Source organism: Mus caroli, unplaced genomic scaffold (genome assembly GCF_978045245.1).
Source record: "Mus caroli unplaced genomic scaffold, Mus_caroli_1 scaffold_7, whole genome shotgun sequence".
NCBI lineage: Eukaryota > Metazoa > Chordata > Mammalia > Rodentia > Muridae > Mus > Mus caroli.
The window spans coordinates 65,109,664-65,330,648 of record NW_028227262.1 but is presented as its reverse complement, the minus strand read 5'-3'; the positions used below and the strand labels follow the sequence as shown (position 1 = coordinate 65,330,648).

The 220,985-nt window shown below is 48.4% G+C and overlaps 1 protein-coding gene and 1 pseudogene across 16 annotated transcripts; both read left to right on the top strand.

Annotated features, from left to right (window-relative positions):
• The first annotated feature begins 15,832 nt into the window (after positions 1–15,832).
• On the top strand, positions 15,833–217,448 carry Dysf (dysferlin). 16 transcript variants are annotated; one of them, XM_085840480.1, is made up of 57 exons: positions 15,833–16,352; positions 44,602–44,657; positions 46,771–46,862; positions 65,802–65,907; positions 71,462–71,576; positions 72,612–72,704; positions 73,021–73,232; positions 74,350–74,478; positions 74,864–74,926; positions 75,449–75,499; positions 77,450–77,480; positions 78,142–78,257; positions 79,905–80,031; positions 81,101–81,204; positions 91,078–91,146; positions 91,277–91,320; positions 95,113–95,195; positions 103,390–103,431; positions 104,619–104,734; positions 105,056–105,169; positions 106,325–106,502; positions 107,060–107,184; positions 108,792–108,898; positions 113,653–113,845; positions 114,882–115,037; positions 118,704–118,835; positions 118,915–119,081; positions 120,155–120,269; positions 120,469–120,574; positions 120,846–120,988; positions 122,903–123,076; positions 136,471–136,564; positions 137,103–137,180; positions 143,913–144,094; positions 146,708–146,848; positions 147,443–147,472; positions 148,719–148,748; positions 156,441–156,542; positions 156,640–156,801; positions 158,664–158,829; positions 159,110–159,186; positions 163,947–164,009; positions 185,814–185,912; positions 192,358–192,486; positions 192,754–192,909; positions 194,618–194,709; positions 196,082–196,252; positions 197,081–197,223; positions 199,224–199,363; positions 200,689–200,777; positions 201,035–201,130; positions 201,548–201,689; positions 206,165–206,264; positions 209,643–209,821; positions 212,232–212,341; positions 213,546–213,693; positions 217,201–217,448. In XM_085840480.1, the coding sequence occupies exons 1-57, from the start codon at positions 16,265–16,267 to the stop codon at positions 217,237–217,239; spliced, it is 6,405 nt and encodes a 2,134-aa protein (XP_085696606.1). In that variant the 5' UTR covers positions 15,833–16,264; the 3' UTR covers positions 217,240–217,448. The 16 variants fall into 16 exon arrangements, with proteins under 16 accessions (XP_085696606.1, XP_021019958.1, XP_021019965.1 ...); XM_029478332.2 differs by lacking the exon at positions 15,833–16,352 and adding an exon at positions 25,942–26,178; XM_021164299.3 differs by lacking the exon at positions 103,390–103,431.
• LOC110295910 (heterogeneous nuclear ribonucleoprotein A3-like) lies at positions 38,758–40,201 on the top strand (annotated as a pseudogene).
• Positions 217,449–220,985: the final 3,537 nt, after the last annotated feature.

Genomic DNA, 220,985 nt, shown 5'->3' with positions numbered 1-220,985 from the left:
GTTCTTACCCATAATTACTTCCAGTATCATTTGTACATTATCTCTTGGCCATTGAGGTAGCTCGGGAAGTAAAATTGCTTGCCACTCAGCCAAAAGACCTGAGTTTGATTCCTGGGACCCTCATGGTAAAAAAATTAACTGCCACAAGTTGTCTTCTAACCCTCACATGTATACTCATGTGTACCTTCATGTGTACACATACTCACTTATATATGTTATAAAATAAAAGTAAATTGAATTTTGCCATTCTACCCATAAGGGTTAGATCATAACCAGTACCATTAAAAAAAGTGTGTCTACATGACAAGCATGCTGTACTGGCTAGTTAGTTTTGTGTCAACTTGACACAGCTGGAGTTATCACAGAGAAAGGAGCTTCAGTTGAGGAAATGCCTCCATGAGATCCAACAGTAAGGCATTTTCTCAATTAGTGATCAAGGGGGAAAGGCCCCTTGTGGGTGGGACCATCTCTGGGCTGGTAGTCTTGGTTCTATAAGAGAGCAGGCTGAGCAAGCCAGTGGAGGCAAGCCAGTAAAGAACATCCCTCCATGGCCTCAGCTCCTGCTTCCTGACCTGCTTGAGTTCCAGTCCTGACTTCCTTTGGTGATGAAATAGCAGTATAGAAGCATAAGCTTAATAAACCCTTTCCTCCCCAACTTGCTTCTTGGTCATGATGTTTGTGCAGGAATAGAAACCCTGACTAAGACACATGCCTTGATGACCCCAGAGGCCAGAAGAGAGTATTAGATCCCCTGGAGCCAGAGTTATGGGCATTTGTGAGCTGCCATGTGGGTGCTAGGAATCAAACCTGCTTCCTCTGGAAGAGCAGTCTCTATCCCTTCCACTTTATTTTTAAGATAGTTCTTTCATTAAATCCAAAGCTCAGTGTCTCAGCTATACTGACTGGCTAACAAATCCAAGGGATCCTCCTGTTTCTCTACCCTCTCAGGTTACAGATGCATACAGTATTCTTTTTAAAACTGTTTCTGAATCCAGAGTCAAATAAGTTTGATACATTGTGATTGTATGGTGGGCCTTTATATAATTAGAAATATTTTTTCAGGGCTGCATTTGATTCAGTGATAGAACACTGAATTTGCGTAATACATACACGTGAGGCACTCAGTTGGACCTTAATATATCAGACAACAGGCTTAAATGTTTTGTTTTTCAAGACTGGGTTTCTCTATTTAGGTTTCTGAGGTAAGTGCTGAACTTAGAAGATTGTATATGAGTGTACATGTTGATTGACCATATGTGTATAAAACATGCTTTGTCCTTAGAGACTTACTTGAGAATGTGAGCATGAAGCACTGCATGACAGTGTAGCTTGTTCTAAGTGCTCCCTGGGCAGCTTAAATATGAAGAGTTAAGCACAAAAGGAAATAAATAGTTATTAAAGGGGGCCTCAAGGTAAAGACGAGTTCCATTGTTTGTGAAGCAGCGTGTAATAAATTAAAATCTAGACCACAAGAAACGCTACCAGCCAGCTGTGTCTAATTGGTATTTATAGCACATTCCACACCTTAAGTGCCTGTAGCAGAATAACCAACTGAAGGCCACTAAACATTTGAGGATTAGATAACACACATGCAGATCGTGAACTGCTTAAATAAGAAAAGAGATCTCAAAATAACTAGGTAAGCTCCTACTCTCAGGTTCCCGTAAAACTGGGGTGGGGGGGGGCTAGAAAATAGAGCCAACTAAACCCAACGGAAGCAAAGATAAGTAGTGAAATTAGAAATACAATAGAAAAGTTAATGAAACAAAGCACTCTCTAGAGTTAATCCAATTGTGAGCCTATGGCAAGCACTGAGTGAAGTTGAGAGCAGCACCAGCAGGCTTTGTAGCTACTACTGTAACAAACCCAAGAAGAGATGTCTGAAGCCTGTTGGTTTCAGCAGAGAGTTGTAAGTATTCAAAAGTTTTACAGTACTCATTTTATGAGCTCTTTCAACCATGAAAGACTAGTTCCAGTATAAAAAAGTCAATGTAATTCACTCTTAAGAACAGACTAAAGAAAATTATATATATATTCAGAAAGGGCATTTGATAGAATGTAATGTCTATTTATGTTTAAAGCCTGTATACTAAAAATGGGATTTTTTTTTTTCTTCCTGGCTTAGCTCCTGCTCATCTGGGAAAGAACAGTTGAAGTGCTATGTGAAGTATGTCTGGCTTTAAGTGGCATGTATAGTAAAGCCTTTGGGTCTGACTTTGAGTAAAATGTTTCAGCAAAGCCCTTTGCTATGTTTGGGTTCATCAGCAGAGGCTCAGAAATTGTTTCGAAACTGTTTGAACCTTGAAAAAATGTTTTCTCCCTGGTAAAGCCTGCACTTGTTGCTGTTTTAAAGCTTGCAGATATAGAAACCTTGGTCCTAAAACACTCCTGGAAACCTTGGCGTTCTTACTTTGGATTATGGATAACCATGGTCAAAAGGGACTGAGCTTTGTGTAGGTTGTCTGCTCTCTTGGGCAGCAAGGGCAGGGTAATTTTGGTAGTTGGACCCTTTCTTTCCTAGCCCCGATTAATTTTGTGTAATGATTGAATACAAGTAGCTGGAGTGAGCTAGTCAGGATTGGTTGCTTTTCCAAGAAGGCTGGACCCTCTGCTCCTTTGGAAACTGAAGGTTTAGCATCTTAGTGAGCCTCTCTCTACTGTGGTACCTACAACCAGCATCAATCAATAGACAGTAGCATGGCGAGGAGTAGGTAGGAACAAAATGGACAGGTTGCAAAACCAGAGCAGGAGAGGACAGACATGTTTCCACACATCCCTTCAAGGTATGCCACTGTCTGGAGACCTCCACAGAACAAGCCTTTAATTGTGGACCTTTAAGAGGCACTGAAGCCATAGTACCTAACCTCATAGTTACTGTTGTAGTCTGGTCTCAGGAGAAAATCATTCCCCACTGCTAGGCAATAAGCTATAAGCAAGTATAAGCTGTAAGCTATAAGCTATAAGCTAGTAAATATGCTTGCTTCTTTCTCTCCACCTCCTCTGCTGTGCCTCAGACAGATTATAAGTGAAGTAGTTCTTTACAGATGACATAATTGCCTACCCAGAAAGCTTCAAGGCAATAAGACTCTTCAGTAAAGTTGCACTCAGCAAACAAAAACTGATATTTTCTGCACACAAATAGCAAAATATATACAGTATGTTTGCTATTTTTATTTAAAAAAAAAAAAGACAGGTATAAGTGTGCCTAAATGTGTATAATTTATGAAGTGAAAATTCTAGGGGCTGGTGAGATGGCTCAGTGGGTAAGAGCACCCGACTGCTCTTCCAAAGGTCAGGAGTTCAAATCCCAGCAACCACATGGTGGCTCACAACCATCCGTAATAAGATCTGACTCCCTCTTCTGGAGTGTCTGAAGACAGCTACAGTGTACTTACATATAATAAACAAATAAATCTTTTAAAAAAAAAAAAACAGAGCAACTTCATTAGTTTAAAAAAAAAAGAAAATTCTAGCCAGCTATGGTAGCACACACCTGTAGTCTTAGCAGGTCAGTGGTTAATGCAGGAGAATCAGAAGTTTAAGGCCAGCATTAGGCTATATGAGACTGTTGGGAGATGATTAGGTGTGTGCCTTGTGGAGGACCTGGGTTTGATACTGTGTGTCTGTACTGGTTAGTTTTATGTCAGCTTGACACAGGCTAGAGTCATTTGAGAGATAGCAACCAAATACCTACACAAGATCAGAATGCAGGGGAGCCTGTAGGGCATTTTCTTATTTAGTGATGTGGGAGGGCCCAGTCAATTATGGGTGGTGTCATCCTTGGGCTAGTGGTCCAAGTTCTATAAGAAAGCAGACTGGACAAACCAAGAGAGCAAAAAAGCCAATAAACACTCCTTGGTGAGCCTCTGCATTAGTCCCTGCATCTGAGTTGCTGCCTTATTTGATTTCCTGGCCTGACTTCTTAGATGATGAACAGTGATTGATAGATGGAAGTGTGAGCCAAATAAATCATTTCCTCCCCAAGTTGCTTTGGTCATGGTGTTTCATCACAGGAATAATGACCCCGACTACAACAGTGTCATAATCAAGAGTGTGCTACTACTAGAAAGCAAAACTTGTTGCAGGCCTTTAGGACTAGATTGGGATTGCTATCTTGGCCTCTCCAATGTACAACCATTATTGGACTAACCAGACTATGCTGTGTAAGCCAACCTAGTAAATACCCTTTTAACCTTAAAATAAGTTGTGTAAAACCTAGTTAAATGGGTGAGAAAGCAGATAGACTAATAGGAACTAATTGCAGCTCACAGCCTAACAAAGGCTAGAGAATATGCTCTTCCCTACAAGGTGACACCTTTAATCCTAACACTAGAGAGGCTGAACAGGCCAGCCTGGTCTACATAGTGGATTCCAGATCAGTCAAAATCACAAGTGAAACCCTATCAAAAAAGACTGGGTGTGTGTATATAGTGTTTTAAGTGGTGTACTTAGCAATCATCAAAACATAGTCTTAGGGTTTTACTGCTGTGAACAGACACCATGACCAAAGCAAGTCTTATAAAGGACAACTTATATTTGGGGCTGGCTTACAGGTTCAGAGGTTCAGTCCATTATCATCAAGGTGGGAGCATAGCAGCATCTAGGCAGGCATGGTGCAAGGGGAGCTGAAAGTTCTATATCTTCATCTGGAGGCTGCTGGTGGGAGACTGGCTTCCAGGCAGCTAGGGTGAGGGTCTTATAGCCCACACCCACAGTGACACACCTACTTTATCAGCTCCACACCTAATAGTGCCAGTCCCTGGGCCAAGCATATATACAAACCATCACATATAGTTTGCAAAAGTTGACATATAGATTAACACTAAACAATATTGTTAGCCATTGAAGAAATGCAGATTAAAACTGTACTAGTGCCGGGCGATGGTGGCGCACGCCTTTAGTCCCAGAACTTGGGAGGCAGAGGCAGGCAGATTTCTGAGTTCGAGGCCAGCCTGGTCTACAGAGTGAGTTCCAGGGCAGCCAGGGCTCTACAGAGAAACCCTGTCTCGAAAAATAAAAAACAAACAAACAAACAAAGAACAACTGTACTAGTGGGCTGGAGAAACGGCACTGTGGCTAAGAGCACTCGCTGTTCTTGCAGAGGACCCGGTTTTATTTCTGTCATCCACTCACATAGTGACTCACAACTTGTCTTTAACTTCAGTTCCAGGAAATCTAACACCCTCTTCTGACCTTCTTGAACATCAGGCACACACATGGCTTACATACATACAGGCAGGAAAACATTAAAACAGGATGTAAAAAACATAAATTAATTAAAAATTAAACCCATGGTGACTGTCCTTACAAACCTATGAGAATGGCAAAAATGAAAATTAGTGGTAAGACAAAGTGCTGGCAATGAATGGAGAAACTAAAGCACTTTTTGTATTCTAGCGTATATTTACCTTCACGTGTATATGTATACTTCCTGGTACCACAGAGGCCAGAAGAGTCAGCTGATCCCCTGGAACTGGAGTTGTTATGAGCCACCACAACTCCACCTGGTTCTGGGAACAAAACAGGTTCTCTGATAGAACAGCCAATGTTTTTAACTGCTGAACTCCTAGATCACTCTTATATTGCTGATGTGCATATAAAATGGATCAGTACTTTGGCAAATTGGTAGTTAAAAACAAAAAATGAAAAGCTGTATTATATGTTCTTTATAAGAAGTTTCCCGAGTTGGCTGCCTTATAAAGAAAATAGGCTTATTAGCTCACAGTTCGGGAGACTCAAGGTCATGACACAGATACCCACTCAGTTCTCCTAAGGCAAGTGGCATGAGCACAAGTGAGTAAGTGATCAGTTTTATTCAATAATGCACTTCTGGGCCCCTATAGGGTCATGTACATCTTAACTCAATATGTATTTAGTCAATAGTCCTCCAGGGTCTCAGAGATGTCTCTGACAGATGGCAGATACTTAGTGAGCTACTAAAATCAAGTAGTTACATTCTTTACACAGTGGCACAGGGAAAACAGTCCAAGAAGGAAGAAGTAGGTAAGTCCCAAACAGGTCCAAAACTCAGCAAGCAAACATTACCTCCTATAGCTGCAAGTCAGGCATTTGGAAACACTGTGACATATTAGTACCAAAGAGCTTGGTCAGTCCCGTGCCCTTGGCCTTGCCAGTCATGGTCCATACAGCCTGTCTCTAGGGTAGCTCTGCTAGCTCCCTGTGGCTTTAGGTGTTTTCATGCCTGGTATTTCCATGTTTCTGCAATCCCTACTGTGTCTCAGGTCTCACCTCCTTGCACCTTCCTTGGGAAAATCCTACAGGAATTAAACAGCCCTGCCAGCTGTTGCCTGCCTTCTGGGCTGTCCTTTGAAGCCTGGGTGGAAGCCTCTATGACCCTGTAAATTCTTAGATTCTGCAAGCCTGTCAAGCCAGCTTCGTGAGCAATACCAAGGTCTCACCAATGTAGCTGGACTTCTGAATTGCCTGGGTGGGTGAATAAGTTAATGTAAATTGAGTTTTAACTTTTACATTCTTGAGATTGAAATGAGTGAGGTCTTCTGGGACCATTTCCAGGCATCTTTCCTGCTGCCATGATTTAAAGTACTTTTTTTTTTTTCTTTTAATCCTTCTGCCTCATTCATTAGTTCAACTTCCTGAGGCTTGGTGACTACAGCTGTGCACCTCACAGTGCTCAGTTCTTTAGTCTTTAGTACCTTCTTCTTTTTTTTAAGATTTATTATTTATATGAGTACACTGTAGCTGTCTTCAGACACACCAGAAAAGGGCTTTGGATCCCCATTACAGATGATGGTTGTGAGCCACCATGTGGTTGCCGGGAATTGAACTCAGGAACAGCAGTCGGTGATCTTAACCACTGAACCATCTCTCCAGCCCCCATACCTTTTCTTTTCCAAAGCCTTAACTTTTAGCCAAGGAGCAGCAAAAGTGTCCCCACTTGTTTCCCTTCTTGAGATGCTTGCTAGACCTTTCTGGCAGAATATCTTTGGCAGTCAACCAGAGTCTATGGTATATGAATTTTAAAAAGCTCTCTGGTTCCTCTGTGCCCAGGAACACAGCATAACACTCAGCCATCTCCCTTTAACTACATGAGTTCTTTCTGTACCTTTGTTCTGCATCTTAGCAGGGGACTAGTTAGCACCTGTACCTGACCTCTCACTCCTGGGATCTGAAATATTTCATGTTTGCGAAGATTGGTTCATTTTAGGATATTGTGGCCTCTTCCATCAGATGGGACAATAACACTTTGAGAAAATAAATTTAAGTTTGGACCCCCATTATCAACGTGGCTCCCTACCCTCCTTCCTTAGAAGTTTTCACTGTATAATGTTTGGTATTCTGGAGGAAAAAGTGCCAACAGGATGTGGAGAAAGACTGAAATTTTTTTGCACTATTATGGAGCCAAGAAGTTCTACAATATGCTACCTCCAAACTGAAGAAGCAGGCAAGCTAACATCCAGAGACCCAGAGAAAGGGCTACTGAAGGCTGGAGGAAAGGATGGGATGTAAGCTCATGAAGAGAATACCCTGGCCCTTCTCCTTTTGTTCCGTGTAGGCCCTTAACAGTATGGTGCCTGCCTACGCTCAAAAAGGTAGATCTTTGTATACTTATCCAAGTACTTACCTTTCCTAAAACTAAGTACATAAAAACTAAAAATACTTATAAGCAGACATTCTTTAGCCTAATTTTACACATATAGCCATCCATGCGTGTATGTGTGTACAGTTGATACACATAACTATCATAGAGTATGTATGAATGTAGGTGATTGGATATGTGGGGTGGCAGCAGCTTCATCCTAGCTAGAGACATAGCAGCCTCTGGAATATGTTCAAAAGGAGACTTGTGCGTACATAGTGACCCACTTGTGTCTCAGTCCTAGAGCTATGCTCTTACAGCTCAAGAGAGAGCCTTCTCTCTACTTGATAAAGGGTCGTGAAGCCTTTCAGAACAGAGGTTCTTGGCACACTCAATTCTGAACACATTCATTCCCACTGTACTTGCTATGGTAAACAATAACCAAAAAAGCCAAAAGAAAACAAACAAACAAAAAAATACCATTTAGGCAGAAGAAGTAAAACATCCCTAATTCTGGATGAGCCTAAAATTTATTCTCACTATCCTTTCTCATCACAGCTATAATACCTTACAGATGGGTAAACTAAAACTCAGAAAAGCAAAATATCTGTGATCCTGTGTTGGCAAGGATCTGGTGTTACTGTGTCTACTCTCCTCTCTTCTTTTTTTTTTTTTTTTTTTTTCTCGAGACAGGGTTTCTCTGTATAGCCCTGGCTGTCCTGGAACTCACTTTGTAGACCAGGCTGGCCTCGAACTCAGAAATCCACCTGCCTCTGCCTCCCAAGTGCTGGGATTAAAGGCGTGCGCCACCAGGCTGGCCTCGAACTCAGAAATCCGCCTACCTCTGCCTCCTGAGTGCTGGGATTAAAGGCGTGCGCCACCACGCCCGGCTATCAAAGTAAATATTGCAAAATCTTTGGCAAAGATCTTTGGTTTGGTTGGTTTGGTTTTTTGAGACAGGTTTGCATAATCGTGCAAACCAATTTCTGCCTCCCAAATGCTGGGATTAAAGGTGTGTGCCACCTCTACCTGGCTGCCTGATCACTTACTAAAATAATAAAGGTAGAGACTTGTAGCTCATGCATCTCTCTCTCTCTCTCTCTCTCTCTCTCTCTCTCTCTCTCTCTGTGTGTGTGTGTGTGTGTCTCCTTTCACCATAGTCTAGGGATTTAATTTAGATCACCTGGTTTGTACAGTAAGCACTTTTACCTGTTGAGCCATCTTGCCAGCTCTGAAAATGTTAATGGTGCACAAGTGAACACCTTCTATATTGTCCTGTCTCTCACCTCATATTCTCTAAGGCAAGCCATATGAACTAGAATTCCTCTTCTCCAATGTAGATCAAGAAACAAGAACCCCTCTTCCACAAAGCTAGTCCTAAAGCATTAAAAGATCATTTTGATCTTCCTATCCTTTCCTGTTTTGGAACTTATGGCGGGTAGTCTTCATTGTCAACTTATCTGCATTTTGAGTCACCCAGGAGACATACCTCTAGACACGTCTATGAGGGCATTTCTAGAGAAGTTTAACGAAGGAGGGAAGACTCATCCTGAATGTGGGCTGCAGCATTCCACAGGGATGGCATCCAAGACTGGAGATGGAGAAGCAGTGAGCACCAAGCGTTCATCTGCAAATTCCCATCTACAGTGCAGTGTGACCAACTGCCTCATGTCTCTGCCATTCAAAATAAGTTACTCTTCCAGTTCTGTGATAAAACACCCCGTCACCAAGGCAACTTGTAAGGGAAAGCATATGGTTTCAGAGAGTTAGAATTCATGGTGGTAGAGCAAAGGAACAGCTGAGAACTCATGTTGATCTAATATATGAGCCTATGATGACCATTCTCATTCAAACACCTACCTTAAGTTACTTTTGTTATAGAATGAGAAAACTATCGTAGACCTAATCACAAAGTAACTCTTGGGGCTGATGAGATGGCTGAGCAGGTAAAGGCATATATTGTATAAGCCTGTGAACTGAGTTCCATCCCCAGAGCTCAGGTAAAGGTGGAAAGGAGAGAACAAAATCGTCTCCACAAAATTGTCCTCTAGCCCCAACATATGCACTGTTGTTTGTTCATAACCCCCACACACTAAAATTATGTTTTAAATGATTTTTTAAAAAAATTATCTGGCCTACTTTTATAGATGGTTGTAAGACTCATTTCAGGAAGGGCTACAGGAAAGAATGTGATACAGAACAGATGACAGGAATCTGAGTGGGCAGGCCTTCCTGGGTGTTGTCTCTCAGAATTATTTTATGCTCTTATTGACATGTGCCTAGAAAGTAAATCATATTTGCAGGTGACTGATGCACAAGGAAGATTAACTGATCTGCCCTGTAGGTGGACAGCACCATCTCATAAGCTGGGGACCAGACACATGTGAGTTGCTCTATTGTAGTGCACCCTCCTCACCATGATGGACTAACCTCCAAAACTGTGAGCTAAATCCTTCCTGAGAGAACTGACTCCTGAGTTGTCTTGTGACCTCCACAGGAATGCCATGGGAATTCATACCCACAACAAATAAATAAAGAACGAATCTACCCTTTTAAATATATATTTTTAAATTATGTGTATGTCTGTGCACCACATCTGTTCCTGATGCCTGCAGAGGTAAGAAGAAAATATTGAATTCCCTGGAACTGGAGTTTTGGACAGTTGTGAGCTGCCATGTGGGTTCTGAAAATCAAATCCAGGTCCTCTCTACAAGAACAAGTGCTCCTAACTTCTGAGCCATCTCTCCAGCCTGGTTCACCTGTGCTTAAGCTGCTTGTATCAGATATTTCATCACAGCAATGAGACATCTTCACAATTTAAACCTATCTCTACATAGCTGTCAGTGTATCATTGAACTCAAGCATTAAAGTAGGTTGGGATCAAACCTGATTTTGGTCTTCATTCTGAAGTCTCCCATGTCAACAAACTATGATCAAATAAATGTGTTCTTCTCTTGTTAACCTAGTTTTTGGGATAGGGGTGTCTACTGTGTCCCTTTATGGTGAGGAGAGGAAGGAGTCTACCTTCACTTCTTGCCTCTACACAGGGTTATGGGGTAGGAAGTCAAATTGTTCAGTGCACTTTCTCTAGCCCTACATGGAAACCTGATAGTTATTTTCTCATGTCCTAGATAAACCTCAACCCACCAAAATCCTGATCATGCAGACAGGCACAACTCTTTCTCTGGGGAGGTTTGTGGGCTCCATCACCATCACCACTCTTAGCTCCCCACACCTTCAACTTCTGCCCTTATTATAATAATTCCAAAGGAGAGAAAAATAGAAATATTGAGCACTAGTTTGCTTATTATATCTTTCATGGCCAAAGTACATCAAAAAATAGAACTGTTTTCTCACCCTAAGCAAAATGTGCAAGGACTTACCACAAAAACAGTATTGTTGGGATTGCTGGCCATAGCCACAGCAACTAAGCTTGAGATTTGAAAGCAAGAGGTTGAGAGACCTTGACTTAGGAAATGGATGGGACTCATACAACAGGATCTCAGCTGTGATCTCCAACCCCCCATCAGGAAAAGGCTAACCATTTGCTGTCAATAGCTTCCATTGCTGACTTCCTAAAGTTCCTCAAAGAATTGAATTCAAATCTTAGGATAGAGCATCTCCTTCACTGTGCATAGGAACCCCTACACAATGACAAGGAAGCCCTGGATCTGAAGCTTCCAGCAGTGAGACAGAAACTTCCATTCATGAAGGTTTTGGAAAGGGTGTTTATGAAGGTAAGGGTGAAAAGTGAGAGCCAGAATTGGCAGATAACTACTCCAAGGACCACCTCTGCACTCATGGTCAAGGAGGAATAAAAGGTGGAACTCAGGAGCAATGACTTAGAAGGGTCCACATGGTAGAGGCAAAGAATTGACTCCTGCAAGTTGTCCTCCTATCTTAACACAAGTGGTATGGTACATATGTACATACACACACACAGTTAAACCATTTAAAGTAAGTAAAAATAAAAATAGCCCATTGCCGGGCGTGGTGGCTCACACCTTTAATCCCAGCACTCGGGAGGCAGAGGCAGGCGGATTTCTGAGTTCGAGGCCAGCCTGGTCTACAAAGTGAGTGCCAGGACAGCCAGGGCTACACAGAGAAACCCTATCTCGAAAAAAAAAAAAATAGCCCATAATGTAGGCTCCCTTCCAATTCCAAATTCATGAGACAGATAATCTTCTCTGTTCAGCTTGAGTGGTTTCAGAGAATGTAGGGTTTCTTTTTAGAGAAAAAACATTAAGCGAATCCTATACACTGGGGAATAAAGTTAGACTGAGGCTGGGTAGAAAGTTTGAATAATACGTGCTGTATAAGTAGAGGAGTCAGGATGTTTAACAACTCTTTTCAAACTGCTTTAGTCATGTGGTTTGAATGGGCCCCATAGAGCTATATATTTGAATGCTTGGTCCCCAGTTGGAACTGTTTGGGCTGGATTAGGAGGTGTGGCCTTGTTGAGGAGGTGTGTCATTGGAGGTAAGCTTTGCTGTTTCAAATGTCCATTCCCAGTCAGCTTTCTCAGTCTCCAGCCTGTAGATCAAGATCAGCTCTCAGCTATTGCTCCTGCACCATATTTGCCTGCCGTGAACTCACCCTCTGAAACTGTAAGCCATCAATAAACTCTTTCTTTATATAAATTGCCTTGGTCACAGTGCTTTGTCATAGCAGTAGAAAAGTAAGACACACACCATGTTTGAGGTAGCTAGCTGAGTTCCTCTCAGATCCAGTTTTAGCTCCTCCATCATGTCAGTTCATGTTACACTGAGCATCTGCATCGAGTCAAACGGTACTTCTTTAAAAATAGACTAAGGGGCCAACAAAATGGCTCACAGGGCAAAGGTGGTTTTCACTAAGCTTGATGGCATGTGAAGCCACATGGTAGAAGCAGAGAACTGACTCCTGTATTTCCTGCTTCAGGGAATCTGATATGATACCCTCTTATGGCCTCTTTGGGCACCTACATGTGCATAATACACACACACACACACACACACACACACACACACAGACTTTTAAAATTAAAAGCAAATCTTTAATATATAATATTATATATTATATATATAATATATTATATATATTATATATTATATATATATTAATATCATATATAATATATATAATATATTATATATATTTTATATATATTATATATATATAATATTATATATAATATTATAATATTATATATAATATTATAATATTATATAATATTATATATAATAATATAATATTATATTATAATAATATAATAATATATATAATATATAATATTATATATAATATATTATATATATTATATATTATATATATTAATATTATATATTATATATATAGTATATATATACTTAGATTAGATTATAATATATATATATACTTAGATTAGATTAGAGTTCACTGCAATGACCTCATTTCAACATAATCACCTCATCAAAGAGCCTCTCTCCAAATGATCTTATTGAGAGGCACGAGTGGGGGAGGGGTTAGTGTGCTCCCAGATGTAGCTCATTAGGTAAAATGCTAGTATTGCATCTGCAAAACCATGCATGAGTTGACTCCCAATGCCACTCCAAACTGCGGGTAATAGCCCACATCTGTAATCCCAGCATTTGAAAGGAAGTAGAGGTGGGAAGATCAGAACTTCAAGATCATCCTTGGTTACATGATTAATTTGAGGCCATCCAGAAATACATGATACCCTGTGTCAAAAACAAAAGTACAGCCGAGCGTGGTGGTGCATGCCTTTAATCCCAGAACTCGGGAGGCAGAGGCAGTCGGATTTCTAAGTTCAAGGACAGCCTGGTCTACAGAGTGAGTTCCAGGACAGCCAGGTGCTATACAGAGAAACCCTGTCTCAAAAAACAAAACAAAATAAACAAACAAACAAACAAAAAACAAAACCCAAAAAACAAAAGTACTAGTTGTTAAGTCTTTGAGATATAAATCCTTGCACAGGAATGCAGTTGGACACATTACAGGGACTGTATCGCTTCTGCTCATCTTCCCATCATCCAGCACAGAGCTGGACTTGAGATTTGACTCAGACCCCTTATATAAACTATTACATTCCAAACCCTCATGTTGGTCTCCCCCACAATCACGTATTGTATCAGAGGCAAAGAAAATCAGAAGGACCCTCAGTAGGAATAGGAAATATTTGTTTTCACAATCAAGTCACAGTTGCTTTCTCTTAGGACTTCCATAGGGCACCAAACCAGTCCCCTATAGTTGGTTGGCTCTTCTGCCCTGGTTTGTGTGCCTGCACTGATGGGCTGCTGGGAAAGTTCTGCTGACAGTTGATGGATAGCTCACCTGACTGGCCTGCCTTGAAGATGAGTCACAGATGAGCTGGAGGATGGAGCTGGTCAGGTATAGAAAAGCAACTTAGGAATGAGCACTAGAAGCAAGCAAAACAACAACAAGTGTGTGTGGGGGGATCTTGTAATTTTATAATCCCACAGCTAGGAATTCAAGTCTGATGATCTGGCAGAGGGGAGCTCGAGATAGGCTTTTATCCCAAAGTTAGATTATTATTTTTCTTCCTTTAAAAAAAAAAAAAGAAGAAGATGGGGGTCTCACTCTGTAGCCATGGCTGGCCTGAGTGTCATAAAGATCCTTTGCCTCCCAAGTCCTAGTATAGGGCCACCATGCACCTATTTATAATAGTATCTGGGAGAATGCCTAGCATGCAACAAGAGAAGGAAGCGCTATGGGTGCAGCGCATTGAAATTATTCCAGTTACATGGCAATTGACAAGATTGTTGTAAATTTACATTTATTTGTGAGTATGTGTGAGTGTGTGTGTGTGTGAGAGAGAGAGAGAGAGAGAGAGAGACAGAGACAGAGAGAGAGGTGGAGGTCAGAGAACCGAGAAAGGCAGCTGAGCCTGCCTTTCCTTCCATCATATGGATCACAAGAATTGAAGTCAGGTATGGTAGCAGGTATATTTATTACCTGATGAACTATCTCACCGACCTTGAAAATGTTGTTTATGAAGAATTTGTTTTTAGACTTATTTTATGTGTGTGGTTGTTTCTGCCAGCACGTGTATATGCATGCAGTGCCAGGGGAACCCATAAGGGAGCTTCAGATCCCCCAAACTGAAGTCAAATACGTTGGGGTGCAGCACATGGGTTCTGGGAATCAAACCCAAGATCTCTTACAAAAGCAGCAGGTGCTCTTAACAAGCCAGCTATTTCATCTCTCCAATACTGTTTAGGAGGAAATTTTAATGATACAAAAGAAAAGTTAGCTGAGAGGCAGAGAGGCAGGCGGATTTCTGAGTTCGAGGCCAGCCTGGTCTACAAAGTGAGTTCCAGGACAGCCAGGGCTTTACAGAGAAACCCTGTCTCGGAAAAAAAGAAAAAGAAAAAGAAAGAAAGAAAAAAGAAAAGTTAGCTGAAGCAGTAAGACATGGCCCAGATCCTGACTCAGGCAGTCAATGCAAATTGTCAGTTACATGCATTTATAAGTTCCGAGGGGAGCCGGATTGGTAAATATCCGAATCTTCACAGTTTTTATTTTGATTTGTTTTAAAGAACCAGAAGTGAGTTGTCGGTCGTTTATGTAAAAGTGCTTTTGAGGGGGCTGGTGAGATGGCTCAGTGGGTAAGAGCACCCGACTGCTCTTCCAAAGGTCAGGAGTTCAAATCCCAGCAACCACATGGTGGCTCACAACCATCCGTAACAAGATCTGACTCCCTCTTCTGGTGTGTCTGAAGACAGCTACAGTGTACTTACATATAATAAATAAATAAATCTTTAAAAAAAAAAAAAGTGCTTTTGAAACTGTGAGTCGTGACCCCTTTGGGGGGTCAAACAACCATTCCACAGAAGTCGAACATCATCTATCTTGCATATCAGATATTTACATTACAATTCATAACAGTAGCAAAATTACAGTTATGAAGTAGCAAAGAAAATAATTTTATGCTTAGGGGGTCACCACAACATGGTTATTATTATTATTATCATTATTATTATTAATTTTATTATTAGTATTAAAGGGTCGCAGCATTAGGAAGGTTGAGAACCACTGTGTTAAAGCATTTGTTACTTTTACAGTCAGGGAAGGAAGCAAACTTTTTAAAGTCGCTGTGCTGTCCACCAATGAAATTCTGAGCTCTCAGTGAAAGCGCCAGAGGTGCTTCTTCTGCTCCTAGCTCTAAGCCCTGGATCTCTCTTTCTCCCTGGGGCTGTCTGACCAGTTTCTGAGTAGCTATCACGTCCCCGTGGCCACTGCAAGCGCCAAGCGTAGCCAAGCGTATCACAGCTCCTGACCAGAGGTGGAAGGTCAGGGGTGGAGCCCAACTTTCTTCTGTCCCGGAGCGAGATCTGGACTGCACTGCGTGCCTGAAGCTCTGGTCCTCCTTCAGGCCATTGCGGCCGCCGCCCAGCCCGCAGCTTCAGGGGCTAAGGCAAAGTGCCTTGTCATTGGGAAAGCTGGTGGCGGGGCATTGAATTACAGTTCCATGGAGCTGGAGTACAACTGCGGGGGTGGGAAATGAACAGAATCCCCTGTTCTCCTCGCAACGCACTCTGCCTAGCGGGGTGAGGCCGTCCGAGGCGGGGGCCCACTGGGGCCGCCTGGACTAGCCTGTTCCTCTTCAGGGCAACACCTGTGAGCCGGCAGCCATTCATCCAAGTCGGCCTCGCTCCTGGGGCGAGCCCTCCGCCTGCGCCTTGACCCTGCCCCTCCAGCTTCGCGATGCTGCGAGTCTTCATCCTCTTTGCGGAGAATGTCCACACCCCGGATTCCGACATCAGCGATGCCTACTGCTCCGCAGTGTTTGCAGGTAGGACCGCCGGGGAGACCCTGCCAAGGCACCCTAGCGGGACCAGAATAGAATCCTAAGGAGTGATCAGGGAGTGTCTGGAAGCCAGGAAAAAGACTGCCTAACAACACCTGACTAACGTTGAATATCGATAAGACACAGAGGAGAGGGGTGGGGCACCTCAGGGGAAACTGAGGCTGTGAGATAGAAGTGGCCCAACTGCGCTTCAGCTGGACCAGGGCTGAGGGCAGGCTACTACTCTTTTCTCTGGATCCCTTAAAAGATGTCTTTCCACTCTTGGCTGCACAACCCTGTGAAGCAGGGCTCTGCTCCTCTCCCCGGAAGGCCCTGGCCTCTGTCTATTTATAACTTCCCCCGGCCTTTACTCATTATCAGAAGCTAGACTAGCAGACCGCCTGCCACTGAAGCAAATAGCCACGCCTCCAGAAATCTTATTCTCTCATTCTCTCTCTCTCTCTCTCTCTCTCTCTCTCTCTCTCTCTCTCTCTCTCTCTCTCCTTCCCTCCCTCTCTCCCCCTTCCCACCCCATAGTGGGAGAAGTTTAGCTGTCACCATTATCAATCTTTAGGAGTCTCCCTTACTCTCAACAGAATAACACCTGTGAGGGGGCGTTATTTAGGCTTTATTAGACTGGGGTCCCCTAATGCTTGGCAGCCTGCTCCTCTCTGTGACTCTCTGTGGAAAGTCCTGTGACTTTCCACAGCAAGCTTTGGCAGAGTTATGCCTGCACTTTTCTTTTAGGATGTGAAGGCTGGCCATGTTTGCTTTTCCAGGACAACCCTTCCCTATCCCAGGACCAGACCAGGACCCGGCTCTTTAGTTTATCTTCCAGCTCTGAGACATAATGGGGATCAGGAGTAGAGGGCAAGGGTTTGGGCCAATTTCACCACCCACTCTCTACATTTCCTTCTCTGCCTTCCTTCCCAGCTAGTCCTCTTTTCCCTTCATACCTGACCCAGGAGATTAGAGCATCAGTTTGCCCCTGGCCATCCAGTGAAAATCCCTTTTTGGTGTCACTAGTCATCAAGTATGCACATGGGCTCACAAGCATGTGCACATCTTGGAGTCCCTGGGACATCTGAAGGCTTGAGGCAAGCATGGCACACGCAGGTGTGTTGGGAGCACACAGTGCCCAGTGTAGGACTTGGTGCAGAGACCCAGGGTGGGCAGCCTGGAAAGCAGCCTGCACTAAAAGAAGAAGATGAAGAGCTAGCTTAGAGAACTCCGCAAAGGTTCATTGCCTTCTCTTTCTCCTGCCCACCCCTCCCCCAGGGCAGGCTCAGGAGCTCTAGTGGGAGGAAGGCTAGAGGAGTTGGGGGGGGGGGATAATGAATGGGAGTGCTTTCTAGCTCACCAGAAGCACAGCTGGTAGTTACCGGCCCCAGGGACCTGTCTAGAGTCTTTCCTCAACCTCACTGGGGGGGGGGAGGGCATCCATAGTCCTCCTGTTAGCTGCTGCCTGGCTCCTCTGGGTATGTTCCCCTTTCCTGGATCCCAGAGCTCACTGTCCAGAAAGGAAGTGTGTTGTGTGTGCTCTCAACCTGAGAAGCAGGCTGGCTGGAACGCATAACCCCAGGATGTCATTGTCAGGCAGTGGAGAATGCAGTCTTTCCCTTCCCCCAGGCCCTGGCCACTTTCCACCTCCTGCGTTTAGCCAAACTCTTAACCCATGTCTAAATTTGGGTGTCTTGCAGTATTTAAGCTTGCTCACACTTCTGCTGTTCTCTGTCAGGGCCAGGCTGGTGAATGATTACAGAGCAGGCTCTGACCTGGGGCAGAGAAATGTGAACCACCCTTCTGGGAAGCCTATTCTCCCTAGCTGACCCAGACCTGCCTTCCCAGTGACGTGGTCACAATATCTCACAGATTCTCTGTGGGAGAGTAAATTCAGTCAGGTCTACAGGGTTAAAGGGCAAGGGTATTATCCCCTTCACATTGGCCCAGAGAGATTTTGCCAAGGGGCTTTACCAAGGTGGTCCACTTGCCAGAGAATCCCCTCCCAAGAGGCCTGTGAATAAGAAAGGGCACATGGAATGCATGCCATGTGCCACCCACACCAACCAGGCTGGATGCCCAGTGTAGGGTTGAGTCTAGAAGAGGGAACATAAGGTTGTAAGGATCGCAATACAGGACAAATAACCCAAAGGTGGAGGGGCCTAACTTCTTTGAGACAGGGTTTCTGTGTGTAGCCTTGGCTGTCCTAGAACTTACTCTGTAGACCAGGCTGGCCACATACAGAGATCCACCTGCCTCTGCCTCCTGAGTGCTGGGATTAAAGGCCCGTACTATACCTCCCAGTTCTGACTTCTTAACGTCTTTATCACAAGGAGGGGAAGTGGACATTGGCTAAACAAGCAAGACATCATTTTCAGAAACTGTTTCTGTAAAAGGCTACAAAACTCCTATGATGAGTATCCAGACTTATTACACCTGACATGCTTCTGAATAGAACATATAACACGAGCCACCTCCTGGTCCAGTAGCAAGCACGGTTGGTAGCAACTCTCATCGTCCCACTTTACAGAAGGGAAAACCGAGGCACAAAGACAAAAGTGACTAGCGTAATGTTTGCTCCAGTAAGGACTGGATTTGGGGTTTCATGCCCAGGCATCCTGGATCTAGTCATCTCTACGTCACCTTTACTCTCTCTACTGCTGCCTTCTAGCTCTAGGTCTGACTCTGAGACAGAGGAGGAAGAAGACTGAATTCAGGCTCTGGTGTGTGCCTATCTGCATGTTTATTTGCGCACACACACACACACACACACACACACACACACACCCTGACCCCCTGACACATCACACACATGGTTCTTACTCCTTACTCACCTGGGTACCAAGGGCCTCAGTTCTTCTTGGATCCCCTTCTCTCTGTCTGGTGGGCCAGTTAGACACCACTTAGTAAGATTTTCCAGTGTCCCAGCCCTTGTCCCAGAGTCCTCACATGGCTGTGGAGGTTGTGTTTAGGATCTGATACCCTAAGTCCAGCATGATGGGTCTTAAGTCCCTGAAGATGACATGATTATAGCAGGGCCTCTGGGGGAGGGGCAGTGGTGTCACTGTGGGCCTTTTTTTCTGGAATAAAAGCTGAGAAGGGGACAAAGGAAGGCAGACAGCTGGCAGCCTTGGTCGCAGCCCAGTGTTATAAAACTATTGAGAGAGGGAGGGAGGAAGGGAGAGGGAGAGGGAGGGGAGTGGCTAAGATCACCGGCTTTGTACACATAAATTGCTTAGGATTTCTAACCTTGAACTTCACGTTCCAGCTCTGCCACTTTTCAACTGTGTGTCCTTGGACAAGCCACTCAGCTACTCTGTGTCTGATGTGGCAGACCAGACAAAGCACTTTCAACAGTTCCCGGGCCTCAGCACTTTTTTTGGTTTTTTGAGACAGGGTTTCTCTGTGTAGCTCTGGCTGTTCTGGAACTCACTTTGTAGACCAGGCTGGCCTCGAACTCAGAAATCCACCTGCCTCTTTTTAACTATAGGGCTGGGAATATAGCTTCGTTGGTAGAATGTTTGCCTAATAGGAAGGGAACCTGGGTTTATTCTCTACCTCTGTGTACAGGCAGGATGGGTGATACATATGTGTTATCTCAGCATTCAGGAGACGGAGGCAGGAGGATCAGAAACTCAATGTTATCATCAACTACACAGAGCTCCAGGTTGGCCTGGGCTACATAAGACTCTGTCTCAACAAACTAACAAACAAAAATGAATGCATGTTAGCTACAGTTAATATTTATAATCACAATTTTTTATAATTACTATTATAATTAACATATACATATATCAAGACACTGTTGTACAGACCTAGGAAAGCTTTCAGTATATTTATTTATCTATCTATCTATCTATCTATCTATCTATCTATCTATCTATCTATTTATTTATTTATTTATTTATTTATTTTTCGAGATAGGGGTTTCTCTGTGTAGCTCTGGCTGTCCTGGAACTCACTTTGTAGACCAGGCTGGCCTCGAACTCAGAAATCTGCCTGCCTCTGCCTCCCGAGTGCTGGGATTAAAGGTGTACACCACCACGCCTGGCTCAGTATTTTTTTTTTTAACTGAGTCAGTTTTATCGTTGGCTCTGTTTGTCCATCCAGTGTCCTCCCAAACGGATACAACCAGCTGTATGGCTGGTAAACGTACTCATGTAATTACATCAAGAGATGGTCCTTCGTGATTTTTTGGGTCCTTCGTGGAATCGGGAATTGGGTGGGGGTTTCCCCACTAGGTTCTAACAGTATCTGCCAATCTGCAGGCACCCTTGACTCCTCTGTCTGCCATTCCTTTATCAGTCCTTCTGAACCAAGGCACTGTCTGCCTGCCCAACGGCAGGCCATGGCCTCATAGTGCTGCTATGCCTCTCTGAATGCGGATTCCCTCCCCCAGCTGGAGCCCTCAGCCCTCCCTTCCCGATGCTCTCCCGTTCTCACTGCTTGCCTGCTGGCTTCTATCCACCTTTGTCCCCTAGAGGAAGTCCTAGCTGGTGGGGAGGAAGCAGGGGGATCAGCACGGTGCTGAAGACAACACCTTTGCAAAGCGTCATCCTCTTGTTTTCACAGATGCTAAATCAGTCTCTGCAAGTTCTGGGTCACCCCAGGAGGAAAAGGTGGCCGGCCAGGGGCCTGCATCATTTCCACCATAGCAGGCTCTTCCTGGAGGTCACATGCTTAGGGTTGTAGTTGGACCACTTGAGTGTTTACATCCTCAACAACATGAAGGTAGTTACTGGACTGGGGCATCCAGAGAGAGGTGAGGATAGCAGAGAGGACATACAGGGGGTTAGGGACTTGCAAATGTGTCCTAAAGGAATTCTGCAAACTCATGCAGAGCAGCCCTCTGAAGAGTGAGTGGTGTCACTGTGCAGAAGTCAACATCTTTGCCTCAGAGTGCTTGGTGTTTAGGTCCTGGGAAACAAAACTCCAGACCTTAGGAGAATGTGTTCAAAGAAAGCTTCAGTCTTCATTCATGGTTAGGTGGTATGACCACCAAGAGATTACAGAGAACAGGACTACAAACGTTCCTGTGTCTTGGGAGCCTGGCCAGTGATGGCACCCATGTGCTCACTGGGTAAGTGGGGGGTCAGTGCACCCCCAACCTATACACAGGTGTTTGATTTATGTTAAATGGGCTCCATGTTAAAAAGCCAGGTGGGGTTAAAAAGAGATTCTCTGATTTTTTCAAAGGAAGCTATAAGAGGAGATTGACATGTTCCAATGCTTAACTTGGGCACAATTTTGCTATGAAACATCATATTGCTCCAAGACATGTCTCTCGGGGACACCAGTGTATTGTCTTATGCACAGCATAAACTATAGGACAGCATCCTTCCTCTCCCTTATCCATCATCACCCATGAGGGGGGACATCATTAAAACCAATGAAGACTTTTAATTTCCTTTTTCTTACCTCTATCAGTCTGGACACATGATGTCTAAGCACAACAAATAAACAAAAACCCCATCTGGAATTCTACAAATTACTTCACAATCGATCTCATTCCCATTGGACTTCCAGTTGACCTTTTGCTTGGTGAATAGTTTGCTCTCTCTCTCTCTGTAGTTTGCTCTCTCTCTCTGTAGTTTGCTCTCTCTCTCTCTCTCTCTCTCTCTCTCTCTGTAGTTTGCTCTCTCTCTCTCTGTAGTTTGCTCTCTCTCTCTCTCTCTCTCTCTCTCTTTCTGTAGTTTGCTCTCTCTCTCTCTCTCTGTAGTTTGCTTTCTCTCTCTGTAGATGCAAATCTACAGATACCCACTATCATGAGACCCCTAATGCCTTCATGATAAACCATAGTAATCATTGACATATTGGCATCCTAGTTCAACAGTTCCTGATGCATCAGGTTGTCCAAGATCCTTCTTCCTCTTGCTCTGTTCTCTCCAGGCAGTGTCTTTGTCAATATGTGATAGCATAGCATCATAATTCATATCCAGAATATCTAAAAGAAGGAAAAGGTACTGGAGAAGCACGCGTTTTCTCCATAAAGGCACACGGTCAGTTACATACATATTTCCTCCTTCTATTTCATTGATCTCATACTCAAATCTAGCTGCAAGGGAGTCTGGGGAAATATAGTTTTTAATTTGGATATCAAGTGCCAGATAAAACTGTGGGAAATATCAGTAGAAGAAAGAAGAACTGATATGGAGGGTAAGTTTCATTCTCCATTTCAGCTTCTCTCTCTCTCTCTCTCTCTCTCTCTCTCTCTCTCTCTCTCTCTCTCTCTGTGTGTGTGTGTGTGTGTGTGTGTGTGTGTGTGTGTGTGTGTGTACACACATGCATGCATGCATAAGCAGGCATGACTACCTTCTAGTAATGGGATTACCAGTGTGATCTACTTCACCTGACTTTTAAACACAGTTTCTGGGGCTGGAACTCCTCTCTTCATGTTTTCACAGCAAGCACCCTTACCATCTAAGCTATTTCCATAGCTCTGTTACAGCTTTATCATTGAGACAAATCCCCTCGAGAGGAGGCCCCATTGAGTTGTGGCTCCAGTCTGAAGTCTGCAAGGGACCGGCTGTGTGTTTAGGCGAAGGAAAGTTCTGAGTGATGAACAACAGTAAGGCCAGGAAGCTGGAGGTTCAGATGGGGAAAGGCCTCAGGATGTGCTCAGGGTCTGGGTCAGCAGCTGTGGCTTTTCTGGTTAATGGAAAAGGTATGTGGAGTCCCTGTTTCTTGGACACAGGCCAAGGTTGTGCTGAAGTCCCTTGGAATAGTCTCTGAAAATATTAGACATACCCCTTGCAGATTTCCTGTGCTGAGTATTGTGGACTGGAGTGGGGACAGGAATAGAAATAGGCTCTCTTTCTTTCTCTCTTCCTCTATTCTCTCTCTCTCTCCTCTCTCTCTCCTCTCTCTCTCCTCTCTCTCTCTCTCTCTCTCTCTCTCTCTCTCTCTCTCTCTCTCTCTCTCTCTGTTAGGACTTGCAGAGGAAGAGGTGGAGGCGAATCTAGGAGTCGAAAAATAAAGCTCACAATATCTAAAATTTCCCCTAGGGGGCAATGCTGCCTTCTCTGAAAAGTACTGAGTACCTCAGGAGGCGGAGCCCATTCTGGGGAGCCCTGAGCAGTGTCCACTGCTTCAACTCCAGGCCAGCCCTGACCTACACACTGGGAATACCAGGGCACTGAGCCAGCCCTGGTCTCTGACAATGAGCAAGCAAGTTCACAGCTAGGCCTTTCTTAAAACTGCCATGAACGCTAAGGAAAAATGTCTCTGCTGAAGTGGTTACTTCCCAGAGTGACCCAACCTAGAGGGAGGTCAGGGCCTTCTTCCCTAGGGACTGATACTTGAACTGAGACCCCATGGGTGGATGGAGGTGATATTGCAGAGGGAGTCAGAAAGCAGCAGTGAGTAGACTCGAAGCTGGAGGGGAGGTTGGTGTGTTTGAGAAACTGAAAACTCTCTGGAATTAGAACTCTGGGGTTAAGGGCCTGAGAGGTCTTAACCTCTGGCACAGGGAAAGGAATTTAGGCTTCATCCCAGGAGAAGAGGAGGCCCTTGACAGATCTTCATCAGGGCAGTGACCCAACTGTGCTTGAAGATCTCACGACTGCAATGTGGGTAATGGACCATATGTGGCTGTGGTGACCATGGCACGGCCAGTTAGGAGATGCTGTCTCTCATCGGGCAGAAGCAGATGCCAGTGGGTGGCATCAGGAGCTTGTGGATGCCCAGGTGGTACCGACATAACGAGTGTTCAGAAGAGTGACCTAAATTGCAGTTAACTGGCATTTTAGGCTCAAGTAGACTTAAATGACGGTTCTAAAGTGATCAGTCACTCCCTTGAATATGATGATGGGTTCTGGATATATATGTATGTGCACTGCACACCCCCAAAAGCATTACCCTGAATCAGGCCGATTCACTGCTTTCTCTGCTCTGCTGTCCAGGATCCCCAGACATTTGGGTCTCATTGGCAATTGGCTCTATGCTACCTTGCTTACAGGAAGCAGGAATGGGAGTTGTGTTTCTTGGTGTAGGACATATAAGCCTGTGCCCTCACAAGAACAACTTAGGATGCAGGCCCATGGCAACCCTGCCATTGACAGGAGATAGAGTCAGGTCTATCATGGAACCAAAGACATGCATCTAATCAGCTAGGTTCTGTGTAGTGTGTAATTATAAAAACCAATCCACTCTATGGCCGGCTAAGTACTGCTAATGATGGTCTTCCCACCTCCATGGGGAGCCCCAAGTGGCAGTCTGCCCTGCTTCCTGTGGTTAGCTGCTGCCAAACTGCTTGCACTTCCCAAGCCACCAGCTCCCTGTGGCAAACCTGTACAAGCTGGCTGCCGCTCACTCTAACCTCCTTTGCCCTGTAAAATGACAACTCCAGAGGCTTGTAATTTACCAGCCAGATTTATAACAGTAAATCATCAACCACCAAAATGCCCACACAAAGAACTCTAAAATCAATTGATATAAATACAAGCTGCACACCTAGATTGGACAAATGTACCCTACATTTCCCAGTTGTCTATCTACAGCATCCCCAGTTACTCATGGCTCCAAGGACCACGTGGTTCCAGCTCAACATCCTCCCTCTCCTACAAGTTCCATGTTATCTCTCCTAGTCCGACTCCTCCCCCTCCCCTTTCTAAAACTTTCAGCTCCACCTTCTTCCACTGCCCAATCACAGGCCCTAGTCTTATCTGATTAATTAAGATTTCACCTGACCTCACATCCCTTTTGAGGGGGCAGAAAAAAAACAGACAGCAATCCACAGCAATTCTGCTACGAGAAAACTGGGAGCCAAGGGAGAGGAGCAGAGTCAGAGAGAGTAAGAGAAGGTCCTAGCAGCCAGAGAAGGTTCTGGATTCTCCTTCCGACTTGTCTTTCACCATGCCCCACTCCAGTGAGGATTGCTGGCCCTCGCAGGGGCCTTCCTCTTCTTGAGAGCATGTCCCACAGTGCCTAGAGTTGCAGCTGCTGCCATCTGCTGTCTGTGTTGCCTGATGAAAAAGGGCCGGGACCATGCCCCCGCCCCACCCCCATTTACCTGCTGGAGTGTGTGGGGATGGAGGTGGGGAAGAGAAACTTAGGTCCTGTTGGGAAGGATCTTCCTAAGCTGTTACAGGATCAGACAACACACAGATGCGTGCTCAGGACTGGAATGACTTAAGGCTCGTGACTTTAGCAACTTGAGACACCTTGGAGGGTGAAGAGTGCAAAGATTGTTGCAGTGGAACTGCAGGAAATCGAATGAGCAGCGACTGGGAACATAGTGTTATTTGAGTTAGACCTCAACAACTCTAGGTGTCGCCAGGAGATTTCCGTGGCAGCTCACTAGGAGCTGCTCCTGGGTCACTGGGCACACAGTGCGCACTCATTCGGCGTTTATTGCGAGACTCGTTGGACCCGCGCTGCCCCAGGCAACAACCCTGCCCTGTTCTTGCCAGCCACTCATCCAGTACCTCGCAGCAGCGTTTCCTTCTCTGGAGACCCTCAGAACAAGGCACCAGTGCCTGGTCCGGAGTAATTCCTTGCTCCTCCCTGGCCACCGCCCTGAGGGCGGACCCAGGCCGGGATGGAAGGGAGGATCCGCCCCCTGGGTGTACCTTGTCCCACGCGCAGCCTCGCATTCTAAGCTGACTAAGTCTCCGCGGAGGCAAAGCAGAGTCAACTGCTCTCTTGGCATAGCCATTCTGGATCTGAACTCTGGCAGGGCAGTAGTGACTGAGTCCTAAGCTCCTACTCCCTCTCCGCCCCACGCGCCTGGGCTGCGGAGCCATGCTCTGTTGCTTGCTGGCAAGGGCCAGCAACCTCCCCAATGTGAAGAAGGACCGGCGCAGCGATCCTGTTGCCAGCCTGATTTTTCGAGGTGAGAGCCCTGAAGCCACTTCATTCAGGCTTGGGTACCATCCGTTTGTTTCTTTGCATCTAGCTTTGGAGTCTGTGGACCCAGATCAGACCAGGAATCCCGCCCCAGGACTGACAGCAAGGAAACCTAACAGCAATTGTCCAGAGTTTAGGAAAACTGGAAGTACTTACTGTTCTAGGCCAGGAGTAATTACTTTCCTAAGACGGTACCCAGAAGGAAGAAAGGCTGGATAGTGGGCACAGGGTGGGTTGGAAGACGCAGAGGGTAGCGGTGTAATCAGGGCCACCACATAACTGAACTGGTTTGTGAGCGTTTTAGTAGTGCTCTTTGAAAGTTACCGTCCCATCCATCTATCCATGAATCTGACTGAACACTGTCCGTTTGAATGGCCAAATCTCAACCAGAAGGAAGAGGAACTGAATACTATGGATGTGGCTTTGATGCAGGAAGTCTGAGGAGATTCTGGGATGTGGGATGCTTTCCAAATTCAAGTTGCTAAGTCGTGTGCTAAGTCTTAGACCAGAAAGGGTTTCTCTGCTGAGACTGCTTCTTCCTCCACATATCAGGCCCTTTCACTATGGCTTCAGGCAGATTCCCAAGGGAGGGATGTCTCAGGAGAGGAAAGGGAAGAGGAAGGACCTGTCAAAATGAGAGAAGGAACAATAGTGGTGAGTCAGGACCCCAGTTCTGCAGAGAGAGATAAATAAGGAGAGGAGAGAGGGCTTCCTCTCACCAGGAGCTGTACTCTGGGGCTCTGCGGAAAATATATTTAAAAAGGGAAGCAGCATGTAGAGAAACTGAGGCACGGCTTGTCACAAAAGTGTTAACCTTTGTGACAGCAGTGGGGACATCAGGATTCCAAGGTTTTGTTCACTTTACATGCAGCCCCACCCCCAAATAATAGGAGAGACGGGGACTGAACTGAGCTCCAGATCAGGTGTTTGTTCTTGGTCGTGGGTGACTACCGGGCTGATTCTTTTGCAAAGTGTGATTTGAACCATCCTAGGCCTCCCTGGTGTTTCATTGATCAGGCTTGCCAGGGTGTTCCTGATGTCAGGCAACTTTCAGCAGGGTTCTTCCTTCTTTCTCCCCTGACCCTGTCTCTCAGCTGTCGCCCAGACTTTCACTATACGGAAATTGTTGGGGAAGTTGGGTGTACCTCCGTGGTAGAGCACTTTTTTGGTGTGTGGTGTGTGTATATGCATGTAGGAGAGGCTGGAGGAGAACCTCTGGTTCAAAGTGCTGCTTAGGTTTGGTTTGGTTTCTTCCTCTTCTTTTTCTCTTTCTTTCTCCCTTCCTTCCTTCCTTCCTTCCTTCCTTCCTTCCTTCCTTCCTTCCTTCCTTCCTTCCTTCCTTCCTTCCTTCCTTCCTTTCTTTCTTTCTTTCTTTCTTTCTTTCTTTCTTTCTTTCTTTCTTTCTTTCTTTCTTTCCTTTTTTGAGACATTTTGAGATATCTCATTGGCTTCCAATTTCCCAGGTCAATGAAACGCCATAAAAACTGGTTGGCCCTGGAGCCCTAGGATTTTTACCTGACTCTGTCACCTGTCAGTGCTGGGCTTACAAATATTTGCCACCACACCTAGGTTTTGTTTGTTTGTTTGTTTGTTTTAACATCCAGCTTTAGTTCTCTTGCTTGCTAGGCAACCAGTTTCCCTTATCAGGATCCTGGGCCACTGTTAGACCATTTTCCCATCATGAATTAAAAAGAGAAGCCCTTGGGCTTCATTCCTTGCCCAAACCAAACCAGAACAAAACGTCAGATAGAACTTTCAGCACTGAGAATGGCACTACTCTTGCATCAGATAGGTGGCCAGAGCTGTTGAAGCCCTATTTGGCTGTTGCCCTGCTTCAGTTATCCTGAATATGCTCACCTGTGGTCCTCTCCAAATCTCAGCCTTCCCACTTGTATGGAGCCTTGCTGTTTATTTGCACAGATGAGAAGGGCCGTGACTGCATGTAACCTCTCCAGCAGAGATGAGAGTTAACCTCGGGGTCTGTATTGCCACCTTCTCCACAAAGGCTTTCAGTAGACCCTGTCTAACTGCAGCAGAACCTTGTTGGGTCTGCTAGCACACCTCCCCAGACCTCCATCAAATGCCAGGACTCCTGAGAACAGCCACCTGTCTTGATAATTCACTGGAATGACCTCTTCTGAGTGGGGTATGGCTTTTCACTTCTGACCCCTCGCCTCCCTCAATCTGGGCATGGCACTTGTTTTTTCGTGGTACTTGAGAGTCACTTGCAGAGTATATCATCCACAAACTTCTAGGAGGTGACCTGTGAATCACCTTCTAACATGTATCTGATGCAGGCCATTTTGGACATGGAGATGATACCATGGACAATGATACCATGGACGAAATGACCGTGCTTGTTCAATGGAGTCTGGCGTTGAGTTGATACCTGGCTGTTAGAATCAGACCCAGGATTTATGAAGCACCCAGTGTGGGGATCTCTACCCTATAGTATACCAGAATGGTGGGAAGACCTTTAATAGAGCCCATTACCGTAGCTCACTGGCCCCTGAGGTGGGGCCCCGCAGGGTATTCCTGACCAGGCACAGTCAGGATTGATAAGCAGTGAGTCACAGAGGGACGGGGGCCTGCTTGCCGAGAAACCGTCCCACACCAGGTGCTGTGCTTGCCTCCAGCATGAAGCTGAGATATGTGGGCCTGGGCTGGCCTCACCCTGCAGTTGTTGCCTGGGCATTCCATCTTCAGATGTAATTTCAGGATCTGCCTCCAAAAATAGATTCTGGGCTTTGGGAGGTTGGACTCAGAGCTGTCTGGCTTCCCCATCTGAGGCCATTATACAGGCTATTAATTAATGTTAGTCATATCATTGATCTTGTATTCACTGATTAATTACTTAACCAAGGTTGCCACGAGTAACTGGGCATGCACGGAGCTTTCTTGACCATCATTTGTATGAATGAGAGGTTTCAGTTTCCTTTCTTACAACGTTTGACGTCTCTCTTCTGCCCTGACCATTTTCCATCCTGTAATGCAATTATTTATATCCCTCTATTTATGTGTTTTCTGCATTGAACAAACATTTGCTGAGCACATATTATGTACCCATTGCCATCCCAGATGCTGGAGATGCATCTGAGGACAAAAATCAGTCCCCTGCTCCTTTGGAGTTCAAATGTTCCTGGACTGACTATACCCCTGGTGAATTCCTGGCTAGGAACCCAAGTGGCCTTGTTTCCCTTCCTGCCCCTCTCTTGGTCATTGATTGGGTCCCCTCTCCTCCTGCATCCCCTTTGTCACCCAGGCAGGATCCTGGGGGTCTTACAGGACCATCAGTCCCGAGGGAGTACTTCTGCCTCACCTGTCAGGGAAGAAGGGCAAGAAGGCCACTAAGGTGATTTGATTCCCTAGGGAACCTGTGTCAAAGTCTAGGAACATTTTGGGTTGACATTCCTGGGGCAACAGGTGGCTACTGGAATGCAGCGCTCAGGGGCCAGCAATGAGCTCAAGAGCCCATACATGGTGCAGGCCCCACAGAGCTCACGGCAAGGATTTGTGTGGCTCTGAAGGTTAATTGTGCAAGGTAGAGAAACTCTGCTGTGTGGACACACTGCGGTGAGATGCCTCGCAATGCCATCCATACCTAAGCATAAAGACTAGCTATCTCTGTCCTATGCTGGAATTCCCAGACTCCCTACCTTCGTCTCTAGGGAACCCCAGGAAGTTTGCATATTTAAAAATATGCCAAGGCAACATGCATAGAGGCCACACAGGTCTAAGCCAGATGGAATCCCAGAGGGCAAGTGGGAACAAGCCCTGTCCCTAATCCAGAAGTTATCTCCAACTGATAACCACTCACAAAAGAAAAATTAGTTTTCTCTAATAGAGTCTCAGTAGGTTTGCAAGCCACACTGGTCCAGCTCTAGATGACCAACACAAAACAAACTTAGTGATTTTTTGGAGATTTTTTTCTTGTCTTATAATGTTTTATTTGGGAGATACACGCGCGCGCGCACACACACACACAAACACACACACACACACACACACGTGATTTATGAATATCTCTTGTTTATACATCATGGTTTCCAGTATTGTGTTTTTTATTGGATTTCTGTGTGTGTGAGTGTGAGTGTGAGTCTCTGTGTCTATCTGTGTATCTTGTGTGTTTTCTTTGGATCTTTTTATCCTATTTGTTTTGTCCTATTCTGCCTGGTTAGTTTATTGTAGTTTGTTTTATTTTTTAGATGCCTCTTTACTTTATAATGAGGGAGAGGAAAAAAAGGCTGTGGATTTGGGTAGTTTTTTAGGGTTTTTATTGCTGTGGTGAAAGCTCTGGCAAAAGGCAAGTTGGGAAGGAAAGGGTTACACTTCCCCATTGTAGTCCATCACTGAAGGAAGTCAAGACAGGAATTCAAACAGGGCAGGCAGGAGCTGGTGCAGAGGCCATGGAGGAGTGCTGCTTACTGGCTTGCTCATCATGGCTTGCTCAGCCTGCTTACTTATAGAACCCAAGACTGCCAGCCCAGGGATGGCACCACCCATCATGGGTTGGACCCTCCCACATCAATCACTAATTAAGAAAATGCCCTACAGCTAGGCCTTATGGAGGAATTTTATTAATTAAGGTTCCTTCTTTCAGGCAACTCTAGTTTGTGTCAACCTGACATAAAACTAGCCAGGTCAGGCGGGTGGGGAAGTATGGAGGGTCCAGAGGAGTTGGGGCTAGTGAAAACCATAAGCAAAATATATTGTATAAGAAAAATCTATTCTATTGATTTTTATTTCATGTGCATTGGTGTTTTGCCTCCATGTATGTCTGTGTGAGGGTATCAGATCCCCTGGAACTGGAGTGACAGACATTTATGAGCTGCCATGTGAGTGCTGGGAACTGAACCTGGGTCCTCTGGAGAAGCAGCCAGCTCTCTTAACCACTGAGCCATCTCTCCAGCCCCCCAAATCTATCTTCAATTGAAAAAATAAGTAATAAAATATACAATGAAAGAAATAAGCCAAGGGTACTTTCTGTGTTGATACTTATTCTTCTACACGGCTCTTTAGAAAGTCCGAGGAGTGTTTTATTTGGTGGCTGTACAGTAGTTAATTCAACCAATTCTCTTAAGATGAGCGCTTAGATCATAGCACTTTTTCTTTTCTTCTTTCTTTCTTTTTTTTTTTTTTTTTTTTGTTTTTCGAGACAGGGTTTCTCTGTATAGCCCTGGCTGTCCTGGAGCTCACTTTGTAGACCAGGCTGGCCTCGAACTCAGAAATCTGCCTGCCTCTGCCTCCCGAGTGCTGGGATTAAAGGCGTGCGCCACCACGCCCGGCCTTCTTCTTTCTTTCTTTTCCTTTTTTTTTGAGATAGGGTCTTGCTCTGTAGCCCAGGCTGGTCTTGAACTCTTATGAGTCTTCCATGTCAGTTTCCCACTTGCTGGTATTACAGGCATGTTTTTATCATGCCTGGCTCTCGATCACACTAAAATATAACCAATTCTTAAATTATACTGTCAACCTGAAGACTTTCCCAGTGGGTGATCTTTGCCTACATGTTTAACTAGCTACTTTCTTTGGATGAGTTCCAGGAGCAGTGTTGCTGTGGCCACCTCTGCAGCTTTGCTGAGTTTCCCACTTGGCCTTCCGGAAGTCTACACCATCACTACACTACATGTTACTACCATGTTTGAGGGCTTATTTTCTTAATATCTTCAAATCTCTAACTATCTCTTGAGGTTCAAATAGCATTTGTTGGGCTGGGAGCTATGACTTAGGTGTGAGGTGCTTGCCTAGTGTGTATGAGGTGTAGGGTTCCATGCCCATCACTGCATAAAACCAGGGGTGGTGGTTCAGATCCATAATCCCAGGTCCTGGGAGGTAGAGGCAGGAGGATCAAAAGTTCAAGGGCATTCTAAGCTACATGGAGAGTTCAAGGTTAGCCTGCATTATCTGAGATCCTGTCTTAAGAAGTTGTATTAATGACATTTCAAGATTAACTATAACATTTATTTCTTACTGAGTTACCTTTTTATCTGCTCCTTTGGAGGTGGGTAGCATTTGTTTTTTTTAGTTAGTTACAAATACTTTTTTACATACTAAGAACAATAACATTTTGTCATGGGTGTTTCAGTTAATTTAAAAACTGTTTATATGTTTGTGTGTTTGCCTGAAAATATGTCTGTGAATCATATGCATGTCTGGTATCCATCCCTGGAGATCAGTGGTAGACATTGGTTCCCCTGTATCTAGAGTTACAGATTTTGTGAGCCACTGTCTGGGTCCTAAGAATCAAACCCATGCCCTCTGGAAGAGCAACCAATTCTCTTAACCACCAAGACCCTTGTTTGTTTCTTCAATTGACAAAACTTGCATAGGGCTGAGTGTGGTGATGCTCGCTTATAACCCAAGTAAGTGCAAAGTAGAGACAGCAGGAGCTCAAGAGTTCAAGGCCAGCCTGGTCTACATGAGACTGCCTTAAAGAAGCAACAAGACAATTCGCATAAGGTTATCTTCTCCAGTGCCAAGTGGACATCTTACTTTGAGCATCTCTCTCTGAGTGCACTCCATGGCAGCCATGGTAACCATCACCCAGTGCTCTTCCTAGCCACCTCTTTCCTGGGCTGTATGATTAGACACATGCGAGTTAGACACATGAGGAGGAGTGACTGAAGGTGGGAAGGGTGATGCTTTGATGGTGAGGTAGGTGACAGACATATACAGGTCTTCCGACGCCCAGGCTTGAGTCCGAAGACAGACAATGGCTTTTCCTCATCAGGGTCAGGGTTGCCTTTCTTCCCTCTATCATCAGTAGTCTAATGACACTGGGATTCTTATTAGTTTTTTGACTTTTGACACGTAGCAAGCCCACAGCAGATTCTTGTGGGCTAAGCCAAGAGGCTCCTGTGGTATTAGAAGCTCTGCGGCTTCTGAGCCACAGAGTTCAGCCACCTGACTCAGGGGCAATAGCAGCCATAGCCCTCCCCTGAACTGACAACTTAAGGGAGTTGGCTCACTATTTGGCTCACTATTTAAGACTACAACAAGTGATCACAGCAGGGAAGTCGTGGCCACCACTACGAGAGATAAAATGTTGAGCTAGCAATCTCCTTTTTATTCAGTTGGGCAGCTAGGGTAAGTCTTCTTCAATCGGTCTAATCCAGAAAATACTTGGACATGTACAGAAATTTGTATCCAGGGTGATTGTAGAATTTGTCAGGTTGACAGTAAATATAAATCAATGCATTCTCCCTGTCCTTGCTGGTCTCTCCTTCCTCTCTAGGTGGGGTTCTCAGTAGCTAACCATGTGTTTTCTTAGTCAGAAACTTGACCCTCCCTCTGTCCACCCTGACACTGGCCCGTAGTCCCAGGCCTACTGCCTGCATCCTCACCATCTTCCCCAAGGACTTTAGAGAGATTGTGATAAGATACATATGATAGAAAGTTTATCTCTTCTCTTTTGGGGGGATGTGGGGACAAGGTTTAGCTATGTAGGCCTGGCTGGCCTCTAACTCAGGATAGTTTTGAGTTTATAGTAATCTTTCTGCCTCTGCAACCTAAATTCTGAGACTATAGCTGTGTGCTATCATGCCTGACTTAATTTATGATCTGTTTTAGGATTTCAAAGCTGTGAAGAGATAACATGACCATGGCAATTCTTATAAAAGAAAATATTTCATTGGGGCTGGCTTACAGTTTTATAGGTTTAGTTCATTATCATCAAGGCAGGAAGCAGGGCAGCTTCCAGGCAGACATGTGCTGGAGAAGGATCTGAGAATTCTATAGCATAATCTACAGGCAGCAAGGAGACTGTCTGTCACCCTGGGCAAAGCTTGAGCATATATAAGACCTCAAACACTGTCTCCACAGTGACACACTTTCTCTAACAAGATCACACCTATTCTATCTAGTAAAGCCATACCCTATGGACCAAACATTTCAAAACATGAGTCTATGGGAGCCATATCTATTAAAACCACCACACCATCTTACCCATTTTTTAAATTTTTATTTTTTAATTAATTAATTAATTAATTAATTAATTTGGTTTTTCGAGACAGGGTTTCTCTGTATAGCCCTGGCTGTCCTGGAACTCACTTTGTAGACCAGGCTGGCCTCAAACTCAGAAATCTGCCTGTCTCTGCCTCCTGAGTGCTGGGATTAAAGGCGTGCGCTACCACCGCCCGGCTTATTTTGTTTTTCAAGACAGGGTTTTTCTGTTTAACAGTCTTGGCTTTCCTGGAACTTGCTCTGTAGACCAGGCCGCCCTCTAACAGAGATCCACTGCCTCTGACTCCTTAGTGCTGGGATTAAAGACATGTGGCACCACACAGACATTTTAACCAATTTTAAGTATTAAGTTTGGTGATATTAAGGGCTTGGAGTAGTGACATACCTCTTTAATCTGTGAGTTCAAAGCCAGCCTGGTCTACAAAGCAAGTCTGGATCAGCCAGGCTCTATGACACAGAGAAACCCTGTCTTGAAAAATCAAAATAAATAAATCAATTAACTAATTAAACAATATTCTTGGTATTAAATATATTCATGGCCTGGGTGTTGTGGCACATTTCTTTTTTTTCTGGTTTTTTTTTTTTTGTTTTTTGTTTGTTTGTTTGTTTGTTTGTTTTCAAGACAGGGTTTTGCTGTATAACCCTGGCTGTCCTGGAACTCACTTTGTAGACCAGGCTGGCCTCGAACTCAGAAATCTGCCTGCCTCTGCCTCTCGAGTGCTGGGATTAAAGGCGTGCACCACCACGGCTGGCTTTTTTTTGTGGCACATTTCTTAATTCCAGTGCTCGGGGGCAGAGGCAGGCTGATCTGTGAGTTCAGTGTGATATTATTAAGTACATCCAGGGGTCTTGGAGTATAGCTCAGGGGGGATAGTGTGTGCTTAGCATGCAGTCAGTTCCTAGTGTCTTCCTTAGCTTGCACTCTCCCTCTAAAATGACAAAACAAAACACACCCCGCCCCCCAAAAAACAGCAAGTTCTACCCACAAACAAAAACGAAACCCCAAGAAAACAAAGAAACCCTACCAGACAGTTGTGCAATTGTCAGCAGCTTGCTTCTCTAGAACATTTCCAGACTTTCATACTCAGGGAACACTTCCACTTCCTTCTCCCCACCTCTAGCAACTACCATCTTCCTCTGCTTCTGTGATCCAGGTTCCCAGCACCCAGAGTCATTCCCTCCCTGCCTCACCAGGCTTCGCTACAGTTATCGTGGGTACTGAGTGCATCTATAGAGCATCTATGGGGCCCTCCAGCACTATCCCCTCAGCAGGAACTGTGTGCACTTTGGAGATTATTAGATGAAAGGACACATTTCCCAAGGCCAGAATCAATGGCCAGGCATGGGATTGGCAAGGTGCCTTCTCTTATTTAGGTGCCTGTCAGTCACATGATGAGCTGGGTAACCATTCCTTTCCTTTAAACAAAAGTTTGCATTTCTACATATATTATTCATATAAACACACAAACTGTTCACGTAGGTTTTTGAGGCAGGGTCTCTTGCACTAGAACCTAGGACTCACCTATTCTGTTAGGCTGTCTGGCCAGCAAGTCCTAAGGAAATGAGTCTCTGTCTTCTCAGCACTAAGGTTACAAGCTCAGGCTACCATACCTGGTTTTCTACATGCTATAGAACTCAGCTTCTTCTGCTTGAGCAGGAAGCACGTTATCATTGAGCCCCAGTGTCTCCTTGTCCCTTGTTCTTCTTTGGGGTTGTAGTCCCATAAGTGGCTCCTCCCAAGTTCACCAGGACTGTCCGAGAGTTTACCCTCTGAGTCAAGACTTCATAACATTCCACTATGGTCCTCTGTGGTCTTCATCTTCAGGGAATACAGGAAGCAGAAAGTGGTTAGAAAGGCACTTAGCCCAGGGCTGTCACGCACATTGCCTGATTATGTTAGCAGGGAGCATTAGGAAATGAGTTTTCTAGTGGGCCACTCAAGAAGGGCAGTATGTGGAATGTTCCATGTTGCTTCTGGAGCCACAGGAAGCAGATTGTGATAGAGGAGGGGCGTGGACATTTAGCTTTCATCTCCTGTCCCTTCAAAACCCTACAGTGGACACAGGTCAGTACACTGCTGGTCAGCTGAGGCCTGGAAGGTGCCTAGTTCTTTAAGGCCACAATACCACATGCCTATAGATGTCAGAGGACTACCCAGGTGTCAAATTTCACCTGCCACCTTGTTTGGGACAGAGTCTGTCTTGTCTACTATTATATATGCCAGCCTACCTGTCTTTGAGCTTCTGACAACTGTCCTGTGTCCACCATCCATCTCCTGGTAGGGGAACTGGGATTGAGATTATTGCTGTATCCAGCCTTTCTGCATGGATGCTGGAGATCCAAATCTGTCTCTAGGCTTGTGTGACAAGTGTTTTGCCCCTGAACCATCTTCATAACCTCCAGGTTCTTATCAAATGACTTAAAAAACAGTGTTCAGCTCCCATGGAACCAGAGAAGAGACCAGCAGCTTACACACAAGGCAGGCCTGGGCCAGCACTGAGAAGACAACTGGTTTCTTTTCCAGTGTACTTCTGGCCCCATGGTGCCTTCTTTGATCTTTCTGTTTACCTGAACTGTCCCATGCCAGTAAGAAAGGTCGTGGTGAACTCAAGAACAGTGCTTCTTTTCCCTGGGGAGGAAGCTAACTCACAGCAACTTCAGAAAGAAAAGGGTCTATGAGGATGCCTCATTATGAATAAGGGTTGTTAATACGATAGAGGTGTGGTGTCTGTTCTCTGAAAAGAAAAGAAAAATCACAGCCTGGTCAGTGGATAGAAAAGCACACTGTGAGCTGCTGTCCCAGGCTGGGAGCCCAGCTGTCTTGGGAGCCCCAGAGAGAACAGCTATGTCACCCTCAGGGAAGATGGGACATCCAGGAAGTTTGTAGAGGAGTGACCAGTGGGAGGTCACTAGACAGTTCACAGACTTGGATAGGTGCATCAGAATAGCTGCGAAGAGGAGGGCAGGGCAAATGTAACTATGAACCCGAGGGCAGTGAGCCGGAGGGCAGCTGGGTACCTCGTCCACGCTGTCTCACTTAATTATTGTGAGTTATTGTGATCTTACAAATGAACAAAGTGAGGCTGAGATTTATTTTTTTCCTTCTTTGAATCAGGGTTTCTGTGTAGCCCTGGCTGTGCTGGAATCTGCTTCTGTAGACCAGGATGGCCTTGAACTCAGAGCTTCTCCTGCCTCTGCCTCCCAAGTGCTGGGATTAAAGGTGTACACCACCACCTGCTGCACAGCCTTTTTGTTTTTTTGAGGCTGAAATCTTTTGTTTGTGTGTTTGTTTGTTTTTTGTTTTGTTTTGTTTTGTTTTCGAGACAGGGTTTCTCTGTATAACCCTGGCTGTCCTGGAACTCACTTTGTAGACCAGGCTGGCCTCGAATTCAGAAATCTGCCTGCCTCAGCCTCCCATGTGCTGGAATTAAAGGTGTGCACGAGGCTGAAATCTTAATGAGTCTCCCAAGACTCTTGGGGTCAACTGACAGGGTCAGAACAATATCCACTGTCATGTTAAACAATTCACCCTTTTCACCGAGTTGGCGAGTTGGCATTTGTGGTTTGCCTTGCTGACTGCACTCAGGGGGAGCCACCACTGCTGCTCCCTGGCATCACTCCAGGCTCTGATGCTCACATACATCTATGGTATTCCTCTTGCTTTTTCAATAGTTGTTTGTGTGTGAATGACTCTTTGCCTGCATGTATGTAAGCGTGCCACACATGTCTGGTGCCTTCAGAGCCCCAATGAGGGTTTTAGAGGCCCTGGAACTGGAGTTAAAAATGTCTGTGAGCTGCCATGTGGGTGTCGGGAGCTGAATTCAGGTCCTCCACGAGAGCAGCCAGTGCTCCTCGCCTCCCCAGCCTTTCCTGCTGTGTTCTTTATGTCCGTGTGCTCAGAGCTGCATTTAAGGAGGCTCTTAATCTTCAAATACACACAATATAAATATGACATGTAAAGTTTTAATAATGGCTAATAATTTTATACACTATCATGTCTTGCAACATGAAGTGGGACATTTGTTTAGGACATTTTTCATACCCCACAAGTGGTGACTATGGAAAACCAAGCGGAGTGTGTGATCACTTGCATTACAAACTGTCCTGGTTGGGTTTGGTCAGATTGACACACACCTGAACATAGCTGGGGAGAGGTAATATTAATTAAGAAAATGCCTTTAGCAGATTGACAAGGTTGTCCAGTCTGAGGGTGCATTTCCCTGATTAATGACTGCTGTGGGAGGGCCTGGCTCACAGAGCTGGGGATGCCCCCCAGCAGATGATCCTGGGCTGTATGAGGAAGTGGAATGAGCAAGCCAAGGGGAGCAAGCTAGTAAGCAGTGTTCTTTCATGGTCTCTGCTTTAGTTCCTGCCTCCAAGTCCCTGCCCTGACTTCCCTCAGTGAGAGAGTGTGACCTGAGACTTGTCAGCTGGCAAGTCCTTCCTTCCCAAGTTGCTTTTAGTCACAGTGTTTTGTTATAGGTATAGAAACCCTAACTAAGTCATGACATAAGCTATATCAGCCACTGGTTATAGGTATAGAAACCCTAACTAAGACATAAGCTGATATTGAACTCGAGTTGGAAGAGGCGAGTCCGGGGTCAAAATGGAGGACCATGATCCACAGGAACCAGAGCAGCTGAGGAAGCTGTTTATTGGTGGTCTGAGCTTTGAAACCACAGATGATAGCTTAAGAGAACATTCTGAGAAATGGGGCACGCTTACAGACTGTGTGGTAATGAGAGATCCCCAAACAAAACGTTCCAGAGGCTTTGGTTTTGTGACCTACTCTTGTGTTGAAGATGTGGATGCTGCACTGTGTGCATGGCCACACAAGGTTGACGGGTGTGTGGTGGAACCAAAGAGAGCTGTTTCTAGAGAGGATTCTGTAAAGCCTGGTGCCCATTTAACGGTGAAGAAAATTTTTTGTTGGTATTAAAGAGGATATGGAAGAATATAACCTGAGAGACGACTTTGAAAAGTATGGCAGGATCGAAACCATAGAGGTTATGGAAGCCAGGCAGAGTGGGAAAAAGAGAGGATTTGCTTTTGTAACTTTTGATGATCGTGACACAGTTGATAAGATTGTTGTTCAGAAATACCACACTATTAATGGGCATAATTGTGAAGTGAAAAGGGCCCTTTCTAAACAAGAGATGCAGTCTGCTGGATCACAGAGAGGTCGTGGAGGTGGATCTGGCAACTTTATGGGTTGTGGAGGAAACTTTGGAGGTGGTGGAGGAAACTTTGGAGGTGGTGGAGGAAACTTTGGTGGAAGAGGTGGCTATGGTGGTGGAGGTGGTGGCAGCAGAGGTAGTTATGGAGGTGGTGATGGTGGATATAATGGATTTGGAGGGGATGGTGGCAACTATGGTGGTGGTTCTGGTTACTGGTTTGAGCCAGTAGAGGATATGGAGGTGGTGACCAGGCAATGGACACCAGGGTGGTGGTTATGGAGGTGGAGGAGGAGGCTATGATGGTTACAATGAAGGAGGAAATTTTGGTGGAGGTAACTATGGTGGTGGTAGGAACTACAATGACTTTGGAAATTATAGTGGACCGCAACAACCAAATTATAGACACATGCAGGGGGCAGTTTGGGTGGAAGAAGCTCAGGTAGTCCTTGTGGTGGTGGCTATGGGTCTGGAGGTGGACATGGTGGGTATGTTAGCAGAAGGTTTTAAAATAAAACAGAAACGGCTACAGTTCTTAGCAGGAGAGAGAGCGAGGAGTTGTCAGGAAAGCTGCAGGTTACTTTGAGACAGTCATCCCAAATACATTAGAGGAACTGTAAAAATCTGCCACAGAAGGAACGATGATCCATAGTCAGAAAAGTCACTGCAGCTTAAACAGGAAACCCTTCTTCTTCAGGACTGTCACAGCCACAGTTTGCAAAAAGTGCAGCAATTGATTAATGCAATGTAGTGTCAATTAGATGTACATTCCTGAGGTCTTTTTATCTGTTGTAGCTTTTTCTTTTTCTTTTTCTTTTCATTACATCAGGTATATTGCCCTGTAAATTGTGGTAGTGGTACCAGGAATAAAAAATTAAGGAATTTTACATTTTTCAATATTTGTATAGTTCAGTTTTTCTACATTTTAGTACAGAAACTTTAACAAAATGCAGTTTCGAAGGTGTTTCCTTGTGAGTTAACAAGAAGATCGTTGCTAATTACTGCTTTGTATGAATGTTGCTAAAGTTAACTGTAAAGAAACACCTACTGACTTGCAATTTAAGGGGAATCTATTCTCCCCATTTCCAAAACGATGCTGAATGGGCGCTGACATGTAGAGAGAATAGATATTTGTAGGTTTGCAATGTGTGTTTTAGATAATTAGAATTGGGAAATAAAAAATAGCATATTTGTGAACTTTTTAGACATAAGCTATACCAGCCGCTGGTTAGCTTATGTTCACAAGATACTATTTTAATGGGAGAAAAGACTGGCAAATTGATGGTTTAGACTGAAGATTTTGGCAGTTTTATTTTAAAAATTTACCAGCCTGCCCGGTTCATGGACAGTGCCTAATAGTTACCATTTTTCTTTTCATTACATCAGGTATATTGCCCTGTAAATTGTGATAGTGGTACCAGGAATAAAAAATTAAGGAATTTTAAAATTTTCAATATTTGTGTAGTTCAGTTTTTCTACATTTTAGTACAGAAACTTTAACAAAATTTGTTGCTAATCAAGAAGTTTGCCTTTCAAGCAAAGATAAGATGAAATTTTAGAAAGCCTGTCTCTCTCAGCTTCCCCCTATGTAGGCTTTCCCAAGGAGACTGATGGTGATATTAATAAATTGGGGGCAATTATATAAGAAATACTTCAACATTTGGAAGATCTGTTTAACTCATTGCATCAAAGTTTTCAAATGTAGATGCTACAGAATCATGAGTAGGTAAGAGATTCATTTCAGAGCACAAGACAGAACAACTAAGTTAATATAACAAAACAAAAATGTTTATTAACCTAATTTTAGAATATACATCACAACTTTTAAAAAACAGTTTAAACCTACCATCTGTTGAGTATACATGTAATTTCAAGGACTGTTTACAATTACCTGCAAGTTCACTAAAACATATGCCTTGTTTACTTCCAGCTACCTATCTGGCTGGATTTTCTTCATAGATATTAATCAAAACAAACCATCAATGAATACATAAACACGGGAGCAAATATAGCCACCCAGCCAAGCATTACAGAGGTTTGCAAAAATGTAAAAGTAACACTTTTAGTTTTTCCTTGTAGTGCAAGTTATTTTCTACATAAATATATCACTGATGCTAATGTGTATTGGGCTTCTTATTATTGCAACATTTATTTTTATTCTTATTATTTTCACTTATTTTGATTACATGTTTCTCCAGTGTGTGTCTGTAGGGGAGTATATGCATGTGCATGCAGTTGTGCTTAGTGACCGGAAGGGGGTGTCCTATCCTCTGCAGCCGAAGTTACAGGTGGTTGGGAGCTGCCTGATGTAGGTGCTGGGAACAGAACTTGGGCTCTCTGAAAGAGCAGTACATGCTTTTAACTGCTGAGCAATCTCTTCAGCTCCTTAGATTGATTACCAATTTTGCTTTGACACAGGCCCAGGCTGTCTAGAGCTGATCTTTCTCCCTCTGCCTCCTGAGTGCCAGGATGACAGCCTTGCTCAGCTAAATTGATTACTAAATCCGATTTTAACGTCTTCAGTTTCAGTTTCTAAACCCTCTGTAACTTACAAGAATGACATTCTGGGACCCAGAAGCTTGAGCGTGGCCATGAACAGTTGGTGGAGCTTTAGGTATCTGCAGAGCCCACCAAACCCAACCTCAGGGATCTACAACCAGGAGGAGGGGGCTGGAGGTTCACCCTCTTCCACATTATCTAGGGAAATGTGAGCAGCTTAAACAACTAGAAACCTGGCTAAGCCCAGCCACAGCTCAACTCTGGAGGACTCGGGGCTCCAGCTCCAGGAACATGCTCCAGGTCTTAGAGGAGATTTCATAGCCCATGCAGTCATGGAGACCACAGGCTTCTCAATAAAGAGTCTTATGTATTGTATGGGAAGGACTGAAGACCTGGCTGAGGCGAGGGTTCCTAGGCTGGCTGGTCCCTTCCCTTCCACCATTGTGCAGTCAGACACTGCGTTTTCTGATGCTCCCTAGAAAAGTGGGGCAGGTATAGCCATCCATGCCCCTGTCTGAACAGAGTGGCCATACCTAGCTTCATCATTGCCTATGGCCCTTTCCTTCAAAGCTGCTTTTCTCTGTAGTTACAGATGTCTTTGTTGGACCACCTGGTGGGGACTTCCTCACTCTGATGCTGTCGACCCACTGTTGGCCTCTTTCTGGGGATCACCTTAAGAGAGGAACAGACCTACCTGCCCCAGCAGAGCCCAGAGTTGCAAGCCAGACTCAACTTGGTTATGAACATAGCCTGCCCAGTGTCCATCCTTAGAAGCAGTTCTCCCTGGGCATCTTCTATGCAATCTTTCCTTCAAGGCTCAGTCACCCATTGCACTAGGAATAGGCACCCAGGCCTTAGTGCTCCCTGCTCCATAGTTGCTGCAGCTGCTTGCAACCTATGGTCACAAGGGTCAGTTCTCAGAAGTCACAGTGTTAGTTCTAGTTGTCTACCCTGAAGCTTTATGAGCCAGATAGGACTCTCTGAGACTGCTTGTTTCTCATAAACCCTTTCTAAGTCTCGGTGAGGAAGGCAAACAATCAAATTCATCATTTTAACCAATTAAGGTTAAAGGGCCTGGTGGCATAGATCTGTAATGAGAAGCTGAGGCAGGAGGATCTGAAGTTCTAGAGGGAGTTCAAGGTCAGCCTGTAACACTGAATGAGATCTTATCTCAAAATTTAAAAAAAATAGAAAAATAGGCTGGGGATGTGACTCAGTTGTAGCTTAGCAATAGGCAATAGGGTGCTTGCCTAACATTAGGACAACCCCAGATACAATCCCTAGTGTTACAGGACAAACGAAGTGAATGCTAGGTGATTTGGGGGTTAAATATTGAACATCAATTATGATCTGATTCAAGAGCATTGTCCCACAAAACTCATTGCTAGCAATCACTCCCAGTTTACCTTCTCCATATTCTACCCCTGGGAACCCAGAATCTATGGATTTGCTTGCTCTGGACGTTTTATGCAAATGTGATAATACAAAACAAGAATTTGGTTTTTAAAAAAATCTTTTAAAAGACTTAAAAATAATCTTCTTGGAAGATTATTCATGTTCGTTCATTAATTTTATTTTTATCATTTAAAAAATTAAGACAGTTACCCAAGTAGCCTAGGCTGGCCTCAGACTCACCTTGTAGCTAAGGATGACCTTGAACTGCTGATCTTCCTGCCTCTCTCCTACATACTAGGTAAGCACTCTACCAACTGAGCTACGTCCCCAGCCCCAAGGAAGGGTTCATTTCCACTAAAGGTCTGAAAAGTCAGAAAGAGGCTGGAGATGCAAGTCACTGGTAGAGTGCTTGCTTAATATGGTGAGGCCTGGGCTAACCTGCAGCATAGTGGGGGTGAGGGGCACGTAGAGGATCTGGGAGAATAAAGGGGTAGGAAGACAATGACCATGAGGACATAATTAATGAGGATACAGCTTTAGCATTTTCTTCTCTCCCCTCTCCCCTCTCCCCTCTCCCCTCTCCCCTCTCCCCTCTCCCCTCTCCTCCCCTCTCCTCCCCTCCCCTCTCCTCCCCTCTCCTCTCCTCCCCTCCCCCCTCTCCTCCCCTCCCCTCCCCTCTCCTCTCTCCCCTCTCCCCTCTCCCCTCTCCTCCCCTCCCCTCCCCTCCCCTCTCCTCTCCTCCCCCCCTCCCCTCTCCTCCCCTCCCCTCTCCTCCCCTCCCCTCTCCTCCCCTCCCCCCTCTCCCCTCTCCTCCCCTCCCCTCCCCTCTCCCCTCCCCTCTCCTCCCCTCTCCCCTCTCCTCTCCTCCCCTCTCCTCTCCTCCCCTCCCCTCCCCTCCCCTCCCCTTCCCTTCTTCCTTTCCTTTCTTCTCCTCCTCTTCTTCTTCCTCCTCCCCTTCCCTTATTCACCCCTCTCCTTTCCCTCCTCCTCCTCTTCCTTCTCCTCCTCCTCTTCTTCCCCCCTCTTCTTTGAAGTAGTTTTCTGGCTGGCTTGAAACTCTCTGTATAGACCAAGCTGTCCTTAAACTCACAGAGGTACACCTGCTTGCTTCCCAAGTGCTGGGATTAAAGGCAAACACCACCATGTTGTTGGAGATTTTCTTTCAAAAAACATTCTTTCAGTCACACTATTATTTAGTGGCCCTCAAAGCCAAGAGAGAAGAATGACAGCCACTGGGCATTCCTGGGTGGTGTTGAGGCCAGGCTGGTTTTGTGAACTCTCCTTTGGAGCTGAGTCCAGAAGGAGATCTCTACAGGTGAGCCCGTCAGGGTGGATGCCCCACTGTGATGAGTATGCACTCTTGTCTTCCTTATCTCCCGAAGGGGTAAAGAAGAGAACCAAAGTCATCAAGAACAGTGTGAACCCCGTGTGGAATGAGGTACGTGTTCCATTTCCCTCTCATTTCTCTCTGTTCCTTCTGCCTCTGCAGGGAGTTGACACAAGAGGCAGCATTCTCAGAAGGGTAGGGATCTAACTCTATCCTGAGACCCTGCCCCACAGGGTATGCGCAAAGGATAGATGCTTGGTTTTGTTTTGTTTTTCTCTGTTGCCCAGCTCTGGCCAGCCAGCTCTCCCTTGCCTTCACAGGCCAAGGCTACCTCCTCTCCGTAGCACTCCCTCATTGTTTTTTTGTTTTGTTTTTAAAAGATTTGTTTGTTTGTTTGTTTATTTATTTATTTATTTATTATATGTCAAGTACACTGTCCCTGTCTTCAGACACCCCAGAAGAGGGCATCAGATCTCATTACGGATGGTTGTGAGCCACCATGTGGTTGCTGGGATTTGAACTCAGTACCTTTGGAAGAGCAGTCAGTGCTTTTTCCCGCTGAGTCATCTCTCCAGCCCTGTAGTACTCTCTCATTAAGCAAGTCCTCCAGTTGTTCTGTCCCCTCAGGAGCTTCCTGTAGATGTGGCTTCTATGAGGCCCTTTTGAAGCGGGGTTGAGAACAGCGTCTGGGTGCAGGTTGCATGTTGGCTTTAGGAGGGTTGAGGACTCTGATGAGCCTTCCTTAACTCCTCTCTAACTCCTCCTGCACACCAGGGATCTGGCTTTTGGATGTCCATGTGATCTTGTGTGAGGACTCTGAGGGATCACCCGACACTTTTACTGTTGTGTTTTTGTTCTGGTGCTCTGGGATGAGATGTGGCTACTTCAGCGTGGCTTCCTCTTCTTTTTTTGTTGTCTCTAGTTCTTACCCTTACCTCTGAGGCCCTGGAATTCTAGTATCCATCCATCCATCCATCCATGCATTCACCTATCCATCAACCCATTCATATATCTACCTTCCCATTCATCCAAGCATCTACCCACCCACAAACACACCAAGATATCCATAGAATTGCCCACCCATCCACCCACCTATCTATTCTTCACTCATCTATCCACCCTTTCACCCACCCATCCATTCACTCATTCATGCATCTACCCATCTTCAGACAAATCCATCAATCTGTCCATCCACCCACACACCCACCTATACACTACCTATCCATCTACATATCTATCATCTATCTACCTATTCATCCACCTATCTATCCATTTACTTACCCATTCACCTACCCACCTATCATCCATAGCTATCTTAGCTATCTACCCTTTATCCAAGTGTCCACCCATCCATATATCATTCACCTACCCACTCATCCAAGTATCTAGCCACTCATCCCCCCTCCATACCACCCATATTCAGTCATCCACCCTTCTATCTACTACTCACCTACTAATTCACTCACCCACCCACCCATCCATATACACACTCACTCATCTACTATAGTTACTAGCAACTATAGTTACTAGTAACTAGTGACTAGTAACTAGTAACTAGTCAGGGCTACCATTGCTGTGATGAAACACCAAAAGCAACTTGGGAAGGAAAGGATTTATTTGGTGTATACTTCCACCTCACTGTTCATCATCGAAGGAAGTCGGAATTCTATAAGGGCAGGAACCTAGAGGCAGGCGCTGATGCAGAGGGTAAGGAGGAGTGCTGCTACTGACTTGCTTAGCCCGCTGTCTTATAGAACCCAATACTACCAGCCCAGTGGCCCCACCCACAATGGACTGGGCCCTCCCACATCAATCACTAATTAATAAAATGCCCTATAGGCTTTTCTATGGCCAGATCTCATGGAGGAATTTTCTTCATTGAGGCTCCTTCCTCTCCAATGACTTTAGCTTGTATCAAGTTGATCTAAAACTAGCTAGTACAGCATCCATTATCCATTCCACCCAATTCAGTCATCCATCCATCCATCCATCCATCCATCCATCCATCCATCCATCCATGCACTCATCCATCTATTCATCCATCCACCCACCCACCCACCCACCCATCCACCCACCCACCCACCCATCCACCCACCCATCCACCCATCTATCCATTTATTCACCAGTCCACCTACCAAGATACAGGCTCATCCCCTAGAACCATTCTGGATGTCTGCTCAGTATCCTGGGGCCACAGGTTGAATTGCCTTTTCTTTTCTTCCAGGGCTTTGAGTGGGACCTCAAAGGTATTCCTCTAGACCAGAGCTCAGAACTTCTCGTGGTGGTCAAGGACCATGAGACGATGGGGAGAAACAGGTGAGTGGGCCCAAGACTGGCCTCATAACTTAAAGGTGCAGGTGGGTTTTGATGAATTTGGACCCTGGAAACAGAGCTACTGAGGTCTAGTTCTTTGTGTCGCACTTACTGTTCATGGGCCTAGCCTAGTGGTGGATGCTGGGAGAAAATCTTACTGTAGCCTAAGGAACCTGGCTGGCCGTGCTCCTGAGAGCTGCACAAGCTGTGGGGGAGGGACGGTGTGCTAGGATCAAGTGTCCAGGAAGATTTTTTTGTACAGGAGGACAGGCTCTGGGGAACAAGTAGGAGCGGTTCCTTGTCTCTCTCTGTAGCCTCTCTTTGGGAAGGAATACTCCTTGCCTCTTTTTAGCTGGTGAGGGCGGCTATACACACACTCCAGGAGGTGGGTAGATAAAGAGAAGCTGCAGTTAGCAGGGAGCAGTTGAGGAGGGCTGCATGGAAGAAGAAGAACCTAAGGTAAGAACTGTGAGGTTGAAGTCAGAACAGTAATAACAGGGAGCAGACTGATTAGTCTGCTCTCCCCCTCCCCCTCCCCCTCCCCTCCCCCTCCCCCTCCCCGTCCCTCTCTGTCTCTCTGTCTCTCTCTGTCTCTGTCTCTCTCTGTCTCTGTCTCTCTCTCTTTCTCTCTCTCTCTCTCTCTCTCTCTCTCTCTCTCTCTCTCTCTCTCTCTGTGTGTGTGTGTGTGTGTGTGTGTGTGTAGATTTGGACTGGGTTGACAAATAGAGATCTCAGAAGCAAAATCTTTCTGGCAAAGGCGGGCTCTGTCTAAGCAGGTGATGGATGGCTTCTTCGTCATGGCTGATCCTGAGCCTTGTAAGTAGTGGTAGGTGAGATCGCCAAAGCTCAATGGGCCAGTGGGCTGTGGGTGTAAGTGGCCAGGAGACATAGCCTGGCAGGATCTATAGTGACAGTACTTAGGTAAGGACAGGGAGTCAGTAGTCTCTGGTGAGTACAGCACGGTGCAGCTGTGTTGGGTGGGCTCAAGTGCCTGGTGCTGTTCACTGAAATCTGGCCCTGAGGAGCATGGGCTGGCTGCACGCTGGCTGCACGCTGACCTGCCCATAGGGGAGCCTTTGTCTGGGAACTGGGTCAGCTGTATCTGAGGCAGGGAATCTTGGTTCTGTGAACCTGGAGGGAGGAAGCTGGGAAGGAGGAGGGATCAAAGAGCCAGGCAGGAGCTCGGGCTTCGAAACCTGCCAAGTTTGAAGTCTTAGAAGCATGGAAAAAGAATCCAAGCCATTACTGTTTCTGTGTGGTTCAAGCTAGCACTGGGTGCATGGTCTGGCATCCCTGAAGAAGGACAGGGCACTGTCCCTGTGCCTCTGAAGTGGGGCTATAGGGCGGGGAGCCAGCCTGTGCCTGAGGTTACTCGGTACATCTCTATAGTCATGGCCCTCTTTTGCTTCTGAAAATTATACATGACTTTGGGCATGTAAGTATATAAAGTAGGTAAATTAAGTATTTACTGATAATAGTTCATAAAGGAATTTACTTTAACTAGACATAGTGGTGCATGTCTTCAATCTCAGCACTTCGTTCGAAAGCAGAGGCAGGCAGGGCTCTGTGAGTAGGAAACTAGCCTGGTCTACATGGCAAGTTCCAGGCTAGCCAGAGCTACACAGTGAGATCAAAAAAAGAATTTTTTTACACTTTTTTATTTTATATTGTTTTGCATGTATTTTACCATTTATGGCAGATGAAAGGAAATTTGCCTCCTGAAGTGCCCTTGCGTTTTACCTGGATAATCAAGGCTTGGCTGAGTATTTGATACTGCAGGATAGAGAACAACATTTTGCAGAGTTGTTCAGTATTTTGATTTTAGAACCATCAGTGTTGAGAATTCTATTGTACTTAAGTACACAGTGCGAAATGACAGAGGGATGTCTAGGGCCATTTTAGAAACCATAGGAAATTCTGTCCTAATCTTAAATCAAAATTAAACATTTTAAAAATGAAATTCAAGTCAGCAACCCAAACCACAGTTATTAAGATGAAACATGTGAACAAAGTACAATCTAAAGATGTGCCAATCCAGTACTTACTGTAACAGGGCACACCTTGGCACAACTGACTCCATGATGGAAAACTCAGCATGTCAACAACAGCAACAGCCAAGAAGACCTAATCCATCTAAGTCCGAAGTTCCGGGAAAGCCTCTAAATGTACTAAGCTTGCTTTTTGCCTTCTGTAGTTCCACTTCTGGCTAACTGTTCTCAATAACCTAGAACATGTTTTTGTTTTGTTTGTTTTTCAAGATAAAGTTTCTCTGTGTAGCTCTGGCTATCCTAGAACTCACTCTATAGACCAGGCTGACCTCAAATTCAGATATTCACCTCCCTCTGCCTCCCAAGTGCTGGGACTAAAAGTGCACGCCACCACTGCCCGGCTCAGAACATGATTTTTGTACTCAAAAGCTTACTTTCTCACCCTGAGAAAGGCTTGGTGCTCCTCTGGGATCCTAAATACCCAGTATGGCCACTGCCCAGCTAATAAGACTTCCTATTGACTTAACCCCATGTCTGAGCTGTCTTTTCTGGTGGATGCCTGCCCCACAACATTTGAATGCTGAGGAATGACAGTAAGAAAGTAATAGGAAATAGTAATGTTTTCTACAAGACCAGAAAACTTTGTAAGTACATTAAAAAAAAAAAAACCCCAGGGGTCCCCAGCATACAGTAGTCTTGAATCTGAGCCCAGATGTTTGAGGCAGTGTTGGCATAACCGCATGCATGGTGCAAGGTGCGTGTGTTGTGTGCTCAGAACCAAGGCTTCAGTGAAGGGAGTCTCACGAGGGATATGGGTGAGCACTGCCATTTTATGTTTTATTTTAAATTACTTTTTGGTCAAGGTGTACTTAGAAACCTTTTGTTTCCTTTCCCCTCCCTCCCTCCCTCCCTCCCTCCCTCCCTCCCTCCCTCCCTCCCTCCCTCCCTCCCTCCCTCCCTCTCTTTTCTTCCTTTATTCCTTACTTTCTCCCTCCCCTTTCTTTCTTTCTTTCTTTCTTTCTTTCTTTCTTTCTTTCTTTCTTTCTTTCTTTCTTTCTTTCTTTCTTTCTTTCTTTCTCTTGAGTTTGTCTACATAGCCCTGGCTGTTCTAGAACTTAATATGTAGACCAGGCTAGCCTTGAATTCACACAGATCTGCCTGCCTCTGCTTCCAGGGGTGCCAGAATTAAAGGCGTGCCCTACCACAACTGGCTGGGTTTAGAAAATTTTACCATTGCTAAGTGTTTTTGCAGTGCCCATATTACATTGTGAGATAATATCTAACCCAAGGTTTATGAAGCTGTGGCCCACAGCTGTTAAGATGGTTCACTAGGTAAGGGTCCAATCATGGCACAGGCTCATTAGGTAAGGCCTCGACCATGGCACATGTGATATCTTCTCTTCATACATATGCACAGTATACTCAACAACAACAACAAGTACTACGACAATAATAATAAAAGTAAAATAAAAGCTGTGGCCTTCGCTATAGCCTCACTGCTTTGTGGAAAGGTAGGCATCTCAGTGAGCTTGAAGGTGGACTAGCACCTCTGGAGCAACTCTGGACATGGGGCAGGTGGGCTAGGAAGACTTTTTAGAGAAGGGCCCACTCTTACCCAGGGCCAGGCTCTGGAGAAGAAAGTAGCTCCAGGTGGAGAAGTGAAGGGCAGTGAGTTCTTGTGGAAATTCAGAGCTGTCCCCGGAGCAGCCTTGTTGGAAATGGAGCCTCCGAGCCAGTCCCCGGCTAACTGTAGCAACAGAGAAACCTCCCAGCTGGTACTAACCAACCTAGCCAGGTTTCTGGTGTCGGGGAAGCCTGGTCTATGAGACGATCCATCTCTAGCAGATGCTGCTGCTGTCCTCACAGACAGGAAACAGAGGCTCTAAGATGAGACTGGTGAGTTCCCAGAAGCTATGCTGGAGCTGTGTGTGGCTGGAGGGCAGGTATTTGGGTTATTCTCCTGGCTTTGTTATCTCTGCATTTCGGAGGCTCTCAAGGCCCCTGGCAGCTGGCTTCTGGGATCTCTGCAGAGTTCAGTTCCTCTGATGACGTAGGAGTTGAGAGTTTAGTGAGGCAAAGGTGGACAGGCCGGGTAACTGCAGGCCACCAGGAAATGCAGGTTTCATTTTCATTATTGTATTCAGCCCTTTCCCAGGAGCTGTGGGAGGTGTCTGAGACCCCAGAGGCAGCAGGGATTGTAGACATAGTTTTGACAATGTTGGTCAGTTTGGGGCCCGGCTGGACCTCTTGGAGACAGCTCTGTAGGTCATATGCTTTGCAGAGGGGTCATATGTCTTTACCACTAGCCCTGCTGGTGAACTCTGGCTCACCAGTTTCCACGTGAGCAGGTCACTGCAGGCCAGCATACTGGGAGAGCAGTTCCTCAGACCTCCACATCCAGACTAGCCAGTTCACTAGACATCACTTACCAGAACTTACTGTCTTATAGGTAACCCCATGTGATTTTTTTTAAGTTTCCCAAGCATTTATCTTCATTTAGCGGTTCTGGCAATTTAAGAATTAAACTGTAATAGACTAAGTTTAAATTTAAGGCCACATTCATAAAGATCTGCAAAAGGACAGTGTCCCGAGCTATCGTTCTCGCTGGCAAGAACACACTCGGACAACCAGATTCTTCTGCAGCAAAAAGCTTTATTGCTTCTTCAGGAGGGAAGACCCCGACCCCGGAAAATGGCGTTGCTTATATAGCCCTCAGCCATGGCGTTTCAGCACCTGATGTGGCGTGTCAGCTCCTGATTTGTTGCTTGCCCATCACCCCATTACTACGCCCCTAGATAGGCAGTGACTAGGCGTGAGTTCACTCTTGCACCTGCGTACAAGGCTTGTTTACTAGTTAGGCACAGCGGAGGCCAGTGCCATCTTATAATGGCGATTGCTCGCAGCACAGCTCTCCACAGGACAGAACTGCCTAAACACCCTATTCTGTAAGGGAGTAATCAGAGCAAGCGAGTCTGTGGTCTTCATAACAGTTAGCTTAAGGGCTGGTGAGATGGCTCAGTGGGTAAGAGCACCCGACTGCTCTTCCGAAGGTCCAGAGTTCAAATCCCAGCAACCACATGGTGGCTCACAACCATCTGTAACGAGATCTGGCGCCCTCTTCTGGAGTGTCTGAGGACAGCTACAGTGTACTTACATATAATAATAAATAAATCTTTAAAAAACAAAACAAAACAAAAAAACAGTTAGCTTAAATGAGGTGACCTTATTTAAAGCAGCCAGAGGGATAGGGTCCCTGCATGGTAATTCTGTAATGCCCTCGTGCTGTAATCTATGCTCACAACGAGCTTGTATAAGAGAAGAAGAAATGGCTCAGCAGGTAAGAGCACTGACTGCTCTTCCAGAGGTCCCAAGATCAATTCCCAGCAACCACATTGGTGGCTCACAACCATCTGCCATGCGATCTGATGCCCTCTTCTAGTGTGTCTGAAGACAGGGACAGTATGCCCACAAACATGAAATAAATAAAGGCTCAGCTGGGTAAGTGCTTGCTGTGCAGGCGCGAGGGCTGATTGGCTCTCCAGCACCCACGCGAAATTAAGCCCACACTAAGCTTACTCCCAGTTAGCTCTCTGCCTCCTGCTCGTTGACTGAGATGTGAGCTCTCAGCTTCTGCTCCAGCGCCATGCCTGCCTGCCTGCTACCACACTTCCCACCATGATGGTCATGGACTCTAACCCTCTGGAACCATAAGGCCCAGATTAAATACTTCTTTTTATACTTTTCCTTGGTCATGGTGGCTCTTCTGCAGTAGAAACATAACTAAGACAAGTTCAGTGAGTGTTTTTAAGAGGACCCCGCCTCAACACCCGCCAGCCACACAGTCTGGTGCCCAGTGGATGGTGACTGTTATTGTCTTGCTGTTCTGAGTCCTCTATTCTGACCCCTCTGCAAAGTCCTGCAGCCACACCCTGGGATTCCTGACAATCTTCTGTGAGCTCACCATTATCCTCTGATGGCCTTCTTCCAACCAGGTAGCTCTTACTCATAAGTGGGACTTCCCTCTCCCAGTCTCTCTCTCCTCTCTCACCTTTCTCCCTCTACAGATCCAGAGCCACTATCTGCATCTAGAAACCCCCAAGGCCTTCCGCATCCTGCATGACCTGCCTCCCTGCACCTCAGCTCACAAGTCTGTTGCTTTGTTCCCCTCTCTCTCCTCACCCCCTGTAGCCCAGGGAGGCCTGGAACTCCTGGTCTTGGGGCTTCTGTTTCCCAAATGTTGAGAATTCAGGTGTGCAGGGCCACACCCGGTTCTTTACTTCAGCTTAGTGTTTTAAATGTAGGCAGCTCCCAGCGATTAGTGGCTTCTTGTATCAGACAGACAGCTCAAGATTGTTACATTGTTTCAACCTTGGCTGTCTCTTAAACATCGGAACCCTGTCTCAGCCCTGTAAGAAAAAAATCTGCTGGCTACAACTCCTAACCAACAGGCTCCCTGCAACTGACCTGCTAGCAAGGAAAAAAATTCAGATTTCTCCAATGGGGTCTCACCAGGTACAGTAACCACTCCCAGGATGGGCTCCAGGCCCAGGAGTAGTTGGCCAACACAAAACAAACTTTATAATGTTCTTGTACAACTTGTGTCTCATTTAGCTTTTCTTTTTTCTTTTTTCTTTCTTTCTTTTTTTTTTTTTGAGACAAGGTTTCTCTGTGTACCAGGCTGCCTCCAACTCAGAAATCTGCCTGCCTCTGCCTTCCAAGTGCATGTGCCATCGCGCCCGGCTCATTTAGCTTTTTTTGGCTGTTTTTTTTTTTTCAGTCTTTTGCTTGTTTATTTTGATTTTTATGGTTTTGTGGGGGCGGGGGGTTGTATGTATTTCTTATTTGTTATTGTTGTTTTGGTTTGTCTGTATTTTTTAAGGGGAGAGAGAGAGAGAGAGAGAGAGAGAGAGAGAGAGAGAGAGAGAATGAGAAGGAAGGAAGGGACTTTAACTTCATTATTTGCAGCGAGTCCCTGTCTGGTACTGGGGGGCAGGGTGTGTGTGCGCTCAGGCTATTCTCCCGTTGGGACACTGGGATAATATAAGCTATGTGAGGCAAGGTTGTGCTGTAGGTGAATGACAGTGTGTCTGCCAAAAGCCCATGGATAGGAACACTGAGGAGGCTAACTATGGGGGCTATTGGCCATAGCAGAATGCACACAGATGCACATACATCAATCCCACAGCACATGAATGTGCTCTACATGCCTTGATATGTTTCTTATATAAATGCATACATGTTTTTTCATCAAAAAACAAGGAAATGGACCTCAGAGATAACATAGTGTGCGGCACAAGCATGAAGACTAAGTCCAGTCCCCAGGGCTCATGTAAAAGCTGGGTGTTGGTACATGTCTGTACTCCAGTGCTGGGCACAGGAGACAGGTGTGTATTATGGCCAGCCAGCCCAGCCTAATTGGTGAGTCCCAGGTCCTAGTGAGAAAGACACCACAAAAACCAAGGTGTTCTGAGGAATGTCAAACCTGTGTATTTATACATGTAAGAATAAGTTGGGCCTTCTATAGCTGATGGAAGGCATGGATGAAGTCCGAATTGTGCCGATTTTAACTTAAACTTTAAAACCTCCACAAAAGTGTGTATGTGTATATATGTGTGTGTGCATACTTGTATGTGGGTATACATGTGTGTGTTTGTGTGTGTGTGTGTCTGTGTGTGTATCTGTGTGTGTGTGTCTGTGTCTGTGGGTGTATATATACTCAAGCTCCATTACTAAGGAGGCATAGGGGAAAGTGACAATCTTCTCTCATTCATTCATTTCTTCCCTGTCTCCCATGGCATTTATCATTAGCAACTTGGTTTAGATTCTGCTCTATTCTTCTGAGCCTATGAAGTATGTTTTTACACACACACACACACACACACACACACACACACACACACACACACACACACACACTGTTTTGTGTCACTCTCCATGTGTGTGTCACCCCACAGTATATCACATTTATTTTTCGTTGTCACGTGTTATTCTGACTTGCACGCATCTCTATTAAGCTCACCTTGCCATACAGTGAGAGATGATGCGCATGCTCTTTACTCGGAAATACGCTGCTGTGTGCTCCTGTCTCACCGTGCTCACCGTGCCCTTACTGGCTGTAGTTTCGGTTCCTTCCAATTTCTTGTTTCAAGTGATTATCCAATGAACAATTTTATTCTGATTCCAATGTTTTAATGTGTCAAAGTTTGTGTTTGTTTAGTGGGGGTGGTTTTGTTTTTATTTGTTTGCTTGCTTGCTTGTTTGTTTGTTTGCATTGGTCCCTGGAAGTGGGTGTATTGGAGTAAAGAGAATAAGCATATAAGATGTTTGGAGGGCTGGGGAACTGCTTGCTATTCTAACGTGAGGATAGATCCTGATGCCCAGAACCCATTAAAAAAGTCAGATGTTATGGCATACACCTAATCCTAGCCTAAGGAAGGTAGACATAGGTGGATGGATCTCTGGGTCCTGGTGGCTAGCCGGCTTAGCCTATTCAGGCAAATTTCAGGCCAGTAAGAGATTCTGTCATGAAAACCAAGGCAAAACCTCTCCCCAACTCACAGACATGCACACACATATATATATATATTGCGCAAAGAAGCTTGGAGATTCTTCCAAGTTGCTTTTCAAAAATAATTAAACTTGTGTCTAACAACATTGTAGAGCAGCGTGATGGTCAAGAGGAGATATAGTGTAGCTTGTGTTTCCTTGACTGATAGTTAAGAATCTTTCATGTGATTATTGTCCCCTCTGTAATTTATCCTTCCTGCCTGTCTGTCTGTCTGTCTGCCTGTCTCTATCTATCTATCTATCTATCTATCTATCTATCTATCTATCTACCTACCTATCATCTCTATTTCTCTTTTGAGACAGAGTGTAGCTATGTAGCCCAGGCTAGTCTCAAATTCATGATCCTCTTGCTTCACCTGAATGCTGGGATTGCAGACAACCATAGCCGATTTATTTATTTATTTATACAATGATTTTCTTTGTAGCCCAGGCTGGCCCTGACCTCTGTTATTCTTTGCCTCAGAAGTGGTGAGATCATGGAGTGATTGTCTACGTGAGCTTTTAGTTTCCTTGACCTCCTTCTCTGGCTTCATCCTAACTCTGCACACTTGGGCTCTTACTAGCAATCAGCACACTTGGTCCACTCAGAGCACAGAGAACCTTTTCCTCCGCTCTCAGTGGCTTAGCTCAGGGCATTCTCTTTCAGATCCGGGAATCCGTGAGGGTATTTTGGAAGGCCGAGCTTCAGGGTGCCATTGTAGAACTGGGAAGAACAGGCACAGTAGGGCCTCGGTTTTGCAGACTGTTTTCTGGACTCCCCAGGAGGCAGTTTGGGGCCCAAATTCTTACAGCTCACCATCCCATTGTTCTCCGTGGGCTCAAAAGTGCTGGGCACACCCTCATTTTCAAGGATTTTTAAAACTATATTTTGTCCTGGATTCTGTCCAGGACATCCCTGGATTTCAGGATACTATTTCTTTTGTCTTTCTCTGGACTGAAGTGGAAAACTATTTCGAGTTACCTCTGGACAACCTCTAGGGAGTCAAGTCCCGGAAGGAAGGCTGCTTGAGGCCAGGAGGGTTCAGGGGCTGGGGAAGGTCCTACCATCTCTCACTTCCTGTCTTTCCCTGCCAGGCATGCAAAGCTCAGGGCCCAGGAGGCTCAGATCAGGAGTGTTTCTTCTCTGGAGTGTGTGTGTGTGTGTGTGTGTGTGTGTGTGTGTGCACCCCAGGATGGACAGGGGCTCTGACTCATGATGACAGGATGCAACTGAGTCATTGGAGATTGAATTGTGATACACACACACACACACACACACACACACACATATGAAAAACTGGCCCATGGTGAATATTACAAGGTTAATTTCACGATTATAAAAAATAAAGAGAAGAAATGAGTACAGAGATGGCCCACCTGCCCTTTACTTCTGTTGATTCTAATTTTCTCTCACTATGTCTCCCTTCCTCTCTCTCTGTTCTCCTCCCATTTGAAGGTAAGCCATAACCATCACAGTTGTCTAGCCTGAATATCCCACGGCAGAGTTCTTAAGGTAGAGGCTATTTCTTTTCATAGCTGGGCACCATATTAACCTCAGTAGATATATTACATGGATGAACTTGATAGATAGACTCTATGCTTTAGAGCATCCTATTAACTGATCAAGAAATGCTTTTCCGAACAGTGCCCACCTCTCCCCCAGAACCAGATGCAGTCTAGAGTCCCAGGTCGAGTCATATTTCTTTAGCTTTCTAGTACTTTTTTTTTTAATTTTTGTTTGTTTGACTTTTTTTTCTTTTTTCTTTTTTTTAAGGACTTTCTTTCTATTTGTTTGTTTGTTTATTTATTTATTTATTTATTTATTTATTTATTTATTTATTTATTTATATGTAAGTACACTGCAGCTGTCCTCAGACACTCCAGAAGAGGGAGTCAGATCTCGTTAAGGATGGTTGTGAGCCACCATGTGGGTGCTAGGATTTGAACTCCTGACCTTCGGAAGAGCACTCGGGTGCTCTTATCCACTGAGCCACCTCACCAGCCCCTTGTTTGACTTTTTAATTGAGTCTCATTTGGCCCAGGATGGCCTCCAGCTTGCAGTGTCGCTGGGGTGACCTTGAGGCCCCAGTCTCCCTGCTTCCATCACCCAAGTGCTGTGGTATGTGCTGGCAAGGTCGGCTACCCTAGCCTTCTTTAATCCCACCGTCTTTATCTCTTGGAACAATTTATTTTTATTTGAAACATTTCTAATTAAAAAGATTCATATATTATATGTGTATGGGTGTTTGACTACATGTATATCTCTACCCATATCATACATGGGCCTGATGCCCACAGAGGTCAGAAGCGGGCATCAGGTCCCCTGGTACTGGCATTACTGATGGTTGTGTGGGTGCTGGGAATGAAGGCTGCTCTTTATTCTCCTTCCTTTGGAAACCATCGGATGCTTTCTCAGGATTAGATCACTGTATGCTGCTGAGGTGGTGTGTTTGTCTTAGGCTCTGGGGACAGGAGTGTCTCTCTGGGTATGTGACTCTCTGTGGCCTGGCCTGGTGCTGATTTCCCACTGGGTATTGCTGTGCATTCTTCCTCTTGGGGTTAAAGCCATGCTCTGGGCCCATGCACATGTGCTGCTCCTCAGAATGTCTCCCTCACCTAGCACCTGTGGTGTGTCTTCCCTGATCTGCCTTCCCAGGATGTGGCAAATGGTCTCCGGCACTCCTTTTGCTTACGGCTGACTGGCCTGAGGGGGCCTTCTTACCAACACCCCACTCTTGAAGTCACAGTGGGGTGCCAATTCTGAGGGACACACACAGATCTGTGAGCACACTGGGCTTTGTCGACCCGGGCTTTCCCTGGAGCTCACCCTGCCTCTGATCCTTTGTTTCCGTGTGTCTATCATGGAGGACATTCTGGAGGGAGGAGGAAGCCATTCTTTGACTAGGCTGTTTTGTTGAACTCCCACTGCTGGGCTACAGTCTCTCTGTGTCAGGGGTATATGTGTAAGTTGGAGGTTAATTTGGGGTATTAATCCTTAGGATTTTTCACCTTGTTCTTCAAGACAGGGGCCCCCTCATACTGGCTATGCTGGCTGTCCAGCAAGCTCTACCTCCCTGGCACTGGGGACACTATCATGCCTGGTTTCTTCTGTGGATACTAAGGATCAAACTCAGGTCCTCGTGCCCAGGCAGCACCGCTTTGCAAACTGAGCCATGCTCCCAGCCTATCCTGCATGGACTTCTGAGATTCATCCTTCTGAGATCCATCCCTTCAGAAGTCATAGGAGCCTCAGAGCCATTTAGTAAATGAGAATGTGCAGGGGACATCAAAAAAGCAAGCAGGGCAGGGAAAATGGAAGTGGAATTTACCCAGTTAGCAGTGCTTCAGGCCACACCCTGCCTGCTGGGGACCTTCCTTGCTGTCTCCAGGGACTGGCTACGCTGGGAGGGTCTGTTAGCTTGTTAGAGCATCAGAACACAGGAAAGCAGTGGGCAGGTGTGGCTTGTGCCTGCAGTACCAGCACTGAGGAGGCTGGCGTGGGCGGATCGTGAGTTCAGGGTCTGTTTGAGCTATGTAATAAAACCTTATCTCAAGTAAACAAAACAAAACGAAAATTATCAGAAAACAAAAGCATGATGAATATGGTTCAGAACTAAATGTTTTGCAGAGTTTTTGTATTTGCTTTGTTTTGAGTTGAATTAGATTAAATTAATAAGCTGTACCCTTCCCATGACTGACACGTTTGCGGGGTCTAGTGTGATATTTTGATCCAGTACTCTGACCTCACTGGGGCGATGAACAGTGCCCCCTCCTTATTGTGCCTGTGTATTTGGAGTTGTCAAGCCCCTCTCTTCTTGAGTCCTTCCTGTGGCCCCTCTCTTCTCAAGTCCCTCCTGTGCTATGGAGTTATTACATCCACGTGTGTTTAAGTACCTGTAATCCAGCCTGCCACTACCCTCTCCCCATCATACTACTAGTAATCACTCTTATACATTCCAGTCTCTTTTTTTCTAAGATGACCTTGAACTCCAAATGCCCCTGCCTGTACCTCCCAAGTGATGGGATTACAGGTCTGTACCACCATGTCTAGTTTCTATGGTGTTGGAGATCAAACTTAGGGCCACTAGCATGTGAGGCAAGCATGCTGCCCTCTGAGCCTATCTTCACAATCAATTTAAAAGATTATTTTAGATGTGTGGGCATTTTGCCTGTGTGTGTGTGTGTGTGTGTGTGTGTGTGTGCACTACCTGTGTACAAAGCCTATGGAGACAAAAAGAGGGTGCCACATCCCCTGGAACTGGAGTTATGAACAGTTGTTAACCATCATGTGGGTGCTAGGAAACCGAACCTAGGTCCTCTGCAGAAGCAGCAAGGGTTCTTAGCTGACGAGTCATCTCTCCAGCCTCCCACCATGATGGCTGAGCACCCACATATGAAAGGGAATAGTCATGATTTGTCTGCATCTATTTCAGTTAACATAGAACTCCCTAGGTGTATCTGTTTGGTGACATGATAGAATATTCATCTTCATGGCTGAGTAGCATTTCATTAATATAGCCAGAATGTTTATATGTATATATCACATTTAATTATGCATTCACCTATGGATGGGCAGCTAGGTGGATTGCATGCTTAGCTGTTGTAAACAAGTACAGGCAAGTGTGTCTTTTACACACTGGTATTTTTTTGGGATATATACCTGGAAATGTGATAGCTGGGTCCTACGACCGATCCGGTTTTAGATTCTTGAGGAACCTCCATATGGCTCTCCAAAAAAGCAGCCCTGATTTTTCATTCGGGTCTTGGCTTGGCATAGATGATTTCAGAGCTTTTATTGTCCAATCACCAAGATAGCCGTGAGCTTCCCTTTCCTTATGCAGGAGAAAGTATGATATAACCCTTGTATGGTTGTTTTAGCGCTTGACCAAGTCTTGAGAACTTTCTGTAGAAATATATTATTTTATGGCAGGATTTCATAGCACAGCTGTGCTGTGCTGTATCTATGCAGTCTTGGGTGGTGGATGGCTGGGTTGCTTTTGTGCTTTGTTCTCACAAACAGTGAATCAGTAAGACTCAATGTTTTTAAACAACATTGTTTCCATTTTTTCATATTTCATTAGCATAAACTTAGCGCCCCCTTCGCCCTCACACTGCTCAAGCCTGGCTTGGAGACTCCCACTCAGCATCTGTCTGACAGGACATTGACACTCGTGGGTGAATTAGGGAATCAACTCTTTCTTCCTTGGGGGAGATGTGTGTCTGTCAAGTCTCAGCTACTCTCCCTCCCCATGCCCATCTTGCCTTCTCTCTTCTGCTCCCATGTAACAGTGGTTCTGAAACAATGAAGCTAAGAGAACTGGCCAGAGGAGGAAGGCTGGAGGGCCTGTGGTGTAAAGGTGGGGCCAGGCCCACAGGGCCACTTCTGTCTGACTCCGAAGGCTCTGCCACACCCTGCTGGCTTCCACAGCCTTGGCCCTTGCAGGGTTCCAGGTCCCTCCTTGACTCACTGGAGTCTTGTTGATGCCACAGGGCACCTGTCAGACCACCGATTGGTGTCCATAGAACCTTGCTTAGCAGACACCTGGCCCTAGAGCTTTTATTTCGATGTCTGTCTTCAGACGGGACAGACCAGGGTTTGGGCTTTCGAGACTGGGTCCCTTGAATAAAGTTACAGGGAAATGGAATTTGGGGAGGGGCTTTAATGTCCTATTTCCTTTACAGATCGAAATGGATGAATTTGTGGTTTACTTCACAACTTGTGATGGAGCCTCAGACCTCATTAACCTCCATAAGTCTCAAGTCCCCTTCCCGCTGGGCTATGCTTCTACATCATTCACGCAGATGGGAGGCTCTGTCTCTCTGACTCTTCCAAGCTCGTCACCACAGCCTTCCCCTTGGGTCTTTGGACAGGTGGCCTCCAGCCCTTCTTCCTCAGGATATAGGGCAACCTGGTACTTTGGAGGGACTAGCCCTTGTTCCTCAGGGGGTACATTCAATGGCCCCCAAAGGGGTATCAGGGAGGAAATAGCAGTCACTCCTAGGCAGCTCTGGGGGGCAGCCGGAAGGGCTAGGGCTGGCAGAGGTGGAGCCGGCACTTCCTTCTGCATTTCCTGCCATTGTTCACCACCCCACTTCCTGGAATTCTCCCTGCTGTCTGGGAGAGCTTTGCCAGCGAGCCAGGCTCAGGTGGTCCACCTTTACCCTGGGCCTCTGGCTACGGCTCCTAAGACCAGCTTCAGCCACATTGAGCTATTGAGCTAGACTGCTGTTTGTTGTTACCTGTCTGCTGCTGGGCCTGGCCTTTCTGCTGCCAAGGCCAGAAGCCTCAACTGTAGACACTGTCTACATCTGCAGGCTCTCTGGGGCAGGTTGCTTGATCAAATCACTCTGGTCTGCTGCCAAGGATTCCCGTAAAGGACAGAGTGACTCTGATTTCTTATGTCACAGAGAATCTTGCTCTGAGGACACTCTGGTCACAATGCTGGGGACAAGTGCTATTCCCGTGATGGTCCTTAGGTCACACCTAACAAGAGCCCTTGTTTAGGAAGTCATAGCTCGAAGCTTCCTGTAGGACCTTTGTGGGACTTAAAAACCCTGTAATAACCTCCATTTACTCTTTCTTTAAAGAAATAAATGCCAAGCCAGGTGTGGCAATGCACCCCTTTAATCCCAGAACTCGGGAGGGAGAGGCAGTAGGATCTCTGTGAGTTCAAGGCCAGCTTGGTCTACAGGGTTGTGCAGTAAGACCCTGTCTCAAAAAAAAAAAAAAAAAGCCAAACCAAACAACCAAACCAACCAAACCCCCAAATAAAGAAATGTAAGAGGAGGGCTGAGGGATGGCTCAGTGATAAAAACGTGTCCTGTGTTAGTGTGAGGACCCAAGTTCAACTGAGCTTCTGTGATCCCAGTTTGTCTACAGGAACATGGGAGGGAGAGGCAGGAGATCCCCCCAGGAGTATAAAAGGCAGTTGGCATAGAGTATGGAACAGAAAAACAGTGAAGAGACCCTGCCTCAAATGAGGTAGGAGGTGAGAACCAACAACACAGCTGTCCTCTGCAACACACAGGCACACACACATGTTCACACCCACAAACATGTATATACATACACACAAACATGCATACACATCAACATAAACACACACACACATACACCCACATACACACAAACATGCACACACAAATACACATGCAAACATACTTACACAACCATACAAACACACACACATACATACGTATACAAACATATAAACACACACACAGTGTTTGTATTTCTAGCAAGGGAAATTGTAAGGTGACTGAGAACCTGCCTGCCTCAGAGGGTATAAACACATGTGTTTCATTGCCAGAGAGTTTAATAATTATTTATCACATAGGTTTACAAGTTGTTTGCTTACTTTTAATTCACTTGCTTCGTGTATATGTGGGAAGGATGAGCATGCACATGTGTGCTCTCCTGTGTGGAATGTGGAAGTCCACCGTGATATCATTCTCAGGAGGAACACTGGATTTTAACAAGTTTAAGTGCACAGTTCTGTGCAACCTTTGCACCCTATAGACCTCTTTCATCTTCCAAGCAGAAAACCTGAACCCATTAAATACAATTTTCTTCTTTCCTTCCCAACAGCTCCTGACAACCACCATTCTATTTTCTGTGCTTGTGAATCTGACTAGGGGCTTTGTACAAGAAGGATCAAATGGCATTTGCCCTTCTGTGTCTTCAGTCTAATTCTTCTTTATTATTTATGGACAGTCCTGGGGACTGAGCCTTGTAAATGCAAGGCAAGTGCTCTACTGTGGAGCTGCTGTCCAGCTGTGCCAAGACTTGTCCCAGGAGAAGTGTCACAAATTCCTGAATGCTGACTAACAATCCATGTACATGCACATTTCATCTTGTTTGTCCATCTACCTACCTGGTCTGGTTGCTCTTATTATTTATTTATTTATTTTAAAATTTAATTTCTTGTTTTATATGTTATGTAAATTGTGCTTGCATTCAAAATACCACTTGCATACCTTGGCCCTCGGAGGCCAGAAGAGGACATTGGAACCTCTGGAGTTGTAGTTACAGACAGTTGTAAACTTCCATGTGGGTGCTTGGAATCGAATTCGGGTCTCCCAGTAGAGCAACCAGAGCTCTTAATTCCTGAGCTATCTCTAGCTCCACCCCTACTCCACTGTCTTTAACCTTTTTTTTTTTTTTTTGGTTTTTAGAGACAGGATTTCTCTGTATAGCCCTGGCTGTCCTGGAACTCACTTTGTAGACCAGGCTGGCCTTGAACTCAGAAATCTGCCTGCCTCTGCCTCCCGAGTGCTCGTGTCTTTAACCTTTCAAAGACCACGTCTTGTGTCTCAACTTCATTATGTAACTGAGTATAACCTTGAACTCCTGATCCTCCTGCACTCTGATTACTGGGGTTATAAGTATGAACAACCTTGCCTGGCTTATATGATGCTAGGGATGAAACCCAGGGCTTTGAGCATGCTAGGCAGGTACTCTGCCAGTGGACACGGAGCGGGTCTCATTTTCTGATGTTTGAGGGTTTGCTGCTTGAATGTGTTGTATAGATGTCTGGAGTCAGAAGTGGGGCTAGAGATTGGGTTGCCTGTCTACGTTTAATGTTCCGTAGCATCCCCCTCCGTTCTCAGCAGCAGCATGCTGCTCACATTGCATCCGCAGTCAGGAAGCAGAGAGACATCAATGATGGTGCTCAGCTCACTTTTTCCTTTTTGTGCAGCAGGACCCCAACCCTTATAGTGGCGCTCCCCCTCTCAGTTAACTCAGTCTAGAAATGTCCTCACAGATCTATTCAGAAGTATGTCTACTGGATGACTCTGAATGCTGTCAAGTTGACAATCAACACTAACCGTTGCAAGTCCATCCCTGCCAACCTGACGCCTACACATATCCCTTTTAAGACAGAGCCTTCTACCTTGTCCCTATAGGCTCAGGATCTTCTCATAATGCATTCAGCACGACTTCAGAAGTCCACATAGTTTTTAGCACCATCCTAATGGAGATGAGATGGTGTCTTACTGGAGTAGCGTTTGTAAACCTAGCTCATTAGGTCAAGATTCAAATTTCACTCCATGGGTCTATTTAAACCCATACACACACTACTGTTACAGAGACCAGGACAAGGATGGTCTCTGATACTGGGCTAGCTTTATTCATTAGGAGAAATAAGAAAAAGCAATGCCAAATGTGTCCCCATAGCTGTCCCCAGGACCGATGAGGATTTGTGCTCTGATGGCTATCCGTAGTTTGGCTCCCAGGGAGCAAGCAGAGGCTGAAGCAGACTCCGATGACAGGTTTTAGGTGACACAGGCCACTTGCTGCCACCGCAGAGGCACAGAGTGAATCGTATGTGGTTAAGGACCCACAGAATAGGACTTATTCCTCTAGATCCTTTGAAAGGCCTTCCTCGGCCAGCCAGCCAGTGGGCCACTTTCCCAAGACCTCGTCTCTTGTCGGTGACAAGTGTGGTCTCATGTATGTGTGCTGGACGTCTGGTGAAGGGGTCTGTCTCCTAGACCAACACCTGTTTTTTCCCTGGGTATGAAGACAGAAAGGTGTCTTGCTTCTGATTTGTTAATTGGGGCTGTGCTTCCTGGGAAACTGGTGTAGACAGTCTGTGTGGTGGGTTCAGCCAGCTGAGGCATGGGGGCATCAAAGGTGTGAACTGGGAAAACTGCCTCTGTCCCCTGGTGATGCTAGCCTGGTTCATTAAGATCTGATGGCAGCACTAGGGGTGTGGCTCAGTTGAGAGAGTGCTTTGCAAAGCATTCGTAAGCCCTGGACCTGATCTCCAGCACTGTATAAACAGGGTGTGATGGGGAACACCTGCAATCCCAGCACTTGGGAGATAAAGGCAGGAGAGTCAGAAGTTCAGAATCATCTTCAGCTACATAGCCAGTTTGAGGTCAGCCTGGGCTACATGTGATCCTGTCTCTAAGTAAGCAAGTAAACAAATAAGTAAATAAGTAAATAAATAATCTGTCTGATGAGAATCTGCCCCTACCCAGGGCAACAGCATGGCTAGGCTTCTAAGGTCAGACAGAAAGAGGTTAAGGTTGAGTTTGGGGAAGGGAAGGGCAGGCATCTCTGATCTCTCTCTTCTCCTTAAGATGGTACCATGGGAACTATCTTACATGGGTACATACTACAATGGGAACTATCTTACATGGGTATATGCTACCAAGGGACTATCTCACACGAGTACATGTTACTATGGGATCCATCTTACATGGGTACATGCTATCATGAGAGCATCTCACATGGGTACATGTTACCATGAGAACCATCTTACCTACTACATGGCATTCATGGTACTATGGGTACAGAGAAACCTTAAAGGGCTCTGAAGGAACTGGGCGTTGGAGGAGGTAAGAGACGAGCCAGGCACATAAGGCTGGTTCTCACCCTTGGACTTTTTTGTCTTCCCAGGTTCCTGGGGGAAGCCAAGATCCCACTCCAGGAGGTCCTTGCCACCCCCAGCCTCTCTGCCAGCTTCAACGCACCTCTGCTGGACTCCAAGCAGCAACCCACGGGGGTAAATGTCTGCATGTCTCTGTTCATAGCCAGCTTTTGTTTGGGGCTCTGTGTCTTATGCCAGAGGCCAGCTCCTGGGAGCCAAGCCTGGCTTTCCTTGGCTATAGGTTAGGGTGCTAGAAAAGATACATGATTGGGACCTGCAAGGCTCAATGAGGCCTGCCACACCTCTACTTGGCTACTTCTGAGTCTAGCCCACTTGGTCACCTCCTGTCCTGTGTTCTAGTCAGCCTTGAGTGGCTTCCTTAGCCTGCCTGGCAGACTGCCCTTCTTCATTACCAGCTCCATTCTCCAGATATGGAATATCTGAGTCATCTGGGTCACAGGTCACCAGGGGAGGGAGGCAGACAACTCTCCCATGCCCACCTGGGGCCAGTCAAGACCCCTTCCTTTTCCTCTCTCGTTGGTCTAGCCCATCCCCCAGCTTCCCCATTCTCTCCTAGTCTGCACAAACCATTCCCAGTCCTCCTTGCTGGCCTCCTGTTATTTTTAGTGGTCTAAATATACCCTTCAGGGTTCTTTCTTCCTGTTCACTAGGATTCTGGGTCTGTCTACATGACAGGATGCCACTGCTGAACCTGACATACTTCTTCCCAGTGAAGCCTGCAGGGTTGTGGGCTGTCAGTCCTCATAGACAGGCTGTGCGTGCGTGCATGTGTGTGTGTGTGTGTGTGTGCGCGCGCGCGTGTGTGCGTTCATGCGTGTGTGCACGTGTGCATGCATGTATGTATGTATTTGAGCCTTTGACTGGTTAGGAAAGTCAAGTTGGGACTAATTTGGGCTAGGCTGAATGAGACCATACTGGGTTCTTACTGGGAAAAGAGAGCCGCTGGGGTTGCTTCCATGCAGTGTTTTCTGAAACGGTCTCAGTCACCTCCGGTGTCACCTGTTGCCTCCTCTTTGAGCTCTGCAGTCAGCTACATTAGTCTAGGAAGCCTCCAGTGGCATTTGAAGCTGACTCTTCTTGGACCCTGAGGAGACTCCTAGCTGTCTCTGCAGCCTGGTGCACCGAGCAGCTAGAGATATCAAGGTTTCTGTCAAGAGCAGCCCTTGGAGTCAAGAGACCTGTCTGGTGCTTTCCTGTTACCCTCCAGGTTGAAGCAGCTTCCTCCCTGTAGCCTTCAACCAAAGGCTCTTACTTCCCTGCCAAGATCTCTGCTCCTTTACTCCAACCTAAGACACTGATGTTTTCCACACTTCCTCCCTCCAAACTCACTGTGCCCTGGGATGGAACCTTTCAGCCTGGTTTCTGCAAACTTCATACCGGGCTGAGGAAGGCTGGAAATGATCTGCAGTCCCTGCCCTTGGCCTGGCTTTCATATTCTGTTTGCACTTCATGCTCACAAGCTGAGAACCTGCAGCCTCCTCTCCATTGCCCCGAGACCCCAGGCTGCCCGTGGAGCCTGACCATCCTTCACAATGACTCTAAGTTGAATACATGAGAGCCAGGATGTGGTGAATGGGAGAGAAGGGCTGGGCCCTGCTCAGTGAGCCACCTGCTAAGTCTGCACAGAGGTGGGGAGAGGCATGAGTGGCAGGGAGAGGTTAGCAGCTCACCTTGCGGCCTGGAATGCAGTCCTCACTCCCTGGAGAAGGTCCTGGAGCAGATTTCCATCTCTCTTACTTGTATCCCCCTGCAGTTCCGGTACAGCACAGGCAGGTGGGAAGAACCTCTGAGCTGGGGGTTCCTGCTAGGACCTGTGCTGCTGGGCAGAAGCCTTTTGCTTCTGGGGGACATCCCCAGTGTCCCTAGCACTTTTAGCCTCCACCAGGTACACAATATCTTTTTTTTTTTTAAAGTGAGTGCTTAAATTAATGGAAGAGTGGACATGCAAAATACACCAGGCAGGGTTATCATTCTCTGTTGTCAGATGTGAGTTGGGCTGGACTGGCCCAAGCAGGCATCCCTCCCAGGGCATGGCTCCAAGGGTCCTTGATTTAATTCTTCGCTGCTGTCATCTTTAAGTTCTAGACAACATTGTAATAAATGCCTTTATATTCCATTTTGCACCAGGTCTGACCCTGGAAGTACTGTGATGGGTATAAGCGTTGTTTGGCTCCACTGAGTTCAGATCCTGTGGCAAAAGCAGAGGCAATCCTCCCCCACCACCAGGGGGTCCCTGTGTAGCCAGGGTCTCTCTGTGTAGCCCTGGCTGTCCTGGAACTCAATATGTAGATCAGGCTGGCCTCAAACTCAAAGAGATCTGCCTGCCTCTGCCTCCCTAGTACTGGGCTTAAAGGTGTGCATCACCACCTTGGCAGACTCAAATCTTTTATTTTGAAATGGTTTAAGTGTAGAAGCAGGGCTGGAGAGCTGCCCCAGTCAGCTTGCCTTGCAATCCCGAGGTCCTGAGTTTCAATCCCCAAAACAAATCTGAATGAGATAGGTGTGGTGGGACAGTAATCTCAGCATGGGGAAGGTGGAGCCAGGTGGATCCCTGGAGCTCACTGAGCAGTTAGCTGAGCCTAATGGGTGAACCCCAGGCAAATGAGAGAAACAAGATTGATGGATCCTGAGGCCTGATACCTTAGAATGACTTTGACCTACACACACACACACATACACACCCCACACTCACACACACACACACACCATACACTCACACTCACACACACACACACACACACACACACACACTCACACCCCACAACTACCATCACCACCACCACCACCACCACCAAAGAAGCTGGTTTGATGGTTTATACCTGTAATTCCAGCACTGGGGAGCCTGAAGCAGGATAACTCTATGAATTGGAGGCTAGCCTAGAAGACTTAGTGAAACCAAGGCCAGCACAGAATACAGAGGAACATAGTGAGAGATTCTGTCAGAGAGTGGGAGAGAGAACCTTCTCAGAGTAGTCCAAACCACTCTGTGTCCTGAGACCACGTCACCACCGCCTAGCCATCTCCCTGGATGCCGGAGTGTGTATTTTGAGTGAAAGGCCTTCTCCGTAGCATCTCTTTCAAAGAGATGAAAGCGATATCGAGGTAGAGCTCATCTGACTCACAGACCTCCTGGAGGCTTTTCAGTTGTGTGTGTTGTTCTTATGTGTGTGCACACAGCAATGGAGGCCAAAGGTTGAGGTCCTTCACCCTCTATCTGATCTTTCGAGTCAGGGTCTCTGGCTGAATCTGGAGATCATGGATGTGGCTGGAGGACGAATGGGCTTCAGGGGTCTGTTGCCTCCACCCCACCGATGCAGTGGTAATATGGGCGTGTGCACCAGACCTGCTTTACGTGACGCTGGGGTTGAACCCAGGGTTTCATGCATGTTATTGGGACCTGGACCTTACTTAGTCTTCTGGAAGACCAGCAAGGGCTCTTAACCTCTGAGCCATTTTCCCCAGCTCCTTACTGTCCCTTCGATGTGTTTCTGTAGTTTATTGAGACTTTCCTGGAACAAAAAGATAGTCTAGGATTATCTTGTACAATTACTTATTTCTCCAAAGAGCCCCAGTGGTTCATCAGTCATAGGAAGGAGGGCACTGGGGTCTACCTATTAATATCACGTGGCGACACCTGGTGGTAGCTTCTAACCATGCAGGGCCAGTTACATCCAAGCCTTGAATGTGGTATTAAAGGGGTGCTGGGGTCGCCTCTGGGTTCCTTCCTCAGTGTTCTGAGCCTGAATTGTTGCCGGCGCTGCCTTTGTTAGTCTGTTTTCCCTCCTTGGTCCCCAGTCTGGAGGATGCAAGCCTGAGATACAGTGGTAGCTGGCATCTTCTCAACCGCAGGGCAGGGTTTGCCTCGGGAGTCTGGGAGTCCTCCTTACTCCCGATGTCTCTGCTATTATGGCCACTATTCCCTGCTAGGCTGCTCAGATGAAGATTACGGTGGCAAACATTTGTAAAGGATTTGCCAAAATTGTGGAAAATGCTTTCTGTCTAATACGGAGCTAACGACTTGTTTAAAAGATGGAGGTGGAGGGGCTGGAAAGATGGCCAAGTGGTTAAGAGCACTGTCTGCTCTTCCAGGGAACCTAGGTTTGATTCCCACTACTGACATGGCAACTCACAACTATCAGTAACTCCAGTCCCAGTGTGAGCACTGAACACTCAGAGTGCACAGACATACACACAGGCAAAACAGCTATATATATAAAATAAATAAAAAAAAAAGGAGCAACAAAGGAGACAACCGAGAAGAGCAGCTGGTTTCCATGGACACCACTGACCCCAGCATGCTCACTTTCCCCAGCTTTGCTTGGGACCTGCAGGGTCTTGGTCTTGTGTTGGAAGCTCGGTTCCCACTGTGGCACTGAGAGGTGTGTGTGTGTGTGTGTGTGTGTACCTTTCTTAGGAAGATAGAGGAGATTATATCCACATAGAAGAACGGAAGGACACTGACAACTTCTGTTGCGTTATTTTCCCTCCTAGAGTTGTCTTAGTTCCTTTTTCTGGTGCTGATAAAAGACTCTGACAAAAGCAATTGGAATGGCGCCGCCCACTTCAATGGTGCATCTTTGCACCTGAATCAACCTAATCAGCAGAGTCCCTCTCAGACACGCCCTGAGTGGCAATAGCCACTCCCAGGAGTGCTTAAGGCTTGTCTCCTAGGTGATGTCGAACTCAGAAATCCGCCTGCCTCTGCCTCCGGAGTGCTGGGATTAAAGGCGTGAGCCACCACGCCTGGCGGTTTTGTACGTTCTTAAGTGGAGCACTTATTATTTGTATCTGGGGTGGGTCGTAGGTGAGAGATAAGTTCTTGTATATACAGGCTGTGCTTGAACTCCTTATATAGCCGAGGATGACCCTGAACTCCCGGGCTCTCCAGCTCCACCTCCCAAGTCCAGGTACTGCAGGTGTCTAACCACCACACCCTGCTTTTACTTGGGCTTTCCCAAAAAGTTTTCCTTTGACCCTGGGAGAGACTCTGACGGATCTCTGGTGGACTCAAACTGCCAGGGTGGAGTCCTGTGAGTGTCTGGCTTCCCTTGGACTCAGATCCACCTCTTGCTATGGAAAGTGGAGTTGCCAGGGAGGAGGTGAAGTGTGACCCCAGGTAGCCTTCCCTGCCCACATGAAAAGTGTGGCCACTGTCTCTCCTCTTGTCTGAAGACATGGTAATGGCAGGGCTTCCAGGAGGGGGGAGGGGAAGAAGGTGAGTGGCCCCCGTGGGCTTCTTAAGTGTAAATTACAGCTAGAGGAGAACCAAGCTGAACTGTCTGCATGGGGTGGGGCTTGGTGAGCAGAAAAGTGAGGGACGTCTTCCAAGAACTAGACAAATCCTGTAGGAGAGGTGGCATCCTTCATCCAATGTCAGCCTCATGAGACCTGTTGCCCTGGTGACCTTCTTTAACAGGCTGGAAACAGCTTGAGTGAGGTTACACAACTTGTCCAATGTCACACAGCTCCTGAATGGGGACACCCACCCCAAGACGATGCATGGGAACCTGCCTGGCTATGCTTACAGGTTCCTGGGTGGCTTCACTACAGCTTCCTGACCCAGTCAGAGCCAATGGGCTTGGAGAGGGATGGGAGACTAGAGAGGACACCAGAGGGAGGGTGTCGTTTCTCCTTTATACTTAACCTGTTACCGACTCATCTCTTCTAGGCCTCTCTGGTCCTGCAGGTGTCCTACACGCCACCCCCAGGAGCTGTGCCCCTGTTCCCACCGCCTGCTTCTCTAGCACCCTCCCCAACACTGCCTGACATGGATCTGGTGCCTGGTGAGGAACCCACCCACCATTTCATAGGGCATGGTCCCTGGAAGGTGGCCAGCACCGAGACAGGTTGTGGGTGGGTAGGAAAGGAGAGGTGGAGATGGCTCCCATTAGGCTCCCCAAATCTCAGATGTCTGGGAAGGGCGGGGTCCAACCTGTACTCTCCATTCCCTAGCTCTGGAGACTAGGGTGAGACCTGAGGCTTGGTGCTTCCCTAAGCGGTGATACAATGTTACAAAAGAGCTACTCACCCCACCCCACCTCCAACCCCTGAAAAGAATTTTGAGCCAAAGTTAGGGAACGGGAGTTTATATCTTGTCTTTGATACTGAGTAGCTGTGTGGCTTTGGGATGGTCGTTCTGGGCACAGGGATGATCATACATGAAGTGAGCAGACAGGCTAAGTAGGCTATGTCCTGTGCCTGCTTTAAGCTTCTGCTAGGCTTGCCAAGTAAAGATGCAGGCCAAGGAGGCTGATTTGCTGGTGGTGCTTGGGAAAGTTGGCCTGACCACTAGGCAGTGTGGGTAGAAAGCAGCTGAGACCGGGCAGCTCATTTGCTTAGGGGAAGATTCTAGAGTTTATCTTCTGGTGAAGGAGGTGTGGTGGGGGCGGGGTGGGTGGGTGGAGAAGCAAGTTATAAAATCCTGAGAAGGCTTTGCCCTCCCTGGGTACGCCTGTCTTGTTGGCCAGCTCTGTGTGGGTTTCTGTGGAGAGGGAGGATGAGGGAAGTTTCGTTGGCTTAGCACATCCAGACCTGGGAATCCTGAGCTGGGGAGACATAGCTAAGCTATAGGCTCAGGGAGGAAAGGGGGTGCTGGGGAGGGCAGGTGGGTAGATGTCCCCAGATGCTCTGGGCTTGATCAACAAAAGGAGGCTCCCAGCTCTGCCTGGTTGGGCAAGGGACCGTCACCTCTGAGCATGGTACCCAGGCTGAGTGGATAAGCTTATGAGAGGTGAGGGTGGGCCTGGGGAAGGTGGGCCTCTCTCATCCCAGCTCCCTCCCAACCTTCCCCTCTTGGGCTACGCCCTGATGCATGCCAGGTGGGGGACAGAGCCGGGCCGAGACTTGGTCCCTGCTCAGTGACAGCACCATGGACACGAGATACTCTGGGAAGAAGTGGCCGGTCCCCACGGGTGAGACGCAGCCAGACCCTACCACCTGTAACTGTCTCACCTGGCAAGGTGGCCAGAAGGGCCTGTCTGTTAGGGCTGGGGTGGGTGGGTCAGGGCCATCCTCCTTCTTCTTCTTGCTGACTAACTGACTACTTATTGACTGTTTTCCAGGGCCAGCTGTGGCAGCTGCCCTTCTTTGATTTCATCCATCTTGGGTATGGGTGGGCTTAGGGTGTGGTATTGAAGCATGCACGCTCTTTGGTCTTCCCCCTGTTGGACTGAGACCTCAGGGCAGGACCAAAGGTGCACAGTGCTCAAGAGGGACCTGTGCCCACAGACACAGGAGGGGAGGAAGACACCGAGGACCAGGGCCTGACTGGAGATGAAGCTGAGCCGTTCCTGGATCAGAGTGCTGCTGTGGGCCCAGGGGGACCGACCACACCCAGGAAGCCACCTTCCCACCCTCCTCCCCACTATCCAGGGGCGAAAAGAAAAAGAAGCTCTGCCCCGCCTAGAAAGCTGCTGTCAGACAAGCCACAGGACTTCCAGGTGATAGTGGAGGGACTGTCTCTATAATTCATCAGCAATCACTAGTGTTCTGTGTCTGGCTGGGTTGTCTAGCCTCAGGACAATGCGCTGGCGTTCCGGAGGCCTCCCATGAAGGAGTTAGGCTGTCCTGGACCCTGACAGCTGAATTGAAAGTTTGTGTTTTGGGAGCTCACAGCATGCCTCTGCCCAGTCCCAAGGAGTTGGATAAAAGATCAGCCTAGCCTACATCTCCTTTGTTGTGGTAACTGGCCTTTGTCCTAGGACCAGCTCCTTGCTCTTTAGGGTCCGCATGCCCCAGCAGGTCCTCCAACAGCAGCAGCGGAGTCCTCTGAACTTTTCCAAAAATCAGTGACTGTTTAATTATTTATTGAGTGTGTTAGCATGGAGTGAACAAATGCCACTGTGAGAGATCACTGTGTGAAGGACAGAGGAAAACTTGTGAGAGTTGGTTCTTTTTTTTTCCACCGTGTAGATCCTGGGGTGTAAACTCAGACTATCGAACTCGGCAGCAAGTGCCTTTTCCCACAGAGTCACCTTGCTGGCCTATTGTTTAAAAACTTTAAAATTACATTTATATTCATATGCGATGTTTCTGTGTGTATGCACATGTGTGTGCCACAACTCTGGAATTTTCTAGATGCAAAGGAAAGCTTGGTGGGAAGTGTGGATTTTTTTGTTTTGTTTTGTTTTGTTTTGTTTTGTTTTGTTTTGTTTTGTTTTGTTTTGAGACAGGATTTCTCTGTGTAGCCCTGGCTGTCCTGGAACTCACTCTGTAGACCAGGCTGGCCTCGAACTCAGAAGTCCACTTGCCTCTGTCTCCCGAGTGTTGGGATTAAAGGCATGTGCAACCACGCCCGGCATGTGGATGTTTTTATAGTGCTCTTTCTAGAATCTTTGTATAGCTCTCCCTAAAGTTGTCAGTGAGCTGGTCTTGGGGTTTCTGAGTGCTGGAACTCACTCTGTAGACTAGGCTAGCCTCGAACTCAGAAATCTACTTGCCTCTGCCTCCTGAGTGCTGGACTGTGCCACCACTGCCCGACTGGGTTTCTGAGTCTTGGAGCCAGCAAGTGGTCTCTTTTCTCTCTCTCATTTGCTTATCCCTTCTCCTGGCTTTCAGATCAGAGTCCAGGTGATAGAGGGGCGTCAGCTGCCTGGGGTGAATATTAAGCCTGTGGTCAAGGTCACAGCTGCTGGGCAGACCAAGCGGACTCGGATTCAGAAGGGAAATAGCCCGCTCTTCAATGAGGTGAGTGACCTCAGGCATCAGGCAGAACATTGACAGCCCGTGAGAATGGTTCTCAGGAGAACAAATACCATGGCATTCATCCAAGGATGTGCTCCTGGGGCACCAACTTGGTGTGTGAGAGCCAAGACCAGTGTAGATGATCAGAGAACATGGAGAGCTCCCCTCCCCACAATCTCAGGATCCTTGTCCTTGAAATGCTAACCTCTGCAAGGAAGAGATGGGACAGCCCAGCTTGTGAGAGTCCTAGACTTTGGCACTGGGCAGCTGAGCTCCACCAGCCTCCTCAACTCAGGCTCCAACACTGGTGGGTGGCCACACCCCTCCACCTAGCCTGAGCATCAGAGACACTGATTATCCATTCCTCTTCTCTGTTCTGGACCAACAGACTCTTTTCTTCAACGTATTTGACTCTCCCTTGGAGCTGTTTGATGAGCCCATCTTCATCACGGTAGGTCTCAGATGTTCTCCGTGGCTGGTGGGTACGAATGCTAACCGGCAACAGTAGGATGTGATCGCCAGAGACATGTCTGTCATTGTGTCTGAAAGCCCGTGTATGTGTCTGGGAGAGAGAGGTGGGTTGAAGCTTGACTCTGGGTGATTGAAGGACTCACAAAACCTCTGCCAGTGGCAGGAAAATGCCCAGGTGCCCAGGTGCCTGGTTTTAGGTTGCTTTCTCTGTCTATGCTGTGGCTTCAGATTCCGCCCTGCTGCTGAGGATGGGTGTGCACTAGATGTGTGGGTCCCACCTCTGCTGTGTGCCCACATGATTCTGCACATGCTGTGTGATTTCCCTGTGCCGTTGTCCCCTTATTTGTGAGGTGGGGACCATGTTGGCATCTATTCACAGGGGTTTGCGAAGTGAAACATTGCTTAGTAGCATCTCTGGAATGGAGACAGTGCCAGCTGCTGGCTGTTGTCGTCTGGGAGGGACCTGGCCAGAGCCGCACTCTCACGGGATCTTTCCTTTCAGGTGGTGGACTCACGCTCCCTTAGGACAGATGCCCTCCTTGGCGAGTTCCGGGTAATTGTTTGTCTACTTGGAAGTAGTTAGTTTGGACTTCCCCCTCAGGGGCAGGCTGTGCTGGAAAACCTAGTTTCAGACCACCTCCCTAAAAACTCCGTAAAATCTCCCAACTCAGGAAACCTCTCACCAAAGGTAGAACTATAAAGCACTTATTATCTACCGGAGACAGAATTCTTATCTTACAGTTCAGGCTGACCTCAAATTTACGATGATCCTGCTGTCTCAGCCCCCTGCATGCTGGAAGTACCGTGGGCTGGGCTCATGTCTGGGCTCACTTTTACTATTGAGTTTGCCAGGAGGGGATGTGTGTCATAGGCAATCTCTGGGACTAGACAGGCAGAAGGAAGCCAAAGTGGGTGGGGCACGCATTTCCTATCACATGCTTGTAGTTAGGGCAGAGGCTGGAGAGCAAGCATCTCAACCCGCAACCCCCAACCCAGGCACAGAGTCGCTCCTGGGTTCCTGTGGTCATCTATGTGAGTTAGTTTTCTTTATTCAGAGGAAAAAAGCCTCAAAACTTTGGCCTCTATGACATGTTGTTTGGCATCCTGGAGCTTGGAACCCCCCAAGGTCAGACTCCTACATCTCTGGTTTTCTTCCATAACCACCTTTTGGAGGTGGAGCCTGGGTCCTTGAATGGTACCCCACAGCTTCATGCTTACGGCTCAACAAGCTGGAGAAAGTTCTTATACTTTTCCATTTTCCTGAGGTAGGGGTATGACAGAAAGAGGGAGTAGACTTACCCTTGTCTCCACCAGAGTGAATTAACACTCCCCATTTTAAGTTTCCCTCTGTCCCTGCACCCTGGAACAGAAGCAGCCCTCACTCATTTTTGGCTATCTTGTGTGACTTGGTTACTTTCTATTGCTGTGATAAGACAGTGTGACCAAGGCAACCTGTATAAGAAAGCATTTCTTTTGGGGCTCACGGTTCCAGAGGGTTGCTTCATGACCATCATGGCGGGGAGCATGGCAGCAGGCAGGCAGGCAGGGTGATGGAGCAGTAGCTGAGAGCTTACATCCGACTCATGAGCATGAGGCGGAGAGAGCTAACGGGGATGGCCTGAGCTTTTGAAACCTCAAATTCCACCCCAGTGACACACCTCCTTCAACAAAGCCACGCCTTCCCAAGCAATCCCACAAACTGTGGACCAAAGTATTCAAATATCTGCACCTGAGGGGCTGTTCTCATTCAAACCACCACATGATATGAGATGGTGCTCTGCCCCCTGACCCAGTCTTCTCTGTGGGTCTGGAGTGGAGTTCTCATATGCACTCGGGAGAGGGGCTTTCACCTGTTTACTTTACCTGGTGGCCAGAAGTGGGCAATGGGTTGTCCACTTCTAAATTACTGAGTCCTGGAGACTACTCCAGGGTGGATTTAACAGATCTCTACATACTGTAAACTTGGGGATAGAGAGATGGCTCGGTGGTTAAGAACACTTGCTGATCTTGCAGAAGATCTGGGTTTAGTTTCCAGCATCTACATGGCCGCGTACAGCTGTCTATAGTGCCAGTTCCAGGGGATCTGAGACTTTATTTTGAGCTCCACAGGCACAAGGCACATATGTGGGGCACAGGCATACATATAAGCAAAACATTTATGCTCATATAAGAAAAGCAAATAAATCTTTAAAAAAATATTAAGTGGTGTTATGTGGCTATCCATTCAGCTACTTGGTAGATTTCTTAGTCCCATAAAGATTTATTTTTATTTTATGTATATGGGTGTTTTACCTATATGTAGTCTGTACTTGTTGATATGTATGTTTTGTTTTGCTTTCTTATTTATTTATTCATTTATTTTAGCAGTTGAAGAAAGGTGTTTATCGGGAGTAAGGGAACACACACATACAACAGGCACAAAAGAAAATAACCCTCTGCAGAGTAGAGGAGGGTCTCGGAAAGCCAAATGTCCTTTGTTTACTGTGTCTCCTCTTTGTTTCAGATGGATGTGGGCACCGTGTACAGAGAGCCCCGTGAGTTCTTGTTCCCTTGGCCAAGTCCTGATGTTCTAGAAGCTTCTTGGAGGCGTTCATTTTTGGGGGGGGGCTCCTTTTTTTCTTCTTGATGCTTTAGAACTTGGAGGTGGGGTCTGTGCTTGGAAGGGAAGGCGGGGCTTTCTCTCCCATGCAAAGCAAGCCCCCAGGCATGTCTGTCCTCAGGCTTCTTCAGGGATGATTATTCTGGAAGGTGTGGCCAGGGCAGCTGGAGCTGGGCTCCTTTCTGAGTCACTTTATGAGTCCAGTGCTCTCCCTTGCTCTGGACTGGGTGATTTACGAAGGAAGTGGAAAAATGGGCCCGAGTTAGGCTTTTATCACCTCTTTTAGACGTTTCTGCTAATCCTTCTCTGACACACAGATTTTTAAAGTACTTTTTACTCATTGTCCAGTATCAGTAGTGATGGATGGTGAGATTGCCAGTCTTCCATGCTTCAGGAAATCTGGCTCTGCTAAGGAACCGTGGAGTCTAATGGGCAGCTCTTGGCTTCACATATTCATGAGGTGTAAAACCTGGTCCCTAGGTTTTCTATCTCACCTTAAAGGGTCCACCCTATGCTCCTGTCGGTCTGCAGACTCTAACAGGTCCGCCCTATGCTCATGCCTGTCTGCAGACCTGACCTTCCACTCTGTCCTGCAGGACATGCTTATCTCCGGAAGTGGCTGCTGCTCTCCAACCCTGATGACTTCTCTGCAGGGGCCAGAGGCTACCTCAAAGCCAGCCTGTGTGTGCTAGGACCTGGAGATGAAGCTCCCGTGAGTACCCTCCTTGCCATAGCACCATAGAAAACCACTAGCTTGGTGTTTTCTTGTCTTAAAAGGTTATGTAGGAATCATGAAAACTGCATAACACACAGAAAATATAAACAACAATCAAAGCACTCGAAATACCACTGCTGGGATGGCGGGACTGCAGTCTCTGGCCTTCCTTGCAAAAGAAAGAATCAAGGATTTTAGGGTTTTGTTTTGTTGTTTTTTTTTCCAGACAGGGTCTCCCTATGTAGCCCTGGCTGTCCTCAAACTCAGAGAGATCCACCTGCCTCTGCCTCCCGACTGCTGGGACTAAAGAGGAACACCACCACTGTTGGGTAGCACACACTGACCACCACATCAGGGTGCTGACCACTTGTGGTTAGGCCATTTTTGTCAAAATGCTCCGTAGCTATAATCCAAGAGGCAGCCTGTGGGCCATGCAGGAGTTGCAGGTAGGCAGGTCAGGAGTGGTGGGAGGCAGAAGTGAAGTGGTCAAGCATTCTGATACTGAGGAAGGGAGGGAAGAAGGAAGGGAGGCAAGCGGAGGCAGCCTAGCCTCTTGAAGGCTGCTGAAGCTGGAGCTAGAGTAGCCGGGCCAGTCTGGAAACGCTCATGGAGACGGAGATAACAGAGGACACCCCACATTAGGAAGAGGTGCCTCAGGACACCCCAGTCTCTCTTGCACTGTTGTAATGGCCTTGTATCTCTCTCTTCCACCACGTTCAGCCATCCCTTCTTCATTGTCCTTGTTTTTTGTCTTCCTGGTTCCTTCGCCTTCCCTGGAACCACACAGCCAGCCCTCCTCTTTTATGAGGCTTCCTCTTTCCTCACACTCTCATCTCCTTGTGGACACGGAATTAGAGGAGATGAAGGGTTTCTGACTCTCTCATGGACACTTGCTCCTGAGTGTGCTGGGATTGAATGTCTTACTGCAGATGCTGAAAGTGGGGTTCCCCATGGGGTACAGGCTAAGTAAGCATTAGGCTGCGGCTCTTTCTGTTAGCTTGCTAAGGGGTAGGCTGCTGGACCAGCCTGACCTCACTCTCTCCTGACCTCCCACTGCTCTCCTGCCCCACGAAGCCACTAGAAGGCTTGTGTGTTCCTGTGGTGTCAGACGCTGTGTCTATTGTTACACAGTGTTACTGTCTTTACTTGCAAAGAGGCTTGTTCTTTCTGGAAGAGTGACCTTTGTGGATCAGAGCCTCAGTCTACCTTACCAGGCAGGGGTGCCTCTCACCCATTAGCACCATGCTGACTCTGACCCTGGGGTCACTATATTAATACTCATGTGCGGGGAACATGTCCCTAAAGGTGGAGCTTCTAGCTTAGATTCCTTCAACTACCGAGCTAGTTTTTAACATGGAGGGCAGGGGAGGGGTACAGGCGGTTGGGACTTGTGGGAGAGGTGACTCCGTCAGACTGTTGGCTTAGATGCCTGCTGTGTGCCAGCTGCATTTTTTTTTTTTTTTTTTTTTTTTTTTTACTGTTGGAGGTGGTCCTCCATGTAGCTAGGGAGCGTGTGTGTCCTTGTCCACACTGCTCTGTAGAGAGCTTAACCAAGTGAAGGACCAAGTGGCTGCAGGTGCCAGAGTTCAGGACACACCCTTCTGATGAGGGGCTGGTGAGGAATCCTGTGCGTTTTCTTTGCAGCTGGACAAGAAGGACCCTTCTGAAGACAAAGAGGACATTGAAGGCAACCTGCTTAGGCCCACTGGTGTGGCCCTTCGAGGAGCCCACTTCTGTCTGAAGCTCTTCCGGGCTGAGGACTTACCACAGAGTGAGTGTGGCGCCCCTTCTGGATGCTTACAAGTCTCCCGCCAGGCTGTTAAAAGCATGGACGCTGGTGGGTGGTGGGGGAGGGCATGGGGAGGGCGCGCAGAGAAGAGGCCTGGACCTTTTCTCAGTGCTTTTGTTCCCAGGGACCACGCCCTTGCTCATTCCCTTCCTCTTTTTGATCCAGTTTCCTCCCAGAAGGCCAGTTAATGTTGTCAGTAGTACCCATTTTCTGCTGTCTGGTTTATCATGAAAACCTTTATTTGACACCTCCCCTCCCCTGAAACAGCAGAAAAACATCCAGAGACTTTTTTTCCTTTTTCGGGTGGTTTGAACTCAGAGCCTCATGCTCACACTCCAGTGAGTGCCACTCTCAGCAGAGCAATCAGATTTTTAATGGAAAGTAACACACGGAGGTGGACTTAGGAAGATGAAGGAGACTTGAGAGCAATGGCTCCCCTCCAGCTTCCCCTTGCCTGGTCTGCTGGCCTTATGGAAATGGAAAATCTTAGACTATACACTGGGCCTCTCTTATTTTCTATTTAAAGCAAGACTGGCCTACAGGATAACCTACAGGTGCATTACTGTGGCCATGGTGTTAAGGGAATGTCACCAGACACCCAGAGTACGCCCATCCTTTTCTGGGTTGCTTACTGCTCTTAATGGTGTGGAGTTTGAATCAGTCCCACATGTGGAGAGGCCCTGAAGCTTGGGGTGTGAGGGACAGTGACGGATATATGTATTTGGGAAGGGACCATGACTCTTAGCTGCTGATCTGAGTCCCTTCATGGAGATCCTGTGCTGACTCCCTCATGAGGGAAGACAGCATGTCACTTTTGTAGTCATGACACTGCCTGGAGATGCAGGGGTAGTTGGGTCTGGAGAGCCACAGAGGCTGGCAGTGTGGGGCAGAGGGGTCTGGAGGGTTTAGGAGGAGATCAGAGATGGGTATGACACAAGGCAGCTGATTCTGGATGAGAGACAACAGGCAGGCAACGACCAGTGTGTATCATGGGGATAGTCAGGTGCAGAGGGGACATTGGCAAACAGTGACAGGCATGTCCCTTCCCCAGTGGACGATGCTGTGATGGACAACGTCAAGCAGATCTTTGGCTTTGACAGCAACAAGAAGAACTTGGTGGATCCCTTTGTGGAAGTCAGCTTTGCTGGGAAAATGGTGAGGAACAGGCACGGGAGAGAGAAGGCCTGGGGCGAAGGGTCCAGATAGAGCAGGACACCCCTGGCAGAAGTGCACATAGAGGGGCCTCTGGAAGCAACATACCCAGGCTGGCTCTCTGGGGTGCTACACCTGGAAATGGACAGGTGTACCCCGATGCCCAGTCTGGAAGTATTGTGACTGAACAGAGACGAGGGGCGGGTGATGGGTAGTGGGGGAGTATTGGGGAGGATCAAGCAATGGTGTGGGGCAAGAGGTAAAATGCATAAAGCCAGAAACAAGAGATTAAGCTAATTTATTTCTGTGTATGCGTGGCTAGAGTGGATGCAGCCATGGTGTACGTGTGGAGGTCACAGGATAATTATGGGAGCTGGTTCTCTTTTGTTCCCAGAAGAGCGCAGGTTGTCAGGGTTGGCAACAAGCACTTTTACCTGCTGAGCTGTCTGCTGGCCTGTAAAAAAAATATTTGTGTGTATGATTTGTGTCTGTGGGGGCAGGCATGCCATGGAGTGTGTGTGTGTGTGTGTGTGTGTGTGTGTGTGTGTGTGTGTGTGTGAAACCAGAGGACATCTTTGTGGAGTTGGCTCTCTCCTTCCACTGTGGGTTCTGAGGATTGAAAAAGTTTACCAGGTGATTGAGTCAACTTGTTGGCCCCCAACTTTTTACACACACACACAAACACACACACACACACACACACACACACACACACACACACACACTTACTTATTTTTAAGCTTGAAAGCAACACATGGATTGACTTTCTGAGTGAGTCCTGCTTATTTCACCTAATTGCACACCCCCATTTCCTTTTGAATGATTTCACTTTCTTTAAAGCTGCATAGAACTCCAGTGTATACACACCATATTCTCTTTTCCATTTATCTGTTAAGACAGGGAAACCATTTTCTTCAAAGTGTGAGGAAGCATAATAATTATTTTTACACAGTTGTGGCAGAAGGCAGAGAGAGAGAGAGAGAGAGAGAGAGAGAGAGAGAGAGAGAGAGAGAGAGAGAGAGAGAGAGAGAGAGAGAGAGAAACCTGGTGGTTATCTAAGGGGTCACTTGGTCATCCCTCCCTCCTTGCATCTCACCTTCCTGCCTAGGGTAGAGTAGGGCAGTGATTCCTGTCCATGTTGATTTCTGTCCCACAGCCCACAGCCCCAGCATTTTTTTTGTATGCATCACAGGCCATGGCCACACCCAGGCTCCAGCCACCTAGCTGCAAGGGCCTCCACACAGCTCTCTTTGGCTCTGACTCTTCTCTTCCCTGCCAGACTTCCTCATGCCTCTCATCTGCTCTACATGTGGCCCTTTTGAGCAACGTTCTCCCCAGGTACCTTCCTCAGAGGAGCCTCCATCTTAAGGATGCTATTGTTCAAGGAGGAGTATGTGGGCCTGCCTCTACTCTTTCCTCATTCACATCCAACACACTGAGTCTGCCCTCAACCTCAAACATGCCCCAAGGACCAGCCCCTCCTAGCTACTGTGCCCCCTTCCCAGCCACTGCCATTTCCTCCCAAGGTCACACAGTAGTCTCTTCGCCACCTTTCTCCATCTCAGGACAGGGACTTTTGGGAGAACCTAGGTCATTTGTCCAAATTCCTGAATTCTCTGGTTGTTTCCTCTGGTATTTCCTTACTCTTTTGGCTCCTGTATTTCCTGGGCACCAAAGGAGGGCTGTTACATTCAGAGGATTTTGCCTGGAGCTTACCACAGGCCATGTTCCCTACATTGTGTTGCAACATGACACAGCATCAGGTGTCCCATTCCCCCTTGGTTGATTCTCTACCTTCTGCTCTAACTGTTATAAAAGTAAATGCCTCCCCCCGCAATTGGCTACTACTCCTTGGGTGACATCTTGATTCCTTGAGGATGATAGGTGTACCTTATCACCCAATACACTGAGTGTCCACCTACTTCTGCCTGAATACATCACTGCTTGGGGTTACCCAGGGCTCATTTTCTCATTTCTAGCCCTCCATTTTACTTGAAAAATTTTTATTTTTTGAATGTACGTGTCTTAGGGTTTTACTGCTGTGAACAGATACCATGACCAAGGCAACTCTTACAAGGACAACATTTAATTGTGGCTGGCTTACAGGTTCAGAGGTTCAGTCCATAATCATCAAGGCAGGAACGTGGCAGCATCCAGGCAGGCATGGTGCAGTCAGAGCTGAGAGTTTAAAATCTTCATCCGAAGGCTGCTAGTGGGAAGACTGACTTCCAGGCAGCTAGGGTGAGGGTCTTAAGCCTACACCCACAGTGACACACCTACTCCAACAAGGTCACACCTCCTAATAGTGCTACTCCCTGGGCCAAGCATATACAAACCATCACAGTATGAATAAGTGTGTGTGTATCTGTGTGCATGTGTGCGTGAGTGCGTGCATGTGTGTGGGTTGCCTATCCCTAAACATGCACAGAGGCTGGAGGAAGATGCTGGGCATTCCTATTACAGGCTCTCTTCCTGAAACTGGAGCTAGGCTGTCATCCGTGAGCCCAGTGAGCCTCCTGTTTCTGTCCTGCAGGGCTATAGGTGCTTACAGCCATGCCTACCTTTTAACGAGTGCTAGGGATTTGAATTTAGTTCTTATGATTGTTCAGAGAGCCTACTTTTCTCTCTGAGCCATCTTTCCAGTTCTCTTTGGACTTAAAATATTTTATGTTTTGTTTGTTTGTTTGTTTGTTTGTTTTGTTTTGTTTTTCGAGACAGAGTTTCTCTGTATAGCTCTGGCTGTCCTGGAACTCACTTTGTAGACCAGGCTGGCCTCGAACTCAGAAATTCACCTGCCTCTGCCTCCAGAGTGCTGGGATTAAAGGCGTGAGCCACCACGCCCGGCACTTAAAATATTTTAAACATTTTAGGATTGTATTATTTTTTAAAAGATTTATTTATTTTTATGTATGAGTACAATTATAGCTGTCTTTTTTTTTTTTTAATTTGTTCTTATGCTTTTTTTTTTTTTTTTTTCGAGACAGGGTTTCTCTGTATAGCTCTGGCTGTCCTGGAACTAACTTTGTAGATCAGGCTGGCCTTGAACTCAGAAATTTGCCTGCCTCTGCCTCCCAAGTGCTGGGATTAAAGGCGTGTGCCACCACGCCTGGTTTATAGCTGTCTTCAGACACACCAAAAGAGGGTGTCAGATCCCATTACAGATGGTTGTGAGCCACCATGTGGTTGCTAGGAATTGAACTCGGGACCTTTGGAAGAGCAGCCAGTGCTTTTAACTGCTGAGCCACCTCTCCAGCCCTTAGGATTGTATTATAATTACATACTTTTCTCTCTTTTCTTTTCCCTTCCCAAAACCTCCCCTCACTCCTCTTTCAAATTTATGGCCTCGATTTCAGATAACAAGTCTACGGTCTTTCCCTAGGGAAAACTGTTAATCCTGATTGCAGCGTTCCTTAGCTGCCTGCAGTTCTTGGCCTAGGGTTGAGGACTCACGGGCTTTCTCCTCTCCATGCTAGCATGTCCAGTGGAGTTACCCCTCTTCAGGTCATGTTCAGACAGCCATATTGGTGAGGCTTCATGGGTGTGGCTTCTGACCTTCCTAGAAGACACAATCTCATAGCAAAATCCCCGTTCTTCTGCCTCTTAATCTTTCCACCTCTTCTGCAATGATCCCCGAGCCCTGGAAGTTGTATTGTGGATGCACCAGTTAGGACTGGACTCCACAACTCTGCTCTTTGGTTGGTTGTGGTTTTCTGTAATGGTCCCCATCTGTTGCACAGAGAAGTTCCCTTGCAGAAGGTTGGGTTTGGTTGGACTGGGACTTGCTTTAGTGAGGATGGACTTTGAATCCTCCTGTCTCCACCCCTGACGTTCTAGGTCTATGTGGTGCTAGGGATTGAACCCTGGGCCTCGTGTGTGCTAGGCAAACACTTCACTAAGTGAGCTACAGTGTCAGCCTGCCCTGTCCTGTTGGCAGTGGGAACCCCGCCCTCCACTCCCCGAGCCTAACACAGAATCTCAGGGGAAGTACCATGGGCCCAGTCACTCACTCAGCTTGCCAGCCAGCTTGATCCCTCTGAGATGACAACGTTCTCTATAGACCCCTGCCGGCCCCAAGCAAGTGTTGGTTTGGACTTGGGGTCTGTGATTGCGGCTTCAGTGTTGACTTCCCAAGTTTCAGGATGCATGAAGGCAGGAAGGAATCCAAGTTTTCCTGGACATTTGTCCTCTGAGACTGAGGATTAGGCTTCCCTGTTGACAGCTGGGAAAGATGGCACCAACTAGGTTTGGTTGTTTTTATCCACAGTTCTAGCGTGTGTCATTAGTGGCTTCACCATCTCACCTTCAGGTCACTTACTTGCCCAGGTGGAGCGCACCGTGGGCCCTGTCCCCTGCATCCCACCAGCACCCACCCATGCCTGAGATTGCTCTGGGTCTTCACTTCGCTGGCCTTGGAGATTTTCCTAGAGTACTGGGGTCTAGGGGAGGTGACTTGGGAGATTAGATAAAGCCTAAGCTACCCCTTGGTCCTGCTTGAGAGGGTGAGGCTGAGGAGTGAGCTGGGAAGGAGGGCGGCTGGCTGCTTTCATGGTCCTTAGGCTCTGTCTTCTTTTTTGTCCTGAACCCTGTCCTCAACCTGTCTCCCCTAACCCCACCCCATTCTACCAGTCCCTCTCCCTGGCTCTAGCTCTAAGCTTTTGTTTATTTTATTTTATTTTATTTTATTTTATTTTATTTTATTTTATTTTATTTTATTTTATTTTATTTTATTTTATTTTATTTTATTTTATTTTATTTTATCTTTACACCTACTTAAATTTGGAGACCCCTAGGGCCTTGCCAGTGTCTGCCTAGTCACACTTGGATGTTTCTGCAGTTTTGCTTATGGACACTTGGGGGCACTGTTAGTCAAGATCTATCCTACTACACAGTGACTACACATAGTGTGTATGTGTGCATTGTATACAGGACAAGGAAAGGGGTGTGCTTCAGGGCAGGACAGATATTTTAGACTTTATGGATCCAAGAATGAGATCCATTTATTGCAAAATTTAAAAAATAAAAAAAATCAGAGAGAGAATAAAATAAAAGGAAGAAAAAGAGAAAAGAGAAAAGTGTCCATGCGCCCATGGCAAAGCTTGTTCGGTCTGTTCTCTGTGGCTCTCATTTCCCTTCAAAGCTCTGTGACTGGAATCTGGCTACAGGGTGGGGCAGCGCTGAGCCTTGGCATCTCAGTTCCTGCGTTCTCTCCCAGGCCTTTCCTTGATTCATTTTTGTGGGGAGGGGTACTTCCTGCTTTGTGTTGGGGGCTCTGTTTCAGCAACTTCAGAGTGTAGTGCTGACAGGCGGTCTGTTCCCCGAGTGTGAGATGGTGCTGTGTGAGCTGAAGTCAGATGTGCTGTGGGCGTCGAGCCTGGTGTCAGAGAGTCAGTGATGTGTGTTAAATCAGGGGTGCTTGCTGCAGCAGAGCCATGCAGAAGCAGGTTCCGTGAGGATCTCAGAGGAAAAACATGACAGGCTGATGGGAATAACCTTGCCCATTTCCTTTAGATGATGAGTCGGTAGTCCTGATTCATTGTTCAGCGTGACTCTGTAGAGGCCATGAGTAAATGAGACTCAGCCCTCTGCGAGCAGCTCGACAGCTTGGATTATCCAGCATTTCCTCGGGTTAATGCACAGCCCAGCTCGCTGTTCCGTTAGACAGATACACAGCAAAGTGAATCTTATTTATGGATGGGTGAGAGTTCAGCTTCTTCCTTTCTAACTCAGTCAGCACACAGAGATCTTTGTCCGTGAGCTGCTTTCCATAGAAAAGCTTCTAGAACCAACCGGGATTATGGACTTATGGATAGAGGTTGAAGCAAGAAGCTGGGAGAGCCTTCCCCTTCGTATATTCTAGAACGATTTATTTCATTTTATAATAAAATTTGTATTTATTTTTAGGTATGAGACTGCATGCATCTGCTATCTATGGTTGATCTATCTATCTATCCATCCATTCACCTATCTATCATCTATCTATTTATTATCTATCTCTCTATCAATCATCTACCTACTTTCCTATCTACCTATCATCTATCTATCTCTCCATCCATCCATCCATCCATCCATCCATCCATCCATCCATCCATCCACCCATCCATCCATCATCTTCCTCTGCTCTGGTCTCCATGTAACACGCTTCTTCTGTCCTCCCTTGCAAGTGTGTTTCCTTTACAAGGTTTTGGCCCCCTTACGTATGTGTCAGCAAGCGTGACCGTGGGTTCGAGCATCTACCACTCCAGTCCAAGTATTTGCACACTGTGCTCACTGCTCCATCCTTACTTTTCTACCCTGTGGCAGAGCTTGCTTCACTTCTGTGCACACAGGGTCTCCTCTTTTTTGGAGTTACATAGTACTATGGCTGGACCGTACTTTCTTTCTTTAACCCACCCTCTATTGGTGGATACCTGGCTCGTTCCAGATCCCTGCTAGCTCGAGCCATGATGTGGTAAACAATGCACTCTGATCATAGTTATTTCTGTAGAGAGTATCTGCGTAAGGACTGACAGGTAGAAGGAACCTGATTTTCTAAGTTTGGTAGCCCCAGCTCCCTCCCCATAGGAGTCATTTCATTTTCCTCCACTGGCAAAATCAAGCGTGTGGTTTCCCTCCAGCCTGGCTGACAGTGGTGCCGGGCTACAGAGGCATTTATGGATCTGGGTGGGAGTAGAAACTCTTTGGCCTACTTCTGCTCCAGCCCTTCACGTGTCTGAAGACAGCTCCCAAACAATGGTGGCTACACCCCTGCAATGCTGGCCCTTTGCCTGCTGCTCCCCACTCCCCCCTTTTCTCTGCTAACACCTCTTCTGCCCCACCCTACCAGGCTTTGGCTGGGCTCTTTCTACAGGGAGCAGGAGAAATGGCAATAGGATTTGAAACTGGATGGTTGGGAGCAGAGACAAAGCCCTTGTCCCTGGGGACCCAAAGCTCTGGATCTAATTCAAATTCATTATTAAAATAATTCGGGCTGGTGAGATGGCTCAGCGGGTAAGAGCACTGACTGCTCTTCCGAAGGTCCTGAGTTCAAATCCCAGCAACCACGTGGTGGCTCACAACCACCCGTAATGAGATCTGATGCCCTCTTCTGATGTGTCTGAAGACAGCTATAGTGTACCTATGTATAATAATAAATAATTCTTTGGGCCTGAGCGAGTGGAGTTGACCGGAGTGAGCAGAGGTCCTAAAAATTCAATTCCCAACAACCACAAAGGCTCACAACCATCTGTACAGCTACAGTGTACTCACATACATAAAATAAATAAATAAATCTTTAAAAAAAATGCACTTTAATAAAACTCTTGTTTAGCACATGACAGGCCTGTAGGAGAAACCTGTTCACTATTGTTAGGGGTGGACTCATCTGCCTTCCAGAAACTACATAATCAAGACTGAGTCTCTTAAATTTTTTATTTGTTTCTCTCTCTTTCTCCCCCCTCTCTCTTTCTCTCTCTGTATGTGTGTGTGTGTGCATGCATGTCTAAGCACTTGCATATGTACGTGTGCTCTATGTCATGTTTTTTAATGTTTTTTTTAATTGGACATTTTATTTGTTTCCATTTCAAATGTTATCCCCTTTCCTGGTTTTCCTCTGCAACCCCCCTATCCCATCTCCCCTTACCCTGCTTCTTTGAGGGTGCTCCTCCACCAACCCACCCACTCCTGCCTCCCTGCCCTAGTATTTGTCCACACTGGAGCATCAAGCCTTCACAGGACCAAGGGCCTCCCCATCCATTGATGCCAGATAAGGCCCCTTCAGCTCCTTCAGTTCTTCCCCTGACTTCTCTATTGGAGTCCCTGTGCTCAGTTCGAAGGTTGGCTGTGAGCATCCACATCTGTATTGGTCAGGATCTGGCAAAGCCTCTTAGGAGACAGCTGTATCAGGCTCCTGTCAGCAAGCACTTCTTGGCATCTGCAATAGTGTCTGGGTTTGGTGTCTGCATGTGGGATGGATTTCCCCAGGTGGGGCAGTCTCTGGATGGCCTTTCCTTCAGTCTCTGTTCTATTCTTTGTCTCTGTATTTCCTTTAGACAGGAGCAATTCTGGGTTAAAATTTTGGAGATGGGTGGGTGGCCCCATCCCTCAATTGGGAGGCCATACCTAACCTCTGGATATGGTCTTGACAGGTTCTCCCTCCCCTTTGTGGGGTATTTTAGCTAATGTCATCCCTGTGGAGTCCTGGGAACCTCTCCTTTTCTGGCATCTGGGACTTTCTGGTTGCTAATCCCAGTTCTCCATCCCCCATTGCTACACACCTCTGTTCAATTTCCTGACCCTCTCTATACATCTCCTCCATCTCCTCCCACACCTTCTATGTCATGTTAATGTGTGAATATATACATATATTTGTGTGTGCATGCTGGTGTCATTCTCTGTAGCTCTTTACCTTATTTGAATGTGTGTGTGTGTGTATGTATGTATGTATGTATGTGTGTATGTATGTATGTATTTTTGAGACAGAGTCTCTATTATGTAGCTCTGACTATCATGAGTTTGTTATGTAGACCAAGCTGGCCTAGAATTCACAGAGCTCTGCCTGCCTCTGCCTCCTGAGTTCTGGGATTAAATGTGTGTGCCACCACAGCTCCCAGCCTTTCACCTTATTTTTTGAGACAGGATCTCTCATTGAACCTAGAACTGGTTGGACTGCCTGGCCAGGGAGCCCTAGGGATCCTCCTGTCGCTACTTTCTGGGAGCCGTGATTACAAGCATGTGCCACCATGCCTGGCTTCTACATGGGTTTCTGGCCATAGAACTTGAGTCTTCATGCTTTTGTGGCAAGGATTTACTCATGAAGATGTCTCCCCAGCCCTTGAAACTGAGTCTTTTCCTTCTTCCTCATTTGTGGATGCAGGCTGTCCTGGGTCTTCATGGACGCAGCATGGAACCCTTGCCTTAGAACACTTTCCATTCTTGGTGTGTTTCTTGTTTGTAGCACAAACAAGCTTTCAGGCAGCACTTCTCTGAGGCAAGCTGTGGCTTCCTTGTTTCCTTCCCTTCCTTCCTTCCTTCCTTCCTTCCTTCCTTCCTTCCTTCCTTCCTTCCTTCCTTCCTTCCTTCCTTCCTTCCTTCCTTCCTCCCTCCCTCCCTCCCTTCCTTCTTTCTTTTCTTCCTTCCCTCCCTTCCTCCCTTTTCCCACTCTTCTTTCCCCTCTTCCTTCCTCCCTCCCTCCCTCCCTCCCTCCCTCCCTCCCTCCCTCCCTCCCTCCCTTCCTTCTTTCTTTTCTTCCTTCCCTCCCTTCCTCCCTTTTCCCACTCTTCTTTCCCCTCTTCTTTCCTTCCTCCCTCCCTCCCTCCCTCCCTCCCTCCCTTCCTTCTTTCTTTTCTTCCTTCCCTCCCTTCCTCCCTTTTCCCACTCTTCTTTCCCCTCTTCTTTCCTCCCTCCCTCCCTCCCTCCCTCCCTCCCTCCCTCCCTCCCTCCCTCCCTCCCTCCCTCCCTCCCTCTCTCCCTTCCATTGTTTTGACCTACTGGGAATTGAATGTAGGGTCTTGTTCACATTGGATGAGTGGTCTACTGATGTGTACCTCCCCTCCCAGTGCCATGTGGGGTTTGTATCTCCACTGAATTCTACATGGGTGCTGGTTTGTGGGCCTGGGCCTCAATGGGAGGTAGGGTTGGTGTGTCTCTGTCTAGAGCTGTGGGTTTAGGGTAATGGGGCTGTGGCATTTGCACCAGCTATCCCATTCTGGATCTTATCTTCCATTGAGCCTTGTCTCTGCAGAGACTCCCTGCATCTGAGCTTGCCCTGCATGGCCCAGAGACCTAGGGTTTCAGGGCCAGCTCTAAGAGCAGCCAGTGTGATAGAGGGATGACTTCTGGGTTGCCACAAAGCTCAGATTCCACATAGAGTTCCATGCCCCAATCCTTTGTGTCTCCTAGCTCTGCAGCAAGATCCTGGAGAAGACAGCTAACCCTCAGTGGAACCAGAACATCACATTGCCTGCGATGGTGAGTGGTCCTTTGGAGGACTCAGCACGTCGAGGTCCCTGAGTCCTGCTGGCATCCTTGACTTCCACTTAGTGAGGGGGTGGCTTTCTTCTAAGATTCTGTTCTCATCTAGTTCCCTTTCCTTCCCCAGTTTCCCTCTATGTGTGAAAAAATGAGGATTCGTGTCATGGACTGGTGAGTTCTGGGTCCTTGAAGGGTTGGTCCTCGGGCCTGTTGTTTTGTGCACCAGGGCTGCTGCTGTGACAGAGGGTGCATGTATCAAGGCAGGATATGAGGGTTGTGGGCAGTTATGGGGCAACCTGGAGCTGGGATGCTGTACTGGCAGAAGATGAAGAGGACACAGCCAGGGGCAGTGAGGAGCCCATCTCTGGAGGCTTCCTGAGGAGTTGCTCTGATAAGTCATTGGTTAGGGTAAATGCAGGGCATGGAAGCTAAGCCAGCTGCTGTGTCCTGTGGGGCAGAATGGAAGAAGAGATCCCCTCCGCCAGCTGGAAATGGGGGTTGTATTTCCTGAACAAAAGTCACCATTGCAGGTGTCAAGTAGGTCAGGACAGTAGCCTGTAAGTGTCTTAGACTCTTACCACCTAGTGAACACCAACTTGCAGGCCAGGGCTGTGTCCAGTGAGCACTTTCCTCATGTATGGGTTTATCTGACCCTTGACAAGGTGGCATGGTACTATTTCACAGAGGAGACAGGAAAGAGCAAGTGAGCTGTCCGCAGTGACAGTTCAGAGGACCAACGTGAATGGCAGCTGGAGCTGGTACTCTCTACCTGGCCATGCTGTCTCTCACAGCAGCAGCGAGGTGGCAGCCTTTCTCACACTTGAGGGGACAACAGGGCCCAAGCTCTGTGAGCTCTGAAATGCTAGGCTTTCCACAGAGAGCAAGTTGTCCTTTTCCTGCCCTCAGAAGCGCTGGTCATGTGGCTCCGGGCCACTCTCCTTTGGTTGCAGGCCCACGGCACCCCCAACTAGGAGGATAATGAGAGACCAGGGGAAAAACCCCAGGCCACAGAGCCATTAAAGTATGTGCCAGTTCCCCGGGCCTAAAGAAAACAGATTGAGAGAATTAGAGGGAGAGAAGTGTGGGCAGGGGCCAGGGAGAGGTCCCGAGGTCCACCTCGGCTGGTATGAGCCTCGGGGAAGGGGAAGCGGTTTCGTGGAAAGGTACACTTTACATTCCCTGAGTCGTCTCTGCGTGTCAGCTGGAAATGACTGTGCTGTGTGGACTGGGACACCCCAGTGTGCATGTGTGTGCGTGCATACATCTGTGTGGATGTGTGTGGGTGCGATTAGCCCCAGGGATTGCGGCTGTGCCTGGCCTGACTCCCTTGGAGCTGTGTCAAAGCTATCAGCATACTGTACAATCCAAACACATTACGGAATCTGGTGGCTGCATCTCTGGCTTGGGTTGAAGTGGCACTTTTATTGTGAGTCTATTTTGAGACTCACTGTTTTCCAAAAGCCTTAAAACCCCCAAACCCAGCTCTTGGCCAGAAAGCATGCCACTGCTGGAAGTTTCTATCCAGAAAGTCCTTCTTTTTAGAACCCACAGATGAGCGTCTCCTGTCACCTGAATCTTAGAAATATGACACGGTCCATGTGGCTCTGTAACTTAAGCTTTCATTCAAGTCTTTAAGAATTCCTTTTTTTCACTAAAAACCAAAATTTCCTCAGGGCTGAAAAGATGGCTCAGTGGTTCGGAGTACTTACTGCTCCTGCAAAGGATTAGGGTTCAGGTCCCAGCACTATGTGCCACTCACGATTGCCTGTAACTCCATTCCAGAAGATTCAACACCTTTTTTGTTTATTTTTTGTTTTTGTTTTTGCTTTTGCCTCTGTGGGCAACTACATCATAAACTTGTTCAGGCAAACATACATAGATGATGAAAAAACAAAAAACAACCAACCAAACAAACTTTCCAAACCCCTCCTCAATAGAAGCTACCTCCATGGAAACAACAAACCCCACCCACTCTTCCTCTCCTTTCTATTTAGACAAGGCCAGAAGTCAGAAGCCCAGTTCTCTTTAAGGGAGTGAGCTTAACAATGTTTTAAAAATACCTCCAGGGTTCTTGCCTTTGAGGCATTGGGTTCGATTCCTGTCATAAGAAGCAACCAAGAGAAGGGTGTGTCAGACGTGGGATGTCAGGCTTCGGTGCCACTCCCTCAGGAAGCTTTCTCATGACATGGCTTACCAGAAGCCACGACTTGGACCTGGGCTGCCAGGCTACTCATTCTTCCCAGGGGAAATGTCAAACACCAAACTTGCTCCCTTTCCTGGGAAATCCAAAGAGGAAGGAAGAGATAGAGACTGGGGTGTCTCAGGGGGTTAGGGTTAACGGAATATGAAATCAGCATGCCTTGTATTTGGGAATGGTGCTGAATGCTTCTACCAAGGCTGAAGTGCTCACAGTGGGGAGGAAGCCCCTCTGGGGAGACCAAGAGAAGGGTTTGGGAGTATGCTGGAGAACCTGCCTGAGGGGACACTGCTGACCTCTGGACAGTAATTCTTGTCTGTGGGTCTGGTCCTTGAATCCAAAATTGTTCAGTGCCTGAGGCACTTCCCTCTGGAAGTCTGGAGCCTTCTTGTCTCATACAAAATTGTCTCCTAGCTGGGTGTGGTGGTGCATGCCTTTAATCCCAGCACTCAGGAGGCAGAGGCAGGCGGATTTCTGAATTCGAGGCCAGCCTGGTCTACAGAGTGAGTTCCAGGACAATCAAGGCAATACAGAGAAACCCTGCCTCCCCACCCCCTCAAAAAAATGTCTCCTGACACGGCCATATATGATCTGGGGTTAGAACCATTAGGTGGGGAATCCTGGGTCCATTGTCCAGAGGAAGGGGCAGGTAGTGGTTAGGGCCCAGGATTCCACAGTAGGAGTATCTTGCCTCAGAGCTGTCTGTGAGATGGTGTGTGTGTGTGTGTGTGTGTGTGTGTGTGTGATATGTGATGCATGTATATGGGCATGAATGTAATGGCATACATATGGAAGTCAGAGGACAATTTTGTGGAATCTGTTGTCTCCTCTCTTCTTTTACCTCGATTTGGGGTCCCAGGGATGGACCTCGGGTTGCCAGGCTTTCAGGGAAGCTGCCTTTACTTGCTGACACATCTCACCAGCCCTCTGATAACTAATTGTCTCAATACCAGAACCATCACGTGACTAAGGGTGGGAATCACTGTACTATATACCTGCTAAGGTTTATGCTATGGATCCCAAGAGGGTGCCCTTATTGACTGGTTTGATTGATGTGGATGTGTGTGTGTGTCACATGCATGCATATATGTATACCTGCATGTGGAGGCCAGATGTCAAATCCTCAGCTTTATTTTTGAGATGAGGTCTCTTATTAATCCTGCGGTTTGTGATGTAAGCTATGAACCGCCACCCCTGGCTCTGTTCTTCCTTCCCTGGCTGACAGGGCCTGCGTGCCTCTGCGGCTAAGTTTCCTCAGTCCATGGAGGATGTTAAAGGGTCCTTGGTCGCTAACTCGTTGTGCAGCTCCCCTGTGGGATAAGGGTTGGACACACTTTGCCACAGCTAAAGTCTCTGTACAAGGCATGGCACACCAGCACACGGCCTTGAGATGGCTTCCTGAAACTCCTCTGGATCTAGGCATTTCTTGGGTTCCAAGAACCTTCTGGATCTGAAAACCGCTCTTTGTCAGCAACCTCCTGATCCTCATCCTGCCTGCCTCTCGCCTCCTCCCTGTCAGCCTGGGATGGTGGCCCCCTGTAAGCCCACAGATACGGAGTACAAGGCCATCAAGATGAAGAAGTTGCCCCATGAGGTGTCTTGAGCATGCTCATTTCCTTTCTAGTATCTTTTCCTCATGGGCTTCCCAGGCCTCAGCAGAAGAACGGACCTCTGGCAAATCTGTCACTAAGGTCACTTCCTTCTTGAGTAGACTCTGCCCCATGTCTGCCTCTCATGTTCATGTCCTCTTTCCATCCTTGTTCTAGGGACCGCCTCACTCACAATGACACTGTGGCCACTACCTACTTGGGTATGTCGAAAATCTCTGCCACTGGAGGAGAAATAGAAGGTATGTCTTGCCTGTTCCCAGCTTGCTCCATCTCTCCTCACTCTGTCTTATACCTCAAGATCTGGGAGCCTGAAGGGAGATTCCAGTGAGAGCTCACTAACAGATACCTAGAGTGCTACACACTGAATGGAGGGTGGACAGTCCTGGGGGTGGGGGGATGGTACTACATGCTGGGCTCCACTCTGGCCCCGAATACCCCAGTGATTCCTATTTTGCAATGGATTTTATTGGCCTAGTAAAAATGTAACCCATTGTCAGTTTGTAAAAAAATTAACTAGTGATCTAAAAGAAGACTATGACATTTACCTATGAGCTACCCTTAAGTCCATCACTGCAGGCAAGAACAGCATCCTGAGCTATCTGGGGAAACACACACACACACACACACACACACACGATACATACCTATATACACTAAAATGAGTTGTTTGGTTATTGCTTCTTGTCACTTGGCAATATTAGACTTAGGTCTTGGTTTCTTGTGATCGAGTATTCTTCTAGAACACATTATTATTCTTTTGGTGGTACTCGGGATTGAACCCAGGGCCTTGTACATTCAAGCCGAGTCTTACCTTTTAGGATACAACTGTGATAAGTACATATTTCATCGTAAGTGTACATAATTGACCGAGCTAGCTGATGTGCTGTGCTCAGGCACCTTCTGAGTTTCTTCCTTATAACTAACTTCGCAATGAATGGGTTTTATAGATGAGTTTCATGTTGTGCATAGCTTCAACAACAACAACAACAACAACAACAACAACAACAACAACTGCAGCAACAACAACAACATAGGTCTGGAATGATTGCATAGATGTTAAGAGAATCTCTTGCTCTTGCAGAGGGCCAGGGTTCAGTTCCCAGCACCCACATTAGAATTCTCACAGCTTCCTGCAACTCCGGTTCCAGGGGACCTGACACCTTCTTCCGGCCTTTGAGGGTACCTGCCTGCATCTGGTGTACATACATACATGCAGGAAAACCCACAAAATAAAATAAAATAAATAAATAAAATAAAAATAAAAGTAAAAATAAAAATAGGTTTTTGTTGTTGGGAATAAAACTCAGTGCCTCAGACACTAGGCAAGTGCTCTACCCCGGAGCTGCACCCCCAGCTCTTGAGTGCCCTCTCACATCTATGTTTAACATCAAAGCCAGCAGAGGATTCTAGCATGTTCAAGCCCTTCTGTCAGTTCTGAAGTTGCCCATCAAGAAGTCTGAACTAAGTTATGCTCAGTGACTTCCATACACTTGACGTGATACTGTTTCCACATGGCTAAGACAGTACTGGAGGTGAGACTGGTGCTGCACCTGTAAGCCTAGCATTGGGGATATGTGTAGATGCAGGAAGAGCATCCTCAGTGACTAGGGGAATTAGAGGGCAACCTGGGCTTCAAGAGGCCCTCACCCAAAGATCAAACCAAACTACAACAAAACTCTGAAAACAGTAACAAAGAATTTTGTATACATAGGTGTGTATGTTATATGGTATATATATATATATATATATATAATATGCAATATATAATATACAATATGTAACATACAATATACAATATAATATATACTATAAATATAATATATGATATATAACATAACATATAATATATAACATAGTTATTCTGCTATAAATACACACTTCTAGGATGTATCTGATGCTGTGTTTGTGTTTTTCTTGCTGTTCTCTATGACTGTGGGCACTGACTTTGAGCTTGCTGGTAATGTGTCAGTTATATTTGAATACTTTCTGAGAGATGGAAATTAAGTTTGCATGCCGCTCAACCTAATTAATCTCTTTCTTAGTGAGTAAGACACTGTGCCACCATCACCTCCTCAAGACTGTTTTTCAGTCATATCAGCATTGCGTCCCAGCTGATCTGTTTCTGACATCTCCGAATGCCGTCTTTCTCACTTCGGGAACTCTGCAGCGTCTCTTGAGCTCAGCCCTTGGGTTTCTGTCTTCTTGGCCTTCTTGTTAGTGCTTGTGTTTGGTATCTGGGTTATGCCAGCTCTGTAAAATTAATCGGAAAGATTTAAAGTCTTTTAACATCTGGGAACAGTTTATATAACATAGAATATAGTCTTTTGAGGGTTTGAAACAATTCACCCATAAAACCACGTGGGCCTGGTGCCCTTTCTGAGCGGGTGTACTGATGGCTCTTTATAAACTTTGCAGTTTCTCTTGTGATCATTGCTATTTTTAGGTTGCTATTTTTGCTTTTGTCAATTTTGATAATTTATATTTTCTTAGAAAAACATCTCTTATGTGGAGGCTTTAAAATATGTGTACAGTGTTTCTCACGGTGACTTCTAGGATTTAGGGACTTTCTTCTACCTGTGCTGTTTCTTTCTTCTTTATTGTGTTTGTATTTTCTTCTTTTCCCCTCAGTTAGCCTCTCAGCCTTTAAACCAAAAAAAAAAAAAAAAAAAAAAAAAAAAAAATCTTTATTGGAGATTTCCGTTCTGGATTCCTTGACTCTGTTTAGGCTTATTTTTACTATTTCCTTCTCAAATTTTCTAACTAGCTTATGTTTTTAAAAAAATTTTCTTATCAAATAACAAAAATATGGCTTCTGTTTTATAGGCCATGTATAAATATTTGGCAAGCATCTAGGTTTTATTTAAGCATTTTTTCTTTTGGAGTTGGGGTCTTCTGTAGTCCAGACTGGCCTTGAATTTGTTATTTGCAAAGATGGCCTTGAACTCCAGATCCCAGAGCTTGGTGCGTAGGGATCTGTATATCTCTGCCACTCTGCAAATTTGGTCATTCATGTGCCACCTTCCCAGTGGTCTCTGCCTCTGATAGCACCTTTTAAGTGCTGAAGTGCTGGGACACAAGTGTGCACCATTATCTTGGTTAGGGTTTTACTGCTGTGAACAGACACCATGACCAAGGCAACTCTTACCAGGACATTTATTTGGGGGTTGGCTTACAGGTTCAGAGGTTCAGTCCAGTATCATCAAGGCGGGAACATAGCAACATCCAGGCAGGCATGGTGCAGAGGGAGCTGAGAGTTCTACATCTTTATCTGAAGGCTGCTAGCAGAATACTGTCTTCCACCCACACCCACACCCACAGTGACACGCCTACTCCAACAAGGCCACACCTACTCGAACAGGGCCACACCTTCTAATCGTGCCACTTCCTGGGCCAACCGTATACAAACCATTACAACCATCATGGCTGGTTTATGTGATGCCTGTGAAAGTACCCAGAGCTTTGTGTATGCTGGGCACACACTCTGCCAAATGAACTATGCACCTCCAGCCTTTAGTTTTAGGTTTATTTTTAAAACCTATTTCCCCCTTTAATATGTAACACGCTTTGAATTGGTTTTGGTGTATTTGCTGAGAACAGTCCGATCGGTTTCCTGTGTGGGCATCTGACTAGATTCTGAATGAATCTAGAAGATGCTGGTCATGCAGAATTTGTAACTTCCAAGAAACAGCTTGTTGGGCGCTCCTGTTGTGTGTACCTCGCCAAGTGTGCTCACTCAAACTGAGTCACTGTGATAGCTCAGGGTGGCCACCCTTGTGCTGGAAGCCTATGGCTAGCCAGGACACCTTCTGTCGATTCTTGCTTCAATTTATCTGAGATAAGCGTCTTGAGTCGAATGACTCTTATTCTCGCCTCTGCCCCGGACAGCTGAAGGCAGGATGGGATGGGGTAGCCTTGAGAACCCTGGCTCTGCAGCCTGCTGGGGCTCAAGTTCTTTATACTCAGGGGAGACACTCAATCTCCTCTCTACAAAGTGGAGCTTCTCATCATCTTTCTCTTAGGGATCCGGTGGATTATCCCAGCCCCACTGGTGTCTGAGATTCAGTGGTCAGAGGCAGCGGGTATTCATGCACTTCACCTTCAGCATCATCCACTGATCGTTTTTTTGTTTTTTTGTTTTTTGTTTTTTGTTTTTTGTTTTTTTCTGCATCAATTCTGGTCCTCTTTGCTCTGGTCCATCTCCCCACAGAAGTTATCCCAAAACTTGCCTGAACTTGAGAACTCCAAACTGTTTCTCGTATCATTCAGATGGAGGTTCTCCTGAGCCTTACGAAAGTGTGTCCCCCTCTAAGATGGAGGCTTTCGAGCTTAGCATAGCCTGCTTGATAGTCCCCTCCCTCTCTCAATGCTATGCACTTTCTATTGAGGCATGCTCTGTAGAGGTGTTTGCACAGGCAGGGCGGGGCGTCCCTGCCCTCTGCCCCTCTGCAGCTTTGCTGGTTCATGAGTCTCTCATGCCCTCTTTTTAACTCCTCCGAAACATTTTTCAAAATAAAAAAAATTTTTTTGAGACAGAGTCACACTACGTAGCCTTGACTGGCCTAGAACTTGCATTTCCGGTGTCTGGTGTACGGTGGTTGGAGGAAGTTAGTTTGGCCTTGAACTCATAGAGCTCTGTCTGCCTCTGGCTCAAGTACCTGGATTAAAGGTATATACTGCACTCTTGGTGTATTTTAAGGTAGGGTCTCTTGTCATCTCAAACTGGCCTTGATTTTACTGTGTGAGATCAAGCCTAGAATGATCTTTAATTTCTGATCCCCCGTCTCCACTCCCCCAAGTGCTGAGATTACAGGCATATGCCACCATGCCTGATTTATGTAGTATGGGAAATTGAACACAGGGTTTCATGCATGCTAGGCAGCTACTCTACCAGCCGAGTTATATCCTCAGTCCCAAAGGCTAGTTACAGAAAATCTCCAACACACACCAAGGTTGAGTCTTATCCCGTGATCTCCTTGGTACTCTCCTCTCAGCACCTAGCATTGATCTGCTATTCGGACCACATCAATGAGACTTTGAACAATCCAACACATACAGACATGCTTCTGGAAGGTATCCCTCCCAGGTGTGAGGACTCTGTCCCAGAGTGTACCCTGTCTACACAATGAGCTGCTCAGAGGGTTTGGTGAACTGGTGCTTTGCACATACATGTAGCAGCGTGAGGTTGGAGACAGCGTTCATCTGGGTAAAAATGAGGCCGTTCTGACTAACCTGCATGTCACAAGTCTGCTTCAGTTTTCAGACTGTCTCTGTCTCTGAATACAGGAACTAATGACAGTCAAGGCACAACACGGCATTTTAAGTGTTTTTTGGGGAAGTTTCTGATATGATACAGCTGTGCCTCTGTATTCATCTGATGAGAGTTTAGGCTTTCCCCCAGCCACATCATCGTTTATTTTTGATGTATTCTTTTTGTTACATAGATACTTCTTCTTTTTATTGTATAATTTATTTATTTATTCACTTAATTATTATACTGGGAAATAAATTTAGGGCCTCGGCATGCTTGCTAAGCACCCACCACTATGCCATAGATCCAGTCTCTCATCACCCTGGTTTTAATGAGGTGAGAAAGTTGTCTCCATGGTCACTAGATGGCACTCAAGTCACGAGCAACCCAGTGAGCTCAGGGGTGTCGTCAAGGGCTGGACCACAGCTTGTTCTTGTAACCAGCTGATGATTTCTGGAATGTGCAGCGAAGGAGCCAGATCAATATGACAACAGAGCTAAATTTATTGATCAAATTTGGTTATTCTTTGGGACTTCCCGGGTTCTCTGAGGCCCCTTCCTGTAGAGATGAGTCCCTTTCTCAGGTGGACGCAGCTGTCTGGCCTGAAGGTTGTCACTTCCTTTGCCCATGGCTACATTTCTTTCCCTAGCCTGGGAAAGTACACTGCCTTGTTTTCTTGTTTCTCCCAAACACAACACAAACTATACTGTATGTTGTTAGAGTGCTTGCCCAGCGTGCAGAAGCCCTGGGTTCCACTTCCAGCACCATATGGTAGCCCAGCACTTGCATGGTAGAGGCAAAGGGATCAGAAGTGTGAGGCCATCCTGGTTACATAGTGAGTAAAAGACCCACGGGGCTAACTCATTGAGACTGTATCTCAAAACAATGACTATGACAACAATAGCAACAGCAGCAGCAGCAAACCAACCAATCGAACCCACTTCTTTCTGCCTTGAGCTCCCCGATGATTTGATTCAGCCTCGAGTTTTGTTTTTGTGATCTTGTTTTTGTCCCCAGTAAGGACAAGACCTAACACGAACCTCTTAAGCACTTCTGCCCGCAGTTTGCTTGGGCACACTGAAGTACTCTTTGGACCCTGTGCACCAACGTATTAAGGGAAGACTTTGTTATTATTATTATTATTATTTAAAGGAGTATGCCCTCTTAGATGTGGCCATTCTTTTGAAAGGTGGTAAGCTCATGGGACCTGTGATACTTGCAGGCATCTTTGACGCTGTCACCCATATGGACAGTGTGCTCCAGAACGGTACTGGGAAAACCAAAGTTGTCTTTGGATTTTGGATGACAGTGAATTTCCCAGTAGTCTCCCCTTTTCCCTCTTGCCTGGACCAGGCTGGTGTCAAGCAGCCAAAGCCGTGGGCTTGGGGCTCTGCCGAGCCTTGGGAGCTGGCAAGGCTGACTGAAGGCAGTGGCTGGGCTTCTCCAGGGTACACGCATGTCCCCAGGGACCGCCTGCTGAGCTGTGACTTGTGGCTGGCAGCCTGTTCTGTCTCTTCCAGTTCTTCCAGGTGAGGGAACTGGGCTTCACTCTCACAGTAAAAAGCTAGGCGTGTTCATTTGGGACTTGGGGCTTCCTTGGACCCAACTCTCCAGGCTCAGGGAAAACACAGCGAAACACTTGTGTTTTGGCAGAAAGACGACCAGGACTAAATAGCGGCTTTGTGTTGGTGGCTTCTTTGCTCTCCCGCCCTTGACTTTATGAGCTGTCTGCAGACACAGGGGCGAGAACCTGGGGTGAACCTCAACATCGGAGACCTGTGACCTGTTCTCAAGTTGGGAAGCACTGGCCCAAGATGTCAGCAAGGCTGAGCCAATGCCCACAGTCCTATCTGCTTATGGCTCCTAAATCTACAAACGAAAAGGAGGCCTGTGCAGTTCCAGCCACCACCCAGCAGGTGGCTAGCTTGCTGGTGGGACTGATAGATAACTATCACTGACTGGCTACCAGGATAAAAGCCAGTCTCTAGCAAGAACACAGGGGTCCCATCTCTGAGTCTGCTTTCATTAGTCCAAGATAACAGGCTCCTCCCGCTAAAGCATCATTTGGGATGAGCTTAAAGTAGACTCTGGGGACCACAGCTGTGCCTGTGTTGTGTATGTCACTCTTCCAGGCTGAGAACTCTCCTATGCCAGGGCCAGCTCAGTTCCTGTAGATAAGAAAATCTTCACAAGGTACACTCTCTGCCACACTGATTCTTGCCACTAGCCTTGGGGGCCGAGACCTGACTGCAGAAATCAGAAGGCCAGATCAGGACCTTGCCCTCTCTAGGTCTCTGGCTTCAGTTCTCCATCCCTGCTTTTACCTCCTGACCACCATATATTTGTGCTTCACACTCCTTTCTGTGAGCCTTCCAGAGCCGTCCAACCTGGGTTCTCTGGGCCACAATGGATGAAGAATTGTCTTAGGACACATTAAATCCAGGATGTCCAAGCCACACTCTGAGAGTTATAAGAGAGTACACATACTTACTTTGAGTGACACTGGAGCACGACAGGCCATTATCGGCTACATGTGACTGTTCGTTGGATATCCTCTGGCAGTTCCTAGCAACTATCATGAATCTGTGGGAACATAAAACGGTTAGAATATTCTTATTACATTTATTTTAATGGCTGTGCATGGACATGCTCCTGTGTATATGCTATCATTTGTCTCTTATCTTCACCGGAAGTGGCTGGTGATAGGAGCCAGACCCAGGTGGTTCACGTTGAGAAAATAGTATGTTGCTGTCTGTGGCAATACTAGAAATACCCACTAGGTGGAGATGTTGTGCCTTAAATGGCCTTGGCTCAGTGTGCTGGGCCCAAGTGTCAGTCTCATGCTTGGGTTTGGAGCCCAGGGTATTCACTTGTCCACAATGGCTCTTTAGCGTTTCTCTTTTCATGTTTCTTTCTCTGCACCATTCCTCCTAATCTACCTGTATATAATGAAGAAAAAGCACGTTTTCTCCTGTGCGTTGTTTCTTGAGTATGTTGGATGGAGGTTCAGGTCACAGAGGTGCGGAGGGCTGTCTGGTTGGAGTTGGGGGGCAGGGTATGTGCTTTCCTTTGTTGTACATTCACAGAGCCCGTCCCCCAGCTCTCCGTCCAGACTCCTGTTCATGTAACCATTCTCCACCCAGCCACACCCATCCTAACTCCTCTTCCATTTCTTTATGCTTCAGAGGAGCCTGCAGGTGTACTCAAGAGTCCACAAGCCACTGACCGTACGTTGCTGTCACCTAGGGATCCACGAGGGGATGGGACATTGGGGTTTCTGCTGGAGGGGAATTTTCTGACTTGCATGAAGGGGATTGAGTCACAGCCGGGTCTCTGAGTTGACCGCTGGCAAGTCGCAGCCACTGGGTAACTGATATGAATTACTTGAGATGCTTTAAGGCCAGTTTCCTTTAGATCTCCCAGACCCTCCCTAAGCTTGTTGCACCAACCATGCTTCCAACATGGGGGTCAGAGTAGGCCAGGGGGATTGTGAGGCATCTTGAGGATCTGGAGGTGGCCAGGGGAATGAGAAGCGCTTGAAGCATAATTCATGAGATAAATCATGATCGTGATGACTGACAAGCAGTTGGTAGCGGTCCCCTGCGTCTGATCATTCCAAGCTTCCCCCTTTGCTTCGCAAAGCCAAGCCCTGTCTGCACTGGGGTCTGGAGGAGGAAGTATGAGGAACAATGATAGGCAGGGTAGCTCTGGCTGCCCCTGCCTCTCCCAGGCCCCTGCACTGTCTCAGCAGCATGGCTTAAGGTGGACAGCCTCATGTCTCGCTGAGCAGGTCTCAGCTCTGTGTGGAGGCTGTTTTCTCCGTGCTTGCCCTGGCTTAGCCTTGTGTGGATGGAGACACCGGGATGGTCCTGATGATGGTTCTGCCTTGAGCATCCTGAATGTCCTGCCTTTGCAGGGTCAGAGGGTAGCCTGTGAGGTCCTGTCCCAGGAAGGGCAGCTGTGGCATTGTCAAGAGAACATGTGATGATAATCTCTCCATTTTCCATCTTCTCCTGGGACATGGCTTCTCTGGTCACCTGGCTCTGAACCCACCTCTGTTCCCCCTCCCCCATGGTCTGAGCCGCAGCTTGTGTGTGGCCAGCTGAGTGTGCTGCATCTTTGCTATCCTGTGCTCAGTCACATCTCTGAGACTCAGTTTCCTCATCTGTCAAATAGGACTAATGAGATAGTAGGAATAGTCTCATTTCAGTAGATCAAGGACCCAAGGGACAGATTATAGGGAGTTGATTATAGTCATTGCTAGTGTAGTATTAGTTATACATGTTCAGGGGCCACTTATGGTGCATATGGGGGAAACTGAGGGCTAGAGATGGGATCCCCATCTGAAGGTGGATCAGCGGAACCTGAAAGGCTCTACAGGGCCACCTCTCTGATACCTTCTTGTATCTTCTAGTGGATGACAACCTGGGCTTCCTTCCCACTTTTGGGCCCTGCTATGTGAACCTCTATGGCAGTCCCCGAGAGTTCACGGGCTTCCCAGATCCTTATGCAGAGCTCAACACAGGAAAGGTGAGCAGCCAAGCACAGCCTCTAAGGGTCCTCAGCCCGGCCTGGCACTGTGTGGGCCCAGATGATATGCCACTGGCCTCACGAGGCCTGAACAAACCCTCAGAGCACCTCCTTCTGTTTGGGCTTCTTTCTCCGGGCCAATTGGACCTGCTCACTGCCTTCATTCCGGGACGCCCAGGCCCATCCCCCTCAGCCTTCATGCCCTTGGACAGGGCCTGAGGATTGATTGGTCTATCCCCATCCATAGTGGTGAATGCTGTCATGCGTTGTGTTTTCCTGCCCCCTGACCCCTTTGCTCGTGACTGTGACTTTCTCTTGCAGGGAGAAGGTGTGGCATATCGAGGCAGGGTTCTGTTGTCCCTGGAGACCAAACTGGTGGACCACAGTGAGCAGAAGGTGGAAGACCTCCCTGCTGATGATATCCTGCGTGTGGAGGTGAGGGTGTGCTCTGGGACAGAGCTGGCTTGGGAACAGGAACCAGGTGGCTAAGTACCATGGTGCAGGGCCTTCTTCAGTTCTGACCTGCATTCACTGTAGGGGCACTTCTCAGGGATAAGGGGAGAATAGTGTGATATTCTGCCCCCCCCTCCCCCAGGGATGCTTTGAGGTTTAAGGGAGAGAGATGAAAGTATTACAGGAACTCAGAACTTGATACAGCTCATGATGAGGTCAGTGGACACCATTTGCCACTGATGTCTTCAAATCCAGCATGCTGCAGTGTGGCTGTTGTTAGCCCTTTTTATACTTGAAGACTCTGAGGCCCCAGAAAGATCAGAGCCACGCATGGTCCTCAGGAACATTAGGGCACTGTGGTTAGCACCTCAGGAGTCCATGCTGGCCCTCCCATCTGCCAGGTACCTCACTTTCCCTGTCTGTAGTCACATTTACCTTAGGAGATGGTGGTAAGATGAGATGATATATAGACACACACAGTAGGCGCTCAGTAAGTGTTATCTATCATTACAGTTCACATGGTCCAAAACTTATCTGATCCATTTCCTTTCCCCCAGCTTTCCAAAGAGGTGACTATAATAAAATTGTGTTGTTTCATGTCAAATCACATGAGTGTTTTAAACTGTCTCTGCCCTGCGCCTTGGGCTTGGAATGGTCATCGTGAGCTGTACGTTATGAGCATATGACTGAGGCTGCCTGTGCAGACTGCAGTGTGTGCATGTGTGTTTGTCTGGGCAAGGCATGATCACTGAGAGTTTTCAGCCCCTTTAAGGGGCAGATGAGGTGTAGGATGCCCTGAGGGACACTGCAGGAGACCCTGCTCTGTGGACATGGCGGTGCCACTGATGCTGGTTTGGATTAAGGAGCAGCCGCCTGACCTTGGAGGAGCAGATTGTACTAGGAAACAAGAGCACAGACCTTGCACAGACCTGGAAAGGGTTTGTTCACTCAGTAACCAAGTCTGGAGGCTGCGCCTTTGGACCATCTGTCACTTTCTGCCCAGCCAGAAGGAGTTTCTGAGTCCTGGTCATGGCTCGGGCCTGCCGTCTATGAGATCCGCACTGGGGGTGGTGGGGTGGTGGGCAGGGTCTTGTTTGTCTCCCCCTGTGATCTCTGGCCTGCTCACTCTGCCTGCAGAAGTACCTGCGGAGGCGCAAATATTCCCTCTTTGCTGCCTTCTACTCAGCCACAATGCTGCAGGATGTGGATGACGCCATCCAGTTCGAGGTCAGCATTGGGAACTACGGGAACAAGTTCGACACCACCTGCCTGCCCTTGGCCTCCACCACCCAGTACAGCCGGGCAGTCTTTGATGGTGGGTGAGGCTGGAGGGGACCTGGGTCATAGGGCAAATGCCAATCCTTGCCTCCTGTGGAAACCACAGCAAATCTTGTGGTGTGTTCCTCTCCTGTAATTCTTGTGTTGTCCCTCATACCCCTCTTGGGGGCAGGGGCACTGCACCCACAGTTTGAATTCCTGCAGGCTTGATCACCACGGTTCTGTAGTTGCCCTGGTCCTGAGCTATTGCCGTCATCACATGGGGCTTGGGGGCTTGGCTTGGAGACCTTGACCGATGTGAGCTTGGGTCTTCCAGAGATCTTCTATCAGCCCTCTTGTTTTGATGTGAGAGTCAGAGCACTTGGTCCCACCCACTCTGTCCCCCAGGTGTGCTCAGGCACCGTGCTTAGATCCTGGGAACTACCAGCCACAGCACAAGCATTTAAGGAGAAAGCAGAGCTGGTCCTCCTATCTTGAGTCCTGTCTCAAGCCGGGCCAGCTCTGAAAGCTCTGTGACCTGAGCTCTATGCTCTGCAGAATGGCATTTCACGGCCCTGGGCCTGCAGTGCTCAGGTCTCTCCCTCTCCCTTGTAGGATGCCATTACTATTACTTGCCTTGGGGCAACGTGAAGCCCGTGGTGGTGCTGTCCTCATACTGGGAAGACATCAGCCATCGAATTGAGACCCAAAACCAGCTCCTCAGGGTCGCTGACCGGCTGGTGAGTGGAATCCTGTCCAGACACGGTGCCTGGTTGAAGGATGTGCATGCAGACTTGTAGAGATGGGGTATCAAGGGTGCTGGGGATGCCCGAGGTGGCTGTTGGAGATGACTGAAAGATGGAGGGTTGAGAGATAACTGAAGTGTCAGGATACGCTTGGTATTCTCTAGTTGTGCCAGAAACTTCCAGCCAGCAGCTAAAAGCCAGAAGCTAGGGGCTCCAAACTTAGATGCAGGTGGCCTTCATGGCTGCTGAGGGAGAGGTGTGGAGTATGGTGGAGAGATCAACTAAGGAGCATCAAGATGATGCCATAGGGACAATGAGAGGAAGTGGGAGACGAGGACCGAGGACCATATCTAGCGTATCATGGCAAGGACTCAGGGGAGGGTGAGACGGTCCTGGGAGGCCAATGGCTTTCTCGGGAGCTCGTGGAACTTCAGGCTGCCGGGCCTTGGTGCATTTGTCTTGGGGAGATGAGGTGCTTTGAGAGAAATGATCTGGGGTCCAAAGCTGGGAACCCGGGGAGAGAGGCGGAGTGTTTGAATGTGAGGGATATTCTGTGTGGGAGTGAGGAGAGGCTTCAGGGAACCCCTCTGCCCTTTTAGGCTACCTTATGTTTCATCAGGGCATGCAGGAGAATCTTGAGAGGGCACAGATGTGAAGGCCAAGGGAGGGGTGAAGGATGCTGGGAAGCCGCTGGCTGTGGCTCCAGGCTCCCTTCCAGGGAGCATCACCCAAGTGGGGAAAGTGAGTGTGGCTGCATGGTAGGGATGAGGGGCAGCATGGGGAAGGTCGGGCTGATGAACACAGTAGGAAGGGAGGCAGAAAGGCAAGGAAGGGGCGGTGTCCCTGAATTTGGCAGCTGCTGCTGGTGGGCAGCTAACGCCAGCGGGGGAACTTAGAGTTGAGACTGCAGAGTCACTGTCCTGCTGTCCTCTGGGCTCCTCATTATTCTACCAGAAGACCACAGTTCCCCGACAGCAGGAGCTGAGTTTTCTTCCTAGGGTTTGTTCCCCAGGGTGGAACACACATCACATGCCCTGACACGTGGAGAGGGCTACTTAGGAGACTGAGGCAGCTTTGGGCTAACAGGTATTTTGGAGTTGGCCTTCCAGCCCAGGACCTTGCCCTAGGAAAAGTGCCCAGAGAAGGGGATCAGATGAAATGCAAGAGAGCCAGCTCTGGGTGTCTGCTCTTTATGCCCATTGGTGGCTGCATGACTGCTGGGGAAACTGGCTAGATCTGAATCTGGCAGTGTGGGCCATTCCAGAAAAGACTGACCAGTGTTGTCTCAGAGAGATCCACTCCCCTGAGGGGACTCAGGCCTGGTGTTGAGGTGGCAGGTGGGAGGGGATGCATCCAGGCTGTGAAAAATCTCTATTTAGCAAAGGATCGCCTTGTGTCCATTCATGTGTGAGACTGGGGATCTGGCTTGAGAATAGAGCCGTAGGGATGCATGGGGCATCCTGGAAGGTTCTGGAGCCAGATTGAGTCTGGCTTTGCCTTGTCCTGCTCCTACTATCTATTCCTTTCTGGCTCGGTAACAGGGTCTGGGCTGGGTCCTGCTCCGTGGTGATACTCCTAACCTAGGGATGCTTGTTCCCCAGGAAGCTAACCTGGAGCAGGTCCACTTGGCTCTGAAGGCACAGTGTTCCTCCGAGGATGTGGACGCCCTGGTGGCTCAGTTGACAGATGAGCTCCTTGCAGACTGCAGGTAGGGGGTCCTTGGCACCTTCAGATGCCTCTCCTGGCTCAGCCAAGGCTGTCTCCTCAGGAGTGTTCGTGTGTGGTGGTGAGCAGAAGCACGTCTCCCAGCCACGCTTGGCCAGCAGTCTGGCCGGTGCTGAGCCCAGAGGTGCTGGAGCCTGCACCGGGAGTTGAAAAGGTGACGTTCAGAACAGGTCATAAATCTCCCCGCAGCAGCAGCAGCAGCAGCTGTGGGCCGGGCGGGCGACCGGCTCACCTGAATGGGACGCATTGTGTGTCTGATCCCCGACCTCATAGCTCCCTGATGGAATCTCCAGGAGAAGCTGGGGTGGGGGCACCCCTCCTTCCCCCAAGGCCATGTTGTCGGGGACCATGGTTTCTGTTTAGGCTTTCGCTGCATACAGATGATTGTCAGCTTCAGGAAAAGGGGTGTCTGGGAGTGAGGAGGAAAGGGACTGCGGGTCAGCGGAGGAGGGGGCTCCCCACTCCCAGGAGGGCTAGCAGTAGTGTTTCCATGGGAGCTTTGAAGTTGAATTTGGCGTGAAGAACCACTCCTTAATAATCTCTAATCAACAAAGGAGTGGTACCGTGAGGAGGCTTGTGTAAAAGGAACCGTGATTCCCACAGTGACAAATGCAAGGAACCAGGAGACCTGCCCCTCACCACAGTCGGCTGGTTTTCAGTAGCCCTGCCTTGGAGGGTCCTGGTTTCTCAGTTATGAAACAGACTTGGTCAGAACCACTCTCCTGAACTCTCTGGGTTCTGAGTGAAGATAGCCATCTCCCTCACCCTATCTTTTTCTTTCTCAGGCTAGCTGGAGAACACAGTTGAAGGGCATCAGAGAAATGCTTTCACTATGAGATATGTGAAACTGGTGGCTAGGTGTTTGCATACCCTGGTTAGGAAGTGATCCCAAGGAAATGCCCCTACCCCACCCTAAACAGATCATTCCTCCATTCTCCATACCTTCCTGAAACCAGGCTCAGCCCCAGCTCTGTTGATAACTTGAGCCCTCTAGGTAGGCATGGCCTGTGGGAGCTCAGAGCAGATGCAGACAGTGGAACTCAGGCAATCTTCCCAAAGAGATTGCTTATGGAAATGTAAAGGTCGGACATGGAGAAGACACTCCCCAGACCAAGGCATGTAGCCCTAAAATGCCTGCCATCTTCAGGGCTACCAAGGATAGTTGATTTCTAGCAAGGTAGGCTTTAAGGGGCTCTGCCAAGGAGAGCTCAGGCTTGGGTACGCTGAGGAAGAAGGAGACTCCTGGGCCAGATGCTTGCTGTGCCTTCAGGATGACAAGAGAGGAGACACAGGGCTGCAAAGTAACCTAAGGTACAGGCACCTAAGGCAGGAGCTGGGGAGGGTGGGTGTGGAGGGAGCAGAGAGCAGCGCAGAGTTTGCAACAGGCACTGTGTGGGAAGTTTGTGCCTATTCTAGTCACCAAGCAAAAACCTCTGATCATACAATTCTCTGAGGGCCAAATAAGGAAACTGAGGCACACAGAGATTGATTGACACACCCAGACCCACATAGATAGGACATGGGGCCCTGGAGAGGCACCCTAGCTATGGCCACAGCAGCTGGGTGGGCTTTGGGACCATTCTCTGAGAGGCTTAGCAGGAGGGGAGCAGAGTAGGGGCCAGGTGATGAGGCATCAGGAAGTGGCCTTGGTCTGGGGGAGGAGGGAATGTGGTGCTGGAGGGGGGCACACAGGGCACAATTATCTTGCAGGGGCTGCAAGGAGGGGGGTAGGCATCTTTTCCCCCTGTGCCTTGGGTGTGCCTACAGAAAGGCTTCTGTGCCTAGTGCCCAGTGATGCCACTTCTGGACAGTGGCTGACAGAAAATGAATTTCTGCAGTACTGTTCATGGTAATTGTGGAGTGGAGCAGGCAAGTCTGTGGGGCTGGTGGGATCCAATCCCTAGTCAATCTGAGGTGCTGGGACATTGGAGTCTGTGGGACTTGGTCCCAGGCTGTCTTTAGTGCCCTCTTAGGGAGGATGTATCTGGAACTCTGTCAAGGCTCTTCCGCCACTGTCCTGAGGCAGGAGGATGCCCAGGCCTCTGTGGGGCATCAGTCCCAGGACAGGAACCTGGAGTGGGAATGGGCTCTCATCTTCTCAGGATATTTGTCAGGACTACCAGGATCCATGACATGATTTGACATGGATCAGGAAGGGACTCCAGATCCATCCCTCCAAGCACCACTTGAGGCTGCCACCATGCTTCCTGAGGCTTGGGTATAAGCAGGTGTCATGGCTGACCTGGGCTGACTACCTGCTATCAGCCTTATTGTCTCCAGGTAGAATCCTTCCCTAGCTCACCCTGAGCCTCCCCCCAATCCCTGCCACCCCCTGCACCAATGTACCAAAGCTCTCTTCTCTGAACTCTGGGCTCACTGGGTCTCTTCTCCATGCCCATCCTTCTGGTCTGGGCCAGGCTGTGTCTAAGGCCACACATGCGCCGCCCCCCCCCCCCCCGGCCCCAGACTCCATCACCATCTCCTGTCCACTCTTGGATCTATGGGTTCACCACTTTCAGAGATCACAGCACAAACCACAGCAGCTCTTACAGCCTTCATTTTCTCTCCTGCCCACAGCCCAGCCTCCCTCCTTCTTTCATTCCCTCTTCCCTCCCTCCCTCCCTCCCTCCCTCCCTCCCTCCCTCCCTCCCTTCCTTCCCTCCCTCCTTTTCCCCTTCCCTCTTTCCTTCCTTCCTTCCTTCCTTCCTTCCTTCCTTCCTTCCTTCCTTCCTTCCTTCCTTCCTCCCTTCCTCCCTTCCTCCCTTCCTCCCTTCCTCCCTTCCTCCCTTCCTCCCTTCCTCTCTCCCTCCCTCCCTCCCTCCCTCCCTCCCTCCCTCCCTCCTCTCTCTCCCTTCTTTACCTGGAGAGGACTGTTTTCCCCACAGGGTACCTAATAACCCTCATCCCTTCTGAGTGTTCTGGCTTGCTGGACCCTCCCCATCCCATAATGCACCTCTTGCCTCTGTGCATTACTTTATGCCACCATGCCGTTCCAGCAGCTACAAACCCTTCCTAGCATCCTGCACAGGAATAGTTCCTGCCAGCCCTGCAGGTGCAGATCAGGGCCACTTTTTTTTTTTTCCCCTGGGAAACATTCCAAGGCTGCTCCTGTGGGGAAAGGCGGACTGCCTCAGTTTTCCCTCATGAGAGGGCAAAATTGGGGGATGGTCATCTGTTTGGACTCAAGAATGAGGCCAGCTCATTCTCCAAGGAACTGGCCCTGATAAAATCACCGACTTGGTCCTCGGGGACAGGTGGTGACTTGGTGAGCAGCCGGCTCTGCTCCCCGGTGTTAATGAGCCCTGCTATGGCCCACCTTCCATTTGTAGGCAGGACTAGGGGTGCAGTTTTCTCCTCAGACTCCCTTTCTGTACCCCAGTATTGGACCTTTCTGGGGGTTGAGAAAGAGCCAGGACATCTTTGAGGGGTGAGAACTTGTCTTGGGGAGTCTTGGTTGGGTGGTCTGCTGGAGGGTCCCCTGTAGCTTCTCCAGCCCTCTGCTCTACTGTGCGCCAGGGCCCCTCACCCACCACGCACGCACGGCCTCCGCCCGCTGCTGCCGCCGGCCCGGGGCTGCCGTCCGCGGCACCCTCGGGGCAGTAAATATTATATTACCACAGGGTGTGCAGTACGTGACCTGAGACGGGCCCCGGGGCTTAAGTTTCCCCGAGATGGAGCTCGCGCACCCGCTCCCCCCCACCCTAAAAATTCAATTAAAAAAAATAACAGGCAAGACGCAGCGCGCCGAGGGCCTGCCAGAGCGGTGCCGCGGCGCTCCGGCGGTAATTGGTTCTGCATAGCTCGGGGAAATTGGCAGAAAAAATAAATCAGCCGGGAGCCCGGAGTCCAGACGCTGCGGGGAGGGGGCGGGGGCTGCAGCGCAGAGCAGGCCTGGCTCAGCGTTGACGAATGTCCTGTTTGAGGGCAAGGGCTGGGCCAGTTGGAGGGTCCTGCTCGGGGAGGGAGAACTGGAGTTCGCCCATTCTTTTCTAGCATTTCCCTTGGGTGTGCACATCCAGTCCTGGGATGCTGAGGGGTTTCCGTCTGTGGGGCATTTAGAGAGCGCCCCGTGTAATGAGTCCGGGATCAGAGATCTTTGCCCCCACACACGATGGAGTTTAACTTAACTCCTCACTTGGGCTTCAGCACTGTTATTTGAGGGCCGCGGTACCCTTGCTGTGCTCAGAAGGCTTTCCAAAGCTCAGGATTCTGGGAGGGCCGACTCCGGGGCAGCCAGAGTGGATGCTTCTGTATTCATGGCTGCTGGCCTCCCCACAGCGTCTGCAGTAGCTAGTCAGGGGTCCATAAATTTCCTTCTTGGAAGAGAGTGTGCGCCCAACACAGAAGGGATTTATTTCAGTGTGAGACAACTTAGCCTCTGCCCTCTGCCCTAGACTACACAAGGGGGCAGGAAAGAGACCCTCTAGGTCCTCTGAGAGCTTGCAGTCAGTGGGGTAGGATAGGGTGGGGTGGGGTGGGGTGGGGAGTACTCATACAAAAGAACCCACTAGACTGGAGGTTGAGGGTTATTCCAAAAAGGCTTATGCCTGGGAATGAGGAGGTATGTTTCAGAGTAGAAGGACCAGGTTGTATAAGGAAGGCTTCCTGGAGCAGGCAGGTCGCGATGAGGTGAGTACCCAATAGGCTGGCAGTGGGTAAGGACTTATGTATACATGCACCTGCCTCTGTGGTGTGTATAGCCCTGGTGAACAAGCGCATTCCACCTGTCTCTCACAGCCAGCCCCTGTGTGACATCCATGAGATACCTTCTGCCACCCACCTTGATCAGTACCTGCTCCGGCTACGCACCCGTCACCTGAGCCAGATCAAAGAAGCTGCTCTGGCCTTGAAGCTTGGCCACAGTGAGCTCTCCACTGCCCTGGAGCAGGCCGAAGACTGGCTTCTGCATCTCCGTGCCCTGGCCGAGGAGGTAGTGAATCTCGTGGGGGCCTTTCTTCAGCTTTCCTGCCTCCTGGAATGTAGACCAAATGTTTACACTGTGGTACATTCCTGGGTCTGTTGCTAGGTGACCTTGGGGCAGGTTGCTTAACCTTCTGAGCTCTAGTATGCCCATTTGTAGGACACAACAGCATACTTACTGGGCGTTACGGTGTCCAACTCAGAGTCTAACACACAGTAGATACTCAATAGGTAGGCCCTAGCCTATTGAGGGATGCTAAAGTAAGGCTGGTACCAGACCCAGGGTGTCTGGCTCTAGGTTTCATGATGAAGTCTGTTACCCCGGGGACCTGACTCCTTCTGGGCTACTAGTTCCTGTTTGTAGGAAATACGGGAGGTGAGACAGGATGGTATCTGGGCACGTACAGGGAGATGGTGTCTGAAACAGAGGGCTGTAAAAGGGAAGTGGCGAAAGCTGCTTGGAGAGGGATGATGAACCTTAGAGTGTCCCTGGGCAGGGTGGTAGGCACATGGCCAGTTAGTTCTCTGGGTGTATCTTCATAATGGTTGGGATGGTCCCCCAGACTGCTGACTGGCAGCCTCTGGACCCTCGCTCCTGATCCTCCTCTTCGCAGAGTTTATACCGTGGCTGAGAGAGGGCAAGGGCAAGCCCTCCTCAATATCCTTTCAGTTCCTACCCCCAAGTCTGGGACCTCCGTGTCTCTGAAGAGCCCTGAGAAGGTGGTGAGGAGCCCCTGTTGGGTGGCATCTACTCCTCTAAGCCTACAGACCTTAGGGTCCTAGGGCCAGCAGGAGGAAGAAGGAGGAACATCTAGCAGACCACATCTTCCCTGCTCTGTGTAGGAGCATCTTCCCAGAAAGGCATGGGCACATTTGTGACATTTGTGGGGGCTCCCCTCTAAGCTGAGGGCCAAAGGCAGGGCCCCGAGTGAGCAGTGTGGGATGGGAGCTAAGTGAGTGAGGCAAGACCTTTGTGTCCTTTGAGTCAGGCATGACTCCGTCCGTACATGTCACCATCCCTACCTTGACTGCCACCCCCTCTCCAGCCCCAGAACAGCCTGCCGGACATCATCATCTGGATGCTGCAGGGTGACAAGCGTGTGGCCTACCAGCGGGTGCCCGCCCATGAAGTCCTCTTCTCCCGGCGGGGCCCCAGCTACTGTGGCAGGAACTGTGGGAGGCTGCAGACCATCTTTCTGAAAGTGAGTATTCTCTCTGCTGGGGTCACTGTAGGATTTTCTCAACACAAAGCTTTTCTTCAGCTTTCTCTGACCCCCCCCCCCATTATCCAGTCCTATTCTGGAAGGAGTATTTGAGTAAAATAACGTTCTTTTTCTTCAGTTCCTTCCAAACTCTCCAGCTTCCATACAGTGAGTCTAGGAGGCTTGCTGGTGGGTGCTGGAACGTGGGGTTGGAATAAACTAGAAAAACAAAGTGTGGTGGCACTTGCCTGTAATTCTAGCACTTGGGAGGTAGAGGCAGGAGGACCAGGAGTTTAAGAACATCCTTGGCTACACAATGAGTTTAAGAACAGCAAGAAGAAGAACAACAGAAGAAGGAGGAAGAAGAGGAGGAGGAGGAGGAGGAGAAGAGGAAGAAGAAGAAGAAGAAGAAGAAGAAGAAGAAGAAGAAGAAGAAGAAGAAGAAGAAGAAGAAGAAGAAGAAGGAGAAGAGAGGAGGAGGAGGAAGAGGAGGAGGAAGAAAGGGAGGAGGAGGAGAAGGAAGAGGAGGAGGAGGAAGAGGAGGAGGAAGAGGAGAAAGAGGAGGAGGAGGAAGAGGAAAAAGAGGAGGAGGAGGAGGGATGAGTAGCAGCATATTAAGGGCTGTGTGTGTGTGTGTGTGCTTGTGTATGTTTATGTGTATATTCAAGACTTTATTGCTTACTGGGGCTGGTCTCTTTCAAGAATCCTTCCTGGCTTCTAAAATGGCCTCCAGCTCTTCCCCAGTGGCCTCAGCTACTGTTGCTGAAGAGAAAGTGAGTGAGGGCTTGTGGAGGTGCTCCCATCCTTTTCTCTGGGCAGACGTTAGGACACAGAGCCCAGATGGCCTTGGTCATGGCTGTGGCCAGAGGATCAGGACACAGTGTGTACCTCATAAGATGCCTTCTCTGTATGCAGCTACTCTTAGTGGCCAGAAAGCCACCTGTTTGCTTCTAATTGCTCCTAATGCCTCTGCCTTCAGTGCCTCCTCAGCCTTGCTTCTTTCCCAGCCCATTTCCCCAAAGCCTCTCTTGCAGCTGCTCCCTTCTCTACCTCATACCTCCGAGCTTCCAGGAGATCACCATTGACCACATCTCAGCCGTGACTCTTCTGAACTGAACTGTCTGCTGTCTGCTGCCCTACCTGTTTTTGTTTTTGTTGTTGTTGTTGTTGCTGTTGGCTAGCCATTCTTCTTGCCCCTTGGGGTAGGAAGAGAGGGCTGGTTTCAGCTGCAGTTTGTGTGAATGGCTTGTCAGTGTGCTGGTTGCAGTTCTATCTAGCCTTGGGTAGCTCACCAACGCTCTCTGAATAGCCTACTTTCTTCCCACCTATTAAATGAGAATGAGGCTGTCCACCTAATTCAACTGAGGACTGACTTAGACAGTGCTGGTAGTACTTGGTGAGCTAGGTGGTCAGTGGATGCTTGGTCCTCTCTCCCCCTGCTCTCCACTTCCTTTTGGGGCTGTCCCTTGCTCCAGTACTTGGAGATCCAGCCTAGGCTAGTGTGCTGGATAGTTTCATGTCAAACTTGACACAAACTAAAGTCATCTGAGAGGAGTAAGCATTAGTTTTAAAAATGCCTCCATAAGATTGGGTTGTAGGCAAGCCTATAATGTATTTTTTTACTTAGTGATTGAAGGGGGAGGGCCCAGCCCATTGTGAGTGGTGCCACCCATGAGCTGGTGGTCCTGGGTACTATAAGAAAGCAGGCTGAGTAAGCCATGAGGAGTAAACCTGTAAGTAGCACTCCTCTATGGCCTCTGTATGAGCTTCTGCCTTCAGGTTCCTGCCCTGTTTGAGTTTCTGACCTCCTTCAGTAATGAACAACAATTTGGAAGGTAATAAACCCTCTCCAAGTTGCCTTTGGTCATAGTGTTTCATCACAGCAACCGACTCTAACTAAGACAGCCAGGACTGAGATAATTGGTGCACTGGGAGATTGGACTTTTGGAGGGGAAGGGTTTTGTGTGTGTGTGTGTGTGTGTGTGTGTGTGTGTGTGTGTGTGTGTGTGTTTGGCAGGAACCATGACCTCATGACCTTCCCACCTGCTCCCGGACCATCTGAGGACATTCTTTGTTTGTCCCTAACCTCAAGTTCCATCCTCCCTATTGCTCTCACAGGCTGCCCCTCTCCTGTCTATGTGGCTTGAGGAGGGAGACACAGTGTAGAAATGGCTGGTAGACTCTGGAACACTTCTACCTCCATTCTGACCTCTTGGTCCTGAAGCCTCCAAGAGAATGTGAGCTGAAAATGTTCCCTGATTCCAAGTGAAGGGGGGAAAAGAAGGATATAGAATTGTTTCTCGAAGTCTTCCCCACGGAGTTCATGAGCCTGCCAGTAGCTCCTGAGCAAGCGCTACAAAAATGTTGGCAGCGGGCAGAGACCAAGCAAACACTGGTGTTCCTTAACTTAAACCCAAGCTGGAAAAAGTGAGCACCAGCAGAGGAGAGGAGCCCCAAACTAGACATTTCTTTATTTGCTGTTGCTATTTTGGGTTGGGAAGGCTGGCCCCGTCTGGGGGAGGCTGGTGGTGGGGAGCTCGAGGTGGAGGAGGAAAAGGGGGGAGGCAGGAATTCCTGCCATGTCCCAAGGGCTGGTGGCTTGGAGGGAAAAGGACAGCTAGCCACCCTGAGGGAGGAGATGGCTGAAGTGAAGACCACAGGGAGTTCCGGGGTAAGAAATGTCTCCACACTTCTCCAAGGGACAACTGAGAGGAGGTGGACATGAGGAGCAGGAGCGGGTCAGCCAACAATGGTCTGCGCCACTTCCCAAGCCTTCTCTCAGCACGGGCTCTACCTCCGGGGGCGCGGGGGTCCAGGCCTTCCCACCAGCTTGGGAACCCTCACCCTGTCTTCTCAGCCTCTTCTGAACCCACCCAGACTCCCCCTCTGCTCTCTCATTCTGTGAGGTATCTCTCACCACGCTGTCTCTGCTAGGGGACAGGGTGTCATTTTCAGAGGGAGGAACTCTGCTCCCCAAGGCTGAATCTGACCTTTGGTTTCAGTCAAACGGTGAAGTAATCGTAGGGAACATATATGTGTTTTTAAATGTTGGGTTGTTGTGGTTATTCCACTTGGCAGAGCTTCTGAAGCCTTCGGGATAAAAACCAGCTGAGCAGCGAAGAGTGGTTAACATGCTGATAAGCACTTGAAATTGTGGGGACATTGGATGCGATGCTCGCGTCTCGCCAGAGCATGAAGTACTGAAAATGAAACGAAGTGGCTTTCCTTGCTCCTCTGGTGGAGCTCTGCTGTTTCTAGGATGGTGCTGTCCAGCGCAGCAGCCACACAGAGCCATTTGAATTACTTAATTGGCCAATCATGAAAACTCCATTTCCCTGGTTACACGAGCCACTTTTCAGATGGCTTGTGGGTGCCCTACTGGACCTTGTAGAGATGAGCCTTTTCCACTGTAATGGAAAGTTACTTCAAATGGTAGATGTAAGAAGGTGGTGGGGGAGGGGATATTAGAGACCCTATTGTAGATATGACCCCATCTGTAGGGAGCTCCTACATGGTTGCTATCGTCTTTTTTGATGAATAGGACTCTTGGGGAGAAGAACTTCTATGACATTTGGTGTAGTCCCCCAACAGAGTACACATGACTGGGTGTTGAGTTGTTGTGCTCAACCTGAGGGGCTGTGCATATTTGTGTTTCTTTGATCCCAGTATCCTATGGAAGGTATGCCTGGGGCCCGAATGCCCGTGCAGATTCGGATCAAGCTCTGGTTCGGGCTCTCTGTGGATGAGAAGGAATTCAATCAGTTTGCCGAGGGGAAGCTCTCTGTCTTTGCCGAAACGGTGAGTGCCTGCTAGACTACTGGCCCCTGGGTTCTGAAGATGTGTGACCCTTCACCTCTCTTCTTTTCTTGGTCTACAGTATGAGAACCAGACAAAGCTGGCACTGGTCGGGAACTGGGGCACAACGGGCCTCACCTACCCCAAGTTTTCTGATGTCACAGGCAAGATCAAACTACCAAAGGATAGCTTCCGCCCCTCAGCTGGCTGGGCCTGGGCAGGAGATTGGTTCGTGTGTCCAGAGAAGACGTGAGTGGTAGTCCCAGGGTGTGGAGGGCTAGGCCAGGATACTCAACCATTGCTCCCCCTTCTGCCCAGTCCTTCTTCCCAAGTCCTGAGCCCTGTGAATCCTTCTGTCTTGCTGGTCACAGAGACTGTTATTTGGATCCTCATGGGGCTGGGGCTTAGCAGGAATAGCTCACTCAGAAATAAAGTGTGATATATCTGGGGATGCCTCAGGTGGCAAAGCACTTGTCACACAAAAGGGAGGACTTGGGAAGCTCAGTCCCTTGGAACCCATGATAAAGCCCAGTGTGGGGCCTGTCCATAACCCTCCTATGAGGAGACAGGAGCGGGAATAGGAGAATCCCCTGAGACCTTCGGGCCAACTGGCCTGGCTTACTCAGCAATAAACAATCAAGAGACCTTGCCTCAAACAGATGGTGAGGACTGACATCCAAGATGTCCTCTGACCTCCACATGCACGCCATAGTATGTTTGCATAGCCTTCCCCCCCACAAACCTGTCCCTGCCATGTGTACACATGCACACACACATATATTCATACATATACAGAGTCCTTTATTATTAAGCACACCTTGGAGTTAGCACCCAGCCATGTGCCCTGTCCTCCGTGATACAACAAGTGTCCTGCCATTGCACATACATGACGCTTCCTGTTCCAGATCACTTGAGTAGCCCCACTTTGTGCAGTCCCTCTATGCTTCCTCAGTCACTCTGTCCTCTCTTTTATAGTTGTGTGACACCCAGTAACTTTTTCTTAAGCTTGAAGTATGACACAGAATCAAGCATTAAATCTTCAATGTTGAGCTTGATGACATTTTCCTAGAGCTACCCATTGGGCTTTGGTGCCTCCTTTTGGTCCCTCTTTTCTTCTTGTATCTCAGGTGGCACATTCTTTGGCTTGGGACCATCTCTTCCTGTCCTGGGCCTCCTTCTCACTCTTTGTTCTAGTTTCTTTGCACTACCCCTCCATCTGTGTCATAGTGAGGTTGACAATGCAGGCGGGCTGGGGTATGTGCCATCTTGGAGGCAGGAGATAGTGGGGTGACACTGTTACTCCTCCCCTTCCACCCTAATAGCCTGCTCCATGATGCTGACGCTGGTCATCTGAGCTTCGTGGAAGAGGTGTTTGAGAACCAGACCCGGCTCCCTGGGGGCCAGTGGATTTACATGAGTGATAACTACACAGATGTGGTAAGGGGTTGCTGCAGGTGGGCAGTGCGTGCTTTTTCTGGGGTCCCGGGTGTTGGGTCCCACAAAGAGCCTGTGACCCAGAAAGATGGTTGTTTTCTCAACTGCCCCTACTTGCTGAGATGTCTGCTCTGTGCTCCAGAGGAATGGTGACACATGGCTGCCCAGTCTATCTCCTCACACTTGCCTGTTGTATCCCTAGAATGGGGAGAAGGTACTTCCGAAGGATGATATTGAATGCCCGCTGGGCTGGAAGTGGGAAGATGAAGAATGGTCCACAGACCTCAATCGGGCTGTTGATGAACAAGGTGGGAACACATACAGCCTGGGGTCCCACCCCAGCCAGCTCCAAGTATGCCAGTGAGACAGCTGAAGGCACCAGGCAGTTGTCAGTGGCTAATTAGTTCAGTGGGCTAATTCACCTAGGAAACTTCTTGAAAACACCTCTACTTCAAGCTATCATTTAGGACCAGAGTTTTGAGCTTCTCAGAGTCTAAGCATGCGCTACAAAGAGAGCATTAGCTTAGGATAGATGGAGATTTGCTGACAGTGACTAACAGGTTTCACCCCACGTCCTAGGCTGGGAGTACAGCATCACCATACCCCCAGACCGAAAGCCAAAACACTGGGTCCCTGTTGAGAAGATGTATTACACTCACAGGCGTCGACGCTGGGTCCGACTGCGCAGGAGGGACCTCAGCCAGATGGAAGCACTGAAGAGGGTGAGACAATGGGAGGTGGATGGGAGTGGGGCTTCTGGATGGAGGTGGCCAGTGGACATCGGGTAGACCCGTATGCATTAACTATCATGCGAATGAGCTTGTAGCATTCACTATAGACCTGTATTAGTTATAGTTATATAGATGTATTGCTGTGATGACACGTCATGACCAAGGTGGCTTATAGAAAAGGAGTCCATTTGGGCTTATAGTTCCAGAACGGCTAGAGTCTACCATATTTGAGAAGCAGGCATAGCCGCTGGAAGGAAGCCCAGAGCTCATACCTTGAACCATGAGCATGAAGCAGGGAGGGAATGGGGCACAGATTTAAATTTCAAAGCCCACACCCAGAGACACAGTTTCTCTAGCAAGGCTAGACCACCTAAACCTCCCCATACAGTGCCATCAGTTGGGGACCAAGTATTCAAATCCCCAAGGGACGTTCTCATTCAAAGCACCACAAGACCCAGTGAATTCAGTGACAGGTCACACTCAGATCAATTTAGCATACTGAAACTATAGGTCACACTCTGCACACAGATCACAATCCCCCACCACAACACAGACCACACACTCAAAACATGTAGGTCAGACCAGGCTCCACAGATCACACCTGGTACTCACGGATGCCCACAAATACATAGAGTAGATATGAGTCAGGTGGACTTTTCTGGTAGCATTCACTTACAGTCCCAGGATGCTCCAGGATGTCAGAGAAGTGCCTTGTTTTTGGCTTCCTAGAGGAAGACTCCATAACATGGAGGCTATGCTGTGGCAGGCAAGGCTTGGCCTGGCAGGGCCCTTGAACCCTGCAGATAGGAGGTTCAAGGCAGGGGATGGGGTGTGCACTCTCTGAGTTGTCTGCCATTGGCTACTGCCTAGCAGGACGTCCTCTGACACACATGTCTTCACAGGGAGGTGGTTTACTAGTGGTGGGCTGTGTCCTGGGCCCACACTTCTAGCTGCCGGTGATAGGCCAGAGTGTGAATGTGTCGGCTTGTGAAGGGCCAAGTGAGAGCCATCACTGTTTACCCGGAACATGCCGTGGAACATGGGACAGGCCCACAGTACTTCCTTGTGAGCACACATGACAGCATATGCTTGTTCCAGAGTCTGGGGATGCCTATGCTTAACCCAGCCTCAGTACCTGCCTTCCTTTGATCCTCTTGGCATCTACTCTCCATTCCTAAGAACACATTTGGGTTTTGGTAGCAGAACCAGGCCTCTCCCACTGTAAGTGCAGTCTTTAGGGGAGCCGGCTTTCTTCTTCCTTGGAGCAGAGGCTCTAGAGAGGGATGTCTGGGGTCTGAGGAGAGGCAAGTGTTTTGGACAAGCTGCTGTGAACCAAGCTGACACTTCTTTCTCTCCATGGAGGATATCCAGTTGTTAGAGGTGTGGGCTTTGTTTAGGGGGTTCAGACTGAGTTGATATCTAACAGCAGTGCTACGTCACTCTCTCACGGGGCCCAGGGCCGGGCATTTCCAGGCTTCGTGTGGGAAAGGATCCCCTTAGGGGAGAGGCAGGTGCCCCTCACAGTTGGCTTAGGTCCACATTCTGGTGAGAAGTAGTTTGGGCTTGGGAAGCGGTCTCTATATTTTGCCTCTGAACTGTAGACCCATTTCTGTGTTTAGAACCTGGGATGTGAAGGATAAAAAGGAAACAAGAGGGAAAACTTGGATTTGGGCAGTCCACCCCTAGTTCAAATAAACAGCCCTGAAGAAGCCAGTGTCTAGCCCAGCTGCTCTCTACCTTCTCCACTGGCCTCCTCAGCTACCTTGTGTCCTAGGAGTGTCCTTTCCCTCCTGGGTTTCCTATTCAAGGCTGCTCAAAGCCACCTTCTTCCAGGTGGCTCTTCCAGGCTTACCTCTTGGAATCCTGCCCTGTCTCTCCCTCTTAGCTGCCTCCTTTCTCCTGCAGCACAGGCAGGCAGAGGCTGAGGGCGAGGGCTGGGAGTATGCCTCTCTCTTTGGCTGGAAGTTCCACCTGGAGTACCGCAAGACAGATGCCTTCCGCCGCCGCCGCTGGCGCCGCCGCATGGAGCCGCTGGAGAAGACAGGACCTGCAGCTGTGTTTGCCCTCGAGGGGGCCCTGGTACATTGGGTTGCATCTGGCTGGGCTTGGGTGGGGTACAGCATGCCTTTCCAAGACTGATGTGGGACAGGCACGGAGCCCCCAGGGTCATGGCTTAGATGGAACATTGGCCAGTCATCCTGGCTTTGGTCCCCGGTGGGGTGGCATGTAGGGAGAGTGAACAGCATTCTGGGTGTCTTCCTAAAATAAGACAGCTTCTTTCTTGACACTGGAAGACCCACTGCTTCTCTGAGTGTGAAGATGAGAGCAGAGGGGGAGGCAGCCTGGGCCTCTGAGTGGCTCACCGGACAGCAAAGCCAAAGGACTTGAGCTTCCTGCAGAGATGGGCTGGGATAGATGGGAAAAGTCTGGGAGTGACTGGAGAGGTCTGGTGACGTTGGCATATCCCTGGCTGGACATAGTTCTCCCCAGGCAGAGACTTGCTAGGGTTTAGGGGAGATATGCACCTGTGAAGGAGAATTTTTGAATGGCTACCTGTGGCTTTTCCATAGTTAGTAAGTAGTACTGAGGTTGGCTCAAGTTACTCAAGATCTGGGTGATGAGTCCCAGAAAGAAATGATGGCATACAGCCTGTTCTCTGCTCTCTGTTCTGCTGGACTAGAGACTCTTGGAGACAGTATGAAAGGCCTGAATGAAACCACCACTTCTGACATGGAGCCGGCGTTACGTATGCATTCTTTGTGGGTGCTCTGGGGTGTGAACCTGGGAAGCAGGCCCTATTATTAGCCTGTATACACAAGGGTATCTGTATCAGTGTCTATGTGCAAGTCAGTGGGTCAGGGCAGCTTAAGGCCTGGGAGAGTCTAGTGGGGTGGGCCCAGGAGTGATGAATGGAAGCAGAGAAGGAGGTGGCAGACAGTGGTGGCCCCTAAAAGCTGACCAGAGAGGCCCTTCATCTCAGTAGTACAGGAGAGGAGACCCTCTGGAGGCCAGGTGACAGCCTGTCACAGGCTCATAGAGAGAACCTTTCAGTCCGAGACAAAGCCTGGGAGAGAAGAAGATTCATCAGAGAACTGTCAGTCAGGACAGGAGCAGATGAGATAGATCTGTGGTTTCCATGAGGCAGGGCTCTGGGTGGCTGACTTTGTCCTGTGGTGGCCTGGTTTGGGCACTTGGCAGGGTCTCAGGATGGTCCTGTGGCTGAGGCTGGAAGTGGGGGAGGAAGAACTTCAGGAAGGCCTGGCAAGCACTGAAGGGAGTGGACTCATTCCCATTAGGCTGGGGAGATGCGTAGTGTGGATACTACAGAGAGACCCCACTCTTATGGGCTGGTGAGCAAAGGGGCTTTGGGCCTCACTTAGCTGGAAAGTGCTGGAGAGGAGCCAGGTATTAGGTGGCAAGAAATTGAGATTTTCAGGGCTGGCTTTCTTCTTGGAAGCAGCGGTGATGCCGGTGGCAGAAGATATGCCACATCCTGATAGCCACAGCTAGACAAAGTCACGCTGTCCTCCTCCCAATATGGAGAGCCCAGAGTGGTTCAGTTCTGGGAGAAAAATGGCCCTAGCTGATTGGGTGCCTACACCAGGCCCTGGGCCTGCGGTGGCAGGTGGGAGGTTTGGGGTGACCACACTTGGGTTCTGTGATTGACAGCATCACTAGCTTTGATAGAGGATGTTCTGAAAAGGAAAAGAAACGGAAAATAGTGGTAAGCAGAGAGTTCTGGAAGGGCAGCTCCGGGACTCTTACAGGCACCAGGGAGCTGGGGCTATGTTGAGCATAGGTGAGGTCTGGCTGGAGCAGGGACTGGGAACCATGAGTAAAGTAGTTATGGAAAGTAACTGAGGAGATGTCAGAAGATCCAGGGATGAGACAACCACATGAAGAAGGAGCCCAAGGACCAAGGTGGTATTTGGAATGGCAGAAGGAGACACAGGGGTGTTAGAGGCTCAGTAATGTTAGATGGGAAGGGAGCTGAGAGTGCGAAACTACAGGGTGAGCCCAGTGTTACTATGAGTTCACTGCTGGCTCTGATAAGTCTGCCATTCAGTGTAGCTCTGGGAGGAGAGCAGATCTAGTAGCTACCCTGCAGACCACCAGGGCAAGGAAGCAACTGGGGTTGGGTGTCAGCTGGGAGGGGCGGGACACATGGCTAGAGGTACTACCCAGAAACACACACATGAAGGCAGGTTCCTTGGAGAAGGAAGTCAAGCAAGACTGGGAGATGTGGGCCCAAGATTGTTGAAGTAATGACTGGAGGAATGGGGCAGGCTGGTCATGAGCTTTCTCAGAAGCAGAGACACTGACTACTCTTGTTTATGGAGGGGCATGTCATGGGAGAATCACTGAAGTCACACGTCACACTGACAGACATGGAAGGGTTGGTGGATTTTGATTCATTTGTGATTAGCTTATGACACATGGAAGGAACCAGCCCCAGGAATCCCTCTGCATCTCTGGGGAACATGACTGCCAGAGAATCTGAGGGAGATAGTCTTATTGCTACCGTGCATCACACATAATTCTGCAGTCTCCTTAGGGGTTCAGTGGACAGAGCCATTATCCTCTTTGGTAGTAACTGCCTGGATCACTTTGTAACTGAGCGCATGGAATCCTTTCAGCTCCACATACTCATGAGACGTGAGTACTCAGACTCATGATCACACCCTACATGGCCCCATACCACACTCCCTTTCTACTGCCACCTTCACATGTTTCTAGTCTGGTCTAAGCTTCCTGGCCTTGCCCTGGAACATTCTGGTGTCTTGGCCCAGGGACCAGAACTCATGCCCATGCTGCATCTCAGGACAGATTGCCTGGTGTTCTGTTACCAGGACACCACTGCTGGTCCTGATGTCTGCTGATGCCTGCCCTGACCTAGGTGTATGTGTGATGATAGGGTGACAGGCTTCAGGGGTGCTCCGGATCCTGCTGCATTTGCCTCCCATGCCTCTGGGACTCTGTTATATCATTCATGGAAGAGATTATATCTCAGCAGCCCTGGAAGATTAGCAGTGACTGTGCAGACTAATGAGCAGAAGTCAACTAAGGACTGGTTACAATGCCGGCTCTGATGCAGTGTCTGGGTCGGGTACCAAGCGTCTCTACATCTAACAAGGTCCCAAGGGCTGCTGCTGCTGCTGGCTTCAGGGCCATCTTTGAGTAACAAGGACAGAAGATAGCATGCATTGACTTCCACTTAGATGCTTTTCTGAGAGATGCTGGGTGTATGACCAGTGTTCATGGGTGGTGGGGCAAGATCAGATTGCTTGTACTGCTGCCCTTTGGTGGATTCGGTGCTAGTAGCTTGGTCCATGAGGAGCTCCTCTGTGATTTGAGTTTGGGAGAGAGATACTTATGTGCGAGTGTGAATAAACCTGCTGCCTTCTGTATCGTAGCTGTTCTATAGTTATTCCAGGGTGACCATGCTGAGGGGGAGGGTGCTTGGAGGAGGTTGTAGAGATCTTGAAAGAGCCAGGGAAGGACTGTGGGTGGGGTTAAGGGAACCTCCTGGGAATCTGATGGGTTTGACTGTCTGGGCCACTGCACCAGGCCTGGTTATGCCTTGCCTTCTAGTACCCCTCCCCTGGCCTGTGCATCCTTGGCAGGGCTGGGCCTGGTCTGCCAGTTCCCTCTGGAAATCGTCTCTTTGGAAGGCAGGCCCTGTCTGCTCGTTAGCACCAGCAGCAGGGGCCAAGCCTGGCTCCCTCCTCAGAGCGGGAGGCCCTGGCTCAGTCTGCTAAGCGTCTGCTGTCTCCATCCCGCGCATTATTTTATTTTCGTATTATTCTTTTTCCAGCTAATATCCTGGCATTCCCAAAGACACCGGGTTTCATAATCTTCCTGGCGTTCCCAGGGAGCTGGGAATCGGAGTACAAAGCCGCTATTATAGCGTGTTCCATCAGCCTCCTCCTTACCCCACACCCCTTACTGCCGCCACAACCACCACCGCCCGGCTCCCACCCAGTCACCCCCTCCTGACGCCACCAGCCTCTCTGGGAACTCTGGTGACGGCTGCTGTGGATGAGCTCACGGAATCTGTCCTGTTGCCCTTGCCCTAGGCCTGCCCTCCAGGCACAAGGATTTTTCCAAGCCCTGCCTCTGCACTTGGCCTTTCGAGAGGGGCAAAGCTTCCTGAGCTTCAGAGCAGTCTCCCTGGGAGGGAGGAGACAGGCCTGAAGCACATGCTGGCGGCCTTGGTGCCTTCTAGAACTGAGAAAGACTTCCACGCTCAAAGGTGACATGTGACATGTGAACCTTGGAGCTGCAGGAGAATTGGGAAGTTGGATGCATCCCTCCCTCCCGTGTGTGTGTGTGTGTGTGTGTGTGTGTGTGTGTGTATGTGTGTATTCTCCTGACCTTTGTCAGATCTAATGCTTGCATATGTGTCTGTATGATGGCTAAATTCTAGTGTCAGGCCCTGGCATTATCTACTCCTCTAGGACATCCAAGTTTCTAAGAAAGAATTACTGTATCTTTTTTAACCACATATCAGGGATCATGCAGATAGGTTTACATGTTGCCTTGTAGGCTGATATTAGCCCATTTTACAGTTGGGGACAACTAGCCTAGCTCCTATCCACACATGGCTCTTTAAATTCTTTTCTAAAGTAACCAGAAGAAGGAAGTGCACTTCCCGTCACACTGGGTGGTGCAGCTATGGTGTAGTGATGTCATAGATGGTTCTTCAGGTCCTGCGTGTTACTACAGAAGAAACAGATCTGCGTCTGTCCCAGCACCTGCCTAGGGTTCCTTCCCCCTCCTCGGGCACTTTCTGACTCTTGGCCAGGCCACCAACTGCTATTTCCACCTTCATTCTCACTGGTGTACCTTTTCCCCCACCCAGGGTGCTTTGGGGTGGCCGTAGGAAGAGAGGATCTGAAGCCTCAGAAGGCTGCACTTGGCCAGGCTCGCATCCTTGGTTATCCTCGCTCCCTACAAGGATGCTAAGCTGGGTACAAAGTCAAAGGGGCATCTCAGTTCCTTGGGGCAGCCAGGTGTGGTGATTCCATCTCACCACCCAGGGAAGCTGCCGCTCAGGAAGCCTGCAGATGGCTGAGACCAAAGTCGTGAGAACCCTTGGAGACAGGTGTCACCACCTTGGGCCATTGTCAGGGAAGGGGAGCTGTGAGTTGCGAGGGCTGGAAAGATGGTCAAGGAAAGGGCAGTGCCAGTGTGAAGTAACTCAAGACTTGAGCTGGCTGGAAATGAGGTCCCATGTGGTTTGGCCAAGGTGGGGCTATCTCTGGATCTGGATGAAGCCATGCTGTGTGCCTGGCACCTCCAGCCCAGTTCCTCCTCTGCGAGGCCTCCTTCAAAGATTTGCCTCCTGAGTAGCTATGGCTGGAGGTGGCTGACTTCTTGGAGGACTGCTTTGTATATGGGCCCCCAGGTTCCTTTCTTGAGACAAGGTTTCATGTATCCCGGATTACCGGTCTTGATCTCACTATGTAGCCTAGGGTGACCTAGAACGTGTGATCTTCCCCACCTCTTCGATGGGGACTACAGATGTGCACTACCCATTATAACTTTACATAGTGCTGCAGACTGAACCCAGGGCTTTGCTCATGCTAGCTAAGCATTCTACCCATTGAGCCCCATCCGCAGATCCTAGGGGCTCTTGACCATCTGAAACAAGCACTTGCAGCCTACCTGGCATTGTGCTAGCTGGGACTTGAGGGCTGGTACCCCATTCAAACCGAGGTCTCCCATCCCTCCTGTTTGCCTGCTAGAGAGGACAGTTTGATAATGTCCCCTAAATATATGGGCCCTGTATCTGCCTTGCTCTAACTTGGGTTTTAAATTGTTGAGGCCCTGAGTGTGTGTGCCTGCACAGTTGGAGCCCTGAGTATGATGTCACATGCGAGGGTCTATGTTCTTCTATTCCTAATTTTTAAAAAATCTGGCCTGGGGTATTATTAACAGTCATTCTAAGAAAACAGATGTGAAGAATCAGGGCACTTCCAGGCAAAGTGGGACAGACACTTGTTGAAATTCTTGAGGCAGCTGGCACAGGAAAGAACCTGTCCTGGATGTCTCCACAGCCTGCACATGCGCACAGAGGGAGGAGACCTTGGGAGGACACTGGGCCCGGATCAGCCCACACGTGGCACTGTGCACTCTCCAGGTTGCCTGGTGCCTTCCCAACTCCTTGAAGCTCGCAGGCAGTAGTTTTGCAAAGATTTTAGTGAAGACTTTAGCGGCTGAGTCCAAACCCTGGTTCCAGCTGCAAATTAAATGGGGTTGCACCCTTGCCTGTTATTCTACTTAAAACCTGATTGGGAAGGGAGGTCTCCAGTTCACTCCCTCTTTTAAAGGGCTTTCTTCCCTTGGTCTGGCCTGCTGTCTTGTGTGGGGCTTGTGTGGTGGCAGCCAGGAGAGTGCCCTGGGTTCTGGGTGTGACTTTGGGCCCCAGCCTGGCCCTCAGCCCTCTGCAGTTATCCGGAACGTTGCTTAGATGCTCCAAACTGATGGATTCTGGGAAAGAAACCTTGGTCTTGTTAGAGAATCCACTGTTTAACTTCAGGGGAGAGAATAGCCACTCTTGAACCTTAGTTTTCTCACCCATCAGATGACGGGGAAGATAATGGCATAGCAAAACAAGAATAGACCAGGGTTAACACACTGCAGACCTCCAGCCCATGGCCTGTTTTGGCAAATACACCTCTGTTGGCGCAGAACCAATGTCAGTCCTGGATGGCCTGTCACCACGTTGTGCCCTGATGGGCGCTGCATCTGTGACAGATCTAGCATAGCCCACAGTGTGAAGGTGTAAACGGCTTGGCTGTTTGTGGAGGTCCCTCATGTCCTGTTCTAGGTCACGCACCACAGGCGCCTGTGGCTACTGACTTTGTTTATAGATAATGTCTAACCAGCCCTAGGAGGCAGGCTCCATTAGGAACCCAATTTGAAGACAACTTGTTGATTCAGTTGATGGGAACCAGGGGAAGCGGTCCATATGTTATCCCAATGTTCCCTCAGAGCTGCTGATGAGGTCACAGTGAAGACAGTGGAGATCTGGAGGGTCATCTGAGGGTTTGCCAGCCAATGCCCAACTGCCAGCTCTCCAGTCAAGGCCCAGCGAGGACCCCCAGTTCAGGCTTGGAGCACGTGGGGCATTTCCCAGATGTGTATGGATTTTCTTTTTTGTTTTCTTTGACTTTTTTAAAGATAGAGTCTCATGATAACCTAGGCTGCCCCAGACCTCACCCTGTAACTCAGGCTGCCCTAGAACTTCTTGCTCTCTCATGCCATGGGATCCCACGAGCCACCTCTGATTTGAAATATAGTTTCATTTAAAAAATATTTATTTTATGTATATGAGTACACTGTAGCTGTACAGATGGTTGTGGGTCATCATCTGGGAATTGAACTCAGGATCTCTGCTTGCTCTGGCCCCGCTCGCTCCAACCCAAAGATGTATTTATTGTTAAATGTAGGCACACTGTAGCTGTCTTCAGACACACCAAAAGAGGGTGTCAGATCTCATTATGGAGGGTTGTGAGCTACCATGTGGTTGCTGGGATTTGAACTCAGGACCTTCAGAAGAGCAGTCAGTGCTCTCAACTACTGAGCCATCTCTCCAGCCTGAAATATAATTTTTTAAGTTGTAAGTGTAGACAGTTTCCTTGTTTGTCTAGTAATGGCCTTGCAGAGCCCCAAGTCTATAATCTACCCTGTGGCTATGGAGTAGCTTCAACACTTATCACCCTGGGGTCTTTAGCCCTATTTGTAGGAACAGACAGATGGGTGATGCTTAATTCCTGCTAGTAGGGTCCTTCCCAGTGGCCCAGACACCAGGCTCTTCTTGCTTCTTCTTCCTGTCCTGTGATGGGAGTAGTCTTTCCTGGAAGAAGGAAGAGGGCACCCACTTGTGCTAGGTTATGGCTCTCTGCTTGACCTGGCCAATGCAGGGAGAATTCCAGGAGTCTCCTGGATGGTCCCAACTTTCCTCTGAGGCCTTGCTGATTCCTCCCCCAGTCATGGTGTGGCATCTGAGGCACTGTCCCCAGTGTTCTAAGCTTGTGATTGCTCTGCCCACCTTTTCCTCACTGTCTCCCTCTTTCCTTCCCACATGGGTGCTGATAGGGTCCCCCAGAATTTGGGTCATTCAGAACTCCCCTTTGAGACTAGAGCAGCCTTCCTGGTGGGTAGTGTATAGCTCTCAAAGAACCCCAAGCATGTTCTTGGACCTTTTCTAAGTCCCCATCTCATCTGGATAAGGGAGGGGGAACCCCTTTTGTAAGGCACCCAGAACCTGCCCACCTCCTTTTGGTTGAAGGACTTGGAGGTCAGTACTGGACAGGCCCAACCAGCTTGGCTTCAGCTTTGGGGACATTTGGGGGCACTCCATAGCATCTCCGAGGCCTACTTTCTATTCCTTACTGCCTCAGGCTCCTTCAGGGATCCATGGCCTCCTGCCGGGCAGCAGTGGGTTGGAGGCGGCCCAGTCCCCTGCCGAGGGAGCCACAGGATCCCATATACAGCTTGCCCTAGGACACAGTGTGTGGCCACAGACGGCATGGCTGCCAGCCCCAGCCTGGGAGTCTCCACATGAGCTATGGAGTGAAGAATGTGACTGTGGGAAACCCAATGCCCTAGGCCAACAAGGCTGGGTAGGAGTGGGTGAGGGGCGGATGGCAGTGACCCCAGCAGCGGCATCCCATGACACCTGGCGTTCACAGAGTCCCACTAGGCATCCCCACTCCAGTTTCCCCACCTGCCACTTCAGCCCTCCTTCGCTCCCCCTACCCACGATTACACCACACCTATTGCAGGAAAAGCCTTCCCAAAAGGGAAGCTCCAAAAATCCTGCTCTGCCCTTCTGATAATATTGAGCAGCCTGTTGGTTACCAAGACATCCTGGGGGTTCCTCCTAAGGCAGAGTCAGACCTCCTGAGGTGAGGGGAACACTGTTAGCCACACAATTAACTTCCTCCTGTCTGGGATCTTTGGTCCTTGAACTGCCCATGTTGCCCAAGGTAAGGCAGGCTGAGTTTTCTGTCACTGGAGCCAACTCTGGGCCAGGGATATGACCAGGGTGTGTGGTATAAAGGTTGTTTCCACATGCCTTTCCTGCTTCCTTCAGAAGACAAACTGGAGAGGTAGCAAGCTGCTGAAAGTGGGCAGCCAAAAAAACAAAAACAAAACAAAACAAACAAACAAACAAACAAAAAGCTCATGCTTTGCAATGACCTAGCTGAAGGAGGATCCAAAGTTAGGAGAGCAGAAAGGGCAAGCCGAGTGGGAAGGACAGCGTGTGCAAAGGCCCTGTGGCAGAAGAAGGAGGGTGAGCTTAAGACTTTAAAGAAAGCTAAAGGGGAAGAAGTGGAGCTTTGGGTGAGGAATTGCTTAACACACGACTGGAGAAACGACATAGTTAAGTAGAGACCCTAAATGGCAGGGCCTGAGGGCAGGGAGTTTGTCATCCCTTTTTAAATGAATGTTTCTAAATGAAGGGTACTGCTCTTCCCTTAGGTGGCATCTGACAGTGTCTGGAGACATCTCGGCAGTCATAACTAAGTGGGATACTACTGATAGCTAGCTAGGCGACCAGGGATACTTCAAACCTGCTTAGGGTACCAGTGGCCTCGCCATGGGGAGTATCCCAGGGCAGAGTGTTCACAAGCCCACAGATGAGAACCAGGGTTTCAGGAACTTGCCATCGGCCATGCTGGCCACCTTTCCTTTATCCACTCTGAGAGCTCCAGGCACATGGCCGGTCCTCCTGCTTTACTGTAACTGCACATGGCCTGGGGTGGTCCTCAGAGAGCATCATCTACCCAGAACATGAAACTTTGCCCTGGTTGCCTCTGCTTAGGACAGGTGGCTTCACACTTCAGACGTTGTTCTTTGTTCTCTGAGGGATGTCTTCCCTTGTCTGAACCCCGGCTTCTGTTCTCTATTTTGAAAGTTCCAAGGTCCAGCTCTGGGGATGGTCCCTGGATTTGATTACTACATAGTGATGATGGAGAAGGTAGAGAGTTGCCAATTGACTGACTGGTACCAGTATTACCAGGCCTCCGTTCACACGCTGACTTGGGTGGTGTCTCTCTGGGCTCTTTTCCTCCGCTTGTCTCTGAGAATTGCTTTAGCCCTCGTCTTCTTTCTGGAGAAAGATGCTTTCAGACAAGGCAGGCCTTGTCCTGGGTTAGATCCACCAACTCAGTGATGTTTTTAAGGCCTTGTTGCGCTAAGCACTGTTGGAGGTGCCTGGTTATTGTGGTACCTTCCTGGAGCCCACATTAGCCATGATCAGTATATTAACCAGCATATTACACATCAACATCATGGAAAGGAGCAAAACCGTATAGTGTCTGTGAGGTCCCTTTGGGGTACATGAGGGTGCTGGAAGGCTGGGTTTTAGAGTGGATTTCCCTGGCCCCTTTGAGAGGTGATATCTCTGAGGTGACAAAGGGGTCTCAGGGTATCCCTGGTGTTTGAATGTAAGTGAAGTGCTGGTGTTAGGATGTCCCTACCCTGAAGCCCCAGTTCAGTCTCTACAGACGTTCAGCAGGGAGGGATTTCTCTGCCTGCTTTGAGACATTAATGGGGTCTGTTTAGGGTGATGTTCAGACCCCCTGGGAGATTCAGTCTCTGCCTCTCTATCTCTGTCTCTCTCTGTGTATGTTTGTGTCTCTCTCTGTCTCCCTCTCTGTCTCTCTGTCTCTGTGTCTCTGTCCCCACCCCCACACCCCACCCCCGTATACCCAACAGGTAAGTCAGAGACAGGCTAGGCTCCAAGTTGTCCCTCTGCCTGGCTCTAGGAGTATATCTGCCCTGCCTCCCAAAGTGCTTTTCCCAAATAATCCCTGGTCCCAGATCAGATGGGGATGGCCAGAGGACTCTGGACCATATAGGGTGGCTGGGCCTTCTTTGGAAGGCAGGTCAGTCAGGTCAGGAAACCTAGGCCTCATGAATTTTCAAGAGGAATTCTAATAGGCCCTGAGCCAGGCCTGGAATATCTGGCGTAGCCCCTGTGCTCCCAGGGAGGGGAATACCTCTTCTAATCTCAGGCTGCAGGCACAGTACTTGCATATGGATCCAGAAAATACTGCCAGCAGCTTGGAGAGAGGCACTGTGAGGGGAGATGGGAGGGGAGGTACAGTGTGTGTGTATGTGTGTATGTGTGTGTGTGTGTGTACGTACTGGTAGTTTCAGCAAGCAGCGATGTATTGTGGGTCCTGTGAGGTGGGCAACTTCCCTACATGTGCTCAGCCAGTTATACTGCCTGCTTGTAGGATACCTGTGTCTGGATGGGCTGAGGACAAGTGGCTGAAATTCTGTATTGTCCATTCCCAGAAGAGCCTGCTTTCTGCTCCCCACTTAAGCAGTGACAGACACATCAAGGTGTGTGTGCATGCTTGTGTGTGTGTATGTATGTATGTATGTATGTATGTATGTATGTATGTATGTGTGTATGTATGTGTGCTTGCGTGTGTGTGTGTGTGTATGTGTGTGTATGTGTGTGTGTATGTATGGTGTGTGTATGCATGTGTGTTTATGTGTGGTGTGTGTGTATGTGTGTGTGCATGCATTTGTGTGTGTGTATGTGTGTGTGTGTAGTGAACTGTTACATCTAGGGGCCATGAAGCCCCACTTTCAGTGCCCTTGCCTGCTTTCCATGTGTCCTTGTGACTTATACCCCCTAAGGCTTGTCCACACTTGATCTGCCAAAGCCCAGAGACCCTCTAACTGGGAGAGGAGCCCTACGGGCATCAGATGCCTATTCTTGAGGCAGGGTACTAGTGTGGCAGGGCACAGGCCAAGTGGTTTGCTTTTCGTGAGGGAACCCCAGGACTTCTGGGGTCCATACCTGCCTGGGAGACAGAATCTTAGGTGTGACTGGAGTCTGAATCTGTCTGTGTATAATACCCTCTGTGTTGTTGCTCTCTCTCTCTCTCTCTCTCTCTCTCTCTCTCTCTCTCTCAGACAGACAGACAGAGTGAGAGATGTGATGCAGAAGGAACACATGAGCAATAGTATACATTTCTCAAAGGCACCAGGAAGGCACTGATCTGGAGCTCACTATGTAGATCAGACTGTCCTTGATCTCAGAGATCCACCTGTCTCTGCCTTCCAAGTGCTGAAAATAAAGGAGTGTGACTCCATGTCCAGCTGAAATAACTTTCTTAATATGTGTGTATGCATATGTGTATGTGACTGTATGGGAGTCATATGTGTGTTGGGGTGGTATGTGTGTGATGTGTTGGGTAATGTATGTGTGGTAGTGGTATGTATGTGGTGTATGTGGTATGTGTTGAGGTGGTGTGTGTATGTGTGGGAGTGGTGTGTGTGTGTTGTATGCAGTGTATATAGTGTGTGTGTGTGTGTGTGTGTGTGTGTACTCTGGAAACCTCAGGGGGAGGATTCCACAGAAGCCATCTATCTTGCTTTTAAGGACAGAGTTTTTTCATTGGCCTGGGGCTTGCAATTAGGCTAGGCTGCCTGTCTTTGTCTCCCCAGCATTGGGGTTACAGGTGTGGGCTACCACATCTGGCATTTTAACATGGGTTCTGATGATTAAATTCACATCTTCATGTGTGTGAGGCAAGCATTTTACTGACTAAATCACATCTGTAGCCACTCCTGGAATAATTCCTAACACATAGGAATGTGTGTGTGTGTGTGTGTGTGTGTGTGTGTGTGAGAGCGTGTGTGTGTGTGTGTGTGTGTGTGTGTGTGTGAGCGTGTGTAGTGCATAGTCACTGACATCCATCCCCTCAGCCCTATCCCTGTGCCTTATTCCCTTAAGACTGGGATTGTTAACCTTTGAGCATGTACTTACTGCATGCCAGGCAGTTTCCTAAGAACTACTCATCTATCTTTAATAGGCACAGCAACTTTCTGAGCTGGACACTGTATAATTATCTCTGATATACAAAAAAATGAGTCAGAGAGGTTAAACAACTTGTCTGAAGTCACAGGGACAGTTAGTGACAGGCAGCATCAGAACTCAAGTGATCCAGTTCCAGAGCCGTGTTGAGACTGTGGCCAAAGGATGTGGAGGGGCACCACTGTACCCTTCTCCTATCTGCAGGGGGAAGCCCGGTGTGGGAGCCGGGGCCCATGCAGCTGCAGCAGGACCTCGGTGCATAGCAGAGGAGCATGTCCCTCCTGCATGTGTAGCTTGGTCCCTTTGCAAGGACAGGAGAGGAGAAGACCTTGTTCTTGGGACTGTTAAGGGCAGCTGTGGGGACCATGGCCTGCCTGAAGCCCAGGCCTGGGTTAAGGGCAGCGATCCTTGGTGTCAAGTGGGAGAGATGGGACAAATCACTGGGTCTGAGCAGAAGCACCCTGCCCCTCAGGTATAAGAACCTCTGAAGGATTCAGACCCACAGCTGCTTCTGGATTGAAGCCATGTATGTCCAGATTAGGAGGACTAACATCAGGGTTTGCTGGGAGCAGGGTTCCAGGGTCAGTTTTCTATTGTTCCCTGATAAGCTTTGTGTCTCCAGGGTGGCATGGTGGATGACAAGAGCGAAGACTCCATGTCTGTTTCTACCCTGAGCTTTGGCGTTAACAGACCCACAATCTCCTGCATCTTTGACTGTAAGTGACGTTCGGTGGCATCTGTGTATGCATGACCTCATACTTGGGGTGAAGTTCCATAGTCAGAAGTAAGTGTGCATGTGTGTGGGTGCTTGTATGTGTATGTGTGTGTGTGTGTGTGTGTGTGTGTGTGTGTGTGTGTGTGTGTGTTGAGGTTCTAGAGAACTAACTGTGTGTGCTTTCAAGCCAGTTGGGTGTTTTGGTATGTGTGCCCACATGCATGCCCACATGCATATCTGTGTGTTAGAGATGAGATTGTGTGCATTCAAGTTCCTGTAATCATGAGTTTGGTCTTGCCCTCTCTCCTTCCCTGTCTCTCTCCTTGGGATTGGGTAGCCTCAAAGGATGCCAAGTGCTGCTTCCGAGCTAGGATCTGTCTTCCTAACCAAAAGAGGCTCACTCTGTATGATGGCTGTTGTCCTTTGCATATTCAGCTAGAGTCTGCTGCCCTTCCTGGGGCAAACCCTCCTCTTCCTGTAGCTCCAGCCCTTAGCAACCCTATTCATCACATGACATCTCTGTTTCCTCCTGAGTGAAGATGGGAACCGCTACCATCTGCGCTGCTACCTGTACCAGGCCCGAGACCTGCCAGCGATGGACAAGGACTCATTTTCGGGTAGGTGGGAGGAGGAGAGGACTCAGGACTCCCAGTGGGAGGGTGGAGAGTGTTTGCAGCCTCTAGCAGGATCCTTGAGTGGATCATCTTCTGTGAGTGCTGGATACTGTTTCCAGGTCCCCATGTCTCCTGGTCTCAGGGCAGCTGCTCCTCATATGAGATTGTAGCAGGATTTGGCTTCGCCGACTGTCCTTTCCTTCCCAGAGGTCATTCTTTGTGGAATCGCTAGTGATGTCCCTCTCTGTTCAGACCCAGCTTTCTTAGGTCCCTACCCTCCCAGACCCATCTTAGACCCAGCTCCCAGGCCCTGATACTCCGCTCTTGGGATGCCTGCCTGGCCTGGGGTCTTTTATGGAAGACTTCACTACACAGTTCCATGCACTTTGGCTTCAGCAGTGTATTGGCCCTGTTCCTTCTTGGTTCCCTGCTCTCCTTGCTTCCTTCCACACTGCCCAAAGCATTACTGGACTTCTTGCTCTCTTGTTTTGAAGCATAGATCCTGACAGATGAGTCTGCCATATTTGCCCTTGTCCGACAAGCCTTTGAGATGTGGTGACTGTATTGTCTCTGTACCTTCTACCCAGGAGCCCTGCCCTCACCAGTTTTGATCCATAATAGCAAGGCCCCTGCATGTGCATTTCATGTTTTCTCAGTCTGGAATGCATTTCTTCCTCAGACCCAGATCACATGTCCTTTGACTCCCCTAAGCTGCGCTGATCACTTAGTTCCCAGCACTTGACACTCTGAGCCCTTATCCACTGTGGCATTCAGTTGAGGTTTGTCTTCTATAATCTCCCCATCTGCTGGGAGCTCACTCAGGGAGGTGCCTTGTTTCCCTGTTATGAGCCTTCAGTACTGCGCATCGAAAGAAAAGACATTTACCAAGCATCTTGGAATGTGTGCTTAGGCAGATACTGACAGCTAAGTGTCCTAACTCCTTTCTTCTATGGGTAAAGAAATACAGACCCAGGTGGGCTCTGTTAATTGCTGGAGTTGAAATAGGTGGATAGAGTTGGGAAATAAGTCCAAAGTTGTTCCCCTGCAAGAACCTACTGGTGTGGCTTTGAAAGACTGGGTTCTCTGAGAGTGGCCTTCTGGTCACAGAGTGGCTGCATTGCTTGTAGCCATGTGCCCATCCTTCCAAGTCTTCACTTTCTTTCTCCCCGGCAGCTGCAGTTCACATCCAGGTTCCTGTGCTCCCAATGACCTGTTCTCCAGCCCCACTCAGCTAAGCACCATGGCTGGAGTACTTCCCTTCTGGGCTTTGGGGCCAGGTCCTGACAGCCCTCTGTACAATGACATTGACAGGATGGGGGCAGTTAGACATCTACAGTGGCCGTGTCTAGGATTCTGACATGGGCTTATTTCCAGCCTAGCCTTTTTCCTTTAAGTGGGGGTTTGTGGGTGAGGGTGGAAGGCCGGTTGTCCTCTATGAACTGAGCTGGCTAAGCTAAGGACTCTGAAGGACAGGTCTTCCCACCCCAGGATGGTAGCCCAGGGAACCAGAGCCCAGCATGCGGATCATACAGTGGTTCAGTAGGCGCTGGTCTGGGAGACGTCATACTTTCCACCCAGATAAACGTCCCTTGAGCTTTGAGGGTGCTGCCCAGGGCTTCCTCAGAGGCCATGGGCTTCTGAATGAAAGGCCCGATTGAGCAGCAGCTGGAAAGGAAAACAGCAGCCAGCACGGGGGAACCTATAAAACTCGAAGTGTTTATTTTCACTCCCAAACCCTAAACCAAAGCGATTTCTCCCCGGGAACTGACCTTGAGACAGCCAGCTGCTCAGTGCTATGCCCAGTCTCTGGCTGGCATTCTGGAGGAAACTGGTATTTGAAGGCAGAATGTCTGAGGCCAGGGTAGGGTCCAGCTGTGACTGCTTCTGCTGAGAGCATCTTCCAGCTGCCTAGTGCTGTCCAGGGCCTGTCCCCACCGACAGCCTCTGGATGTGGAGTTTGGAGGAGGCACTGGTGGGCTGTTGCTATTCAGACAGCCTGGGTAAGGACTATTCCTCAGTGGGGCTTGCCCTTGTGGTCACATCCACTCTCTAGACCCATGGAAGGTGTCTGCGGTGTGTGCTTGAGTTGTGTGTGTGTATGCAGGAGAGATCAGACAGAAAGCGTATAAGATGCATCCAATCCCCGTTGACTTCCCTGATATTGCTACATGCTTTGCTCTGAGCTGAAAGCTTTGACTCCAAAGGACTGGGACATCACCTACCATCAGTTCTGTTCCTGGCTCCATCTGGCCAGATTTCGTCACCCTTTAAAGTGACAGCATCATGTCATCTCCCAACACAGTCCAAGCCCACATGTTCCCGGTTCTGTGTACACCAATGCTATTGAAGGATAGATGCTGTCTGCTTTGCCCCATCTCCACTGAGAACTTCTGTGTTGAATGAAGCGTCAGCTCTGCTGACAACTGCTACTCCATACAGAGGGTCTTTGGGAAAGGTTGTCTTACAACATATTGGGAGCCCAGATATGTTTATTATATCGTCTTTGAGGATCTTACAGGTCAGTGGGATCAAAGGGGTAGTCCTTGGCTAACCCAGTTAAAGAGAGCTGACCAATAGGCCAGATGCTACATGCTGTAGTGACCTATGACCTGAGGGATCTACTTTTGAAGTCTCACATCTCTCTGCTGGCCTGTGGTCTAGTGAAGCTGAAATGATGTGGTTCTGAGAGACGTTCCTGTTAGGGCAGGTCACAGTGGGGTCTGTTGAACCTCACCTCACCTGTGCCATAGGGACCCCTGGGTTTGGATGTCATTAGGGACTCCCTGCTCTTGGACTTCTGATGTCTGGATACTGTTTGGCCTTCCGTCTTCTAAGCCAGACTCTTTGTTCAGGTTGGCTCTGGTGGGGTGGGGTGTGGAGGCAAGGCATCTACCCGACAGGCATGGGAAGGGGTTTTCCAGACTGCATTGGAGGCTCGTGAAACGCTTCACTTAGAAAGGGTTCCTGGGAAAGAGACTGGGAAAAGGATTCGGGCTTTACAATGCACAGCGGAGCTGCTGAGCTGCCACCGGGAGGGTGTAGGGAGGAGCTGTCTAACCTGTTTAGCATTCCTCAAGGCCTTCCCAAGAACTGGGGAGCACGAGGGACTCGAGCCAGATTTCTCAGCACCAGACCAGGCCCCTTTGCTATCTGCCCACCATCCCTCCTACTGCAGCTCCCTGGCTCTGGTGCTAGCTTTACTCTGTCACCCAGGTCAGCTAGCTACTTTCCCTGTGCATGGCTGGCATCTGTGGGAAGCTGACTGGATGTAGCCAGGTGACACTGACCCACCCTCTTCAATGTCCCCTGCTTAAATTGTATTGCTTTGCTTCTTGACATGGGTAGTGACCGTCCTCACCCAGGCGTCACATTCAAAAGCTTGGTTGGTGTCTCCTTCATCTGCATCCTGGGCACTGAGCTACCCTACCTATCCCTACCATGTAGTAGCCAGTCAGTCAGTACATGAGTAGTGAATGAGGGGTGTATTGCTAGAACCACTGTAGTGACGTCTTTGGACCTAGAGTCTGGCTAACTTAGTTGATGCTCAGGGATGTGAGGAGAAGGTTACATTTTAATGTTTTCAGGGCATCTTGCCCAGCTGCTTTCTGAAGGGTCACTGCTCCAATAAGAAAGAACACTCCCTCTACCCACTGCTTGCCAACAACACTGAGTTCGATAATTTTAAACATTTTAAATTTAATTTTAATTTTCTTTTTAAATTTTATTTTACTTTGTGATAGGGATTCCTGTTGCCCAGGCTGGTCTGGAGCTCACTATGTAGCTAAAGATGACCCCGAACTCCCAGTTCTTCTGTCTGCAGTACCCTGGTACCAGGGTCACAGGCAGGTATCATCTTCGCACCTGTCCTTCCTGATTTTGTAGTAGCAATATTGCTATGGCAAAAATTGAACTGACATTGTCTTGATTTCTGTCGTACATTCCCCTTCCTTTCCTATGGGAATGGCATAGAGTACCTGACTAGGACTCAGGCCACCTCTAGCCACCTGGGAGCTCAGGCTACTGTTCTAGAGGCAGCATCCTCTCTGGCAGAGGAGTACTGCTGTCCATCACTCACATCTTCTGCTGGTTGATGGGATGCAAGTGTCAACTGCTTCAGGAAGGTCTGACAAGCAGGACTCATACAAAAAACTGTCCCGACAGGGGCTTGGTGACAGGTTCCTGTGAGGGAAACCGGTGGTACTCTCAAGTGGCCCATGTCTGGAGTCTTTCAAAGGCAGCACGTGGTCCTCAGAGAGATCTGTTCAAACATGTCCCCCATGGGGGGTTTGCTGGAGCTTTTGGGTCCTGAAGCCCTCAGGCTGGCTGGACTATGAACATGGGGACCTGGCTCTTACCCTCTGACTCTACCTCCTGACAGAGGGTGTATCTGTGAGTCCATCTGGTCACCTTGCTGCTGCTTCTGTCTTTTGCAGGGGTGGGAATGGGGAGATGGGCGGTGGGGGGGGAGGGGCAGTTAGTGGAGGCTGGGCCCTGGGTACACAGTAGCCCAGTGTCTGAGGCCCAAGGCCTCCAGGTCTGTTCTTTACAATGCCTTTGTTGTCCTTGTCCCTCCCATGGGTGGGTGGGGTGCATGCGTGTGGGTCTGGGTGAGTTTTGTTTGTGAGCTGCCCCCTGTCTGTCCCCCCTGCCCCCCAGCGCTGAGCTCATTGCCTGAGCTGCTGGAGCTGCCTGAGAGCCAGCCTGCTAGGAGGCCGGCGTGGGGGGTGCTGCCAACAGCAATACAACGTGCATGGCCGCTACAATGTGCAATTGTGACCTTTGTGTAAACGCAGTCGGTCTGGGGCCCGCACGCTTATAAAAATAAAGCGTTGGGAAGCATAGGGGGGTGGGGGGGTGGGAACAAAAGAGGCCTTTTCGCCGGCTCTCTAATATGGTTTTATTTATCGGAACGCGCCCTCCTTCCCTTACTGGAACTGGGAGAGGTTCTCTGCCGAGCTTAGAGCTGATGGTATCACAGCCAGACGGTTTCATTAAACGCACAGACGCCGCCAGGCCTTGCCAGGGGCAGAAGGAAGAGGGCTTGGGGCCAGCCTGCCAGGACCTGTGTGTGGGTGTGGGAGTCCTGTGCCAGGGAGGCACTCCCCCGGGGAAGTCTCTCTCTCTCTGCTAAGGACATCCCATTGCCCTCTTCCAACCACAGAGTCAGGTTCAAAGCCAGCATCCCAGGGAATGCCCTCCACGATTCCTCTACTGCCCCTCAGTTCCTGAGCTAGCAGGCTGGGCTCAGGTTCAGTGCCCGTTGGCTCACCCAGGGTGGTTCTGCCACAGGTGCGTTAATGCTTCCCACTGTGATCCGGATACCCTCACCCTTACAGCCAGCTCGTGGGAGGCAGTCACAGTGTCGGACCTTGCTGTCTACCCTAACTGGAAGCCCATATCTCGCTTCACCTTCCCGAATCTTCTATAGTCACTCGGTGCCAGCCCCCCTCTCTGTCACCTCCTGTGCAGAGGTTTTGATTTCTCTCTTAGTTTCCTTATGGCCAGAAAGCCTGGCCCAGATCCCAGCCTCCCCATCCTGGCATGGGATTGTTTGGTCAGTTCTCAGCCTTTTGAGACCACTGGAGCTCTCTTTGGTCACTTAGGGAGTTAATGATGGTGTTGGGGCTGTCTGGCTTGGGGGCTTGACATTTTGGATAGGGCTGGGGCTGAAGGTATCAGCTGCATTAGGGCCTGTGTTTGGCCCTTCTTCACCATCTCACACTCCCTGTTCATACGCCAAAGCAACGAACAGGACCCTACCCCTAAACTCATACCCTCAAGCCCTCAGTCTTTTCCCAATGCTCACATACCCCATAGACCTCATGCTGGTTTCTCACAATATTGCCTGGGACTTGCTAGAAAGGGCAAGGACCCTACCCAATTCTGCCACATCACATGTGTAAGAGAACTGTGAAAACATTCTAGGTGATTCCATGGTACCTGCACATTTGAGGGCCACCATTCTAGAATCTGCTCCAACCATACCAACTTGCCTTAGGACAAGGCAGAGAAAATGACTGGCTGTATCCCGGGCCGTTGGGGCTGGCAGGCTGCTCAGGAATCCTTGGCCAATGAGGAGCTCGCACTGTGCATGCTGAGCAGCTCTAGATTCTGCATCCACCTAAGACAGTGTCAACTCTGCCTCTAACAATGCCGTCGCCTCATAACTGGTTCACACTATCACGTGTGCGTCTCCTGCCTTTTCACTGTGTGGCAGCCATGGTGAACTGCTGAAGAAACTGTTCCTGGCCCACTGATGGTGTCTTAGGTGGGAGGGCTTTCTGTGGGTGCCACTGTGTGGCAACCGTGGTGAACTGCTGAAGAAACCCAGATCTACCTCGAACATACTCCCTGCCCTTTGTATTTATCCTTCCATGTTCTCATTCAAATTGTCATTGGTTTGGGAAGGTATTTTTATGTTTTGTTCCAATTGTGTCCCCAGTCCCTAGTGTGTTGTGCAGAAGGCACTCTGAAAGGCTTGTTGGATAAGTGAATGGGCTACCAGGAACCCACTTTCTCTGGTACACCTCACCCAGGTGGCCAGGTAGGAACGGGAAAGGGAAGTTTTGAAGTTTCAGGCTATCTCCATCTCCACATAGCCAGCTCAGAAGTGGCATCTGGCCTGTGTGCTATTATTCCAGAATGACGGCCACAACCATGCTCTGGTTTTGTGGCTGTGGAACTCCTGAACCACCACAGCTGAGTCTTGCCTCCTTCCTCACCTGCCCCATCCAGATCCCTATGCCATCGTCTCCTTCCTGCATCAAAGCCAGAAGACAGTGGTAGAGAAGAACACCCTGAACCCCACCTGGGATCAAACCCTCATCTTCTATGAGATCGAGATCTTCGGCGAGCCAGCCAGTGTCGCCGAGCATCCGCCCTGCATCGTGGTGGAGCTCTATGACCACGACACTTATGTGAGTATGCTCACATCCCCAGGACGCTGGGGAAAGCTATGCTCTGAGTGTTAGGTCTCCAAGCCTTGGACCTGTAGCCTTCTCCCTGACTGCTCAGTGAAATGATTATAGAGGAATTGAAAATAGATGGCTGGCCCGTGTCCCATGACCCTGGGAAGACATGGCTAATCAAAGAGGGGGGGGGGGGGGAGGGAGGGATCAGATCCCTGAAAGCACACAGAATTGTGGATCAGTAGCTGGCTTTTCTTCGGCTCTATCTTGTCCCTCCTCGCCACAACTACTAATTGAACATTTTGTTGAACTGGCCCGAGTGGCCCCTTGCCTGAGGTTTGCTGTCTAGGTGGGACCTGAGACACTCTAGTGTGAAGAATGCTCTAAGTGAGATGGAGTATCTGGAACACCACATGGCCCTGCCATACAGGCAGAGCCTTTCCATGGCATTCTGGCAGTGCTGTCTGGGAGCCACCAGCCTTGTGTTTCTGAGTTTTAAATTCTGTTTAAGTTACTGCAACGGGTGTGTGCTATGTTTGGGACATAACTGGTAGAGTCCTTGCCTAGCATGGACGAAGCCCTGGAACTGCATAAACTAGGCATAGTGGCACAGGCCTGTAATCCCAGCATTTGGGAGGTAGAGGCAGGAGGGTCATAAGTTCAAGGTTCTCTTTGGCTACCTATCAAATTTGAGGCTAACCTGGGCTACTTGAGACCTCGCCTAAAAACAAAACAAAACAAGGTGGTTTATGCTGCAGTGTGAGACAGTGCTGTGCAAAATACCAGGGCAAGCTGTGGCGAAGACCAAATCCTGACACCATGCGGGCATCCTAGCAAGTGTGGAGGCTGCTGGAGGAGGAAGAGGAAGAGTGAGGCAAGCCGGGGTATTGGGGTCAAAATGCTGCTTTCAGTAAGGGAGGCCATGTGGTACCAGAAAAAGAAGACTAGGTAGAGAGGTCAGGTCTGGCAGGCGGTGTGGTGGCAAGGAGGAGTGGTTAGAAGAGGTTACCATAATGATGCATCAGAGGTCCTGAGAAGGCATGGCAGCCAGGGGTGAGGAGGAAGGTGATGCTGTATAAGGTGGCCCTCAAATGATGCCAGAGGCTGGCAGTGGGCAGTGCAGGTCTGATTCAGGGATTCTGACCTGGGAGCTCTTGAGAACGCTGAGCTCAAGGGCAGAGAGTGACTAGATGGAGTGTCCCTGGGGAATGACTTACCCCATAAGGGAAAGGATGAGTGTAGGTCCTGGTGCTTGTGGGGGCAGGAGGGGGGTAATGGGGGCTGGGAGGCGCTGGTCTGGTGCAAGGCAAGCTGGTAGGTTCCCAGGCTGAGCCAGAGCCCTTTGGAGGTCTTCTCACCCATACCCTGCCACAGCAACGTTTTCTAGAAATGTGTTCCGAACTCTCCATCTCACTGCTGCTCTCTACTCAGGCAGGGTCCCCTTTGCTCTGTCCCTGGCTGGCTAGCCACAAACACTCGTTGAGAAGAATCTTCTGGAAATGTTGCTCCAATCTGCCCTTCTCATGCTTGATAGGCTATGAGGAAGGCAAGGGAGAACCATGGTCTATCCTGGGGTAGTATCATGGTCTATCCTGGTGATTCCAGAAATGAGATGGAGTTGTTCCTACTGTGAATCTAGAATTACCATTACCCTGGTCTCTGCTGCCTTGCCAGCCCCACCCCTCTGCAGCTAAGGGGGCCACATCTGGCTCTGAGAAGCCCCAGGCCCTTCCCAGTGCTTGGCTTCTCTCTTCTGATCTGGACTGTCATTAGCATGGTGTGAGTGCTGGAACTGGTACCTATTCCAGGATGGCTCATGGAGAAGTTGAAGCCCTCTTGTATTGTAGCATGAGAACAGTCAGGGCTGTTTCCCAGCTCCTCTCCTGGGCCAGGGCTGAGGGCATGTGATGTTCATAGCACCATCTGTCTGAGGCTTGGTTCTGTCGACTGCCCCATGAGCTATGGGTAGTCTGTCTACTGTGCCTGAGGTGGGGAGAGGTGGGCACCACCACAAAGGCATGGGAGCAAGAGTTGGACAAGGCTGAGGGGCTTCAGGGGAGGGGGAATGGGTATGGAGGTAGGCCAGGAAGAACAGATATGCAGTGACTGAAGGGGGTTGAACTCTATCTTATGGGCAGCTGAAGTGAAGGAGGGATCCAGGTTCAAGACTTAGGAGGTAAAGACATCATTTTAGTAAGATTCACTTTGATAAGCAATATCACATTTTTTTAAACCTGAAAAATGGAGAAGTTAGGGGTGAAACACAGTTAAGTGATCTGAGAAGCCCTGACATGTCAGACGAGGCTGTTAAAGAAGCGTAGGCAGCTTGTTTCTTCTTGGTCTCTGATGACCTCAGAGATGGATCAAGCAAAAGCCTGGGGAATACTACTAGTTGGATATACAGAAGGACTTCCCAACTCTTGCAGAAATCTCACCCTAGTGCTGCAGCTCGAGGCTGCTAACATCTTGTCCTCACAGTTCCCACCAAGAGGAACTTGCCATTCCACACAAGAGGCTGCCCTGACTTGTGGGGCCCTCTCTAGCCCAGGAGGTAGCACGCAGGCCTACTTTCTCAGGTGGCTGAAGGGAGACACAGACTCTTCTTCTCCTACACCGGTCTAGGGCGCTGACGAGTTCATGGGTCGCTGTATTTGTCAGCCAAGCCTGGAACGGATGCCCCGCCTGGCCTGGTTCCCACTGACCCGGGGCAGCCAGCCTGCCGGCGAGCTTCTGGCAGCGTTCGAGCTTATCCAGAGAGAGAAGGTAAGGCTGGCCACTCTCCAGGCCTGGGAGGCCCAGCTAGGGCACAGGCCAAGGGTGGCGGGCCTGTCCACACACTGCACTCAGTAGGAACTGAAGTGAGACCTCACACTGACACGTACACTGGTCATCCTTTCTGACTTCAAGTCAGGACACAACCCATCTCAGGGTAGGCTGTTGGCTTCTGGGATGACTGCAGGTTTTCTTCCTGGGTCACTCCCCGTGTGTTTTCCTTGAGCCTGTCTAGTTTGGGGCAAGGGGCTTCAGGTGTAGTGAATGGGTACTGGGAGCAGGTAAGGGTGGGATCCTGGCCTGGCTGGGCCATTGTCTGGCTCTGGATCTTGTAACCAGGACCATACTCTCAAACACCAGGCTGTTTTGAGTGCTGTCCCCAGGCTTGCCACAGGTTCCACATGAACCTCGTTTGTAAGCTGCTCTGAGTGTCTGCAGGATACAGCCTATTGCCCCTTTAGCTTGGGACATCCCATAGCCCTGGCTTGTTCACTACTTGACACAGGCTGTGGGTATGGAAATGAGGGTGAAGATGAGGGACTGGGATGGGTGACCATGACTGACACCTTCTTCTCTCTTCTCTAGCCAGCCATCCATCACATCCCTGGCTTTGAGGTAAGTCTTGTTTGTATGTCTCCAGTCTCCCTGTGTTTGCAGATCCTTCTACGTTTAGGGGTCCAGTTATCAGGTCCTGCCTTAGCCCACCAGAGGCTCCTTCAGGTAGAAGATGGCTTAGTGTGACCCCAGGGCAGGTGGAGTTGTGCCTATTGTGCATCTAGAATTCACATCTTAGAAGTCCCATCTTACTCAATGGCTCCATGACCAGCATGGGTACCACTTGCCTGGAGGTAGCTGAGCATCTTGAGTTCCAGACTGCAGAGAGCTCAGAGCCCCCTCTCGAGGGGCTCTGGCCTGGGATGGGCATTAAACTCACCATGATGGATTTAACATTCATCAGAGTGCAAGTGTCACCACAGCCTCTGGGGGTGTGGCCCAGGCTCAGGGCCTTCCAACACCACCTAAGACCTTTAACATGCAGCTGAGGCTGAGGACCATGGCAAAAAAAGTGAGAGCAGCCTAGGATTGTTATAAATGCAAATTTCTTGGTCCTCTTCCATCCATCTGAGGGTAGAGGCCAAGCACCTCACACTCCACCCAGCCCCATGAAATTTCTGATGCACAGGGAATTTCAGTTAGCCCTGTTGGCCTAGCTCGTGTGACCCTGTCCTCTCCTCTGCTGGCAATGTCCCTTTGGTCCTCTTTCTACCTCTGGAAGTCCCAGTAGAAAAACCTGTGTTGAGTCTCAGGGGTATTAGCTCCCGAGTTCCAGGTTAGACCAGGTGAGTCTCAGGGGTATTGGCTTCCTTGTTCCAGGTTAGACCAGGCTCAGATGGAGTTGCCTGGGCTGTTGGGACACAGGGTCTGGATGGTTGTAACCACAAAAGCCCCTCCCACACTCTTGCTTCTCCCTATCTTTTCCTGCCAATCTTCTGCCTTGTTTTGTCAGAGCTGAGCACTCAGCTCTGCTACTCCTGGGGATTCCGGGTGGCTTTCCATGGCTCCCCAAGTCCACAATACAATTCCACAGCTTTGCTTGAGACTCTTCCAGGGGCTGCTACACAGAATCCCAGGTCCCTCCCACCTCCCATCTGATGTTCTCCCTCCTGTCACTTCCGGAGAGCATCTGACTTTCTCATGGTCCCTTCTTCATATGGGAGGGTGTGGTGAGGTAGCCTGCTCACCCTTGGTGGGAGGACTTTCTGTGGGTGCCATCTCTGTCTCAGTGAGTGCTTCAGGATACTAATGGAGACCCTTTGCTCCCCTGGCTCTCCCACTGTCTCCCGGATGTGGCCCATCACAGATGCATGAAACTTCAAGGATTTTGGATGAGGTAAGCTGACCCTAAGGATGGGGGGAGATGGGGGCGGTGGTAAACCTGGAAGGAGGGAGATAAAGGCCAGCCTCCGAGCTCATGTTGTAGGGTGATTGATCTAGATTTTAGTCCTTTTGCTTGGATTGGAGCCACAGCTACCTAGGGTACATCCCGTGAGATAATTCTAGCCCCCACAGTCTTGATACCCTCTTAGTAGCCCAGCCATACACAGATCACCTGAATGGCAATCCCTAAGTTTTGTCTGGTTGAGTAGCAGATGGCGTGTCTTCAAGAGTAAAATGTTGGGTGCGCACCAGAGTAGCCCAGGAAAGCTTTCTGGTGGTGGAGGCAGTGTTAGGAGACTTTAACAGAGCACTGAAGAAGGCGGGAGGCATACATCTTTGGTACAGGGCGCCTAGGTGCAGTGTGAAGATGGGTGGGAAGGAGAGCTTTGGGTGGAGGCTCAAGCAGGAAAAGGCTGTCCATGTCCTCCATCGGGGACTCCCTGGGCTGGGTTGAGAGCGGATACCACTTGACATTTTCGGTGCAATTTGGACTTGAAGTGCAAGATCAGTCAGGATGTGGGATTGTAGTCCCCCCCCCCCCAACCCCACCCCATTCCCTCACTTCCTTTCACTCCCAGGCAGAGGTGGGGGCCTGCCAGCTGCTGGCCCTCTTCGCGCCTGACAGGCGGCCTCCTGCTTCTGGCGGCCATGCGGAGAGACTGCCGATTTGGAAGGCAACATAGAAACCAAGCCAAAACCCACAGGCTGTGCTGAAGAGGACCCAGCCTAGGGATGAGTTATGACAGACTCAGAACCCTTCATGACCGGATGTGCCATATGGAATAGCTAGGGCTCGGACTCGGGGCAAGGATGCGTCTGTGGCCTGACTGTCAGGAAGCAAATCAAAACTACAGCTAGAGGCCAGACCCTGAAGGGCTGAGCATCATCAGGGCTGGCAAGGTCCCCTGCTGAGGCATCCTGTGGTCAGCAGGGCCATGGGAGGAAGATCCTTAGGAGTCTGCTAGACACAGACAGGGCTAGCCAGGCAGGGTCAAGGGTTCAAGGCCCAGGGAGACCCGTCTTATAAGATGGTTTTGTGAGACTCTTTACCCCAGAGCAAGCCAGTGTAACCCTTAGCCCTGAGCTCAACACACTTCCCCTGGCAGAGGCTGAGCCTCCTGCCAAGAACTTGGGACTTATTCAGTTTAAAGCCTCCCCAGAGGCTAAGAGGAGGCAGGACACTCCCTCTGCCATTCTGCTCCTGCAGAAAGCCTGCTGACCCAGCAGAGGTTTTCTGTCTTTTTCTGTGTGGTGGCCCATCATCTGCCTGTGACCCCTGTTAACTTCCTCCAACTTTCCAGTCCTATCTCTGTGCACACTGGGCCCACTCTCCGGGGAGTCTGGGAGCAGAGCAGAAGTAGAGATGTGCTTGGGCGTGCTGGCCTGCAGGGCAGAGACTATAAAGCCAGGCCTTAGAAGAGAGACTGGTGGGGAGGCCTCTGAGACAGCTGCTGTTGTGGGGGCACACTGGAGACAGGCCAGGAGGAACAGAGAGGCTCCAGAGTGGTTAAGTCCAGACGCACCCTACTGCTAGCACAGTGAGGTATGGAGAGAGCCACACATGCCCTTGAGACTGAAGGGCCTTTAAGTGAGGCACAGGGCTGGCGGCTTCTGAAGCAACACAGAAGATGGGTCTCCGGAAGAGGAGACACTGAGCTAGTATTTGAAGCAAGGGAGGGGCAGGAATGTTTTGGAAGTTGCCTTGGGTAGGAGCAGAGGTGGGGTTTAGGGACATGGCAGGAAGAGCAATAGCCTCTCCCCCAGGCTCTCTGCAGGGGATCACTGCTCTGTGAGTTCCAGGTGGGGAAGCCAGGCTGCCTTGTGTGCAGAGAGTCCTGAGCCCTTGTGAAGAGCTGATGGTCCCTTTGGCCTTTGCTCTTTCTGTTCTTCCTCCCCATCTTGTCTCACCCCTCTTCTGTGCCCTCCTTGGCCCATCTTCCCTCCCACCTCTTCTGAGTCTTCCTCTCCCTCCCCCCCCCTTTTTTTTTTGGTCTGGAGAACAAAGGCAATTCAGGCTGCCAAGGGGAATGAGTTCAAAGAGACTGCAATTTTAGATTTCCCGAGAATTGGCAGTGCGCATGGGCACATGTTAGCGAGAACGCATGCGTGCGTGCACACACATGGCAGGCGAAGTGTTGGGGCTCCTTGATAGTGGGACTCTTACAACTGGGAACCTATATAGAGGAAGACCTTTTCCAGGGGCTGGGGATTTGACTGTCCAAAGGACACTGCTAGTTGCCCCTCTTCTGCTCCGAGGTAAGGGATACTCTGGTTGAGGGCTGCATATCCTTTGTGGCCCCTAACAAAATGGTGGTTCAACCAGTTACCCTTAGGCACCTTCCCAAATCTTGGAGGCAGCAGGGGGATACACAGCTTACACTGAGACCTAGTCCAGTTTCGCTCCTGCACCCCAGCATCTACTAGAAGGGAAACATTTGGTGTTTTGCAATCAGGAAAATAAGCCCAGTGCCCCCCATCCCTCTCCTCCTCCCCCAAGGCCTTAATTTGAAACACTATTTTCCTGGGAAGTGTAATTAGACCAGCATGTTGTTCCTAATGAGCGGGGTGGGGTCGACGGAAGATGGAGCCTCCTGCTGCCTGGCTGCCCCCTTCCTGCAGCTCCCCAAGGAACCAGAATGGTCCCCTTTGGGTGAGGTGGGAAGTCTGAGGGCTACTGGGGACAGGACAGTCTGTTGGCTGCAGAGGTATGTCAACACCTGCACTGTCCTGGATAGGAACATCTGTCTAGTGTCACCAATGACTAGGAATGTATCGGCCTTCAGCAATCTGTGCTGAATTGGCCATGGGGCTATGTGGGTTGAGAGGAGTCTAAGGATGGCTTCTGTTGGTGGGAGGAGACCCTCATCTGTTCCTGGATATCTGGGTCTGAATTGGCTTGACCGGCACCCTGCCCCCCCCTGTGAATCCCCCCTTGTAGGTGGTCCCAGGTTTGTTCAGTCTTCAGGGCAGGCATAGGAGTTGGGTTAATATGGCTGCCTGTGATCAGGTTTATGGTATTGACTTGTCCTTGGGGTCTGAACTCCTCAGTCCCAGTCACCCAAGAGACAGCCAATCAGACACTTTGGTTGCTTTTGCAGTTTGACCCTCCCTTCCCAGTGACCTGGTGCAGTTATGTCCTGCTTTGTTAAGTGTCCCGGTACCCATACTGTTCTGGAGAGACAGATTTGGGCCCCATAGGTAGGCTGAACCAGGAGGAATACTTAAGAAGGGCAGTATTCCTGAGGTGTAGAAGCTGGCAACATGGCTCAGGCTCACTATTACCTCTTGAGTGAGATGAACAAAGGACGGTTAGGTTCATTGGAACTGTGTGAGAAATTGTGTGTGTGTGTATTTGTATAGGGTGTGTGTGTGTGTGTCTGGATGTGTTATAGGAGTCATCTATGTATAACAGATGTCAGAGAGCAAGGCTATAAGAAGTTTCTAGAGTGTTTGGAGAAATTGGGGGAAAGGTGAGTTTTGCCCTGAAGGCTGTACCAGGTTCTAGAAGGTGGTGTAGAAAACTGTCTCAGCCATGAGCAGGCACACCTAGCAAGGGCTCAGAGAGGACTTGACGATGATGGCAGAGCAGGTGGCAGTACAGTCAAGGAGAGCCACTTCTTTGCCTGCTCCTATCTCTGCTGAATCCCCCTCCCTTACTCCTGTATCTTCTCACAGTCATTGCTTAGTAATTCAGAGTTGCTGGGTAGCTAGGGACAATGACCAACAGAGAAATGGCTCGGGGTAATTGGTGTATCTTTCAATGGGTTGAAGGTCGGTGGACAGAGGATATGGGGGCCACGGAGACACTGGAACATAATAAGCTTAGGTCACCAAAGAAGATTTAAATGATGTATACAGTCCAAGCAGGAAGTGGCTATATGAAGAGGGACAGACTGTATTCCAGACAGATGGATGGCCAGTGCTGAGTCCCAAGGTTAAAGAGAATACAGCGCCTCTACTTAAGAAGGGCAGTATTCCAGAGGTGGCTAGTCACTCTTCAGGAATCCTGACGGGAAAAGTCATGTGGTGAGAGACGTCAGTAGTGGCTGGAAGATGAGGGGTCTTGGGGGCCTCTTCAGTCTTTGCAACTGTCTTGAGGACAGGGTCCCTTGAGTAACATATCCTAACCTCATGCCCACAGAGTGTCATAGGCTTTGTTAGCTGAGGGTGTGTGCAGAACTAAAAGCATAGAGACCACAGAGTGGATCACTGGACATCAGGAAGGAGAAAGGAAACTTGTGGATGAGGGGGCTGGAGGGAAAGAGAGGGGGAGGGAGAAAGAGGGGGAAGGGGAAGGGAAAGGGGAGCAAGAGAGAACACACAGGATAGAGATTTAGGGAAAGAGTCAACGGTGCTTGGTGATCATAGTAAGGTAGGAAGGGGGAGACAAGGGTGGCACTGGTTGTCGTGGTGGGTGCTGGGAGTGATGTATGAGATGACATTGAAGGGAGCAGCTTTTGGGGAGATGGATAAAAATGTTATCATGGACAAGGTAAGTGTGAGAGGCCACCAGGAAGGAGGCTTGGGCCAATTGAGTAGAAAGATGCTAGGAATGGGGCTGTGGGGTTAGGGGGGACACAAGAGACAGAATGTCTCTGAGCAAAGATGACAGCTTTTCAGTGCTCGGGAAGGAAGGGGTGGAGGTGGCCTGGCAGGTCCATCCTTGAGAGGAAGAGGGAACTGAGTAGGTGACTTTGGAAGAGACATTGAGTTCAGCCGGCAAGTGCCGACATGTGATGGGAGAGGTGAGACTCTACAAGTGACCTTGGGCTGCCGATCTTGACTTGGGAGAGAAGTTTCCAGGGAAGAGGTGCTGTAGCAAAGGCAGAGGGCAGAGAGGAGGAGGCTGGAGGCAAGGGGGAGGACTCAGAGAAACAGTGTGGATGGATAGAGAACCCTGGGGTGGGAAGGCAGATATGGAAGGAAGGGCAAAGGACTGGAAGGCTGGGGTGAGATGGGGTCGGGGACCTGGAGAACACCAGGGACTGGGTGCATAGTCACAGCTCTGGGTAATGTGGCACATATGACACGGCATTGTACTGGATGGTGTCTTCCAGGCTGGGCAGAGAAGGCCATCAGGAGCCGGATCCTGAGCATCTGAAGCCAAGTGGCATAGGGTGGGAATGTTACCGGAGGCCCGGGGACAGCGTGGTGGGCAGAGACAGTGTTGGGATGAGAGTGGTGTCCTCACGCTAAGGAAGTGGTCCCTGGGTGTCCTCTAACCTCTGTCTCTGCTTCTCTCCCTCCTGCCTCCACGTGGCTGGCTCCACAGCTATGCACGCCTGCCTTCTTCCTGCAGGGCTTCCTTCTGACGAGCACGGTACTATACTAACACTTAACCCGCTTGGGCCCCCTTGCGTTCATCCTGCTTGAGAAGTGGGCTCCCACTGTGGGGAGTCCAGTTCTCAGGCCTTACAGAGGATGCCATCACTGCAGTGCTCCGGGGAGCTAGAAAGGAAGGTGGGGCCTAGCCCACAGCTAGCTGATGGTTTTCTGTGGTGATTGTCAAAGAAATGGGTGACTGGGTGAGGGAGATTGTCCTGCCTCCTCATTTGGCAAAGCTTAGAGGCAAACACTTCCAGTTGTCAACCCCTGCCTTTTTGGCCTTAGTCCCACAGTAGTTTGGGCATCAGCCATGAGAGGGTTAAGAATATGCCGTACAAAGCTTGGCCCTTAAAACAGGCCACCCTGCTGCATAGCCACCTGCAAATGCAGCTCATGGCTGGTGTCTTGGTGCCGCCCGGGGTTCTGTTAGCAGCCCAGCTTCTATTGTGGTTGTGCAGGGTCTATGGGGCACCTCTCTTGGGTTTTGTGGTGGTCACAGCTCCCGTGCAGGTGTGCACAGAGGCAGCTCTGACTGTCACTCTTCCTATACCATGTCACCTTCTGTGTAGGCTAGGAGGAAACTAGCCCGCTTTTACCTTTGTCCTGGTGGTTTAAGGGCGGCTTTAAAGCCAACATTGTTCTGCAAGATGCTCCTTAAGTGACCCTCGGAAGAACAATTGGAACTCAGTGGTAAAAACCGTGGTGCCGACAGCAATGGCAGCCATAATTACTGTCACACCACTGACGAAGTGCTGTCTGGTGCCAGATACTCCTCTTGTTCATCTTCTCATTGAATTCTCAGAGTGACTGCTCAGCATATTGTTATTCCCTGTCTCTATGAGGACACTGAGTCACTGCTGCTGACTAACCTGCCCAGGCTCACACAGAGTTCAGGGCTGTCTGCTCCTGGACCTGAGGTCCTTATTACCACGGCTCTGGGTGGCATGGACCACCGGGCAGGAGGTGGCCTGGACTTGCTGTGAAATTTGATGTAGGCAGGAGGAAGTTGGTCTTTTTCTCTGTTCCTGCGGCTCTTGTCATCCGTGTTGGCAAATGCCTGTTGATACAGCGTTCTTTCCGAAACAAGGCTGTCAGAGAGAAAGGCAGGTAGTTGAGATGCTTATTAAAGCACAGCCCGTTTGGTAATAGTTCATCTTTGTAACATCAAGACCTCCCTGTGTGGATGTGCTGTATGGGCAACGTGCAATGATGGTATACCAAGGAGGAACAGTCTCTAGTACAACCTGTACTTGCATTTGTTCTGAAGGTTTCCCACTAGGTGGCAGTGAAGTGTCTTGACCTAATAAACTTATAAAATACATGGGAGTCAAAAGTCTTAAGAAAAGGGCATTTTACGTTAATTTGCCTAGTAGTGCTGGTGAACATTTGTGTGCTGCAGACGTTCTTGTATGGTGCGGACTTCTCAGCTCTCGTGCTAGTGGCTGGCTAGAGATTAACCTCTGCTACCGCACATGGGAAGAAGCTGAGTGACAGAAAGGAGGGGTCACCTTTCTCACCTTGTGGATGGTAGAGCTCGTGTTCACACCCAAAGCCACCATGTTCTGAGATCATGCACCTCTCTATTGCCTTATGTGCCATGCTCCCCACATAAGCTCTTGGTGATTCCTGCCTGGCTCATTTTGGAACCTCTGAGCAGGCCAGTATCACCATGTGCCTCACACATCCCTGGTCTGTGCTGGTAATGGAGCCTCCTCTGGGGCACTGATGGTGCTCCATGTCATATAAGGACAGTGGCCACACATCGCTGTGTCTCATTTGCCATTGCTCTGTTCTTCCTGGCTTCCTATGAGGATGCTCTGTCCTTGTGGAATACAGATGTGACAATAGGGTTGGGGGTTGGAGAGTGTCTGGGTGGAAACCAGGGTGTGTCTCAGCTGGGGGGGGGCAGGGTAGGAGAGCCAGGGTTGGGGGGATGTGACTGAGAGACTGAAATAGATGGGCCCGGATGGGGCAGAAAGGTCTGTGTGCTTGTGTCAGCATGAACACATCCATGTGAGCACACATGTGTGCAGAAGACAGGAACACATAGGTAGCTCAGTGGTGAGCCTGTGTGGTGGGAGGACCGCCTAGCCCTTGTGCAAAGATGTGCTCGTCCTGATCCTGGACAGGATGGTATCCAGCTGAGAGGCTACTCCTGCACCCTCATTTCTACTATCCATTTGTCCACCTCAAACTCTGTCCTCCATTCCTGTGTCTCTCGTTGCATGCGATTGCTTTTTGCTGGCCTGCTCATTTTTATTCCACTGCCTTGGCCTCCCCCCCACACTGTGGTCTTTTTCACTCTTGCTGTCCCCTGCAGACGGAGGACACAGATTTGCCTTACCCACCACCTCAAAGGGAGGCCAACATTTACATGGTTCCCCAGAACATCAAGCCAGCTCTCCAGCGTACTGCCATTGAGGTGAGCCTGGTTGTGGGTCAGGGGCCACCAGCCTGGTCTTCCCACTTCCTGCCTCAGACGTGCTCAGCGGCTCTATCTCCCCTTCCTCTGTCCCTAGATCCTGGCTTGGGGCCTGCGGAACATGAAGAGCTATCAGATGGCCAGCATCTCTTCCCCCAGCCTCGTGGTGGAGTGTGGTGGGCAGACAGTGCAGTCCTGTGTCATCAGAAACCTTCGGAAGAACCCCAACTTTGATGTCTGTACTCTCTTCATGGAAGTGGTGAGCCTTACCTCCTCGCTGTTCCCTTCCAGAGTCCTGAGGGGTAGAGTGACCTCGTGATCTCGGCACCCCTGGGGTTCAGCTCCAGCTCCCAGAAGGGCCCAGTGTGTGTGTGTGTGTGTGTGTGTGTGTGTGTGTGTGTGTGTGAGTCATATCATCTCTGCACTCCGCTTCCCTATGAATACAGGAATTACTTCTTGCCTCATTGAAGGCTTTGTCCTGGGTGCAGCACACAGCCTTGTTGCCCGATTCTGGGTCAGCAGAAGCCTCAGGAGCCATTCTCAGTATGTCTCCTTTAGGGAAGGCTTTCACTGCTAGGCTCCTCCCGGGGACCCCCCCCCCCCCCCGGCTGGCCTTCAGCCATTCCTCCCAGGTTTCCCTGCCTGGTTCTGTCTTAGCTTGAGCCCTTCAGGGAAACTTCAATCTTCAGTCCTCAGCTCCCCAGTTCTTGTTCCTCAAGCCTCTGTCCTGGCCATTGGGCCCTCAGCTGTCAGCTCCATCTCACCTTTCAGTTTCCTTTTCTTTAGCCCTGGCCTCCAAAGCCCCAGTTCTCATTGCTCCCCTAGTTCTCAGCTTTAGCCCCCAAACCTCCAGACCCTGGCCCCTGAATCCTTAGTCTTGTAGCCTGTGGATTTTCAACCATCACCCCCCTGCCCCAAGCACTTAGCTTTCTAGCTTTTGATTCTGCAGTCCTTTATCTCCAGCCATAAGCTCTCAGGCCCTACCCCTGAGTTTTGAGTCCTTTCCTCCAATTCCCCAGCTTCTGATCCCTTAATGCTCATCTCCAGGTCCTCAATGCCTGGCCTCTGAGCTCTTACCCTTGCCTCCCATTCCTCAGTTCTGGCTCTCCTGGTCTGAAGCCTCAACTCTCAGGGTCCCAGCACCTGACTACCCAGCTTCCATCCCCCATAGCCTTCAAATCTGACCCATTGTGGCCTCAGTCCATGGTCTCCCAACCCTTGCCCCTGTCCTCACTGGTCTCTTAGCTTCTGACCGCTCTACCCCCAGCATCTCTACCCCAGCCCCAAGTTCTCAGCCCCAGTCCCTGCCCCCCACTACTCCCAGGCCCCTGCCATTGACCCTTGACTCCCAGTCTCTGGCCTCCCAGTTTTCAGACCTCTAGTCCTCAGCCCCGCCCCCAGCCCTAAGCCCCGAACCCTGAGTTTCCCACCCCTTATCCCTCTAGTCCCTACCTCCCAGTCTTCTCCAGCTCCCTGGGCTGCTGAGGCCCAGTGGCCGGTGTAAGTCAAGTCTGAGAGAAGGAAAATGGTTTGTGAGATGAAAGCACACTAGAAATTCCAGGCCCAGTGGCTGTCAACGGGAGCCTTCTCTTGGCGCAGCCGAGACGCCACTGAAGGAGTGCATATAAATTATTTCAAGTTGTGTTCAAAGTGCTTTTGGGGTGGGGGGAGAAGAATCTAGGTCTGCAAGCCAACTCCTGAGTATCCACTTGGGGGGGACTGTCTGTAAGAAATGTTGAGCTGCAGCCCAACTCCCCCCCTCTGCCACCCCCTACCCCCACCCCTTCCCCCTCCTCCCAGGCAGTGCAGGTTCAGAGCAAATAGACTTGCTCAGACTTCAGGCTGACCTGGGTGTGTTTGGAAGTAAAGCTATGGGAAAACCTGCCTTTACACACAGCAGCTGAGGCCGGACAGAAAGGTGTGTGGCCTGTCCCACTGACCAGCACCTGGGCTGCTGGCCACCATTTTGGACTTTGGACTATTGTGGACTCTTCGTGGGTTCAGAGTCACTTTCTGTTCTTTGGTCCTGTCTATGAGAACTCTCCCTTACTCCTTCCCCTGGGAGTTCCCGGAAAGGAGCTGGGGGCCATGTTTAGAGCATCCCTCTTCTCCTCTCTCCAGATGTTACCCAGAGAGGACCTCTACTGTCCCCCTATTGTGGTCAAGGTCATTGATAATCGCCAGTTTGGCCGCCGGCCAGTTGTGGGTCAGTGTACCATTCGCTCCCTGGAGAACTTCCTGTGCGACCCATACTCAGCAGAGAGTCCATCCCCACAGGGTGGCCCAGGTAAGGAGCCTTTGCTGAGCTGGCCCAGTCATTTTTCCCTCGGTTTGGCACATCTGAACCACGTGACCTCCTACTTGTGGGTGGGAAGCATGGTTCAAAATAGAGGGAAGTAGAGGGAAGGGAATGGATGGGGAACATGGGAGATGGGAGAGATAGAATCAAGGAAGAGAAGGGCTGGGGACAGAAACTCCTCTACCAGTGTGAGGGGAGGTGAGATTGTGGGGTCTGGTGACAGTCCCCTGGCTGAGTCCCTCTTAGATGTAGACTTGCTTGCCTGCAGATGATGTGAGCTTGCTCAGCCCTGGAGAAGATGTGCTGATTGACATCGATGACAAGGAGCCTCTCCTTCCTGTCCAGGTAGGATAAATGAGATGTCAGCTCCCTTCTGCCCCATACCCGGCATTCCTCATTCCCTCTAGCCCCTCCCCTACTCTTTGCTATGGTATAGCCATTATACACATCCCTCTATACCCTGGTGGCTGGGTGCTGCTTGGTGGAAGGACATGGGTGGGAACTTTCATTGTGATGGGGGAAGGGTTGTGTAGTCCTTAGGGTAAGACCTAACCTTTTTTTCTGGAAGCATGTGGGGAGGGGGAATGGAACATCTACCTTATGGCTGCATTGAAGGCTTTCTTCCTGAGATCCCTCAGTGAGAAGGGAGACAGAAGGGAGTGTCTCTTCTTTGAAGGAAGATTAGTCGCTGATCTCGTGCTTGGCAGTGCCTTGGAGGTAGCTTTAGAGAGAGCGGCTTGCTTAGTTTAGGACTATAGTATATCTTTCTTATCCTCCACCTCTAGGACCAAGAAGGGTGGATTTGGGGGAGGGGCAGGTAATCAGTCATCCTTTTGTTGGGCACTCTGCAACCTAGGGCCTGCTGGTGACCACATGACATACCAAGGCAAGTGTCAGGAAGCCTATAGCATATTTTTTCCTGAAGGGAGCGTTGCTCTTGTCTTGAGCTGTGGATGTGCTCTGTCTGCATCTCATTCAGTACTTGCCTCAAGAAAGGCCAAGAAGCCCTACTGTGAAGACTGGCCTTGAACTTGTTTAGGATGTCACCCTCCTCTGTGACTGTGCATGCAGACTTACACACCTAATGCCTTGAGTGCTCTTAGAGCTTCAGAATACCTGAGGCAGAGCCTCCCAGCCTGTATGATGGTACTCTATCCTCAGACTGCAGTGGATAGATAGGTGGATGGTTGCATAGATGGATGAAGAGACAGTTGACCTTCAGCAAGGCACTGTGCTCTTCAAGTCACCTACTAAATCTTAGCTTTGCACATGAGAGCAAAGCTGAGTGCTGAGACAGCCTCAAGATCCCCAGAGCTTAGCTCTGAAGCTTTCCCTGGAGATACTGAGACCAGTTTCTGCCTCTTTTTCAATCTACTACTTCCAGGGTTTGCTCCTGGACTCAAGCTACTGTGGAGGCAGGAAATCTTGCTCTGTGTTTTCACAGATGCTGAGAATGAGCCAGAAGCCCCAATTGCTATCTACAGGCCTCTAACACTCACCAGGTCTCTGCCTTGCATTCTGTGTGCTGAGACTGTCTTTGCCCCTGTTCTCTTGCTCAGTCCATTATTTGAGACTCAACTTATCATTGGCCACCCCTTCTCTGGCATGATCTTGCCTACAGCATCAGCTCTAGATCCTGCATATCTCTCTGGGTCTCAGCATCTTCTCTGGATTAAATGCAGGACAGCAACCAGGTGTCTTTTTTATGTACCTAATGTCCAGCACAGGACCTGATTTAGAGGAGGTATTCAGTGAGAATATGTCTAGATGGCCAGTGGGTGGATGAGTGAATGGATGCATGGATAGATGGCTAGATAGATGGAAAGATAGATGGATGGATGAATAGATAGGTGGATAGAGATAGACAGATGGGTAGATATATTAAGGGATGGATGAGTCAATGGGAAGAGAAACAGATAGATAGGTAGATGGATGATGAATGAGCAGACGGGTAGGTAGATGGGTTGATAGGTGAGTGGATGAGTGGATAGAAGGATGGATGGATGGATGGATGGATGGATGGATGGATGGATGGATGAGTGGATGCATGAATAGGTAAGTTGGTGGGTGGGTAGGTTCATGGATGGACAGGTAGAAGGATTGATGAACAGATGACTGGATGGATAGATAGGTAGATGGATAGATGTGTGAACAGATGGGTAGATGTATGTATGTATATATGTATGCATGCATGTATGTATATATGTATTATGTATGTATGCATGCATGCATGCATGTATGTATGAATGTATGTGTGTATGTATGTATGTATGAATGTATGTATGTGTGTGTGTATGTATGTATGTATGAATGAATAGAGAGAAAACTTGCCCATTGTCTGCATGAGTCTGAGGAAGAATGTCTCCTAACCAAGAAAGCTGAGTGAAAATTTGGAGAAGGCTCCGCAACAATGTCAGTACAAGGCTGTGCTTTGCCTTCCTTGTTGATGGGTATTTGTAGCTAAGTGAGTCCCAACCCCTGGCTTGCCCCCCTGCCCTCAGCTCCTATTTCCTGTCCGCTTCACAGGCCTGTATAAGCTACAAGTATGTGCAGGGCTTCCCAACAAGATTTCTGCTCTCTGTGTGTCACCTTTAATGTCCACAGTCTTAGATAAAGAGGGACTGTTTTAGTCCTGTTGGCTCCAAGCACAACCAGAGATAGAGTGTGAAGTGGTCAAGGCTAGATTGCCTCCTGGCCCTGACATAATCAGACCAGGACTAGGCTTGAGCAAGAGCCAGACATAGGCTTGTGCTCTGTGTGAGCACGTGGGTACTCTGGAGAAGTAGACAGAGAGGTGGGTGCCTAGGAGCTGGGATCCAGGAGATGTGACACATAGGCAAAGCTGGTCTTGCCTAGGTTGGGAGGTAGCAGGAGAAAGATGGTGGTGGTGGTGGAGGAGGAGGAAGAGGAGGAGGAGGAGGAAGAGAAGAGGAGGAGGAGGAGGGAGAAGAAGAGAGGAGGAAGAAGAGGGGGAAGAAGAGGAGGAGGAGGAGGAGAAAGAAGAGGAGGGGGAGGAGAAAGAGGAAGAGGGGTAAGAGGAGAAGGAAGAAGAGGAAAAGGAGGAGGGGGAGGAGGGGGAGGGGGAGGGGAGGGGAGGGGAGGGGAGGGGAGGGGGTCCAGCTTCCTTTAATGGAAGAGGCCTGGGCCCCATTCTTACTGAACATACCATCTGGAAGGAACATACCATGCAGGTTTTGGATTAGTAGCTGAGGATGTGGTATGTACAAACACACACACATATAAGATGTGTGTTTGTGGTGAGGTGTACATGTATGTGCATTAAAGAGGTGTATATGTGCTAAGGTTCTGTGTATCTGTGTGTGTGCATGTGGTGAAGTAGCATGTATGTGGTAAGGTGGTGTATGCATGTGGTAAGATGTTGTGTGTGTGGTAAAGTGTTTGCATGTATGAGGTGAGGTGAGGGAGTATGTGTGTATATGTGGTAAGGTTGGTATGTGTGTGGTGAAGTGGTGTATGCATGTGGTAAGGTGGTGTGTGTGTATGTGGTCTGGTAGTATGTATGTTTATTGTAGGTATGTGCTGATACGTCAGTGGTAGGTGTGTGTGTCTGTGTGGTGAGGTGTGTGTATGTGGTAAGATGCAATGTATGTGCACTTGTGTGGTATGTGTTTTACTGAGGATACACCTGGAAGATGGCATGGAGAAGCCCTGAGAAGGTGGTAAGGACCTTCTCTCCCATGGTGGGCTGAGGTGCAGGCAGCTCTCAGGCTCAGGCTAATTTGGAGCTCACTGCTCCACTTATAGGCTTCAGGCTGCCATGAAGGTGGAAACACAGTCCCAGAATTGGAGCAGCAAATTATGGCCACAGCCCCAGGGGAACGTGTAATTTCTGCAGCTGCACAGGGCTTTGGTGCTATGTTTAGCCACATGTGTCCCTTGTGCTCTGGTGACCTGCCTGTCCCCCTCTCACCTTCTCTAAAAGGGAACAATTTCAAAATAACACTGAGGCCTCTGAAGGGTCAGGGCAAGAAGGGGAGGGACAGGGCCATCTTTGGCCATCTGGGGTCTGCTGGTGGCACGCACCAGTCTATTCTGGAAGGTTCTACTATACCTGGTATTGGCCAGCAGCCCTGGCTGGTGGCTGGTTGCCATTTCATCTGCCTGCCTTCCTAGACTTGGGCCCTGTAGCTCCTTGGTAGTGCTTCCTGCACAGAAGGAAGAATCTAAAGCCCACTCCAGGTCTCAACAGGGTCTCCCCTACACTTCTGCCCTAAGCCTTTTCTCCTGTATTGGAAGGAAGTCTGGCCTGAGATTCACCATTTTCAGGGTCTTCTTGGAGCCTCTGAATCACTGAGAGGGAGGTTGGTGCTGGTGGCTGTGGGTCCTCAATACTCCCTGCATTCTCTCACCTCCCATTTCCCCTGTTGCAGGGTCTCTCTCTCTCTCTCTCTCTCTCCTGCCCCTCTGTCCAGCTTTATCCACCGGCTATCCTGCTATTCTGCAGGGGAGCCGTTTCTAGGACAGGCAGCAAGGCTGTCCTGTGAGACTCCTCCAGCTTCCTTTGTGTAGGTCTCGGGAGCCATGTGGTCCCCTGCTTCTGGGAGATGGAAGCTGAGGGCTTTGCCCTTCCTTGGCTACCCTGCCCAGGAAGTATGGGTTTGTTAGGGACAGAAGGAGCAATTGGAGGGATGGTGAGGGCTGGAAACGTCTCTGGAGCAGGCAGATTTGAGAAAGGCAGAAAGTATCTGGTTGGTACACCTTCAAGCATGGCAGCAAAGGCTGTAACATAAAACAGTGGCAGGAGACCAAACTAGGCTGGCAAGGCCTTCCTCAAATTCCAACGCTGACTCACCACTCACTGTTGCTCTGGGTCACTGTGATTCAGGGAGGTTGTGGAACTGTCCAAGGTCACATAAATGGTTGGACCATGGAGCCAGGCATGTCTTACAGGGGATAGCCCATTCTGCCCACAGTTGGTGCAGGGGGTACCTGGGAAGAGAGGGAGGGAGGGAGGGAGGGAGGGAGGGAGGGGGTGAGGGAACAAAGGAGAACCCTACTCCCTCAGAACCATCTAACCTTCCCTCTCACAGGTCCTCAGATCTCAGCCCCAAATCCTGTTGCTAACCAGCATGTTTAATTTGTAGCTTACAGATGGGCTGTCAAGCTTGGGCCCCACTAACCTGACGCCTTCTCCATCCAGTCCTCATGTATGTATTGTTCACTATTTGTTGGCTCAATTGTCTTTGCATATCTGGGAATAAGAATAAAGGGTAGGGAGGAGAGGAGCCCTTCCTGATACTGGTGTGGTCATGCAGGGGTGGAAGTAAGCTCTGGGGTGCAAACCTAGAAATCTCCAGCTCGATCAGTCTCCTGCCCTCCTGAACATTACTTCAGCCCTGGTTACCTGTGTGGGCTGGGGTTGGGTATGGCTGCTAGGGCCAGAGGAAGCAGGCAGGTCCCTAGCTTCAACTCTGTCCTCTGGGACCAGGCCTAGGAAGGCTCTTCAAATGGCCACAGGCTAGCCTTCCCTGTTCCTCCCACAACATGAGTATGGCTACGGCCAAGAACTTTCTGTGAATCCTGATGTATTCTGAGTCCAGATGGTTGGGACAATGTCAGTACTGTGGTACCTAGTAGGGCTACTTTCTGTCTGCTGATCTACCAGGTTCAGGCATCTCTGAGTTACCTTTTGTGAACATACAGAAAACAGGGCGGTCAGCATCTCCATCCGAATCTAAAACTGTTTAAGTGTGTCCATGTTATTTTATGTTCTTGTTTAGACTTTGGGTTTTACAATGTTGGAATCATTGTCCTTTCTTATAATATGCACCGCAAAGCTTAACGATACAATGTGAATGCTCTCCCACTTATTTTTAAAAGTATGGTTGAATGTAGCATGCAGCATCTCAAAGTACTACATACTCATCACTGGACACTTGATGTATTAATTCCCACTGCTGTCCTTTACATGGCTAGACTTAGTTTGCTGTCTATAAGTCCAGTCATTTAATTTATTCCTAGGTGTTTTGTAGCCTTTGTTACTGTTATCAGTGGAATACCTCTTTTTTATGATTATAATTCTTACCAGAAAATACCTCCTCTCCTCTCCTCCTCTCCCTTCCTCGCTCTTCTTCTCTCCTCCCTGCCTCCCCTCCCTTCCCCTCCTCTACTCTTCTAAGCTTAACCGTCTCTTTCTCTCCCCTTCTCCCTCTTCTGTGCCAGGGATTAAACACAGGGTCTTGTGCGTGCAAGTGCTGTACCACCGAGTTAGACCCCTAGCTCGGGAAACAGCACTTCTACATATACATCGCAACTGTCTCATTATTAAGCCCTCTCCTTAACCCTTATTGATTGAAGAAAATTTCTAGATGGATAAGGCAGTTTATTCCTCATAGCTGGAACTTGATTATTACTCAGAGTACTATTTGACAGTAGAGGTGCCATTGAGCAAAGTTATTTGGCCCTTAATTAATGAGAATTATTTATTGTTTTCTTTTAATGGTAGTGACAACTAGATGTTTTATACTCATAGTCTTGGCTTTGTCAAGATTTTGTCTTTAATTGATAGTTTTCTACTAGCTTAAACTTGCAACGAGGACTGGAGGGAATGGCTCAGTGGTTTAAGAGTGCTTGTTGCACAATCGTGAGGACCCAAGATCAAATCCACAGCACCCACATACAAATCCAGGCACAGCCATGTGAGCCTATAACCTGTGTGGAGGGTGTGGTAAGCAGAGACAGCAGGATCCCTGGGGCTGACTGGTGACCATCTTAGCTCCAGCTTCAGTGAGAGAGCCTGTGTGAAGGTACAGAGTGGCAGAGCGGGATACTTGATGTCTTTCTTCAGCCTCCACATGAGCGCATGGCTTGCATACTTACACATACATGTGTGTATAACCTTCCCCCCACACCCCCACACAAAGGAATAATAGATATAAGAGTTTGGTCCTATCAGTGTCATTTGGCATCTCCCAAGGTGATACCTTTCTTTACATTATTTCAGAGTCTACAAAGCATAACCATGCCATGTTCCTGGGGTAAACCTAGGTCTCTCAGTCTGTCAAGGGTCCATAGTGTGCTGAAACCCTCTTCTCTAACACAAGCAGGAGGTCAGCCGGCGGATGGGGAAGGTGGGTTAGACTGGATCACTGATGTGCCTCACCTTGGACACTGATGTGCAGGTCCCCCACTACTGTGTGTGCTCATCTCCCCAGTCTTGGGGACAGAAGCCAAACTCCCTTTGGATCTGCATGTGCCAACTGCCCTCTGTTCACTTAAAACCCCAGCCAGCATGCACTATCTATGAATTTTAGCCTTTTGTTTATTAATCTTTGAGAAGAACGGAATGGTGTGACAAGACCTGAGTGTAGAGGCCTTGGAAAATTAAGGTCTGACTGCCGTCTTCATGCTGCTTTGTGTGTGCTTAAAAAAAAAATAAAAAAAAAGCTGAGAGCATTACATTAAAATTTGATAGTTTTGCTCATATTTATGTCATTCCATTATTAGTGCAGCTGGCACGGGGAGGTTAGAAGCAGACCCATTTGACTGTGGTCACAGACACAGGTCACTTGCCGGGAGCCGCTGAGGGTGTGTGTAGTGTATAAGAGCAGCTACAGGTCTTCAGCTGGCACAGACGTGTGTCTATCTGTGTCAAGGGGACATTTGGAAAGAGAGATGCTGCCATAATATTTGAGTTAGACTTGCTGATACTCATTTAGAGTTTCTGCATGTTACTCTGTGCTGTCTTGAGTAGGCCTTGATGCTAGAGTTACACTAGCTCCCAATGTGTCCTCCACACTTGTCACTCTGCCTCTACCGTTAAGCGGTTGCTGTGGCATGGGCATTGACTTCTTTTCTATGTCCACCCCACCGTGTGTGTGTGTGTGTGTGTGTGTGTGTGTGTGTGTGTGTGTACATTGTAGGCTAGATCTGCATAGGAAGGAGAGCATGCAGGTTTTGTTTTTCTAAGCCTGGTTGGTATCATACGTTTCAGAGCTGTCCACGTTCCTGCAAGTGTTATGATTGTGTTTTTCTTTATAGCTGAATAAAATGCTACTGTGCAGAGGTACCACATTTTCATCATTACTGGTTCATCCGCTGATTCATGTCTAGGCCGGCTCTGTTCCTAGTTCTTTAGAGGTACATTTCCCAGGTAGTTGTGACTTGTGTGTAAAACTTAGCCCTCCTTTATGCTGCTCTTATTTCCCTAGGACTCTTGTTCACCCTTCTGCTTCAGCTTTCAGGCACTCACGTAACTTGTGACCAGTCGGTTCTGCTGCTGCTTCTTTGTCTTTTCTTTTCTTCTTCTTCTTTTTAATCTTTATGCATTTTTAATCGTTATTCAATTCTTCTATTTTTTTCTTTTTCCAATTTTTATTAGGTATTTTCTTCATTTACATTTCAAATACTATCCTGAAAGACCCCTATACCCTCTCTCCCCCTCCCCTGCTCTCCTACCCACCCACTCCCACTTCTTGGCCCTGGTGTTCCCCTGTACTGGGACATATAAAGTTTGCAAGACCTAGGGGCCTCTCTTCCCAATGATGGCCGACTAGGCCATCTTCTGCTACATATGCAGCTAGAGACACGAGCTCTGGGGGGTACTGGTTGGTTCATATTGTTGTGGACCCTGATATAGCTGTCTCTTGTGAGGCTATGCCAGTGCCTGGCAAACACAGAAGTGGATGCTCACAGTCAGATATTGGATGGATCACAGGGCCCCCAATGGAGGAGCTAGAGAAAGTACCCAAGGAGCTAAAGAGATCTGCAACTCTACAGGTGGAATTCTTTGTCTTTTCTATCTTTATTGTTTTCTTCCTTGCCTTATTGTACTGGCTAGGCCTGTAGTTGGGTGAGTTATGGGATACATTTTTGAAAGTATTAGTTTTGTTCCTAGTTTTTTTTTTTTAAATGAATATTTTTGGCTCATCAAGGAGTATGAAACTTATGAGGTAAATGACAACTTGATCATTAATGTTTGTTATCAGGAACGCTGTTTCTTTGAAGGCTTTTCATGTATTCCATGAAATGGTCATGTGATTTTCATGGTCATGTGACTTCTCTCCTTTGCTTTGTTAATGGGACTCACTTTCACTTGCTTTCCTTTCCTTTCAGCTCAGAAACAGCCTCGTATGTTTCAAACAAGCCAACATGGTCAGGACATTGTTTTTTTCGTGCATTGCCAGATTCCACTTGCAGAGACTTAGCTCTGTCTGTCTGTCTGTCTTTCTCTTTTTCTTATATAGCCCAGGCTGTATCTCTTACATATCCTAGAACTTACAGAAATCTGCCTGCTCCTTCCTCCTGAGGGCTGGGACTTAAGGCACGTGCTCTGTCTTTTTGTACCAGTTTTGGGGAATAACAGCTTGAAACTTCTCCATGTCCTCCAGGTCTTAGTGTCTAGGTAACAGTCACCGTATAAAGCCTGGGTGACAATGATCTTTCTCTTTCTTCTAAGAAGACAGGATAAGCCTGGCATCATCATTTGTCTGTGTTTGACAAACTCACTTGTAAAGCTGTCTAGACCTGGCGTTCTTCTCGGGATATTTTAAATTGCTGTTGTAATTTAAGGAATCTTTATAGGACCTCTGAGACTTTCTCCTTCTAGGTGAGTCTCTTTTGGAGATTTATATTTTATAAGAATGTATCCATTCCCTCCACAAATATTGGCAGAGCGTTTTTTGTAATGCCCTCTTAATTTTTCTAGCCTTTTACTCCTCCCACTACCCGTGTCTCCTTCATTTTTCAGGATTTTATTTTTCTAGTCAGACTTGGTCAGATTGTTTTCATCATTTTCAAGGAATCAGTTTCCCAATTGATTTTCTGTTTTGCTTCCTTATTTCGTAGCTGATTAGTTTATTATTATTATTATTTCCTTCCTTCCATCTGGGGGGTGTTTATTATATTTTTAACCTCTATGTAAACATTGAGGGCTATAAAATTCTCTGTTAGGTATTGTGTTATGCTTCCCACAGGACTTGGCAAGTAGTATTTTTGCCATTTTTCTGTTCTGAATATTTTCTTATTTCTGTTATTTCATTTTGATACCTGAGTTGTCTAAAAATACTTTGGAAGTTCCTAAATTATATTTTAAGTTATCTTTCTGTTGCTTTTGTTGATACTGGCTTAGCTGAGCTGTCCTATGGTCCAGAGTCTCTGTGTAATAATACTTAGAAATGATCTATATGACCCAGAAAAAGATCCGTTTTATAAGTGTCTTGTGGAAGCCTGAAGAATGTGTATTCTTCAAATGTGTTTCACAGCCTCAGATCCACTTAGAACACTTTGTTAATGTGATATTCAAAATTAGATTACTTAGTTTTGTTTTATTTTTAAAAACTGTGTGTGTGTGTCTGTGTCTGTGTGGGTATGTGCACACAACTGCAGGTGCCTGTGGAGGCCAGCAGAGGGTGTCTGATCTCCAGAATCTGTAGTTACAGGTTGTTGTGAACCACCTGAATTTAACTTGGATCACAAGAACACTTTACACAAGATTTACTCTGCATAGTATGCAGGGCTGTAGGCCTGACTGGCCTGGACCTGGCTAAGTAGACCAGGTAGGCTTCAAGCTCACAGCTATGTGCCTCTGCTTCCTAAAAGCTGGGATTAAAGAATTGCAACACCATACCCCTTGGAGTCTCCATTTTTGAAACATGTATCATCCTTTCATTTCAAAAAAACTAATTATTTGGATTGTTTGCTGCCTCACTTTGTATTTCTATTGGCTTTATCTTTTCTATCTCTCTCTTTCCTCTATTCATCCATCCCTCTCTCCCCTGGTATTGAGGATTGAATTCACAGGCAATCTACCAATGAGTGACATCTCCAGGACAGGCAGACAGGCAGACAGACAGGCAGACAGGCAGACAGGCAGAAAGGCAGAAAGACACACACACACACACACACACACACACACACACTCCTTTCTCTTTCTCTCTCTCTCCCTCCTCAATATATAAGAATCTTCCCTCCTTTCATGCCCCCTCTCATTTGCCCTTGTAAAGTTAGTTGTGTGCCACTTTTATTCCTTTAGTGACTGGTGTAGAGTTCTTTCTATTTGCTGTTTGGGGCAGGCTTTCACTAGGTGACTCAGGCTAGCCCTAGCTTGAGATCTTCCTGGCACAGTCTCCTGAATGTAGGGATTACAAGTGTGCACTACACCCACCTTATTTTAACCATAGCCTGCCTCTCTAACACAGCGAAGCTTCAATGTAGTTCACATGCACGCTTCTGCAGAGTCTGGTTATGAGCTTCGACGGCTCTTTCAGGAGTTTCACAGCTTCATTGGACATTTTAATTCCTTCTTGTAACTGCTTTTATTTTATTGAGTAATCAGCTTTCTCGTAGCTAAGTTCACATTTACTGTCCCTCAGTGTGGCAGTCTCTGCCCTCCCATTTTACTTTTTCTTTAAGTAGAATCTGTTGAAGCGCTTATGTGGGAGCCAGTTTATTTTAGTCTTTTCCACTTTCTAATTGTCTGAAGATGCTTTTATTTCACCCTGTTTTGAGGACTCCATGTCACCCATGTTATTTCTGTCACCACCATCTCTGGCGTCAGCTGTGACCCTGTCATTTTAACTCTGAAGACATTTCCATTTTCACTGGTTTTGGGTAGTTCTCAGTTGTCATCTCTTCAAATGCTTTTTCTATTCTATTCTTCCCAATATTCCATGGACACACCACGGACCATCTTGTCCTTCCATGCCAACTGAATTTGCACGTTACATCTGACACTTCATCTGTGGCTTCTGCATTCACAGGTACAAATAACACAGGTTGAAACTATTTAAAAGATGATTGTGCCCATGTCAAACACACACAAGCGCTTCCCCCAATCAGTGCAGTTTAATAACTGTTTATGTGGCATTTGGTTCACACTGAGCACTGAAAGTCATCTGGAGGTGATTGACAGGATGCAGGAGGATATGTGTAGGTTATAGGCAAATTATGCATGATCATAGGTAAGGGCCTGTGCTTCTCCAGTTGATGACCACCCGGGGGCCCTGCAGAAACTTGGCCTTACTCTGTTAATTTCTTCTTTTTAAAAGTTCTTAAAAAGTACTTATGTATGTGCATGTGTGTGAATCTGCATGCATGCAGTTGTCCACGCAGGCCAGAGGAGTGGCCATTGGAGTTATAGGCAGTTGAGAGCCATCTCATGTGGGTGCTGGAAACCAAACTTGGGTCCTCGGGAAGAGCAGCAAGCATCCTTAACTGCTGAGCATCTCTTCAGCCTTGGGAATACATTTCTAAAAATGATTTATTGTATTTTTAAAATATATGTGCCTGTGTGTGTTATGTGCATGACAGTGCTGGTGCCCCAAAAGGCCAGAGAGATCAGATCCCCTGATTTGGGAGGTCTGGATTATTGTGCTAGAGACTGAACTGGGGTCCTTTGTTAAGAACAGCGCCAGTTCCTAACCACTGAGCCATCTTCCCAGCACCGATGTTCGTTTCTTGATGTTATCTTGATGCTGATTTCTGAAGATGCATCTTCCATTTACTTAATGTTACTCATTTCTGATCTGATATTTAACCCAGTTTACAAAGTTTGTCATCCAAGGCTTACATTTTTTTATTTTTGGATGTTCTTTCTTCTTCAGTCTGTTTAGTTTTGAAGGTCTCTGTCTGTCTTTTGTTTCCTGGAGAGTCCTTTGGTTCACATGTGATTTCTGACACTTCTGCTTTCTGTTCTCACGGGTCTGCTTCTGCAGTTGGTTCATCCTCGCTGGCGCTCACTTGTGGTGTCTGTTCCTCATGTGTTCACTATTTTTTGATTGTGAACTCATGCTCTTTGGAACTTTATCTGAGAATTCTTTGAGGCCTGGATGGAAGTCACATTCTTCCAGAGACGATGTGTGTTTACTTTTACCAGAAGTCTGGAGACACTACAAACCCAGATTCACTTAAAACTAAATGTTCAGCCGTGGCTTTTGGGGTCCCATAGTCAGTATGCATTTGGCTCCTCATCTCTCCAGATTTTTCCTTTCTTGTTCGCTGTGGAAGATTTTCCTTATGCCCTCATCATCTCCAGAGTGAAGCAAAGTTTTAAAGATGTCTGTTGGTGTGATAGCCTTGCTGGGAAGATCTTGCTGGTTGTCTAGTTTGTCCTTTAGTTGGAAATTGAAATCTGTTTCACTTTTGAGTCTGACAGCCCTGTTTTCCATCAGGCAGGTTATATCTCCTTCAGGACCCCGCACTCTGATTTCCTGTCTGTGGCATCTTCTCCAATCTTCCTACAAACATGAACAAAGCCATTGGTTTTCTTCTGGTTTAGCCTCAGCTCGTTGGCTGGGGGAAACATTTTTTTCTCCCTCAGATTGTTTCCTTTTTTTTGACCCCCAAGGCCCTCTTCCTGTCATTTGCTTAGCCTTACAGGGGGCCATTCTTGCTTGGCAAGCACTGGAAGACAGAACCTAAGGAAAGTTCTGCCTGTGAATGCTCAGACCTTTTTTATTTAAACAAAAGCCATTTCAGATCAAAGAAAGATGGAAATGGTTTAGAGTTACTAGACTTTTACTTTGCCAGCTGGGAATCTAACAGACTGGGAGAAAGGAGGAGGAACCCAGAACCACAAGCACCTACCATGGGCTTTTCTGTGAGCCGAAGACCACTGTGTTCACTGCGGCAGCCAGCAGGAGCTGGCAATGTCAGAGCCACAGGTCCTTGCTCATGCATCCCAGTGGAAGAGTTTCCTAAGTGAAGCAGGATTGACCTTCTACACTAGGCCATCTGGACAGGGATATTACTTGAGGAAACTTCCTACAGTGTTGCTTGAGTAGACTCTAAAGTCTGTGGTGTTCAAGCATCTATGTGAATAGTGCCAGCTTGCATGTGCAGAGAGAACCATGGCTTTTGGATCAGGAGACTGTGGGTACTGGTCTAGCTCATGGCCTTCCTGTAGCTCAGCAAGTAGAGAGGCAACTTGTGTTTAGGGATCGGCAAGAAACTTAATGACAGCTGACCAAGAGTGACAGGCACATGTCTCTTCAAACGTGGGGACAGTTTTATTGCTTGGAGCCTCGCTTCCCTGACCATGCGTGTATAAACAGGATCGGTATTCAAAGCCAACCTCTTTTCCCACTCCTTCAGGATGGCTCACGTGTTTCTCTCATTTTCTATCCCCACATTCTTCTCACTTAGCAGTGAGTCTTCTACGAGAGGACATTCTTTCCTCCTGAGGTGGTTTTTCCTCTTCTTGTCCTGACCTAGCACTCATTTACATCAAGGCCACTTTCTCCATGGACAGCCTGAATTCCCTCTCTTCCAAATGTGAGGAGAATGCCTTATTGTGTGCTTCATGAGTCTCGACAGCAATTTATCCCAAGACTTTGAAGTAGATGTTTTTTGACCAAAGCAATCAGTTACAGGGCGTCGCTCACAAGCAAGGAGCATTTCCAGAGGCAGTTTGTCTCCAGGCTGCAAGCTACAAGGCCACGCCTCTGACAATGAGAGCCAACTTTAACCATGTTTAGCGCGCGCGCGCGCGCGCGTGTGTGTGTGTGTGTGTGTGTGTGTGTGTGTGTGTGTGTGTGCACTTAGGTCACATGGAGGCCATAGGTCCATGACAGGTATTTTCTCCATCACTCTTCTTTTTTGAGACAGAGTCTCTCACTGAACCTTGTCAGCAAGCCCCAGTGATCCTTCTGTCTCCACCAGCAGTAGGATTACAGGAATGCTGCTATACCCAGCTTCTTACATGGGTTCTAGGGATTGGACTCAGATCTTCATGCTTGTAAGACAAGCACTTTACTGATCATCCATTTCCTCAGCCCCATTATTCATAGCTTTTACCTTACTCCCATATCTCTCAGCTTAGCAAGATAGATGTAAGCTTCCTAAAGACATGTACTCATGGGATTGGGGATGCAGGCCATGACAGACATTTGAAAGTTGCAGACTCTCCTGCCATTAACCATATCCCCTTTGTCCATGGTCCAGATGTAGCCTGCTCTCCTTACTCCCATGAGTTCTGTTTAGGTGTTTGATGCCTGTCCTTGGTGTCATTTGGGTCTTCCTTGTGACTCATTCTCTCATTTTCTCTGAGCAAATACAACTCGCCCATCAAATGACAAGTGAAGGCATGGGTGGGGTGGGGGCGAGGGGAGGGAAGTCGGAGCCGCAATCTGTTAGCTATTTGGAGTAATTGGTTATTTGCTGTGTGTGCGGGTTGGGAAGCCCAACACATACTTTACGGTCTCTCCTGTTACGGGGGCTGGAGTCACCCACCGATATTGGATCCTGGTTGCCGGAGCCCTTGGCTCGGGGCGCCTTTCCCCTGCTTGGCATTCCTGTGGTCTCCTCGGGGGTGCACCCCTCCTCCCTCAGTGCACACTGCAGGGGGGACAGCCTGGGGTGAAACGTCTGGCAGACTCCAGGCCCCCATCAGGGAGGAGGCGGCCCTGGCTCCCTCTAGCCAGCCCTCACTGTGCTAGCACCCTCCTCCCAAAGGGGTATTTCCCCTGGCACGAAGGACCTACTTGCCCTCAGTAGAAAATGGTTCTTCTCCTTCTTAGTGGGATGTTCACATCTTTCCCTGACAACTAACTGGCCAGAAAGCATACACCAGTATTTAGCATTAGCATGATGCCTTCTTATCCTTCTTGGTCCTGCAAATGGCCTAGTCCCTAGCCTGGGCACTTGGAAAGTATGCAGCCCTCTGTGCTAAACACAAGGTTCCTTTGGGAGCTCTTGGTGAAGCTTCATCCCTCACCTCTTGTCTGACACATCTCTACAGGAGCCGAGGCACAGGAAATCAGAACCGAGTAACAAGTTCGACAGAGATTTGAAAAGTTAACGTGATTTTGTGTATGAAAATGCACACGGTAACTAGAAAGTGGGTTGACTTTGGCACAGAGCAAGTTCCCCCCCAAATCCCTTTTAAATTGAATTTAAGATGGCTAATATTAGTGTCTGTAGTTTGATGGATGCTTCTGCAGTCCCGGGAAGGCCTTCAAAAAATAGTTTTTCTCTTAAGTAGATTGCTGGAACTCTTGTTAAGCAAAACTGTACCCATAAGCAGAACGAGGGTTAGGTAAGCTCCCATGTCCCCCAGGCCCTTCTGGAACCATCACAGATTCCAAATTAGAGATGTCGCATTGCTTTCTTCATAGGATTGAAGACTCATCTGGAATCGTCTTTCTCTCAGCCCACTGAATAGATTCCATTCTCTCAGGCATTCTGCATGATACCCTCAGGGAGCCGAGTTGTAGGCCAAATGCCCAATTTAGTCTTCTGAGTCTGGAAATGGCTAACAGCCCATTTCCTTCAGCCCCCTCATCCATGTGTCCAGAAACCCTTGGTTCCTCAGGCCCTTCATGCATGTGGCCAGAAACCCAGCTTCTCCCCGATCCCTCAGCCATGTGCCTGGCAGCCTGGTACCCTCAGCTTTCTCACCCACGTGGCTGGTAGCCTTGATTCCCTCCAGCTCCTCACCTATGCAGCCAGAAGCCTGAGTCCCATGAAGGCCCCTCACCCATGTGGGACATAAGTCTCAAAATAAAAATAAGCTAAAGTGTATGTGTGTGTGTGTGTGTGTGTGTGTGTGTGTGTGGTGTAGTGAGCCTGAGTTTCCTACCAAGTCATACTTATGTGCTTGGCAAGTCCAGTTCCCTATAATCTCATATGGATATGGTCAGAAATCCCGAGTTCCCCAGAGGCTCCCTGCTCATATGGGACCATGTCTATAAGAGACTGACAGATGGCCAGGCCCTGTCTCTCCTGAAGCTCATGTGTACATATTTATTGGGCCTTGAAAAACAATTCAACACTTGATTGAGCTAAAGATTTCCTTCTCCCATCCTCTGCTGATTCAGCTTAAAGGCAGGGTTCATGGCATAGAAACCTTTCTACAGACAAGAAGGCTATTATCCAGGAAGTATCAAGAAGAGGCTAGCAGCCCAGTCTTTTACTTGATATTCACTGTGAGTATGTAGAGTTCTTCTGAGTCATTGGTAGCAAGATGTGTGAGTACCTATCTGTGTGGTTTGGGCGGTATTGACTGGTTTAGTATTCACGGGGTGAGGAAGATTTGAAGTCTTATCTAGGCTTTCAGCCTAAGGACATGTATATTACATGTGTGTTTGTGCTTCTGTGTCAGGAGCAAATTTCCCTTGTCTTTCTTTCTTTCTTTTTTTTTTTTTGCCCTTAGGAAATTAATTGATACCCTGCCATCATTTGAGCTATGAAGATGTCTCATCAACATTGGGGGTGTTGGTATTGTCAACAGTAACAGTTACCGTGGTAACCAACACCAGCCTCAGAATATTTCTCAGACATCAACAGAGCCTGTTGTCTGGTTGACTGGAAACCATTTCTCTATGAGGAATAGCTTTCTGTGTAGTCTGGGATGTTCACTTAAGCTTATAAACAGTAGCCCATTGCTTCACTTAGAAGAGGGCATGCCCTTCTATATAGTGACCCCTAGCTTAACTTTATAGCCTTGGTGGAGAATGAGTTTGGCCAATATCTTTTCTTTGATTCAAGTGGATTTCCCAGGGAGAGAAGCTCTGTCCATGAGCTGCAGCGGGAGGCACAAACCTGTCATCCCAACCACTTGGGAACTTGAGATACCAGTGTTGATAGTTCCAGAGTAGCCTGGGCAACTTAGTGAGACCCTGTCTCAAAAGTAAGCAAAAGGGGTGTGCATGTGTGTGTGTGGTTCAGTTCTAGAGCCCTTAGCATGTGCAAGTCTCTGGGTTCCACCCTCAGTATCAGGGGGTCCACCCTGACCCCCAGTTCCCACTTCCTGACCATACAAGAAGAGTTAGGATTTTTGCTGCCACTTTTGCTTTCCATGGTCACGAAAGGCATCAGGCCCTGGGGTGATGATGGGGAGTGCGTGTTTGGACCACGCCGTGCTGACTCAGGTCTTGGAGGATTAGGGTGACTGTTAGACTGACTGTGTTCCTTGTTTGGCTCTGTTTGCTCAACAACGGAAGGTTGACTAATAGTTGAGATCCAAGAGACTTCAGTCTATGCCTTGATCAAGCTGACTTTTCTGGCTGGTGGAAAGATGAATGGCCTTGAACCTTGGGCCTGGGACAACACAGAGGCCATGACCAGACTTCAGCTTCAAGCTTCAGATGATGCTTAAGAAACCAGTCTTTGTGTTTTCTTCCTCTTCTTTTCTACGGTCCGAGGTTGGTGCTTAGCTGTTACCAGATGAGGTCAAGGACACACTTGGCGTTGGAAACCATGGGACTAGTTCTCTCCATTTGGGGGAGGGGCATTTCTGTCAGTGCTGGAGACTCAGCTGCTGGGGGTGTGGGTGGGGCATCTGGCTGAGACCTACAAGGCTCACCTCAAAGATGCATTAACTTACTCTGGATCTTCTTTGGCAGGTGAGGGAGAAGTGGGCTTAGGATGACGCCAACAGAAGCCAGGCTGGGCTAATGGCAGGAATGATAGTTTCAAGCCATATCCGTGAATGTGTGTTAAAAATATCACTTTATTTTCTGTAAGTCAACTTAATCTCCCTTTTGAGCTCTCATTTTTTCCTAATGGCAGAAAATCCCTGGTAATCTTAGGCATTTTAGGTTTAAACTTAGTCACTTTGGGCTTACTATTCCCCTCCACACCCTAGAGTGGGGGGTAGTGGCTAAATTCTGGTTTGGACTTCCTTAATGTTGTTATTTCTCCTGGGAGGGTGGCCTGGTTCCAAGTACAAGTCTACCCTGGCATCTCTGGGCTCTGACTTTGGGACACATGGATCAGATTGTGTTTGCTGACATCTACTCTTAGTCCCCACAATCTGGTCAGGTCTCTGTCTCTCTCTCTGTCTCTCACTGTTTCTCACTGTCTCTCTCTGTCTCTGTCTCTGTCTCTCTCTCTTTCCTTTCTTTTTCTCTCCCACCCTTCCTCCCTCCTCTCCTAACCTGCAGGCTTAGGTTTGGCTGTGGAGTGTGTGGCACTTTAATGTCATATGCCACTCTGAGGTCTACAGGAAGTGCCAAAGACTCTTTCTTTTATTATATCCATGTAGCGTCCTGTCCAGTGCCCTGGCAAGTCCCTCTGGTGACATCTGCCTAGCTATATATTACCCAATGCTGTAGTTCGTGGAGGGGAGAGAGTTAGGACGGTTTGTCTGAAACTAACACACCTCTCTAGTTCTTGCTTCTGTGCTCCCCCCGCCCCCTGTCTGTCCATCTTCTTATTTGATGGAGGAGAGCTGGCCCAACAAGATGCTTCCTTAAACCTATTTTTACCGTTGTTTTCTGAGATAGGTCTCATAGATCCCAGGCTGGCTTCAAACTCACTATGGAGCTGAGGACAGTCTTAAGCTCCTGATCCTCTTTCCTTGGCCACCCAACTGCTGGGATTTCAGGTGTGCAGCACCATACCTGGATTGGTCAGTGCAGGGGAGCAAACCTAAACCTTCATGCAGAACTAGGCAAGCGCTATTTCAATTGAGCCACATTCCCCAGACCCTTAAATTATAATTTGATACCACATTATCTGTTCTTGGGTATTTGAAACCAAAGATTGTTACTTGTTCCCCACCGATGTCTGGGAATTCATATACCTATCAAATATTTGCCGAGATCCAAGCTATGGCCAGGACCTGATCTAAGAATGGAGCTGATCATGTGATCACAGGTTATGGGGCCCTGCTCTCATGGAGAAGACACCCCACAATAAAGACCCAAGTGAGATCTTCCTAATGTCTGATGGGGATTACTGCTGTGTAGACAAAGGGGTCTGAGGCAGGTAGAAACTGCTGGGAGGAAGCTGTAGTCTGAAACAGAGAGGACAGAAGAGAAAGATTGCGAGTGCATTGGAGGCTTGAAGGGAAGGAAGTGGTCATGGACCCACGTGGTAGAACACAGTCCTTGGAGCAGAACAGAGGCCATCTTCATCAGATCAGCTTCACCTGCCTTCAAGAGGCCATCAGGAGTGGGGTTGTTGACTGTTGCTATTTCCTCACTGAAGGAGGGGTTGGGGAGGAGCCGCTGGACCCCCATCTAAGTCCTGCTGTTCCTCTCAGCCATTTGGATGCAATTCTGCCCTAATCACTCAGTTTTTGGTAGTCTTGGGAGGTGTTAGAGTATATACTTTGCTGAAGTTGAAAGGCCTATGAGGCCATGAGGAAGCCATCATCCACACTGGGTGAAGACTTTGTAGTGTGGCTTGCTTTGAGGTCACCCATGCTTCTGGAGTAACCTCCCACTCATGCTATGTAAGCAATCCCAGTAACCTCCCAGCTCCCCAGGGTGAACTTTGGTGGAAACATACTTCGGTTTGTAGTTGGGGTCTCCTGAAGAGGTGGTAGGCATTCCTCTGCTCAGGTTGATAGAGGTTCTTCAAGAGAAGGACAAGAGAGCGGGACCAGGAAGACAAGTATGGCTGCAAGAGGATAAGCTGGAAAGAGGGCAGAAGACAGGAGAAAGTTGTAGGCTCTAACCTCTGAGTCCTGTGAGGTTCTTGGAAAGGCTTTATCGTATTTCTCTTATATGACAAGACATCAGAAGGCTTTGCATAAAGAGGACCAGGATCCATTCACAGGTTATAGGGCTGTGGCGGTCAGGGTGGATATGGAAACAAGACAGCAAGAGGAGAGGTGACACCGATATGAGGGGACAAGGCTGGACCAGAGTAGCAGCAATGGGATGGGAGTGGGGAAATGCAGATTCTAAATATGTTCTAGAGGTGGGTCTGAGTGATGCTGTGGGCATGAAGAGAGAAGTCTAAAGCTGCCTGAGCACCTGGAAGGAGGGCACAGCTCATTTATAGGAGGAAGGCTACAGGAGGAGCCAGCGGCCTACTGATAACTGGACATGACAGGGCACTAAAGAAGCTCATAAGGGATTCAGTGGCAGACAGATACCGGGAAGCTGGACTTTGGAGGAGTCATTTAGGCCTATGAGACCCATTCATGTCCACTTTATTTAAAGACGTAGTACCAGAGGAGAACTCCGAGAGAGCACCTATGGAAGAGAAGGGGGCTGGATAACTGATGCGAGCATATGCAGAAGACCTCAGAGTGAGGAATGAGGGACCAGTGGTGAAGGCTAGAAGATGTGGCAGTAAGATGGCAGGACCACACTATGATGTTCTGGACAGGCAAGGGGGCACGCATCAGGGACAGAGGAGGAACTGCCGCTGAGTACTGCTCCTCTAGGCTTGTGGAGGTGTGAGTCACTGATCCTATAAGCATGCTTGAGTGGATTAGAGAATGTTAAGAATTATAGACAAAGCTGGAGGTGGAGCTCAGTGGGTAGAGCATTAGCCCAGTGTGCTGAGAGTTCTGGGTTCCATTCTAGGCACTGTGTGAACCAGGTAATGATGGCACATAGCTGTGATCACAGCGCTTGGAAAGATGGAGGGAGAAGGATCAGGGGTTCCAGGTAAACTTCTGTTCCATAGCAAATTTAAGATTAGCCTACTAGACTCGGGACTCTCAAGACAACAACAACCAGCAACAAAAGATGGTCTTGCTGGGCCTGGTAGTATATCCCTTTAATCCTAGCTCTGGAAAGGCAGAGGCAGGCAGATCTCTGTGAGTTCGAGGCTAGCCTGGCCTATATTGAGTTCAAGGACAGTTAGGGCTACACTGAGTGTTCCTGTCTCCAACAAAACAAAGCAAAATGAACAAAAAGTTGTTCTTAAGAAAAAGATGACTATGCAGCAAGCTTTAGACAACTGCTTGTCTGTTTAAAAACAAAGGAAATAATATCCATTTTAATTTTTTTCTTAAAATTTAGTGTGTGTGTGTGTGTTTGTGTAGCATGCTACAGGAGTGCCGAAGCATATAAGTGGTGGGCAAATGACAATCTTTGGAGTTATTTCTTGCCTCCCACCTTGCTGAATCAGAATCTCCCTTGTTTCTGCCTCACTGTGAGCTCTGAGCTAGCCAGGCAGTCCATGAGCATCTGGAGTCATTTCTTGTCTCTGTCTCCTACTTCTTCACTGGACTGATGGTTTTGCAGATGCCCACCACCATACTGACTTTTCACATGGTTCTGGGAATGAACTTAGGGAGTTAGGCTTCTCCAGCAAGCACCTAAAACCACTGAGCCACCTGTCAGGCCACCTAATTCTTCCTTGCTTAGAACAAGTCCTTGTGATTCCTGCTTCTGTCTTTAGTGTGTACTTCTAAGCTTTTGGTTGGTCAGTTGTCCCTGTTTTCTAACAGTTTTGTTGAGATGCCTGTGTCAACACAAGTGTACAGTTTAGTGACTCCCCAGGCCCCTAGCTGCCTGTGTATTAAAAGAGCTATACAATCATCCCCACAATCCCTTTTAGAATATTTTGCTCACTGTAGGAAAGACACAGGCTTCCTGTAGCCTCCAACCATCTCTGGCTCTGACAGCCATTGTTCTGCTTTGGGTTTCATTATATACAAATGCAATCTTGCAGTATGTGGTCTTTGGTGATTAGCTTCTTTTGCTTAGTGGGTTTTCAAAGTCCAATCCAGGCTGCAGCTTGCATCAGGTTTTCATTTCTTTTTGTTGCCATACATTGTGAGGGTAACATTCTTCAGAACACAGACTTTTGGGCCACGCCCACCTGGCAGCCATTATGAGAAAGTCTGCTCTGAGCTTTCAAGTCCATATTTTTGTATCATCTCCATTTCTCCAGGATGTGTCCCCAGGAGCAGAATGGGCTCACATGGAATGCACAGCTTGCCACTTTCCGGGATGTCCAGGATGTTCCACAGTGTCCACCATGTTTTATGTTGCTGCCAGCTTCTCCCATCCCCACTGGCACTGCATTACCGTGTGTCTACTGTGTTTCTGAGAGCAGCGACCCTAGTGTGTTATCTATTTCTCATGGTAGTTTGGGTTGCATTTCCCTGATGACAGAGTGGACAGTGACCATGTGTTTTTATTTCTGATTGGCTGCTATGTGTTTTTTCCCTGGAGGAATGTGATCTTAAGACCATTGCCCACTTCTACAAATTTATTTTATTGTTTTATTTATGTATCTCTGTGTGAACTTGTGTGCACCATCTACATGTAAGAATCCTTGGAGATCAGAAGGCACCCGGTTCATTCCCTGGAACTGGAGTTATACGTGGCTCTGACGAACCACATGAGTGTTTGGGTCTATACTTGAGTTCTCTACAAGAGTAGTATGAAATTTTTTTCCTAAGGCAGAGTTTCTCTGTGTAGCCCTCTCTTTCCTGAAACTCATTCTGTAGACCAGGATGGCCTCTAACTCAGCCTCCTGAGTGCTGGGATTAAAGGCATGTAACACTGTTGCCTGGCTGTAGTTTGAAAATTTTAACTGCTGAATCTTTGCCCATCTTTGTATTAAAAAAAAAATCACTGAGTTGTGTGAGTTATTTCTTATCAGATGTGTGATTTGCAAATACTTCCCTCCCGTCCTGCCAGATGTTCTCTTCCCAATCTTGATAGTGTCTTTTGATGCATGCTACTATTCTTCATGTAAGTTGAAAATAGTGTCTTGTGGAGGGTCAGTGAGGTGGGCAACACACTTGCTGCACAGTCCTGGGGACCTGAGTTTGATTCCTGTAACCTAAGTAGGTAGAGAAGGAAGGAGAGAACCAACTCAACAGTGTCATCTTGAAACCTATTGCACATAACCCTCCCATCTCTCTCTCTCTCTCTCTCTCTCTCTTAATCACACACTAATAAATAAACATTTAAAATGTCTCCCAAAGCCAATTTTCAAAGAGTTGTTCAAGGAATACTTCTATACAACAACAACAACAACTCAAAATTCTTTGTGTGGTTCACAAAAGTACATAAGAAATAAACAAAAATTATTTTAGTCTGTTTATTCAGAAGCAATAACTTTGAATATTTTGTGTTTAATCTTTATACTAAAACAAGGTCATATAATTCATGTTTAATTACATATTATTTAGAAAGATTTATTTATTTTCATTTTGTGTGTATGAGTGTTTGCCTGTATGTATGCATGTACACTACATGTTTGTAGTGACTGAAGAGGCCAGAAGAGGGCGGTAGATACCCTGGAAGTAGTATTACAAATGTTTGGCAGCTAGCATGTGGGTGATGGGAACCAAACCCGGGTCATCTTCAAGAGTAGCAAGTGCTCTTAACCTTTGAACCATCACTCCATAACCTCAATTCCATTCTCTCTTGAGCCAGGCTCGCATGTAGCCCAGGCTGATATCACACTGGTGGAAATGCTTCTGCCTCAGCCTCTAGAATGCTGGAATCACAGGTGTTTACAGCTTATCTGGCCTACGACTCTTAGCCATCACCAGTGAGCCATTCTCATGTTCTAGAATGACCCAGCTAGAGCTCACCAGGCCTGCTGAGGCAACCTGCTCATTTGGAGTCTCTGTATCTGTGTTCAGGAATGAGAGTTCTTACCCCCTCCCCACCCGCTCTATATTTCTCTGTCAGGCTTTATTTCCTAAAATGAATGGGAAATTTTTCCCTCTTTTTTTTTATTCTTCTGTGCTGTGCAGCAAAGAATAATTTATTCTTTAGAGACTGGTAGAACTTTCTTCCAAGCAAAAGCCCTCCTGGCTTGATAGCTTCCTTGGACGGTATTTTTTGAAACTGCTTTCTCTTTTGGGGCCAGCAACCTCTTCTAGTTTCCTATTATTTTTGCACTGATGCTGGCATTCATAGTTTTTTAAGAAAAGCCCCTCCTTTTGGGTCTTTGAGGATTTCATCGTGGATTTAGGCCCACTCTATTCTCCCCACAATGTCTTTTTATTTCATCTTCCCAATTGCCAATGTGTATCTAATCTTTGAAATTAGTTTGATGAATAGGCATCTCCTTTTTGAGGGGGTTAATTATCCATGGCCACATTCCGCTTTCTGATATGCTCATTCCCCTACAACTTTACTTTAAATTTATGTTTTATATCTTGCTTACAACTTCCCTGCTTTTTTTTCCAATTTCATAAACTATCAGCTTATTTATTTTCATTCTTTTTGTACAAAGGAGAAAGCATTTCAGATTGAGTTTTCCATGCATACGAGCCTGTCTGCAACCTGGGTGTCTTGGATTTAGTCTTGGCTTTCTCTGACTCAGTGGGGTTATAAGAACGTGTCTTTAAATGTCTAACAGCCTGGGATTTCCATTTTATCGCTTCTTATTAACTGTAAGCTTTATTGAATGGTCAGAGAGGTGACCGGCGTGAGTTTATTTCTGAGTTTTTATTGAGCTTTGCTCTTGGCTTTTTTCCTCCTAAGGGCTGCAAGAGTGCCAGAAATAAGGAAAGGTATACTTCCTGTTTTCAGTTGTCACAAAGCTGTCTATTTGGGTGTCACTGTTGATGGTATCATTAACCTCTGCCTCCTAGCTTCTGCACCCAACTCCTCTGTGTGTGTGTGTGTGTATGTGTGCGCGCGCGCACGCCTGTTTAAAGATAGAGAAATATATACTATACTATCTTTTCCACAACTCTCATGTTTCTGTCTTTTCTTTGTACAAAACATGCTAGTTGGCTGCCTGTCTTGCCTGACTTGAGTCAAAAGTTTCAGAACCTGGAACGGATGGGAAAGAAAATAAGCTTTAGGAAGAGCTGAACAGCTAAACGGGGTTCCATTCTAACCTCTTGGACCTAAATCCATGTGCTTGTCTCTGTGTTCCTGTATGTTCCCTACGGTTTTTGTTGAGTATATGGATGCTCTGGCACATCTGTCTCCGTCGGATGTGACCGTGTAAACATTGTCTTCTGTGTGCTGGTCATTGTGTGTGTTCAGTGTGAGTCTGTGTGTGTGTGTGCGCACACACACATATGTGTGTACTACAGCAGTTTCTCGCATTGCTCTGTGCCATTGTCTTCTGGAGTGCTGTAAATTCTAAAGTTCTACCTTCCCTGCACTTTAATCCATCTGACCCTGTTTTTCCTTTTGTGGCTGCAGAAGATCCTCCTGGTAAGTGACAGCCCCACGATGACGCTCATTCTCTGCTGTCTGGGATACCTTTTGAGGGAGCTAGGACCGACCATACTGCCAGGATGGACCTCTGGGTACTTCTGGTATCCTCACTGCCTTCTATGGCCCTTGGCCTGGTCCATTTGAAAGAGGGAATTCAAATGAGGGTTTGGCTTAGAGGAACATTAAGCATTTTCCTGTTAAATGACAGAGACTCAGCACACCACCCACATAGATGAACGCAGCTTCTGGTAAAAGTCCTACTCAGTCTTCAGTCATGGTTCCAGAATGTTCTCTATAGACATCTTATTCTCAGTTCTTCTCGCTAGACTGTCTGGGTTTCAGTCAGGAGAGGCAGGTTTCTGGGGGTAGAGCCTTCAGGGCACTTGCTGAGTCTCTAAGGGAGAGGCACACCCTAGGACACAGCTGGGGAAGGGCTGAAGCAAGAGCTGAGCTGGAAGGTGTGGATGGAGGTTTGTGGGGCACGAAGCGGCCCCTCCCAATGAATATGACTGATGAAGACAGAAAGGGCAGAGTGAGGTGTCAGTTTTCTGTCTGCTAGCCTAGCTCCCCGCACTTAGCAGTGTCATGTGAATGAAGTCATGTAGCAAATGTTTGCTCATTTTCAGGGACTCTACCTTGATTCCACCTTGAGAAGTCCATGTTCTGGTTCCCACTGCAGAAAGCAGAGTGGTGGGCTGGCCCTTGAGCTGCCCTGACTCTACCTTATCATACTTCTAGGCAATGTATTCTTGACATCCTCCTGGCAGAGAGCTCTGCATATCCTGGACCTCAGCCAGTTTATCACTGGGATGCCACTGTGGTTATGCCAGAGTCACAGAAAGACAAGAAAGGCTCAAGTGCCTGATGGGAAGCAGGAATGGGGGTGGAGCTAGGCCTGGGCCTCAGTTGATCAGCACCATTAAAATGTCTGCACGGCCTTCGCTACAGAGAATCAGAGGTTTCTGCCTCACTGATTTCCATGCCCCCTGTTTGTTTGTTTGTTTGTTTGTTTTTCAAGACACAGTTACTTTGTGTAACAGCCCTGGCTTCCTAATCATAATTACTTGCAGGCAAGCCTTGGGATCCAGTCAGCCTGCATGAAGCCTTAAGAAGAAACATCCTACTCAGAAGGCCTGGATTGGCAGATGATCTCCTAAACCCTCTGTCTTTCTCTTTGCTCAGGAGGAGGAGTTCATTGACTGGTGGAGCAAATTCTTTGCTTCTGTCGGGGAGAGGGAAAAGTGTGGTTCCTACCTGGAGAAGGATTTTGACACCCTGAAGGTAGGACCTCTCTCCAGAGTGCACCCCCAGCCTAGCAGCCATCAGGGTCAGGGATGAGCAGCAGGGGCTACAGCAGAAGACAGAGATTTTCTCATGAGTCTTATGAACAGTCGACCGCACCACTTTAGAGCATGGACTTAGATCAAGAAATCACTGCGGACAAGGCTAAGCAAGAAAGTATTTGAGGGACAGAGTTGACAATACTATAGTGATGGCGGTGGCATGAGCTCTGTAGAGCGCTGACCAGCGTTTGTGGGGACCCAGATTTAACCCCCGGTAGCAAGGGATGAAAGAGAAATAGAATATGTCGTGAGATGGCTCATGGGTAAAAGTGCTTACTACCATGGCTGACAACCCAAGTGTGAGTCCCTGGGCCTACAATATAAAAATCCATGTGTGTGCTGAGGCATGAGTGCATGAGTGTACACACACACACACACACATATACACACATATACACACACACACATATATACATACACACACATACACACACGTACACACACACACATATACACACATACATATACACACATACACACACATACATATACACACATACACACACATACACACATACACACACATACACACATACACACATATACACACACACATACACCTCCCCCAAATAAACAAATAAATCTAAAAAGACAGAAAAGGGAGAAAATGTTGAAGCACTTATAGGTGACATGGTGACTCACAGATGTTCCTAACCATGGTGGTGGCAGAGGGGTTTGTAGTGCCCTTCTCTTGCATCGGGGGTGGGGAGGGGCTTTGGAAAACTGTTCCGCAGTAGGGTCTCTGTAGTGGGATCAAATATGAAATGTAATTGAGAATATACCTCTGACCTCCAAGCTTTGACCCCCACGAGAGAGAAGCTACCTAGCAAGTATAATTAAGATGCTAAACTTTGTTTCTGTGGATAAAAACAGAGATGTGTCCTCCAATGTCTGGTATTTTGAGAAAATTCTACAAATATAATTATACCTTTTCAAGGTAGACGAGTTTTTAGAAAGATAGTTAAAGATGACTCAAAAATTGTTCCCCAGGGTGTCATGTGGTCTCCATTGTTGGGTGGCCAGTTACATCTAATGTCGGATGCAATATATGACTTTTAATGTTAAGTATGATTTAAATGTGGCATGGGATATACTTACCTGAAGATTATTTATTTTTTATTGGAGACTTGAGCACAATCATGATTTATAGCATCTTTTCTGGACTCTAAGTGAGAGTGAGTTTGTACTCCACCCCTTCTTCATGGCTAGCTGAACAACCACAGGGCACAGGCTAGGAGAGGGAAATGTTCTGGGCTAGAAAAAGGTTCAGCTAGTTGGGGTTGGGGTGGGCTGGGCCCTCTTCCTTCAGGGTCCCCTGGGTGGGGACTCTGGGGGTAGTTTCACAAAGTGGCCACGTCCTTCAGGTTCACTGGAGTCTGCCTGGCGTGCCGTGCCTGATGTCTTGGCTGGCCTTCCTGGAAGCTGCAGGAGCCCCAGCAGCACCTTAGGCAGCAGCAAGTACTTCTGGCTCCGTGGCTGGGTGTATGAGGCTGGGCAGACAGACAGAACTATTTGCACACCAGGAAGAAGGTTTGGCCACTTAGGTCTGGCATGTGGAACTGTGGCCATGCCAAGAAATGTGACAAAGGAAGCAAGGGTGAGGATATCTGCCAGGGTGGCCAGAGGCCCCAGCCCCTCATTCCTCAGGAGGATGCCGGATGCAGAACTGGCACTCGGCCTCCAGCTTGACCTCTCCGAGGAGGTCTCCAATGGCTGCCAAGTGAGCAGAGGCTCTCCAGAACAAAGGCATCCCAACTATTCCGGAGGGAGAACTAGACCTGGGAGGAATGCTGGTCCTTTAATATCAGCAAATGGAAGAGAACCATGGCTACCAACACCACCAGCTGAGAGTATGGTGGAGAGAGTAGTGAACATAGAGGTGGGAGAGAGAAAACAACAACCATACATTGCAATCGCTAGCAAAGGGGAAGAGAACTCATCGACTAAGCAGCAAAGAAATTATAATGCACGGCAAGAATGCATTACAATCAGAAATCAGAAAGAATGCAGGAAAAGTCAAGCACATATTAGCTTTCCTAATAAACAAGAGTGGATCAAACTCTCATGCTAAGCGAGAAGGAGTTCTAATCTACATTAAAAGTCAAAATTCATTGTACTCTCCTTAAAAAAAAAAAAAAAGAACAGAATGACTGGAAAAAACCCAAGCATTTCAGGAAGCAACATTTTGGGAGACATAATTAGGTAAGTGTAAATAAGGAGGAATCTGGTACAATCTAAAGTAAAAAGCAAAGAACAAAACATTAATTTTTTTTTCTTTAATAAAAGATATATTTCCCAAGTAAAGGCTCCCAGAACTTCGATATGCTTAGGGAACAAAATAGTTAGGACTACGTAAGCAAGGTAGCAGCTCAAAAAGACAGATATTAAAATTGAAGAGGAAATTTTCATGTTACTGCTTCTTTGACCAAACAGACAATAAATAATAGTAAATAACAGAACCAGGGGGCTGGAGAGATGACTCAGTGGTTAGGAGCACTGACTGCTCTTCCAAAGGTCCTGAGTTCAAATCCCAGCAACCACATAGTCGCTCACAACCATCTGTAATAGGATCTGATGCCCTCTTCTGTGGCATCTGAAAACAGCTACAGTGTACTTATATATAATAAATGAAATTAAAAAAATTAACAGAACCAAACTTAGGCTCGTTTAAAAAGCTACAGCTAGTTAAGTTACAACTTAACACAATGAATGCTAAATCTACAGCCTTGAGACAGAAAACAAAAATGATAAAAAAGGAAAGACATATATAATAATAAAAAGGAATACATTTTCTTCCTCGTGCTCAGAGAATATTTACAAAGCCTGATCACAAATTAGTTTAGTAATAAGTTACCCAAGACAGAACTCAGTCAGGACATATTAAAGTGCAATAAATTGAGAAATTAATACATTTAAACAAAAAGTCCATCCAGTTGGAAATCTACAAAGTATTTCATTCGGACTCCAGTATGAGCGCAGCTGCATAAGTCAGCATTTCTCCCCTGTTCTCTTGGAAATCATTCAAACCCACAAAATCCATTTTTCAGAAAAGCTGGAAACAAATAAAAGCCACAGACTCCAAAATATAAGTCCGGGCTGCTCAAGGACAATTGAGATTGGGCAGAGGCCACAGGACATGAAGGATGATGGTAGCTCATGGGGACAGGGGCTCTCACAAAGTCCAGTGAAACTTCCATTTCTTCCAAATGGAAGAATGTTGGTAACCGTGTCAGACAGGAGGTGGATGCACATGGCGGGGGTGGGAGGTGGTGTCTGTCGCTGTCTCTCTTTACTTTCCTATAACTTGGAAATTTTCATAATCGTTTCCGAACGAAGTGTTTGTAACACGAAGTAGGGAGTATACACCTTGTTTCCAAAGCTGCAGGAGCTTTGAAGGAGGTCAAACTAACTACAGAAGCCTAACCTGGTTTGATTCATTGGAGCTGGGAAGGTGGAGCGACATGGAGGAGCCATGTCTGTAGGAGGCCGTGCGCCTCCGTAGTGGGAAGGAAGGAAATGGCCAGGCTAGGGAAAGCCAACTCACTTAGTGGTTAGTAAATGTGACTGCATAGCATTAACCCAAAATTACAAAGTGGAAAAAAAGAAGAGAAAGTGGAAATCAAACCAATCAAAAAGGACACTTGCCTACCGGACATGGCTTCCCTGGGAGCAGAGGAGAAGAAATGTTGTGCTGTGAACTTTTTAGAAAGGAAATTTCAAAATGTGAAGCATGAAGGAAGGAGCCCAAGAATGGACAAGATCTAAAGACTGGAAGGACAGACTCTGTCAAGAGAGAAGAAAGCGTAATCTTACAAATGTGGACAGGGCAGAATGACCATGCAGAAACCACAGCTGGGCACAGATCTGGTAGTCATGAGGAAAGAAAACAGAAAAAAGGTCCTGAGGAATACAGAGAAAGTGACAGATGAATTAGCCAGGGACAGGAGACCAGACTCTGGTATGATTAGAGACTTTGAAGATGACACCCCAAACAGTGAAGTTAAACAGAGCAACATGTAATGATTTACTCAAATTTCACAGTCGTGAAACAACACTTGAATATATATAGCTTGAAAAGGTCCTTTGTGAGCGAGGACAGTTGACCCTGATTGGTCAGCTTCAGATATAGTCTAGACTAGGACGCATACTATACTTCAAAGATGAGAAGGAATTTGTTAGGTAGTCATACTTATTGTTCCCATGCCCCTGAGAACACCAAAGCTAAAATAGAATACAAATCAAGGTGACCTCAGTGACTGTAAAAGTCCCCAGTCCCTGAAACAGCACACATAGGATTGTCAGTGACACACAGGGGACAGGATCTCAGGGTCAGTCATACTGCCTGCCAAGCACTTGGAAAACAGCCTGCTGGTGGAGAGGTGCAGCATGGATGGATCCTAGGATCAAGCAGCTGGGACTTGGGAAGACCACAGGAGAGGAAGGGGTTGTGGATCACATTGTCCCCTGAAACCCAAGTGAAGACGTGGGAGGTTCAGGGTGACAAGACCATGGAGACATCATTGTCACTGAAGATGTAGAGAGTAACCATGATAAAAGTTAGAACGGGGAGAGACACAGGGACTATCATGTTGTAGAATAAATAGAGTTGGCAGATCTTTGGTCAAGTTAGAAAATGATATAGGTGAGTGGATTCTAAGCAAATAGTATCAAGGTTAACACTGGGGAGGAGAGCCTGGCCTAAAGCTGGGTGATGGGGGACAGAAAGAAGAAGAGGAGAAGAGCGGGAATGAGGTTGAGGAACACAACATGAAGGAATTTATTTTTTTGAAACAGGGTAGCTCTGTGTTGCTCTGGCTGTCCTGGAACTCACTTTGTAGACCAGGCTGGCCTCAAACTCAGAAATCCGCATGCCTCTGCCTTCCAAGTGCTGGGATTAAAGGCGTGCGCCACCACCGCCCAGCACCCTGAAGGAATTTTAGGAAAACAAGAAACTAGAACTTCACATGACTATCTGAATCTAAAATGTTCGTAAACCTTAGATCCGAAATATCTGCCTTATCAATACATGTAGTACCAGTCGCTCATTACACCGTTTTCCTCCTACTGCTGCTCTTCCTTCCCTCCTTCTCCTTGTAGAGCTTTTGCTGACCTGGAATTCACTTTTTAGATCACGCTGGCCTCAAACTCACAAAGATCCATCTGCCTCTCTGCCTCCCCAGTGCTGGGGATTAAAGGTGTACACCACTATCACCCAGCTTGAATTTAACAAACAAACAAACAAACAAACAAACAAAACAAACACAGAATTTGACAAGAAGAGGAAATAAACCCAACTTGTTGAATATTAAGGAGGCAGCAATATTACACTAGATGTTGAACTTAGAGTCAAAGCAGCCATTTTAAAAAATATTTTTATTAGGTATTTTCCTCCTTTACATTTCCAATGCTATCCCAAAAGTCCCCCGTACCCTCCCCCGCATTCCCCCTACCCACCCACTCCCACTTTTTGGCCCTGGCATTCCCCTGTACTGGGGCATATAAAGTTTGCAAGTCCAATGGGCCTCTCTTTCCAGTGATGGCCTACTAGGCCATCTTTTGATACATATGCAGCTAGAGTCAAGAGCTCAGGGGTAATGGTTAGTTCATAATGTTGTTCCACCTATAGGGTTGCAGATCTCTTTAGCTCCTTGGGTACTTTCTCTAGCTCCTCCATTGGGGGCCCTGTGATCCATCCAATAGCTGACTGTGAGTATCCACTTCTGTGTTTGTAGGCCCCGGCATAGTCTCCAAAGCAGCCATTTTTAACCTTAAGAACTGATGTTAATTATAAGAGATTGGAAACCAATTAAGCAGTGAAGTCTGAGACCAAATAGTAGGGTTTTGTTTATTTGATTTTCTTTTGTTTGTTTGTTTGTTTGTTTGTTTGAGACAGGGTTTCTCTGTGTAGCCCAGGCTGTCCTGGAACTCACTCTGTAGACCAGGCTGGCCTTGAGAGGAGATATCATGGATATATGCCTGCCTCTAACTTCTCAGGGGTGGGATTAAAGGCATGCACCACCCCTGCTCGGTCTTGTTTGTAGTCTTAATCCCTTAAAAAATGCTCACTTTGTAAATGCCAGATAACTTGAAATTTTGATTATTCTGAAACCTTACACCCTAATAGACTAATAGTTGTCTTCCCCCTCCCTTCTCTGGGGTTTTCTTTCCATTTCTTTCTCTCTTTCCTTCCCTCCTCCGCCCTCCAACCCTGCCCTTCTGTTTGCTTTTGCTCCTCTGTTATTTTTGAGCCTGTCAAATGCACCGTTTTTCTCCTCTGTCTCTCCCCCTTCCTTTACACTGCCTTGTTTCCCTCTGGTTCCTGCTCCTTCCCTTCTGTCCCCCTACTTTCTCACTCTTGATTTTTTTTCTCATCCCCATGACAGGTCTATGACACACAGCTGGAGAATGTGGAGGCTTTTGGAGGCCTGTCCGACTTTTGTAACACCTTCAAGCTCTACCGGGGCAGGACTCAGGAGGAGACAGATGATCCATCTGTCATCGGAGAATTTAAGGTCTGTCTCTGGCTTGGCCTATGATTGTGAGGTTTCAGCAATAGCTGAACAGAAAAGGGGTAGTGGCAACAGTGACCATGGTGCTGCTGTTGCTGTCCTTGGGAGTGACCTTGTGATTGATGCAGAATTGGATGGTGGTGTGGGATGGTTTGGAGCTATATGGTTTCCATGGTGATGGTGTTCAGAAATGAGAGTGACAGTCTTTTTGGTTACTGTGTTATTGACCATGGTGACAAAAAATAAAAATCGAGTTCCCATTTCTTTTAGGGTCTCTTCAAAATTTATCCCCTCCCAGAAGATCCAGCCATCCCCATGCCCCCGAGACAATTCCATCAGCTGGCTGCTCAGGGTCCCCAGGAATGCTTGGTCCGTATTTATATCGTCCGGGCATTTGGCTTACAGCCCAAGGACCCCAATGGCAAGGTAAACATTCTTGGAGCTTCTGGTCCCCTGAGAACAGTAGCAGGCATGTCTTGTAGAAAGCAGACAGAGTTTCTGTCCCAAGAAGGCTAAAGTAAGCCAGGGAACCAAAAGACGCCGCAGAACTGAGTGGGAGCTGGGGATGTTTGTGAGGTCAGGGAAGGCTAAAGTTTGTTTGGGCTTCTGGAAAAATGGCGAAACCTTGAAGGAAGGGAGGAAAAAGACCCTTATGGGCACATGACTGTTGGTAGGCTGGGGAAAAGTTGGGCTTTGAGATGGAGGTCTGAAGGCTGACTGCTCAGCTATCAGGTAGAACTGGGCTATGGCACATGGTAAAGTGGACAGAGGTTCAGGCTGAGCCTGGGAAGGTTTAGGTGCTGGGTGGGAAGAAGTACCAGGAGGGGAGGGACAGGGATGGTGACTTCTGTTGGCCATGGAGCTGGAGACGGAGGGTAACCAGGAAGGTTTGTTCTGCTAATGTTGATGGTCTGTTGGTACTGATTTTGTAAAAAAAATATTTTTATTATTATTTTATGTGTATGGGTATTTTGTGTGTATGTACCACATATGTGCCTGGTATTCACAGAGGCCAGAAGAATGCATCATTAGATCTTCTGGAACTGGAGTTAGAGACAGTTATGAGCTGACATGTGGGTGTTAGAAATAGAACCTGGGTCCTCTGGAAAAGCAGCCAGTTCTTGACCTCTGAGCCATCTCTCATGCTCACAAAATACCATAATAAAACATCATCTATCTGGATTACTGAGTTTTAGATCTTCCCTTAAATTTCACGTCTAAAGCAAGAGAAAGAGCTTAGTTATGGCCAGAAATGGAGGAGGGAGGTCTAAATGAGAAGAGTGGGCATACAGAGAGAGTTGGAAAGGGAGGGAGAACAGCAAGGCAGGAGTGGGCCGTTGGAGTCTAGAGGTGTAAACCTGAGCCCTTTCTTGTCTCCTTAGATAGATTTAGGCCCCATGTGTCCCCCCAAGTTTTGAGGTAGAAGCTTGGTATCCCATATCCCACCATGGTCCTACCTTTCAATGATGAGAAGTTACATGTTCCTAAGGCCAAATCAAATTGCTGCTTAGCCTGAGCAGCACAGATGGATTCGAAGATATGGCTGTCATCCTGGCTGTGTACTGGAAGCCTTACAGCACTGTGATAGCTCTGGTTCCTCTCTTATGTCATATTCCTGCAGGATGATGGGAAGTCTGCTGTTGCATAGAGGTAGCATCCAGAAGACAGGCCCAGGCTATTCTAGGTGGGCAAAATGTGGCCCAGTCTGTCTTCTTTCATCTTTGGAAATAGGACACTTGGAAATAGGGAGGACCCCCAATCTGTCCAAGGTCTTGTGTATATGAGGGTAGGGGTCCAACAACACCTAGCTTTCCTTGTGTGCCAGTGGGTCAGGAGTCTAACCACACCCACCTCTTCCCATATGCCAGTGGGTCAGGAGTAGAGGGCACTCAGATGTCCCTTCCCACTGTTAGGGATGAAGCTGGAAGGCATGTCCAGCCATAATGGGTGACCGGGTGAGATATGTTGTGAGGTATATGTGATAAGGTATGTTATGATGTGGTGTGGTTTGGAAGATGGGCCCTGGCCTGACAGGACAATCTGTATCACAGCTCTCTGATGGCTATTGGCAGCCAGAATCCCCCAAAGACACCTTGATCCAGTGCTTTTACTTGTACATTTCTGTATCTTCCAGTGTGACCCTTATATCAAGATCTCCATAGGGAAGAAGTCAGTGAGTGACCAGGATAACTACATCCCTTGCACCCTGGAGCCTGTATTCGGAAAGTAAGTGGGAAGTGCCTTGGGTTTCGGGTAGAGGGTCTGCTATCGATAACTCACAGATGTGGCTGCCACCACTTGGAAAGTCTCTATTTCCTTGGGCGGGACTTTTTATCTTGGATCTTTTATGTCTGTGAGCGCAGGCTTGAACCCTATCAGGAGCTTCTCGCTAAGCACAGAAAGAGTTACCTCAGAGACTAGAGACCTACATGAGCACTCAGAAGATTCACTTCCTATAGCATAGACTTCCCGTCAATGCTTCACCCCACCTTCCCCTTACAGTCTTACCTGAATGGTACCTTTGTCCAGAGGAGGACATTGTCACTGGGAGAGTTTATGAGGTCTTACCCATTTTCCACCAGTTTCTCTTACTGTCCCCATCTATCCCAGATGCCAGGTGACTAGCAGTCAGTCTCTTAGTGCCCAGTATGCTTCTGTGGTAGGCAGTTAGGGGATGGAGGTCGACCAAGACAGCCAGGGCACATGACTAAGAGCCATGGAAGAGAGCTAAGAGGGCTAGGGTATGTGGGTGGATCCTGGGTTCTGTTTGGTCATGAGTGTGTTGGGGTGAGGGAGGCCTTTGGCTGTTGTGTCTCTAGCACCTGTGGAGTCCTGATCTCCCCATGTAGCAAGTGACACATTGCATCCATATGCTGACATCTGTTTGCTAAGTTGAGGTCACTTTGCCTTTAGACTTTGGAGAGAGTCCCAGCCAGAAACAGCTTTCCACCATGGTTAGGAGATGAGGGACAGTAGACAGAAGAGGTTTGATGAGCTCTGACAGCTGCTACAGGGCTTATAGTTAGAGAGAGAGAGAGAGAGAGAGAGAGAGAGAGAGAGAGAGAACTTCACAGGAGCTCCTTCCCAAGAGACCTTTTCATAAGCCTTCCTTCTATCCCATCTTGGAAGCTGTCCTAGGAGTTCCTGAAAGTAGGTCCAGGTCATGGCCTCAGTAGCAGAGTTCTCTCTCTCTCTCTCTCTCTCTCTCTCTCTCTCTCTCTCTCTCTCCTAGTGCCATGGTAGAAACAGATGTCAATGTTGTGTTCCATCTCATTGTCTATTCATTATGGAGTACATGAACCAGGCAGTCAGCTCAGATTTCAAAATGCTGGCACACATCTGTACACACACACACACACACACAGAAGGGGGAGGGAGAGAGACAGAGAGACAGACATAGGGAGGGGCTGTACATAGAGGCATGCCCAGTACAGCTGCTCTGTGGGTGGGTTGTTTTAGGAGCAACAGGAGAGCTGAGGAGGGTCACCTCCCTAGGACAGCTTTCAATCTCCTGCCCTCACCCTCCTGCCCCTTGATTCCCCACTGGGTGGATGCCATCGGGTTTGCAGTATCCTTGATGCCACCGGCCCTCCTGCAGGATGTTTGAACTCACCTGCACTCTACCTCTGGAGAAGGACCTGAAGATCACACTCTACGACTATGACCTGCTCTCCAAGGATGAGAAGATTGGGGAGACGGTCATTGACCTGGAGAACAGGCTGCTGTCCAAGTTTGGGGCTCGCTGTGGGCTCCCACAGACCTACTGTGTGTAAGTGTCCAAGTTTGGGGCTCACTGTGGTCTCCCACAGACTTACTGTGTGTAAGTGTCCAAGGCTGGCTGTAGGATTGCACAGACTTATTGTGTGTAAGTGGCCAGAACTGACTGCTTCCCAATGGTCAGCCAGCCACACTGATTCTCAGCACTAGGGCCCAGCCCAGGTACTCTCCCCTAGCATCCAATGCAGAGCCCAGTTGTTTCCATTCCACAGATAAGGAAACAGGAGCTTGTAACTGGGAAGATTAGACTTTGAATCTGGTATCTGGCTATCATGTTATCACAATTCAGCCTTGCTACCCCCATTTTTTTTCTTGAGACAGGGTTACAATGTAGCCCTGGCTGTTCTAGAACTCACTCTGTAGACCAGGCTGGCCTTGGACTTAGAGATCCACCTGCCTCTGCCTCCTGAGTGTGAGATTAAAGGTGTCCACCACCATGTCTGGCTTCAGTCTTTTGTGACACACACAGAGGTTCTACAGGGCACTGGGACCTGGAAGGAGAGATTGGGGAGGACAGAAAGAAGGAGAGGAGAAGATAGTACAAAAACCAAGCTTCAGTTGGGTCTGAGGGAGTCCTGTGGCTGCCAGGGGCAGTTGTGCGTGGAGTTTGAGTTCCAGCTTCATGCGTGCTTCAGTCCTTTGCTCGTTGGGATTCTGTTTCCTCATCAGTGAAATGGGGATGACGAGCTACCAGGAAGGGTGCCAGCTATGACACTGAAGCATGGGCAATGCTGTGTGAGTGTGGGGTGCAAAAGCTCCTGAAAGCCCTTCACTCTGTGACCCGGAAGTGTCTTATCTTAGTCTTGTCCTTGACCCTCAGCTCTGGACCAAATCAGTGGAGAGACCAGCTCCGCCCCTCCCAGCTCCTCCACCTCTTCTGCCAGCAGCACAGGATCAAGGCCCCCGTGTACCGGACAGACCGAGTGACATTTCAGGATAAGGACTACACCATTGAGGAGATAGGTGAGCTGCCCGTGGGCCCCAGTCTGTGGAGGACTCTTCGTTTCATCACAAAGACCCAGGTGGAGACACCCCCCCCCTCCAACAGCAGAGTAAAGGAGTACCTGTTTGTGGGTCAGAGGTCATAGTGAGGTCATCCAAGGATGTCCTGGTTAACCTTGTCAACTTGTCATGGCCCAGAGTAATCTGAGAGGAGCCTTAACTGAAGAATCATCTAGATTAGGTTGGTCTACGGCCATGTCAATGAGAGACTGTCTTGATTGATGCAGGGGGGCTCAGCCCACTGTGGGCGGCACCATGTCTAGAAAGGTGGACCTGGTCTGTGAATGAAAGCAAGCTAGCCTGAGCGGCGAGTGAGCCAATAAGCAGAAACGTCCGTGGTTTCTGTTCAGTTCCTGTGCTGACTGCTCCTCCATGATAGATTATAACCTGGAAGTGTAAGCCAAATCAGCCTTTTCCTCCGCTGTGTTGCTTTTGGCCAGAGTGTGTTATCATAGCACAAGGAAGCAAGCTAGAGTAGAAGGCACGATTTCAGGCTGTTATGGAGCACGTTGAGGCCAGGGCCTGCCTTCTTTTGGCTTTGGTGGTAAGACTTTGGTTGGAGCTTGTGGTATATCCACCTCTGAGGAGCTCCTCTTACTGAGTTGTGCTAACCTCGTTGCTTGACCTTTGAGAACATTTCCAACTCCCCTGCACTTAAGCATCCAGAGGGAAGCTAACAGCCTTGCCATACCCCATCCTTGCCCTTGGCTCTGCCCAGTGTAGTAGCTGAGATGCCCCACCACATGCTCTCCATGTGTCTGAGATGCCCACACTCCCACATCGCCCACCCAGAGCAGTTCCAACTCCCTGAGGTGTTTACAGGCCCAGCTGGCCCTGCGCCTCCTGCTTGTTGCAGAGATGTTTGATGTCAGGGCTGGTGCTGAGGTTATAAAAGGAAATGACGGCTTTGATGCCTGGGCCCCGTCCCCTCCTCCTTGGTCTGTGTTCCTGACTCTCCCAGGGCTTGAGCCAGGCTCAGCCATTAAGAATGTGCATCTGGTTGAGGGGGGAGTCTCATTTCCTCCGGGGGCACCCGCTGCTCTGCTAGCAAACTTTAGCACAGGGGCTCTAGGTCATTAAATCCTGAGGTCCAGCATCTGCCTCATCTTATATATGAAGCTATTGGGGCCAGGGGTACTTAATGACCTGCCTGAAGCTACCAGCCAGCTGAGTGCAGGCCACACTCCTGGCTCTGCAGCACACACCGTGTGACAGTGTGCTTGGCTCAAAAGAACAGTGACCCACTAATAGCCCGTGAGAGTGGGCTTCTTTCCGTCCATGCTACCTGTCTCCAAGTCACCTCCTGGCAGTTGGAGGAGCTGTCCCGCAGGAAGCAGGAAGCAGAAAGCAGAAACCGCGTGTATTTACCTTTTTTGCCTGATGCCCAGGTATAGGGCTTCTGCAAGGTCTATGACTGTGATGGTGGCGATACTCAGCTGCTAGGGTCCTTCAGGGATCAGACACGCTCACACTTATGTGAGCAGTGCACGGCCTGTGGGTCCTCTGTAGAAGTGTTCACTGTGATTTCTGAGTGTAGCTCCTGCCATCCGGAGAATAACTAATGTGTACCAGGGCATCGTTCTGGCAGCACTAGGATGACACATTTGTGGATACTGGTTGCTGGGGCTCAGAGGTGGGAGCAGTTAAGAATAGATGGATGAGTGGGCTTTGCCAGACAAGCAAGGTTAGTGTGGATGGAAGGGAAGAATTTTCCAGGAGAGGTTTGGTAGAAAGGATGGCAACAGGCAATCTGTATTCGGAGCCTGTAGTCTGTGGGCAGTGATGTTTCCCTCGTAGCAATTGTGGCCTAAGGGCCAGCACTGTGTATCTTTGTGGGGATGGTCTGTGGTGATGAGGGGCTCCCTGATGCTCTCAAGAGTTCTGGGTAACCTTCAGAGGAAGGCAGCCCTGGCGTGTCTTGTCTCTCACATTCTCATCCCCCTTTTCCCCCCCTGGGGCAGAGGCTGGCAGACTCCCAAACCCACACCTGGGCCCAGTGGAGGAACGCTTAGCCCTGCATGTCCTTCAGCAACAAGGCTTGGTCCCTGAGCATGTGGAGTCACGGCCTCTTTATAGTCCTCTGCAGCCAGATATTGAGCAGGTAAGCCCTTGCCCCCTGGGCTGTAGAGTTGTCAGACCCCAGAGTTCTAAGGATAGCTAGAGCAGTCGCCTCCTCCATGGTCGCCCCTCCCCAATGGCTCCTGTCTTTATAGAGTGGTCTACATGGGCTCTTGGGGCCTAGCCCTTACTGCCAGGGAGACAATGACTGTTCTTGTTTTAGGCACATGACTTGCCTGGGCATCTGAAGCCTTTCTGTTTCAACCTGACCTAAGGGTGTCCTCTGTCTCTGCCATCATTACTGGTTTAGTCCCAGAAGGTCATCCTATACTGAGCTCCAGTTGAGGGGTCAGACTAGATCCAGGAACTCCGGAATGGTCGAGGCCCACAGAGAGAGTGGTTAGAAGGACTGCGAGCTTCCCTTTCGGAGATAGGTGCACACAGACAGCAAGTTTAAGACTGGCAGCCAGCTGGGCGTGGTGGCACACGCCTTTAATCCCAGCACTCGGGAGGCAGAGGCAGGCGGATTTCTGAGTTCGAGGCCAGCCTGGTCTACAGAGTGAGTTCCAGGACAGCCTGGGCTATACAGAGAAACCCTGTCTCGAAAAACCAAAAAAAAAAAAAAAAAAAAAAAAAAGACTGGCAGCCAAGCCAGGCTGGTTGAGGAAGCAGGCTCAGTGTGGGATGGGGAGATGGGAAAAAAGTCAGGGGAAGCTCTGAGGGTGCCTTTGAGAGAGGTAGGCACTTTCTTAGGTTGGCTTCCAGCCCCACAGAGCAGCTCAGGTTAAACCTTCTTGTCTTCTAGCCTTATGATCATATGGATATTATTGAATGGAGGTACTTTTGTTCTCACATTTTGAGAGAGAGACAGAGAGAGACAGAGAGAGACAGAGAGACAGAGAGAGAGACACACAGAGAGAGAGAGAGACAGAGAGAGAGGCAGAGAGAGAGAGAATGAGAGAGAGAAATATCCTAGGTTTGCAGAGGCTAGGGGGCAGACTTCTGACATAGAGACCCAAGTCCTTATAATTAAACCCTGGCTCCCTGGCCCTCTGTGGCATTGCACATACCATTCTCTGCATGCTGAACCTCAGCTGACATATCACTGTCTCTGAGCAGTCTGTGCCTGGTGGGTAGTGATCTTTCCTCCGTAGTGGGTCCTACATCAGCCTGTCTAGGCTCCCTTTTATTGCTGAGTGCCGAGTCTCTTTCTAGTAGGCAAGCAGAGAGGCCTGAGTTTCATTTCCTTTGGCCTGGGCCCTAGGTGTGTACTCTAGGCAGGTGTATAGAAACTATAGATGCAATGAGGTGTGTGTGCGTGTGTGTATGTGTGTGTAGAATGTGAATGAACTGCTTGTGTCTTTACAGGGGAAGCTACAGATGTGGATTGACATATTTCCAAAGGTGCTGGGCCGGCCTGGACCTCCCTTCAACATCACCCCACGGAAAGCTAGAAGGTAATGAACAGGCTTGGCCACAGGCTCTAGCTGGGCCCGTGGCAAGAGGGTTAGAGCAGCTATGGGAGAGTGGGAAGAAGCGTGCCTGTCGAACAGATTTGGGGCCACTGGGATCTTGGAACACAGCTTGTTTGGGTCTGGATAACTGTCTAGCCAAGCAGGCAGAAGAACTCCTTGGGTGAGTTGGCCTGTCAGCTGGGGACATCATATCCTTTCCTGGAATATCTGTGCAGATACAAGTCATTTTCCTTTGCCAGGTTTTTTCTGCGTTGTATTATTTGGAACACAAAAGATGTGATCTTGGATGACCTCAGTCTCACGGGGGAGAAGATGAGTGACATCTATGTGAAAGGGTAGGCATTCATTGTTTTCCACCTGGTCCAGCTCATGACACCTCCCCAGCTCCCAGAGGTCGGGGGACAGGATGCTCTCTCAGGCAAAGCTGTGGCGTGGAGGTGGGGAAGGCACCCTTCCAAGGAGGGTCTCCCAACCGAGTCTGTACCTTTGGGGAATCATTTCCCTCAGATTTCTTTGAGCTACAATGGCAAGGGCTGAGGATGCTCTTGGGGACCACTGAGACATTGCCCCACTCTGTGGTATGTAGTGGGTGCTGTGGAGATTACCTGGGTCTTCCCTTACCAAGTTCCTTCACCTCCACAACTCTTCACTGGTCTAAGCAGAGGTTGCGCTTATGGCAGTGCATGTGGGAAATGTCCTGTAGTCTGGGGCCTTTGAACCAATGAGGACTGTCCTCTTCCATGTGTGGCCAGCTGGATGGTGGGATTCGAAGAACACAAGCAGAAGACAGATGTGCACTACCGCTCCCTGGGTGGGGAGGGCAACTTCAACTGGAGGTTCGTGTTTCCCTTCGACTATCTGCCCGCTGAGCAAGTCTGTGCTGTTGCCAAGAAGGTGAGTGGCCTTTGGCCTGGGGCACCAGACTCTGGGGGCTTCACATTCCTAATGTGATCCTCACCTTTAGCATTACAGCTGACACTGTGACATTCTCTCTCTACTCCTGCAGCTGTGATCTCTGTCTCTGTCACCCACAGGGGCATCACCACCATCTATGTACCCTACTTCTCTTTCCTTTTCTGCTAGTACTACTGTGGCCAGTTGTCTCTACTTTCCAGGATGATCCATAGCTATAACAGCACACACCAATCACTTAGCCAAGTTCAGGACCTCCTACCACTGCCTATATTACCACCACCACCACCCCACACCCAGCAGCATGGAAGGACCTAGAGTCCGAGGCAGAAGAGTCTGGAGACCCAGCATGGTCATCACAGAGGCAGAGGGTGGAGCCAGCTGTGTACTCCTGAGGGCAGGCCTGGCCTAGGTCGGGTGAGGAGGTGAGCCTTGGACTTTTAGCAGCTCCAAGTTTAGGTCTCAGCTGAGTGTCAGCCTCTGTAGTCTCAAAAGGGTCTAAGTCTAAGGGTAGCAGCATCTTCCCCATACCTGGTTACCCTCGGAAGTCAGTAGAGCACAATACATGGGTATGGGGCAGTGTGGGTCTCCAGCTATGCTGGTTCCAGGAAGGCCCAACGATGCTTTCAATGTCCTTCCTCCTTCCTGACACTAATGGCTACCCAGAAGTGTCCTCTGCTCCGAGTACATGCCTGCATGTGCTTAGGTCCCATTGGTCTGATTTCTACCCAGAGGGAGCCCATGTGTCCAGCGTCACAGTCTCAGTGACACCTTTCTGTAGGCTGTAGCGTGGCTTCACCTCGAAGGGAAGTCAGAGTGCTCTTGACTTCCTTGCCCTCCGAATTCTCTTCATCTCATCTCTGAGCCTCCCTAGTCCAACACACAGACTCATCCAAACCTCAGGGAAACCGGAGTGTTCCACCAAACACTCAGGAACCATCAAAGAGAAAAATACAAATTTGTTAGGGTTAAAGGGTAGATTCTTCTACCCAGAGATGGCAGTAGGGTCCACCATAAAAGAAAGCCAAATTTAGTGGCAATGTTGAGTGTAGTCAACGTTGAAAGTGCAGTGCCCAGGCTCTCTGTAAGTTTTAATTTTGCCCTTCCTTCCTTTTGGAACACAAAAGATGTGATCTTGGATGACCTCAGTCTCATGGGGAGAGAAGATGAGTGACATCTATGTGAAAGGGTAGGCATTCATTGTTTTCCACCTGGTCCAGCTCATGACACCTCCCCAGCTCCCAGAGGTCGGGGGACAGGATGCTCTCTCAGGCAAAGCTGTGGCGTGGAGGTCTATTATAAGCCTATTTCCCTAATAGCAGATACTGTGCCTGAGAGCCTGCACCAAATGCAGAAGTACCTTTCCTTTAGCCAAGGACAGGGAGGGTGAGGCTGGGGCAAAGCATCATCTTCAGGTTTCAGTGAGCCCTATAAAGAGAGTAGGCCTGGGTAGGGAAATTGAGGCAGAGATGCACATTGGTTGCTTGAATGGGAGGGGCTACAGCAATTTTTACCACAATGGGGGATGTGGCCAGGCATGTCTGGTGCAGGGACTTCCTGTTTCCTTGGGTGAAGGAAGAAGAGAATTTGGCACTATGACAAGTGATTTGAGGTGGATGGGAGAATGGGGAGGAGCTGTAATGATGATGAGAGATGAGCACATATGCACACACGCCCATGCACACACACCCATGCACACATGCCCATGCACACACACCCATGCACACACACCCATGTACACATGCCCACACACAGATACCCATGCACACCCATGCACACATGCCCATGCACACACACCCATACACACACACCCATGCACACATGCCCATGCACACACACCCATACACAAATACCCATGCACACACATGTGGCACATACAGAGAGAGTGGAGGTGGGGTGTGGTGAGAGAATGCAAGTTGGTAGCTGAGAATTTTCACCTGGCAGTTCTGAAGGCCCAGTTGCAGGTGCTGGTTAGCCACTGGGGCAGCACTGTTCTGGCACCCATGATAAGAAAGGGAAGCTGGGTGGCTTGTGTTGGGGTCAGGGTAGAGTTCAAATAGAATGACTTGTTGAGGTTACAGAGAAAGAGAGTGGCTGGTCTGGCGGAAGAAGGGAGAACCTACAAAGGGTGTGTAGGGTGCAGAGGAGTGAGGAGACACACATTCAGGGAGGAAGAGAAGAAATCTCCATGCAAAGGATGGCTGGAGACAGGAGGCAGGAGGGTGGGGTCAAGCAGAAACAGCCCTAAGGACAGCAGGGCTAGTAGGTACTTCTAGGGGTGGGTCCTGAGAGGCAGGTGGAGCTTGCCCACAGTAGGGCACTGATTAGCTGGTCTGAAGGACAGGATGGGGTAGTTGAGGGCAGGGGCTGCAAGGTCTGTGGGCTCCCAGGCTCTGCTGCAGAAGCAGCCCTCTACCATGAGGTTTGGGGCTCCTGGCAGGCAGGGAGGCCCTCCAGGGACCCCATTAACCAGACGAGACTGTCGAGACTGTCGTAAAGTACAAGGTCTCCTTTCATCCCCCCTTTTTTGAACCACCGCTGGTTGTTCAGCCTTCTTCCCCACCTGGAGCCCAGCACACCCACTGGGGCCTGCCATGCAGGCAGGCCCCCACCCTGCAAATAAACAGCTAGTAAAAGGGCCCAGGCCAGGAGCGTAATGAGCGCCTGGGACCTGGGGGGGCTCATTCCCCAGGCTGAGCCCCTGACCAGCTGCTCCCACCAGGGGCCGTTTGAACCTCAGGCTCATTACTAAGCCCGTAAACCAGCCTGCTGAGGAATGGAGGCTGCTGGCGGCCCTGCAGGCAGCCTGGAGCTGGCTGTAAAAGCTGGTTAGAGGAAGCAGGCACCTGCAGGAGGCTGGGCCAGGCAGCTGAGCAACAGAGCAGGGTGGCTGGGGCCAGCCTTGGTCTGCTTTCCTTCCATGCAGGCAGCTGAAGCTTAGGCTATGGGGCTGTGCATGATGGCCATTCTTTGAGGACAGTGGCCATGGTCTCTCCTTAGGAAGCTTGGTGAGGTGTTTGTAACTGTGGTGGCCAGGGTGTTCATGGCAGGTTTAACGAGTGTTGTGTATTGTTGCTGCTGTGATTCAGTACCAGATAGAAATGGCAGCGATGAAAGGTTTCTTTTGGCTCCTGGTTTAAAGAGAGACAGTCTACCATGATGGAAAGGCACGTGGCTGGAATTTCATAGTCACGTGGGGAATGTGAGGTGACCACTAATATCCCCACAGAACAGGAAGCAGGGAGTGGGCAAGTGCCAGTACTTGGCTCTTCTTCTGCTTTCTCCCTATATATTCATTCTGGGAACCCAGCCCATGGGATAATGTCTCCTTCAATGAGGGTGGGTTTTCCCTCTGTTAAGCCTTGCTGGCGACACCCTCACAGACACCCTTCTAGGTGTATCTCCTAGGTTATTCTAAATAGTGTCAATGAAGATCAACCATCTCTATGACATCGGGGCCACACACTTCTATGGTTAATTGGGGTACCCAGCTCTCACCCCACAGCTTGTACTAGGAGATATGGGTTCAGAGCTCAGGTTGGCCCCACAAAGTATTTCCTATACATGCTACCTGCTCAGAGCCACAGTGAACAGAGAAGTCCAGTGATTTTTCTTCAAGCTGTGAGCAGTTAAATCCATGGGCCAACTCACCCCCACACCTCCAAGATAGCCTGGTTCCAGAAGGGTCTGACCTGTGGGCTATGGGAGACACGCCATGAAGAGCACTGCCCTCCTCTCCAGCAGGAGAGAAAAACTTCTTTGCAGGCTCTGGAGGTGTAGATGGGCTAGAGAAGTGGGAAGGAAGCCCTGGGGACCCGCTTCAGTGCCAGCTTTTGGTTGCAGCATGCCTTGCTTCCCTCCAGTGACAGCTGAAGTTGTACCCTGATCATCTCTGCCAGCCCACATGTCCCAGAGGCCACATGTGCAAAGCCCATTTTAGAACTAAGAACAGGATCCTGGAACTTGACTGTCTAGGTTTGAATCCCTGCTTGTCACTCTGTATTCTGTACCCTTGGACACTCTGCGTACTTTGGTTTCTCAGCTGAAAGTTTGCCTCTCCTTCTTAGGTTGTTGGAAGACAGACAGTTCAGGACCTAGCCTAGGAAATGGTGCCACCCACAATGAGCTGAGTCTTTTCTATATTAATGAACAATTAAAGATAGTCCTCAACAGACATACCCACAGACCAGCCTCATCTAGACAGTAGTTCCTCAAAGGAGGCTTTCATTTCAGGTGACTCTATGTTGTGGCAAGTTGCCATTAAAATCAGCCATCACACCTCTGAACAGTGCTGAGCGCTTTCTAGTCTTCCTGATAGGACCTGGCCTGGGTATGACCCTTAACGATACATTGCTCCACAGCCTCTGCCTTGTAGTCTTAGAGGCTAGAGGGCCTTTACTGTTTGTAGCCTCGGACAAACCTTTCTAACCTTGTTTCTGTGATCTTCCTCTGGTCAGGATGCCTTCTGGAGACTCGACAAGACAGAGAGCAAGATCCCAGCACGTGTGGTCTTCCAGATCTGGGACAATGACAAATTCTCTTTTGATGACTTTCTGGGTAAGCCTCATGTCTATCATTCTGAGCTTCCAGGAGAAGCTCGGGGTCGCTGGATCCTCAGCATAAGTGAAGCATGTGACACAACAATGTCAGAGACCAGGGTGGTCCTCCTGGAGAAGGTCTTCAGCAGAGGTGATCCTTGAGCCATGTCAAATAGTGGGACTCAAGAAGAATGAGGACAAGGGCAGAAGCCAGGGCAGGGCTGTGCTGGCCCTCACAGCTGCCTGGCCTCATTTCTAACAGGGAGGTCCCAAAGGTCCCAGATCATAACAGTCTAGCAATACAGGGTCCAAAAATTGTGGGGATCAGGTCACATCTTATCCTTGTGCCCCAGGGACTGTCCTAATGAACAGAACTCAGTCTAAGAAGCCAGACTGGGTCATGGGGAGCTGGGCTGATAGGTAGGAGTGAAGACAAGGAGGATATTGTATGTGGGTATCAGGGAGTGCTGAGGGAGAAGCAGGTTGTTAACAGTCTTACCCTTAGTAAGAGGTAGGAAAACTAGTGCTGAAACATGGTCTGTCCATACATGGGATATTGTTCATACACACAAAGAAAAGAGGTGCTTCTCCTGACTCCATCTGGTGGACCTTGAAAACATGCTAAGTGACAGAAGCCAGCAGAGAAAAGACAAGTACCACACAAGTCCACATCTGTGGGATGCCCACACCTGACAGATCCAAAGAGGGGACGAAGGTCGGAGAGGTGGCTCTATGAGGAAAGAGCTTGTCGTGTAAGCCTGAGGACCTGGCTTCAAGCCCAAAACTTAAGTTCAAACCAAACCAAACTAAACCAAACCAAACCAAACCAAACCAAACCAAACCAAACCAACATCCAAAACAATGGCCAGATGTGGTAGCATTTACTTGTGGTCACAGAGCTGGGGAGCTAGAGACAGGAATCTTGATGCTCATTAACCAGTCAGCCTAGCCTACGTGGCCAGCTCCAGGCCAGTGAGAGACTTTGTCTTAAAGAGAAAAAGATGATCAGCAACTGAGGAACAATTCTGAGGTTGACTTCTGGCCTCTACAGGGACACACAAACACACATACACACACTCACACACACATACATAGACACACACACACTCACACACACACACACTCACACACACACACACTCAAACACACATACATAGACACACACACACTCACACACACATACACACACTCACACACACACATACACACACTCACACACACACACACTCACACACACATACACTCACACACACACACATACACACACACATTTCCAAAACAGGGAAGAGTAGATTAATGGAATACATGGAGAAGGAGTCTAATAGACAGAAAGATAGGTTTCTTTCCAGATATGAAAAATGTTCTAGAATTAGGGGGAGGTCTGTGGTTGCACAACTCTTGACTCTAGATTTAAACATGCTCAGAGTGGTGAATTTCTTTTAATTGAAGATTTGTCTGCATGTATGTGCACCATGTCCTTGACCAATGCCCACAGAGGCCAGAAGAGGGCGTCAGATTCCCTGTAACTGGAGTTACAGATGGTTGTGATTCATCATATGGGCCATCCCAACACCCACTGGTGATTCTTTTTCATGGTTTTCAGATGTGTTCATTTTTTAAATTATTGCTTTTCAGATTATTTTTTTTAATATATTAAGGATACAAGGTACATTTCATATAATTTCTACCATTTTAAGTTTCTCATTTTTTTTAAATTACTTTTTACTATGTGTCTTTGTAGGTTTCCACGTGTGAGCACTAGTGCCCGTGGAGTTCAGAGGCACCAGCTTCTGCTGGAGCTAGAGTTACATGTGGTTGTGAGTGGCCCAGCGTGGGTGTTGGAAGGATCCTACTCAAGTGTGATACATGCTTGTAAACGCTGAGCCATCTCTCCAGACCTTCCCTGCCTTTACATTTTGCATTTGATTTTTTTAATAGATTTTTTTTTTTTGCATCAATCTATCCTTTACAAATGAGGCTTTAGAAAATTTATTTCCAAAGAAAATTTCATTTTTACTGAGAAAACAACATTCAAAACGATAAACAGGTTTTCTGTTTTGCTTTTGCTTTAAAAAAAAAACTTAAACCATTAACAAATACTGTCTTTGGACTATCACAGATTTCCCCTCTTCACCTTAGACTGCATTTTCCAATCACACATTTCATATCTCAAAAGAAAAGCAGAGAACTCGGCCCATGTATGCCCGTGTTCGCCCGCCCACCCAGATGTCTGCAGTCGTCACAGGGGGAAGATTTGTGTCCACCAACAGATGAGTGGATGCATAAAATGTATTGTCTCCCTGTGGCATATGACTCAACTGTAAAAAACATAGCGACATGTTGGGATATGAACAGACTCTGAAAACAGCTTTTCAATGAAATAAGCCTGACGCCTAAGGACAGACATCTGTAACTACAAGAGGCATGTCCACACAGACGACAATGCTGGTCTCCAGGTCTGAGGGGACAAGGGAGCTATAGCTTGATGGTCAGTTTCTCTTCAGGGATGAGAACTTTCTGGAAGTAGTGGTGACGGCTAAGCAGCACTGTGACTATATCTAATGCCACCGAATGAACACTTAGTATTACTTGGGGGTGGCCCGGTGGGTAAAATGGAGTGCTGCTTACTGGCTCGTTCCCTATGGTGTGTCCAGCATGCTTCCTTATAGAACTCGGGAGCACCTGCCTGGGGGTGGGTACTAGCACTGGGCTGGGCCCTCTACATCAATTGTTAATCAAGAAAATGACCCAAAGGAGAATTTAATGGAGGTATTTTCTCAGGCAAGGTTCACTCTTCCCAGATGATACTAACTTGTGTCAAGAGGAATAAACAAAGTTAATCAGCACGCACACACACACACACACACACACAATATATGTATGTATGTATATATATATATATATGTATATATACATATATTCACACATATATACATATATAAATACAGACGTATATGTGTGCGTATACACACACATATATACACATGCATATGTAAGTATATACATACATGAATATATACACACACACACATATATATATACACACACATATATATATACACATATATACATATACAGATTCATATAGTGTAGGTGTGTGTATTCATTTTACCATGATAAAAATGATTATGCCAATGAATGAATGGGTGTATGAAGGCTTGTACTGCAGAAACAGAATGGGTAGATTACACACTTTGAATGAATGGATGAATGGTAGAAGCTATATAGAGGGAGCAAGAGGCAGTAGACAGGAGCTGGGAGGCTGCTGGAGCTGACCCTTGGCTGACCCATGAGCACAAGCTGAAGAGGTGGCAATGAGCTCTTAAATCTGCCCACCCAGAGTGGCCCTAAGTGAACAGTGACTGCTGCATCCTCTAAGAGCATCACTCTGCCACAGGCTCTCTGCAGCTGGATCTCAACCGAATGCCCAAGCCAGCCAAGACGGCTGAGAAGTGCTCCTTGGACCAGCTGGATGATACCTTCCACCCAGAATGGTTTGTGTCCCTTTTTGAGCAGAAGACAGTGAAAGGATGGTGGCCTTGTGTGACAGAGGAGGGCGAGAAGAAGATGCTGGCGGTGAGTCTGTTCTCTTCAGCTCAGTGGAGGGCATGGGCTGTTTTTCCCATGGAACCCAGGGGCACACATACCCATGCTCATGTATGCGTACAGGTCAACCTCTGCTGCTAATCCTTGGGTGCCTGCTACTTTGTCTTTTTGAGACAGGTTCTCTCTTTGGCTTCCTGCTCACTCATTAGGCTAGCTGTCTGGCCAGCAAGCCACAGGGAACTCTCTGTCTCTGCTTCCTAAGTCCTGGCATTTCAGATGCATCACCATCCTTGGGTTTCTCTGTGGGTTCTGAGGCTCTATCTGAGGTCCAAAGGCTTGCGTGATAAGCACGTGACTGACTGAGCCCTCTCCCAGGCCCTCTTCTCTGTCTCTATTATCCAATGTGTTCTCCCTCTTCCTATTCCAGCCTGCCTCTCTCTGGGCTCCTATTCCAGGGAGACCTGTTGAATAGACAAATGGCCTTATAGAGATTGGTCCCGAGTATCCCTGTGACTGGGGCTTCCTGCTGGATGGACAGAGGCTGTGCCTCTTCTGTTTGTGCAGCCCTTTCTCAGGGATCACTCTTGCCGGATGGGGACGGACGAGAGGTCCGCTCTGGCAGGTGGGGGGAGGGGCGTGGCCGGAGGACCAGGATGAGCGGTCCTTCCCGGAAGAAGTTAATCCCCCTCTGACTCCTTAGAAAGCATAATTGGTCAGCCCTCAAGTGGCCCTTGTAGTAAAATATCCTTGCTGTACAGAGACTCATGATAACCAGTAAGAAATACATCCCAAAGGGAAACCCAGCAAGGCCCATGCACAGTCTCTGTGACTCATTACACAAGAGAAGAGAGTTAGTTATTTCCCTAGTAATTAAAGAACTATTTTTAAAAAATGCGTTTGATCTATTAAATTAGGCTTAAAAAACCCAACAACAACAAATTGGAAATGCTCACGCTGGTAAAGGTTAAGGAGACAAACCCCAGTCCCCTGCACTGGGGTCGCAGGGTTTGTTTCAGTGTGTAGGGAAGCAGTTAGATACTGTACAGCACAGGACTTAACAACGTCTATGCCCTTGGACTCTGCCATCCCACTTCTAAATTCTCATCTCAAGAAATAACCAGATAAAATAAAAAATTTAGGTTCAGAGATGGTTGTTGTGCTATTATTTATTCATTTTGAAGAGCTGAAAACAACATAAAATAACCCCAAATAAGTAGTTACTAAATAAATTATGGTCAACCAACCGTGGGCGGCTTTACAGTCATTAGAAACCAAACCTTAAATAATATATAATTACACAGTGAAACGCCTCCCAAGCGAGAAGCCATGGGGCTGCATGCACAGTGCTGCACCTCACACACTTGCAGCTCTGACGAGTAAGAATATTGGGAATGGGGCTGGAGGGATGGCGTGGACCCCAGCTCAGTTCCCAGTGCCTACAATGGTTGGCTCACAGGTAATTAATTACCTGTGACTCCAGCTCAAGGGGATCCAGTGCCCTCTCCTGGCCTTCTCAGTCACTTGTGCATCTGCCTGAATGCACATGTGCACACACTCATGCTCTGTCTCTCAATTAAAATATATTAATAAAATAAAACAAAACAGTAGAAAGGTTAAAATGGTAAAGTAAAGAAAGAATACTGGAAACACCTGTGTCCACGTAAGTGGTGACTTCTTCATTATAGTTCTGTAATCTCTGAACGCTTCTGTGAGTATAACAACCCAATGTTTCAGAAGTAGGTATATTGCCATAGTTGGCTTTTCTGTTGCTTCTATAAAACCCCGAACAAATCCAACTCGAGGAGGGTAGGGTTTATTTCCTTGGCTTACAGGTCACAGCCATCACTGAGGGGAGCCAAGGTAGAACTTCAGACAGGAACCTGGAGGCAGGAACCGAAGCAGAGGCCATGAAAGGGTGCTGCTTGCTTGCCTCTTGCTTGCTCAGCTATCTTTCTTATACCGCCAGGGCCACCGGCCCAGGACACATTATCCATGGCAATAGACAATTAAGAAAATACTGCACAGATATGCCCTCAGGGCAATCTTTTCTAGGCAATTCTTCAATTGAGTCTCTTCCCATTTAGCTCTGCTTTGTACCAAGTAGGCAATTGGAGCTAACTATGATACATGCTTATTTTATTTGATGCATATATTTGTGCCTGAGTTTATGTATGTGTACCATATGTGTAGAGGGTCCAGTAGATGACCTAAGAGGGTGTGGTGGTTGTGAATCACCATCTTTCTGTTAGTGGGGAATTGAACAAAGACAGTAAGCACTTTTAACTGCTGAACCATCTCTCTAGATGGTTCACCACAACCCTACATCTTAAAAAATAAATAAAAATAAAAATAACATTGTAGCCTTTTCTGTTTGGCCTGGCCTGGCTCTGCTCTGCACCACTGGCCAGAGGCCACAATCAGGCTCCATTGATGTCCACAGGGCAAGCTGGAAATGACCTTGGAGATCGTTGCAGAAAGTGAACATGAAGAGCGGCCTGCTGGCCAGGGTCGGGATGAACCCAACATGAATCCGAAGCTAGAGGATCCAAGGTTAGTTAATTGTCCTCAGAAGCAGGCCATGCTATCTAGGAGACATCCAGTATACAGCTTTACAGAGGCTACATAGTCTTTATGGTTTAAGAGACACAGGCCATGGCACAGCCTCAGTGGACACTTGGGATCTTCAACTAATTCATGAAGCAGGTGCAAAACCAGGCACAGGATGTAGGTATGTTATCCTGGCAGTTGAAAGGCTGAGGCAGGAGGATAGTGGGTTCCAGACCAAGCTGGGTTACATAGCTGGAGACTGTCTCAAAACCCAAAACACAAACAAAGCAAACAGAAACAGGCCCCATAGAACTAGTTCTCTGTGGGTTTTGTGTCAAGCATACTATACTGCATTAGGGTCCAGTGTCCTGGAATCTTCCCTGCTGGAAAGTTACTTCCATTTCACAGATGAAACTTGGCTCACTGATGTTAAATATAGTCATTCTAGTAAAGAAATGGGAGAGGAGATCTGAAGTTCTCCAGCTTCCTGGACAGTTGCTGAAGATGCTTTTGGGACTCAGTTCAAGGCTGTGTTTGGCAGCACTCACCATGGGGTCTTGAAAATGAGCATAGGTGGCTCGCTTTATCAGGATGCTGTCCTCATGGTGTGGAGTTAGAGAGTGTGGAGATGCACCTTTACCCCAGGCTGTTGCAATCTGATAGACAAAGGAGGAAGCCCCAAGACCCAGGGATGTTAAAATGACTGAGTCGCAACGCTCTCTGTGTTTTTTGAGTTGTGGTGCTGCTAGAGGAGAGGGGGTTTGCAGTTCTTGGTTAAGAGTGAGTGAGAGAAGAAGGGCTTCTCTGGCTTCTCTGCTGTCCATCCTTCCAAAGTCCAGTCCAGCTATGTACACAGGGGTAATGCCTGGCTTATCTGGGGGCCAGTGTACCCTCAGTCACCAAACAGGGCATCCTGGAAGCTCAGCCCCACTTCCAAGCATGTGATCTGTGACTGAAGATGGGTTCAGAAGGAGAGAGGGCCATGGTGAAGGGGTCCTGATGAAGGGGCTCAGCAGCACCAAGAATGCAGGTGATACAGGCAAGCATCATCTAGGAAGAGGCTCTGGGAGGAGGAGCTGAAGGCCTGGAGGCAGGGTGCCCCTTTCCCATAGTCAGGCTCTTTGACCAACTGTCCCAGCTAAAAGCAGTATCTGGAGGAATCAGTCCTGCAGAGGTGCTCAGCTGACCCCTGGGATCTCACTTCTAGGCGCCCCGATACTTCTTTCCTGTGGTTCACCTCCCCGTACAAGACCATGAAGTTCATCTTGTGGCGACGCTTCCGGTGTGCCATCATCCTCTTCATCATCCTCTTCATCCTCCTGCTCTTCCTGGGTGTCTTTGTCTACGCCTTCCCGGTAAGCAGGCCTGATGTGAGGAGATGCTGACTTGGGGGAGTCCCTTCTTTTTCAAGTGCTCCAAGAACCTGGTGGTAACCATGTCACTGGTTAGACTCAGTAGCAGTTGCTGCACCACTGAAAAGCCCACTCCAGTATGGCTGGAAACTCTCAGAAACTGCAGCCCTGGAGCTTTCTGCATGAAGTTCACAGGAAGCTACACTGCTTGGATACTCTCGTTTTTGAGAGTCTTGTGAATCTTGTAAATTTCAGGAGCTTCCTGAGACTTGTAAGTTTTGTTTGCTTCCTGAACCTTAACAAGATAAGTTTGGAGGAAATTCACACTACAAGGGGCTTGAGCCTAGGGTGGCTCAGGAGCCTGTTGAAGGGTGGAATAGAGCTGAGCAAAGGGTGATGGTGGTGGAAGGGAAGGTATGAAGTGATGGGGCAGGGGACAGCACCTGCTTGGTCCTCTGAGGTAGGGTGGAGCCTTGGAGAAAGTAGGAATGAACAGGGGCTGGCCCAGGAGTCCCTCAGTGGTAGGGTCATACTTTGGGTTCCTTTTATCTGATAAGAAGTCAATTAGCATCTGGTGAAGAGACACCCAGGCCACCAGGGGCATACCATCTAGGGCTGCTGGGGCCATGACTCCCTGGCTCTGCCTGTGCTGTTGTGGGGCAAGCCTCTGCCCTCTGTCCATGCTTCTGGCTTTCACAGCTGGCCAAGACCCTTCCACAGCCCTACATGGTTCAACCGCCAGGCACCAATCCCAGGTCACCTTCTGTGGCAGCTTGGCTCAGGACACCATGCTTGTAAGACCACTCCCCACCACCACACACAGGAGACTTGAAAATGCCTGGCCCTCCAGTGTCTCTTGAGACTTCAAGGTGTTGAAGTACTGTTAGGGTGTCTCTAGAGTTTTTGTGGTAGTTTATGAGTGTGTGTGTTTTCTATGTGAATGTGGACCACCTGTGTGCAGATGCCCATGGAGGCCAGAAGAGGGCATCACTGGCTCCAGTAATAGATGGGCATGAGTTGTCTGACCTGAGTATTGGGAACAGAATTTGCAGTTATCTTCACTGCCGAGCCAAATCTCCAGCCCACCGACTTTTTGCATCAACACTTCAAAGACACATCAGGTCCAGAGAGGGGAAGGGACTGTTGGTAAACTGCACAGCTATCTGTATGCAATTCATGACCATGGCTTGATATGGTTGTCACTGAGAACCACATGGCATCCTGGTCACCATCTCAAACTAGAGAAGCTGCTTGGAAAATTATCCCTAGGTTACTGTGTGCTCATGGACTCCTCATGGGAGGAAGAGATGGGTAGAAAGGCTCCCTCCACCGAGAGCCAAGCACGGGGCTGCCTGGACAGTGTATCTTGCCTCCTGGAAGGAAAGGTCAAGACCACAGATCATCCTGCATTGCTCCAACCTGCACAAACCTTAAGTAGCAGCAGATGGGACTTCCTGGTTTGGCTGTTCAGGCCCGAGTTCCCTTTATGGCCACAGTAGCAGGAAAGCCTGTAATGGTACGGCTGATGGCTGTGGTTACAGGCTGGGCATTGTGCACTGGCTGTGGCCACCTTACTCCTTTTGCAACACTTGCTGGACTCGGCAGGAAGCTGAAGTCAACTGGACAAATGGGTCCTGAGTGGGTCCAGGCTGTGAGGACTGAAGTTTGTGCCATGTCAGGGGACACGTTAAGGAAAGGAAGACAACAAATACAGCGTCACAGTCAAGTCTCCTGGGGGGGGAGTGGTCTTACAAGTATGGTGTCCTGAGCCAAACTGCCACCAAAGGTGACCTGGGATTGGTGCCTGGTGGTTGGACCATGTAGGGCTGTGGAAGCTGAGGTAGGGACAGCCTCCTATTCTGGCCTGGCTTAGGTCACCTTCTCTCAAGTGGTGTGATCAGCTTCTACTCAGAGAATGAGGTGGCTTGAGTAAGCAGATATCAGTGCCCAGGAGGGGAGGGCCTTGGGGCCACAAGGGAGAAGGTGTGAGGCAGATACCTAAGGAATAATAAGGCCACTGAAGACTGAGGTTGACAGAAAGCAGGGCAGGTATACAGTCTGCTTCTCTAGGTATGGTCCAGGGAGCATCAGCCTCAATGTCACTAGGAAACTTCTAGGATACAAGAGTTCTGAGCTGGCTCAACAGGAAACTGCCCCCTGTCCCCGTAAGAATGGAGTAACCGACTGTTGTAGGAGACAGAGCATTGCTCTTAAACCTAGGAACGTGGGCTCCACGGACTTCTGGTGGGCTCAGGTCGGGTTCTGTTTGTCCTTTCAAACTGCTGCATGTTAAACTGAGTCCCTTCTTTAAGGACCTAGAGGGCAGGAACATGTCCCTAGCACCTATCTCCATGGCTGATTCAGTGCTTACCCAGACCCTGTCCAGGTGGGCCCAGCCCTGTGAGGCCCATGGGTCCTAAGTCTCAGGGCTGTGGCTGGAAGAAAGACCAGTCCTTTCTAGATTGGGGACCTTGGTGTTCCTGAAGACAGCTGAGGAGCACTTTTGGGGACTGAGTAGAGAGTCTCCTCTGGTGTCTGGGCTCCAGTGGCTGAGTTATGTTCTTTTCATGGGCCTAGGGTGTCTTCTTTATATACCGGCCTCCCAGAGCAGCAGAGGGCACAGGTGGATCCAGTCTAGGGCTCCAGGCTGGAGGGGCCACAGGATTAGGCTGCACACCTTCTGCTTGCTGACCTGGCTACAGCCTAGAATCCCATCTCTACCTATCTAAGTCTCTAGTCACTTGTCTTGTCTTGTCCCCCGGCCTGTCAGCTCACCTGCTTTTAGCTATGTGGTACAGAGGGTTTACACTAGCTGGTGCAGAGTACCCAAGTTGCTCTAGCTCTGGTTGGACCACCCCCACTGTCCCCATAGGAGGGGTAAGAGGGGGCCTTCTGACTTCTCTGGCCCCTCTGAGCCTTCTGGGAGCAGGGCCAGCTTGGGGCGGCAGAAGCGATTTGGCCGGGAAGGAGGGCCGGCTTTGTTTCCAGGGTTGGCTTTCCAGGCCGGCGCTGGAGAACATACTGTCCCAATTAGGAGCCCTGTGTTGTGTTGTGTGTTTTCACGGCGTTTGGGGGGAGTGGTGGGGAGGGGAGGCTTCTGTCAGGCCTGCAGCAGGAAGGGCTTTGTGGGGGGTGACTTGTCTCTGATGCTGGCTCCTGTTGTGGGTTGTCCTATGTATCAAACACCCTACCTACTCTCTGTCTTTCTGGACAGAGGCTTGGGGATGGGTTAGCCCCAGGTCTCCCGTTTGTGGGTATGAGAGGAGGGGCCTAGGAGCCACGGAGAAGGACAGGGTCAGCTTGGCTTGCTGGAGAAGGAGAGTCATTACAGTAGTGTGTGGAGCCGGCCATGGGCTGGTAGGTGACAAGAGTAGGCTGCAGGCAGGAGGTAAAGACCAGGAGCCCAACCACCTGCCTGCAGCTTTACTCCCAGCCTCAGTGACAACAACTCCCACCACGCTTTCCCTGAAGGGCTTACCATGTATCTCTATCCGTGTCTCTTCCTCCTAGAACTACGCTGCCATGAAGCTGGTGAAGCCCTTTCGATGAAGAAGACATCTGCTCTGGAGAAGGGGGCGCAGGCTGCCTCCTGGCCCAGGACTAGCTGCTCCTCCATTGCTCTGGGGCCTGGTGGTCTTGCGCATGTCCATGGAGTTCTTGGGAATCACGTTATTTTCATCTTCTCTTTCTCCCCTAACCCAACTCTCCTCTGGATAAACTCTTGGCTATCTCAATATAAAGCAGACAGAACCAGAAAATATATTGCTATGTGTCTACAGTTCCTGAGAGAGCGAGACTGTGTGGGAGGGAGGGGCTGGGGGAGATCGGGGTGCTGGTGGGGTACTGTCGTTTCTGGCCCAGTGTTTGGAGGCAGAAGCCGCCAGGGCAGGAGGATTTAAGGCTTGATATCCCGCCCAGCAACCACCTTCTCCTCATTTCCAACTTGAACCCCCACCTTGCTTTCTGGGAAGGTTATCCTGTTCAGGTAAGAGCCTCGGAATGGGAGCATGGCCTGACCTCTGGCTTTGACCTTGTCACACACAGTTCTGCAACTCGTCTGTTCAGCTTTCATACCCTGCTTTAAATATCTGGCTGAATCAAGACACCTTTTCCTTGTGGTCTGAAACTTGGCCTTGGCCTTGGTCTGAAATTTCCTGCGGGAACCAGACTTAATCCTCAGAAGCAGCAGGACTGCACTCCGAAAAGAGCTGGAAGACTCCGCTCTGAGGCTTCCAAACGAGAGGCCTCTGCCTCAGGGCCTGGAGTGCTGGCTGTCTCTTCCCTGTCACCAGGAGGCTTCTCCTATTTCCTACTGTGAGCTGGTTCCCCTGGCCCAGGTCCCCGGGCCCTGGAGGAATTCTCCCCCTCAGCTTCTCCATTATCTCCTCCCTCCCAGGACTGTGGGATTCAGGCTGAGGCACCACCTGATTGACATGACAGAGTTGGTACCCAGTTACTCTTGCTTCATGTTGGGCCAAGAGAACCTGGCAGCCAGGCCCTGAAGGCTTGCTGCCTGAGTCCAGGAGGCAGGAGCACACCTCACCCAGAAAGCAAAGCAGGGACACGGGGCTTCAAGCTCTTTGGGAAGGTCCCACCTAGTGATGAGGCCTTGCTGGGTCTATGCCATGTCCAACAGTATATGACAGTAGCCCGGGGGAACCAGAAGAAAGGAAGCAGGGGTTGTCCAGCCTCAGGAAGGGCCAGGGAGCTTTGTTCCAGGGATGCCCTAGGATTTCTGATGTTCGGGAGGAGGAAGTTAGGAAGAATCAGAGACACAGTGGAGTGGAGTGGAACTGGTTTCTGTAGACAGAAAATGTTAGCTTGGGAAAGAAGGAAGGAAGGAAGGAAGGAAGGGAGGGAGGGAGGGAGGGAGGGAAAGGGAAGGGAAGGAGGGAGGGAAGGGAAGGAGGGAGGGAGGGAGGAAGGGAGGAAGGACGGAAGGAAGGAGTATATGTTTCCCCCAGGTGCTAGAATGTAAGAGGAACCCCTGCAGTCTCCCAGCTGCTATGAAAGGGTCAGGAGGGCTACTGTGAGCACTGTTTTTCTATTATAGTTGGTAAGTAATAGGAAGTCTACTCAGATGAGTAAAAACCACTCAGTGGTTTCATTGAAATAGAAACATAAAAACGTACCAAAAGACCGGCTTCAGGCAAGGATTGATTCAGCTTCACACCTAAGGACTTGTGATCTTTCTCTCCTCTGCCCTTCTTAGGTTGTTTTCTGTTTACATTCATTCCCTGCAGCTAGAACTGAGCTTGAAGCTTGAGACAACACCAGTCATTAAGCAAATCTCAGGCATGAGAATGAGAGTGTGGCATGGATGGTCAGGGGACATATGCTTGGCCAACATGTATGATGTTGAGATGCTTCATGGGGCAGGCCTAGGGTAGGCTCCACGGCTGTCCCCAGTGAGTTGTACATGACTCCCACAGGGAGGCACACCTACGCCTCTGGGACTGGGTGGGAGACCTTCTTTAGGGCACAATGGTGACATTTGAGTGGGATCGAACTGTGTTCTGGCCAATAGGAAGTTGTTCCCATCAGCACTGATGGAAAGAGGAGAGCGAGAGAGAGACAGAGACAGAGAGAGACAGAGACAGAGAACAAGAGCTCCTTGGAGCCCTGTGGAGCCAGAACTGAACTTGGTCCCAGAGAAGAAGGGATGGGTCAGAAAGAAGGGTGAGGCCAGGTGTGAAGACCCTAACATACAAAGGAGATTGAACTTTGTTCTGAGACAACAGGAGAATACAGGAGGCTGCAGAGACTAGCTGACCTTGGTCAGAACCACGTGTCTTTTAAAAAATAACTCTAGTCTAGGTTTTCTTCTGGGAGATGAGAATTCTGTAGGGACAGAGTATCTGCTAGTTTGTAGCCACCCTGGAAGACTGTCCTGCTGGAGATAGTAGCTGGGGCGCTGACCCAAGTCTCAGTGTGGCCAGAGATCACAGAGGCCAAGCAGGATGCTGGGCAGCTGGCACCTGACAGTTGGTTCAGAAGGCTGGCTCAGTAATCAGAAGGCAAAGGTGATTCACCTACTCATTCCTACCAGACATCCTATACAGGGTGGGCGTGCTGGGCAAGGAGAGAGGTTTTATAAGGTAAGCATAGCTCTGCACTTGGAGATGGAGGGGCAGCACATTGAGGGAAGGGCAGCTATCGTGAGTTAAAAGCAGGGAAAGAGAAATAGGAAAGGTTTGCAAAGACAGACCCTCTCAGGATGTGGAGTCCTCACAGTCAGGCTCAGACACAGGCTCTCAGCTGGGCTGCTCTTCCCTGCACACATCCTGCTCCACGGCGAGTCTGAATACAGTTCAGATTGCTTGAACTGCTGTGGGGAGAGCAGGGGGCCCCCAATACAAAGGCTGGGCTGGCACAGTGCTGCCCCAGTACCTCGGAGATGAATAGAATCACCCAGTGCAATCCACACATGGCCTGAGGTTGTGGGACTGTGGGATGGCAGACAAGCCCCAAGCCATCCTAGACTGTCAGGTTTCATCGCCAGCAGACAGTGGGACTGTGTTATCCAATCCGTTTTGGACAAGTGGGTTCAAATACATTCAGGTATCTGTAGCTGGGCTCTCTCTCCTCTCCTTCTAGAAAGTTCTAGAAAGCTTCTTCTCTGTAACCCCACTTCATCCTCCCTCTTCTACGTGCTATGATCAGGCAACTCAAACTAAAGCCACTGTCCTTGGCAATGGGAGCTTTGGGAAGAGGCATTGTAACTAGGGAAAGTGCTGGTGCTATCGAGATGAAGGAGGCCTGGGCATTTCTAGAAAGGTATCCCACCAAGTAAAACACACACACACACACACATGTACACACACATACACATATGCACACACATGCACACATACATACACATATGCACATACATGCACACACAGATACACACTCACACACGTGCACACACACATGCACACATACATTTTTATGCTCTTACTCCAGTGGGAAGTGGAGTGATGTCATCAGGGGCTATGCCCTGTGACTGAGCTGGCCTGGGTCAGGGAAGTGAGCTGACACAGGGAGGATGGCAGAATGGAGGGAAGGCACCAAGGCCTTAGCTGCCTGCCTCTAGGCCAGATGCAGGTCATAGTTCCCCACAACCCAAGCCCCTGTTGGTTGGGTTTCTTGGCTGCAGAGCTCCACTCACTCCCTGAGACTTGTTTAAACTGTCACCGCCCTGAATAAGATGTGTGTGGGTACACCACCATGCGCTTTCTGTGTGAGTGTGTGGAGGTACAGCCAGAGGGTAACAACTCCCCTCCCCTCCCCTCCCCTCCCTTCCTCTCTTCTCT

What these genes read in the sequence shown, in the direction of transcription:
- Dysf (XM_029478332.2), top strand. Translation starts at nt 26,088, where the DNA reads ATGCTCTGTTGCTTGCTGGCAAGGGCCAGCAACCTCCCCAATGTGAAG. An exon ending in GAGTCCACAAGCCACTGACC is followed by an intron (nt 103,432 to 104,618) that starts GTACGTTGCTGT and finishes TGTATCTTCTAG; the next exon opens with TGGATGACAACCTGGGCTTC. An exon ending in CTTCTCCATCCAGTCCTCAT is followed by an intron (nt 164,010 to 185,813) that starts GTATGTATTGTT and finishes CTCTTTGCTCAG; the next exon opens with GAGGAGGAGTTCATTGACTG.